A 253,113-nucleotide genomic window follows, 5' to 3' on the forward strand; every position below is an offset into this window, starting at 1 on the left:
AAACGAACGCACCCAAACATTTCAGACAGGTAGCGGCCATCGTTTCGCATGCATGGGTTCAGTCGTAAACAAAGAAGTTCTTTGTTTACGAATACCATTATTTTTTGCTTTTGTCCCACCAAATGAACTGGACGAGAGGGCCTGACAATTACTTCTCAGTTCTCTTACTTAAGTTAGGATTCGAACTGCCTCTAGCTGCCGGGCAACCTCGGTAGTCTAGTTGGTAAGACACTGCTCTAGAATTGCAAGGGTCGTGGGTTCGAATCCCACCCGAGTAACATGCCTGTGATATTTTTTCACAGGACTCGGGAAAGTACTGAGTATACAGTGCTAACACACATCGGTGTATGGGTAAAAAACGAAACTAACATACTTACTTAAGTTGTTTTCTCATTGCACATTTTTGTTGTGTATGCTTTTTTAATTGCTTTCACAATGTTTACAAAGTAAGTGGCTTTACAAAAATAAGAAAGCCTTCACCTCGGTTTTTAAACAGTAAAAACAGAGGTAAAAACCAATAACCCATCACTGATGTGATTAAATGATCAATATAATATTATTATTATTATAAGTAACGAGAACAGAAAAACATTTGGCGCCACTATTCGTCCAATTGTAAAGAAAGTTCCATCCAACCAGTCGGTCGTCTGTTACGACGTTTGTCAACTGGTCTTCATTAATTCTTGACGCAATAGGACCAATGAGGGCGCCCTCGTAGCTTTTCCGTTCCGCTCTTAAACTCGATAGGTGTTTAAGTCATGACATATATAATAGAGAGGCACAGTTATACGATGGTGTAATTAACTCAAAATACTACGATAAAGTGATAAAAAGTAAAATATTTTGTTTCTACATGACCTTGACCATAACTTGTGACTGTGCGAAAACTAATATTATGTTTTACAACTTTAGGGTTATAGTACACTTGTGCGATCGTAACAGCGACTATACTTTATTACATAATTACACAATTCAAATATTATAAAACTAAGTATGGTAATTAAAGGTACACGTTGCCTTGGATCGGCCGAGTTGGTCTTTGAAAAGCGTTTGTAACCGTTTTTTTTTTTAAATAAAATGCATGGGTAGAAAGATGTAGAATATAATGATCCACACAAACATGCCTCGAAATTGCACGGTTTTCCTTTTACCTCGTTGACTAACACGGTCGGCCAAAGTTGTGACTCCCATAAATGGCCGACCGTGTTATTTCGCAGGGATTTTCGAAGTTTTCGAAAAAGAAGTAATTTTTTCCACGAATTTGATTTCGAGACCTAAGATTTAGAATTTTGAGGTCTCGAAATCAAGCATCTGAAAGCACACAACTTCGTGTGACAAGGTTATTTTGTCTTTCATCAATATCTCGTGGAAACACAATACAATACAATAACAATTTGTTTACAGCTATATATATATATGTACACATCTCAATAAATAAAGAGCGATGGGCTATCTTCCGTTGACGGCAAAGTAGCTCTCCAACCATCCCCGTGTGTTATCAGTCATGAGTACGCTAGGTTCCATCATCTGCTTCCCGATGTTGTCGCCGATGTACGCTACTTTGTCACCCTCAAAGGCAAACATTCTGTCTGGGTGTGCGTTGTACGTCTGTTCGGAATAAAAGAGAGAAAAGGACTACAATCAGCCTTCATTTTGGACTAGATTTCCCCTTGTATGGGGCATCACACATCGAACAGCGCCCCCAATGAGGACAACATTTTCTCACTCGTTCACTTCTTGTCTCAATTTCGTCATGTAGTTGATGTTATTACTGGACTTTTTCTACTACCCCCATTCGATGCTCGTGAGCACTCTTACTGGCCGTTGTAAATTGTTGATCGTGTCTATTTTCAATTGATATTTCTTTACTGCTGTCTACCTTTCCGAAAGCATTGTATGGACCCAACTCACATAAAGTCGTCGTCACAGCAATATTGACTGCGTCATTTTGAGAGTCAACGCTTTTGGTGCGAACTTCATGGGACGCAGCGTTTACACGCGTATACCTGTTGACTTTAAAACATGATAAGCGTGCACAGAGTCACCACTCTTGTCTGGTGCAAGCAAAGGGGCCAATATCAATTTATGATCAGTACGTAATATTGGAGACATAACTGTGTACCACCAACCTGAGCGAAGCTGTTTGTCATGGTGTCCAAGACGATTCGGACCAGGCTGTCATCGAGGGGGTCGTCTGTAAACGTGCGATGGTGTTCTTTATCTGCTGTTAACAGCAAACTGTGAAGTAGTAGTATTGGGTAGAGAAGAAAGCAATCAATTTAAAAGTGCATTGTTCGAATTCATCTTGAAGTTTAGGGAAACTGTCAGTGAAAAGGATCTTCCTCATGGAGCCTGGGTTCAACCCGATTGCCTTCGAAGTTAGAACTGGTTTGGCCGTAATGCGCCATTCCTTCACAGTATCGGAAGTTACCAGCTCAAATTTGTGTCAGTGTGGCAGCCACAGACCTTCAATTACATCTTTCATGACTGCCCTGACCTCAGACCACCATCAGGCGAGCAGGGTGGACCTTGCGTAGGATAACGAGCAGGATGGACCTTGTCGAGGATACCAGCAAGTGGCTTAAAGTCACTAAACTACCAAGTAAATTTTTTTCAATATTCACTTAGGTCCAAAGATCAAACGAAAGAAGAAAAAGGGGAAAAAATGGCAACAACCTGTGATTAACAGAACGTAACCAAAGGTGGCATGGAAATGAGTTCCTGTGATTTCAGGATGATCTGCAAGAACCGTGCTTAGCCCGCACCAAATGTTTGAAATTGTCACTTACTTGGCAGCGGCTATTCTTTCAGCCACCGTTCGATGATCTGGTACTTTGAAGGTTGTGTTGAGATTGAAGTACTCCGCAGGGTGGGCCTCAGCGAGATACACGCAGAGGAAGTCGGCCCGGTCCTTATACTCGCGGAAGAGCTGGGCTAGCGAACCGCCCAGGACACAGGCCTGTTGGAGTGGAGGGATTAGAGAAAGAATTAGGCTATACGTGTATTTTGAAGACTTGTATCGGTGGTATCACATTGTCTGCCTACCTATCGGTACGTTCGATAAGCTTCCCTGGGTCGACCCCGCAGTGATCACTCGGCGGGAGTGACCCCCTGACAAGAGCTAATCGAACGATCACACCCGCCCTCTCGTGGTGACGGCATGCACCTCAGGTCACCCCCAAGTGACCCACTCCACAAGCAGGGACCCGAGTGAGCCCCGTCAAAGCTATTGGGACGTACCGGGGCAGACCGGGGTCGACCCAGGGAAGCTAAACGAACGCACCATATAAAAGAAACACTGAGTTGTCTTGGGCACGTGACTTTAAAAACTGCCTTTTAGACGTGGAAGTATATTATTTAGGATGCCGGTGAAATCTTAACTCTTTTGTGTAGATAATGTTCAAGCTGTTTTCAGAAGGATGTCTCACGAGTTGTGATTGCAACATGTTGGTATGTTGATTTCGTTTTACTCCCGTTTCTGAACCTTGCAATGCCAAACATTAACTGTAAAAAATTGGCTCGTTACTTGACTGCATGGGTTTCCAGATAATGGACTTAACAATGGACCACCTAGTGTGAGTTTACTCTACTTAGTCAAACATAATAATCATAAAAGTTATTAAAGGAATATTTACATAATTTTTTTTAATTATTTTTTTTACCTGAAATGGAGGTCAGGAAATTGATGATGCGATGATGACGAGCGGTCTGTCTTTATGAAGGTGCAAGTCGGACATGCGCATTGGTTGTTGGGAGCGCATCGTAATGAGGTCAAGATCAGGTCGTTGACCGTTGACCTTGACGTCATCGATCATGCGCGGTGTCTTGGGGGATAGATACTTCAGTACGTTCATAATCTGACAAAACAAGAAGAAGACATAGTAACAATAGATTTAGGTTGTGAGTAGACTGGTCCCCTGTTTTTATCCGCAAGGAGACAGACAGGCATTGGTTTTATAGGCCCTTTTCGAAACCAAGGCTTTGGATTCGGCTTCGGGCTCCATTTTCTCGTCTGAAGCCCTGAGCTCATACGCACCGCAATTATTGTCAAAACAACTGCGGGCCATACTTAAAGCCTGATCCGAATCTGGAGCCGAAAGCCGTGGTTTCGAAAAGGGCCATAGATCCAGTGTTTTTGATGCACTGATATCATTGGATAAACTTGCAGTCACGTAAGCTTTCTTATCTGCGTTTTGATTGGTCCAAGGTGAGGGTTGTGTTGTCCCTATAATATGTAAACTAATGTAATGCTGTGTTTTTGTATACATGTATGCATAATTTGCGAATATCTTTGTGAGTGCAAAGTTAAAGGTGTTGTTCTTTCATAGAAATCATACCCCCACCAAAATGACCCCCCCAACCACCAAAATAGAACTTTGCAACTAGAGCTATTACATGAGTGAACTCTTCAATTGTACTTCGATAAACCCGCCCTAGTTTTGATCCATAATGATCGCTCTTCTTATCAATGGTAAATAGAGCAATAAATAACCAAGGTTCTTCCTCAATCAATAATGAGGCTCACCCTCAATACGTGCTTCGAGGGCCAAATTGTTTTCCAGTTTGTTTGTTATGAAATGGTGTGAAATCTGTGGTGGAACTTCTGAGATTGTGGGGGAAAATGCCTTGAATGTCTATGGAGGGTTGCAATCGTCTAGATTTTTCTGCAGAGATCATCATTTCTGATCACATATTGAGTTTGTTTGTTTGTTTGTTTGTTTGTTTTTCTGTGTTCTCTTTCATCTATAGTGTTTATCTATAGGGATTTTGTTTTTAAATGTGACTCTGTAAGCGCAATGAAGCATTATTTTCGATGGATTTGGTGCTATATAAATTGTTACTATTATTAAGGCAAAGTATATACCTTTAGTTTTTATGGAACCGTTCGATTGTACATGTGAACATTTCTTTTCAAAAGGTGGCCGCGTCTTTAAGATATCGCCGAAATTCCGGAGCTAACGATTATGTCCATGCAGGAAGAATACTTCCTAATATAAATGACAGGAGTACACAATCTGAGGAGCGTTACCGCAGTAACGCTTCTTAGATTCAAACTTTGGGGCATAAACAAGATTTTAACAAAACCACATTACTTCGAAGTTATTTTTTTTTCTCCAAATGCTTTATTTTATCGGAAGCAGATGTAGGCTTCTATAGCGAAGAGTTTGTATTACCAAACGTATGCCTTCCTTTTAAAGGTAGTGGACACTATTGGTAATTACTCAAAATAATAATTAGCATAAAACCTTTTTTGATTACGAGTAATGGGGAGAGGTTGATAGTACAAAACGTTGTGAGAAACAGCTCCCTCTGAAGTGACTTAGTTTTTGAGAAAGAAGTATTTTTCCACGAATTTGATTTTCGAGACCTCAGATTTAGAATTTGAGGTCTCCAAATTAAGCATCTGAAAGCACATAACTTCGCGTGACCATGGTGCGACAAGGGTGTTTTTTCTTTCATTATTATCTCGCAGCTTCGACGTCCGATTGAGCTCAAATTTTCACAGGTTTGTTATTTTATGCATATGTTGAGATACACCAACTGTGAAGACTGGTCTTTGACAATTACAATAGTGTCCAGTGTCTTTAACGTCTATACGTCCCGACACACGACGGCGTGAACATCTTAAAAGAGCAAGGCAAAGTTTGAATAAAATAATGTAATAATTATAAACTCCAGTAATTGTGTTTCCAATTTGTGATGAATTTACCTTTATTTGCAACCCTTATTAATAGGGTCCTTTATCAACCTTGGTCCTAGTGTTAAACATTGTGCAATAATTAACACATCAAAATAATGAAAAAACAAACATACACTAAACGTTCGCGACAACTCGAGAGATTTTAAAGTGTTTGTATAATTGATAACTGAACGAAAACTAACTTTATCTGCTCCCGTTTTACTTTTTGGGTAGTGGCTATTTCGTAATTCCTTAGTGTTTGGATTTGTGTTTGGTGCTTGACTTGTTGACATAAAATATATTTAGCAATTTATCTGGCCCCTATTTTTGTCTACCAGTAAATTGTTCTTTGTATTTGTATGTATATTATTGGTTTGATGTTTTTTTTTTTTGTTTTTTTTTTTTTTTTGGGGGGGGGGGGTAGTTGAATGGTGAGTCATTGTGTACGTGCTACGTTTGATTAAAACTAGATGGCCTTCTTTTGAACTGTAATTTGAAAAAAAACTATATGAACCACCGCTTTGAGCATTATTATTTATATACGTGATACCTTTTGTAAAGATATGGGACTGGCCATTATACGACTTTTCCGAACACTTTGTGAAATCGACCCATGACCCACTCTGGGTGACCCCTGACCCCTACTTGGTGTCTGGGTCAGACTGACCGACAACTGGTTTCTGGTTTAAGAAAATAATTTTAACTCAAATATCACAGTTAGTGTTATTAATGGTATGTTTTGGGTCACTTTAAGTGCTTCTTTTTCGTAAAACCATTATGGAAGTCATCTTAAAGGCAGTGGACACTATTTTCACGGGTTTGTTATTTTATGCATATGTTGAGATACACCAACTGTGAAGACAAGTCTTTGACAATTACCAATAGTGTCCAGTGTCTTTAAAAAGCGGTTATGAGCATACCTCTTGATCATTCCTATATCTGGCCACAATAGGCATCAGCATGCCGTGGAATTTACTCCAATCTTTGATGTGTTTATCGAACCCCAGCTCTTCCAGTACCATCCGGTCCGTCTTAACGATGGCGCGCTGAAATAAAAATAAAAATCCGTAACAAATAAAACCTACATCGTAAAAAAGAGAGGTAACAAACACTTTTTTGGTAACTTTTTATCATAGTTAACGCCCCCACAAAAAGTGCGAGGAGGTGCCATGCGGAAATTTTTGCGCATTCGTCCTTCACCCAACCACGTGTGTTTGACGCCTGCAACCCAAAGCAACCGCGTGGAACTCCTTTTGTCCCATTTGATTATAAACTTGTTGGCAACAGCTCCAACTGGCTTTGCACACGTTCTACTGTGAACCTTTCCCGAACTGTGGATCCTATTGTCATCTTTTGTTAAAGGCCCCCCCCCCCCGTTTGAATTTGAACATTTTGGTAGTCATTTTGATTGTGCCAATTGGTTTGTGGGAGAATGGTGTAGTCATTTATATAAATTGACCCCCGATAAACCCATGTAAACGTTTAAAGGAACATTATGAACTCGAGCAATACGGAATTGGAAATGTTGACACGCTTTTGCTATGGGTTTGAATCAAGATAATGTACGGCGTTGGTCATGTTAGAACCCTCTGCTTATTGTATGTTTACGGTCTTTGAATCAGTATAATGTACGGCTATGGTACTGTGGCAAACTTCTGCTACTGAGTAATACGATAACTTTAGGAACTTCCTCAACAGCCAAAAACAAACTGAGTCAACTATCTATTAATTACCCGCTTGTACAAATTCGGTCTTTACACACAAATGTCTTAACCTAAACTCTAGAAATATAGCATTATTGTGAGTAAAGGCTACGATAACTTTAGGAACTTCCTCAAAACAGCCAAAAACAAACTGAGTCAACTATCTATTAAACACCCGCTTGGAAATTCGGTCTCTACACACAAATGTCTTAACCTAAACTCAAGAAATATAGCATTCTTGTGAGACATTACCTTGAGGTTAACCACCAGGCCTGGTTTGGTCGGATCATTAGCCAGAGCGAAGACTTGTTTCCCTTCTTCTCCTTCTAAGACCTCCCGCTGCTTCCTGACGATCCGGAGGACGACCTCTCGATCGGCTAGAAGCTCCCCGTCTATAACCATCATCGCCTCCCTCGCCGCGTTGCTCATCTGCATGGTGACAGAGGGCTCCCCCTCGGTGTTTTGGCCGCTCTCGCCTTCTTTACCCTGTTAAGAGGTGAACTGATGACTTCTCAAACTCTAAATTGGCATTGGACACGTTCGTTTGGCAATTGTCAAAGACAAGTATTCTCACTTGGTGTATCCCAACATGCATAAGAGAATAATCTGTGCAAATTTTACTCAATTTGTCATTGTATTTGCTCATCTTGATGGTGGCACCGGGCAGGGGAGGAGTGTTGGCTCTGAAATTAGCTGGTTTGGTCTCGACGTTTCGAACAGTAAACGCTAATCGTCTTCAGGAGACCAACCGGCTCTTTTCAGAGCCAGCAATACTTCAAAAGATTATTATCACATGGTTGTGTCCGCAAAAGTTTAGACTTCAAACAGAATGTTAAATGAATTGATTATAGAAAAAAAATCGTATATTAAAGATCTCAGATTTACATACAACTTATACGGTCTATACGATGATGATAACAGCAAGCATCCCTTGAAATATTTTATCTAAAGGGCCGCAATTATTAGATGAGCAATCAATAAAACTAATTTCCCGTTCGGAGTTTATCGCTCGGTGAGCGTTTTATTCATTTTTGTTTGGAATCGATGTCATGCAAAAAATGTGTCACCGGTTTTTCACTACTTTCTCGTGACCCATAATTGCCGATCGATCTCAACCTTCTACAGGTTTGTCAGAATGTATATGATGGACTTACATAAAGTGCTTACGTTGCCAGTTTTATTAGCACAAAACATTTATGTAATGTTCTGTTTATTATGAAATAACAAGCTTACACGCACATCGTAAAGGGAGAGGAAAAAACTAGAAAAAAACCTATCATGACAGTAGTGAGTTATATGATTATACAGTTGACACAAAAGTCACAGTGTTCATGTTTTGTGTGATCACCCGCATTGAAGTGTGTAAACCTCATTGAACAAAGGAAATAGTTTCATCAAAACTTTAACCCACATAGTAAACAACAGTTAAGAAGTATTATGGGTTGGGTTTAGTCATTTTTATACGTGTTGGCTTAGTACAACAAATTGTGAGAAATGGCTCCTCTGAAGTCACGTAGTGAGGTAATTTTTCACTTAAGCATTAAAGCCACTGGACACTATTGGTAATTTTCAAAGACTTGCATTCACAGTTGGTGTATCTCAACATAAGCATAAAATAACAAACCTGTGAAAATTTGAGCTCAATCGGTCGTCGAAGTTGCGAGATAATAATGGAAGAAAAAACACCATTGTCACCCGGAGTGTGTTCTTTCAGATGCTCGATTTCGAGACCTCAAAATTCTAAATCTGAGGTCTCAAAATCAAATTCGTGGAAAATTACTTCTTTATCGAAAACTACATTACTTCCGAGGTAGCCATTTCTCACGATGTTTTATATTATCAAACTCTCTCAATTACTCGTTACCAAGAAAGGTTTTATGCTCAGAATTATGTTGAGTAATTACCAAGTGTCTACTGCCTTTAAAATACATTTTAAGGCATCGGAAAGCGCACATTGTGCAATAAGTAACAAGGGTGTCTTTTCTTTATATATTTGGGGGAAACTACGATGGCCAATTGAGTCAAAATTTTCACAGGTTTGTTATTTTATGCATGCATATGTTGGGATACACCAAGTGAGCAGACTGGTCATTGACAATATTATTACCAAAGGTGCGCTGTGATGCAGTCAGTGCCAATTGAAAAAAAAAACCATATGCATAAAGGAATGATGCACCATTGGACTTTGGTAGAGTAGGCCTACATCCATTCAATTTATGTTTGCAAAAAAATAATATACCAAATAAAGGGATAGACCATCAATGGTTTCTGGAACGTTCCAACCTCTCGTTCTAAACTACGATTTGAAACTTTGCATGCAGGTCGGGGTACTCAAGTTAGCTTTGAGGTGACACCATGTGTATGAATGTTCTTTGAAGTAGTGGTGGTTCTATGAGCAGAACCGGTGGTTTGAAACTCGACGTTTCGAGTAGTGTGCTGTGATTGTCTTCAGAAGAATGGTAGTTCTAAAGACAAATATCGTGAAGGGATGGTCCATACTTTGATTTTGGAAGCATTCAAATCACCCATGTTCGCAAGTAATAATAGTGATGTTACATCACAGTCTATAAAAGAGTATATTTTGATTCCACCTCAGAAAAATGTACTTAAGATTTATAGAAATTACCACCTACCGTGTCTGTAGTGTCCGGGTGCAGACTACTGGTGTGTTGGGAGCTCGTTTCTCGTTCTATTTGTGGACTCACTCAACGTCTTAATCAGCCATTTCAATCGAAGAAGACAAGCTCTCACTCTCAGAGACAAAAACCCTCAAACTGACTCCGTCGAAGTCAAGACGCTTCTTTTTATTGGATAGGCTGACGTCTCATTTGCATATTCCTGGCAGGGTTTGCACCAATGAGATGGAGTAAGAAAACTTGCTGTTTTGCATAAAGAGGCAGGCTCTCTCGTAAAACACCTTATAGTTTGTCTGCGCAGAGCGGTGCTTCATGCCTGGCGTTCGAGACGAAAGACCGGTATGAAGTGACATCCAGCGCACGTGTCAACGTGTGTGGGAGTTACATTAACCGTGCGTACCTGCACGGAGCTTCGCTGGGAGCAATAACCAAGAATCACCGATTTTTTTTCTTTCTGTGTGATATTTGCTAGATTAAGCAAATATTTACTGTCATTGACACAGGCCACACTTCATTTATTATTACAGATACAGCTCTGTAAGGTGGCGATGATATGCCATGACTAAACGATATTTCGACCCGGAAGTTTGTGTTAAAAATTGTAACATCAGTAAGGCCTATATGTAGGAAATCTTTAAACTTTTCAAATACAATTCAAGACATAATTATATATTTGGTTTGCGGTAACACCATGTGTGTATCTACTTGCCAGGTAGAGTTTGTTCTTAGAGATTTGTCTTGCATTTATTCTATACTGCCGCGGAGTAGATGTTCGGGGGTTCGGGAGACTTCTCAGTTCTGAAAAGAACTGTCCTGCTTTTAACTATTATAGACAATTCAAGACAGTTCACATTTATTTTTCCATACTGTCAATCTTCTCTTTTGCCGTCCTCTCTTTCTCTTGCTTGTCATAGGCTGCCATTTTGTCACTCTTCTAGTACACCTGTTGTCTTGGACCCCTGACACATGGCCTGCACACTAAAGATTGAAGCATTTTGAAAATTTACACATAATTTGGTTAATTTTATCCCGTATTGTAAAATGTACTATCTCTCTACACGGCTCTCTGTGTTGTTCTCAGTTTGTTGTTGAACTCACTTGTTATAGTCCAAGAATGGCCAAACTTAATAATGTTAAAGTTTCTTCCCAAGTTCATAGGTTGATAAGATGTTCGACCATCTTGAGCTATTGTTCCAAGCACCGATTGGAAGGAAGCTGTCCCTTTCCCACGCACTTTTAAGGCACTTTGGTAAATTAGATGAATCCTTAGTGTAGAACAAGTCAGAAACAAGGTTTGTTTTTAGAAACTAGTTTCTAATTTTATGACTTCTAGGACGAATTTTCCCAAGATCAATTTTGATTCAACATTCACAAACTTAATTCGAACAGAACCATCCCCTTTAAAATAATTCGAGTTATTCGATCGAAATATTAATCATGGCAGTCATATTGACAAAATTGTGATGACAAATAAATTGGAAACACTATGACAAGTCTATTGTACGACCCCTACCACACTACGTGATAACCCATACAAGGGAAACCCCCCTTCACTGTACTACGATTAATTGTTATAATGGTTTACCTTGGCGAACAGGGCTTCCCAGCACCATTCCCAGCCTTAAATGAACATAACAGAATAGGTTTCTGCTTACAAAACAGTTGCTTTTGTAAGCAATCATGTAATCCACTACATACACAAACTGACAAACCTCAGCTGAGGTCTCGAATTCAATTCAAGTTTTGAGTGGAAAGTTACTTCTTTCTCAAAAACTACGCTACTTCAGAGGGAGCCGTCCCTCACAATGTTTTATACTATCAACAGCTCTGCATTGCTCGTTATCAAGTAAGTTTTTATGCTAACAATTTTTTTACTAGTAATTATCAATAGTGTCCAGTGACTATAAAGGAGGATACCGTAAACCTTTGTTTTGAACAAAAAGTGACCTTAAACAGTCTAGAGCCTTTATGGCAGGCAAGATACTTCAATTGTGTGAAGGATTCCGGTTGTAAAAGTGTACAAGCTTTTGTTCCCTTTCATTATAGAAAGTTGAATAAAAACAAGACACTCTACATATAAAGTGTATGATGTTTTCTTCTATTGAGCTGTGTACAACTCGTGCTTGCAGGAAGAAGTTCTGCCTCTATCTGTGGCTCTTTTGTGAACTGTGAAACATAACTCGCAGAAATGATGGTCCGGATTTGAACCCACTCGAGGCCTATTTTGCGTAATTGGTGCGAAACGAGAACGGCACGCACTCGACCATAATCTGAAAAAAATTGTATTGTTGTCTGCCAAAAGTTGAGAAGGGGCAAGGATCATTTTTTGTTACGAGTGGATGGACCTGCACGTCACCAAGGAATAAAGTAAACAGTGGACCAAACTTTTTACGAGCTGTTTTTGTTTTCGTGGGTTTCTTCCATGTGCACTTTTGGCAAAACGTTGAGAGAATAAACATGCACCACTGTGATGGGCTCGCTTGTGAGCGCACTCACCCCTATGTATATGAATAGATGGGCTGCTCCAGTTGAGATTCAACTAATGTTGTTGTGAACTGTTGTGCACATAAGTTTATTTAGCACAGCAGGACACATTGACAATACTTCATACTGTATCAGCAACACTTGCTGAAAAAATGGATTTTTTTTTATCATAATAAAAAAATGTATGTTTCATTGGAAAACGAAGGTTTCTTTTTGCCAAACAAATACTTCGGTGACAGCTCTTTATCGATAGACCTCATTAGCCAGGAGCTCCAGAACATGCAAAAGCAGTTTTACAAATACCGTACAATTTGCACTAAGGTACTAAAAGTTTTGAGCAGAAACAATGATTTGCTCTCCTGAAGATGAGCAGAGTATAACGTTGAGACCACACTGCCCTTTTTACAGAGCCAGCACTCCCCCTAAAGAGAAAATTACATTGCACCCGCAAGTTTGGTTTCCCATTCATGAGTTGAAGCAATATATGTGGGGGGAAAATGTGCTCTTTTCAAAGGGAATTGATACCTTTTTTATATCACGTTTTGGGCCTTACTTTCACTTTCAGCTTCATTATTAGTCGTCAAGTTTTTGAAGAAAAAAAACCATGAAAATCACAGAGCAATGTTTTCAGGAGAGTCGCGTAAATCCGTGTTGTACTTAATAAAATAATAGTGTCTCATTGATTATTTTCGTGAAATCGTTTTTTTTCAATTTCCCCAAAACTACAGCAATTCAGCAAGAAATATTTTAAGGGAAGCTTCCTACCGTCTTAATCTTATAATGTAATATGTTCAATTTATATCTGTGGACTTTAATGTTTTGTGTCGTACAAAAAGTGCACATTCCTTCAAAATTAACCTGTTAAGTATAAAAAAAGAAAACCCTACTGAATGAAAAAAAAATGAAGAGGAAAAACTATGTCATCACTAGCCAACCCTTCTCCCATATGCACGATTCTCTCTCGCATAATTCAAATGTTGTAAACCAGGTGGATGAATAACTGTACGGCTCCCATGCCGCGTTTCAAATGCCGAAATTTTCCCTTTGATATCATGAGTTTGGCGGCAAGCAATTCATGTTTGCCTGGGGCGAAGGTTTGCTCTTTAGGCACATTATGTTATGGACCGAAGTGAGGCAAACCAAGCAATCCGCAACATTTTGAAGAGAAAAAAGAAGAACCCGTACATCTCTTCTATGCCGTTCAACAGAATTTGTTTTTGCTAACAAAACAGTTGCTGGCAGTGTAAGCACTTTATCTAATCCACCCTAAACATAAACTGACAAACCTGTAGAAGTTTGAGATCGATCGCCCATCTGGGTCACGAGAGAATAGTGAACAACCGATTACAAATTTTGCATTGCATCTATGCCAAAACAAAAAATGAATAAAACGCTCACTGAGCGATAAACTCAAAACGCGGAGTTAGATTATTTATTTCTCATCAAATGTGACATTTCGGACAGAAATATTTCAAGGGATTTTTTCATCTATCATCGTCATCATTAGACCGTGTAAGTTTGATGTAAATCTGTGATCTTCACAATTTTGTGTCTGACCAATTATTTTTTAAGATCAAACCTTAAAGGTACTCGTTTGAAAACACTCTTAAAGACACTGAACCCTCATGGTAATTACTCAGAAATGTTAGAGGAGGCCTTTCACTAAAAGCCATTTTAAATAATACCTCAAAAAACATAAGGGCTAATAAGTTACAAGGCTCTGTATGATGATCAAGATGATTGAAATACCCGATGATTTATAATTCTAAAAAGTTTTATTTTGTTGTGACAGGTTTGTATTTTTTGTAGAGCGAACAAAATAGGTTGACAAGAATTTCCTTTTCCATGTTCTTCTTTTTTAGTAGCGCCTTGTTAAAATTAAGACAGCAACAACTCGTATGTCAGTTCCAATAATTTTCAATTTGCTGAGGATTGTTTTATTGAGAGGTTTGTCATCGCGGTTTACGCTAGCCAGGATACTCCGGTTTCGTTGTTGGGTTTTTGCGAGGGCTGGGGACAAATTAATAAGGTCAGACTATTAAGGGATTCCGTTACTGGGTTCCGACGTTACAGCCTCGAGGGAGAGACTAAATCAACGTATCGATCATTACACAAAAAAATAATTCGGTCACCCTGGGCCGCTCCAATTCAGGTTAGCACTAAACACACACACGCAAGCCCATGTAGTCTCCAAGGACATCCGTTAAAAAAAAAAATGTTTCGTATAAGGTCGTTTGCTGCAACTAGTTCACACTTCTCAGCGGAAACGCCTATTTATAGGGGCATCAGAGTTTGTTACTAATTGCAGCGGTAGAGAGAAACAGTAGGAGAAAAAAAGCATGGCCCCATTACCCCATTTTTCTTGCGATATGGGGGCCAAGCTTGCCCTGTTTTTGATCATGTAACTGGGGCAAGTGTACACATGTTAAGCATCTGAATGGTTGTGAAGTACAAAGAGTTAGGCCATGCATATAACTTAACAAACTGCATGCTTCGTAATCTGGAGTAAAAACCGACACCCTCCTTTATTGTCAACACTAGTCTTTAAAGGCAGTGGACACTAATGGTAATTACTCAAAATATTCATCAGCATAAAGCCTTACTTGGTAACGAGTAATGGGGAGAGGTTGAGGGTATAAAACATAGTGAGAAACGGCTTCCACTGAAGTGACGTAGTTTTCGAGAAAGAAGTAATTTTCCACGAATTTGATTTCGAGACCTCAGATTTAGAATTTGAGGTCCCGAAACCAAGCATCTGAAAGCACACAACTTCGTGTGACAAGGGTGTTTTTTCTTCCACCGACCACCGATTGAGCTCGTTTACAAGTGAGAAGACTTGTCTGTGACAATTACCAATAGTGTCCACTGCCTTTAATCCGTTTAAGCGCACGAGTTGTTCCTTTTATTGACAAAGACCTTTTTATTTCACACTACCAAAGTGTCAAGTTGTCACGATTGCTGCTCAAGAAAGTTTGTGGAACCCTGTTATGACCCGGCCCGGATATAGCAAACTTTTCTTCAACTGTTGTTTAGGGTTGCCACCCTCAAAAAATTGTCCTTATTTGTTTTTGAAGATTCCTTTATTGAATCGAGTTGGAAGAAGACAAAATTCCCCTTTGAAAAGCACAACGACAGTGGCAACTTCGGAGTGCAGGCCTCGAAATAATGAAAGGCACCCGCCATAGCCCCGGTGGTCTTACACTTTCGTATATTGTACCAGTATCTGTGTCCAGAGGAAGACTCCTATAGGACTACCGCAGCCACTGCCGTGGTGCCCAGTGCTTTTGGTGTGGTGCCCTTAGCAAGGTTCCAATACAAACTTATATTGTCCTCATAGTGTCCCTTACCGGAGAAAAAGAGCGTGCTCCTTCAAGAGAGAAATCCAAGACCTGGGAGTGCAGAAACAAATGCCTTCCGGGTCGGGCGTTTACGCGTTCCTTACGTTCATGCATTTCTATCCAACACATTTGTTGTCTACTTAAAAAAACTATAAACAAACCTAAAAGTCTATCTAAAAACGTAAACATTACAGAGACTTTTTAGTTAAAGTTCGATACTTTTATGCTGACAGGGATCGGGGAAAGTAAACACGGTGTTAAATGTTAACAGTGTGCCGTAAGTTCGAGTCCAGTTCGTGACACTTGTGTCATTGAGCAAGGTATTTCACCATAACTTTGTCCATCGGTTCATTGAACCGTACGTCCCGTGTGCTAAGATGTGGACGTAAAAGAATCCAACGTTCGTGGAAGAGTAGGGGTTAACCCCGGGGTTTCTGGTCCCATTTTTTACAGATTTCCTCTGGTTTGAGAACTGCACCGATTATGTTCACTCATGATAGGCATCCTATCATGTAATTATATTCAAAGATTTCTTTTTAACGGCATTTTCATTCTCTGAAATAATTCTTGATATACCGTGAATTTTGGTCGAGTATTTTCTGAAAAGAGTAAATCTGCTTTCCAAAGCCTTGAGAGGAAAACCGGATATTTCTTCCAGAGCACGATATTTAAACGGCGTGCCTGTATAGATTAATGGCTTGTAAAAATGACTGTAACCTCTGTACTAATGACTTCCGGGTCACATTATGAGTTTACAGTTCATCACTTCTTGTTGCTGAGCGCAAGTTGTGAAGTCACGTCCTTCTGACTAAAAGGCTATTCACACGACAGCAATTAAACTGGGGTCCATAGCTAAATTTTAGCAAGGTTGTAAAATGTAGCAATGTTTGACAAGAGAACTTGGACAGTAGAAAATGTTGCCTATTCACGCAAGGTTTACATTATATTAACATTTAGAACCATTCTACATTTTTGAAAGGGACCCTTGCTAAATTGCTCTCCTGAGAAAGGAGCTGACGTCACAATACGGTTAAAGGAACACGTTGCCTTGGATCCAGCGAGTTTGTCCATGAAAAGCGTTTGAAACCGTTTGTTATTAACATGGCAGAAAGTGTTTTTTAAGTAGAATAATAAATATTGATCCACACAATTAATATGCCTCGAAAGTCCACGGTTTTCCTTATTCGTCGTGAACTAACACAGCAGGCCGATTTGTGGAGTCAAATTTATGACCCCTCAGAATGGCAGACCGTGTTAGTTCGCAAAGTAAAAGGAAAACCGTGCAATTTCGAGGCACATTGTGGACTGTTATATTCTACTTTCAAAACATCTTTCTAACCATCGTTTAATAACAAACGGTTTCAAACGCTTTTACAGACCAACTCGACCGATCCAAGGCAGTGTCTCTTTAAAATTATCTGCAAAGACAGATTTAAATGTGATTTGATTTGACTAATTCGGGCTTTAAGACTGACTAAGAAAATGCTGTCGGACAAAACCCAGATCCCAGGGCAATCTGGGTCTTCCATGAATAGCCAGGTAAAGAATTAAAGTGACCCGGAAGTACAACGTCCTTCTGACCCCGTTTACAGTTTACTGACACCTTTGCGTATGGACTTTATCGGTGCAACTCCGGTTGGTGCAACGTCAAAAATTGACCGATTTGACTCGCGTTATCTCGGCGTGGCACCCACGCTTATGTCTTTTCTTAGCTGAGTCTGCTTTGAATCGCCGTGGGAAATCCACACATGAAACAATGTTAACGAGGACTGCAACAATTATCGGTCGAAACCCCTTGATACTATTTAGGTTAATAACAACGAAACTTGTTTTTAAAGGCAGTGGACAGTATTGGTAATTACTCAAAATAATTATTAGCATAAAACCTTACTTGGTAGCGAGTAATGGGGAGACGTTGGTAGTATAAAACATTGTGAGAAACGGCTCCCTCTGAAGTGGAGTAGTTTTCGAGAAAGAAGTAATTTTCCACGAATTTGATTTCGAGACCTCAAGTTTAGTATTTGAGGTCTCGAAATCAAGCATCTAAACGCACACAACTTCGTGTGACAAGGGTGTTTTTTTCTTTCATAGTTATCTCGCAACTCCGATGACCAATCGAGCTCAAATTTTCACAGGTTTGTTATTTTATGCATATGTTGAGGTACACCAAGTGAGAAGACTTGTCTTTGACATTTACCAATAGTGTCCACTGGCTTTAATAGCGCATTTTGCGTTATCACTGTGCTTCACATTAATGCCCTGAAACATTGGGCCAATAACATTCCTGTAAACTTTCTCAGCTCCCCGGGAAGAATTCAGTCCCGTGCTGCTGTGGCGCTCTGAAATCCTTTTCAAACACAATATACCTTTATCATGGTGAATTTACCTTTATCATCTTGAATTTCTCCCATTGATATCAATGTTACCAAACCGTGGCTGGAAGAACAAAATAGTCAATTATCATTCAAAATGATTATTATCACTTATGTTTGTTATTCGATACGAGGAACATGACCAAGATGGTACACATTCACACCCCTGGGTGTCTTGCTCAAGACCAGGGCCTAATTGCATAGAGCTGCTAAGCACAAATTTGCTTAGCATGAAATTTCTTCCTTGATAAAAGTAGGATTACCAACCAAATTTCCATTGGTTGCATTTTGCTTGTTACTGTATTCAGCTGTGGTTTGCTTATCCTGAAAATAACGTGAAAATTTGGTTGGTAATCCTGTGTTTTACCAAGGAAGAAATTTCATGCTAAGCAATTTTTTGTGCTTAGCAGCTCTATGAACTTGGGGCCTGTTCGAGACCAGTTCTGTGATATGAGATAAAAACATTACTTCCATCTAATTAATGTGAAAGCAAATTACCGGCTTAGAGGTTAGTTCCTTCGATGTACTAAAAAATGTGGACTGTTATATTATACTTTCAAAACATCTTTCTAACCATCGTTTAATAACAAACGGTTTCAAACGCTTTTACAGACCAACTCGACCGATCCAAGGTAGTGTCTCTTTAAAATTATCTGCAAAGACAGATTTAAATATGATTTGATTTGATTTGACTAATTCGGGCTTTAAGACTGACCCAGAAAATGCTGTCGGACAAAACCCAGATCCCAGGGCAATCTGGGTTTTCCATGAATCGCCAGGTAAAGAATTAAAGTGACCCGGAAGTACAACGTCTTTCTGACCCCGTTTACAGTTTACTGACACCTTTTCGTGTGGACTTTATCTCTATTCAGGTCAGAACTTTCGGCAGATGGATTTTCAAAAACTTCACGTATAAGACCTCCCTGTCCACAGTCGGTAAGTCAATGCGCTGAACGCGCTTATTATTGATTGGTACAGTGCACAGTTTCATAATAATAACTGAGTAACTCAATTAAAAAATCAATTACTCTACCTGTCTTTACAAGAAATTTGAAAAAGCAACTACTTGATGGATATTCATAGATTATGACTGTTTCTGCATTGCCTAGGTTATGTTATCTTTCAACACACCTTACATTAGCCGTTGTTGTGTTTGTCTGTCAAGTCTATTGTCTGTACAATATGTGCTGGTGCCGTTATTTTTGTGTTCGTCTGTCCATAGGTTAAGGAACAAAAGCCACGGCTTCACCTGAACCTAATTGTTGTCCAACCGCTTATTACATATAAAATTGTTATTAATCTATTATTTATATTGCGTATACATTGTAATAGCCTACTTTATCATAAACATGTTATTGTGTAACTGAATGTAATGTTAATCTATGTATTGTAAGATGAATGGACAACGATGAAATAAATGTTAAATATAATAATAATATAATAATAATACTGATTTGCAAAATTATTGAGTGGGGCACCAGCCACAACAATGCAAACTAATTGTAGTTTTGGCTGGCAACCTGCTTACTCCTAAGCAATACTATTATGTGCTAAATCAAGTTTTGGCGCTGACATGCCCAATTTCATAGAGCTTCTTAGGTAAGCACGTTTTTCGTGCTTACTGTAGCAGGCAAAAAGTTCTAAGGAGTAAACGTATTTCACAGATTGGCAAGAAAATGAGGCAGCCATCTTGTGCGTTCACCGTGGAGTGCATTATTGTGACGTCATTAGTTTTAGTGCAGTGGGTGCGTTCGTTTAGCTTCCCCAGGTCGACCCCGGTGTGTGGCGGGTTTTTTTTTTGTCAGGACGAACGTGTGCAGATAATTACCCACGTTCGTCCTAGAAAAAAAAACGTCACACACCGGGGTCGACCCAGGGAAGCTAAACGAACGCACCCAGTATAAGCAGCGGTATAAAGTAACAGTATACACTAACGGTATACAGCATGCAGGGCTACGAAATGGAAATCGCACAGTAAGCGTACGTTTTAAAATATAATTCTGCACGTAACTTAATTAACCGTTGATATTGACTTGAAGTGAAACCGCCAACTAACAAACTATGGGTTAATGTGGCAGTGCTCTAACAACTGAGCTATCCAGTTCTATAGAGCACTGGCACATTTTTGTAACCCAAAGGTTGTTGGTTCAAATCTCGTTCTATTCTATGTTCAACCCCAAATCAAAGTTCTTTTGGAGAAATGTCTGTCTGCCTGTCAGTCTGTCTAGCCTGTTTCACTCCACTGCAGGAGGAAAGCCTCTTCATCAATTATCCATTTCACTCTATCCTGAGCTGTCTGTTGCCAAGCAATGCTCCTCATGTACATAGTTCATCCCTCCATCTTCTGTTTTACCTCCCTCCTTTTTTTGCTTTCTTGGAGAAATACAACCCCTAAAAACGTTCTTTCGGTGAAAATTGGGCCATCCAACTTAGTTGTCAGTTAACCTAGAATCCGCTGTCCTAGTTGGCAACCCACTCATTGGACAAGTTTTTGAATGACGTCACACAATTTATCGTAACTTTCCCGCCGAATTACTTGTTGCCTGTTTGGGCTCTCCAGCATGACTTCGGTCGAACCCCGACGTGTGATTCATTCAATTGCTCTAGAAAAATGTTTTTCTCTTTTATTTTTAAAGGCACTGAACACTTTTGGTAATTACTTGAAATAATTTGTAGCATAACCACCACTTGGTAACAGCAACGGAGAGCTGTACCTTGTAAAATAGTGAAAAACACGACTCTTTACATTTCGAGTTGTCCTTCATATGGCTCTTTAAAAAGAGTGGTGGTTATTTCACTCTTTTAGAGGGGTTTCACTCCAGGACAGAGTGAAAAATCACTCAAAAAGATGCAAACTTCAATCTAAAAGAATGGAAGACCACTCGAAAAAGAGTTGTCCCTCACATGGCTCTTCAATTAGTGCTTTTGCATTTAGAGAGTATAAAACGTTATGAGAAACGTCTCCCTCTGAAGTAACATAGTTTTTGAGAAAGAGGTGATTTCTCACTCAAAATAATAAAAGACTTCTGCTGAAGCCTTTTATTATACATCTGAAAGCACACAAAGTAATTGTGCCCTACGGGGGTGTTTTTTCTGTCATTAGTCTCCTGCTACTTCGATGAGCAATGAGCAGGTTTGTTATGTTGTGCATACGTTGTGATACCCCAAGTGAGAGTACTGGTCATTGACAATACCTATCCAGCCATCGATTGCACAAAACTCTTCCTTATTTAGGATTAATCATAGGACTCAGGACGGGTTCAGTCCCCTATCCGAAGACGTTAGGACGCATAGAACCCACCCTATAAGTTAGGACGAGTTACTCGAGATAAGATTTGTCCTTGTTTAGCGAAATCGGCTGATGTCCCTTTAAACTATTTTCCAAGTAATGAGTTTATACCTCGCACTGCACTCGCCGGTTGTTGACCCAATTTTCACTCTCACATTTACGCTGGATTGTACTAGACTACGGAGCTTGCTAACTGGGCCAGAAAAAAAAAATCATAGAGCTGCCCAAGCACAAAAAGTAGCCAATTACAACAAATGTATAAGCTTCCCAGAACAATGTTAACAGCCAAACTACCATGTCATATGTACGATAGCTGGTATCCTGCTCAATACTGCTTAGCAGACAACTGCTCAGCAATATTATTGTCTGTTTAAGCAACTCTATGAAAATGGGCCATGGGGGTTATCGCACTCGTAAAACTTCCCAGCCATCAGTAACTTTGGGTGACTTTGAAGCGGGAAACTCCGGTCGGTGCAACGTCAAAATTGACCGATTTGACTCGCGTTATCTCGGCGTGGCACACACACTTATGTCTTTTCTTAGCTGAGTCTGCTTTGAATCGCCGTGGGAAATCCACACATAAAACAATGTTAACGAGGACTGCAAGAATTATCGGTCGAAACCCCTTGATACTATTTAGGTTAATAACAACGAAACTTGTTTTTAAAGGCAGTGGACAGTATTGGTAATTACTCAAAATAATTATTAGCATAAAACCTTACTGGTACGTGGTTTAACAATTGTTAGCATAAAACTTACTCGATTAAAGGCAGTGAACAGTATTGGTAATTACTCAAAATAATAATTAACATAAAACCTTACTTGGTAACGAGTAATGGGGAGAGGTTGATGGTATAAAACATTGTTAGAAACGGCTCCCTCTGAAGTGCCATAGTTTTTGAGAAAGAAGTAATTTTCCACGAATTTGATTTCGAGGCCTCACATTTAGAACTTGAGGTCTCGAAATCAAGCATCTAAACGCCAGAACTTTCTGTGACACGGGTGTTTTTGTCTTTCATTATTATCTCGCAAGTTCGATGACCGATTGAGCTAAAATTTTCAAAGGTTTGTTGTTTTATGCATATGTTGAGATACATCAACTGGGAAGGCTAGTCTTTGACAATTACCAATAGAGTCCACTGCCTTTAAGAGAAATGGAGAGCTGTTGATAGTATAACCATGGCCCCCTCTGAAGAAACGTAGTTTTTGATGGAGAAGTAATTTCTCCTTGAAAATGTTAAAATACTTCAGGTCTGAATCCTCTTTTAGGCATCTGAGAGCACAAGCACAAGGGTGTTGTTTCATTCATTGTTCTCCGCTTGCAACTTCGATGACCAATTGAGTCCAAATTGTTAATAGATTTGTTATGTTATGCATTATGTTTGGATACACCAAGTGAGAATACTGGTCTTTGACAATTACTAAAGGTGTCCAGTGCCTTTAATCATGTTGGCGTCTTGGAGACACTAAGTGACAACACGTTATCAGAAAATGATTGTTCTACTTGTTGAAGGTTCTTATTTCTTCCTTTTCACTTTTAAAGGCAGTGGACACTATTGGTAATAACTCAAAATAATTATCAGCATAAAACCTCACTTGGTAACGGGTAATGGGGAGAGGTTGATAGTAAAAAACATTGTGAGAAACGGCTCCCTCTGAAGTGACGCAGTTTTCGAGAAAGAAGTAATTTTCCACAAATTTGATTTCGAGACCTCAAGTTTAGAATTTGAGGTCTCTGAAAGCACACAACTTCATGTGACAAGGGTGTTTTTTCTTTCATAGTTATCTCGCAACTTTGACGACCAATTGAGCTCAAATTTTCACAGGTTTGTTATTTTATGCATATGTTGAGATACACTAAATGAGAAGGCTGGTCTTTGACAATTACCAATAGTGTCCATTGTCTTTAAAGGGAAGGGTAGACGTTTGGTAAATGAATAGTAGTATAATAACATTTCACTTCGAAGTAATGTGAAATGTAGTGTATCTAATGTAGTGTATCTTTTTCAACCCAATTCGCATTTATGTCAGTACTGTCAAAACACAGCAATACAGAGTGCATACACAATGTAATAGTGAACAGTCTAAGGTTTATATAGTCGAAGAAAAGGAACAGTAGTTATGCAGATTTTATAATCAAGGCTTGTATAGTAATCAGCCTGATGGACAGACGGAGCCAAGATAAATGGACAAACGGGGGACGTACGAATCGGAACAAAACAACTTACAAACAACAACTACAACGCTTACTTACAGGCACTGGACACTTAGGGTGCGTTCGTTTAGCTTCCCTGGGTCGACCCCGGTGTGTGGCGTTTTTTTTTTCCAGGACGAACGTGGGTAATTATCTGCACACGTTCGTCCTGGAAAAAGAAAACGCCTCACACCGGGGTCGACCCGGGGAAGCTAATCGAACGCACCAACAAGAAACCGCTCCCTCTGAAGTACGTAGTTATAGACCTCAGCTTAAACCACACAACTTGTGCGACAATGGTGTTTTTTCTTCCATTATTCTCTCGCAACTTCGACGACCAAATTGAGCTCAAATTTTCACAGGTTTGTTATTAATTTATAAATGATTATAAGGATAATAACAATGGCACTGGACATTGTTGGTAATTACTCAGAAAATTTTTTAGCATACAACCTTACTTGGTATTACGAGCAATGGGGAGTTGTATTAACAGATATCAGCTTTTTTGTTTTCAAACATTTTAATCTTAGAAGCGTATTTATCTCAAAGCACAGTACGTTTGTGCCAATAGGGTGTTTTTTCTTTCATTATTTTCTTGCAACTTCGATGACCGTTTGAGGCAAAATTTTCACAGGTTTGTCATTTTCTGCATATGTTGGTTTGCAACAAGAGCGAATACTGCTCGTTGACAATTACCAAAGATTGACGCACTGCCATTAGCTTTTTAGTATTCATTTAACCCAAGGTTTTGTGTGGGCCACGAGTGGGTGTACACTTTGAGCTTGTAATTGTTGTTGTAGATGTGTTTGGCTATGGGGGAAACCCCTTCATTATGTCATGACCTACCAAAGTGAACACAGTATTTGTTCATGGAGCACTTTGCCATCAGTGTAATGCTAATTTAATTGTGGATGTTGTGGTCTAACATAGTGAGCTACAGGCTGACTGACGTTACTACGCCTTAGAGCTCACCTATCGTGGGCGCAAATTCTTGGAAACGATATTTTTTTGTTAATATATGTTTTTGAATTTATTTAATCCCTTCAGTTTAAATAAATTGTTTTGAAATTTGTCCTCCGGGTAGGCGTTCGCAACTATAGAAATTAAGAGACACTGTAAACAGCAAGGGTTTCCGAAATGCGTAAATACTCTATTCACAACAACTCACATTTTGTCATGTGCCCGGGCATTAAGCCAAAATTGAAGGCTTTATACGCCTTTTTTTAGTCACACAAATTTGTTTTAGCAAGCCGTATAGGTAATAATGTATGGCATTATTGTTGCATTGTTGGTCACCCCAACGACGTTTTTTTCTTCACATTTCAATATGCAGAACTAAACTTCCTTTACAATTATTTTGTAATGGCGGAAAGCCGATCAAACTTACCCGATCAGTTTTCTTAAAGACACTGGACACTGTTGGTAATTGTCAAAGACCAGTCTTCTTACTTGATGTGTCTCAACATAATATGCATAAAATAACGAACCTGTGAACATTTGAGCTCAATTGGTCATTGAAGTAGCGGGATAATAATGAAAGAAAAAACACCCTTGTCACACGAAGTTGTATGCGTTTAGATGGTTGATTTCGAGACCTCAAGTTCTAAATCTGAGCTCTCGAAATCAACTTCGTGGAAAATTACTTCTTTCTCGAAAACTATGGCACTTCAGAGGGAGCCGTTTCTCACAAAGTTTTGTACTATCAACCTTTCCCCATTATTCGTCACCAAGTAAGGTTTTATGCCAATAATTATTTTCGGTAATTACCAATAGTGTCCACTGCCTTTTAAAGCACAATTTGGACGTATACGTCGCTCTCCCCCAAAACATCGCTCTGTGATTTTCATTTTATTCCCACTCAAAAGCTTAATGACTAATGAAGCTAAAACTTTAACATTCAATTCATGACATGGCCAAAAAACCTTGATCTACAAAATTTATCACAACCCTTTAACACAGAGTCGATACTGACGCAACAAAAAGGCTTGGATCCAACACCTGCCTCATGCTCCCATCTGCTTCTCGCCTCGTTCTACTCACGGCTGCCACGCCCCAATTAGAGTAAACAATAGCGACTATAGACCTGCGGGGCGTTATGCACACATTAATGTCAATGATCAACCTGCTTCGCTACATTCCAACCCCCTCACACCCAAGATGTAGCCGTTTATAGACACCCATCATCTATCTGACCTATATTGACAATCAACGTCTTAGCTCGCCTCATCTCACCCGCATCCGTCCCGAAATCAAGGAGGAGGTCTTGCGAGATGCTGACGTCATCGTCTTCGAAGGTCTACGTCATTGTGGTTGGGATAAGGCTTCCAGGGGGTCCTAAGTTATGAAGGAGACAGAATATCCTGGAGCATCCTCTACTGCTTCATCAACTGGAGAGGATGGCATTCAAATTCACTGTGACGTCAGAAATGTGGGTTAAAGGCAGTGGACACTTTTGGTAATGACTCAAAATAATTTTTAGCATAAAAGCTTACTTGGTAGCGAGTAATAGGGAGCTGTGAATAGTATAAAACATTGTGAGAAACGGCTTCCTGTGAAGTAACTTAAAAATAACATTTTTTACCTGTCCTTGATAGACATTATCAAACAAATTAATAGTGATAAGTTCATGCCTATCTATGGTGTGCTTTTATACTTAAGAGACAGCGGCATTGATTGTTATTGAATACGGCAGGCTTTAAACTTCCTCTTGAAGGGGCATAGTAATGTCCCTCTTGTGTCAGGGGTACTTCTACGTGGGGAAATGTAAATTTGTATGGAACCTTGCAACGGGCACCTTAAAGCACGGGGCACCACGGCAATTGCTGCTCGTGTCGTGGGTGATTTCGAGCCCTAATACGGCAGTAATCAGAATCAAGAGAAAACACTCCTTTGCGAAACCCGTCTGACGTTTGGAGATAAATTTCGAAAACAAGCCGAGGGATTTCCCCGCGCAAAAATTGCAACAAAGCTTTGTTGGAAAATTTCTGAGAAATGTGTTTCCCGATTTGGCTTTAAAGGCAGTGGACACTATTGGTAATTACTCAAAATAATTGTTATCATAAAACGTTTCTTGGTGGCGAATAATGGGGAGAGGTTGATGGTATAAAACATTGTGAGAAACGGCTCCCTCTGAAGTGCCATAGTTTTCGAGAAAGAAGTAATTTTCCACGAATTTTATTTCGAGACCTCAGATTTAGAACTTGAGGTCTCGAAATCAACCATCTAAACGCATACAACTTCGTGTGACAAGGGTGTTTTTTTCTTTCATTATTATCTCGCAACTTCGATGACCGATTGAGCTCAAATTTTCACAGGTTAGTTATTTTATGCATATGTTGAGATACACCAACTGTGAAGGCTAGTCTTTGACAATAACCAATAGTGTCCACTGCCTTTAAATACAATTAGGTCTCGCTTCCTTTTCTTTTGTTGAATGTTATAATAGTCCGTACCCTAAAGCGATTTATATGTGACGTCTTGATAGACCATTTCACCTCGACGGAACAATTGCAAAAATGTTCAATGGACTTTTATTGCTTAAAAATGTTGACTGCATTTTTGAGGGTTTTTTTGACAAAAGAGTGTGGGGACAAGGGGGACTTGTGAAATGAAAGAACTAGTGTTAACAGTTTGATGTGGTTGTGCTTTATGAATGGCTAAATAATTATGTGGATGTGTCGTAAAACAACCCAGTTAGTCTGCAACCCTAAATTGTGTTGAAAGATTATTACCATAGCGGGGCATATTAAAGGCAGTGGACACTATTGGTTATTGTTAAAGACTAGCATTCACAGTTGGTGTATCTCAACTTAGATTACCAATAGTGTCCAGTGTATTTAAAGACAGCGGACACTATTGGTAATAATTATTGTCAGTCTTCTCACTTGGTGTATCTCATCATATACATAAAATAACAAACCTGTGAAAATTTGAGCTCAATCGGTTATCGAAGTTGCGAGATAATAATAAAAGAAAAAACGCCCTTGTCACACGAAGTTGTGTGCGTTATAGATGGTTGATTTCGAGACCTCAAGTTCTAAACTTGAGGTCTCGAAATCAAATTCGTGGAAAATTACTTCTTTCTCGAAAACTATGGACACTTCAGAGGGAGCCGTTTCTCACAATGTTTTATACCATCAACCTCTCCCCATTACTCGTCACCAAGAAAGGTTTTATGCTAATAATTATTTTGAGTAATTACCAATAGTGTCCACTGCCTTTAAATGGTGCTCTAGATATTACACAAAAGGAGAAGATAGTGGAATAAGTTCGCTGTCTGTATACAGGGATGAACATTTTCACACAAAAATGCTAAATGTATCTGATAAAAGTCTGCTTTTGTTAAAAAAATAAATAAATAAAAAATATACATGGATGAGAAGTTTGACCCCACGTTTTTCAGAAATTTGGCTTGGAGCGTTCTGGAGAAAAACCCATTTTTACCATGTTTTATCGTGAGGTAAGAGAGTCGTAATATATTTTAATGTTTCCTATGGACTGCAGCTGTTAGAAAACTGTCATATCTATATATTTGAGATCATCCTTTATTGGCTGTTTAAACTTTGTGAAGGACTGACAGAAGGCGCGGCACACGGACATTAAAATGTGGTGCACGGGTGAACTTGTAAGGTGTGTGTAAACACAGTTTTAAGAAAAGCAAATAAACAGGGAGCTATGAAATAGGTCGGGTCGTTATTACATGAACAATAAATATATCCGGAAGGCCGTGAAAAATGAATTGCACCAAAGTTAATGTCTTGGTAGATAAGGGGAGCAGAACTAGGCCGGGTCGTGCTTTGAACCAGCTAAGTAATTTTTTTTTTTATTTTTTTTTTTTATATTTGTTGTCATTTTTTTTTTTTTTTTAAATGTTATTAGTTTTTTCTTTTTTTTTTTTTTTTTTTTTTTGGGGGGGAGCTTTTTCCTTAAAGGCAGTGGACACTATTGGTAATTACTCAAAATGATTATTATCATAAAACCTTTCTTGACTACGAGTAATGGGGAGAGGTTGATAGTATAAAACATTGTGAGAAACAGCTCCCTCTGAAGTGACATAGTTTTCGAGAAAGAAGTATTTTTCCACGAATTTGAGGTCTCAAAATCAAGCATCTGAAAGCACACAACTTTGTGTGACAAGGGTGCTTTTTCTTTCATTAATATCTCACAACTTCGAAGACCAACTGAGCTCAAATTTTCACAGGTTTGTTATTTTATTCATTGAGATACACCAACTGTGAAGACTAGTCTTGTGAAGACTAGTCTTTGACTTACCAATAGTATTCAGAGTCTTTAGCGTCTTACACTAATGCCTGGTCTATATTCATAAATAATAAAGCCCTTAAAATGTGTTCTTGACTGTTTGAAGATTTTGAAATACAAAAAATAGAAACATTAAAAAATGAATTTATAACTTTTTCCCCTCAGCCAATTTAGACTACATCATTTACCTTCAACGCCCGTGAGTCTAGCATAGGATAGCCTACTCATACTAAAGTACTAGTAAAACTATAACGTTAGGCCTAGGCCTACCGTTAGGGCCATACGTTAACGTTAGTTTTCTTTAAACAACCCACCATCGATTTGCATCAGTCGGAATTCTCCTCCGGATCCATCATCGTACGGGACAGCTTTCACTTAGTCTTACTAAGCCGTCAACGTGAATACAGTAATTACACACTCAAGTCGTGAAAAAATCGCGACTAGTCGTGAAAAATTTCGTGACGTCGCCAAAATATTCGCGACTTGGCGCGAATAAATTCACGACGTCGCAAAAATATTCACGACGTTGCAAAAATATTCGTGACTTGTCGTAAATAAATTCACGACGTCGCAAAAATATTCATGACTGGCTGTGTCCCTTCAGGATCGTGTTGCCAAAAAAAAACCATGTAGGAACCAGACGATTTTGCTTATAGCTCGTTAGGGTTAATTTGCTAATTGACTGATCACCAGACAGTGGGAATAATCAAGGACTATTGGTAGTAACTTATTGCATTACTTACACGTGCTTCATATTATGAGTGCTCTGCCAAGGTGAATTGGTTCTATAGCTAATGAGTCAAGTCATAAAGGAAATTTAAAGTATTATACCCAATTAAACAGACATTTTAAAGCGATGTTTATTTTTTACCATGGCAACTTAATGTATTGTTAATTCGAAAAAAACTCATAGAGTTGGGGTTGACTATGCCTCAGAGGGACTGGCAACACAACATTTGAAGCATTAGTGAGAAAATGACCGTCTTGAGTAGTTTGATTTTTCTCTTGCTTGAGATGTTTCTTAAGGTTTCAGCATCTGATAATGTTGTTAATGGTGTTTACCGATGGGTCTGGTACCAGCCGGTACAGCACCAGACCCTACTACAAACAAACAATCGAACAAACAAGGTATGAAATTCCGTTTTATTTCTTCGTTAATTTCCCAACCATAAATATTAGTTGTGTCTCAAAATAATAGTTTTAAAAGGAAGTTGTATAACATTAAATACAGAAAAGTAAAATATCAAACAGAATGGGCGCTCCCCTTGAAAGGACAACATTTACCAAAGAGTCATCATGGGTTATTCTAGGGGTTTAATAATTATGCAACTTCCATTTAGTCATTTGTTTTAAACACATTATTAGTGGATTGATTTTGAAAATGCTAGCATCCCATGTATTTTGATAAACCAGTGAATTATATTTCAGAATTTGTTGAAACAGTTTAATATTGGTTATAAACCGCCAAAACGCACCCCAGCATTCAATGTGGGACTTTTGCGAGGCTAGGCGGAAGCAGTTGACTTACCAGGTAAATCCATTGTTTTCGTTAATGTGTGCATAAAAAATCTGCTCGGGACTACGTAAAAAATGGTATACCTTATAAGTATGCTGCCACCAAGAGTTCTAAAGTCTCCCAATAAGTTTCGCCAATATATAACCAATTGTTTTTTTATAGGTCACTGTAATAAAGAAAAAATTAAAAAAAATAACAAAAATCTGCTTTAACTTTTTTTTAAACACTTATTCCTGACTGAATCGCTTCTCTAACCACACCTTGACCTCATCCGTCATGAGCTTATCCGGTTTCTTCAACTGTTGTCTGACTTCCTTACACATGAACGCCACTCTACCACTCTCAACGACGATGATACGGTCTGGGTGCGCGTCGTATTGCAGGGCGAATTTGTTGTCCATGGTGTCCAGCACCAGTCTAAGTTTGTCCTGGCTGTGTGTGTCGTCAGTGAAGGTGTTGTGATTAGAGTCTCTTGCCATCATTTCTCTGTCAAAATAAACAAAATAATAATACTTGGTTATAATTTAGCGCTTTATCAAAGACCTAGAGGCGTCCTTTAAAGCAGCATGTATTGGTTTACAGAGTTCGGTGTGCTTCCCCTTCTCTGTGCGAACAGTGCACTTGAATCTTTTAAGTGCATTACGCAACACACGGGGCCTGCAGCTTTACGTCCCATCCGAAGGACGCAGCAGTAATGTGATTATTTTGAAAATTTCTTACCGAGCGACGTCTATTCTATCTTGAATTGTTTTGTGCTGGTCCATAAAGCTGAACTCGTCGCTGAAGACCCAGCGCCCTCTTGGGTGAGCCTCTGCCAGGTAGACGCAGAGGAAATCGGCCCGGTCCTTGTAGTCTTTGAACAATGCGTTCAAAGTGCCACCAAGAACTATGGCCTGGATCCAAATAAATACGAAGAGTTTATCAATAGTTAGATACATGTACAAGGACTTATAGTTAACAAGAGAGGTTCCCTGAGCCATTACGTTTGTGACTTGTTTTTACTCATTTCTCAAAACTACATCACCCAATCCCAGCAAGTAATATTTTAAAGGAAGCTTTCTACCGCCATTACCTTTAAACCATGTAATGTAAACATGTGGACGTTGTGTTTTGTGTCCTATAACGAGTACCCAACCGTTTCAACTACGAGGTTTAATCGAGTATTATTTTATTTTTTTAATTTCTCCAGAAAACTGTCAGCTCATGTCTGTCCCATGTGAGAGATAAAACTCCACCTTTTAACAGCTAGAGAGACATTCCCATCTTGAGAAAGGTAAGCGCAAACCCGTGCATAATTTAAACTCTTTTGTTATTCTATATGAATAGACAGAAATGGATTTTAAGTCAAACGATTCTGCATTTTGTCAAAAGGATATTGTTTTCAGTCCGATGCGGATCCCGCTCACCCCTTAATCTGCCACAAATCCCGCCCCCTCCATTCGGGAGTTACGAGTAACTGATAGGGCCAATGCGTCCGAACCATCTCCATCTCGATCTCTATTGGTTAAGTCAGCAAAATATCCTGCCGGATACATCAACGCTAACTTGATTCCGATTGCTATGGCTACGGAGTTTAACTCTTTCTAAGTCATTAGACTAATCCTAAGTTAGGAAGAGTTTGGTGAAATCGACGGCTGGAACCTTTCTATGAGTACAAAGAAAACTGGTGCATTTTTAAGGGGAGGAAATTAATCTTACCTGAAACGGGGGTCAGGAGAGTGAAGACGCCACCAACACGAGAGGGCGCTCTTTATGAGTGTGTAAGCTCATGATTGGCACGACGTCATTACCCAAGGTGACCACACCCACATCTTCGGCTGCACTGCCAATTTCAAAATTTAATCCCATTTGTTTGATGAAGACCACAAACTTAGTGACCTCTGCCATGACCTGAAACATAAACCGATAATGGTTATTATAACTAGTCCTTCAAAATAACTCGTTCTTATAAATTGACCTGTTTATAGACCTACTTCAAAAAGGTCATAATTACGTCCTTCGCATTTGTGTTTCTTATGCTCTTTACATCGTACTCACAATGATATCCTAAGTTGGACTATTCCATACATCCTATGAGGGGTGTCAATCAACAGGTACCAGTGATTTGTGTTAGAAAAGGGCACAATAATACTCAGCCCGCGTCCTTTGTGTACAAAATCGGAATCGGAGGTAGTTGATTCGAGTCTAGACTAGACCCAAAGACAGGTCCCTGCCGCCAGATCCAGTGATTCCATTGGATACAATGATATCATTTAATAAACGTGACAAGATATAGATGCCCAAACAGTCACTGCTGTCATGTATGCAATAGAATTTGACTGCGTATCTCTATGTGAAATGAAAGTTGGTCAAAGGTGAATATACACGTCGGTATCGAGGCAGGTCTCTGGCGTTATTCACGAGCCTCGAAGTGTGACGTCAGTAGGTTCAGGCTAGTTCGAGTCCCGCTTTAGTCAATTTTTCTTGATTTTCATCATCTTACCTCGGGATCAAATCGCCAATTTACGAAGAGGGTGTCCAATATTCCAGCGAATTTGTTCCAGTCACTGATTGCCGGGCCCAGACCAAGTTCCTCTATCGCTAGTCGCTCGGTCTGTTTCCTAACTTTCTAAAAAAAAAAAAAAAAAAATTAAACAATTACTACGATGCAAATATTTTCGTTAATAGTATGTCAACACAACTTTTTTTTTTTCTAAATCCAACTTTCCTCTATCACTTATCACTCAGTCTGTTTCCTTACTTTCAACAAACAAACAATTTTTTTTTTCCCTTTTGTTTAGGCAAATAAATCAACGATATCTGGCAACAAAAGTTTTATTTTCTTCATCCAAGTATATGTCCGTCCTCGTTTGCTTGGCCCTAAGCACAATTGCATAGACCTGTATTAAGCAAAACAAAATTCTGCTGAGCAGAATAAGGTTACCTGCCAAAATAACGATCTGTGATCCAAACAAACAACCCCCATTTAATTTTTTTTTTTCAAAAACCCATCAACGACCAAACGCCCCAACAAACAAATAAACTGCATCTCAATAACAACAACTGTTCGTTGTGAGTTTTTATTCTTTAGTGTTTTGTTGGTACTTTCAGACGACTCAAACTTCACAGAGAAATCAAATAAGTCAAATTATACCTCAAAGTCGACCAGTGCCTTTGGTTGCCGGGGATCGAATCCATCTTCGAACAACTGTTTTGTTGATTCCCGTCCAGTGATCTCTACCCACTTTCTGAAGATGGCCAGGGCGCCCTCTTTGTCGTTGAAAAGCTCTACACCTTGTGCGTCTGGCGGAAAAACCTACAAAACCAGATGGGAGGTAACAATAAAAGGTAGTTTTAAAATGCAGAGAGTAAATGCTATTCGGTTAAAGGCACTGGGCACTACTGGTAAATTGTCAAAAATAAATGTTTGTTAACGAGCAATGGAGAGCTGTTGATAGTATTAAACATTGTTAGAAATGGCTCCCTCTGAAGTAACATAGTTTTTGAGAAAGAGGTTATATCTCACTCAAATATAATAATATTAACAGATTTCATCAAGCATGAAGCCTTTTATTATGCATCTGAAAGCCCACGCATCTATAAAAGCCAACACATTTGTGACACAGACGTGTTTTTCTTCTTCTTTTACTATTACTTGCAACTTCAAAGACGAATTGAGTATATTTTGTACATATTTGTTATGTTATGCATAATAAGCTGCGGACACCAGTGACTCTTTTGATGCTCAGTGGTTCAGTTGACGAGCAGCCCTCTCCTCCAAACATTGTTAATAATTTTTACGTGTCAACAAGCACAGTTTCGGTCAATCATTTCCAACGTGCTTTGTGAGTTTTTAAAAGTATGACCTTTTTTCGCCCCTTTAGCCCCTTATGGCATACACGAGTCTGTACATGGCTAGTCGCACATGGTACAGTGAAATTCGTTTTGGTTTTGAGTGTCTAAAAATATGTTTTACAGAAAGACACACTAAAATTTACCATTATACAAAAATACATCGAATAATTATAGAATACAAACATGAAAAGTACAGTACAATATACAGGCGACCTAATACGAAAGATGTATTGATGTTCTAAGCTTGCAAATGGTGTTAAGCAATTTTTATTTAATATTCACCCAGATGTATGGAGACGCCCCAACACAAACCCCCAAACAGAATTCCAAAAAAATCACAAAATCTTTTACTTACCATATCTTCATTCTTTACTCTCCCCTGGTCTCCGGAGCCTGGCCCCGTACCCGCCATGCTGCTGTCTTGCTTCCAGTGGTTCTAAACGCCGGAGTGACTCGATTGGGCTAACTTTGTGCAGGACCTTTTCCCACAAAAGGGGTGCCACGTTACCAGGGCCCTGCTGTCGAACAATTTCTGTTTGCTTTTGTAAGTGCAAAGTCATTTGTTTCGGCATACACAACCACCAACTGAGAAAAGTTCTTTTGATAACTATTATTCTATTAGACGTTGACCTTGCCTTGATGGTAGACTAGCAACGGCAGTCCTTCGAGTAGTAGAAACAATAATAGCGCCACTCGGTTTATGAATGATTAATATTCAACTCGTGAATATTTTTGTTTGATAGTTCAGAAAACGCAATGTGCAAATTACGCCCAATGAACGACCTTTCCTTTGATCTAAACAAAGAATTTAATCCACATTCTTCTCTTGAAGCCGCTTAACAAAGAGAAACCTGTCAGTCAACAATCTCCCATCTTGGTGTTTATTCATACCCACATCTAGGCTTGGACCAAGTCTGTATCCCTTTGATAATCGAAACAGATTGCCTATAGGGCGCTCTCTTGTGGAATATAACCTTCGATCACTGGCATCCTGAGTGGGTTTTCATTCCCAACGGATCTTTTTTTAGTAAAAGTGGATGGAATAATTTGATCGAATTGAGAAAAGTTCGTTGTATAACTATTATTCTTTTAATACATTGTCCAAACAGAGAAGGAATTTAGACTTTGCCTTGATGGTAGACTAGCCACGGCAGTCCTTCGTGTAGAAGAAACAATATTATAATAGCGCCACTCGGTTTATGAATGATTAATATTCAACTAGTAAATGATTAATATTCAGCTAGTGAATATTATTTGTTTGATAGTTCAGAAAACGCAATGGGGAAATTACGCCCAATGAACGACATTTCCTTTGATCTAAACAAAGAATTTAATCCACATTCTTCTCTTGAAGCCGCTTAGCAACGAGAAACCTGTCAGTCAACAGTCTCCCATCTTGGTGTTTATTCATAATAACATCTAGGCTTGGACCAAGTCTGTCTCCCTGTGGTGGTCGAAACAGATTGCCTATATAGGGCGCCCTCGTTGACTACAACCTTCGATCACTGGCATCCTGAGTGGGTTTTCATTCCCAACGGATCTTTTTAAGTAAAAGTGGATGGAATAGTTTGATTGAATGGAGTTGCGAATCTCGATAATATTAATATTCACGTTCAGCCCCCGTGTCAGCCATTTTGAAAATGCACACTTTCTGCAATGGGCGGTGCCTGCAGATCGCGGTTCCAAAATATGGCTTTAAAAGTCATCTGTGATCAATTACACTCATGAATTGAAAACACAAAATTCCAGTTTCTTGAGTGACGTGCGCCCTCTCGTGATAGCCTCTCTTATAATGCTGTGGTAGCATGAATATCTGACGTCACACTTCTGACGTCTCTAAGCTCGTGAATATAACGCCAAAAAGGGCCTCTAGCCTTTATAGGTCAAACCCCGTCCATAATCACCTTTCACCTACATTCATTTCGCACTCGTTCGAATCCTACATACAGATATTACATGCATCGTACTGTACATGTGAACACTTCATGCAGACGCCTAAATAAAGCTCTGTTTTGATTGGTCCGAGGTGGTGTTTTTCAGCTGCACTCACATCACCCCGACCAATCAAAATACAACTAAGCAACATCACGGCACGTTTATCCATGACATCATTGAGTCCAATCAATGTATCTAATGAAATCATTGGTTCTGAATTGCAAGTAATGTTTTTATCCTTCCGGATGAAGACAGCGGCCCAGTTATGCCATTTCCCCCACATCACTTGCCTAGTAGATAATGTTCATTGTAGGACTTGTTATGCCTTGTCACTACCGCAGAGAATTATGCTCGGAGGACGGTAGCCATCTTTGTTCTGAAAATAACTGTCCCGCTTAATAAACTACCTGTGCGGAAGGTAGAAAATCGGCCAGGACTACTACTTTAGCTAGTGGATCGAGGGGACTTCTCGTTATTAGCTTCACTACTACGGAGTCAGTTCTTGAATTGGTCTCAACGTTTCGACTAGCTTGCTCTAAAGTCATCGTCAGGAGACATCTTGATTAGTTTAATGCCAATATTGACAAACTATGTACTGTTCAATATTTTTGGTCAAGAAACCTGTTTTGTAGGTCAACCAGCGTGTTTTAATCTGAATACTTTAGATGTCAGTGAAATATTTTCCAATCACGATTTAAGTTCCGCTTCTACTTGTCAAAGCAGCGAGTTTGCGTGACCATTCAACACCATCAAGTGTTTGACAGTGTGCCCGTATATGCAGAGATAACATTGAAATCAACTGACTAGGTCATGTTTATTCTAGGTTAAAATCCCATTTATCACCGGTTAAGTGTTGAGTGTCTAATCAGAATTGTGACTACTGTATTTGGATTCCTTTCTGTGAGATATTCTAGGACAAAACAGCGTTGTGTACTCAATACTTTTTCAGTTTACTTTTTCGGAAAGCGCTTTCTGATTGTAGTTGGCCGACTCTGTCGTGTGCTCTGGATACACAGTAACTATAAGTGTGTCAGGTTGGAGTTTGTTGGTGGTGGTGCGATACGGTGGTTGGTCGTGGTGCTACTACTGCTAAATAGTTGTTAAAAATACCATGTTTGGGTGTTTTACTTTTGAAAATTGAATGTGTACTGGCTTTCAATCTCTGAGATACAATATTATGAAGCTGTAACCATCGTATTTAAAAAGGGACTCAAAGGTCAAGTATTTGTTGTTGTGCACTCATTTTTCCAAAAGTCCTTACGAATGTATGTAGGGGAACGTTCTCACATGGGGTTTGAGTGGTGCAAAATGTAATTAGCTGTTCCGACCTACCGTCGGAACAGGTATTGTTTTTTTGTTTTGATATTTGAAATATGACGCTACATTCATTGACTATCGTGAATGAAGACGGTTCCACAGGGTCACATTAAAACACACTCTAGGAGAAAATATTGTTATCGTGTAATGTCTATATCTTTTTTTGTACCGATAAAAGAAAATGAAGAATGGAGATCATTGTTGGACTACTAAAACAAAACAAAACGAAGACAAGTTGTACTTTTACATTTTGCAATTATATCCGGTTTAATATTTTGTTAAAATATGACTTCATTAATATCGTTACCATAGTATTTACACGAACCAATGTGGAAATAGCACATCGAGCTTGCGCAATATCGCTACTGGTGACAAAATGAGGGGAGCATCGTGCCATATTGTTGTGGCGTGACGCGTGCTTTTACCTGGAGCACAAAATGGCGTTTGCCAACCAATGGTATCTCTTATTATGCGTGAATGTATAAGTAGCCTATTTCATAAAGTCCACCCCTTCGTCCTTGTTTTGGAACCGGGGCATAGAGAGATTAGGCTGTAGTAAAGGGATTATCCTCGCAAGGCCGGCCGAAGTTCAGAGGGATGTTTGTGTGCCGGTTTAACGGTAGCTGCAAGGACCTGTCAGTATGATGCTATAGGGATGTTTTGACATTGACGATGTGTTGCAATTAATTCACAATCGTACACAACCAAGTCATTGTACGTTACACCGAGTTACGGTGGCAGGGCTTGACACACTATAAAGGAGCATGAAACGATTGTCTTTAAATCTTTCTGAACTGTGAAGTTTTGGAGTAACTCTATTATACCCTGATGTCATTATCTCCATCTTCTTCTCTGTCTAACCTATTTTTCTTTTCCCTGTCCTTGGTTGACGATCCATTATTCTTGTTGTTCATCTATTGTCTTTTCTTCGGGCAGTGTGTTTAGCCCATCTCTATTTAGATTGTGTTGTTGTCTTTTTTATGTCTCTTATTCACAACCACATAATGTCAGTCTTAAAACCACAACTTCTTAAAGTGTTTTAACACTGACGACACACACACTGTGATCCGTCGATACCATCACAATACGTTGACAAGTAGATATCAATAATTCTTCAAGAGCAGAGTACACTGTTCGAAACAGTGGCGAGACCACATTGGCTCTTTTCAGAGCCATCACTCCCACAAGAGAGATGTACACATGGTTGTACCCGCAAGTTTACTATTAATATTGAAAGTTTCTTCCCATAGATATCATGTGTTTAGGAAGACACCTTTTCACTCAATTATTGCCCGATCCAGCTCCCGTGCCGAAGCACCGACCGAGAACGACATCGTCCGTGTTTTGAGGTATCCATACCCTCCACACTCAGCGGCACCCACTCCCCTTCCCTTCCCCATCTTACTCGGGTCCATCAGGGACACAGTCCTGTTCCTAAACTCCGGTAGGTACGACTCCTCCATCAGCCCCATCGAGTCATCCATCTCGTTTAAATCATCATCATCGAATGATTCTTCTTCGGTGTCTGCAGCTAGCCGAGCGACGAGAACTTCGGTGTCCGAGTGGCTAGCCCGGACCAAGGAGTCCGTGGACGCTGCGATGCGTGGGAGCTTTGTCACGGCACCCTTGTTGGCTGCTTTCATGGTGCTCTTAAGTTGGTAGATGACCGACCGGAGTTGGAGGAACTGCCGCATCAGGGATTGATCCTGCTCCTTTAATTTGCCCTGTGTATGGGAGATTTAAAAGAAGTAATTGTCAATAATTTGCTCTTAACAACAATTGCAGTTGTATCAAATGAGACCAAAGGTTCACAGACAAAATTTAGAACTATTTTCGTATAACCCTTGAGATGGCATATCAGCTCATGAATCCTATACTTATGAAGCCATTTCTCCGAAGTGTATAATGCCATGGGTCTTCGACAATTACCAAACGTGTCCAGTGCCTTTAAACCACCCTCAGCCGAGATTGCACCCCGATCGTCAAATCCAGGATTAAAGTACGAGGAATTATTTCAAAAGACCGGGCGGCGTGGCAACCACATCGGGGAGACTGAGGATATTGCCCCCGTGAGAAATCCCTCTATCCTTGGTGGTGAGACTCCTGTTCGTCATCATGTGGGGGATTTAATCCAGAAATCGAGAACAAGACAGCTGCGATTTCAATCTTTCGTTCTGCTTTTACTGACACACAAACACCCCTGCTTTACAAACGGGTAGCACTAGAGGAAAATGACGCATAAATGAGCAAGATCTGGGAGGGCCCCTCTGTTTTTATGAAATGTATTTTTGTTTTACTTCTGCCTTTCCCTGGTTATAATTATTGTATTGTCCAAAGAATTAAATAAAAATATTAATACAATAAATGAAGGTTAACTTCTGGTATTATAGCCCTTAATAATTAAGCGTTGGTTATGTCAGGCAAAATACCAATTACTTTTTTTTTTTTCAAAAGTGCATTGCCTTGGGGAGGCAAAGACATTGATATCCTAAAACGGACCATTCCATATTTAAGAGGGGAATCAAGTCCAAGAACTGTATTTGTTTAATGTATTTTTTTATGTATTGGATAACACTGCGTTTTATTATTTCAAAATGTATTTACGAAAGTGTATCCCGATTCTAATACTATATTGTTTCACTCGACGCCCCCCCCCTCCCCCTTTTTTTTTTAAATGGGAACAAACAACTTGTCATATTGATAGTCGCGGCAGATGGCGAAATTCTGCGAGTTCCATTTTAATTCCAGAAGCGACGAAATCTTAGACGGTGAATGAGCCTTACGGTTAACTGATCTGGAGGAAATGAGATTTTAACAAGTTGGGCAAACATGAACATGAAATGTGTTTTTACAAACAGATGGTTTGAAAAATACCAGGGGCGGTGTATTCGTAATGATTTCAAATTTAAGTGATGGGGGGGGGGGCATTAATAATAGCCCCCCCCCCCATGGTCACTGTTTAGTTATCTGAAAAACAGTACATGGTTTTCATTTTTTTCTACTTATTCACACAACAACGGAATAAGCCCAAATGTTAACATTTTTATTATTTCATGTAATATAATTATTGATCACACACATTATGAACACTGTCTGACACTATTTGTCATCTCGAACAATCTTGTGTAACACCTTTCAGCGTCTAGTATTATAAGCTTTACGTATTAAGATAATTTTAATTTAATACGAAATTAACGACATAATTCAATGTTGCACTCATTTTAATTGCATGTGATTTATAGCAAGTTATGACAAGTGGAAAACATTTCGCAATAATTTCCAAGAAATTGTCAAATTAACTTGTCTAACAACATCTGGTCAGATCGTTGTACAATGGGAGACTTTCTGGGACGATAGAGGGCAGCAGACTTACCGGGTAAATCCATTGTTCTCAGAATTATGCGCATGTTCAGAACTACGTAAACAATGGAAATTTACCCGGTATGTCTGCTGCCACCTAGCGTTGGAAAGTCTCCTATTACATGTCTTAGCTCTACCGTTCTTGTCATTATCCTTTAACACATCTTGTAAATACCACCAACACAGTACAAATTAATTCGATGTTCATTATTGCAGTATTACCTAGCTACAATTACACGTGATTTACAAGGCAATCGAAAAATACACGCAATCATTTCCAAGAAATTTTAAAATTAACCGGCTCAAAACATCTGGTCGAACCGTCATACTAAGGACTTGTAATGTCACAGCATTGCATGTTAGAATTAATTACATCAATAACAAAAATCACTGAGCCATTTATATGAAATAGCTTCGGTTTTATGCACGGTTTCAGATTTGATATCAGTTCAAGATATTGTGTGCGTTCTGCCCTCTTCGTGCGCTGTCGGGCTGTTTTTTCGTAGGTGGCAATTCACTTTTGAAAAAACTAAAAACACTTCTGCCGTTGACGGTTAGCGTCAAAATTACATAACTTTTACGTCATGTGTGGGAGTTTGTTTTGTTTAATTGAGGTTTTCAGTAAACAGTTTTACAATGTGACTAATTTCAGACGGATAAATTTCACAGACAATTATTGTTCGCGTTTGAACTCTTCCTTTAACTCTCTAAAGTGGCGACAATTTACTTGCAGAAGTAATACGATCAGCAAACGCTGATGGCGCTCCCGATGATCTGTTAGTTTGCTAGAGTGGTCCAAGTGGGCTAATGTGATTCTGATAGCATCAAGGTAGTGGGAGTACCTTTTTTTTATCGCACTGTCTGGCAGAAAGAGTGCCAGAGTTAGCCTACTCAGTGTACTGACCCTGTTTGAGTCTTTTAAGACATGTGATTTGAGGCATTGCATTGACTCTAATTGATCGTGTCAAGGATAACAGTGTATTTTGTAAAGTGTTATGTCGGTCAACTTGCGGCTTTTCAGCATTTTTGTAAAATGGGGAATTCAAACAAATTACAATGAATAAAACGCTAATTCTTCAGTAAGCAATAACACTCGTCCAGAAAATAATAACTCCCATACAGAATACACCTGTTTTTGGTTAATAAAGCAGAAAATGATTAGAAAATTATTAGAAACAAAGGTCATAAAGAGGTCAATTATTGACAGGGGTGAGTGACAGCTTTAAAAGGGTGGGTTAACCTTGATAAATTGATGTGTGTAAACTCGTGAACAAGATCATGATAACAGTAAGATGGCATTAAACTTACAGGGTTTGAAGATTATGATAGTGGAAAGCTTCCCTTCAAATATTACTTTCTGAGGTTCTGTAGTTTTTGAGAAATTAGTAAAACAATGTCATGAAAATACGTTTGTAAATGCTTTAAATAATTTTGGTCTCATGAGACCAAAATTATTTTCATTACATTGTTTTACTCATTTCCCCAAAAACTACAGCACCTCAGCACGTAATATTTTCAGGGAAGTTTTCTACTATCATTATCTTCAAACCCTGTAAGTTTCTACTATCTGTAAGTTTAGTGTAAATCTGTGGACATTGTGTTTTTTTTTGTCCTACAAAAAGTACATACACCCTTTAAGTTGGAGGTAAACGTAATCACTCTTAAAACTCAAAGCATGATCAAAACTTAGTTGGTTAGCAGTATACAGCAGCTTTCGAATGTATAATGTTTTGAGCAACATTTCACTTCGAAGTAATGTGGTTATAAGGAAAAAACACACAGAAGATTTTATCCCTAGCATTTGAATTGAGAAACGTTACTGTCAGATATGCTTCTCGATTGTGTATTCCATTTACAGGGTATTCTTCCCACGTGGATATAACTGAGCCACTCCGGAGTCTAAATTTCTAAATTTATATGATATCGGATTAAAACAATGGAACGACTTAAAAAAAAAAAAAAAAAAAAAAAAGTATTCGTTCCCTGTGAAGGGTCATGCCAAACCTTGAAAAAATAGTTCATGAAACAAAAAAGACAAGAGGGTGTTATAACAAGTTAAGTAACACAACGAGCCCTGAATTTTAAATACATAAGTAAAAGTTTGTTTTTTAACACAACAATTCAAAACAGTGCTTGTTTTTACAACAATTCAAAACTGTGCATAGGCATAAAAAGAGAGCAATGGTCGACAGAACGAACAAACAAATAAAACAACAATGACAGTTGTATTTGTTAAAAGGTCAAAACTAACTCTCATAAATTGTGAACCTTCTCTTTAAGATCAAACTCGCTGCCAAGATCTTTAGAAATCATGACTTCGTGAAAAGGTCAGCACAATTTAGCCTCGGGCTCCAGTGTTTATTGAAATAGAAAAATATGTTGCTATTTAAGAAAACAGCGGCAGCCCGTTCCAAATCAAATAAAAGTATACTCGAATGATTGCAATTGACAGTCTTATTCATGGGCCAGGTGCCTAGTTCATGCTACATAGCATTATTGAGTACTATGCATGGGTTACCAGACGTATGTGTTTTGCATGGATGCGACTAGTGACATGTCTAGTTTTGATAAACCATATTAAATTTGTAAATCATTTCTGCCAAAAAAGGCCAGCCCGGACTACTCATTGTCAGAATATTCCTTTGCTCGGAGGTATTTTGTTATTTTCTGGTTGTGTTTTAATCTTTTCTTTGCCCGTTGGACATGTCCTGGCATGCACTGTGTTCATGACAAATTCGAAACCCACGGTGGTTTTCATTTTATGACTGTTGAAAGAAGAATCTTTAAAGTGGGGTGCTTCGGGCTACACACCCATAACTTCCCATCAAATATTTTCGTCTAAATTCTTGTTTTTTTTCTTGGAGTCTTGGAGTCCGAAGTACTGCGTTTAAAACAGTGGTTGGGGTTTTCATTCCTTTTCTTTTGATTTCGATGACCGATCGATCTTAAACTTTCACAGATGTGTTATAATTTTATTTATCATGCTGGTTCACACAAAGTGCACACATATTTTGAAAATTATCAGTGTTGTCTATATATTTTTTAAAGGGTAAAGTCTAGTCATTGAGTATCAACTTTATACTTTAAAAGATAACTTCTTCTAGAACATACCCAATACTTTGTTTTAAAAAAAAACGGTGGACGTGACAATGTTAACGTCATCAGTGGCGCAGACTATGGTCGTTTCCGAAATCATGGCTTAGGCCCGAGCAGCAGTTTGGGCTCCGCAGGGAAAGCACACGTTTTCAAACTAACTGACGGGGCCTTACCCGATCCCAACCGTAGTTTCGAAAACGGACTATGACATGTACGTGTGAGTACACCACGTTCCATACCCGAGATTGTGGTGTTTTATCAGGCACGTATTTACATTATCAGCTTGATAATTCACAGGGTTCCCTCCCTGGACGAAATTCAGACGCCTGGGAAAGATTTTAGGGACACGACACGACACGAGTCCATGGTTACTCAATGGGTAAACCATAATCAAAAAAGGACCCAAATTCACGTAGCCGCTTAAAGGCAGTGGACACTATTGGTTATTACTCAAAATAATTATCAGCATAAAACCTCACTTGGTAACGAGTAATGGGGAGAGGTTGATGGTATAAAACATTGTGAGAAACGGCTCCCTCTGAAGTGACGTAGTTTTCGAGAAAGAAGTCATTTTCCACGAATTTGATTTCGAGACCTCAAGTTTAGAATTTGAGGTCTCGAAATCAAGCATCTAAAAGCACACAACTTCGTGTGACAATGGTGTTTTTTTCTTTCATAATCTCGCAACTTCGACGACCAATCGAGCTCAAATTTTCACAGGTTTGTTATTTTATGCATATGTTGATATACAACAAGTGAGAAGACTGGGCTTTGACAATTACCAATTGTGTCCACTGTCTTTAAAGGGTCTGTAAACATTTGAAAATTAATTGTAATACAAACTTACATGCTAAGAAGTACAACATCTTTGGATAGAATGCATTTTGAGAAACATTTCACTTCGAGGTAAAGGCCTATACTTGTGGGAAAAGGTACCACTCGTTATCCCCACAAAATTAATATAAGAAGCGTTACCGCGGTAACGCTTTTCACTATTGTTTACAAAACGCAAATACCTTTTGAAATGAAATATCAACAGGTTAATTTCTATAATGAATTACAAAAATCAAAGGTTCTAAAATGTCAAAGATACATTTTCCCTTCAATGATGGCTTTTGATGGCTTAAAACTACTTTACGATATTCCATTTTACGCATTCGTAGAAAGCAAAAACAAATCAGCAAATTGAAATGTGTTATTCCTTTCGAAGTTTGTCTTATCTCTCTCTCTAAAAAATAAAGAAATAAATACTGCAATATAAGCCCACTCACTTTTAAAGGGCAATTATTTGGCAGAGTTTTGTGGTCGTCTGGCAAACGGAACAGTATACACAACGAGTAGATCCCCGCCTCGGGGCTGGTTGGTTTAAGGCGTTGTATGGGCAGGTCGGGGTCTCGCCTCTTAAAGGCATTTTGGTAAATTGTCAAAGACCAGTATTCTCACTATGCATGAAATAACAAACCTATGAAAAATTTGACTCATTATTGGTCATCGAAGTTGCAAGAGAGTATTGGAAGAAAAAACACCCTTGTTGCACACTACGTTGTGCTTTCAGATGCATAAAAGACTTCAGCTGAAGTCTTCTATTATTTGAGCGAGAAATTACATCTCAAAAACTACATAACTTCAGAGGGAGCCGTTTCTCACAGTGTTTTATACTATCAACAGCTCTGAATTGCTTGTACAATGTACAAGCTATCAATGATTTTGAGTAATAACGTATAGTGTCCAGTGTCTTTAAGACGTTGCAGGGCTGGCCAGGCCTCGACCCTTAAGTGGATTGGTTGTATGGAAACGACTTGCACTAACTTAATTTCCCGCCACTGCTGGCTGATCAAAATAAGAAAGTCGAGGCAGACGCTTTTTATTTGTTGAAAAATGGTACGCGGCGAGATGCATGACCTTTCGAAAACATTTCTGACTAAAGACTCAAAATAAAAGGACTGGTTTGTTTGCTTTCTTCTCTTCAAACAGTAGTCCATTCCGTTACATGTGTTTCATGTTATTTGTTCACACAGAGAATGCATTAGTGGCTTCGTTGTGAAGAGTTTTGAAGGGAAGGTATACATTTGGAATCACTATTTAAAGTAATGGAAAATTCAAAATGATGGTTAGAAGCAGCTTTCATTAGCATAAAGCATTTTAAGAAACATTTCACTTCAAAGTAATAATGTACAATATTGATATAATATGTTTTTTTTTATGTCCGCATTTGAATCTGGGAAGCGTTACAGCAGTAACAATATTAAGATTGTGGTATCCTATGATTATTATTCTCTGTGCATGAACAAAATAACCATAACCATAACCATTTCATAACCATTACCTTATTTAAACATCCAGATTCGGACTCGCACATCAATTTTGTGTTTTACTGAAACAAATTTACAACTACTATACAGCAATTAAAGCAAACACTTTGACAGATTATGTTTTCACCGTGACCATGGGTTATGCGCAATGCAAACAATGTTCACATCTTCAATGTTGCCACAGTTATCTCCCTTTACCTCTATTTATGATAACATCATCTCTCTCTCTATGGCAATGTTGTTAAAACTGACCACTGACTACAAAAAGTCTCGTTTATAACAGTTTATTGCACATTTTTTCACTTTGGCGGTGTCTATGGCATTTGTGCATGAATTCATTTGTGACACGTTCAATGCTGTCACTGGTGAGAGTGCTTTGTGTAAAAATACCGCCCTAGCAGCTGGTAACCGTTTTAGCTGCATCAAGCACGCGGGCAATTATGCAAATTTGATTGAGTGCTACTTGAAATGATTGGCTAAACCTAATAAATTTGTATTATATGTACTTTTATATCGGGTTACTTTGTATGTGTGACTTTCACAGCTACTCTTTTTGTGGCAAGGTGTAATCCTATAGAACTAGAGCCCAAAGCGGTCATTTTTAAATTTCATTTGCATTTTTCAATCACCGAGGAAAACTTTTCTGATAAAGTTCCATGAATGGCACAAAACACATTGTTCATAAGGGGTTGCGGCAATCGTTATTTTTATTTTATATTTTTATTTTTACATTTTCATGAGGTCCAGTGTTTCAAGCAGAGGGAAAACCCCGCGGACTTCCTTATTTGATTGTGAAATTTGGGCTGTATCCTGCCCCTGGCAAAGGGCACGCGTGTAAAGTACAAAGACTGTGTAAACAGTTCCAGTGACTTCAAATTCGATTGATGATTGGCTAAACCTAATACATTTCTATTATGTACTTTTATATCAGGTTACATTGTATGTGTGATTTTCACAGCCACTTTTTTTGTGGCAAGTTGTTATCCTTTAGAACGCGAGCCTAAAGTGGTAATTTTCAAATTTCATTTTCAATTTTCAATCGCCGAGGAAAACTTTTCTGATGATTTCCATAAATGGCTCTTTATAGATACTTGTAAAAACACATTGTTCATAAAGGGATGTGGCAATCATTTTTTATTTTTTTATTTTTTTTTTATTTTACATTTTCATGAGGTCCAGTGTTTCAAGCAGAGGGAAAACCCCGCGGACTTCCTTATTTGATTGTGAAATTTGGGCTGTATCCTGCTGCTGGCAAAGGGCACGTGTGTAAAGTACAAAGACTGTGTAAACAGTTCCAGTGACTTCATCAGTGTGTGTAGATGGTTTAAAGGCACTGGACATCTTTGGTATAACAGACCAGTATATGCATCAAAACAAATCTGTTAAAATTTTGACTCAATTGTTCATCGAAATTGCAAGAGAATAATGAAAAAAAAAACCTTTATTGCATTGCTTTCAGATTTATAATAAAAGGCATTCAGCTGCATGATCATGAAGTCGTTTACTGTTTGAGAAATAACCCCTTCCTCAAAAACTACGTTACTTCAGAGGGAGCCGTTTCACACGATGTGTTATACTATCAACAGCACTGGACACTATTGGTAATTACTAAAAAATAACTGTTCGAGACCCCAAAATTTGATTTTGAGGTGCGGAATTCTTTCATTATTATCTCGCAACTTCGACGACCAATTAGTTCAAATTTTCACAGGTTTGTTATTTTTTGCCTAATTATTATGTTGAGACACTATGGTTAGAAGACTGGTCTTTGACAATTACCAAAGGTGTCCAGTGTCTTTAAGAGTGCTTACCAAACTTCTACCAACCCTCTAACAGAGGGCCATGCGTGTAGACCCTCATCGATACACTTTATATAATGGGATTTTGATGACTAAACCCCGGGTATGTTAAAGTAGTCCAAGTCCAAACTAGCATAATTATATTTCCTGAAGTGTGACTACATTATCAAAACAACCCCGACTGACAACAAAAGTTATTGCTGCAGAAGAAAGATTGTTAGTGCATTATTTAGACGGTTCTGTTGACTTTTCTCGCCATTGTATGTGGGTGAGTTTTAGTTTACGGAGAATAAAATCAATTGTTATGTGTGGGGGCATTGCCACTTGTGACCCCTAGTCACACAATCAAATTTCGAAGACCTACAGTTGTACATCTACTTTTAGTCTTTTAAAAGTCACGATTCTACTGTACGTTTTACTTTGAATGAACACGCGATTAGTTACAAGGTTTTGAGGGTAATTCTCAACTTCGTTTTATGACAGTGTTTCGACCATCTGTGATGTTAGGCCACATAAAAAACATTGTTGATCGTCCCCGCCCGACCGTTCAAAACCCCCGACCCCATTTTTTTTAATTTTTTTTTTTTTTAAAATCATAAAAAACAACCTTTTCAGCTGATATTTTGTTTCAAAATGTACAGGTTTGAAAAGAAGTTTTTTATTCATGTTGGCAAAGCAAGAACAATTCTTCAGATATTTACTTGGGCTACACTGTGCTTAGTTGTTTGAAAAAGTTTACATAAAATGCCATCTAGGAGTTAAATTTGTTTGACAAAACTATTGAAAACATAAAAATAAAAAAACTCTGTTTTAAAGTGATTGTGATGATTTCTTTATTCTTGATTTTATATTTTGGCATGTCAACAAAACTTTAAAAAACAAACTTTATTTTATTTTATGTGGCTTTACTTCCTCTTCATTCTAACGCACAACATAAGTAGCACAATGAACAGTGGTGCCAAGCAGGTCTGCTTAAGCTGAAATATTCCCTAAAAATGCTAAGCAGAAATTAGGAATATACATGTACAGGTATGCACAATTTTGTATTGCTGAGAGCAAATTTTTTTCGCTGAGCATAACTGAGTGGGCATTGAGTGTACCGTAGTGACAATTTATTTCATCACAGATTACAAGTAAAAAGTGAAAATTGTTTTCCCTGTGTGCACTAAAAAAAAATCAAATTTGATACTTATAGAAAAACGAAAAAAAAAAACCTTGTGTAACATTAGTATGTAAAGCTAAAATTGTATTGTCAATAGCTCTATGACATTTTTGGGCCCGGGCTAATTTCCCCCTCTGCCCTCGATTTAGATCCAACGGACAGACGCACATGACCGGAAACCAAAATTAAACAAAGTTGATTGACCTTTACGATTGCCTCAAGTTCCGTCTGAATACCTGACACTTAAAGGCAGTGGACACTATCGGTAATTGTCAAAGACTATAGCCTTCATAAAATAACCAACTTGTGAAAATTTGAGCTCAATCGGCCGTCGAAGTTGCGAGACAATAATAAAAGAAGAAAAACACCCTTGTCACACGAAGTTGTGTGCTTTCAGATGCTTGATTTTGAGACCTCAAATTTTAAACTTGAGGTCTCGAAATCAAATTCGTGGAAAATTATTTATTTTTCGTCACTTCAGAGGGAGCCGTTTCTCACAATGTTTTATACCATCAACCTCTCAACATTACTCGCCACCAAGAAAGGTTTTATTCCAATAATTATTTTGAGTAATTACCAATAATAATAGTGTCCACTGCCATTGGACCCTTTCGGTACAGAAAAAAAAAAGTTCACAGATTTACAAATAATTTACAGGGTTTACAGAAGGTAATGGTGAAATACTTCTCTTGAAATATTAGTCCATGAAATGCTTTACTTTTTGAGAAAACGGTAAAACAATATAAATTCTCGTTAGCGAGAATTACGAATTTGTTATAAACCCATGTCATGACACGGCGAAACGTGCGAAAACAGGAGTGGGTTTCCCGTTATTTTCTCCCGACTCCGATGTCCGATTGAGCCTAAATTTCCACATGACTGTTATTTTATATATAAGTTGTGATACACGTGTGGGACTTGGACAATACTGTTTACCGAAAGTGTATAATGGCTTTAAAGGCACTTGACACTAATAGTTACTCAAGTTACTCAATTAGTAATTACTATCAACAGCTCTCCACTGCTCGTTACCAAGTAGAACTTTATGCTAACAATATTATTATCTTGAGTAATTACCAATAGTGTCCCGGGTGCCAGTAGTTGCAGGTTTGCAATTTTTACTTACTGGCCAAATGAAGGATTTCCTGTCGCTTTCCCGATCAGGAGCCTGCAGGGGTCAAATGTCAACCTCTTAAGTATTGGTTCCAGAGCGATTCTGTGTATTGTTTTCTCGTTTAATTTAAACCATGCCTTAAAGCAATTTACCTTTCCTTATTGTGTTAGATTTGGCTCAATATTTGGATAAAGAATGAAATTGATTAGAGTTGACGGTGGGGCTATGTGGCATGTTTATAAATGAATTTGTCCTCTCTCAAATTCTTGAATAGATTCGAGGTATGTCCATTATTACTGCAGTAAAGATGTTCTTTTTACCAATTCCAAATTAATCCAAAATGGAGAACAAGCTCACAATTTTGTACATTCCTTACCTATTAATTTATCTTGTTATAACAATGGTTTGGCCTGGTTTGTGGTCACATCATAGTGAGAATGGAAAACAGTGTAGTTCAAAAATTAATCCTTACAGGAAATAGCAATCGGGTGTTACTTAAAGGGATGAGGAAATATCATAATAATAATTGCTATTTCAGCACCTTCAATCTTGAACGCTAAAGAGTTTAAAGATTTGCAGGAGTAGACATTAAACAGTCGTGAAGCCCAATTGTTGTTCTGAACCACCTTTGCAAGACTGACCAACAAATCTGACAAAACAAAATAAATAATTTCGAAAATATTTTTGCAACTTACGATTTCCTCCCTCAGCCATTTAATATTCTGTTCCATTTTTGCTTCCCGCTCTCTTCTGTCCGTCCTCCACCGTTGAAATTGCACTGGCTCACGGCTCATGCCTTGGTCTCGGTCGCATGTTCTCTGCTCCTTGCCGTAGAAACTACTGCCGGCCGGGCCGACCACCGGCGGAGCACGTCGACTCGGCTCCTCGCAAGTCGAGTGCACGGTCGGTGACGAGTCACTGGTGTGATTTATGCTAATTGTTAACTCGGCTAGGAATCGCACACCGCGCACACGTCTGGTGGTGTCAGAATTGGTGCCCAGTTCAACACCAACGTCCGTTAAAGTGGAGTCCTTGAAAGTTGTTTCTTCTGATGAGTCGCAGTTGACATAGTCGCCCATGATCCTATTTCAAATACATAAATTTTGAGTGTTCACTAGATATGAATTCACACTCACTAGATATGAATTCACACATTATTAATTCATAATCCTCAGAGTGCTGTAGGATTTCATAATGGCTCACTCCTTCTCGACGGTGTAAGTTCTAACAAGAAATCCTGTTTTAGAGGAAGTACCTAGAACCTGTGCCAAATTCATCTTTTGGTGAAAATACTGTTGAAAGTGAAGGAAGTCTGTTTAACTCGCATCCTGTAAACGGATATCTAACTTGCACAGATTGAGTTTATGCATTGAGTTGTATGTAAAGTTGTATTGCAAACGACTGATGTATACTGTCTGCAAAGTTGTCAAAAGAGGGCCTCACACACTCCTCAAAAAACGCACAGCGTTGTATGTTATACTTTACAAGAATTCTACGGCTAAATGTAATAAGATTTTTCGATCCACAGTAAAGAGTGTGTGTTGTGTCTTTGTGCTGCTTAGCGAGGTAATGAAGTTTGAATGTGCCTTAAATTTCATGTCAATATTGTGAAACTCTGTATAATAAAAATAATTCTTCAGTTGGCCTTTTATCTTGCTGTAGAAGGCAATTATAGGCACACTGCAAAAACTTGTGGTAAAACTGTTTCTGGAACCCTATTAATAAAACACAACAGCTGGTGTCGGTTGTTGCAACCAAAACTTAGGGACAATGTGTTAAAATGCTGACAACTGTGCACGGTTTTCGCTAACTTTTCCTGGCTCACATATTGCGGGTTAAACCTTAATTTTCGAGAATTTTTTTTGTATAGTTCGTGATAGGCCTATAATAACAGTTGATCGCACAAAACATGAACACTGACACTGTCTGCGATTTTTTTCACTCAGCTCTATATTTTAGCATCAACCGTTATGTATGAGTTTTTCAATGACATTCGAAAATGTGTGTCACACAGTATTCAAATCTTAGAAAATGTAATTCAATCTTTGCAATAAGTCCTATGACCCATAGAGTCAGGGGAAAATGTTGATTCAAGACACGGGGAGTTGGCCGTCCCAGCGAGCGGGCCTTTCGCAAGAGTGACTCATTTTATGTAAGGGTATAGACTCAATTTAGGTGTTTTTGTTGTGCGGTAAAGTTGTTATTAGTAAGGTAGTCTAAGGCACCCTGTCGAGACTTCAAAGCTTTGCTCATACTTTGAAAATATCACCGGATACTGTAGGGCGTGGTTTAGATTGATCACCTTGCTTTATTCTTAGATGGTAAAGGCATGTTTGATTTCGCTTTTGGTTTCATTTCGGTTTCAAGTTTTACGCTGCCAAAAATGCCACGCCTGATACTTCATGGAGCAACGAATGCGATTTGCTTACATGCCCCCTGGCCTTTGCCTTGCTGCCCTTGAAATGCTACAGTAGAAAGTTACAATGTCCTCACAGGGTTTTGATCTCACTTTGGTTTCATGTTACTTTTTATGCTGCCATTCAACGCTCAGGCATGATTACTTCATGGGGCAACGAAAACGATTGCCTACACCCCTGGTCATTGCCTTGGTGCCCTTGGTGTAGATTAGAAGACAGTTTACAATTCCCTAACCCCTTTGAGGAGGAAATGCCTTTTATGCCTCTGCCCTTTCAAAAACGAAGCATAAAACAGGCCCGCACCATTCACGTGTGGAATCAGTTGTTTAATATTTCGGTGAAATCTTATTTCTCATTATTCTTCATCACATCAAAGAAGAACTACAAACAATGCATACAGTGAATAATACAAGTAATTTTACACAATAAGATTGTCTTCAAAAAAGACTTGGAAATGTACCTTTATATTTCTCACTACTCTTCAAATCAAAATCTTCTTCCGCTTATAATTAGGTTTTGCGAGAGCAAACAGAACGGAACTTCTCTCAAGAGATATGCAGCAAGCAAAGAACCCGCTTAATTTTCCCTCCAACTTCCCCAAGGGTAGATCCCAACGTCAATGACACGCGGACAATACACGAGGAGAATCTTCAATAAAGAACCTGTCAGCTTTGACGAAGAATGGCTGAAGAAGGGTTTGCAGAAAGAAGGGTTTGCAGAAAGAAGGGTTTGCAGGAAGAAGCTTAGCAGCGCTGTCTGTCAAGAAAGCTGCCAATAGGGACCTCCAATCCAGAGATTTAATTAATAAGAGTTGGAGAAAAATAAAGGTAAAACTCTCTTAAAGTTTAATAGATTGAAATTCACTGTGATCAATATTGACACTATACGACTGCATGTGAATCCAACATTTTTCCACATTTAAAAAAAAACTGTCAAGACCCCACCTACCTCCAAACAAGTATAAACGGTCGCGCACAAAATCCTTGCTCTATGCATCACCCACTGAAGGTTTTTTCAGGTTTGAAAACTAGAGTTTGAAATGAACAAGTCCCCCCTAAAACAGTGATTAAGTACCAAAATTTGACGGAAATGCTTTCTGTATGTAAGAAGTGGGAGGAAAGAACGCTGTCAAGGTAGCTAAGCTTAAAAACACAACCGTGCGCTTTCATCACTCTGTATCTTCGGTCTGATTTGGATTGGATTTTTGAAGAAATAAAAACACTTTCTTGTAACATGGCTTGTAACATCTTTCAGCAAGGCGCACCTGCATGGGCCTTCTAGATCCCTTTCTTGGTAATGTAAACTGGTTGCCTTAAATGAGCGGGTGTCATCCCCGTAGGAGATTTGGCGCATTAGTCCAGAAAACGCCTTCTGCAGATCCCGGTGTTGAGTTAAACATTACCGGTTACAAGGAAATCTGTCTGCCGGAGATTACGTCCCCCATGGGAAATTAGCATGGGCTTTGGGTGGATGATTCAAAGAAGGGCGCCCTCTTTCGAATCGTCTTTCGGAAGAAGTTTGTAAGGGGGATGGAGGTGTGGGGGCGGGGGGGGGGGGGGGTTAAGTGTAGCCATATTATGAAAGCTTTAACGTCGTGTATTAGGGTCAGGTTTTGACACCCTGGTTTTTGTAATAATACAAAACAAAATGAATCAAAATTAACATCACAAAATGATGTAAAAATGACACCAAAGTAATCGTACTGTTGTTATTTTGGCTCCTGATTGTCTATTGTGACAACACTGACATAGGGCACAAGGACTATGATACAACCCAGTTTTTGCAGCGTAATGCTTAAAGGCAGTGGACACTATTGGTAATTACTCAAAATAATTATTAGCTTAAATCCTTACTTGGTAATGAGTAATGACGAGAGGTTGATGGTATAAAACATTGTGAGAAACGGCACCCTCTGAAGTGCCATAGTTTTTGAGAAAGAAGTAATTTTCCACGAATTTGATTTCGAGACCTCAGATTTAGAACTTGAGGTCTCAAAATCAACCATCTAAACGCACACAACTTCGTGTGACAATGGTTTTTTTTTCTTTCATTATTATCACGCAAGTTCGATGACAGATTGAGCTCAAATTTTCACAGGTTTGTTATTTTGATGCATATGTTGAGATACACCAACTGTGAAGGTTCTAATTACCAATAGTGTCCACTGCCTTTAAGGCTGTGCTAACATTGCACTCTTAATGTGCATAATTATTTTTATGTGCGATAATTACCTTTTACACTTTGTTTTAAGTCTCCCTGTGACCCGTTTTTGTTGTTGTTGAATGTTTTGTCTCCTCATAATCAATGTGTTCTTGAAGTATAGTAGAAGAAGCACAACGGTGATTCGGCGCAAGCGGGTGAAATAGCGCCCTCTTGTGGACGAACCTATGCTCTCGAGTTAGGGCGAGTAGATGCGGACAAAACTGCCATCTCAGACTTGAAATCAAGTCTACAAGTATACACTATGACCACCTTTCGTTGTTGAAGTGTTTACTCTATCTAGCCATCGTACCATGTGCAATAGGAAACCTTATTTCGGAAACAATGCCGACCTTTCCAGGTGACTGGTGTGGAAATTTTCTCAACGAATGTGGGAAGTTCCCGTATTATTGAAATGCAATAGTTGCAAGGTCAAACTTGTTGTTATTATTATTGCACATTTACGTTTGGTACGCTTCAAAAAATACAACAGCATGCTTCTTTTATGCAATATGCCTATGGGTAATTTCTTCCACCATTTCAAACGGAAATATATCTGGTGAATATACCTTATAAGTGTGTTTTAGCCTTAGTAATAATAATAATAATGAAAACTTATAAAGCGCACAAATCCACAGAAGTGCTCATGGTGCTAAAATACAAACAATAGCATTAATTAATATACAACAACAACAACACAAATTAAAATGTAAACCTAAGTTGAGAGAAATCTAGAACACGTGGTATAGAATACAATAATACAAGTGCAATATTTAAGAAAAACCATCCTAAAAGGTAACAAAAATAACAATAATTAAACCATTGAATCAAATGCCTGTTTGAAGAGATGTGTTTTCAGTTGTTTTTTAAATTGGGTCAAAGAAACGGATGATTTTACTAGTGCAGGCAGTTTGTTCCATAGACGAGGGGCAGCATGTGAAAAAGATCGGTCTCCCCATGAATGTTTGGAAATGGGCTCAATAAGGAGGCTAGAATTATAAGACCGGAGTTTTCGAGGAGGATTGTATGAGCTGAGAAGATCATCAATATATGCAGGGGCATTACTGGTGAGCGATTTATACACGAAAAGCAAAAGTTTATACTTAATCCTACTGCTTACTGGTAACCAGTGTAATTCTTTTAAAATCGGCGTTATATGGCAGGACTTTTTAGCTAAGGTAATAACACGAGCAGTATAGTTTTGAATACGTTGAAGACGTTCAATTTGAGTACAAGGAAGGCCATATAGAAGTGAATTGCACATATCCAGTCTAGAAACTACAACAGAGTGGACTATCTGCACAGTTGCATTTTGTGTCAAATATTTCCTGACTTTGCCTATATTACGGATATGAAATGTTGTAGAGCGTGAAATACTAGAAATAATGTGAACTAAGTGTCATGGAAGAGTCGAATAATATAACACACCAAGATTGCGAGCTTTTGCAACAGCGGTGACTTCGGAGTCACCAATATTAATGTGGGAAATAGTAATTTTAGAAAGTTGTTGCCGTGAACCGAGTATAAGAAATTCTGTCTTGTGATCATTTAGCTTAAGGAAGTTGTCCTGCATCCAAACACGAATTTCAGAAACACATGTTTCAATACGATTAATGCTCTCATCAGCAGAAATTTGTGATGGTTTAAAAGAGAAATATAACTGAGTGTCATCAGCATATACATGATAATTTAGATTGTGTTTCATGATGATGCTATGAACTGGGTAGGTGTAAACTGTAAACCACAGCGGTCCAAGAACTGACCCCTGAGGGACCGAAAAATCATGAACAACTCGATCCGATGTGGAATTGCCAATGCGAACATGTTGTGGTCTGTTTTGCAAATAGGATTGGCATTACCTTGTAAACCAATAATATCACGAAGTCTCTTGAGCAAAATAGTGTGATCCACAGTGTCAAAAGCCGCACTCAAATCAAGCAGAATCAGGGCAGTCACATAGCCGTTATCCATAGCACATAGAATGTCATTTTGCACTCGCAAGAGTGCCGATTCAGTGCTATGCTTGCACCTGTATGCTGACTGAAATTTATTAGCAAGGCCAGAGTCAGAGATAACAGTATTCAATCCGGATGCAACAATGCGCTCGATGGTCTTGCCAATAAACTTCAAATTAGACACCGGTCGGTAGTTAGACAAAGTCTCAACATCTAAACCTGGCTTCTTGATAAGGGGACGAATGTAAGCTGTCTTAAGACTGTCTGGGAAACTACCCTGCTCAAAAGACTTGTTCACAATAGTAGTAATAAGAGGTGCTGCAACATCAATACACTTTTTTAAAAAGATCAGTAGGTATGGGGTCCAGTTCACATGATTTAGAAGGAGAACTTCTTATCAACTTCTTGGCCTCAAACACAGTAGCGGATGCAAACTGGGAAATATTTGATACCTGAGCACACACAGGTAAATGGTTAGTTTGCGACATAGTAGAGCTAGTTGATACAGGGAAAATACTACGAATATTAAGAATTTTGTTTACTGAAATAGCGAGAAAAACTATCAGCCCAAACCGCATCTGATACACTACTGGGCAAGACAGGCGTTTTCTTGGCTTGATGTAGTAACCCATTTACGACTTTAAATAACTTTTTCTGATCGCCTGAACAGTCCGTAATTTGAGAGGAGTAATAATTATTCAATTTTAGCGACATTAATTAATTCATTAACATTTTTCCTTTGATTACAATATAACTGTCTATCAATCTCTAGCCTTGTGTGCCTCCATTTTCTCTCATGAACCCTGCGCAGTTTTCTAGCAGTCTGTATAGCAACATTAAACCAAGGACTATGAGTTCTTACACGAACTGATCTAGTCCGAGCTGGCGCGCATGCTTATTCAAAAGACCACTAAGGATATCCTCATAATTCTGCACACAAGAGTCAAGATTGGTAGAAGTCATATCAAAGTCATAGAGTAACTCAACCAGATCATTGCGGAAAACATCAACATCAATAGATTTAAGGTTACGTGTTGCACACTTTTTAACGTACATTTCTACGAACTGTGACGAAACTCCGGATCTAACCTTGGTAATGACGGGGGGGGGGGGGGGGGTATTCTTGTCACCCGGACCTTGGACGAGTGTCCTTTGAACAAAAATCAAGCCAATACTCAGCTTTGTCCTAAACCTGAGTATTGGCTTGATTTGTTTCAATGAGGGAGAGGGTGATTCGACAACTCATGAAGTGAATACAAATTTGAACAATAATCATAAGAAAAGGAACACTCTAAAATATATCAGTCAAAACATGGAGAAAGAAATATTTCTTCTTCCTCCATAGTCACTAAACAACACTAATTTTTAGTCATACGATCGAGACATGATTTTGACTAAATATTTTCAACCGATTTTCTTTAAAATCCCTGCAAAGAATTTTGTTGTTTATGCATGTCGCCAGTCACACAATTGCTGAAACTATTTTGATATTTTTATCCACTTTCTTGTCCCCCCCCCCCCCCCCACTGTGATTTTTATTTTAACCGTGAATAACATTTATTTTGTTGTGATACTCTGCCACGCCACAACCACTGATGGTGGTTTCTAAGCAATGTTTTTCGTCCCCATGGTTATAGAATAGTACAGCCTTATGTTATTGTCAGCATGGAGGAAGAAATAGTTTTTCCTCCATGTTGTCACCCACTATAGGCTTGGTTCCAAGTCTGTGATTTTGACTTTCAGTCTACCCTATTGCCATTTTTTCTTGGCTGATGCAGAGAAACCGCAATCTCAGCCTTGAAATCAATTATATCACCACAATCGAACAAAAGGACGCCGTTATCTTTCACAATGATTTCCGCTCTGTCGATTTCTGTGATGTCGCAAGACTAAGGGCAATTCCCTGCCACATAATACAATTGCCTGCACAAAAAATGATGACATCACTATTGCAATTCAGCTGGCGTTCTCTCAACTGACTTTTCTATAAATAGCGTCATGAACGTCTACGTCATGTCAAAGCATAGAGTAAGGACAGAACTCTATGGCCAAAGATAGTCGGCTTTTTTTTTTTAGGGTGAGTTACCTACTACCTTAACTTTAATGTGCATTTTTTGTGTAGTGTTTCACTGCAACTATTTAAATAAGAAGCCACGGTTATTATTTATGATATTTGTTTATATCTTTTGAAGTAAGAATTATGTGTAGTTTGTAAAAACACAACAAAAGAGCGGATTCTTTAAGTGAAGGGTTTAAAAAGTATACCCTATAAAAAGTGGAAGACCCCACTAAAATTGCGGGGTGATGAAAAGGGGAATCCCAAACGGAAAACTAAAATTCGGGACCTTTTGGGTTTTTTTGTTAGCTGGAATAAACCGTTTGTGGGAATGTTTACTCTGGAAATTGTGTATTAGGAACCGACATTTGGAATACCAAATCATAATGTACATGTCAGGATATGTAAGGTAAGTTTGGGGAGGGTTGTGTGGGGCATGTTGGAACATGATTTCGTTGTAAAGCGAGTGACGCACGAACACCATCATAATCATCATGGCCGCCATATCTTGGCCACACTAGTGGGGCTAGCGTTAATTGATGGCGACGTTCATAAATTGCCAACAAACTGTGCTCGTCTTCTGTAATATTATGTATTGCTCGACTCTGTTTTGTTCCGTGTGCGTTGGGTGTGTCGATTGTTGGTCATATTATGTCCCATACATGGAGGTAGTGTTGGTTTCCTTAAAATTTTATTCTACCTTCAATATTGAATTCCATACACGATACATGCAGTGTATGTACGTAAACTGCGCCAATAAAGTATCTAAACACTTACAAATGGTCAGATATCTCGGAACCTGAAACAGAATGCCAAAAAATAATTATTAATTTTGAGTCACCGTTAAGTTCTGCACATTTTGACACATCTTGTGTTGCGCTACGATGTTGTTTGGTGGATTTACGGGCACTTGAGTGGCTTAAGGTCGAATTTCAAAAGTTGCAAAAGCCCCTATTCAAGCTAAATAGTTGTATTGTGACGAGTAAGATCGGCGTTTCTTTTGCTCGCCTTTTATAAATGATGTTTTTTTGGTCGCGTTTTGTATAAATCGGTTGCGATGAACATACTCACCAATAATTGTCAGTAACCAAACAAAGGGGTCAAAGATGGGAGGCATACAACAATATGGTAAGACAGGGAAATGTGTTTCAAGATAACAGGTAAGATGGCTCAAACGACCAAACAGGAAAAAGGACGGATCGTTGGTTTGATAGAAGCCGGTACGTCGATGCGAGCTGCAGCTCATCAGGTAAAAACGTCACCAGCGACGGTCATTAAATGGTGGAATCGCTACCAAGCTCAGGGAAATGTGGACGACCTGCCAAGGAGTGGCCGTCCGAGGGTGACTTCTGCAGCAGAAGAAGAAAGTGAACAAGTCCATAAAGCCTGACACCACTCTCGAGGGGTTTGCGACGCATCCTGATCAGGAAATGGCAGGGGATTGACCAGGGACAGATCAGAGGTCTCATTGAGAGTATGAGAAGACGACTCCTTGTCGTTCAGGACAATGATGGAGGACACACCAAGAATGGAGGACAGGATAACAGCAGTTTTAGAGTTAAAGATACGGCAATTAATTTCATGGTCATGTAAACGAAACGAGTTTGTGTCTTTTGTCTTGATTTTGTCTGAGTGTGATGCTTATGTGAGTTCCCTTTTGGAATTGGGGTGAATAGGGGCTTTTGCAACTTTTGAAATTCGACCTTAAGCCACTCAAGTGCCATAAATCCACCAAACAACATCGTAGCGCAACACAAGATGTTTCAAAACGTGCAGAAATTAACGGTGAATAGAAACGAACAATTAAATTTTGGTATACTATTTCAGGTTCCGATAAATCTGACCATTTGTAAGTGTTTAGATACTTTATTGGCGCAGTTTAGTTGTAAAACCCCCGGTGCCCTACTCCCTTCAAAGTCGCAAAATATTTCTACATCCGTGTCCGACCAGAGTTGATCTGACTTTGCCTTTGCTTTTTGTATTCTTTATTATTATTTATAAATATAATATTAGTAAATAGTATAAATATTATTATTAATTGAAATTGGAGTCATGCAGCATCTTTTCTTGATTTGGAAAGTCGAATCTGTGGTGATTTGATTTTTTTTTTAGAGGAGATAAACAGCAAAAAAGTCGCACCAGAATAATAATGTGCTAGCTGTGTGTAAGTAAGTATTTGAAAGCACACAACTTATGTGGGAAAAGTGTTTTTTTTCCCTTCTATAGAATTATTCTCTCGAGTCTAATCATGGAGGATGGAGGTAGTCTACCTCCATGGTCCAATTTAGTCCACTTTTTCACTGGGTTGTTATTATATTTTGGGATACACCAAGTGAGAATACTGGTCTTTGACAACTACCAAAGGTGTCTCTTCTTTGAACCACGCATGATGACACCAACATTTTCTCACCTTTCAGATGCCACCTTAAAGTGGTTTTTGAAGACAATTAATCATGGCAATTTAATTCTTGATGTCTCTTTTCAACAGATCTATAAACAGCAACAACAACAACAACAACAACAAGTAAACAACAGAAAATTAAAAATAATACAAGTAAAGAAAGAAAGAAAAGCAAGAAAAGCAAGAGGCTTAACAACTTTTCTCCTGATACACAAAGATGGCGCCAAAGGATAGAACGGATCAAGTTGAGCAGCGTTCGCCTCTTCGTCTCCCAAATAAAGTTTCTGACGCCAGCCCGATCATCACGAGTAATTTAAAACTACACATCAAGGAGGAGATCCAACAACACAGGTCTGTATTTTAAAGGCACTGGACACTAATTGGTAATACTCAAAATAAGTATAGCGTAAAGCCTTACTTGGTGACAAGTAATGGGGAGAGGTCGATACTATAAAACATTGTGAGAAAAGGCTCCCTCTGAAGTGACATAGTTTTTGAGAAAGAAGTAATTGTCCTCGAATTTGATTACGAGACTTCAGATTTAGAATTTTAGGTCTAAAAATAAATTATCTAAACGCACACAACTTTGTGTGACAAGGGTGTTTTTTTCTTTCATTGTTATTGTGACAAGTAGAATAATTCACATCCGGGAACTTTTCATTTATTCATACTCACCTTTTTAAATACACCGGTTAGCGCGCCCTCATCGGCCGCAAGACGTCAGAGGGCCACTCTTTCCTTTGACGTCGGAGACTTAACATCACATTATTTTCTCCGTCTTCAATTCAGGTAATTAGCATTCTATTTTCCATCCATTCTCCCCTAGATTTCATATAAATTCCTCTTGTATAAATTATTCGGAGAGTTTAGCCTATTTTATGACATGTTTCTTTTTGACAAGAGAACGGTTTTCTAGAGTTAATTTACTTAGTGTTTAGTCGGGAAAGGAAACTCCCGTTATAGATATATTTCTTTTGGATTTGAATATCCTCAAGTCTCCTCTCTTAGATTTTGTTTCTAGTTCTGCATTACTAGAGATCTAAAGTAATGCTGTACTTGTTTTCTGATTTAATGATGTAAATATTGCTGATTTTGCGGAGTTATCCTCTAATTTTGGTACAATTCCAAGATGGCGGACGCCATTAAACTTTTGGCGGGAACTTTAATTATATTATTTAGTTTGCCGTTATTTATGCTTTTCTGTTTGCCATCCATTTCCAATCTTTGGCAAATCGTTTATTATAGATAGTCTTTATCCAAGTTCACGGATTATTTCATTTATTTGTTTATTCTAAAATACATAATTTCTAGGCTGGAAAACAGCAACACTCTCGCGTCTTTTAAGGATTTCCTAATTAATTGTAAATAGTATTTGTGACTGTAAGTTTTATTCTAAATGTTCTATTTAAAGTATGTTTATTTAATTAGACTCTTTCCTTTGACGTCGGAGACTTAACATCACATTATTTTCTCCGTCTTCAATTCAGATATAAATAAAAGTCTGGAACAGCGAAGATTGTGTCCCGCAGGATCATTTATTTAAGCCGGTCACAAATGGTGGAGAATCCGGTCTGCGGAAACTACACTTACATCTTCGCTGCAAGAAATCCACTTCACTGATGAGCTGTATAGACTTCAACAAGAATCTACTGGTCCTACCCATGGTTTGACACCCTACCCATGGTTGGACATCTTTGGCCATGGTTGGACATATTCGCTACCCACCCCCACCGGACAACAGACGCTGAAGAAACCTTGATCGTCGTGTGCACCGTCGTTTGAGGCCCAGTCTTCACGTCCCTTATTTTGCGGGTAGCTTCCTCCATTGCCGAGATCCTGAACCCCCCTGATGAAACAGTAGCCCAGCCTTGAACAACTGCTTCCTGAAACTCGGTAGCATTTTCATCACAAGTCAAGAGACATTAACAATTGTTCACCGTCGGGTCTTCAACAACGGCCGAAATACCTCTCCATTTATTTTTGAACGACAAGGAAATCGGGACACTAAGATAATCACCGTGACGTCTTTAAACGATCGGGAAAACCTCACCATAGACTTCTTCGAACAGTAAGGAAAACACTACAATAGGCAATCACCGTCGGTCTTAACAATCCGTCGGAATGCCTCCCCATGGACTTCTCTCTGAACAATGAGGAAACCTGAACAATCCTACTCAACTGTTTAAAGTTGAAAGGAAAGACTCATGTGCTTGAACGGGTAAATCACTGTATTAACAAACAAAACAGGTGTATTTTAAATTCCAGAGTATTTATAGATTCTTTGAAGTTGTATTATTGTGTAATCCCCATTGAGTTTAGCTACTGAAGAATTTGTGCTTTTGTCAGATCACTTGTTTGCAAAACACTTTCATTGTATAGATTTGCTTTAAGTTCACTCACCTTTGTATTTCTATTGAGTTTGCGTTCCATTGACAGCTTGCAGCTCCATTATAGTTTTGTTTTTCTAGAACTACGAGAATTTTGGTTGCGAGTCCAAAAAAGTACAAATTTCGGTGTGAAGCATCAAAGTTTGTCTTGAGCGCCAGAAAGTCAATTGCTGCGTACGATTTTATGCTAGCCCTGGCTTGTGCTGCATAAAATTGGGTGAAGATATATATACGTTTTGTTTTGCATTTTTTTAATCACCTGCCTTTTTGAATTTGCATATCGTGTTCAATCCAGATGTGTTTTGATTTGCGATGCTAATGGTTGATTTTTGACGCATTTTCAGAAATTGAATAGCAGTGTGAATTTCTATTGTTGTTTGTAATAACAAGTTTCTAGTAGATTTGTATACAAATTTCAGGTCAACTTTGTTCTAGTCATGGCAAACGCTAGCGACACTCCTGCTGAAGAGTACCAGTTTAGGAGCGACCATCCTCCTACATTAACTCCACAACGCCCAATACAGTCTTCCCTCCCTCCACAAAGAACACGTCGACATCCAACCTCGCTCCCAGAAGAGTTTTTGAGTGATCTGGTTGAACTCCGGAAACGTGTCAGCCAGAATTTTACCGACACATTTCGGCAACAACCACAACTGCAACCACATCAAAACGCTGTCAGAAGTACTCCCCAACGACACTCTTCTTCATTCATGGAACTACCAAGCACGCCAAAACCACCACTAGTGCAAACACACTACCCATCACATGTCAATGATTCTCCTTCAAACCCTGTCAACAGCAGTGGAGCAATGCCAAGACGATATTCTTCTTCCTTCACAAACTTGCCAAGAACGAGACACAATCCTCCTAGCCCTTCTTCTCACCAACCCAGACGTCTCTCTTCATCTACTTCAAACCAACAATCTCAACATCTCCAGTTGATGCCTTCCCATCAGGTGAAAAACATTCCTACCTTCACTGGAAGTGAAAAGAATACATCAGTTGACGATTGGGTGCGAGATGCGAAGTACTTGCTGGACACAACAGCTATTCCAAAAGAGCTTCAGTTCTCAACAGTTGTGCGGTACCTGGGAGGCGCAGCCAGAAAACTCATCCTGAACCTACCCAAAGAGCTCCAGAATCCGACAGATGCGTTTGCTGAGCTCAAAGCTCAGTTTGGCGACCTATTGTCCGGAGGAGACCCTTTAGCAGAGTTCTACGAGAGAGTCCGCCGCCCAAACGAGTCAGCAAGCATCTATGCTGTTGAACTGGAAACAACCCTACGACTCACAGAGGAGCGCATGTACAGACAAATTTCCCCGCCAGACCGAAACCGAATGCTAACACAGCAGTTCATGAGAGGAGTGAAAGACGACAAAATACGACAGAGACTCGCCCCAATGAAACCTCGGGACATGGCATTTCGTGAGATGCAAGCAGAACTCCGACTCATAGAACGGGAACACAGACTGGACTCTGCTCTAACTAACAGACCATCAAGAACCCAAGCACAACCACAAACATCGACATCACCCATCCAATCAGCCTCTCCTTCAGAACAGAAGCCTCTCCTTCGTGAACAGATAGCTCGACCACATTCTGCTATCAGCCAGAAACCAGAGTATAACCCAGACCTGATGCAAGATGTCATACTTCAAATGCAGCATCTGACCCGACAAGTGGACAACTTCACACGACAACGTAGGGCTGTTCAACCCACAGTACAGCCAAACCTTCAGAACCAGAACAACAGAGTGTTTGTGTGCTACAAGTGCGGTAATGAAGGCCACATCGCAAGAGGATGTCGTAGCCCCCCTTTAAACGACCAGGGCCAGCGGTCACAGGGCACACCGCCAGAGCCCCGCAACCACTAAGCCCTTCTGCATCTGTAAAACCTCAACTAGCCCATTTCAAGCCAGAATACCAGAAGCTGATTGGACCACAAAATGAAGAGACAATCAAGATACATGGAACAAAGTGCAGAGCTCTCATCGACTCAGGTTCACAGATCACTTCCATCACATCCGACTTATGGAAGTCCCACCCGAGCCTTAGAAACCTAGAACTGACAACAGCTGATGTAATCATAGAAGGAGCAAGTGGATCGGCAGTTCCGTACCTGGGTGTAATTCCTATCACCTTAGAAGCTATGGGGTTCATCTACCAAGACGTACCTGCATTTGTTGTGCCTACCGATCCCTACAGAGCACAGGTTCCACTCCTTATAGGTACTAACGTGATACGAGCATCCAAGAAAGATCAACAACAAGAAAGAGGTCAATCCTTCATGAAACTTGTACAGGAAGAGAGTAAAGCCTGGCACACAGCCTACGTCAATTTATCTTCTTCAAATCAGGACAGCCAAAGCGGAAAGATGGGATATGCTATGTATACTGGAAGCCACTCCCGATGCATCCCCGCTGGAGAAGAAGTTGATGTCATGTGCCAAGCTCCACCAAATCCAGCAGGCGGCTCTTACACGGCTATCATCGAAGGTGCCCAAAACAACCGCGCATCTTGTCTGAGAATTGGCTGCACTGTAACTGACATCGGTCCTGACCGTCAACTCCCGGTCAGGGTACACAACATCTCTTCCAAACCAATCTCCATCAGAAGAAACTGCAATCTGGCACAAGTTTCGTATGTCCTCGCTGTTGAAGTAACGACACCAACTTTTCATCCAACTACCACTCCTCTCCTTCATGGCGGGCCGGCTGGTAGAGTGAACTCCATCTCATCCATTAATTTGGATGAACTGATTCCATCACTCGACTTAGCCAGTTCTGCCTTGCAAGATGACATGAACAAGAAGAAGCTCGCGGATCTCCTTCATAAGCATAACAGCATCTTCTCCAAAGACTCTCTAGATTTTGGCTGTACATCTACTGTGAAGCACTGCATACCACTCGTCGACAATAGACCAATCAAACTTCCGTACAGACGCATACCACCGAGTCAGTACCAAGCTGTCAGGGAGCACTTGAAAGGCATGGAGCAGGCCGAAGTCATTCGACGAAGCAGCAGCCCATACGCCTCCCCATTGGTCATTGCACACAAGAAAGACGGTTCTCTCAGGATCTGCATCGATTACAGGAAGCTCAACAGCAAGACCATTCCTGACGCCTACCCACTCCCAAGGATAGAAGAAGCCCTCGACGCTCTTGGTAACGCCTCTATCTTCACAACCCTTGACTTAACGTCAGGCTACTGGCAAGTAGAAATGGACGAAAAGGACAAAGCAAAGACCGCGTTTACTACTCCGATGGGTCTCTACGAATGCAACCGCATGCCATTCGGTCTCCAGAACGCTCCTGCTACTTTCCAGCGCCTAATGACGATGTGCCTCGGTGAGCTGAATTACTCAACTTGTTTGCTCTACCTCGACGACATCATCGTCTTTTCATCCACATTTGACGAGCATATTGAGCGCTTGGATCAGGTCTTCACGTGTCTCCTTCAACATGGACTGAAACTCAAGCCTCAAAAGTGCCACTTACTCCAGTCAGAAGTCAAGTATCTGGGACACATCGTCTCTTCGAAAGGTGTGTCCACTGACCCTGAAAAGATCGAACAGGTACGGGAATGGCCAACTCCAACCACTCACAAAGAACTACGAAGCTTCCTAGGGTTCACTGGGTACTACCGTCGCTACGTGAACGGCTATGCGAAGATAGTTGCACCACTGTACAAGCTCACGGCAGGCAACCCGACACGACGAAAAGGAAAACAGGCACCTACCAAACCACCCCCTTATATCTGGACAAAAGAGACACAAGCATCGTTTGACCAGCTGAAACAAGTGATGATTTCAGCCCCCATCCTCGGTTACGCTGACTACAAGAAGCCTTTTCTTCTTCAAACCGATGCTTCTGGTGTTGGGCTTGGAGCGGTCCTCAGTCAGAACCAAGATGGACAAGAACGCGTCATAGCCTACGCCAGCAGAGGTTTAAATCCAGCAGAGTCGAGATATCCAGCACACAAGCTAGAATTCCTGGCAATGAAATGGGCAGTAACGGATAAGTTTAGAGACTACCTTCTCGGCAGTACTTTCACTGTGTACACCGACAACAACCCGTTACTCTACGTCACCACCACAGCTAAGTTGGACGCAACAGGCCAACGGTGGGTTGCTGCCCTTTCTCAGTTCTCCTTCACTGTGAAGTATAAACCTGGTAAGAACAACGCAGTCGCAGATGCTCTCTCCAGAAAACAACACCCAGTCCCATACTCTACGTCAGTCTCCTTCACAACACAACCTGCTGATGATGTCCCAAAACCCCTCTCCTTCACAACAGAGATTCCAACCGATGTGGTCAATGCCATATGTACTGGTCACCCCAATACAGGCCAACTCTTCATAGAGCCCGCAAACTGTCAAGTCACAACCAGAGGACAGGCAAAGCTTCTCAATCCCAAACCAGCAACCAGTGAGACAGACGAAATGCCAAGGCTAACTACCAAGCAAATTGCCCTTGCACAACGTGATGATCCAGATTTATCACGAGTCCTATTCTTCCTCGAACACGGTCAGAAACCAAATCAACAACAGCGAAGCAGAGAGACAACTGAATGTAAGATCTACTTCAGACAGTGGGACAAGCTAAGACTTAAAGAAAACATCCTCTACAGAGTTCGTAAGACAACTGACGACACACTCTCACACCAACTTCTCCTTCCTAAGTGTTACCGAGCAACAGCCATGTCCGGTCTACACGATGACATTGGCCATCTGGGTTTTGAACGAACGCTAGATATGATCCGTAACAGGTTCTTCTGGCCCAGAATGGCTAAAGATGTCAAAGACTGGTGTGTGAAGTGTAAACGTTGTTGTCTTCGAAAAACATCTCCTTCAAAAGTCAAAACTCCACTCGTCTCTATCTTCAGTACAGAACCCCTTGAGCTCATCTGCATCGATTACCTCAAACTAGAGCGGAGCAAAGGTGGTTTCGAAAACGTACTTGTCATCACAGACCACTTTACCAAGTACGCTCAGGCATTTGCGTCACGAGACCAGAAAGCGGAAACAGTAGCAAAAATACTTTGGGAGAACTTCATCTTACATTATGGCTTCCCTACTCGCATACACTCCGACCAAGGCCGAAATTTCGAAAGCCAGCTCATCCAGGAATTGTGCAAGGTCTCTGGCATAAAGAAGAGCAGAACAACACCGTACCACCCTCAAGGAAACGGCGTTACGGAGAGGTTCAACTCTACTCTCCTTAACATGTTGGGCACACTGGAAGAGGAACAAAAGAGAGATTGGAAGAAGTATGTGGGCGTCATGACGCATGCGTACAACGCGACGCGTCACGACACCACGGGGTACGCACCATTCTTTTTGATGTTCGGACGCCATCCCAACTTGCCGATAGACCTCTTGTTTGGTTGCCACTCACCAACTGATGAAGCGCCAGAGTATGACGAGTACGTGGAAGAGTTCAGAGAAAGATTACTGTTTTCATATGACCAAGCCAACAAAACTTCACATCACGCAAAAGCCAAACAGAAACGCATCTATGACAAGAAAACCCAAGAAGCCCCACTCCGAGCAGGCGATCGAGTCCTTGTGCAAGTGAAACACTTCGAAGGAACACACAAATTAGCAGACCGATGGGAATCTAACCCCTACACGGTCGTCACCAAACACGAAAACATTCCTGTCTACAAGGTACGCTCACTAGGGGATGGAAAGGAGAGAACAGTACACAGAAACCTTCTCACCCCGTGTATGTTCTTCCCCATGTCTTCTTCAGAAAACTCTCCTTCAGAAAACTTTTCTTCAGCCACGTCTCCTTCATCAGACAGAGAAGAGAAACTGGAGAGAGGGAGGCAGTTGTTGGCAGTATGGAAGAGTCGCCAGATGACTAGAACAAAGTAGACAATTTGCCCGAAATTTTAACTTGTATATTTCCCCCGAGTGCTTAACAAGTTTTGTGTGTATTTCTAATTTCAGCCATAGTTCACCAGATAGTCATTTTTACCCGTTAGTTTACATCAGATGACTATTGGTAATAATGGTATAGATTGATTTTGCATTGTTTTATGTTCACCATGAACAAAGATAACAGTGGTGCTCTCTAAAGTAAAATGAGCATGTAGTGAGTAAGATTTACTTTGCCTACTTTTCCCCCATTTGATGTGTATAAATATCAAATTAATGTATTTGCAAGGTTTAGCAGAGTAACTAGACTATTGCGATTGTATACATTTTTGTCAATGTGCATAATTAGTTTGTGTGCAGCTGTAAGTAAACACTATGTCGAGGACGACATTTTTTTTAAAGCAGGGGAGGATGTGACAAGTAGAATAATTCACATCCGGGAACTTTTCATTTATTCATACTCACCTTTTTAAATACACCGGTTAGCGCGCCCTCATCGGCCGCAAGACGTCAGAGGGCCACTCTTTCCTTTGACGTCGGAGACTTAACATCACATTATTTTCTCCGTCTTCAATTCAGGTAATTAGCATTCTATTTTCCATCCATTCTCCCCTAGATTTCATATAAATTCCTCTTGTATAAATTATTCGGAGAGTTTAGCCTATTTTATGACATGTTTCTTTTTGACAAGAGAACGGTTTTCTAGAGTTAATTTACTTAGTGTTTAGTCGGGAAAGGAAACTCCCGTTATAGATATATTTCTTTTGGATTTGAATATCCTCAAGTCTCCTCTCTTAGATTTTGTTTCTAGTTCTGCATTACTAGAGATCTAAAGTAATGCTGTACTTGTTTTCTGATTTAATGATGTAAATATTGCTGATTTTGCGGAGTTATCCTCTAATTTTGGTACAATTCCAAGATGGCGGACGCCATTAAACTTTTGGCGGGAACTTTAATTATATTATTTAGTTTGCCGTTATTTATGCTTTTCTGTTTGCCATCCATTTCCAATCTTTGGCAAATCGTTTATTATAGATAGTCTTTATCCAAGTTCACGGATTATTTCATTTATTTGTTTATTCTAAAATACATAATTTCTAGGCTGGAAAACAGCAACACTCTCGCGTCTTTTAAGGATTTCCTAATTAATTGTAAATAGTATTTGTGACTGTAAGTTTTATTCTAAATGTTCTATTTAAAGTATGTTTATTTAATTAGACTCTTTCCTTTGACGTCGGAGACTTAACATCACATTATTTTCTCCGTCTTCAATTCAGATATAAATAAAAGTCTGGAACAGCGAAGATTGTGTCCCGCAGGATCATTTATTTAAGCCGGTCACATTATCTCGCAACTTAGACGACATATTGAGCTCCAATTTTCACAGGTTTTTTAGTTTATGCATATGTTGAGATACACCAAGTAAGAAGACTGGTCTTTGGCACTAACCAATAGTGCCCAGTGACTTTGAAAGAGCATTGAACAAGTTTATGTGGGTAACTATATAAGCATTGACTAGACTTATTAAGATATAGAAAAGTTTGCGGTAACAAAGTAAGTTTGGGGCAGGGCATACCAGTAGATGTTATCATTGACAGTGGAGCTTCAGTAAATATCATTGACAAAAGTCTGTGGGAGGAATTGAAAGGTAAAAGAATTCACTGTAAATCTGAAAGAAGTAATAAGAAGTTGTATGCATATGGATCAACAAATCCATTAAAGGTTCTTGGTAAATTTGTAACCAAAATTAAAGTTGATGGTATGAGTCATGAAGACACTGAAGTAGAAGCAGATTTTTATGTCACAGAAAGTAAAGGGCCTGCACTTCTAGGTAAAGATACAAGTGTTGAACTGGGTGTGCTTAAGATTGGTGTAAACCTTGTGGCTGGAGAAGTGATAGATAGTTATCCAGAATAGTTATCCAGAAGGGGTAGGAAAGTTGAAGGACCATAAGCTGAAGTTGCACATTGACAAAGAGGTTAGACCAGTGGCACAACACATGTACCGGGTACCATACACCTTAAGAGAGAAGGTCAGTGACAAACTAGATGAATTAGAGTCACTAAGTATAATAGAGAAAGTTAATCACCCAACTTTGTGGGTAAGCCCAGTGATTGTTGTACCCAAACCAAATGGCGATATTCGACTGTGTGTTGATATGCGACAAGCCAATAAGGCCATAATCAGAGAAAGGCATCCTATTCCTACTGTTGATGAGATTTTGTACAATATGAATGGTAGTGAAGTTTTCAGTAAGTTAGATATGAAGTATGGGTATCACCAGATAGAATTGGAAGAAGATTCACGAAAAATCACAACGTTTGTAACCCATAAAGGCCTGTATAGGTATACACGATTGATGTTTGGCATAAGTGCAGCACCAGAGAAGTACCAGCAAGTAATAGCTCAGGTACTACATGATTGTGAAGGAGTTCAAAACATATCAGATGATATTGTTGTTCATGGAAAAAACCAAGCAGAGCACGATGAAAGACTAGTGAAAGTCATGCAGAGACTGAAGGAAAAGAACTTGACCTTAAATAAGGAAAAGTGTCAGTTTGGTTTGACAAAGATTACGTTCATGGGTCATGTGTTATCCAAAAACGGAGTTGAGCCCACAGAGGGGAGAATCAAAGCCATGAAAGAGGCAAGACCCCCCAACAATGCAGCCGAAATCAAGAGTTTTCTGGGACTTGTGAATTTCTCAGCACGATACATTCCAAATTTGGCCACTGTGGCTGAACCATTGCGTAGGCTGACTAGAAAAAATGAGAAGTTCACATGGGGCAAAGAACAACAAAACAGTTTTGATGTGTTGAAGGATTGCCTAACTAAGACTGAGACATTAGGGTATTACCGTCTTGATGCTACACGTACACAACTTGTTACGGATGCAAGTAATGTTGGTTTAGGGGCTGTGTTACTTCAAGAATATGAAGGGGAAACTAGAGTCATTAGTTATGCCAGTAGGACATTAAGTGATGTGGAGACAAGGTACTCTACTACTGAGAAAGAAGCACTTGCCGTTGTGTGGGCATGTGAGAAATTTCAGATATATCTATATGGATTGAATTTCGAATTGATCACAGATCATAAACCACTAGAAGTGTTGTATGGGCCAAAGTCAAAACCAAATGCCAGAATTGAGAGATGGGTGTTAAGATTAATGCCATTCACATATACAATTCGATATGCACCTGGGCCACAAAACATTGCAGATGTGTTGTCAAGGTTGGTAAAAAGCAATGTAGCTGATAAACCAAACACACTAGCAAATAAAGCTGAGGAGTATGTTAAGTTTGTTGCAGAACAGGCAACACCCAAAGCTTTAACTACACGTGAAGTGGAAGAAGCATCAAAGGACGATGCAGAATTGATCAAAGTTAGAAAGTGTCTAGCGAAAGGTGATTTTGATAAATCCAGTGTTAATTAATTTCCAATCAGGAATGAGTTGAGTTCAATCGGTTACCTGGTGTTGAGAGGAACAAGATTAGTCATACCTAAGACGTTACGTACAAAATGTGTAGAATTAGCACATCGTGGTCATTTGGGCATAGTAGGCACAAAACAAAGGTTGAGAAGTAAAGTGTGGTGGCCAAACATGGATAAAGATGTTTTGAGATTAGTTCGATCATGTCATGGATGTCAACTAGTAAGTGCGATGCCCAACCCAGAACCATTGCATCCAACGCAAATGCCTACGGGTCCTTGGCAGGACTTGGCCATTGACCTACTGGGACCTCTCCCATCAAAACACTATGTGTTTGTTGTGGTAGACTATTACAGTAGATTTTATGAAGTAGAAATTATGAAAGATACTACAACAGCTAAGATTGTGAATGCACTGGAGAATATGTTCTCTCGTTATGGGCTACCAAGGTCAATTACCTCGGACAACGGCCCACAGTTCAGGTCAGAAGTGTTCAAGGAATACTTAAATGAAAATGGTATTAACCATAGATTAGTGACACCTCTGCACCCTGCAGCAAATGGTGAAGTTGAACGACAAAACAGATCGCTGATGAAGCGCATTAGAATAGCTCATGCTCAGTCACAGGACTGGAAAAGGGAAATCCGGTCATACATGTTTGCGTACAGAACAACTCCTCATAGCACTACAGGTGTGTCCCCAGCTGAGTTAATGTTTGGGCGAAAACTCAGAACAAAATTGCCACAAATAGAGGAGTTAGAGTACAGAAATGATGAGGAAGTTCAAGACAGAGATGCTCTGATGAAACACAAAAATAAGTTGTATGTAGATAACAAAAGAAGAGCAGAAGAAAGTGATCTGAAAAAGGGAGATGCTGTACTGGTGAAGCAAAGTCAACAAAACAAAATGAGTACACCATTTCATGCAGTGCCATACACATTAGTGGAGAAACAGGGTAACAGTTGCACTGTTGAATCTCCAGAGGGAGTGAAATACAAAAGAAATAGCACTCATGTAAAGAAATACCAGCAAACAGAGTCTGACACTAGTCAGGAGAGTATCGAAGATCCAATACAGAATGAGGATATTAGTGGAGACATTGTAGACCCACAAGTCTCCATCTCAAGTCCAATGCTAGGTTCACCAAGGGCAGTTCGTACAACGAGAAACTGTCTCCCTAAGCGTTTTGATGATTTTGTAATGGATGTTTAGATAAAACTTAAAGTATGTGTTATAAGCAGTAAGCACAGGATGTAAGGGTAAATATTGTTTACCAGAGGAGATACAAGATAAGTAACAAATGTTTTCTGGGATAGTTTTAAATATCTCACCAACATAAAATTTGCAATATCCCGGTCTAAGTCTAATATGATAAGTCATAGTATGGACTACTGTATTTTAAAAGAAACACAATTGTTTTGTTAAATGGTTAACATTGTTTAAACTTGATGATGTTGTTAAAAGTTAAAGTTTGATACTGTGCGTTTACTTTCCAGTTTAACTAAGGGTTTGTTATTTTAAGAAAGGAGAGAATGTAGTGTTCACGTGATCACACTGTAATACATGTAATGTTATACATTTATGCAAATGAGTTGGCCTCGTGTAAGAGTACATGGAAAGGGGGTGGAAAACCGAGGAACGGAATAAAGACACATGTTGATGCACATAAGATTGAATTCGTCTATAGTATTGGTTTAATCCGTATGTCTAGTAAGACTCTACAAACACCATGTAATAACAATCTCTAAATGAGTTGGGGTGGTTCTGAAAAGAACCGTTGGATTAACTCGATGTTTCGATCAGTATGCTCTGATCGTCTTCTGGAGAATGATGGACTCTGATGCTGCATGCTGCTTAAGTACTGGGCGGTGGATCAGCGGTGATGCATGAAGGCGGGAAATAGAGGCGGGAAGTGAACTCGATGATGCGTGGTGAAACCTGTTGTGGAGCCTTGGGTGGTGTGTGGGGGGTGTGTGCTCACTGAACCGTGTCAGTAGGAACAAGCACAGGGGATAGTGACGGTGTGGGGCCTAGGTGACTGAGGGTATAGATGACCCAAAGCAGTCTAATGGTTGGGGGCCTAGGGGGTGACCGTGGATATAGAAGATCCATTGGTCGTAGACTTATTAAATCATTGATCTACATCATAGAACATAGAACTAGATCCAAATGTTGCACACTGTTTTTCCCTTGCCCAATTCACAACTTTAATCACAACACTTACTTAACGCTTCACCTAGACTATGGAACTCTCTTCCCAACAATCTCTTCCCAACGATCTCAAAGAATGTTCCACGCTTGAGCAATTCAAATCTAAACTTAAAACTCACCTTTTTAATCACAGAAGCGCTTTGAGACTTTTTTTTTAATAAGCGCTATATAAGAACTATTATTATTAATGCTTAAAACCTCTTCTCCCAAAACAGGTCCAACGATGTCCTCCCCCGTTTCTTGCTTCAAATGTCGACGATGACCACTCTCCTTCCTTCACACTGGGAGAAATACCCTGTCGATATGAAACTGTTCCTTGAGAAGGAACTGTTCGATCCGGTCCTCAAACACGTTCTGGAGTCCCAAGATCTGTTAAATTGGTGCCGGTCTGTGAAGACAGTTCATCCTCTCATTACACCAGGTTAGTGCAAGCATAATTACACGCAGGCCATGGTCTCTGCCCCTGGTCCGTGCCTTGGTGCCCTTCAACAGTTTTGATTGAGTTCCTGCAGCAGTGTTGTAGCCATGGTGGGCGGTGTCGGGCAGGCCTGCAGCAGTGTTGTAGCCATGGTGGGCGGTGTCGGGCAGGCCTGCAGCAGTGTTGTAGCCATGGTGGGCGGTGTCGGGCAGGCCTGCAGCAGTGTTGTAGCCATGGTGGGCGGTGTCGGGCAGGCCTGCAGCAGTGTTGTAGCCATGGTGGGCGGTGTCGGGCAGGCCTGCAGCAGTGTTGTAGCCATGGTGGGCGGTGTCGGGCAGGCCTGCAGCAGTGTTGTAGCCATGGTGGGCGGTGTCGGGCAGGCCTGCTCAGAACTAACAAATTTTGCTCAGCATTCTGAGCAAAATCAAATCTGATCTATTATTCTGTATCGGGCTCAACAATCAAACCATGAAACAGCATGATGGTGTAGATGTAATCCATATATGTACCTCATCGTACCCTCCGCTCCAGCTCCACCTCTCAACTAGTCCCATACATCACTCGCACAAAGTCATATGGCCACCGCTCGTTCTCATATTCTTCACCCTCACTCTGGAACAACTTGCCGCACAACATCAGAACTGCTCCAAACGAGAACATTTTCAACATCTGCTGAAAAAATTTACCTGTTTACTCATTAATTTTTGTTAAGCGCTTCGCAACTTTTGTGTGAAGCGCTATAGAAATGCCGTTCATTATTATTATTATTATTTTCCACAGTGGACACAGCGCGCAGCCAGCGCTCTATAAAGTTATCACTTTAAAACTGTGCTTTCTTACTGAGTGATTTCTTGAGACCAACTTTTTACTGAATTAAGATTATGACAAAGACCTGCATGAATCATGTGCTGCTATCCTGGGCTATGAAAGCTAATGATGGAAACAATTATATAAATAGGAAGTTGCAAATGAGTCTACTTGTGGTTTCTCAAATTCCAACACAAAAAGAATTACCCTAGAAAGTCTCTGTGTGCATTAAAGGAACACGTTGGCTTGGATCGGACGAGTTGGTCTATAAAAAGCGTTTGAAATTGTTTGTTATGAAACGCATGGTAAGAAAGATGTTTACAAAGTAGAATATAATTATCCACACAAGTATCACTCAAATTGCACGGTTTTCTTTATACGTCGCGAACTAACACGGTCGGCCATTTATGGGAATCAAAAATTTGACTCCAAGAATGGCCGACCGTGTTACTGGACGAGGTAAAAAGAAAACCACGCAATTTCGAGGGATATTTGTGTAGATCATTGTATTCTACTTTGACAACATCTTTCCAACCATAACGATTATTTAAAAAACTGTTACAGGACGCTTTTCAAGGACCAACTCGACCGATCCAAGGAAACGTGTTCCTTTAAGATTACGATTGGCCGAAGAACTTTCCCACGGATCCAATAAACTGTAATTATTTGAAATCTAATGGCATGATTTATAAAGAAAAGTAAAAAAGAGTGATAGAATAAAACCATGGAGGCCTACATGTACCAAAATCCTACTTTTTTTACCTGTCACAATTTCTTAGGAGATGGCAACTGTCTCCTGCATGCTGTTTCATTGGCCTTGTGGGGGATTGAGGATGATGACTTGATATTGCGCACCGCCCTCTATCGGCTCCTCAAGGAGGATACTGACAGGAGAAACTATTTGCGTTGGCAACGCGAACGCTTGAGATTGGACGCTGCTATACCAGATTCTGGACTGGTGTACAATACTACTGTAAGTTATAAATTAACGCGAACGCTTGAGATTGGATGCTGCTATACCAGATTCTGGACTGGTGTACAATACTACTGTAAGTTAGAAATTACACAACCACAAAATGTTTGTCCTTAGGATGGGACACAAAGAGGTTGGTTCCATGTGTTGTGTAGCACACATAAAAGAACCCAGTGCACTTATATCAACAACAGAAGGGATTCACCCAGGTGTTCCCGGTTTGATTGGCAGAATGTTGCGCCACAGCACCTTGTAAACCATACATGGTACTGTGTAAAAAGAGTAGGTCTCGTAATTCAAACATAGTCCCACATTCCCTGCAGGGAATACATGTACTGTATATTAAAGCGCCTTGAGCTGGGACGACATGATTGTACACATATTTGTAACCTTCATTTGATTTTTTAATTGTGTGACTGATGCAATATAATCTGCTGATTGTGACTGTCTTTTTGAGTTTGAGAATAAACTATTTTATCCGTCCAATTGGAATATCTTTACAGGAGTGGGGTAGTGAGTGGGAGATGGTAAAAGAAATTGCAAGACCAGATCAACGTCCCCCCGAGACACAGGGTCTCCTGTTCGAGAGCCTTGAGCAGTTCCACGTCTTCATGCTGGCCAACATGCTACGTCGCCCGATCATCATCATTGCCGAAGACATGATGCGCAGTAATCTGGGTCTCTCATTACAACCTCAGCACCTCCAGGGCATATACCTGCCTTTGAACTGGGATCCAAGTGTTTGCTACCGCTACCCGATACTCCTGGGGTTCTACCAAAATCACTTCTGTCCGTTGCTGGTGACCGGAACGGAGGATTTTGAGGATGATGGCAACGAGTTCCTCTTTCCGATAGTACACCAAGACCTGACGCCAATGAAGGTACACTTCTTGGAGGAGGGGGAAGAGCATCAGGTCCAGGTGCTTCTGGAGAAGTACCTCATCCTTGAGGAGATCAACCACATGGGGAAAAGTCTCAGTCGCACCCATGGACTCCCTGGAGCAAGACTCGTCGCCAAGAGTGGAAGTCAGGACGTAGACCTCATGACTGCATACTTTAAGCTGTCAGAGACCCATTATCGTTCATACTTGGAGATGGAATATGGGAACAACGATGAGGGTATGGAGCCCACCAACAAGGACAAGGTGAAGTCACTTGTTGGAGCTAAGTCGCAGCCGTATATAAGTCCAACGCAACAACTACCTAAGTTTTCCTGGTCTGGTTCTGGAGCACCTATAAGTCAACCTGAGGTCAAGGCTGTACCTAACCTGCCCTTACGAAAAGCTCATTCTCTGGTACTACAGGTGTGTAAGACTGAAGGGTGTATCTACTACAGATCCATGAGCACCGGGGAGTACTGCCACGAGTGCTTCGTCAAGAAACAACAACAAGCTCAGTGTAAGGGGGCCGGCTGCCTCAATCCAGCAGAAAATGGTTGCCAGGATCTCTGTCGAGTCTGTTTTGATCAGAGGGAATTGATTGGGGATGCAGGCAGTAAGCCGAGTGCACCTTCAATGAGCAAAATGAGTCTAAATCCAGGTTGTCCAGATCCTGCTAAAATGTCCGCTGCAACAAGTAGCCCTAGAGACATCTTGACGGACACTAGGCCACACCAGATGTCCAAACCCAAAACAGAGTCTCCTTCTTCGAGCCCAGAGTATGAACTTAACTCCATGGTTGTCCATCAAAAGCAGGCCACAAAGAAGTGCATCATGGAGGAGTGCCCACTAACTGGGAATCCAAAATTTAGTGACATGTGTAGCAAGTGTTACAATGAAAGTGTGGAGATTGAGAAGGGCCTGAAGAAAAAGCAGCAAGCACCTGCTGCTGTCGCCAGGAATACAGGATTCTTGGCAGCTGCTGCTGAGCCACCAAAAGATGTGCTTCCAGAGAGTAAAGGAACCTCAAAGTACACAGTCAAGAAGAATATCTGCGCCACCGCTGGCTGTGATGGCATTCGCCTTGATGGCACAGGTTATGCCGGATACTGTCATCTGTGCTACAAGAGAAATACTGGCAAGATGTCGCAGGACAACCAAACCGTCTACGGAGCATCTGGTGGCTCGTCTGAAAATGAGACCTATGCCAATTTTCCTTACCACTATGGTCATTGTAAAGAAGTAAGACCTTCTCCTGAAGTGGTAAAATCTGGTGGCTCATCTGAAAATGAGACCTATGCCAATTTTCCTTACCACTATGGTCATTGTAAAGAAGTAAGACCTTCTCCTGAAGTGGTAAAATCTAGAGAAGGTGAAAGCCATGCTACTGGTTTGGGTTTTCCTGAGCCGCAAAAGACAAGCGAGAAGACTGTGTCGCAGAATCCCTTTGCAGATCTGAAGACCCACCTGGCGACAGCAGCACCCGTTGTAGCTCCAGCAGGTGGCAAGGTTAAAATGTGTGCACATCATCTTTGCGACAAACCGGCGTCCCCGCCTGGGTTCATGCTATGTGGGCAGTGCAGCCTCATAGCGTCGATGTTCCAGCAGCAGCAGGTTGAGAACGAGAAACCCAAATCTAAATCAGAATCTAATTCAAAACAGGCTGAGAACTCTGGCAGTGAGAAGACGCCGTCTGAGCCAGTTGAACCTGTCTACAAGCCCATAGGTAAGCAACTGACTATTTTTTGTAAGAATTTTGTATCCCACAAAACAAAGAGATTATTACATGTATCCAGATAGTTTTAACAAGCTTTTGTTGTAAGAGGAGATACAGCATTTTTGTCAAAACTTGATATACAGAAGATACACAAAGCGTTGAACACATTTCATTTCAAGCAAAACCGAAACCAAAAACAACAATGTTTGTGGGGTAATTGTGAGATGGTGAGAATTTGGCCAGTTTATGTTTGTTATTAAAGAAAACTTCAAAGTATAAAACACTTTCAGTACAGCTATCTTAGTCGTGCACCTTGCCACACCAAATTACTGAACAATTATTTTTTCAATTTGTTCTTTACACAGAAATAAAGAAGCAGACTTCCAATTTCAAGAATACTCGTATCCTACGGAAAGAATGTCAGGCTCCAGGAGGTAAGAATGTATTTTTGTCCTAGCCCTTTCTTTGCATATCCTTTTCCTTAAAGGCATCGGACACTTGCGTAATTAGCATTGTCTAAGGCCCATACTTCATGTATCTTAACTTTATAAATATATAAAATAAAAAAAACTGTGAAAATTTAGGCTCAATCGGTCATCGGAGTCGTGAGAAAATAACGGGAAAACCCACTCTTGTTTCCGCAAGTTTCGCTGTGTCATGACATGTGTTTAAAATAAATCCGTAATTCTCGCTAACGAGAATTTATATTGTTTTAATGTTTTCTCAAAAAGTAAAGCATTTCATGGAATAATATTTCAAGAGAAGTCTTTCACCATTACCTTCTGTAAACCCTGTAAGTTTTATTTGTAAATCTGTGAGCTTTCTTCTTTTCTGTACCGAAAGTGTATAATTGCTTTAAAGCCCCTTCAACTATTTTTACTGGTTTTCTTTTTCCTAAACTTTTTATGTGTAGTTTGTTAAAGGTATTTTTTACTGCTTTGGCCCTCGAACATGCTGGAACTGGAGAGAGTGCGCGAATATAAATTCAATTAATCATTACTAATTATTGTTATTGTTGTAAGATATGTGTTGGGGTCCGAAGACTGATGTAGTGTGGGGGTCCAAAGCGGCTGCTAAATACTGGAAATGAAGTTTTAAAGACACACAGGTTCTGTTTTCTCTCCGCCAATGTAGTTGACCCTTTATTGAATTGTTGAGTGACCTAACCTGCACAATTGATATCTGATGAAGATTGTGCAGGCGGTGATAAAATACACAAAGATACATTAATTAAACTCCTGCTTTAGTACGACAATACTTAGGACCTCTCAATATCAATTCATCTCTTAAAATCTCAATAGACACTAGACTCAGTTAACTGGGATATATTAATGGCACAGCAGTACTGGGCAATGGGGATATGAGACACAAACATACATCGTTGAGCGCCCAACTTCACTTACACCATTTTCACACAGAAATAAACACCCATTCCCCCAATGTCCAACAGAGCCATTGCCATACATACATCCGTCCATACATAGCAACGTTAACATTAACTTCTACATGTACTTGACTGCGCGTGTATGTACCGCAACACAGCATAGCTTATAACTCTAACCAACGCACATGTATATCCTAAAGCGTCACCTCCAAATCTGTGACCCACACAAGTTTTCTAACTGTAAAATTACTCTTTTTAGTCAAAGAAATTCCCAAAATCTACAACAGAATATGAATCTATGGATATTTGCGGATATAATGAAAATAAGCATGAGTCAATAACATTGCATTATAATGATTAAATAAAAGGTTTAAAAATACGGATAAAGTTTTGCATCCTCACCTGATGAAGATTGTGCAGGCGGTGAGGAGCGTGGGGGGGGTCTCTAAACTTCAAAGGGCGCCACCCCGCATCCTCAGCGGAGAGAGAATAACTTTATACTATAACAATTAAACAATTGCTCCAATAATAAAGGAACAACTCCTCACAACCTTCCCCGCCTAGTAGTCATCGTCCCTTGATGACCAGGGGTATGGTCTAAGAATAACTTTATACTATAACAATTAAACAATGCTCCAATAATAACGGAACAACTACTCAAGAAAAACTTTATACTATAACAATTAAACAATGCTCCAATATAAAGGAACAATTCCTCACATTATTAATCTTTATTTTTGGCAGGATGTGTGGATCAAATGTTCGGAGATCCCGAGCTGAAGGATCTGTGCTCTAGATGCTTCTCCAAGATGATGATGAAGCGAACACGCACTCAGAGGTCACCCAAAGATCCTCTCGCCTTGACCAATCAAGAGCCAATCTACAGCAACACAGCCCCGCTCAATCCCTCACCACGCCCCTCCCCGCCCCCACCTCGCGCCCACACTGGGTACATGGAACTACACGGCACTGGCCAACACTCCCCAAAGAGGAATTCATTACCCAGGAACTATCAGCCGTGCGCCCGACCCGGCTGCACCCAGCAAGCCAACCTTCAGATCCTGGAGGGGTACTGTAACGACTGTCACCAGGTCTACCGCACTAACAAGGTGCTGGAGTACGCCGTCGTGGTGCCAGCACAAGCCCCCGCTCCTAAACCCATTCCCCCCAGCAGAGGGCGCTTTGCGTTCTCGTCCCAATCAACGGTCCCTGAGGGCTGGATGCATGGCGGCGGGCAGGGCTTTGGTGTTGGGACCGCCAGAGAGCCAAGCAGACCCATTGAAGAGAATAGAATGGACGAGGGGCCGCCTCAAGCTGAGCCTAACCGCACTGATATGAAATGTAAGAGTGACGGCTGCCCAAACTACGGTAACCCTCGTTGCCAAGGCTATTGCAACAGTTGTTTCAGACACATGAAAAAATAGGAAGATTACAGAGTTGTAAACCCAGTTTAAATTGGAAGCAAAGCAAAAAGAAGATAAATGCAAAGAAGATAAATACAAAGAAAAGCTGATTCAGTTGTGTGATCTCTAAACTATACACAAAAGCGGCTTTTTCATGTGGAAACTGTTGGTTCGCCCACTTGGGATGACTGCTTTTTACATGAAAGTCAAATTTAAATGTACAATGTCTGCATTTTTAACTCTGTAGCTCATGTAGGTGTAACGCACACAAAGAACAGAGTGATTTTATTATTATTAATATTATTATTAAAAGAGAAGGGTGTTCCTGGTTTGATTGGCAGCATATTGCACCACAACACCTTGTAAACCACTACATTGTGCTATGTAAGTAGTTCGCACCGGTGTTCCTGGTTTGGGCAGCATATTGTGCCACAGCACCTTGTAAACCATTACATTGTGCTATGTAAGTAGTTCGCACCGGTGTACCTGGTTTGATTGGCAGCATATTGCACCACAACACCTTGTAAACCATTACATTGTGCTATGTAAGTAGTTCGCACCGGTGTTCCTGGTTTGGGCAGCATATTGTGCCACAGCACCTTGTAAACCATTACATTGTGCTATGTAAGTAGTTCGCACCGGTGTACCTGGTTTGATTGGCAGCATATTGCACCACAACACCTTGTAAACCATTACATTGTGCTATACAAAAGGGGTAGGTCTCATAATTCAAAAGAAGTCCCACATACCTTGCAGGAAAATATTGTATGTTAAAGCGTTTTGAGCGTCACTGAGTGACGGATATGCGTGCTATATAAGAAGCCACTATTATTATTATTATGTTTGTGTGTGACTTGTGTGCATAATTGCTAAAATAATTGGGAAAATACTGTTTACCGAAAGTGTCCAATGGCTTTAAAAGGCATCTTTTGTAATAGAAGCTGACCGGGCTTTATTTCAGAAAACTATTCAAGAAAACAAAATTGTGTTTAGCAAATATTTCTGCAAAGTACCAGTGCATGGTACTTTTGTGAATTCCTTTATATTGTTTTCATACCAGAACAATTTATTTTATAATAATTATATAAATAATATTTATAATAGTAGGTATTCAATTGGAACAACATTGCTTTGTCTTTTTTTATATTTAAATTAACCTAATTATCCAAGTTTGATTGGAATTGATTTTTGTTATATATTGATAATCAGAAAATGTACATCTTCTGCAAAAATGTAAAAATTGTTTTTCCCGGTTAACATAATTTGTATCACCTAGTAGATGGAATAATCACCTCTAGATTATAATTTTCATCGAAGAAAGTTTTTTGATAGACAACGTCTTTATGGGCAATTTAGGTTTCGGCTTTCGGCTGCGTTAAGCAATCCGACTTTTCTACCCAATCGAGTGGTTCAATTCACCATCCAGTCGTGCAAGGATTTTTTTATAAAACTCTGCATTTGGCATTTGGTATTTAGGGGCCATTCAGAATTGGATGAGGACATTGTATGTGGGTTGTTGGAACATAGGGGTGTAACTGTTAATTTAAATGGGTTGTACAAATCTACTAAGAAAGATTGGGTGCGTTCGATTAGCTTCCGAGTGGTTCAATTCACCATCCAGTCGTGCAAGGATTTTTTTATAAAACTCTGCATTCGGCATTCTGTATTTAGGGGCCATTCAGAATTGGATGAGGACATTGTACGTGGGTTGTTGGAACATAGGGGTGTAACTGTTAATTTAAATGGGTTGTACAAATCTACTAAGAAAGATTGGGTGCATTCGATTAGCTTCACTGGGTTGACCCCAGTCTGCCCACGGTACCTTTGTATAGCTTTGACGTCATTCCAGGGGCGTTCAATTAGCTTCCCCGGGTTGACCCCAGTCTGCCCACGGTACCTTTGTATAGCTTTGATGTCATTCCAGGGGCGTTCGATTAGCTTCCCCGGGTTGACCCCGGTCTGCCCACGGTACCTTTGTATAGCTTTGACATCATTCCAGGGGCTCACCTGGGTCAGCCCCCAGTGCCCTGCTTGTGGAACAGTCACTTGGGGCTGGCCCCTGGTGCATGACATCACCACAAGAGGGCGAGTGTGATCGTTTGATTGTGAGAAACTCACCCGAATGAGCACCGCGGGGTCGACCTGGGGAAGCTAACCGAAGGCATCAGTCAAATTATTTTGCTTGATGAAGTAATTGGCTTCAGAGATTAAACATCAATTAATAAAACTGTTTTACCTCATGTACCCATCAAACTGGTACCTATGATAAGCTTTGTCCATTGTTGCCAAAGAGAGCGGGAAGCCTTTGAATATCTGGGATGGGTGCCATTTAACCCATTTCAAAGTGCAATAATTCACATTTCCACAAATTTCTTGTGAAAAATTCCCAAACTGAAATGATCACTCCATGAAAGATTACATCACATTTAAAAAAAAAATCCATATATAAATTCATTTCCTGTATGGCATGCTAAATAATATTTATTATTATTATGAGTCATATATTGTATACACCTCAGAGACATTATATCCAACTTTACAGAAAATAATAGTTATTTCCCAGTATCTGGGAAACTCAACCCAATATATTCAGATCTTTGAAATTATTTGTACATAATTTTTCATCACTCCTGCATGTAGTGTGCATGTCCAAGTCAGACTTGCCTTAGGCCGGTCTGCCAGGACCAATTTCATAGAGCTGCTTAAACAGAAAATAACGCTTACCGCTTGTGAGCAGAAATGAGTAGGATACATGTCACAAATTGTACAGGGGACTTAGGGTCCAAAGTACGATGCATTAAACCACTTTTTTGGGAGAACCTTCCCCTGTGTATATTGCTTTAAAGCCATTGGACACTTTCGGTAAACAGTATTATCCAAGGCCCACGCTTCGTGTATCACAACTTATATATAAAATAACAAACCTGTGAAAATTTAGGCTCAATTGGTCATCGGAGTCGGGAGAAAATATTGGGAAAACCCACCCTTGTTTCCTCACGTTTCGCCATGTCATGAATCCGTAATTCTCGATATCGAGAATTGATATTGTTTAAATGTTTTCTCAAAAAGTAAAGCATTTTATGCAACAATATTTTAACACAAGTCTTTACCTTCTGTAAACCCTGTAAGTTATTTGTAAATCTGTGAACTTTTTTCTTTTTCTTTCTGTTCCGAAAGTGTCCAATGGCTGTAAGTTTAACAAGTGAAGGTAACGAAAAAACGTGCAAGACTCTTGTACTGTATTATATTTAGCAAGCTTTAAAATGCTTTTGAAATGCATAAGTTCAATTTTATTAAGGTATAATTGAAGCGTTGCATAAATAAAAAGTAAACTTGCGGGTACAAAAGAAATATGATTAAATCTCATTGGGTTTTTTCCAGAGCCAACACACACAGAACAGATTTAATACCTGGTTGTACCCGCAAGTTTACTATTTATTTATAGTTACCTCGTAGGTATATTGTTACAGTTTATTATGCTTTTTATTCGGAAGACAGCAATACATTAACTTTTCTTTTCATTATCACTCTTTAACGACTTCAAAGGAAATTGTCTAATTTGTAAATAGATGATTGTACAAACTACAATGTTATGGCTTAATTTGAATTAGTAAGGAATGCCATTGTATAACATGACTTAAAAGTTGTAACTAACAAATAAATGTCATGCATGAGCATGCAGTATTAAAACAATTTGTATTTTCAGAGCTTTGGTGTTTTCTGTTCAGCAGATTGTGGGTTCGAGTCCCTGCCGCGAATCTTGTGTCCCTAAGCAAGACTCTGGCTATAACTGCTTCTCTCCACCCAGGAAAAAAGTATATTGGAAACCTTGGGGCACCAAGGCCACCTTGTCTTGGGGGGGGGGGGGGGGGCAATGGCCTGCGTTTAATTCCAGCCCTGTTGTAAAGTATTTCCACTGCAACAAGTTCAGATTTTCAAATGGTGTGCACGACATTGTCGGTCGACCTGTGCGCTAAAGTTCACTGTGGTCGGTACTTGGCTTCTCCTGGTGCACACGCAGTAAGATTTTTCCGATGTTCTTATTGGCCAACATGTGTCTATAGGCGTCTGCAATTTCATCCAATGAGAACACTCTGTCTGTAATGGTTTTGAGCTTCGTCCCAAAGTAAGGCAAGGCGTTTTCGGTGAATGCGCTTACTAGGTCCGTTTTGTACTGAAGAAAGAGAACAAATGTGGAACAAAGAGTTAAGATGATATTGCAGACCAACAGCAAATGGTGCAGTTATTTGCAATGGATCAATAAACCAATGGCACGTGCCTGTAATTAAAAAAGTTAAAGATGCTATGTCAGATTTTTGGCCGATTTGACCCAAATTTTTTTATTTAAAATCCAATAGGTATTTTGATGGGGGTCGAGAAATTTACAAGCTTTCATTTTAGCCATTGCTCGAAAAAGTCTGCCAATTATTAGTAGCAGTGAAACAAAGTGTTGGGATCCCAACATGTGTTTTATAGGAAACGTTTTAAATTTTTTTCATAGTTCCTGACCATTAAAAGTTAAAGTTTTCTTTATTTTTTTTTTTAGATACTCTTTGATACTCTTTGAAATACATTGTACCATTCACTCAAAACAATCTATTTGTTAATGTTTGGGGCCAAAAATCTGACATAGCATCTTTAACTAAATATATAACTTTGACTCGAAAGCCTTTCAGTCCTATGCTACTAGCTAATTTTTCAGGTTCAACATTTTAAATTAAAAGTTCACTTTCTGTGAATCTTTTCTTTGGTACTCACTTGAATACTTCTAGGCCTGAGCGTTGTCCCTACAATCGTCGCCCTCTTCCGGAGTAAACCACCAAGAATAGCGCCCTCTACTGATGCTCCTCCAAGTAGCCCATACACCACCCATGTTCCCTCCGTCGCTATTGTGCGCAAGTTTTTCTCCCAGTGACTTCCGCCGACACAGTCCAGAATCAGGTTTACACCTTTGCCTGCACAGAGGGAAAGAGAAAAAACAGTTAATGCGCATGCAGGTTAGCTCAGTGGTTTCTTTCCCTGCCTTGTACCTCTGTGGACCACAGTTCGAATCCATGTTGGGTTTTCAGACACTACCTATACCCAAATCTATGCCACGCCATGTATGCGGATACCCAGCCCTTGAGGAGCGGTTTTGCCTTGAAGATCTGATGGCAGCAAACGAGAAGGCTGTGAAGGCTGTGAAATGCCAAACTTGTGTGCACCATGGTTAACTAACGGTTGACTATTTTGACTCAAACCCAGGCGCTGGTCGACCATTGGTTGACTGCTGTGGTCGACCATTTTTTCACTGGTCCCATTAGCCTGTTCCATGCTTAAGTGCAGAGGGGAACCAGTGGCACTAAAGCAAAAAGGCAGAAAGAAGTGGAATGGAAGTTTTGAGTATTGTGTACCAATGGTTGGCCTAGCTAGGCTTCCAAACGAGTTGTTTAAGTGAGTTCGTAACTGCGCAGTAGTCGACTAAAATTTGCTCACTCGAACTTGCTCCAAGTCAAAGACATTACTATTTTCTTACTCTCAGTGAATTCTAAGACTTTCTCAGCAAAGTCCACCTCCTTGTAGTTGAAGCCAGCGACAGCCCCAAGACTTTTGGCCATGTCCAACTTCTCTTTAGTTCCTGCCGTTACGATGGGTTCAGCTCCCGCTAAGCAGACCAGCTGAACAGCTGCAGTTCCGACTCCACTTCCCCCACCATGAATCAACACTCTATCCCCTTGTTTGACATGACCTAGTAAAAAGAAATGTTCAGATGTTTGTGTCACACCGTGGAAGACTTTGAGTGTTTAATCAAGATCTTTATTTTGGATGCTCTTTGCACAAGATGACCCATGTTTGCAGGGCACTGCTATCAATCATCACCTTGAACGTCCTGGGTTGCAAACATTATGCATTTTATTTTATTTTAATTTTTTGTAGTCAGTTTGCCAGACACACAAGGCCTGAAGGCCACTTCAAGGTGTGGGTTTATACAATCAACTATAATTCCAGGGGCTGTTGCTACCTACTTGTGGGGCTGAAACAGGGTTACCCCCTTTACAGCCTGGCTGGGAGAGCAGAATGCACTATACCTCCCCAACTTTTACGAAGCAATCATGGTCAAGTGTCTTGCTTAAGGTCGTCACAAGTGTCACAACAGGGACTCGAACCCATACTCTGCTGATCCAACACCAGAGCTTGAATCCGGTGCCCTTAACCACTAGGCCATGACACTTTAATGCTCCTCGTGAGATTCAAACTACAGAAAGTACTTACCCACAAAATGAAGAAGTTGGTAAGCAGTGAGCCAGACCTCTGGGAGACCACCTGCCTCCTCCATAGTCACATGACTCGGGATAGGCATCACATGACCTTCGTTAACGACAACATATTCTGCATTACCTCCTCCTGGTGCAAGAAGAGCCACGCGGTCACCTGTCACACAAAGTAACAAAAAAGTTCTTATAATATAGCGCATTTCACAATAATCGTCTCAATGCGCGCTTAACATTAGTGCCCTGGTCATTGGGGCAATAACATTCCTTAAATTTTTTCAGCTCCCTGGGGAGTATACACCCTGGGCAACCATACTTGTTAGCGCTCCAAAGGCTTTTTCATACACAATATATCCTCACACAAGATTGACATTTATAGGAATTTTGTTGAAAAGGTTTACTGATTATATATTTAACAAAGTTCGTTGTTAGAGGTTGAAAAACCATGTTTCGACGCCATGTTTATATCAAGTACTGCATGCAGTACCGTGCAGTTCGTCGTCCGGCGTGTGATTCGCACTACCTGGTGAATTCAAAGCGGGATGCTTGCGTAAAGAGATTTTGGAAAAGGCTATGCCATACCTAGTTTCCACTGGGAGCAGCCAGCACCCAGTCTGACCACTTCTCCAGCAGCCTCAAGACCCAAGATGGGATTTGCTCCTGGGGGCGACTTGTAAGATCCAGCCAGCTTTAATATCAAACATAAGACAAATTAGTAAGTTATTGCAAAAAAGAAAAAGAAAAAAAAGAGAGACTTTTATAAGGGGGAAAATTCTCTCAACACATCCTTTTTATACAGACCTGACATGCCTGAGCAGCTGTGGCAATACAGTGACTTTTTCATACACAATATCAACCTTTACCCTCGCAGGTACCCCATACCCCTGGGTGAAGAGAAGAAATAATAGTAAAGTATCTTGCTCCATCACACAAGTGTGCTGACCTGGATTCGAACCCACATTCTGATGACTTATAGCCACCAGAACTTGAATTTGATGCTCCAAACCACTCGGCCATGACACCCCAGTCTATTGTTGCTCCATTTTTCTCTTGTTACAGATAGGGAAGGGGTTAGAATGGGGGGGTGGCTGCCACTACCTGCATACCTGAAGTGTATCAGCACGATTGATGGCTGAGGAGAAAACTTTGACCAAAATCTCGTCATCGCCAGGTTCTGGGCGAGCCACGTCACCAATGTACAGTTTCTCAGGTCCACCGCATTCGTCAAACTGCGGCGCTTTCATGGTTGCCATGGTTTCCTGAACAAATAAAATTTTGTATCACTTTAAAATATATAAAACATAAATTCAGACTTTGCATTGAAAATGATGGAGAAATGTTTGTTTTTTTTTCTCCATGTTTTTCTTGGTGAATCCATGGGCACATGAAGGGGCGGGCTCGTTGTAGGCTAGTACAAGTTTGCCTAGATGGCTTACAACCAATTACAAAATAATAAAAAAAGACTAAGCAAACCTGAAGGGTGTCAAAATCATCAGTATCTGAAGAAACCAGACGCAGAATGCTTGCTGCAGTCAAGAGGAGAAGAAAAATGAAGATGTCTTGCCCTTGATCAATCATCTAATCTAGGTAGTTGATGTCTCAAAAGAAGGACTTATGTTATTACAACTGGAATCAAAATGGGAAAAAATACAGCGTAATCCATGGTTACTGTAAAAATCAACTGCAACTATTAAATAAATTAAGTCAACTGTTTTGTTTCAACAGAAGATTTTTCTCATTTGTCAATTAAGACGGGTGCAAATATTTTTAAATCCAGGTTCCATGGTACGAATAGAAACTTCGGCTAGCTAGACACCTCTCTGCCCATTTCCCCCCACCCAAAATGTTTCCGCCACCCACGTTTCCCCACCTACCCCCCCCCCACCATTTCCCCCTTCCTCAACATTTCCCCACCCCCTCAACATTTCCCCATCCCCCAACATTCCCCATCCCTCAACATTTCCCCTCCCCCAACATTTCCCCTCCCACAACATTTCCCGCCCCCTCAACATGTCCCCGCCCCCAACATTTCCAGCCCCTCACCATTTTCCCACTCCCCAACATTTCCCTCTCCCAACATTTCCCCTCCCCCAACATTTCACCGCCCCCCCTCCGCACATGTCCCCTACCCCAACATTTCCCTGCCCCTCATTTTTTTCCGCCCACCAACACCCCCCCCCCCCGTCACGTGCACCCCCCAAAAAACAACTTACATTATTGTTACTTACAAAAACAGGCCGCTCATGCATGCGGCTCAAAAGTAAATAAAGTATTGAACTTTGAAGAAGGGTGAAGAGTGAACAGTTGCTAAAGTCTAAACTTACTTTATGCCCCTACGGATGGTACAGGGGATAAGTTTCGGCCCGTACATGTGCATACTTACCGCTTTTTAACTTATGCAAACTGACAGCAGGAAAACTGTGCCAAATACTTCAATAACTCAAACAAAGCTTCTTGTTTGTTGTGTTTTCTGCTGATTGTTTTTTTTTGTAGTATGTGGTTTTTGTGACCAGCTGATTAGACGAAACCATTCTAAACTAAAGGTGTAAATCAAAAAATAAAATAAATATTTTTGTAAATTTTCTGCTGTTTTTTTTGTCATAAGACATAAGACGTTTGCATATTGCAGATTTTTTTTTTTTTTTTATGTGAAATATAAAATGAATATTCTAAAACAAACACAAATTTACAATAAAAAAGACAATATTTTGAAGCTCCCCCCTGTTTATAATGAGATGACCTCATTGCGAGATGATGTAACTCAATGTCAGTCTATTGGTGGCGCTATAACACTTTTAGTGAGAAATGAGTGAACGTGCTAAAATAGTGTGGTGTGGTATTTCGGTAAGTGAAACAACTTTATTTCTTTTAATGATATTTAAATTTTGGTAAAAGATATGGTGGGATAAGTTGTCGAACATTGTATACATCAAGTTTTAGAATCAGTATGAACTGAATTGTTGATAAATAATTGTTGCAAACTGAGTGAAGCTGACTACAAAAAATCACAAAGTTGAGTCCGTGCTCGAATTCGAACCACCATGCACAAAATGACCATACCATAGTCATGTCTCATCTCATGATAGTTAATTAACGAGCTCAAATGTGACCTTCAAAGTTCAACCATGCTTCCTATGAGTATGAAAACCTACTTTCACACAATGCAAGTCTAGCTAAGTGTTAAGGGTAGGGTCAGCGTTTGTTGTTTGTCAATTTAATTAAAATTAATGAAAAACAGACAAAATTGTAAAGAAATATTAAAATAAAACTAAATTAAAATAAGTCACAATCATTCACATGTATGTTTTTTTATCATGACAATAAATATTCGGATAACTTTCCGTATGATGCCACCACTTTTTCACTCAGTTTTACAAAAAGGGATATCTCATTGAGGTAAATTAGATACTATATTATTTCATATCGAATGAAAAAGTGGTGGCGCCATACGGAAACTTTTCCAAATATTCTTTAAAAATTCAGTTGGTTGCATGCTGACATTTTGTTAAAAATGGAGCAAAATTACAACCTAGTATTCGTGTGCATGTTAATATAATTATAACTGATATTTTAAAACCTGATTGAAAATTTAAAAATCTTTTGAAATCTTCCCCTGGGCAGGAATCATCTCAAGAAGTGTTTCTGTCGAGTTTTATCAGCGTTCCCTTGTACAAATCCCGTGGATGATAAAGTTGGTTGGGCAGGATGTCGCTGCTTTGTGGTAATTTACATCGGTACTGCTCTTATCAAAAGATGTCATGGAATCTACGTCAGATAACGGCAACTGCTTATCAGAGAACTAAGTCTTCAACTTCAAGAAGGAACTCTGCCAATACAATTTGTTCAACCAATCAGAAAAATGAACAATTGAAAAATCCTAGTGTGTGGAAAGTTGAATTGAGTGAACCCACTCCTGCATATCTACCACTCACAAACACTCACTTGACAAGATGCTCAAGGATTCAGGGTGACTCGTCGAGTTCTCGTGAGCGATCTTTAAATCCAAAACTGAATGAAAGTAAAACATTGAGATCTCACTCCTGGACTCGATTTGAGGGAAGACACGCGAGCGATGTTTTAAACATTCATTCGCTTCCACCACGCAATCACAGTTCCAACATTGGCTCATCATCTCAGATGAAAGCAGGTCTTCAGTTTTTCGGATCGTCCCTCAACCATGTGAGCGTAATTCCATCGCGTGGGATCAGTCTGTTCGGTTTACCGGAGAGGTCTGCTTGGTCACTCGCCATTGCGGAAGCGGAGAAGATTGTGGGATACCCAACGTCGTTCATCGGTCTCCGTTGCTTACTGAGCGATGAGTTGTCAAACGTTGCCATGCATGTCCGTAAACTTGTTGGCACGAAGCACCCACTTGTTAAAACAGCAAAGTAAGTTGTCTTTTTCAGTGAAGATGATTTGTTTATTTATTTATTTATTTATTTAGACAAAAAGAAATAATTAAATCTAATAAGTAAGAAGAGTGCGAGGGGACCTCATAGAAACCTTCAACATTCTTACGGAGCTCGTGGATGTAGATGCCAGCAGTCTATTCACACTCTCACAAACTAGTAACACAAGAAGCTCTTCAAAAAAAAAGGCTAACAAAGGGCTCAATCTCAGAAAACACTTCTTCACACAACGAGTTGTAGATAACTGGAATAGACTCCCAGCCAAAGTGGTCAAAGCCAAGACAACCAATCACTTCCAAAACAGCTTTGACAAATACCTGAATGAAAATGGATATGGGGTTGTTAAAAGGCATAAGCCTACAATATTAAAAATCCCATCAAACCTTAATTGTAAGTGTAAGTGTAAAATTAAAAAAACTGGAGTAAGTTAAAAAACATCACATTTATAAAGGTATATCTAGGATAACCCTGACATTTACATTGGACAACCCCCATGAAACAAGAGGGTTGTCAGAACATTCTGAGCAGTTAACCGAGAGTACCAAGATCATCACATTAAAGAAACTGGTTACAAAACAAAACTGTTTTGACACTATGTGGTATAGTGCAGCTATCCCGTTAATCAAGAGGTTGCTGATTCAAGTTGCACTCTAGTCGAGTTTTATTTACTTGTGAGCTGGTACAATTATTTGAAGTGACGATTTAAAGACGGTGGACACTATCAGGTAATTGTCAAAGACTAGTCTTCACAGTTGGTGTATCTCAACATATGCATAAAATAATAAACCTGTGAAAATTTGAGCTCAATCGGTCATTGAACTTGCGAGATAATGAAAGAAAAAAACACCCTTGTCAAATGAAGTTGTGTGCGTTTAGATGGTTGATTTCGAGACCTCAAGTTCTAAACCTGAGGTCTCGAAATCAAATTCATGGAAAATAACTTCTTTTCTCGAAAACTATGGCACTTCAGAGGGAGCCGTTTCTGACAATGTTTTATACCATCAACCTCTCCCCATTACACGTCACCAAGAAAGGTTTTATGCGTATAAATATTGTAATAAATAAATATTTTGAGTAATTACCAATAGTGTCCACTGCCTTTAAGAAATATGTTTGTAAATTTCCCTAATTTAAAGGTGTACCCTTACTTTCAGATCCCAGATACATGTACCCTATGTGTATGTACCACCCTGTGGCCCAACATTTGTTTTGTTGTACACAAACTTGATTCTGGGGGCGAGATTCCGACGTGTAAATATTCGTCTTCTTTCTTGTGATTAGAAACTTTGTGTACGATGGCAAGCACAACATTCAGACTAGAGGCTTGATCGTCTTGTTGATCTCCAAGGCTGCTGGTCCGTCTCCCAGGGATACGAGTAAACAAAGTATGGTCAGAGGAATATACCCCAGGTAAAATATAGGGTCGTGCAAATTATATAAACTACTCTTCATTTGAGATGCAGACAATATGTACATTGTTGTTACCTCAAAAAGTGTAGTAAATACATGTAGTACTTTTAAAGGGCTTGTTTATAGAAGGCTTGTTAAAGTGTCTCTGAGAAAAAGAAAAAAACTTATGAATTTTTTTTCTCTCCTGCCGCCAAGTGACTGGGCTTGATTTGAAACTGTGGTTACCCAATCGCCTATAGATAATTTTAAATTAGGTGTTATATTATTATTATTCAGCTTAATCTTGTGTACTCTCTTTCTCTTTCAGTCAGCGGACACTTGCTGAAATCGCCGAGATGATCCACACAGCTTTCTTGGTCCACAAAGGCATCGTGGACATCAAAGATCTTATTCCAACGGACGGCCCTCGTAGCGTCATGGAATTCGGCAACAAGATCGCTGTCCTGAGCGGGGACTTCCTCCTCGCCAGTGCATGCAGCGGTTTGGCGCAGCTCCGCAACACTCACGTCGTTGATCTCGTCTCTCAGTCAATCTCTGACCTCACCCAGGCTACCTTTATGAGTTTCTCCGAGGAGCTTGGATCAAAGGGGAGCGGTCAGCTCCTCCCGAATGTCGGGATCGCGGACTGGGCAAAGTATGTTTATTTGTCGTCGGGGAGTCTGATTGCTAAGAGCTGCCGAGCGGCGCTGGAGCTGGCTGGACATGGAGAGGAAATGCAGAAATGTGCTTTTGAGTTTGGGAAGAATATCGCACTTGCACAACAGGTAAGAAAAGTTTACAACAAAAATGCTTCTAGTTTATGGCATCATCTCCAACAGGCTTGGAATTTCATCATCTCAATCCATGTTACATATATTTATTTTGTTTCACTACTGCTTGAACTGTTCTGGCGTCTTTTTGCTAATTATGAACTCATTGTATACCTCCGTTCTATTCTGTGTCAGAGTAGCTGTCATGTATTATCTTTGTCTGTCCTTTTTGTTTGCATGTCTTCACCCATGTGTGTCTGTTTGTTTTGTCTATTTGTCTGTCTGGCTGTTTTACAAACTTCTGCATGCTTATCAAAAACAGCCCCTACATTTATTACATTTAACCTGATTACTCCTTCTTAATGTTATTTATGGTCTTTGTTTTTTATTAAAAACCATTTAAATTCAAATCAAATTCTTTTATTTTCCTATGTACTTACACATTTTGTATTTGAATAATGCCCAATAATTTTAAATGTGTTAATTAACACATTTTTGTTTGTTTTTGATCTGTAATCTTTGTTATTGTTGCATTTATATAATTTTGAATTTTGTTGATTCTTTCCTGGTCCTTTTAATTCGCTGCCATGTTATTAATGTTAATGAACCTACATTATTAAGTTATTATAAGTTAACATTATTATTATTTGTACAGGCCTACATGTATTATAATTGGACAAACTGGTCCGTTGGTATTTATGCCAGGTTTTATAATACTGTCAATAATTGCAGTTTTTGTTTGATCTGTGAATTGTGCGACACTATCAGTAACGTTCCGTTTCCTTTATCGTTCTTATTTTTGTACTTTGCATTTTTACCTGTGAAATTAATAGATTAAATGAAATTCGTTATTTTGTTCCCCAGCTTAACCAAGAATTGCTGACCTTCACATCATTTGACGGCAGTGACGCTTCATTTAGTCTGACCTCCGCCCCTGTGTTGTTACATCTAGAAAGCAGCAAAAACCGAGACAGGTTCAGGAACCAGACCACAGTCGATATCAAAAAGGTAAATGTTGGTTTTTGTATCTGATATCATTTGTAATTTTAAAACTCCAAATGGGAAGGGGTGTAGGGTCGATAACGTAGCACAGGTCCTAGGACTCTGTAGGAGTCATTCAAAACTTATGGCTAGTCCTAAGCTAGGACGAGTTATGTGATAAGAGTTAGGACTAGTCCTAGCTTAGGAATAGTCTTAGAAGATATTAAAAACGTAAGGCTAGTCCTAAGTTAGGATGAGTTGACGAGTAACTTGTCTTAGCTCGAGATAAGACTAGTCTTAACTCTTTGTGAAATCCACCCCTGGTTGATCTTGATGATTTTGAATGTTCAGAATTTTAGTCTTTACGGAAATTGTTTTAAAAATCATGCAATGCTCTTGTCTTTACTACAGCTTCATCGAGATATTCAAAGCGGGTCAGCAATAACAAAATCTAAGGAGTTGTGTCGAACGTACGGAGAATCTGCGCGGGTAGCGATTAGTGTTTTCCCAGAATCAGACGCCAAAAACACACTGGAGCAAATGGTGAATGCTGTCACGTTATGAGATCAACATTAGGTCTTGTCTTCACCTCAAGGACCCCGGTTCGAATCCCACCAGGGGCACTATGTGGATTGGGTTTCCAGTCTCTAACTGACATAAAAAAAAAACACTGGAGCAAATTGTGAATGCTGTCACGTTATTAGATCAACATCAGGTCTTGTCTACCTCAAGGACTCGGTTGAATCCCACTAGGGGCCGATGTGGATTGGGTTATTAGTCTCTACCCTGTCTACCTGCTACCTGGCCAAAAATACACTAGAGCAAATGGTGAATGCAGTCACGTTATGAGATCAACGTCGGGTTGATTAGAGTGGTATCTTGCCTGGCCTTCTACCTCTAGGACCCTGGTTCGAATCCCGCTGGGGGCAATATGTGGTTTGGGTTTTCACTAGTCTCTACCTGACCAAAACACTCTGGAGCAAATTGTGAATGCAATCACGTTATGAGATCAACATTAGGTTTGGCGTAGTGGTGTCTTGCCTCGCCTTCTTCCTCTAGGACCCTGGTTCGAATCCCGCTGGGGGCAGTATGTGGTTTGGGTTTTCACTAGTCTCTACCTGACCAAAACACTCTGGAGCAAATTGTGAATGCAATCACGTTATGAGATCAACATCAGGTTTGGCGTAGTGGTGTCGTCTTGCCTTGCCTTCCAAACGGAAGGACCCTGGTTCAAATCCCAACCAAGTTGATTGGGTTTTTAAAGTCCCTACTGTGTGGGTTTTCCCTTAAATAATTCTCTGGAGTTTTCCTCCCACATCTAAAACTAAAACTTCCTTCCTTATCTTCTCTCCATTGGGTTTTTGGCTAGTAAAGTGATCAAGTTCGCTTAATCGAAAAATATGATCTGCGAAGAGTTACTCAATACTTATATGATGTTCATTTGGTGTCTTTGTGACAAAGAATGTACCCATGACTGTAGCTGTTACAAAAATAATTAAACCAAAACAGTTTTATACATATCAACACAAATCCTTTTTATTGATTCAACAGTGTTTTTATTGAAAACAAATACATTTTTGTTATAAAATTTGTACTTAATAGGCCTATATCATTAATTAAATAATCAAACAAAAAAGAATTTTGCTTTGTGTGTCATTAATTTGTTACACTAAAAAATCAACTTGCTCATAATATACAATGTACATTTTTGTGCGCTAATTCCATGACTCGAATTAACCAACGGCACCACAGAACTTGCCATTGTTTCCAATAACGTTTTGAGACTTCACTGTAATGTTACGCTATATAAAAACTGTTTATTATTATTGTCCTGACTCACCCAGGTCAAAACCTAGTGCACTCATCACAAAAGAGAAGGGGTTCAGCTAGGTGTTTTTGGTTTGATTGGCTGCATACTACGCCACAGCACCTTGTAAACCATTACATGGTGCTATTTAAAAGGAGTAGTCTCATAATTCAAATGAAGTGCCACATATACATGTACCTTGCAGGAAAATGTTTGAAGCGTCTTGAGTGTCACTGAGTGACGAATATGAGCGCTAAATAAGAAGCCATTAATATTTTTTATTATGATGCGAGTTTGAAGACATAGGCGTAGTTGTGGTCGCCGATTCAGACACGGCCTTCTATAAGAGGCATGATGTTCACTTAGGGATGTAGTAGACTGGTTCCGTACTGCCTGGTTTCTTGCCTAGGTACAGCCTCTTGAGTTTGGCCATAAGCAGAGTGAAGGACTTGGTCTTTTTACCCAGTTGTAACATCTGCATCTCCACTTCGCTGATGAAACTCGCATCTGTTGTTCGGAAGAAAAGTCAGAAGTACAGTTCTAACAATTACATGTATTATCAAACTTCATTGCTCCAAACTGGAACCAACTCAAAGTCACAACTGATCTCTTACAAGTTACAACAACTGAAAAGCGCAAGGCTTAAAGTGGCGGACGCGACTTGAAGTGACTACACCACGGAAAACTAAAACACAAACCTTGTTTCTCTGCAAGGATGACATTAAGCAGCTCCAAGTGCTGGTTGAAAATCTCCATGGGGATCAACCTCTGTAGGTACGGCAATACCTGACTGAACTCGACCTCTGTCACTGGGGGGATTGTGTAACCCAAACTACAACAAAAATGCGAATAAAAATTGTAATATATACTGCGCACGTCTTCGTGAAACCAATCAAGGTGCTTATAATAAACAAATTGTGGGCTCTTGTAACTGGGCTCAAATCTGTCACTCAGTGATGCTCATGGCGCTCCAAAATTATTGCAAGTTATCCTGCGAGGTATGTTATGTAGCACCATGTAATGGTTAAAAGGCAGTGGACACTATTGGTAAATGTCAAAGACTAGCCTTCACAGTTGGTGTATCTCAACATATGCATAAAATAACAAACCTGTGGACATTTGAGCTCAATCGGTCTTCGAATTTGGGAGATAATAATGGAAGAAAAAACACACTTGTCACACGAAGTTGTGTGCTTTCAGATGCTTGATTTCGAGACCTCAAATTCTAAATCTGAGGTCTCGAAATCAAATTCGTGGAAAATTACTTCTTTCTCGAAAACTATGCCACTTCAGAGGGAACCGTTTCTCACAATGTTTTTTTTATACTATCAACCTCTCCCCATTACTCGTCACCAAGTAAGGTTTTCTGCTAATAATTATTTTGAGTTATTACCAATAGTGTCCACTGCCTTTAAAAGGTGCTGTGGTTTTAAGACAACAGCACTGGGTTCTTTTACAAACGTTACAACAGAAATAGAAATGCCGTACTAAGAAATACTGGACTTCAGAACAGAGCGTAAATTACAACAGAACGACATAGGGTGCTCAGCGAGAAAATGCCTTGAACCATACAGGCCTGTGCTTAGCTTGATCTATTAATTTTGTTTTTTAACCCATACACCGACGTGTGTTTGCACTGTATACTCAGTTCTTTCCCGAGTCCTGTGAAAAAATATCACAGGCATGTTACTCGGGTGGGATTCGAACCCACGACCCTTGCAATTCTAGACGATGTCTTAGATTGATCTAATTGTAATCACCTTTTCTCGTTTGCCGTTTCCCTTGGCACCAAAGGAGACTGGACATGATCCTGTCGGTACAAGCTTTGTGGGACAGGGGGTTGTGGGTCATTGGAGGGAACCTGTTGGGCTCCCTCTATTGGTGCGGCTGGAATGTGGCTACTGACCCCACTCGTATAAGAGTTAACATCAACGAACCTGTAGAAGATTTCAAAACTTTTGAATTAATTGGGGGTGAACAAAGAAAAACTGACGAGAGCTGGACATATTATTTTTGTCATTGTAGTAACCAAATAACCAATTCCATGGTTCCTCGTATTTACACTGACAGCACAAAGTAATAAAATAGTAAAGAGAAACAAAATTTACCTTTGGTATGTCATAGTTAGCTCTGGTGTTTGAGGCATTTCTTCTTTGTCGGCCAAAGTGTTCAGTCGTTGATGCTTCGGGGTAATCGGATGAGAAGGTAACCCGGCGACGGGACCTAAGAATAAAAACATAATAACTATTAAAGACACTGGACGCTATTGGTAATAGTCAAAAACCAGTCTTCTCACTTGGTGTATCTCAACATTACCCCAAAAAACAAACCTGTGAAAATTTGAGCTCCATTTTGGTCGTCGAACTTGCGAGATGTGAAAGAAAAAACACCCTTGTCACACAAAGTTGTGTGCTGGCAGATGCTTGATTTCGAGACCTCAAATTCTAAATCTGGGGTCTCAAAATCAAACTTGTGGAAAATTACTTCTTTCTCGAAAACTACGTCACTTTAGAAGGAGCCGTTTCTCAAAATGATATCTACTATCAACCTCTCCCCATTACTGATTACCAAGTAAGGTTTTATGCTAATAATTATTTTGAGTAATTACCCAGTGCACTTATCGAAAAGAGAAGGGGTTCGCCCCGGTGTTCCTGGTTGTGGCTGCTAAATGCGCAGTAGCACCTTGTAAACCCTTATAAGGTGCTAAATAATTGGGTCTCAGAATTCATCACTGCAATAACCTATCTTTCTGAAAGTTTGTATATACTCAGCGCCTTGAGTACCTTGTTTGGTAGATACGTGCGCTATATAAGACTTCTATATTATTATTATTATTATTATTATTACCAATAGTGACCACTGCCTTTAAGAGTAGTGGGCGCTCTGAAAACCGGATGGTAACGACTCTTAAAGAGCCCACTATTTCACCATTCTGAACCCAACACTTCTCAAAAGAGATATTCACATGGTGTTACCAGGCCTAGAATTTCATCTTTGAACATGTTGAAAGGGCGAGGCCTTTTTCATTTTGCAAAGGGCACTTCCATTGGAAAAGTATTAAAAGTCAATGGGAAACTTTTGAAGGGCACCAAGGCAAAGACCATGGCCTCGGTGGCCTGCTTGTAATTCCTCTCTTAGTTATCCACCAGGCAAAGTTTCAAATCCTTCTCACCAAAAGAGGGCGCTGTTGTCATTCTGCTCTCCAAATCAAACTGCTGCCTGAGAAGCTGGGGTTCTTGTGGCAAGTCGTCACGATGGACAAACTTATCCACCAGACTCATGGGCTCCGACGGCATGGCGTTTACCGAGAACTTCTGAGCTAGCTGAACTGGCTCACTGGGTAGGGTAGGGGCTGTGGTGAACTTCTCGGCTAGGCGTGTGGGCTCGGAAGGCATGGGTGCCTGGGTGGATGGCTTGGTTAGGCACTCGGGCATTGGGGGTGTTACCTCGGCCGGGAGTGAAGGGGCGAGGTGCTGGAATGGTGGCGCTGGTAGGGAGGAATACTGAAGAAAAAGAAGTGTGCAATTGTTACTAAATAAAAAATTCCTGACAAAATTAAAATCAGTCCAATTCAATTTCTTTAATCTTAAAAATAAAACAAAAAAACAAAAACAGCTATTTGTTCTAATTTCCACACGCGATTTCGCTCACCTCTGACCATGCAGTAAATTTGATGGGAACACTGGACTCGGAACCAACTTCCATGTCACGCCGACTGCTGACCCTTAGGTCAGAGGTCGTGGGTATACTCTTCTTGATGGAAGACATCAGCACAGGGGGGATGGGTGAATCAACGAGGTAGGACTTTGTATCTGAAACATAATGACAACCTTTGGTTGTTAAAGGTATTGGACACAGTTGGTAATTGTCAAAGATCCCAACATTACGCGTAAAATACCAAACCTGTGAATATTTTGACTCAATGGACAGATCCGGCCTGTCAATCAAACTGTGCGCGTTCACCCATTTGACCAATCACAGCAATGATTGTGGTCGGACAAACTCGGTCATGCGTGCGCGTAAATTTGGCACGCGCAGCAGAATCGTGCAGAATGTCATTTGGAGTGCTCGTACTCGTGTCTTGCTCACGTGTGCGGTGGGCGGAGCTTAGTGGAAAGCCGGAACTGTCCATTGGTCATCAAAGTTGTATAAAGAAAGTAATGGAAGAAAAAAATTATGTGATTTGGAAGTTTATTCTAGAGTTTGGGTCCATATACTGAGAAGGCTCTATAAGCAAAATTGATGTGGCTGTGCGGCACAACAAAGTATGGTGGACATGAGTTTTTTTATCGAAAGTGTCTCCGTTCAGCACCAACTTGCAGCATGTCCGTGATGTAAAAGAACTTCAAAGAACTTACCGATGAACTGTGTTGGCGTTTCTGTTGGGATAACTTGATTGCCAAACATGCCGGGTGTGACTAGGATGGTCCTGTTGGTGAACGGGGTCCGCATCCCGGGTTTCTGGGTATGTTGGGGTGTCATTGTTGGGTACATGTAGTTTGGTATGGCAGATTGGCCCCTGGAGATAGACAATTAAACAGTGGATTGGTTGACTGTCAATATTAATTTACTTACCCTATCTACCCTCATCTCTCATCTATTCTTCGTACGTTCTTTGTTGTATCCAAACTTTCTGTCAGTCATCTTCAATCATCACCAGTGTTTTAGTTGGCATTTAGTTTGGCATATAGGCCTACAGGTAGTTCTGTAAAGTACATTTTTTTCCTGTAGGTAAACTTTTGCTTGCAAGTATTGTTTCTGTACTTTGTGAAATGGGCAAAATAATAATAATAACTATAATAATAATAATGAATTTTGAAAAGAAAAAATTTAAGAAGCTGTTACATACTGAGGGGCAGCGAAATCTGTCATCTTCAGATCCTGATTGTTTGCATTGTGGAGACCCAAGTTGGACATCCTATCCATCGTCCACTGGCTGATGCCGAAGTCTGCCAGTTGCGGCGTCCTGTTAGGGTCTACCGGGGGTGCTGCTGATTGAGCTCGAGGCGGGGTGCATAGTCTGAGGCGAGGGTTTCTGTTAAGGTGTTTTTGTTGAAAGATACAATGATTTCTTGATGGTTTCAATGCAGTTTTGGCAACTTCAGTTGGCGAGTCACTGATTCTAACAATTGAAACTTGATTTGATGGCATGTCGTGGCCAATCGGTCAGCAGAGTGTGGGTTTGAGTCCCAGTTGTGACACTTGTGTCCTTATTAAGCAAGACACTTAACTATTGCTTCGTCCTTCGGATGGGACGTAAAGCAATAGAACCTGTGTGTACCATCATTGTATGTTAAAGACTCCAGTACACAGTTATCGCTAAGACATGTAAGAGAGGGTTTGCCCCAGTGTGTCTGGCAGTGCGTTTATCTTCAATCATTTGAAGACGAAGATTGGGTTAAAATTGTTGGTCAACTTCCTAGAGTTAAAATGTTACCGAGCTGGTAGGGATAAAGAACCAATAATGTACAATTGAAAAAACAATATCCTACAAGTTAAAACCAGGCAAGGATACACTGAATCTGTAGACATTTTGGAGTTTTCTTTTGCAACCGGTGAAGTTGGTTCAGGAGCAACGTTTTCCTTCTCTTGGTTCTTTGTCTTCTTCTTGTTCTCTGAAACGACAAATAATAGTTCAGAAGTAGAGTTGTGCCTTTGTCTTTCCTAGTATAATAGATGTTAAATTTGCATCGGGGATAAAGAATATTAATTTTGGTTTTTACCCATACACCGATGTGTGTTAGCACTGTATACTCAGTACTTTCCCGAGTCCTGTGAAAAAATATCACAGGCATGTTACTCGGGTGGGATTCGAACCCACGACCCTTGCAGTTCTAGAGCAGTGTCTTACCAACTAGACTACCGAGGTTGCTTGGCAGCTAGAGGCAGTTCGAATCCTATGTTTTGGCAGCGGGTACCGCAAGGATATAATAGATGTTAAATTTGCATCGGGGATAAAGAATATTAATTTTGGTTTTTACCCATACACCGATGTATACCGATGTATGATTAACATACTTTCCTAATGGTTAAATGCACCTTTTGAACACTGCTACCCAATCTGTACAGTCAAAACCACAATTTGATTTTAAGAAGAGGAAGAATTGAGGTCGAATTTATCCATATTTGGAATACACAGTCTTAGAAACATTCTGACAGTTACATTTCTCAGATTCAAATTTTTGTAGAGACAAAAGCTGATACTTTTCTTAAACACATTATTTCTAAGCGCAATGATTCTCAAAATGCTTTATACTTTATACAACAAATGCTGTCCCTCAAACCAAGTAGTTTTAAGTGATTACCAAATGTTCCTTACAGTTTCAAAGGCAGGAAAGACCCAACTGATCCAACCTGGGCACAATTTCATAGAGCTGCTAAGCACAAAAATATGCTTAGCATGGAATTTCTACCTCGATAACAACAGGATTACCAACCAAATTTCCACATGATTTTCTGGATGAGCCAACAACAGCTGAATACTAGTAACAAGCAATATGCAACAAATGGAAATTTGGTTGGTAATCCTGTTTTTATCAAGGAAGAAATTTCATGCTAAGCAAATTTTTGTGCTTAGCAGCTCTATGAAATTGGGCCCAGATCTTGATCTTAATAAAATAATTATTGATCAGCTCCTTACTAGGAACAACACTCAACGAGGTCAGGTCAGGAGGGAGGAACTCCTCATCGATTTTATGCGTACCTATGAGTGTATGCTGAAACTTTCTTAGTGTGTTTAGTGATGCTGGCTGTTATAAGTATGGGAGTGAATTCCATTTCCAGTCTTTTGCCGTATTGGGAGTTGTATGACTTATGAAAGACGTTGGTTCTAGAGGAAGGAATTCTAAGGGTGAGTGGGTTGTGATTTCTAGTGGTGACAGTTGTGGGGTCTCTAAGGTTGAAGTTCAGATGTTCTTCCAGATGCCAAGATTTGTCTCATCTTTATCACATTGTCCCATGTCTCTTGGATGGGCACAGCAATTTCCCCTCTGGTAAAGGGCGCTTCTATGATGACAATGGAACTTTGCAAAGGGGATAACTGTTTTTGTCGAGGGTGCCATGGGCACAGCAATTTCCCCTCTCTGGTAAAGGGCACTTCTATGATGACAATGGAACTTTGCAAAGGGGATAACTGCTTTTGTCGAGGGTGCCGTGGGTTTATTTTAAAAGACTGTTATCCCAACCTTGTTTTGGCTGCTGTGTCTCCACCCCGTTGTATTTCTTGTAGCCATACTGTTCAAGATAACCTTCAAGCTCCTCCATCTGCTGTTTGGTAATATCACACAGACCCTCGCAGGCATCAACAATCTCTTCAAAGGACTCCGCCGACGAATGGAAATCTTGCAATTGCTGGCTGACTTGTTCCTGGGAAGAATTCAAAATAGAGCACTGTTTACTACCAACATAAAATAAAATGCATTACTTTTATATGTGTTGTACCCTTTCTAATTTGTGGCTCGCGAGGATTTTTTTAAGGAAAACAGTAAATAATGTTTGAACAAATCCGAAATTGCATGTATTAGTGGTACAAGGTAGCATAAAATTTGATGATTTTTGTTTACTGTTTGATTTGATGGCATAGCACTAGCACGGAAAAGTTCCTAAACAAAAAGCACTTATTACAAATTATGTTGAACTCAGACTAGAGTCTTACTTAGTCTAGACTCTAGACCCAGTAAATTACGAAAAAAGGAGTACAGTCAGTATCACTATCAGTGAACACCTCAGAATACTGTGTCTATGTTAACTTCCATCTGATTGTATGTTCACTGAATAATGTACTCAACCCCGCCTTGGCAAAGGTTATTTTCTAGATTGCAATGATTGATGATTCGAGTTTTTGGAACGGAAATTATACTTTAAAAATAAAGTTTTTAGCTAGGCCTAATAATTTGAATATGTATTTGTAATAAAAGTTATTAAATTTAAACTTATTGTAAGTAAAACAACAAACATGCACTTCTATGCAAACACGACAAGGTTCGATTTGAATTGAAAACATCTTGAGAAAAACTTCATTTCATATTATAAGTTTACACGAATTCTACCTTCATTTTCTGCGCATCAAATCGCATTTCCTTCAGAACAAGTTTAGCAGACGATACTTCTCCATTCGATTTCGAATTCGAAGTTCTCATCGCAACCGGTCTCTCCATACACGTCTTCAAACTTGCCGTTTCGTTCACCGTTGACGTCGCTACACGGCGCAGTTTGGTGAAGAAGTTCTCTTTCTCCATTTTGATTTGGCAAAATATTTCACAAACTCAACCTAAAATCCCAAATTTCAACCTCAAAAGTTGCTAACGATTTGATTCAAATCAAAATCTGGCGCTCTTGTTGATGAATTAGGGCGCCCTCCCGAGGCAATGACATTGGATGAATTAGGGCGCCCTCTCGAGGCCATGACATGCCAGCTGGCACCACAGAAACCATGGCTAACAAATTGAGTTACTGACGATCGTGTCTAATTTTGGACTGGAAAATAACCCCGTAAGGTCACAGTTTCAACATGATTCCGTGAAGTTTCACTCAGGATGAGGGACCAAGGAGACTTCAAATCTGGTATGGACTTTGTCTCTGTCATATCTTATTGTAACAGGGTGTTTTTTAATCATTGTAAATCGGACCCAAAATTATAATGAGACTTTACGGATTTTGGAAAGGGGGGGGGGGGACGGCTGGATGTGACGGCTGGATGGGACAGGTGTTGTCGTGGGCGAGAGGGGGTGACCAGTCGTGCCGGTCATTGGAAACTCGTATTTTCTTTACAATGGAGGTGCCAATAAGCATTTTAATTCAAACTGGCCACCAATTCTTCAGTTTAAAGTCACCACTTACTTTATATACAATATATCGTAGCGTCATACGTTATCGACCCTCATATTTTTCGGTCCCCAACTTTGATTCCCGTTTACCGCGAAATTGTGCAAGCTGCACTCTTGACAGAAGCTATGCAGTTTACTCACGGTCTGTATTTTCATCAGGCTTAATCATGCTGAGAATAAAGTTTCCTGTTGTTGGTTATGTTCAAACATTTATAAAAAAATGATTGACTTTTGGTACTAATCACTAGTGCATTATTATGCCAACATTCAAATGAGTCAAAGAAACATCATCCAACCTCGAAAGTTCAAAACAAAATTACTATCTGCTAGATTGAGTTTCATTCTGCTTTAGTCACTTGATGGATCACATGAGGTGGTTACTATTTGGGATTCTATGGTGTGCAAATGTGGGGAAAATATTAAAATATTTTAAGCGAAAATGACAACAATTTTTTTTATTTATTTACTGCATAACTGTTATAAATTCCCATAAGCGTAATAAATATTAAGTCTACATTAAAGAGAAAATATCAAAGATTTGGTTTCTTATCTCCTGAAACCAAACATTACTGGTCTGAAATGGGGGAAAATGGATTGTTATGAAGTGTGAGTGCATCAAGGGGGGTGGGGTGTTTTACTTTCATGCCTTATGATATCTCTGGATTCTAATATAGTAGCCATAATGCCTTGGGACAAAAATGTAATTAAATTTGTTAAGTAGTAATTGAATACTATTTTTGATTTATTTTGCACGCCATACTAGCTTCTGAATATTCAATAAAATACCAACCAATGAAAGCTGTGTGAAAACATATGACGTTGCTCCAATGTCGTGCATGCATAAGCACTGTTAATGGCGGACTGTCTCTCGCAATGTAAAACCAAAACTTTAAAAATTTCAACACACCATGAAGTGAAAGTGTTATATTTAAAAAATTGGATAGATGATTTGAAAAAAATATATTTAGTTTTTGATTGTGAACAATTTTCCTGTTATCCTACTGAAAACACATGACACCAGGATAGTACAAGTTCATAAAACATTAGTGAGAAATCCACACAGAAAGTTTGTCTTTTTGAAAAGACACAAGTAAAAAAGAAAAGAAAAAAAAAGAGGATGCGGTCTCAAAAAAAAGGATGAGGGAGGGGACGATCAACTAGTATTTATTTTTTGTTTGGCCTTATCATTGAGGTGGAAATTCAATTTAGTTTTTACTTTTTAACCTACTGGTACTGTGCCTTTTTTGTTTTTTTATTTGTTGTGATTATTTTATTTTTATTGTGAAAAACTTGCGTGGCATCGGTTTTACAGATACATTTTACCCAAGTGTCAATCTGCCTCCATAAACTACATTGTATTATTTAAGTGATTATGGTGATGTACCAAACACGATGGTGCACCTACTTTAATTAAAAATGAGTTTTGGAAATGTCATGTTTTTGACAGGATTTATTATTTTAGTTAATTTCTGTATTATTAATATTATTTTATTAGGCATAATACATAAGCTTAATCCACTCATTTTTTCTTCCCAAATTTAATTTGAGATCTCATCTGAGAATTGTTTTATTTTATTAAATTCCATTCTTTATTATACATTTTTTCAGTTTCTTATAAAATACATGACATGCATGACAACATCATCGGGTTGTTTCAACTGTTTACACATGTGTTCATACAGTAGTAAAATTTTAAAACCAAATTTGGAAACAATAATTACCAATTATTCAATTGTTTACATGCATGAACTCATAGATACTGTAGTTCTCTTAAAAATTTGTTAATTTCAGTCAGTATACAGTATAAAATGTACATGTATACATGTACATGACTTACAGGATGCTCTAAGATTGATTTTGTCCTAAAAAGAACTACTATTCTTTAGCAACACATCACGTTTGGAACTCTCTACCACTTAATCTTACTGTAGATCTTGTCTTTGTACCATCAAATTCAAATCTCAAAACTTATCTTAAATGTGTTTGTCACAGGTTTTCAAGGACTAATTTTGTTGTGTCTGTTTTCTTTTGTTTGTTTTGGATTTACTGCACCTTGAACACTCAGCAGGGTGGATATGTGTGCATTAGTCTTTATTGTTATTATTATTCACTAGGTGTTGAGTTCTGAAGTTTAATCTCAGTTTGGTGAAAAAATATGTTTGAAAGTGTATACTAGAACTGTGCTATATGAGACAATTTCTGTATAGTTTTTATAGAACATCAGGGTGTAAAAGTACAATTTTTTTCTATCATCCCAAAATCACCCGTGCGTTTTCATCCCCTGTGAAAAGACCCTCCTCAAACCATCACCAATAGTCAATATCTTGATTGGGGATTTGCAATCTGCAGATCAATCAATGGATTTCTTTCTCCCTTTGTGAACAATGATGTCTGACTTTGTTTTCTGTTTCCCCACTTCAACGCCACCTTGGTGTGTTATTGGTTGTATTGACGTTCTCTCGGTCGTTGCGCCACCGGGCATTGCAATCTAGTGATTTTCTTTTGAATGCCATGAATTGCAGGTTGGTGTTCCATCCTTGACATGCATGGTCCCCTGGCCATGTTTGAATTTTATGAAGTGTTTTTAACTTTCCATGGTCTTGAGGCTTTTTAAAATTTAGTTTTAAAAGTATGTACACGTACACTAAGCCATGTGCATCAATACCACTGCCAAAATCGTGACCCCGGACATGCCGGACGGAGAAAGCGATGTGTTCGAAATCTTGGCAAGAGTTCTGCAAGGCGACACGCTGGCTCCATTTTTATTCATCATTGTACTTGACTACGCCCTGAGACAAGCCCTCAAAGAACACGAGGATCTAGGCTTCACCATCACTCCAAGAAAGTCTAGAAGAATTGGCCCAGTGACCCTCTCTGACCTAGACTTCGCAGATGATATAGCCCTACTGTCTGACGACATCATTTTTTCAAAAGTATGCCCTGACTGCAGCAATTCATTTATAATATCATTGTTTCTATCATCTAAAAAAAATAATAATAATTTTCAACTAAGAACTAAAAAAACTGAAATAAAAAAAATGCATGGCTGCAAAGTAATTTTTACATAGTTTGGTGTAGTAAATTATTTTATTTGGAAACCATGGTTCTGTTGCTTGGTAGATTAAATATTCTTTTAAGAACTTGTCTTATACTATAGGTCTACATGTACCTGATGCATTACTGCGAATTGAGGAGACTGCTTCTGAAAAGAACTGTCTTGCTTTTGTTAAAGTTCCTGATTGTTACCACGATCCAGTTACCATAACAGAGGATTTGTTGGTCTAAGCATCTATAGAAAAGACCACTTTTATGGTCTAAATGCGCCATGTGTAAATTTCTCTAATCCTGTCTTACCATGTACCTGACTGCCTGATGAGATTATGTGCACTGAGGTTTCACCCCTTGATGACAATTGTCAGACAATACATTGTACGATCATGGCTGACAGTGACAAGTGTCATAGGATATCAGTCAGAGTTTTTCCTTTCAAACTGGTTGTCTGGTTTGTCATCAGCACCTGGCTGTACATTGATGTATAAATTAAAAAAATTAGGCCTACAGATGTTCAAATTGCACACAATTTTATACAAATTTTTGAGATACAATCACGGATTGAAATACAATCATGGCTTGTGCCCCCTAAAATTTAACACTGGGTTTTGGCGCTGTACAGTAGGCCATAATTATGGTTGTTGAAATCATGGGAACATAATAGGATAAGAGCACTGCTCCAATTCAATAAGAAACGTCCCTACATGCCAATCTGTACATGCTAGACAGTATTTGCATTGATCCATCTTCTGTTGACCACTTGCAATAAAAGTGGAAACCCATTTAAAGCTGATGGTGGTTTGTTTGCCAAGGATCAACGCCTATCCATGGAGATAGAGGTTGTGATGGCCCAGCTATGTTAGGTTAACATTTAAATGTGAATGGCGAGTATAGGGGTTTGTCAATCCTTACCTGTTTCATGGATTGGGTTAATTGTAAAGAATATACACCCAGGTTCTTATGAAGCCATTAAAGTGGGGTGGAAGGTGTAGCCTTTTATCAGATATTGTGTAGTGTGAAGGCCCTTTCACATGAGATTACTTTAACAAGGGTCCCTTGCTAAATTGTAGCATGGTTGTCGCCTGACTGACTGAAATCACTGGCCTCGGTCCAATGTAAAATTTGAGCCCTGTTTTCAGCAATTTTTGTATTTAAATAGCCAGAGAAGTCTGTAAAAGTCTATAGATCATCTTGGACAGCTCTTGTACATTCAATAAATAAGTTCCTATTTTTCTGAATAGAGAGTTTGTGTATCCATCAACAAGGGCTTTTCACGATAATAATAAAAAATAATAAAAAATAGTACACCTCACCTTTTAGACATTGGATGTTTACTTTTAATATTTGACAAGAATGATGTTTTTGGAGTAACTACATGTATCAAAGGTAGGCCTTATTGTGTAAAATGTCAGACTCATACATGTACATGTCATAGGGATTAGCATTTCAGATGTTGATTTGCATTAATTGGGCGCTACGTGTCAATTATTATCAGGTGATTACAAAATGAATCTATTATAGTCTTCAAACTTCATTGTGATTGTGTAAACACGCTAATGACCCTATTGATTGATTATGTGGATGCATGCTCCATGAACTTGACCGGTCTCCATGGCAATGGAGTTGCATCTCCCGGCAACCACAAACAACCTGCTATACAGGTGGTTGCTGCGGCTGTGCATCGGACCAGTGCACCTTGATCATATATCGGTTATGGAATGTTTGATTTATCGGTACAGTGTACAGTACAGTTTTCACAATAAAGGTTGTGATCAGTGATGGTGTATGTCGTACGTATGTTTTGACGTTCATTTTAGAACAGGGTAGGGGAACGTTAGGACTTGGTGAATGAGATTGACTGGCACACACGTAATCATGACGTGTCGTGCTCAGGTTTATTCTCGAACAATAGCCTTGATAGAACACTGGTAGATTGGGTTCTGCCACTCATGCGCAAAATATGCACAGCTACATAGTAGGATCCATCTGGAGTACATAAACCACGTGTACTGCATTAATTGTTCTTAAATGAGGCATTACATTGCACTCAGCATGTCATAATCCGTAGCTGTCATTACTCTGGCGTGATGTCAAACTGTGCTGAATTATTTAACGGCATGTTTCAGTGCTGCTTATTTTGTTTTTATTCAGGAGACATTTTTTCTTGTGGCTGTACCAGAGGCTGGTAATTTGTTAAGTCTCATAATTTAGAAAAGTCTTTCTGCGGAATTTGGATTCACGTTTATCAACAGTCTAGTTCTTCGCTGCTCCTTTTCGGAGTCTTGGATGTTCTTTTTTTAAAACCTTGACTCCACATTGGCAGACGTCTGAATGGATGAGATGACGAGTCCAAGTAAAAATGGTGCTTGAATTAATTTACCTCTTATTGGTTTTTTGTATACAGGGTTCTCCAGAGGTTTTTCAGGGAAATTATGGACCCAAGTTTTTTCTAGTTTGGCTGCAAAGCATGTATTTTGAAACAGGATCCAAGAATGATTTTTAACTTCAATGTTTATGTTTTGCTCTACAAGCTCTTACCGTACAATCGGGGGAGCATTTAAAAAAAAAATTGTGGAAAAAAAAAATTGTTGCCAATCTGTCTCAATGCTCGTGTTCAGCAAAATTTCTGCATTCTTATCTTAGCCTGCATTTTGTGTGTGTTTACCTAATCGGCCTTCAGTTATGTGCTTATTTGCGCTAATATGCACTAATTTGTGCATGGGAAAATCCATGGCATGCATTGTATTGTTTCCCTTAGCTGCGTGCATGAAACTATACAAGGTATTAATGTGTACAGTTTTTAATTAAATATTAGTTACAAATTTCATTTCATTTTATTTGTTTGCAGTGAAGCGGTTCGGCTACACAGGTTCAAAGACAACTAAAAGCAACACAAGGAATGACGAATGGGATACAATAGCCTTAGCAAAACCAATAACAGGTAAGATGTACAAGGAATGACGAATGGGATACAATAGCCTTAGCAAAACCAATAACAGGTAAGATGTACAATTATGACAATTTATAATAAGGAATCAATGTGTGGCGAAGACGAAGTCGAGGTAAATTATCAAGAACCAGGCCTCGGCGGGTTTAAACCACTAGTTGAAAACCGATTCAACACACTTTGATTCCCATTCATAAATACCTTTTCGGTAAAAAAACATCAACACTTTTTGGTCAAACATTATAATTGTTCAATGATTTCTTTCAACGCAACACCCCTCCAGCAATGAAATGGTAAGGCCCTCGGGTAAACAACTCCTTATAAGGAGATTGCTGTGCGCGTCGCGCGTATCGCGTGATGTGGCACAACTGTTCCAGCCGTTGCTCTCGACCAATAGGAATGAAGAAACTGTCTTATAAGCACAGGTGCAAGCTCGCGTGTCACGCCCATGTTTCAACACTTTTTACTGGTGTTATATCAACCGTTCAAACAACCCCTCGTGACCAATCAGAATGGATAAACTGTCTTACTTATTTATGAATGAATATTCAATACCTAGGACAGTTTATCCATTCTGATTGGTCACGAGGGGTTGTTTGAGCCCTCTGTGCAATTTTGAGCATTCTGTATTGCTTTATTGTTTTTTTTTGCCTATAAGCAGCGAACGACGTATTCTAAAAAATTTAGGAATGCCATGAAATAACCATGGTACAAAAAAACGTAACAAAATCAAAAACAGCTAGGCACCGTTTAAAATGCGAGTGAGGGAGGGGATAGCACTTTCACTATTGACCCAATTCACCTGACATCATCATCAGAATAATATTGGATGCGCCATTGTGGCCAGTGTCTTTAACCAACTTTGGCTAACGTGATATAACTTGTACCATTTCAGAAACCAAAGAGCTCAGTGTGCTGAACGACACGTGGAGCATCCGCAAGAATGTCTCACTGGAAGGAGGTCTGTTAAAACCAGAGGGGAACACGGTTCAGGCTCCCCCCTCTGGGTCGGGGTTCTACTCCCGCCACGGCCAACACAACTCACTAAAATCATTTGAGGAGTTGAGATCAACACCCGGTTTCAACTCCACGGGGCAAGCTGGTACTAGTAAGTTGCTCTCTTATTTATTTTATTTTATATGTACATTAATTCTGGTTGTGAGGAAGCCAGGGTTAAATTTCATAGCGCTGCTTAAAGACAGTGGACACTATTGGTAATTGTCAAAGACTATTCTTCACAGTTGGTGTTCCTCAACATACAATGTACAGTGTATGCGTAAAATGACAACCCTGTGAAAATTTGAGCTCAATCGGTCGTCGAAGTTGCGAGATAATAATGCAAAAAAAAAAAACCCTTGTCACACGAAGTTGTGTGCTTTCTGATGCTTGATTTCAAGACCTCAAATTCTAAACTTGAGGTCTCGAAATCAATTTCGTGGAAAATTAATTCTTTCTCGAAAACTGCGTCACTTCAGAGGGAGCTTTTTCTCACAAAGTTTTATACCATTGACCTCTCCCCATTACTGGTAATCAAGAAAGTTTCAAGATTTTTGTTGAAGAAACATTTGCTAAGGTGCAAGCGTGTTTCACAGGTTAGCAAGCAAATTGGGCGGCCATATTGCGCTCTAACCGTGGATTTACATTGTTACGTCATTCATTTTCACGCTAACTTGAAGGTTAGCATGCCTTTTTATGTGGTAATGGTTAGCAGTGCTATGAATTACATGTATTTTGGCTAGTACGTGAAGTTTGCTTTTCCAGATCAGGCTTTCCTACTATCATGTTTTAACTAGATTAATATCACTTCCACTACGCAGCAAAAAGCTTCTCGCTGAATCAACAGAGGGCGGGCTACTCGTATTCCCAGCCGGAGGCGGTCAACACCGGTACCTCGTTCCCGATGCTGACTTCGTCTAGTGTAGGAGGGAATCATAATCTCAGTAGATATGGAGAAACAACTCACGGAGGATCAAACCCAGGGAGGATCCCAGGGGGAGGAGGTAAGGATCATGGAATGGCTGCTGATTTCAATTGCAAATTTGTTTGAGGGAGCATGTTTTGAAATTTGGGCACCTCCTATTCGTGCATGGGAACGTACATATGAACCTGTCATGCCTGTGGGTATACAATTTTATAATCTAGTCCCACTTCTTACACCAACTTATGGGTTCATACGTAAATGTATGTCATATGGTTGAGACTAAAGGAAGAGACATTAGATACTTGACTTTGTTGTGAACTCTTTGGGTCATTGTTGTTGGTATTATTGGGTTTGTATGTTTGTTTGGTTATTGATAAGTCCTTTGATCTATTTTCATTGCCTGTCATGAGCATTTTATTAAAAGAGTAATATTATTATATTCTTTTGATTTTTTCTCCTCATTTACCCATATTTCAAATATCTTTGCCTTTGATGTTTCTTGTTGTTCTTGTTTAATCCCTTGATCTACTCCTAAATTGATTTTTGAATTTTATAGGTTCCAAGTCATCATAATTCTAGTGTATTTCTTGTGTTGTACTTAAATGTTCTTTCTAATTATTTTAACCTCAGAAAACTCACCTTTTCAAGATGTAGTAGTAACAATTTCTTTCTAATAATAGTTGTTTTGCTTTCGACTGTAAATCTTTGTATGTTCTCCCTTATTGCATGAATTGTCATTTTACATTCTTTACACTGTATCTATGCTTAAGAATGATTAGCGCATTAAAAATGCAAATTATTATTATTATTATTATTATAGAAAGGTCAGCAAAATGGTTATGTTACCTTACCGTATTATTTCTATGCTGAGTTTGATTGAATCTTCCCTCTAATGCTTGCTTCAATTTAGGTTTTAGTAATGTTTTTATTGTAGAATGCGTCCATGTGTTGTTAGCGCTTGTATTTTAATCAAACCAAACTTTATATTGTCCTGTGGTTGCAAATATATGAATAAATAAGTAAATAATTATCCACTTTGAATAATTGTTATTTGATTATTGACACTGTTTCCGCTTTTTTCGCAGTGGGTAAAGCAGCACAATTAGGCATGAATAAACCGGGTCAATTCGGCAACAGTTCCTCACAGCTCAGCAGTAACCGAACCTCATCATCCGGAAGCGGGAAACAGTGGCCGAGTTTCTGACAGCAGCTTGAAAAGTTTGAAAGTCTAAAAAGTATTTGGCGCTGTGAGATAGTGTTATGAAAATCGCTTGATTCAGAGATTTGCAATGAGTGATTTGCAACAATATAGCCCCTGTTATTATTTTTGTTTTCACCTGTAATTTGCTAGCTTAATGCGTTGCTGGCCTAATTTTATGGTGGCTTGATATGATGTATCCTTGGGGCCATTCAGAATTGTCAATGTTTAAAATTGTGGGTGAGTGGGCCAAAAGAAATGACCGAAAATCAAGATTCAGTTTCTAGTTAATTCTTTTTAAAATATCTGGTTCAATTGAGGCATTACTTCTGTCTTCAGAGTACAGATTTAAAGGGTCTATGTAACTTTTGTAGGACAAAAAACACAATGTCCACAGATTTACACTAAACTTACACAGTTTGAAGATAATGATAGTAGAAAGCTTCCCTGAAAATACTACGTGCTGAGGTGCTGTAGTTTTTGGGAACTGAGTAAAACAATGTCATGAAAATAATTTTCCTCTCATGAGACGAAAATTATTTAAATCATTTACAAACGTACTTTCATGACATTGTTTTACTCATTTCTCAAAAAACTACAGCCCCCCAGTAAGTAATATTTGAAGGGAAGCTTTCCACTACCATTATCTTCAAACCCTGTAAGTTTAAATTTGGGGTAGGTAAAAAAAAAAAATCAAACCCCCCCCCCAAAAAAAAAAGAAAATATAAAAAAAATTGACTATTCTGATTTGCCCCAAAAGGCCCTTTCACTATAACAGAGGTCCTTGGTGGTATGTAGACCAGACTTTGACCAATGTCCCTTGTTTATTCACTAAACACCATCTTCGTTGTTAGCATGAGAATAATGATTTCCCCATAGCAAAGGTCCTTGGTTATTATTGCATGGTAATTGTTGGACATGCAGTAGCTAGCTGCATAGGTCGAGACACTGGCCTGCTTAGATCATGATGACCCTCTTAAAGACACTGGACATTATTGGTAATTGTCAAAGACCAGTCTTCTCACTTGGTGTATCTTAACATGCATAAAATAACAAACCTGTGAAAATTTGAGCTCAATTGGTCGTCGAAGTTGCGAGATAATAAATAGTGAAAGAAAAAACACCCTTGTCACACGAAGTTGTGTGCTTTCAGATGCTTGATTTCGAGACCTCAGAATTTAACTTTGAGGTCTCAAAATCAAATTCGTGGACTATTACTTCTTTCTCAAAAACTATGTTACTTCAGAGGGAGCCGTTTCTCACAATGTTTTACATGTATGCTATCAACAGCTCCCCATTACTCATTACCAAGTAAAGTTTTATGCTAATAAATATTTTGAGTTATTACCAATACTGTCCTCTGCCTTTAATCTGCGTTTTTATTTTATTTGCAGTTGACAAAACAATTAGAGATCATTGTTGTATATCTGTATATAATTCTAATATGAATTTTCTTTCAAATTGTGTTTATATTTAATTAATTTATATTAATTGTGCTTGCTGTGTGTTTGTGGTTTATTCATATCATATTAATTTTAGATTTTATTTTTTTTGAAATCATTCCCTGTAAATAGAATTGTTTTAGATTTCTTTCAGACATCTACAGTGGTTCTCTCATTGTTCTTGTGTACCTTTTTGTGATATATTTTTACTGTGTACATTTGTGATAAATATTTTAGGACAGTAGATCTGCCACCCAGGGAAACTTTTAATAGTGAAATTACTATGTATCGTCTTTCATACAAAGATTTATTAATGAAATTGGTTAACAAAGAACAGCTTCACAGAGCTATAAGCATGGAGGAAGGCAGACCTAAGTATTTGTTTGCAACTTAAACGTAGCTGCTGGGCAATCTTGGTGGTCTGTCGTAAGACACTGCTCTAGAATTGCAAATGTCATGGGTTCGAATCCCACCTGAGTAAAATGCTGTGATTTTTTGTCACAGAACTCTTGAAAGAGTACACAGTGCTAACACACATCGGTGTAGAGGAGTTAAGGGTAAAAACCAAAATTAATATTCCTTACCCCTGATGCAAATTTAACATGAGACTGCCCAAGGTGGAGGCTATAGGCCTACTAGTTCCTGGTCAAAAGAAAACGTTAAGTAATAACCTTTACCCAGTCAAGCTCAAAACAGACCAAACCAAACAGTCCACGTAATACAAGAACATGCATATTTGGCGTCGTCGCATGCCACAACAAACTCTCCATTGTTCACTGGTTGAAATATCAAGGAGCAGAAACCCCGATCTGTGGTGTTTGGTAACCATGCCGTTCATGCATGGATACCAGTTTGTTTGATCTCCTCTGGTACGCTAACGAGGTAAACAAACCCAATACTGCGACAGTGGATTATGTTGCCAAAGCAAGCAGGGATAAGTTCATTGCCAGGGTTGAACCTTTCAAAAGCTGCTATTTGAAGCAAATATGAACTCTCTAACATGTCTAAAAGGTCGTTTTCAAAAATGCTTTTGGAGATAAATCCAGCAACGCTGTACAAAAAACTAGTCATTAATTTAAATTACCTTAAATGTACTGGACACCTTTGGTAATTGTAAAAGGCCAGTATTCTCACTTGGTGTATCCCAGTAGTTTTAAAAACAACTCAAAATTTATCTTTTTCTTGTGTGCTGTGATCGTTTGGCTCTTGGTTTACTGACTCAGTATTATAGTTATCAAGTGTTCACATGTTTTTTGTAAAAACACACTACATGTACATGTACATGTAGGTAAAATAAACTGTTTTATATGAAAGGAATATAAATAGATTGTTTGTATAAAGGGGGATTTTTATAAATGTTTTCCCTATGGGAAAATCATAGAGTCTTTTGGAAGTTTCGGAGGGGCACCAAAGCCAAGACCAGGGCAATTAGGGAGACCAGGGGAATACCTTTTAAGCAAAGGCTTAGTGGAAAACTGTTCGGCAGAGAACGGGTAACTATGTGTGCCTGATGAGTGTATAATATCAGCAATTCACAGTTGCCTTTTAATACACTTTGATACGCACACTTGATTGTATACATGTATTTTCTAGTTGAGGTTTATTGAATACGTTTCATATATGCAGTGCATCATTTGATTCACAAAAAAAAAAAAATAGTAATTGTGTTTTAAAGAAATTAAAAACTGAATTAGAGAGACCTGGCTTGATTTCACAAAGCATTAAGATTTATCTTAAAGGCAGTGGACACTATTGGTAATTGTCAAAGACTAGCCTTCACAGTTGGCGTATCTCAACAAATGCATAAAATAACAAACCTGTGAAAGTTTGAGCTCAATCGGTCATCAAACTTGCGAGATGATAATGAAAGAAAAAATACCCTTGTTACACGAAGTTGTGTGCGTTTAGATAGTTGATTTCGAGACCTCAAGTTTTAAAATTGAGGTCTCGAAATCAAATTCATGGAAAATTACTTCTTTCTCGAAAACTTTGGGAGCCATCTCTCACAATGTTTTATACCATCAACCTCTCCCTATTACTCGTCACCAAGAAAGGTTTTTTACGCTAATAATTATTTTGAGTAACTACCAATAGTGTCCACTGCCTTTAAAGGCAAAGTGAATCTTTAGTTTTTGGATCTGCTTGATTGTTCTAATCTTAGATCGCTTCACACTTGCGATCAATCTATGCTCTTGTGAAGACCTGCTAGTGAGCCTCCTAACTGTAGTTTCTTAATTTTCGTATTTGATCAGTTAGTGAATTGTTCTGGGAGAATTAGATATGAAAACTATATTTGTTTGCTTGTTCAAAAACAAACACCAGACTCGGCTGCTGGCTTCAATTGGATTTGAAATTCCTGTCCCCTACTTGTTAATTTAAATTTAATCTAAAAAGCACTCAAAACCAGAGAGAAGTTTTGATGTTGCATTTAAGCCATAATACACTTTCGGTACAGAAAAAAAGAAAAAAGTTCACAGATTTACAAATAATTTACAGGGTTTACAGAAGGTAATGGTAAAAGACTTCTCTTCAAATATTGTTCCATGAAATGCTTTACTTTTTGAGAAAACATTAAAACAATATCGACTCTCGATAGCGAGAATTACGGATTTATTTTAAACACATGTCATGACACGGCGAAAAGCGCGGAAACATGAGTGGGTTTTCCCGTTATTCTCTCCCGACTCCGATGACCGATTGAGCCTAAATTTTCACAGGTGTGTTATTTTATATATAAGTTGTGATACACGAAGTGTGGGACTTGGACAATACTGTTTACCGAAAGTGTATAATGGCTTTAACAAATAACATAACAAATCCCTTTTACAGTTCTGCTGTGCACAGCTGTGTTCATAGAAATGTTGTAATATATATGAAACAATTTGAAATTGTTACAGTTGTATTATATTTTTGTAGAAAGATGTTGACATCAAATAACAATTTGTTTTCATAGAAACCTATAAAGATCTTGTGTTTGACTGCTTGTTTTTTCTTATTCCATTCTTATTCCGATGGCAGTTTATTAACTTGCGCAATAAAATGCTGACTTACGCCATCAAAACTGAGTGTGTAAGTTGCGAAATTTTTCTGGCGCAACTTTCAGACTTGTGCTTCCTTAGACATAGTGTAACTTTCGTGAAATTGACTGAACTCGACCATGAATTAGTGGCGCAACTTTACCATTGCGTAAGTGGACTTACGCAGCAGCATAAAGTTTTGTGAAGTTGGCTGCTGGTCGTTTATGTTGGTAACAGAACTTAACAGTAATAAAAATGAACATACATGTAATTTGTATGTATTCGGTATGTACTCAGGAAAAATGAATCAAGAACAAGGGATGACCTAATCATGGAATAGGCTCTAATAGGTTTTTCATGCTAATTGGTTATCAATTTTCCTTATCTTTTTTGAGGGCAAAACAAAATTGGAAATTTGAAGTAGAATGTCAGAGTCCACTTTCAATTTCATGAATTCTGCTCTTATTGACAATCGTTTTGTGCACTCCTAGGGCACCAAAAGCGCAGTATTTCCTGTTAGTAGAGCCTCAAGATTGGGACCAGTTCTGCTCTAAAGTGGGCACCTTAACAAAAGGACTATGAATTGGATTCGAACCCAAAGACCAATTGCCATCATAACTTGAATTCAATTAACACTAGACCACTTAGCCCCCAACAGATTAAATCTTTAGGACAACAACATGGAAATAACACAAACAAATGGCAAAAAGTAATTAACTTCTTAATAAATAATTTGTTTTAATCATATCCATTTTTTTCAAAACACAATTTGGTGTACAAACTAAAAACAGCCTATGGCTGAAAGAGCATTAGATTACAACTAAATGTACCAGTGAGGGCAGAGATGGTTCTTGTGATTGACTTAGCGTTGTGCGCTACATACTTGGTAGCACATGCTGTATACTCCAAACGTAGCTAAGGGTAGCTGAGATGGTTTAGTAGCTCTATGGAAATTGGAATTGAGCCCATATCTTCCCACTTCAGTTTTAAGTTCCATTGACTAAGTAACATTGAGTACTTATACTTTCCTCTATTTATACCAAAGATTAAAAAACTTTATAAAAACTTAGCAATTATGATCATGCATGACTGGAATTTCATCTTTGAGAGGGCAAGGCCATTTTCATTGTGCAAAGGGCACTTACATTAGAAAATCATGGTTCAGTGGTTAGACTTCAGGGCTTGCAATCATAAAGTTGTAGGTTCGATTCCGACCAAGCCAACCACATTTTACAGTGATGAGAAGTACATGTGTATGTCGTCTAGTTTGAATCACAAATTCTTGATTTGTGCAATTAATCATAGACGTTCTATAATCATAGACGTTCAACCAATGTTTGTACGAGACAGATTGTCTGTTGCCAGCTTGGTGTTTATTTCCCCTTGTGGGAGTCTGCCAACTTTGCTTGAAGGGAATATGGTATAAGCATACAAAAACACTGAAAACATCTTTGAAAGTCTATTGACCCCTTGCACGCACGTGACACGCGGCGACTGTGCCACGCTCACCATTTTGGTGGCCAACAGGTTTACTTGGTTTACTTGTAAACGCTGCGTCGCCTAAAATGAACACTTCACTGAATAACGCACAGAGTAGCACTGCTCACCAGTATGGCGCATCCAAGATTATTCTGATGATGACGTCAGGTGAATTGGGTGAATTGGGAAACTGTTGAAGGGCCAAGACCAGGGCAACAGAGGGCCATGTCCTCAGTGAAATTCCAGACCTGATCATCATGACACATCACACCTTTATAATTAAGCCCACTCCGATTACAATGGATTATTATGACAATATCTTTCTGGTATTAATGACACCAAAGGTACCCACTCAATTGCCTAGCACTGTGACCCACAGCGTTCTCCCCGTAAAAATGCCCAGCTCATGCTTCCTACAAATGCTAAGCGAATTTTGACATCACATCACTGTTTTCGCATTGAATTTTTATGCAGGAGTTAGACATGTTAGACTCAGTTCAACGGTTGCGAAGTTGTGACGTCAAAATTCATATCGCATTCGCAGGAAGTTTGGACCGGGCCTAATTTATCGCATTCGCAGGAAGTATGGACCGGGCTTAATACAGCTTTATGTACTATTTTTACACGTTATGTTTTAACAGTTTATGTTTTTTGCACGTGGGATGGGTGGTACGAATAGGGGTCAACACCTCGGACTAGAAATGGAGCGTTGTTGCTGTAGATATCGGTGAACGCTTCAGTAACTGGTAGTTCGGGATCGGCCTTGGCTTTATTGTTGGCTTCGTCGATTTCCGCCCTGACCCCGAGGTCAACAGCCTAAGAATAAAATCAAAATGGGTGGAGAAAAAATGTGTTAATTTTATTTCAAAATATGTGGTGTGTCATAGCGGCTTAGAGCACCGATCTCAAGCTCTGGTATTTCTGATCAGCAGAGTGTGGGTTGGAGACCAATAGTCTTGACACTTAACCAACTGATTTTGGGGTGCCAGTCAGAAGCCATGCACCTGTTAACTTCCCTGTAGCCAGGGGTCACACATAAGCTTTTGAAACAACCTGGGAAGCAGCAGCCAGGAAATAGTATACACATAATGAATGTTTATGAGTGCAATGGTGCGAATATGTTCATGTGTTGAAAGATGGAATGTTCTATTCAACGAGGCGGAGCCGAGTTGAATGGAACATTCCAGCTTTCAACGAATGAACATATTCGCACCATTGCACGAATGAAAAACATTCATTATTTGTTTTATATAACATCCAAGTAGAACTTTGTCATTTTGATTGAAAGATACAACTTTCAAAACAAACAATTTCAACTGTAGCAGCCGAATGCTAGTAATTTTACTATGCCTTCTTGCAGTAACACCTGCTGCGTTACCAAAGACACGCGCACGCAGTGATGTTTTTACTCAGCTTTTTCGTTCCATCCGAAAAGTACCATTGCACGCTGCCAGCGTGCAATGGTACTTTTCGGATGGAACGAAAAAGCACGGTGAGTGACTCAGCGTGCAATGGTACTTTTATTTGCTATCACGTGACGGACAATCCTCCAATCAAATGGCAAGGATCTGCTTGGGTGTTATATAAACTTAACATGCTTAAGGGGATGCAACTTTTTATTTCAGGTATCAAAAAAAAAAATCAAGGCAAAGAAACTGACTGGGTAAATGTTAAATGATTTGGGGTTGAACAAAGAAAAAACAACTACTATTTTGGAATATTATAATAAACAAAAACCCACTATAGTATAATTTTGTATCCCCAACTACAAGAATAACATACAAAATTAAGTAAAATGTAACCATTTGTTGGAGTGACAATCACCTTTAGTTCTTGAGCTGTGGCGAGTCCACTGGAGGTCATCCTATCTCTGAAGTTTGTGATGGGATCCCTCTGTTGGCGGATTTCCTGCACCTCGTCGCGAGTACGGTAGCTCGTACCCGGGTCACTCATACTGTGTCCACTGTACCTGTAGGTCTCTACCTCCATGACCAAGGGACCCTGGGGAGGGGGACGGAGAATGTGAAAAGATGAAGTAACATAAATAAGGGTACAATTCGAGGCAGGGGTCGCCCTAAAGCTGCACTGAATATGTGACAAAGTGGAGTGGTAGAAGTGTAGGAGAGCTGAGAAGAGCAGCGATTGTAAGAGAACAGGTGATGGCGGCGACTCCAGGAGTGCGCCCCATTACAATTTGAGGATGAGGCAGCCACGGACGCAAGTCTCTGCCGAATGATGATGAACATAAAATGCTAGCAATATTTTCAGTGCAACAGCTCTGTGGAATTTTTTACTTCCGTTTATGACTTTGTAGTTTTTTCAATTACGTTTAAGACAAATCTTAAAAAGATAGTAGAAAAAAACCTGCAACAACTCATTCTAGCAAGAACCGTATGTCGACGAATACACTGCCCTGCTGAGATTAATGTCAATTTTGAATTATCGCTTGGACAATGTCTCTTCTTTTTTAGCCATAATGACATTGACAATTGGCGTAGGAGGTCTAAAAACAATAGGCTTCAGGGGGGGTATCCCAAGACCAACCCACAAACCAAGTTTAGAGTAATTTGTTAAAAAGTCCCTCTTGAGTCATAGATTGGACAATGCTTGCAATCACATACACACACACAAAAAGACAAAACCTAGTATGCTCCTTCAGCTTTCTTTGCCGTTTGGGGCATAAAAATCTATCAGTGTAAAAGAAGTGAGCGATTACCTTTCCTGATCTGCAATAATCGGCGGCGTATTTTGTAGCTTCTCTAACTGCAAGTACATCCATCCCATCAACCTGTTAACAAGAACAGTTACTCTGTTTAATACATGAAATAATTGCATGAGGGGTCAAGAATAGTAATAAGCATACTACTCTAGCCTTGCACAAAAACTTAATTTTTGTTTTTATTTTATTGCAATGGTGAAACGCAAAATCGGTGCGATGGATTTGCGGTTTGCGATCTCAATTGTGATAGTGACGAGCACAAATTTTTACTTAAGTAAAAGCAGTTCCTGGGCAGAGCCATGAAATTGGGACTAGGGCCCAATTTAAGCCTGTAAGCATAAAAACTTGCTAAGCACGGAAAAATCTTGCTTAACAGAAACTGGTCACCAGCCACAATTCTAGAAAGTGTAAATTGGTGCACCACTCATTTTTGCTTAGCAAATAAATTTGCTAAGCAGTATTTTCTGCTTAGCAGCTTTATGAAATTGGGACTGGGTGAAGTGAGGTAGCACAAGACACTAAAGGGGCTAAGCTCCATAATAACTGACCCAGATTCCAGGCACATAATCCCCGCGTGTGTAGTAATCAGTAGACGCCGCTGCTCTCTCCACCGCTGTCCCCATGCCGTACTTATTATTCTCACAGACGAATATACAGGGGAGTTCCCACAGTTTGGCGATGTTGTATGACTCGAAGATTTGACCCTGGTTTGCTGCGCCGTCCCCGTAGAGCGATACGCAGAGGTTGTCGCTGCCGCTGTACTTTAGGGCCGTTGCGATTCCTGCTCCTAAAGGTACCTGTTGTAAAGCAAACATTTTTATGATTAAAAAATGACAAAAATTGTTTAAAGAGACAACAGTCACAAAGGAATTTAGAAGATGCTAGGTTGCAGTATTTCCATTGTCTGACTTCAACTTTGGTGGTGCTTACAAGATGTCTAATCTTAATAAATTTAAACTTTGCATTTGAGAAAAACATCATTATTTGTTTTTTTGCCCATAAACCAATTTTTGAAACTTTGCATGGTGGAAATATAATAAGGCGAGGTTTGAGGTAGCACCATGGGGCAATCTCTGTTGAATGTCGTAGTCCTGAGAAAATTTGGTGGTTGCGATCAGTATGCTCTGGCTCTGATGGTCTTCAGGAGGATGCTGGACTCTGTTGCTGGATGCTGCTTTTACCAGTCCATCTCCAAGGCAGTGCTTAAGCAGCATCCAGAAACAAATTCAAGCCTCCTCCTGAAGACTATCAGAGCATACTGATTGAAACATCGAGTTGTCAATAACCAGTTCTTCCCAGACCCAACACTACTCAAAAGAGATTTACACATGGTACTACCAGAACCCTAACCAGACTGTAACATCTATTTATCTCTGACTAACCTGTGCTCCGACAATGCCGTTTCCACCGTAGAAGTTCTTAGTGTACATGTGCATCGAGCCTCCCTTGCCTTTAGCACAGCCTGTCCGACGACCTAGAGTAGAGAGATTAAGTGACACTTGTTAACATCTAAACCGCCCTCTATTGAGATCTTCCCGCCTGTGTGCACACACTTCGCGCTGGGCTACGCTTGACGAACTGACACTGACTCCTTATTCAAATTTATGCAAAACACAATGCGTGCACACATCGGCAGGCAGAATCTTAAGCTTTGATTTCATCGTCTGGTTTCACCTACTGCCTCAATCCTCCAAAATCAACCAATATGTTGTACTTGACACGGGAACTTGGCAAAGCTCCAGCAAGGGGATATCAACGCCACACCTACCATGCCTACCACCAAACCACGCCCATAACCCCCTCCCATCCTACCTGTCAGTTCACCCAGTATGCCCCCTACAGGAACGCCCATATGAGGTATGCCTAAACCACACCCAATCCCTTCCAATCCTACCTGTCAGTTCACCCAGTATGCCCCCTACAGGTACGCCCATATGAGGTATGCCTAAACCACGCCCAACCCTTTCCCATCCTACCTGTCAGTTCACCCAGTATTCCCCCTACAGGTACGCCAATGAGGTACGCCCAAACCACGACAACCCCTTCCAATCCTACCTATCAGTTCACCCAGTATGCCCCCTACAGGTACGCCAATGAGGTACGCCCAAACCACGACAACCCCTTCCAATCCTACCTGTCAGTTCCCCAGTATGCCCCCTACAGGAACGCCCATATGAGGTACGCCCAAACCACGCCCAACCCTTTCCCATCCTACCTGTCAGTTCACCCATTATTCCCCCTACAGGAACGCCCATATGAGGTATGCCTAAACCACGCCCAACCCCTTCCCATCCTACCTGTCAGTTCACCCAGTATTCCACCTACAGTGTACTGGTACGCCAATGAGGTACGCCCAAACAACGCCCAATCCCTTCCCATCCTACCTGTCAGTTCACCCAGTATTCCCCCTACAGGTACGCCCATGAGGTATGTCCAGCCATGAGCCCTGTACGCTGTTATCACTGCGTCATCTTTCTTCATGGCGGCTACAATGCCAACTGCGCAGGCCTCCTGCAAAAGGTTAAGATTACATTAGGTTTAGATGACATTAGACACATGTAGTAAACCAAGAATCAGAGTTGAAATGAAGAGTTAAGGTTTGAAGTCACAAAATGTTGAACAGGGTAGAGATGACAATTGACGTATATGACAGTTGCTTAAAGTATGGTTTCATGGTTTCTGGGCCTGTGTTCCCCATTATTCTACATCCGGAACCCCCCAGATGTTGCAATTCAGTATGTTTGAGGCCGGAGAAACATCCCAACGGGGCCCAATTTCATGGCTCTGCTTACTGTAAGCAAGGCATCGGCGCTTACGAAAGCAGGCAATACTGTGCTTTCAGCAAGCATATTTCATGGGTTAGCTGGGAATTTTGGCTTGCACGTAAGCGGGGAATCGTGGTCGTAAGCGCAGAATTCTGCGGCAAGCAGCGCCATGAAACTGGGCCCAGATGTCAACCTAATGTAGTACCTGGCCAGAGTATAGATGACAGAAGCCTCGGACCTCCTTGGACTTGTAGAGATTACCAGCTGCCGTCTCAAGACGTCTGATGACCTGCATCTGGCGATAGTACTTCAGAGCATCTTCTCTGGTGACTGTCACTTCCGAAGAGGGACCAGACTCAAGCTTATGGAGTTTGTAGTCCTGTGAAAAAAACAGCAAGATGACAAATAGGCATCAGTACATCAATTAATCTAACAATTGTTGAGGGATGGGTTGGGGAAACCAGAAACACTGAGGTTAATCCCTTAATCCTTGTTGCTTTATGTTGTGAAGATTTCTTGTAGAGTGCGCCTTGAGAACTAGCTAATCAATGGATAATGTAATGTATGTGCTCTGTACATTGTATAAATGTTACTATTATTATCATTATTCATCAGCTTACTCCTACAACTATAAGAGGTTTATTCCGCTATTGTCTCCACGAACGAGGTTCGCTCTGCTATCAAAGAGAGCATTGCGAATGATTGGAGGTCTATCTCACCTAGACTACGTTCACAGACTCAGGGAAGTGAAATTGACCACCCTGGAGTGCAGGAGGCTGCGAGGAGATCTTATCGAGACCTTTAAGATACTCAGGGGCCTTGAGGGCTTGAACCCTGAACACTTCTTTGATTTGTCAACCGTGCAGCACAGGGGTCACCAACTTAAACTGTACAAATCAAGATCCATCCTCAACCTCAGGAAGTTCTGGTTTAGCCAGAGAGTGGTCAACTACTGGAACATTCTCCCTCGAAAGGCAATTGAAGCTTCAAGTGTGAACATTTTCAAGGGACATGTGGATAAATTCCTCAAGAACGTCGGGGGGCTCTACATAAGCTTATCTAAGCTGTCTGCCCCAGTAACCAGAACCACCGTCTCCTCCCCAGTTGTGTGATGGCGTCGGTGGTTTCAAGTAAGTTCAAGTAAGTATTTGTGGAGATGATAGCAGAACGAACCACATAGTTCTAGGAATATTATTTATCAACCAAGGCAGATCAGAACTGGTTGTGTTTGACTGTTTTAAAAGTCTAGAACTTTCCACTTACAAGAACAGGAAAGGAAGCCTCTGTTTGCTCACTGCTTAAATGACGGCTAGCTGCAACCCGGATTCCACTCTAATGAAAGACAAATAATCACATATTAATTAATATTATTGATTATTATAAAATATTAATATTAGGCGTAGCCTATATTAATATAGATTTCAAAACTCTTTCCACAAAAAGAAGACTTGTTGGTCTTATTTAATAAAAATTTCTATGAGTGCACTCACCATAGAAAAAAAGTAAATAAGTCCAAGTCTTTTTTTGTACTGTTTTTGTACAAAATCTTTATGATTAAATTTTCAACCATAAACTTGAATGAAGCATCAGGCAGGATTATTTTGTTTTTTGCCCATTTTATTTATTCTTTAAAAACTTGTGGAATTTTCCAATTTTGTTTTGCCCTGTCCCTGAGCCTGACTTGAGGATTGGCATAGTATAAATCAATTGCCTCGCTAAACGGATATGTTTGGTCCTAATAAATCATAAATGTTCTGATAAGAAAATAATAAATATCCACAGATTTAGATGATGATGATGATGATGAAACGAAAAGGAAAACAAATCAGTTCCAACACAGTTTATTTATATTATGTATCAAGTATTAACAACCATTCAGTCATTATAACTTACCGATGAGCGGGAGGAAACATTCCCCATTCTCCGGAATACAACAGAAAACATAATTCAGCAATCAAAGTCAATAAATTACCCCTAAAAAAGTTACAAGAATTTCACTTTCGTCAATCCGTTCGCCGGCCTCAATGACCTCTGACCTCGTATGACCTAAATAATCTGATGATTTCCCACAACCTTGTGTGTTTCGTTGCTCGAATTTGGGAGCGAAGTTGCAGAAAAGGCTTAATTTTCACAACTATCCAAGCGATTCTGTGCATCATCAGCGGGGATTGATATACAACATGGATCGATGTGAATGATTAACAAATTACGGCAGTCAAGTACGAGAAAATGGAGCTGAGTAAAAATTGAGAGAGAGTTTATCAGTTTATCATCTGAACTTTCCTTATCTTTACCCTTTCAACCCAGAGGCTCAGTTATACATTAAATGACAGCGAAAGGCAGCAAATGTCCACAGAAACTCAAGGTAGGTTGTGAGCGGATACGAAGCAACATCGCCCTACGGTTTTTAAGCGGCTGGTTCAGGCAGCCGAAAAACGTGAATTCGGAGGCGGTGAAACCGAAAAACAACGCCGACCAAACAACAACAACAGCCCTCGTCAGTAATGAAAATATGTCGAACAACAGCCAGAAAAGTCACGGGAGCAACGCAAGCACAATCTCCACTGAGGTTGTCTGCGTGTTCAGCTGCCAAAGCCCGAGGAATGCCTGCAACAAGGCGTATGAATGCCTCAAGTCGGCCTGCAAGAATGCCCCGGCCACCAAGCTCAACCGAGTTGCTTTTGAGAAGTTGGACTTCGGAGAGACCCAGGTTTTGGACATGTTTTACGGGGCAGATATTGTGGTGGTTGACATGACTGTCCAGGTTCAGCAACGAACTCTGTTTTATCATCTTGGAGTGAGGGAAAGTTTTGGGATGGAGCGGAATATGGTGCTGTTTAACGATGATGCTGATCCAGATACAACAAATTCATTAACAGTAAGTTTGGGAGAAAATAAATTGAAAACTTTCTTTACCATGTGTTTACCTTTCTTATAAATCTATCTGCCACTACTTTTTCACCCTATTTTCCATTTGGAGTAAACTAAATAATAAACGGATGAAAATGTGGTGGCAGGATACAGAAACTTTTCCATTTGTCATGTTTGTACAAAAGCTTGATTGAGTGCCAATCAATATTAATATTCGCAACAATTTTCCCTGTTTTCCTGCCCATTTTTTATTGTAATTTTTTTCATGGTAATTGTTTTAAAATTTAGTCTATACAGGAATAAAATTCCATAACCAGCCGCAACTTTCTTTCTGAATGTTTGTTATTTTTTTAATGAAGTTGATCTTTATTTCCACTTTTTGAGTTTTCTTCTTTAAAAAGGTGTTCTATATTGTACATCGGTGTAAGGGTAAAAAACTAATTATTCGTACAGACTTTAAAGTTTAAAACTTTAAAAGAGTTTTCAGTGGATGTGCCCTTTAAAAAATGAAAATGGCCTAGCCCTCACAAAGCTGAAATTCCAGGCCTGGAAAAGGTCTACTGTTAAAATCATGTTGCCCCCATAACCCCATCTTCCCTTTGCTCCACCATGAATTGTTGTTCATGTAAGTTATGCTGTTTTCAACCTCTATCCCTTTGTAGCAATCCTGCCACAGTTCAGGTTACTTGTTCATCCCATACAAGATCAACAACGGCACCTGCTATGTATGTGACGTGGCGTGTGTACGACCAAACTCCAGTCGCAATCGTCCCGACCCTACAGGCACCGTGATGCAGGATGCTGCGCTGCTGCAGCAGTTGTGTCCACCCCTAACAGAGCGCCTGCAGAAAATACTTGAAGAGGTCCACATATCCAACAGGTAAAGTCTTCAATAATGTAAGAGACCAGGCCTGGAATTACATATAGGCCATGGATGTTATGGCCTCCTTTTACTGCTAGAACTATGAGGTTCGATCGGCTATCGTCTCCATGGTCTTCAATAACGGAACAAACCTCATAGTTCTAGTAGCCTCCATTACCCTTGGTCTCGGCCTTAGTACCCTTTCAAAAGTTTCCCTTAAGCCCTTTTCACACGGCCAAAATGTAGCCAGGGTCCCTTGCTACAACATTTACGGGCGTGGATTGTTTATTTGTTATCACCGTGTGTGACTGTTTTTGTGAGCTTTCCCACTGCAAAGTTAAAAAACTAACAACCCTTGTGCGACATGAGAGTGCTATGACGAATTGGTAATCCTGATCACCTTAGTTGGACAAGATAGCACCCACAATAGCATGCGCTGTATGGGCATTTTCACCTAGGACGTCGTTCAATAAACAAGGATTCCTTTCACACGATGATGTAGCCCACGTCCTTGGTCAAAACTTCCGCTAGTGTAAGATTTTGTCTTAGGTCCGGACCTCCGACAAAATGTAGCAATGTTGGACAAGATTTGACGAGGGACCGTGGACACTCCAAAAATTATTGTCCTTTCACACAAGGTTACATTTTGTAAAATCTTACAACCATGCTACAATTTAGCAAGGGACCCTTGCTAAATTGCTCTCGTGTGAAAGGGGCTATAGACTTTGATTTACCAATACAGGTGCACTTTGCACAATCAAAATGGCCTTGTCCTTTCAGAGATGAAATTCCAGGCCTGCAAGCCTCAATTTGATTCCAGTTGCAGGCCTTGAAATAACCCCTGGGCACCCACAGCAATAGATCGATCCATTAAGCCCCGCCCCATTACGTATTGACCATTCACAACCCATTGCGCAACCAAAAGTCTGACAAATTAGGGTCCGACATGCGTGCGCGTATGGTTGGCACGCATGGCAGAGTTGTGCAGAATGGCATAGGAGTGGCTCACGTGTTCTTGCTCACACGTGTGCTGTGGGCGGAGCCTAGTGGATCGGTCTATTTTCATGGTATGCTTTCGCTGTCATGGCCGTGGTGCCTTTTGCAAAGTTCCAAGTTACAAAAGTACATTTTCCTCATGAATAAAAGTGCCAATTAACAGAAAGAAATTGCTGTGGCTCGTCAAGAGCGAAATTCAAGGCCTGAAGTTGTGTTGGCCGATTTCCCCGAAAGAATAATTAGAGGCCTAGGTATGAGGCCAGACGTCTAATTAAAAAAGGTGATCAATAATTGAAACACTGAACAGCGAAATCCATTCGTCGACGTCTATAATATAAAATGATCTCCTGCACTCAAATTGATTTTAATCCTCCAATCAATCGCACACAATAATATTAGCACATCACAGTCACTAAACATGGTGTGGAATAAGGCAAAAGGCCAACACATTGCTGGCTGCAGTGACAGTACACACAAGTTTACAATACCCAATTCAATATTTTCTCTGATATAATTTGTATTTATACATGTAACACAAAACAATAATCACAGACATTAAGTTTACATTTATTGTATCTTCAAAGACAATTAGACCTTTATCATACTTCCTCCATCTTGGTCATGTTCCTCGTATTGAATAACAATAATGCATGCTAATAATCATCTTGCAATTAGGAACCAGACTATTTTTTTCTTCCAGCCTCGGTTTGGTAACATTGATATCAATGAGAGAAATTCAAGATGGCTGCACTGTGATAAAGGTCTATAAGACAATCTCTCTCAAGCATGTAAAGTTATTCGGAGCATGACCAAAGTCACACTGTGTACCTATAGAGAGAATTAAACAGAAAACTATTGATTTTAGTTATTTTATTCTGGTGTTTTTGATCTGAATTTGTTGACTTCTTGTGATATTACAGGAGCAATGCCAGAGAGGTACTTCTGAGCGACATACGAAAAGCTCGCACCAAATACAAAGGGGCAGAGTTGGGAAAGGTAAGACAATTTTTAAGATTAATACCCTGGCTTCCGATTGAACTAAACAAAAAACACAACAACAAAAAAACTATTTAAGAAACGTCCAGACTTGGATTGCCTTTTGTGTAAAATTAGTTAAAAGTTTTGTTGTGTTTTATAAGTATTGTAGGCCTGCAGCATACACGTAGTTTGATAGGCCTATTCTATGTATTCTGTAATTTTAACAATATCTGTTGTTTTTCATTAAGAGCATGTTTGACAAACGTCCAACTTAATGGACAATAAAACATCAAATGGAATTGAATTGACTTGAATTGAATGAATACTAAGCAAACTCAAATGTCATCCATGCAGTGGCAATCCCCTTGAAAGTCACTGAAGAGAGATAATTTAATGTTTGTGGTTATTAGTCACGGGCTATGACTAACGGGGTCCGCACAAAACCACAACCCTGGCAATTGACACAATTATTTTGTTGATTGATAAGCCTTAGTTGTTGTTCTCCTAACTCACCAATAACATTTTTGTTTCATTATTCACACACATCAATTCAATGCTTACATTTAAGGGGTAGTATTTTTGTTCCAAGTAAACCTTGGCAAAACAAACAAATATTTATACACATTACAAGATGGAAGCACTTAATGATTTTATTTCTTTATCTTTGTAAACACTAGTTTTTGGAACCTCTCAATTGTTTTAATCCTACATTAAACTTATTTTAAAATTTCAGCCCACAAGCATGACAAGGTGCAGTCGGTGCTGAAGTGTTCTTGAGCTTTTGCCAAAAAATCTGGAGCAGTTAAATCAACTAAGTTTCAATCCAGAATTGGAGACACAATCTAAGACACGTTTCACTGTTTCATGGAGAATTGATTCTCAAGTTGAAATATTTTGAATCATGTTCCCTTAAACCACATTCCTTACGAGGGATTAGTTTCTTAAAATTAAAATAATGTAAAATATCATTTGATCAGCATGTACAAATGTACATGATATGTACAGTATGTCTGCTATTTGACCGAACTGTTCAAGATGATATTTGTAAAATGTAACAGTAATTTTTGTCGACCTGCCAACTTCAAATTGCACATGATGCGTGGGTGAGAGGCTGTCTCGAATTTCATTCAGAAATGGCTGTGAAGGGCAAGGCAATTTTCATCACAGATAGATTAGGCCTACATATTAAAATACGCCTAATTTGGAGATAACAATTTTTAAATAGAACAAATGTACAATTTTTAAATAGAACATTTGTGCTAGATTGTTCTGCGCCTCTGATCATTTTGTAAGTAAGGGGCGCAATATAAATTTTAAATATTACTAAATATGAAATATTTAGATTGCACAGTTGGAGTGCCGTCAGGTTAATCCAGGGGTCAATCATGGTTCAAACCCCGCTCTACCCCAAACCATTTAAACTTTACCAATTCAGTTTTATTTTATTGAATTTACAAAATAATCAAATAAATAAAGTATAATAAATTTGACAATCTTGTGAATTATAGGCCAATTTCTATACTTTTGAAAGCAAAACCAGAACTGCGTTTGAAAACCCAATCCTGAAATATTAAAGGAACACGTTGCCTTGGATCGGACGAGTTGGTCTATAAAAAGCGTTTGTAACCGTTTTTTATAAAATGCATGTTGGAATGATGTTTTAAAGTAGAATACAATGATCCACACAAATTTGCCTCGAAATTGCGTGGTTTTCCTTTTTGTTTGCGAACTAACACGGTTGGCCATTTATGGGAGTAAACAATTTGACTCCCATAAATGGCCGACCGTATTAGTCGACGAGGTAAAAGGAAAACCATACAATTTCGAGGCATGTTTGTGTGGATCATTGTATTCTACTTTACAACATCTTTCTACCATGCATTTTATAACAAACGGTTACAAACGGTTACAAACGCTTTTCAAAGACCAACTCGACCGATCCAAGGCAAGGTGTTCCTTTATTGGCAGTGAAAAGCCTCAGCGATGGCAGTATGACACCCCACCCACACAATACTTGCATCTTTTCCCAGGGGTTACATGTAATGTTGTCTATAAAACTCTAACAACTGAACAATGAACAACCATAGAGTGATGGTTCCTTCTATGGTACAACCACTGCCAAAGTCCTTGTAATATGTGTAAGGGTGGGTCTGTTCATTCATGTTTGGACAATAAAGTCTACATTTTGCAATACATGTAGGCCGACCCTGGATAGACAGACATGCATCAGTTGTTGTATGCCAGTTTTGATTGTTGATGTTTCGGCATAACTGACACTGACTCTTAAATGTCATATGTGTTGCATGTTTGTACATTTACATGTAGCATGAAAAAAATGTTTAAAAAAGAGAATGGCCGAGAAAGTGTGGATTTGTTGATAGGTACGACCGGCCGAAGGCGAGTACATGTATGTTGTAGCAACGAATATACACTTTATAGTTTATTCTCGACTTAAACTATTTCCCCCAATCTCTGTCAAATTAATGACATTTACATTTATAATTATCTTTACAAAATTTATAAGCACATTTTTAAATAGTGCAAGAAACACTATGTCATGGTACACAACCCAATAATAAAAGCAGGTAATTCACACACAAAATCAATAATAAATAACTACTAAGAATGAAAATAATTTAATAAACATAAAAATAAAGTAATACACAAATTTTACAAAATAAAGATAACCAAATAAACATAAATAAATAAGTTTGTAAGTAAACAAATAAATAAAAACAATACGCATGTAAGCACTTCGTACTAGTATGTAATGTACTTTCCAAACTGCATTTTCACGATTGGGCATTGTGTCTATCAACTGATCCCATGTCAATGATTTTTCTACATTCTATTGTGATTCTATTCCAGGAATTAGCCGTTCTGAAGTCACGCATGGATGAGCAACTTTTGCTCACTGGCGATATCGTACATCAATTCCTTCTGTCATACAGAGAAATCCAGGTAAGCTGAGAAATGAGTAGGGTACCAGCCACAGCAATGGTAAATGTACAATATTTTGGCTGGTAACCCAGTTTTGCTAAGCAAGAATTTGTCTTTGTTAAGCAAATTTCTTTGTTTTGCTTACAGGCTTTATGAAATAGGGCCCATGCCTTTAATGAAAGCTGTTTTACAGAAGATAATGCTTAGCAAATTTCCTCTGCTATTTAGCAAATGGCCTCTGTTGTCCCCAGGGCCGAATTTCATAAAGCCTGTAAGCACAAAAATTTGCTTAGCATGAAATTTCTTCTTTGATAAAAACAAGATTACCAACAAAATTTTACTTTGTTGCATATTGCTTGTTACTGGCATTCAGCTGTTGCTAATAAATCCTGTTTTTATTCAGCATGATCAGGAAGAAAGTTCATGCTAAGCAAATTTCTGTGCTTACAGGCTTAATGAAATTGGGCTCTGGTCTTTATAGACTCTTTGGAAATTTAGAAAGCAGATTTCGTTTGGATTACAACCTCACTCCTTCCATCTTCCGCCGTCCACCCCTAATTACACACACCCACCCAATGTTTGTTGATGCAAGTAAAAGGTTGCCCTTTCTCTGATCTCTCTTTGTTTTGCACTACACAATCTCTCTGTTGGTTTTGTACACACAACACATAGCAAGGATTTTGTGTTAATTCAAATTGTCACCTTTGCTTGAAAAGACCCAAACACACAAAATATAATTTTGGTTAGGTTTTTGCTTCATGCATGTCATGGGTGATGGGTTTCAATTATGCCTACATTACTTGTCATGCACTGGACGTGGTGGACATGGTAAATTGTGAACATCTTAAAAATAAGTAGCGTACAATCAATAACTTTTTAATACCCAGGGGCCAATTTAACGTATCAGGGCCCAATTTCATAGAGCTGCTAAGCACAACAATTTGCTTAGCATTAATTTTTTGCCTTGATAAAGACAGGTTTACCAACCAAATTTCCATGTGATTTTCAGGATTAAGCAAACAATAGCTGAATACCAGTAACAAGCAATATGCAACAATGTGGTTGGTAATCCTGTTTTTATCAAGGAAGAAATTTCATGCTAAGCAAATTGTTGTGCTTAGCAGCTCTATGAAATTGGGCCCTGCTTTTGACATCGCAATTGTGATGACTGGTCAGATGATGTGTAATGTTACCAGCCAAAATATCAATACTCTTATAATTTAATATTTGTCTGTGCTTGGCAAGCTTTTATGCTTACAGGCTTAATGAAATTGAGCCCAGATCACCAGAGCAGATCCAGGTTAACACCTTGGCCTGGTTTTTGATCCATGTTTGAGCGCGCTCAGTAGATCATATGGATTACTCGTCTATGGCCATGATGGCATTCTATGGTCTGGAACTCTGGATTATCATTTCATCTCACAGGTTAATATTAATCTTTAATTTTGATCCCTGTGGAATTCAAGTCCTAAATTCAACGAACCTAAAAAGTAAAATCCCAGAGACTCAAGATTAGTGGAAAGGTCACTGCCCTTGTAATATGGATGACAGAAGGTCAAGGAGGAATGACCTACAAAAAAATGTGTAAACATGAATATAGTGTTCACATTGAAAGCCACCCATTTGGCCAATGTGCAAATTGTTGGCCAATGTGCCCTCGACTACAACCAGTTTGCAAGAAGAAGAAAACAGATTTTAAAAGTAAAAAAAAATAACAAACAATTATTTGTTTGACTGCTGATCAAATTCACAAAAATTATCAAGATAAAACCACTTTGTGTCCAGTTTCATCTGACATACCTTGGCACCAGACACAACAGCTCAAGTTCTGGTGTAGTTTGGTCATGTTCTGGAATCTAACGGTTTTATACGAAAGTCACAAGATACGTCTAACCATTTAAGAAAATACTCGGAAATGCACAAGTTTCAACATTGACTTTCATCTTTCAAAAATACCAAAGTAAGAGATAGTAGTAGTAGTAGGTTGTCCGTCTGGCCGACGATGACGTCTTTGCACATTCAGTGTGTCCGCATGTGGCTATATAATCCAATTCGAGAGCGGCATAGCCGCCCACAGTTGGGGCATGGAAACTGTCCAGGTACAGCTGACACAGCTGCAGCCTTTTTCCTCTCTCGGGCGGTGATCAGGCCAGCTCTTCTCTGCTCCTCGAAGCTGACAAGGGCCTGGCGTGTGAGGGCACGCCGATCTGTGCAATCATGAGCACACTGTTCCAAGTCTTTGGGGGGGATACCAGCAGGTGTGATGTTATATTTCACGCTGTAAGCAATACACCTTGATAAATTAACTAATTATCTTTTTTTTTTGTCTCAGGACTACAATTCTATGGTTGCGCTGGTGGAGGACATCAAAGAATTAGCCAACGATAATGTCACACAGAAAGCTGCTATCACCCACCTCTATGCATTCGCTCTTAATCGGTAAGTTGTCCCCAGCAGCGACCCCAAACTCTACACTTATTTTCTCTCTCTCTCTGTTTGTTAGAGGTAGGGGAGCATCCAAACAGTAAGGCCTAGGGTGCTAGACATGGTAGAAGTAATATCAATAAATGGTAAACTGCCCAACAGATTGAAATGAGTAACACCTGATGCTTCTTTCCTGGAGGTGCAAGGGGCACCAAGGCAATTGCCTCTTGTGCCTCTGTGCCACAAAGCATCAGCCCTGTCGTGTCTGAATTGACTAAAGTGTTTGTCTTTCATTCGTGTGAATACTGCCCCTATTTTTCAGTTTTAGTTGTCGATTTTTCTTCTCAGACGAAAGAGAGTTGGTGATCGAGAGAAAGCATTGGTAGTTATCGCAAGGGTAAGACGAATATACAAAAGTCGCTTATAAATTGTCAAAACATTTTCTCTTTAAAATTGGATGTTCTTAAAGATATACATGTATGGCCTTTAAATATTGTCAATTAATTTAGGCGTATTATATTTATTAACTTGATTACATGGCACTGTTCAGCATCATTAGTTTTAACAAATATATTAGGTAGACAGTTTTTATATTATGTTTGCCTTCATGTTTTCATATTTCAATTTTGTTTTGGATTATCAAGAAATAAACCATACATTTGTACAGGAAACTGACTGGTTTCTGAAAACTAAGCAGTCTCCCGAATTCCAAAAATCTACTCCGTGCTAAAAGAATATAAAGCAAGACAGTTCTCTACAGAACTTAATCTACCTGGCAAGTAGACGTGTACACACTTAGTGCTATTCAAACCAAATTTATTGATAAAGAACGCAATGCCTCAAATCCTACACAGATTTGGTCTTGTTCTCACAATCATTCACCATTTTCTGCTTTATTCCTTTGTGTTTGTTTCTGTGCTTACTTTGAAATTTTCGCACAATTCATCTCCAGGCCTTAGACAAGCCCGAGAACCAGGTTCCAGACATGTTCTGTTTATGCGGTCGAATCTACAAAGACAAATACACCGAGACTAACTACGAAGACACGGAGAGTCGAGATCAAGCTATCCACTGGTACCGGAAAGGTTTTGAAGTTCAACCCAACGAGTATGCCGGCATCAATCTAGCCACTTTGCTTGTCCTCTCCGGCAAAGATTTCTCAAAATCGGGAGAACTTCAGAAGATCGGTGAGTGTCGTGAATTTCAATCAGTAATTCTAAAACCAGTATTGATGAGGAAATTCTTGCTGAAATCTCTGAGTTTAAATTAACCATATAGAAAAAATTCTGACTGAAATAAAAAATAATGACTAGAAATGTGTTTGTTGTGGAAACAAACCCAGGGATTTCAGGTATAAGAAAATTATTTTGGTTGAGGGTGCTATAGCATGACATTGCTAAGTTCATTTGTAGAGGATAGATTTCACTGACAATTTTAAGTACAGAGAAACCAATATGAAAATTCTTGATGAATGAATTTTAAACCAGTTTAAGCAGAGAATGTTCCAAACAGAATAGAAGGATTAAAACAGTAGAGAATGTTGAGTGACACCCGGGTGAGACAGGCGCTCCAGATTCACGCCGGACCAAATACAGTAGATTAGAAGCGAAACCCACAAACAATAATAACACTTTTCATAGGTTGCTGACGTCAAACTTCTCATATACTTAAACACAATATTTTGGTTCAGCCCGACTCTGGAGCGCCTGTCTGAACCAGTTGTTATAGACCATTTGTAGACTTAACATGCTTAATAATAATAATAAGGAACCATTTTTGTAGAGCGCATCACAATCACAGAGAAGTCCCTATGCGCTTTGAGATGAAAACAAAAGAGAAGTAAAAGTTAATAGAGATGTGAAGTAAATACAAAAGGAAAATTTTAGTTGATACAGAAAGAAATACTGAAGGCTATTGCAAAAGTAAATGTGTTTTTAACTTTGTCTTAAATAAATTCACTATTTGAGCTTGTTTTATGGTGTCCGGAAGACTATTCCATAATTCTGCTGCTGCTGCTGCAAAGCTCTGGGGTGGATTTCACACAGGTAGTCCTAACTTAGGACTAGTCCTAGGCAATGCTAAGAGATAGGACTGGTCCTAAGGTAGAACCAGTAACCCATCCTAACTTAGGACTGGTCCTATCTCTTAGCATTGCCTAGAACTAGTCCTAAGTTAGGACTACCTTTGTGAAATCCACCCCTGGCCCCATCAAATTTAGTGAAAGTCGAGGGACAAACTAAGAGAGACCTGGATTTAGAGCGGAGATTACGAACTGGATGATATTTTTTGATGAGTTTCTGGAGTTAAGTTGGGCCTAAACCTTGCAAACATGATGAAATTGTCCCCGACAATAATTCAAATTTCCACCTGTTTGACTTTCCAGGGATGACTCTGAATAACCTTCTGGGTAAGAAGGGAAGTCTAGCATCCCTCCAGGACTACTGGGATGTAGCGACGTTCTTTGAGATCAGCGTCTTAGCAGGCGACCTTGGAAAAGCCTGCCAGGCTGCGGAGTGCATGTTCAAGCTTAAACCTCCAATATGGTAAGAAAAAAAACACAATTTTAGTTTGTTTGGAGGCTTGTTGGTTTTGTCATGCACTGATTGTGTGATTTATACAATGTCTAGGGAAATGATCAGGAACTAGAGAAAGAGTTCAAATCCATGTTCCCCTGCATTCTAGAGCAGATATCTTAACCATAAGTTCACTGAGTGTAACCGGTGGCGAGATGCCAGTTCAAATCCTCACACAAACCATCTCTGCCCTCACAGGTATCCATTTTACCCCAGGGTGGAGAGAAGCAATTGGTCAAGTGACTTGCTCAAGGAAACAAGTATCGTGACCGGGATTCAAACCTACATCCCAATGACTTAACCACCAGAAAGATACCTAAATAAAATTTGCATATGTGAAGGTTTCAGCTGAAAACAGTGTCTACTTGTTGAGAAAACAGCCCAAAACTGTTGTTATTTCTCAAGAACTTCAAATCCATTCACATAGGGATGTGACAGCTGCATCTTTTGCCACAGCATTTTCAAACAGGTTTTTGTTTTGGTTTGACATGCAGGTATCTGAAGTCTACTTTAGGTAATATTAAGATGATCAACAAGGTCAGGACGGCAGGAGCGGATTCAAATCCTACCAGGGATCAAATGGTAAATACCCTTGATCTAAATGCCTCTCACTTGTACTTCTAAATTGTTGATAAAATAGTAAAGTCGATCTGAAAGGTGAAGAATATCATGGTTAGAGCCGGTTATTTTACGAATGTGAGGAAATGAGGGGTGGAAAGTGACAACAAAAGGAACTTTCCCCTTAGAACTCTGTTGTTGCTTGGGTCCTTTGGAAAGTACCGACTCCCTAGAACGAGCCTTGACTGCTACATATACATAGGGTGCTATGCCTCTCTGGAAACAAGGCATTTTATAAGTTTCTGCGAGTGGTGGATATATCAGAATCATTAGAACAGATTTGACGGAGTCTGAGGGCCTGACTGTAGGCTATGCTGGTTTTGCAGTATTGAGGGTGACAGTTTGTTCATTATTAAACAATGATGTTTTGTATCCTTACCAATCCTGTATAATACCTTTTAGAAATACACTTTTTACTTGGTTATTTGGTAATAGTTTGCTCTAACCAAAATGTCTTATGTTTTTACCCACAGCTGTTTGATTTCTGGTTAGATTTCTTTGTGGAAGCAACAAAAGAGAGCACCACTGATGTCCGTTTTCCTGTAAGTTTTATTGATGTTGCAACATAAATATTTCCTTCGGTTGTAAGCTGATTTTGATTGATATCCAAGTTTTATTTTTACTTTTTTTTTAATGGTTGATTGAACTGAAATGTTCAACCTTTAACAGGTGTGTTCTTTTGGTTTTATACCTCAATTTTAAATTTAGGTGCTGGTTCTAGAACCAACTAAGCAGATGAAGCCAAGTTACATCACCATCAACAAAGATGACCACGACCAAGGACAAAAGGTATAAGTCTTTTTTAAAGAGTGTTCAATTAGCCCCTGACAAGAGCTAATTGTAAAGATCACTCGCCCTCTTATGGTGACGTCATGCACCTAGGGCCAGCCCCAGGTGATCCGTCGGAAAACAGGGCACTTGGGGCTGACCCGGGTGAGCCCCTGGAATGACGTCAAAGCTATTCGAATGTACCGGGGGCAGACCTGGGTCGACCCGGGGAAGCTAATCGAACGCACCCTATGTTGTTTGCTCACTACACTAATGTAGGTTCAGGATATTTAACACAAGTTGGGGAGGTGAAGTGTTTTCTGCTCTTCCGGCCAGGCTGCTGATGGTTAACCCAAGCCTACATCCCTATTGACTGTAAAGGGGGTAACACTGTTTCAGCCCCAGGAGTAGGTGGCACTGGGCCCCTGTAAAAAAATTGATTGTAGCCCACACCTTGAGGCCTTGTGAGTCTGGTGTTTTGAGTTTTAGTTGTTCCTATTTGTCTCCGCTAATCCAAAAAAGATTTCATAGTACTTTAAATAAGTTATTGATAATTTCATTCTTGTCCATAATCGGCATGTCAATAGTAACAGAATATAAGAGAAGCTGTACTCCGAAATTGTGAATTAATTAAATGTATTTTTATTTTTCAGTCGTTGAGGCTGTGGCATGTGGGAGTTCCGGAAGGTTGTAAGGTAGGCTTGCTCTCATCTTTTGATTTTAATATTAAATTTATTCATATTATATTCAATAAAGAAGTGAAATATATTTTAAAGAGAGGGCTTCTAGGTCAAATCCAGTTTTGTTATGAACTCATTTTCAAATAGATAGAGTCCTTTTAATGAAAGTTTGTTTTTTATTGTTTGCAAATATTTTAAGTTTACACGATTAATAATAATATCAAAGTCTTATATAGCGCACATATCTACTAAGCAAGGTACTCAAGGCGCTGAGTATATACAAACTTTTAGAAAGATAGGTAATTGCAGTGATGAATTTTGAGACCCAATTATTTAGCACCTTATAAGGGTTTACAAGGTGCTAGGGCGCATACAGCAGCCACAGCCAGGAACACCGGGGCGAGCCCCTTCTCTTTTCGATAAGTGCACTGGGTTCTTTTACATGCGTTACACAACACATGGGACCAACGGCTTTATGTCCAATCAGAAGGACAAAGCAATGGTTAAGTGTCTTGCTTAAGGACACAAGTGTGACCTTTGTGACCTACAAGGAACTGGCAAAACTTACATATTTGAAGGATAAATTGCTACACATTCATCTCAACTCCTGCAGTTTTAATTAAAAGCCTTAATGAAAGTTGCTAATGAATGTTTATCTTCTTTGTCAATAGGGTATTCACGAATGGCTGTTCAAAGCGCAGTCAATCAAGGGAGTCAGGTCAGTAGTTTAAAAATATTCAATTTATTTATAAAAAATGATGAGAGATTGCCTACCATCACACACATTGGTGTATGAGGTAAAAGTTAATATTCTTTATCCCCCGATGCAAATTTAATATCTATTATCTCTGTATCTTCTTTACTTTTAGCTTGTACAAGAGAGATGACCGCTGTGTATTCTTGTACGTCCAGCAGAATTCAGACGACTTCCAGCTGTTCTTTTCTTCGGACCATCAGAGACAATGGTGAGTGACCAGCTTAGTTGGAACTTTAATTAATTAATTGTGAATTTAGGTTTAATTAATAATAATGATAGTTCATGTCAGTTGAATGTCACAAATGTTGTAACACAATTTTTTTGATAATTTCTTTATTCCGGGTAAAGTTTTTGCATTAGTTAGAGACACTGGACACTTGGTAATTGTCAAAGACCAGTCTTCTCACTTGGTGTATCTCAACATATGCATAACATAAAACTTTTCTCTTGAATACTACGTTACTTCAGACATAAAATAACAAACTTGTGAAATTTTTAGCTCAATTAGTCATTGCATTTGCGAGATAATAATAAAAAAAAAAACACCCTTGTCACACGAAGTTGTGTGCTTTCAGATGCTTGAATTCGAGACCTCAAATTCTAAATCTGAGGTCTCGAAATCAAGTCTTTCAAATTTACTTCTTTCTCGAAAACAACGTTACTTCAGACATGTCAGAGGGAGCAGTTTCTCACAATGTTTTATACCATCATCAGCTCCCCATTACTCGTTACCAAGTAAGGTTGTATGCTAATAATTATTTTGATTAATTACCAATAATGTCCACTGCCTTTAAACTGTCCCTCTATGTGTTTTTATTTTTTTTACTGTAGTTTTTATGATTTGGCGAAGGAGATCGTAGCGTCAGAAGATGACGTCTTCTCTGGGGAGGTGGATTCAGACCTATCCAGTGAACCAATTCAGGTTAAGCATGAGTTGTCATGGTTTTCTATATCCTTGTTAGGTTGAACAAAGAAATATTTATTTGAGCGAAATTTGTTATTTGAAAACTGTTATGTCAATATATTTGTTAAACACAGTTTGAGTAGGTAATAATGATAATAATAACAACCCATTTTTATATAGTGCTTTTTATGCCCGAGGGGTGTCTCAAAGCGGTTCCGACATTACATATTACCCCTGGTCACTGGGCCTTAAATCATTCCTTAAACCATCTCAGCTCCCTGGGGAGTAAACAGCCTGTGGGCAATTTATGTGCTACTCGGCTAAATCAATCACAAGAACCATCTCTGCCCTCACAGGTACCCATTTACCCCTGGGTGGAGAGAAGCAATTATAGTTAAGTGTCTTGGTAAGGGACACAAGTGTCAGGACCGGGATTCGAACCCACACTCTGCTGAACAGAAGCACCAGTAATGTAAAGCGCATTGATACGGTTTATTGTGAAGTGCGCTATATAAGAATTTGTTATTATTATTATTATTATTACCAGAGCTTGAGTTCGTTGCTCTTATCCACTCGGCCATGACACCCCATTGAATGACACAAATTAAATGACTTAGGATGGTTTTAGAGGTTGTATAACTTTGATTTCTTACTTTGTCAACCAGTTTGAGTATGAGTATGATGAGAAAGGTGATAAGAGTTTGTTGGGTCGAGGGACGTACGGCTGTGTGTACGCCGTGAGAGACACAAGGACCCAGGTCCGTATGGCAGTCAAGGAGATTCCCATCAAAGACATGAGGTTAGTCATTCATGTACATGGATGTTCATCCTTGAAGGTAGATTCATAGACTTAGAGGTTTCCCTCAATAAAAGTTTGTTCACTCGCCTGCAGGACAAGTCAACAAATATTTTTTGGGACACCCGCAATAGACCCTTCCCATGAAATATGTAAATTGCACATAGCGCGTGCGCACTAACGTTTTGGTTGCCTAAATGAGGGAACATCGCGCTGTTTTGTACACGGCTAATGGGTGCGTGGCGCAGACGCGATTGCGTGTCTGCTTAGTGCACAACTCTATGGCGTTTGCCAACCAACAGGGTCTGTACGCATGTGTGATTGTAATTAGCATATTTCATGGGAAGGGTCCATTTTTTCTCTCTAGCCCACATGTTATAATGAACATTATTTCAAAGTGTAAAATACAAAGCAAAAAAAACTACTGATGGTAGTATTTACATTACAGTAACATTGTGCGAAACGACTCCCTTTGAAGTAACATAGTTTTTGAGAAAGAGGTTATTTCTAACTCAAATATTAAAAGACTTCAGTCCTGAAGCCTTTCATTTTGCATCTGGAAGCACACAAAGTAATAGGAGACTTTCCAACGCTAGGTGGCAGCAGACATACCGGGTAAATTTCCATTGTTTACGTAGTTCTGAACATGCGCATAATTCTGAGAACAATGGATTTACCTGGTAAGTCTGCTGCCCTCTATCGTCCCAGAAAGTCTCCCATTGTGCAACAAGGGCGTTTTATCTTTCATTATTCTCTTGCAACATCGATGACCAATTGAGTCAAAATTTTCACAGATTTGTTATTTTATGTATGTTGAAATACACCAAGTTAGAATACTGGTCTTTGACAATTACCAAAGTTGGTTTAGTGTCTCTAATCTTTATCATCGCTCTTCGTTTTCCTTCATCCAGGGAAGTGCAGCCCTTGCATGAAGAGATCCTTCTACACTCCAGACTGAGTCACAAAAACATTGTCAAGTATCTCGGCTCGGAAAACTGCGACGGCTTCTTCCGGATATTCATGGAGCAGGTCCCTGGAGGTAGAAAAGATCATGTTTGATTTAATTTTTTACTTATTCTAAACTTGTAGCTTTGTTTACAAATGTTTTACAAATAAAACAATTATGTTTTTAAACCTTGCTCAAAATAACCTATTGCTTTTCACAGGAAATGGTTCTAGTTCAACTTCATAATCCATGTAATCCGTGAGATTTCAGAGTAAAATTAAAGAACTTTTTACCCTTACCAATCCTCTATAATACCTCAAATTTGCCTCAGGGATAAAGAGTATTGTTTGTGTGTTAAACCCTTACATCGTTGAGTGTTACTTATTCTTTATCCCAGATGCAAACTAACATTAATTTTTTTGTTAAAATTATATTGTTTTTTATAACGAAATGCAGTAATAATAATAATTATTTTTTGATCTGCAGGTAGTTTGTCTGCCCTCTTGAGGTCCAAATGGGGCCCTCTGAAGGATCATGAGGAAACCATCTCCTTCTATACGCGCCAAATCCTAGAAGGCCTCAAGTATCTGGTAAGCAAACTTGGGATAGTTTCAGGACTTACTTTTTTTCAACATCAACTCTCTTTTTTGTCAAAACAACAATTCCTTTTGGGGAAAAACTGTGAACAGTAAGAGCTAATATAGAATTTTTTTTTTGTTCAGCACGACCAAAAGATTGTTCATCGAGACATCAAGGGGGACAACGTGCTGGTCAATACGTACAGCGGAGTGGTCAAGATCTCAGACTTTGGTACCTCCAAGAGACTCGCTGGTATTAATCCTTGTGCAGACTCCTTCAAAGGTTAGTGAGTCTATTAATAACAATGATAATCAAAGTGGCTTCTTATAAAGCGCACATATTGGTTTCAGTGACGCTCAAGGCGCTTTACTAGAAAGTATTTTCCTGCAAGGTATGTAGGACTAATTTGAATTATGAGACCTAAACATTTTGGGAAAAACTGTGAACAGCTGTCACCAGAAGACGATCTAAGCATACTGATTGAAAACGTCGAGTTGAAACCAACGGTTCTTTTCAGAACCACCCCCCCCCCCCCCAACTCATATATCAAAATAAAATAGTTTACAAGGTGCTGTGGCGTAATATGCTGCCAATCAATCCAGGGACTAAGGAGCGAACTATTCTCTTTTCCATAAGTGCGCTGGGTTCTTTAATGGAGCGTTGCAGTCATTGTGTACCTTTTTCTTTTTGTAATTTTATACAAGTTATTTTTGGTGACCTGTTTTTATAGGTACGTTGCAGTACATGGCTCCAGAGGTCATTGACAAAGGCATCAGGGGGCATGGAGCTGCGGTAAGTATTAACTTGAATTATCAACAGTTAGCAAGAAGTAAGATTTGCTAGTGAAATCAATAACCATTCAAAACCATTCAAATGGAAGGGTTGTTGTATTGTAGACAAACTAGGGTGTCGTAGCCGAGTGGTTAAGAGCAATGAATTCAAGTTCTGGTGGTTAAGTCATTTTGAGTGTGGGTTCGGGCCCCTGTCGTGGCACTTGTGTCTTTGAGCAAGATTTACTGTAAATGCTTCTCTCTACCCAGGGGTATAAATAGGTACCTGCGACGGTAGACATGGTAGAGGTTGATATTGTGAATGAAGAAGCCTTTGGACTGCTACGGTTGCCCAGGTTGTATACTCCCCAGGGAACTGAGAAAGATTAAAGGAATATCATAAGTTGATTAAAGGAATGTTATTGGCCCAGTGACCAGGGCACAAATGTAAAGCGCATTGAGACGGTTATTGTGAAATGCGCTATATACATACGTAAGAACTTGTTAGTATTACTGTTTACCACAACACAGCCATCAAGTACCAACTTAAGCCATTTCCTTCATTAGGCAGGGCTCGTTCGAGAGTATTTTGTGTGGAAAGGTTAAAAGTGAAAGTTTGTAAATAAACAATACTTCTTTGTTTCCTCTAGGCTGATATCTGGTCTCTTGGATGTACGGTAGTTGAGATGGCCACGGGAAAGCCGCCATTCATTGAAGTAAGTTACAAAGCAGGGATGTGATTTCTCTGGGTTGTTATTTTTTTATTTTTTTTATTTTAACATCTGTGATCAAATTCATAAGAAAATTAAGATGACGTTATGGAACACCCCAGATTGCAGAGTGGGGTTTTCAAAACCTAAGATAAATGTATGTAGATAAGCAGGTTTCTCACTCAAAAGGTTTTGTGCTCGCAAGCTTTCATGCTTTGCGCTTGCAAGCTTTCACACTTTGCTCTCATAGGGTGCGTTCGTTTAGCTTCCCTGGGTCATCCCCGGTCTGTCCCGCGGTGCGTTCGAATAGCTTTGACGTCATTCCATGGGCTCACCCCGGTCAGCCCCTATAGTGCCCTGCTTGTGGAGTGGGTCACTTGGGGGCTGGCCCCAGGTAAGCGACATCACTACGATAGCGGTGAGTGGTCGTTCGTTAAGCTCTTGTCAGGGGCTCACCCGAGTGAGCACCGCGGGGTTGACCCAGGGAAGCTAAAAGAACGCACCCATAGTTAAGTTTTTTTTTTTCAACAGCCTATCACATCCCTGGCCTTTCCCAAACAGTCAAACAGTGGACTTAATGTTACTTATCTACATGAGTTTAATGACCCAATTGAAACACTTTCTGGGTTTATGTTGTCAAACTGAGATTTTTCAAAATTTTATTTCCAGTAATGTGTAATTATATTGGTTTCCTCATTCTTGCAGTTGGGTTCACCAGAAGCAGCCATGTTTAAAGTAGGATTCTACAAGATTCATCCCGAGGTTCCCATCTCAATGTCTGAGGCTGCCAAGAAGTTCATTCTCAGGTAAAAAAAGACTTTCTTTCCGTGTTTTATCAGACATGAAAGTTCATCCCTCAGCATGCAGAGAGGGCTTCCTGAGATTGCAAATGCTGTTATCGTAGCGAATCTTTCGCAACTGTTGCGAATGATTCATTGCAATTTTGTGTTGTCAAAATTTGTATCGCAATCGCAGGCAGTATGAACCAGGCTTGCCTTGAGTAATACTTGTGTTTTTATTTCTTTCACGCAGGTGTTTTGAACCTGATGCAGAGAAGAGAGCGTCTGCGGCAGAGCTGATCATCGATCACTTCTTGAACAGGAGAAGAATTGCCCGCAATCCTGCCGTCGATTTCAAACAAGACCGTAGCATATCAGGTAAAGAATATTACAATAATAATAATATAATAGACTTGTAACCTACTGCTTTACTTCCCATCTGAAGGACGCAGCAATGGTTTATTGTATTGCTTGAAGTCAGTGGACACTGTTGGTAATTACTCAAAGTATAAAACCTTTCTTAGTGACGAGTAATGGGGAGTGGTTGACGGTTTAAAACATTGTAAGAAACGGCTCCCTCTGAATTGCCATAGTTTTCGAGAGAAGTAATTTTCCACGAATTTGATTTCGAGACCTCAGATTTAGAACGTGAGGTCTCAAAATCAACCATTTAAACGCACACAACTATGTGTGACTAGGGTGTTTGTTTTTCATTCATAATAATCTCGCAAATTCGATGACCGATTGAGCTCAAATTTTTCTCAGGTTAGTTATTTTATGAATATGTTGAGATACACCAACTGTGAAGGTTAGTTTTTGACAATTACCAATAGTGTCCACTGCTTTTAAGGACATAAGTGAAACAATCGGAATTGTTATACCTCTGTAACAAACTATGAAGTTTGATTGGTCGAGAACCAATCATGTGACGCGCAACAAAAACGCATGTTACATGGCTCGTGAAAAGTGATGTGCACCGCTGTACATCACCTTGATCGTTCCCAGCGTTGGTCGATTTCGCGCTGTGTACGAAACAACTGCGGGTTCGAGGGAATTGTTTCTTGTTCGTCTGCTTATTAAACAATGAATAGTCCGTCGTAATAATGTTTGAAGACGATAACAGAATGTCGAGAAGAGGAATTACAATTATACAAAGGTATAACGAAACAATTGTTGCACGTTGTGACTGGCAATTTCACTGTGCGTTTTTATATATAACTCTATGCTGTGCGTTATGCAGTAAAGTGAGCATTTTAGGCGACGCAGCGTTAATATACGTAAACCTAACTGCCCACCAACATGGTGAGCGTGGCATTGGTCGCCGCGTGTGATACGCGTGCAAGGGGTCAATATTTATTTGTTTTACCCTTTCACCAACGTGTTTCAGCACTGTTTACAAAGTACTTTCCCAAGTTCTGTGGAAAAAATCACAAGCCTATTACTCAATTGGGATGCGAACCCACCAACTTTGCATTTCTAAAGCAGTGTCTAACCAATTCACAAAACTTGGGAAAGTACTGAGTATACAGTGCCAACACAAATCAGTGTACGGGTAAAACCAAAATTAATATTCTTTATCCCCGATGCAAATTTAACATCTATATATCTTTCTTCTCTTTGAAAACTCCTCTATTTTGAATAATCAAATGGAATGCAGTCTCACCAAAATTAATATTCTCTATCCCCGATGCAAGTTTAACATCTATATATCTTTCTTCTCTTTTAATAGTCCTCTATTTTGAATAATCAAATGGGATGCAGTCTCCATCCTTCATCTGTCACCATCTTTACATTTCCTTAACTTTCCTGTCTTCCTTTGTATGTTATTTTTTTTCTGTGGAATGATTCTTACAGAACCCAACTCCATATTTAAGCTAGAGGCCGGTAAGCCAACTTAGAAATCTCAATATCTGCTTAGTAAGATGTTGAATGTTGTTAGCAGCTTTCTGTTGTGGTAAAAATGCACTTTAAGATTTGATGTTATGGAAGTAAACTGCTCATTATATATGCTTTTAACTTTGCCATTAAAAGGCTGATGGTAACCAGTGATGCGACCAGCCTCAAAATGCTAGTCACAAATCGTCAACTAGACGGCGACTACAGATGGCTACGACCGTCTCGTTGGGTCATGTCATCATGCATTGAAGTATAGGACATCCATTGAAGTCCCCTTAGCAACAGTCGCATCTCTAGCCATAGCCACCACTTATGATACGGCTAGGTCAAACTGTATGGTCCTTGATTGAACGTGCTATTAGTCAGCCATCTCAAGCCACACCGTCTGGCTTAAGAGTTTGCCTGAAGCCATCGCCGAAGATAATAAAGCTAAAATTATTATTGAACATTCTAATGATGACACTCCTGGTGCAGAAACAAGAACTTTGCTATGAACTGTACACAAAGTTCGAAAGGCATGATTTTCGAAATAGATATGTTTTGGAGATGTGTCTTGAATTGAGAACAAGTATCTGTCTGAGCTGAAGTTGGGACGATGTTCCAAAGATAGTTTGAAACTATAATCAGGATAAGTTACAACTGTCATACACGTTAATAGTCTCTTTTATTGCTGTCTGTCTAGTGGTTGAAATCGTTGGCTGGTGCTTATAAAAGTATACATGTCCTGTACCGTAATACGCTACGTGTTTCTGAATGATTCCTATAGGGAAAGAAATGGGTTTAGACAGATTCAAGACTATTTGTGAGTGTTTCATTTGCATGTTGTCTTTCGTACAATCTGGCTACATGTATGCATGCTGAGATGCAAAACAAAGAACCATTCCACCAGCTTTGTTCCACATATTGCATCTCTATGGAACTCCCTGCCTGGTGCTTGTTTCCACCATAGAAATAGAACCCGGAGAACGCTGAGTGTCTCATTGTGCGTGCGGTTTCGTTGTGAGACCATTTTTATGGACGCGCACACGCCTTTTTTGTAACACATGTAGGGCAAAATATTTTGCCATACAATTTTGCCATACAATGACATCATCATTGACCAATGAAAACACTAGAAATGGTCTATGTGCGCTGACATCTTGCCATTTTGCCATACGCGCGTGTCACACGATGATATTTTGCCATACGCGCGTATTGCGCGGTATTAATACGCCGCGTCCACAGACGACACAGAGGGTGGTCGAGCTCAGCGTTCTCCAGGTTCTATTTCTATGGTTTCCACCCATCCTACAGCCTAGCCTGTTTTCATTTTTTCTTTAATTTTTTTTTTTTTAGCCCCATGCTCAAGAATGGCTATTACATGTAGCCTCGTTTGTGGCAAACTTGTATAAAAAAGTATTTGAAGAAACAGAAATGCGCATTTGAAAAATAGATGGTGGTGACTTTCTTAATACTGGAAGTTTTACATGTAGGACAGTTAAGTGTTTTAATTGGTTGGTCAATGCACTGGCAAATGTCACAGAAAGCAATATAAAAATTACATGTTCCGGTTTTTTTTTTTTCCAGCATGACTAGAGAGGTGACCATTACCCATTTTCCTATAGCTGCTTAAGCACAAAAAGTAGCTCAGCAGAAAAAGATTACTAGAATGTGGTTACCAGATAAATGCTATGTCACATGTACAATGTGTGACTGGTATCCTGCCATTTTTTGTTTTGCTCAGCGGGAAGTTTATAAGCACCCCTTTTCAGCAACACTGTGAAATAGAGCCCTGATGTGCATGAATGTGTTTTAATATGTCTTTCAGCGCAACTATAAATATAACTATTAATAGTAAACTTGCGGGTACAACCATGGGTAAAATCTCTTTTGAGGGAGTGGTAGCTCTGAAAAGAGCCGGTTTGGTCTCGACGTTTCGAACAGTATACTCTGCTCGTCTTCCGAAACGTCGAGACCAAACCGGCTCTTTTCAGAGCTACCACTCCCTCAAAAGAGATTTTACCCACGGTTGTACCCGCAAGTTTACTATTAATATTTATGTTTATAGTTGCTCTTATTCTCCACACCATGCAAAGTTTCAAACACCATTTACGTCATTCAGCATTTAGCCAGGAATGTGCATGTGGTACGGTGCATGTAAAATAGTTTCTCTACCAAAGCTTTTTTCTTCTTTCATGTCCCTTTTCTTGTCCCAACCTTTCACCTTTCAACTCTGGTCAAAGGTCATACATGTATATGCACAGTGTGTTTGCAAATCTAATAATTTGAGGGATGTAGGGGTCCAAGTGTGGGTTGAGGGGTTTATAAACCACCCCAACAAACATCTCTCATGCAACAAAAAGTTCCTTTTGTTTGTGTGTAATGCTGATGGTTGCTTGTAAAGTTCTTGTAAAAATTGCCTGTTTAATTATAGTGGTTTTCGATTTGGGAAAAAATATCAAGATGGCTACACCATGATCAAAGTCTGTTGATATGTTGTTGTTGTTGTTGATTGGTTTGTACTTCTTTGTTGGTATTTGCAGTTCCGGCCATGAAGTATCGCTCCAGTAGCCGCCCAGAGTCTCCTCTGCCCGAGACCATCTCTGAATCGGCTTCTGCCGTCACGCTGGACTTTGAAGCCAAGTAAGTAGAAAAGCTTCCTCCCATACAACCCCCCCCCCCACTACCACTACCACTACCCACACAAGTGTGTACATGTTATTACTTCAAAGAGTGGGTGCGTTCGATTAGCTTCCCTGGGTCGCTACCCTCGGTGCATTCAAATAGCTTTGATGTCATTCCAGGGGCTCACCCGGGTCAGCCCTCAGTGCCGTGCTTGTGGAGTGGGTCACCGGGGGCTGGCTCGAGGTGCATGACGTCACCACATGAGGGCAAGTGTGATCGTTCGATTAGCTCTTGTCAGGGGCTCGCCCGAATGAGTACCTCGGGGTCGACACGGGGGGAAGCTAATCGAACGCACCCTGTGTACCCGTCTTTGATCAACTTTTTGCCCATGTGTGGGTCCAATTTTATAGAGTTGCGTATACACAATGAATAGCTTTAGAAGCACAAGTAAAGAAATGCTTACCAGTATAAGCTTACCAGCCAGAACACCATGTCACATTGTTGTGACTGGTATCCTGCATACTACTCGTGTAGGATTCAAACCCATCACCCCTACATGCCAATAGTAGTTTGAAACTTTTTGCTTAACAGTTGCACCAATTGTTTGTTTACTCTAAAAGCGGTCCGATGAAAGTAGGCCCTATTAGGCAGGTGCTGTGATCAAAATGGCTTTGTATTTTGAATTGATAAAATGTTTCTTCGGATGAACATTGACTTTTCTGACTGAAAACATTTACTGAGCATGGGGAAAAAACTACAGCTTTATATCAAGGGGCTTTTGTACTTGCAGGCTATAATGCTTTTTATTGTAATGTTGGTTGACTTAAGCCTCCAATGGTAAGGAAGGGGGTAGGTAAACTACAAACTCTTTCAGTGCTCGCATTTTGTCTGTGTTTTAACCCTAAAACATGTTTTATAAATGCCAAGTTGTTTTTAGGGTTTTCAATATTCTGTAAAATCAGTCAAAGGTCTCCTTCCTCCAAAAGCTTGGACTTTGACCCCTGACCTGCATGTTGACATCAATCTCTAACATCATAGAGCAAATTCGAGTGTGCACCATGGTTAGCAAAAGGTTGACTATTTTGACTCCCAACCCCTGGTTGGTCGACAATGGTTTCTTATGTGGTCCCGATAGCCTGTTTCATGCTAACATGTGTACAGCGCAAAAGGGCACCAGTGACACTATCACAAAGAGGCGGAAGACAATGGAGTGTCTAGGGGCCCTTGGTCAAACCTCGGCTTGGGCTCCAGTTCAGGCTTAGGCTCTGCACGCTGCATACAAAGCTCGGCCTTTAACCCGCATTTTGGAGCAGCGCGTATTGCATGAACATCAGCACACGGAGCCTGGAGTGGGAGCCTAAGCGAAGTTTAAGAAAAGCCCAAGGCTTCCAAACAAGTCGTTTGTGTGAGTGCGTCACTGCACATGTTTGTTGCTGGTCATGTGTCAACTAAACTTGGCCACTCGAACTTGCTCATCATTTTAGTCTCTTGCTTGGTTTGCTGTGCATGTTCATGGTATTCTTATATCAATTTCTCTTAAATCTTAACCAGATCGAAGCGGCGATCGGTGGACATTATCTCACCAGGGTATGTTTAAATCAGATTGGTTTGATGTGTAATCCATACGTCGTCATTTTTAAAAGTTGTTGGGATTTTTCTCTCCTAAGAAGTTTGCCAAGACGATGAAGACTTGTGTAAAAAAAATTAAAAATAAAAATCAATAAAAAAAACTTTCTTTACAAACATTCACTCATGACGAATTTCAGTCCAAAAGTTTACTGGAAACTGGATTCAATTTTCAATTGAAGTTTGATTTGTAAATAATGTGATTTGATGTTATCATTTAAAAAAAAAAAAAAAATCAATGAAATTTGATATGGACAAAGGTGTTCATACATGTCCCCTCAGTCATTTGAGGAAAAAAAGTAACAGTTTCTGCTGTCTCCATCTATGAGCAAAATGATAAATGCAACATCTTGGATTAACTTGTAATTTCTTCTCAACTTTAAATTCTGCAACTTTTTTTTTAAACCACTGCCATGAGATTCCTTCTGCTATTTGAAAAAAATTTCCTGAAAGCCAAATTTTCAAATTATTCAGAAGGGACCTCAGCTTGGGACGCAGTTTCTTTTGAACTGCAGTTGTAGTAATTCTTAATGGGAGACTTTCTGGGACGATAGAGGGCAGCAGACTTACCGGGTAAATCCATTGTTCTCAGAATTATGCGCATGTTCAGAACTACGTAAACAATGGAAATTTACCCGGTATGTCTGCTGCCGCCTAGCGTTGGAAAGTCTCCTATTATGTTTTCTTTTCTTTCTTTTGGCAAGACAACAAAGTGTACAGTTGTGGTCGTTCAAACTTGTCAATGTATTTCCCCCATGGCCATTCCTCTCTATGAGTTAAAGGAACATTACAGAATAAGTTTTGCTAGCAAAAAAAGTTGCTGGCAGTGTACGCACTTTATGTAACTGACAAACCTGTAGAAGTTTGAGATCGATTGGTCATCTTGGTCACGAGAGAGTAGTGAAAAACCGATTACAAATTTTGCATTGCGTGGTTCCAAAACAAAAATGAATAAAATTTTAAGTTACCCTGCAATATTCTGAGCGATAAACTCCAAACGCGAAATTAGTTTATTTATTTTCCATCAAATATGAAATTTCAGACAAAAATGTTAAGGGATATTTTCGACTATCATCATCATTAGACCGTGTACATTGTAAGTTTGATGTAAATCTGTGATCTTCGCGATTTTGTTTACTTACCAATTCTGTAACGTTCCTTTAATATAATTGTTCTAGAGATTTCGTTTCATGTTACATAATTGTACTCCTTCATTTTTCGCAATTTATTGGAGTAACATTCAGTTAGAAACTAGCGTAGAATACACCAATCCACTAGGCTCCGCCTATGGCGCACGTGTGAGCAAGAACACGTGAGCCTCTCCAATGCCATTCTGCACAACTCTGCCGCGTGCGCCAAGCATACGCGCACGCATGTCGGACTTTGTAGTATTGGACTTTTGGTTGTGCAATGGGTTGTGATTGGTCAATACGCAATGGGGCGGAGCTGAATATGGTAGCACCTCTAGGGTTTGGTCCATAAAAACTGTACATAAGTGTCAGTTAAATTTGAACTTTTCTGAAGCAAGCCCATTTTCTGCACTGTTCAGCGACAATTGGTCTCACGATAAATAGGAAATTCCAATTATCTTTGCTTACTGTTGCAACTCAAACACAATAAAACAAGTATTGGCTTGGCAGACCCGTTTTGGCTGGTTACAAATTAATGATACAAGGATCAACCCAACCATCGGTCTCAAGAGACCATGATAGGTATGCACATGGTATGCACAAATGGTCAAAAGGTGTTTGGACATGATAGTTATCGTTTACTTTCATGGTAAGAAAATGACTTTTTATGCGAGTGGCGGCACTACACTTCCTTATAATACAGAGTAATAGGGTTGGGTGTAGCTACATGTAGACCAATTTTAGTGGTGGGCAATAAATCACAAATTGTCAAGGTCTACCAAGGGCAAATGGATCAATCAAATTATTCATGGTTAGTTAGGGAGCCATAATTGTTGAAGTGCCACGTTTCCAAATTGCGCTTGTTATTTGGCCATGCAATAAGTTGAATGGCCTCTTGACTGTGAGCTTTCTCTGTGACATTTAAAGACACTGGACACTATTGGTATTTGTTAAAGACCAGCCCTCTCACTTGGTGTATCTCAACATAATATGCATAAACGAACAAACCTGTGAAAATTTGAGCTCAATTGGCCATCTCAAAATCAGATTCATGGAAAATTATTTCTTTCTCGAAAACTACGTTACATCTTCAGACTGTCAGCGGAGCTACAACAATGCTTAGAATATCATGAAGTAGGATTTGAAACTTTGCATGGTGGAAATACGATATGGAAAGGTTTGCGGTTACACAATGTAATGACTAATGACTATCTCTAATGAGTTGGGGTGGTCCTGAACAGAACAACTCCGAAGTTGAAACCAACGGTTCTTTTAACCAACGGTTCTTTTCAGAACCACCCCAACTCATCGGAGATAGTCATTACGTGGTGTGACCGCTAACCTTTCCATATAGAATATCCTTGTTTCAATATTCCAACTGTGTTACATGTAGCATTCCATTGCATGTTAATACATTATTAATGCTGCTTATCCCATTATGTTATACATGTAGATCAAATCCTCACTTGTTGCATGTACCAACCGTATCCTGTGGTTATGGGTAGGTGAATTGTGATTGGTTGCTTTTGTTTAAATTGTTTGGAAAGTTTGAAAGGTGGTGGCTAGCTTTTTGGTTGCTGTTAATGTGTTTGGTGTGGTTATTGTTATATGATACATTTGTTTGAAGGGGGATTTAAAGGCAGTGGACACTATTGGTAATAGTCAAAGACTAGCCTTCATAGTTGGTGTATCTCAACATATGCATAAAATAACTAACCTTTGAAAATTTGAGCTCAATCGGTCATCGAAGTTGCGAGATAATAATGAAAGAAAAATAACCCTTGTCACACGAAGTTGTGTGCGTTTAGATGGTTGATTTCGAGACCTCAAGTTCTAAATCTGAGGTCTCGAAATCAAATTCGTGGAAAATTACTTCTTTCTCGAAAACTATGGCACTTCAGAGGGAGCCGTTTCTCACAATGTTTTATACCATCAACCTCTCACCATTATTCGTCACCAAGAAAGGTTTTGCGCCAATAGATATTTTGAGTAATTTCCAATAGTGTCCACTGCCTTTAAAAGGTGGAGGATAGCTTATTGGTTGCTTTAATTGCTTTTTGTCTTTTTGTTGAGCCATCTCTTTACTCATTACTTTTGGAGAAATCATTAAAACAATTATCAATTCTCGATATTGAGAATTACAGATTTGTTTAAAACACATGTCATGACACGGCGAAACGTGTGGAAACAAGGGTTGGATTTTCCCGTTATTTTCTCCTGACTCTCCTGAGCCTAAATCTTCACAGGTGTTATTTTATATTTAAGTTGTGATACACAAAGTGTGGGCCTTTGGACAATCCTGTTTATCGAAAGTGTCCGATGGCTTTAAACCATATTGTAGTAAATTTCTGGTTTTAAAAGCAAGCACATGCATGATTTAGTTGCGCACCCATAGTACATCTTCCACTCTCAGTTTTATCTATCATGTCTAAAGCAGTTGGTGTCAGTTCTGTATAGTGGTGTTTAAATAATACAAATTGGGAACTGGAGCTCTGTCTAAATGTATTGTTGGAACGTGAAATACACGTGGGATGCCATTTCTGCAAGCAAATTGTAGTTTTATAGTTGTTTGCAGTGATTGATTGCGTTGGTCATTGTCCGCACTGGCTGACCGGGCTCAATGTTCTTGGCTCCTCTTACCGTCGGCGCTTAAAGAAGCAGGGAACTCTGTGCTTACGTCAGCCGTTTTTCACGGGTTAGCGGAGAATTTTGGCTTGAGTGTGTGCTCCATTATACTAGGCATTCTACACTTAAACAGCTAGTGCTTGCCTGCAAGCATAGAATGGTGATTGTAAGCAAGGAATTCGGCGGTAAGCAGAGCCATGAATTATGGCCCTTATCTATCGTTGCTTCAAATGAGTTGCTTACTGAAATGGCATCCAGTGAACATGTCACATTTCAGTCGGGGTTCTTTGGCCTTCGGCAATCTATAATCTCTGGTGGTTTTGGAGTTGACATAGAAATTGATTGCCCTGTATTAAACTGTTTTCCTTTTTGCACCGAGGTCTGAAGACTGATCTTTGTGTTTTATTTCTTCATTTATTTGAGGTGTGCTGTGAAAAAAAAAGCCAAATTTGAAATGATAATTAACTGACAATTTCTGTTGAGGCATTTTGCATGAAGTAGCAGTAATGAATATAAAATTTATAAACAAAATTAATCATTTACACTTTATTATCTATTTGCTTTCTATTGAGCAGTTATCTTTGTTAAAACAATTTGATATGGTTTTCCAATTTATTTTTTAAAGAAATCTATGACCCTTCCTTTAAAGAAAGGAAATTGTAAAAAAATCTTGATTTTTAAAAGATGTTAAATTTGCATCAGGGATAAAGAATTGTTTATCCTACACCGATGTGTGTGGTACTGAGATTGCCTTTACCTTTTTTTTTTTTTCGTTTGTGCTGCTCCTCGGAATAGGGACTTGTACACTAGATAGATGACACATTATAAATGCATTATTATTATTGTTGTTATTATTATTTATTGTTCTTGCAGATCTAGCGAGGAGAGCTCCGCTGAGACTCCAACGACCCCAGACAGAGGTCGAGGACGAGGTTTCTACATGTTGAGAAAGGATAGTGAGAGACGCCAGACGCTGCTTCAGATCCTTGAGTCTGAACCGGATAAGATTGTACAACGCTGGATGGGGAAACTGCAGGCTGGTACCCCGCCTACCAAAATCACACATGTATGTCAAGCATATTAATAATGTCATTATGAGATGTTAAAACTGCAAATTTAACATCGCTTATATCGATGCGATACCCACTGCCAAAACGTAGGATTCGAACTGCCTCTAGCTACTGGGCAACCTCGGTAGTCTAGTTGGTAAGACACTGCCGCTAGAATTGCAAGGGTCATGGGTTCGAATCCCACCCGAGTAACATGCCTGTGATATTTTTTCACAGGACTCGGGAAAGTACTGAGTATACAGTGCTAACACACATCGGTGTATGGGTAAAAACCAAAATAATATTAATGTTATAACAATTGTTTGTATTACATTTCTCCCCACAAGTTCAATAAAAAAAAATGAACACAAATGAGATATAACAGATACCAGGGTTGTGATTTCCCTGATTCTACAGCCTATCGAATCCCTGAGATATGGAGAAGGAAAGAAAACATTTAAACAGATGATTTCATCTGAATATACCTAGAAAATATTATTTTCCCAGTATTTGAACTTACATCGTTTTGTCTTTCTTGTAGCTTCATCTAGGTATTTTGATGCACGGAATTGCCCAGTACATCAAAACAAGAGAGAGGAAATTTGTACATGATGCTGTGGGTAAGTTCACAATATTATTCTTGTAAAGGTTTACGTGTGATTCGTGGACCTGCTTACTTTGGTATTCTGCTATCATGTATGAAAAACAAAATCTACGGGGCATCATAAACGCAGAACTTAATCTTAAACATTGTTAAACAGTGTCATGAGATTAGACAAGTTGTGGTACTGATGCGTATAAAAAGGGTCAACTAATGCTGCTTTGCAAAAACAGGTTACCAGCTAAAATGTCAACTAACCTACATTGGTTGTTGATGGCGCCCTGCTTATTTTTGCTATAAATAAAATATGTGATATTAAAGAGAAATTAATGTGAAGGGTTGATTATTGTTGTTTTGAAAGCATAAATTAGAATGGCTGAATTTTTTATTTTTTTTATTTTTAATTGTTAAAAATATTTTTATTCGGCAGAGGAGTTGAAACTGGAGCTGGATTACGATCACGTTGCCCTAGGTGAAATACAGCTGGCCCTGTATACCTTCCTAGATACGGTAAGTTTATTCTGATTCTACCTCACCATTACCCTCCATTCAGAATTAGACCTACTTCCATTAACATAAAGAGGTCATATCTGGATATAAAGTTTTCCAATATAGTATATGTTCCTAGATACAGTAGGTTTATTTTGATTCTACCTCTTCACTACTTCTCTGATGTACAAGAATGGCACTCCTGAATCCTTTAGTGACCATAGCGGCCACAATTGGTTTGTACTAAAACGCCTATAGCAGGCGCAAGGTTTGACCTACTCCCATCTGCCCATTCACATAATGAGGTGCCTGACGTCGATTTCTCAAAGAGTTAGGACTCGTCTTATCTCGAGTTAGGAGGAGTAACTCTTCCTAACTTGGGATCAATCTTAAGGTCTGCATGCTACAGTGCAGGGTTGGGACTCGTCCTAAGTCCTAAGATTAGTCTTAAGTTAGGAAGAGTTTTGGGAAATTGACGGCTGGTGATCCTGGTTTGATTGGTTGCATATTGCGCCACAGCACAGTGTAGACCATTACATGGTGCCGTAAAGGAATAGGTCTCATACTTCAAAGGTAGCTCCACTTGCCTTGCAGCGCTTTGACACGCCCCTAGGGGTGTGTCAAAGCACTATATAAGAACAGAGTATTATTGTAATCAAGTTGTTATGACAGTCTTAAACACTAACGGCTGCTATATAGACGGTGTGACCTCTGACGTCACACAAAAACCATAACATGATTCGTGCGCATACCGCCGGGCAAAACCTTTGTGTTTTGGCAGCCAGCTAGAAAGTGTACGTAATCCTACTATGACTACGCAACTCAGTGCCCGGCGAAACATGACGTATATAGTGTTTTGTCAACAGAGGGTGGTTTGAATGTAAACATAGGTCACATCGTCTACACATGTAGGTGTTTTAATACAAGTCGTTTGTGGCTGCTATGGTCACTTAAGGGTTCAGGAGTGGCATTCTTGTGGCTTGTCATGGCCGAGCGGCTAAGAGCACTGGATTCAAGCTCTGGTGTTTGATCAGCAGAGTGTGGGTTCAAATCCCGGTCATGACACTTGCTACGCAAAATTGGGGAGGTAGTGCTTTCTGCTCTACCGGCCAGGCTTTGGACTGATGATACCCAAGACTACATGGACTGTAAAAGGGGTAACCCTGTTTCAGCCCTAGGAGTAGGTGGCAACGGCCTCTGACAAAAAATAATTGTAGCCCACACCTTGAAGTGGCCTTCAGGCCTTGTGTGTCTGGCGAGTTGCATAAAAAGAGAAAAAAATGGTTTCAGAAAGGAAGGCCTCATAAAGGAAGATGCTGTAGCCAAAATTAAAATTAAAATGTATGTAATATCTGGGTTTTTTATTTGTCATAATGTTTCTCTGATGACCCTTTTTTGGGGTAACAGGTTGTGGATGTCTTGAAGCAGCATGTTAACAACATTAAACCTCACTGGATGTTTGCATTGGATAACCTAATCCGAGACGGAGTACAGATGGCTATTACTGTGCTCTCACCGGGTAAGACTTCCAACTATTTTGTGATTAATTTTAGTGATTAATTTTAGTTGGTGACAAAAGGCTGTTAAACGGTTGGCAATGAGTAATCAATTTGCTAAAGGTTTTGTCTCTGCAATAGATGTTAAATTTGCAATGGAGGTAACAAACATTATTTAGTCTTATCACCCATCAACCAATCTTTGCGCTAAAGCGCTATATATGAACTTTCCCGAGTCCTGTGAAAAAAATGTCCACAGGCATGTTAATCGGTCACAACCCACGATCTTTGCTGTTTTGGAGCAGATTAACACTGGACCATTGGAATCGCTTGAAAAATTTTTCTTTTCGCAGCAAGTACTGCAACAATTGAATGGATGCTTTCGTTAAGAATTCTTGTTTTTTACGCACGCACCAGACTTTTTGTTGTGCTTATCAGCTTTGCCAAATCAGGCTCGACAAATTCACAATGTCAACTTCCTCTTCATGTGCGATTTCCTCATTCACTTCCTGGTATTAGTGATACAGGATTTGCTTGTGTGTGTGTAGAAGTTCCTGGTTCTAGCTACAAATGTGTGGAAAAATACATCATTGCCCTTAGTTTATTATAGAGTCTGTATAGGTAGGATTTGAAACTTTGCATGGTGGAAATACGATATAGAAAGGTTTGCGGTAACACCATGTAATGACTATCTCTAAATGACTTGGGGGTGGATCTGAAAAGAACCATTGGTTTCAACACGACGTTTCGATCAGTATGCTCTGATAGTCTTCTGGAGTCTGTATAGTTCTACTTGTGCCGATATTTGAGACCATAGCTTTTCCTCCTGGCTGCTGGCTGTGATCTGAAAAGTTCTTTTGCATCAAAGCACAAACGCTTGTGTGTGTGGAGAAGTTCATGTTCTACATGTAGCTACAAATGTATGGAGAATAACTTCAATCATTGCCCCTTGGTTTGTTATAAAGAATCTGAACAGTTCTACAATGTACATTTTAACATTCTTGAGACCATACACATTGTAGCTTTTCCTGCGGGCTATGATCTGAATAATTCTTTTGCTTCAAAGCGCAAACACGGACTATCCCCTCTGAAAAATTATGCATGAGCCTCGCTAATACATCAGGAGAACACACACCTAACAAACTACTGTTGAAATCACAGCGTGTTTAAATGTTAGTGGAACAATCTGAATGACTTGACAGTTTTGTGTTGAGAGGGGAAACTCAAGATGGCGTCCTACTTTGTTGTTTCGGAGAACGTGATGGATGACATGGATCCCGATGATTGTTTTAATTGTCACAACAGGAGTACAAATACAGTTGTTGATCGCTTTTGTACGTACATGTAGTGTACATGTAATTGTGGCTTTTTTTAGGGGGGGGTCTTAGTATGTTTTTTCCTTAAAATCTGAGACATTGTTGAGGGAAGTTTGGCGTAAGCGTGGTGAATTGGTCCTTCTTTGATTTTAAAGGCAATGGACACTTCGGTAATTGTCAAAGACCAGTATTCTCACTTGGGGTATCCCGACATATGCATAAAATACTAAACCTGTGATAATTTCAGATGCCTAATAAAAGGATTCAACATGTTCAAGCCTGCAGTCTTTTATTATTTGAGTGACTCGGGGGGAAAGTACTGAGTATACAGTGCTAACACACATCGGTGTGTGGGTTAAAACCCAAACTAATATTACTTTATCCCCGAGCGAAATTTAACATCTCTTAAGAGTGAGAATGGTAATAGATCTCTCAAGAACAAAGGTGTTATCCACACACCTGATACACTTACACAAATTCCCGAGTCGGGTTAATAGTATATGAAATTTGTATCCACGACAACAGATCTGGGTCTGAACATCGCTCCCGATCAGAAACCTCACCATGATCAGACGGATCACCACCATCACGCCCACATGGAGGAGGAAGGCGTGAACACATCTGGCGTGTCCACCTTGAGCTCCAGTAAATCCCATGAAAGAGACCTCTTTATGGAGAGGGCGTCGGCCTCGACAATGCAGGCGGAGTATAAGAAACTGGTCCAGGAGCAGGGAAGGTAAGCCTTTAAAGTGACAACTTCGAGAACTTCAAGACACTTTAGACTTTTAATTGAATGATGATTTGCTTTTTAATCTGACCAGATGTTTGCTATTGAACCTTTAAGGTATTTTTTATTTGTGTGTTAACCTTTATTGTACAAGTATGCCCTTGTATAATTATTTTTATGTGTATTTGTGATATTTTATTGCTGTTTGTATATATATGTATTTTTGTATTTCAATAAATATTTATCATGTTCAGGATCGGTTGGGGAGGAGCGCCTCTAGACAGGAACTGTGTTTCTTTTACAGTTTGAGGGAATCCTTCGGGCTCCAGCTGTTTCTTTTCCCTTCCTCTGTATTTAAATTGTGTATTGCTGTATCTTTGAATGTTTTTACCAATTAATATGCATTATCGTACTTTTTATCTATGCGAGAAATAAAATAAATATGAGATATAAATATTATCTTGATTTTGATTATTCTTCAGACTATTAGGTGACCTTTTAGAGGTTCAAAGGTCACTCAACAGCCTGCTTGGAGGTCAGATTAAGACAGGTCGCGACCTTGTCCACCACATGAGGTCAGTACCCTTTGCATTTACTATTGGACCTGTATGGTTTGAAACTGTGCATGGTGGAAATGTGATCTAGTAAGATTTTAGCACCCTGAACATCGTTTTTTTGTTAATCTCAAAACTGTTTTTTTATATGTTTTTTTTTATTTTATATTGTTTTTTCTTTGTTGTATCTTTTTTATGTCGGTTATTTTTAGGTTTAATAGTATTTAGCCTTTATTATTTTAATTGGTCTTGTTTTTTGCCTTTTAGTTTTTTATTGTTAGGCGCATTGAGGAATCTTTTATTCTAATGCGCCTTATAAATGCTGTTTATTATTTTTATTTTTATTATTATTATTTGTGCTAATTTGATTGATCCTGTTTTGTGAGATGTGCCAAATGAAATTTCATCAAATTAAATGAAATTGAATTTTTGATACGAATTATTAATATTTTATATTTGTTATTGTTGTTGTTTTTGTTTCTAGGGAGGAGGAAGGGCAAGGAGCGGTAGGAGGAATGGATGGTAAGTCTGGAAATTTAAATCCACTCTGCAAAGACCTCGGCCCAGTTTCATAGAGCTGGTTAAGCAGAAACAATTGCATAAAAAGTTCATGCTAAGCAACAACACAGGTCACAGATGCTACCTGTGAAATGGTGTTTAAGCTGAAACCTTTCTCTGGTGAGCATGTTTGTTGTGCTTAAGCAGCTCTATGACATTGGGTCCAGGGCACAAACAGATTGGCAGTGTCATGGCCGAGTGGTTAAGAGCACCGAATTCAAGCACTGGTGTTTGATCAGCAGGGTGTGGGTTCGGATCCCAGTCATGACACTTGCTACATAAAATTGGGGAGGTAGTGCTTTCTGCTCTACCGGCCAGGCTTCGAATTGATGATACTCAAACCTACATTCGTATGGACTGTGAAAGGGGTAACACCTTGAAGTGGCCCTCAAAGTGGCCCTCAAATCTTGTGTGTCTGGCGACTTGCATAAAAAAAAAATAGCTGAGCGCAGCAACATTATGCTTGCCAGTTCAAAGCTACTAGCCAAAAAGTATGTCAAACTTTGCATTTTAAGCAAAATTATTGCAAGGAAGGTTTCCCATTGATGTCAAAATCTGTGAGCCTTTATATCTTTAATCTTACCAATGTTTTAGAAGCTTAGCATGGTGTGGACAAATAGGAAGAAACTATAAATAAATAGTAAACTTGCGGAGCCAAACACTCACACAAAAGAGATTTACACATTGTTGTACCCACAGGCTTATTATTCATAAATACCTCAGACAGTTTCGCTATTCCTATTGGTGGAGAGCGCGTCACATGGGTGTGTATAAACCTTTGTTTATGACCGGTAAAAAGTTTTAATTCATGGGCGTGACACGCGACCTTGCACCTGTTCTTATAAGACAGTTTCTTCATTCCTATTGGTCGAGAGCAACGGCTGAAACAGTTGTGCCACATCACGCGATACGCGCACAGCATTCCCTTTTTATAAGGAGTTGTTTACACGAGGGCGGCGAAGGGCTCTACCATTTCATAGCTGGAGGGGTGTTGTGTTGAAAGAAATCATTTAACAATTATAATTTTTGCATTTATTTTACTTTTTGACCAAAAAGTGATGTTTTTGACCGAAAAGGTATTTCTGAATGGGAATCAAAGTGTGTTGAATCGGTTTTCAACTAGTGGTTTAACCCCGCCGAGGCCTGGTTCTTTATAATTTACCTGGACTTGGTCTCGGTAAAGTTATCAAGAACCAGGCCTCGTTGGGATTAAACCACTAGTTGAAAACCTCTTCACCACACATGGATTCCCTTACCAATGTGTACACACCCTTTAAAGGAACACATTACCTTGGATCTGTCGCGTTGGTCTTTGAAAAGTGTTTGTATTAAACCGTTTGTTATAAAATGCATATAATTACAAAGATATTTTAAAGTAGAATATAATGATCCACACAAGTATCTGTTGAAATTGCATGGTTTTACCTCGGTGACTAACACGGTCGGTCATTTATGGATTTGAAACTTTGCGTGGTAGAAATACCTTCTAGTAAGGTTTGCAGTAATACCATGAACATTGTTTATTGTTAATCTCAACAAACATTGTTTTTGTTACTTCTAGGTTTTTTTCTGCATAAAGTTACAGGTTTATTTATAATTTTTATTATTTTTTTTTCGTGCAAATTGCCTACATTTTTCAAAGAACCATATCATGCCTGTAACACTTGGCCAAACAATTTTACTAGACACTCAGAAATAACATGCGCTTTATTTTGTTGTTGTGTGTATTAGATTTGACCGTTGTGGAGGAACACTGGGACAAACAGTTGGTGGAATGGCTTAGAGCTGTGACGATTGATGAACATAGCATCAGCAGGGTAAGTAATAGTTATAAGCGTTGTTTTTGTAATGGATGACTTTGAGGCGCTAGGTGGCAGCAGACTTACCAGGTAAATTTTCATCGACCTTTTTGCAAAAAAACATTGTGCAAGCGCAAACTGTCGAATGAGGTGCATGCTGGTCTAGCTAGTGATCAAATTTGATAGCTAGCTAGACCAGCATGCACCTCATTCCACGTCATCAGCAGAGTAAGTGATAATTATAAGCGTTGGTTTTTGTATGGGAGACTTTGAGGCGCTAGGTGGCAGCAGACTTACCAGGTAAATTTCCATTGTTTACGTAGTTTTAAGCATGCGCATATTACCGAGAACAATTGATTTTACCTGGTCAGTCTGCTGCCACCAAGCGTCCTGAAAGTCTCCCATTGCACTTTGTCACACACTACCTGACTAAACTACAGGGCTCAATTTCATAGAGCTGCTAAGCACAAATACTTTGCTAAGCATGAAATTTCTTCCTTGATAGAAACAGGATTACCAACAAAATTTCCACGTGATAAGCAAACAACAGCTGAATACCAGTAACAAGCAACATGCAACAAATGGAAATTTGGTTGGTAAGTTCCTGTTTATATCAAGGAAAACAATTTCATGCTAGGCAAATTTTTGTCAAAATGCATGATAATTGAGTATTTTGTTTCAGTGTGTCCACTGTCAACCTCTAAAAGGAATCTTTATTAATAAATAACTTTACAGGATTTTGGTACTTTTTGTAACAAAAAACACAATGTCCACAGATTTATATTAAACTTAAACCGTTTGAAGATAATGATAGTAGAACGCGTACCTTAAAATATTAGTTGCTGAGGTGCTGTAGTTTTTGAGAAACGATTAAAACAATGTCATGAAAATACTTTTTACATGCTAAAATAATATTCATGACATTGTTTTACTAATTTCTCAAAAACTACAGCACCTTAAATAGCACGTAGTATTTTAGGGTAGCTTTCTACGATCATTATCTTCAAACTGTGTAAGTTTAGGGTAAATCTGTAGACATTGTGTTTTTTGTCCTACAAAAAGTACATAGACCCTTTAAAATTAAGTATTATTTTAATTCTAAGAAACATGATAAAGAAAATAAAAAATATGGTTTGAATTGATAAGAGTCAGGTATGGAACTTTAAGACATTTGAGAGTTCTAAGATGATTAGTGTTACATCTACCCTACCATCTAATGACTAATTACAACAATCTAAAATTAAACAGATTATAAACAAAAGTTTTCAAAGGAAATTTAAACGAAAAAATGATAATTTTAACACCCGGCCCATCCAAATTAATCAGTGATAATAAAAATAACCAATTTTTATATCGCGCCTTTCACACCCAAGGGCTTCCAACATGATTAACCCTGGTCACTGAGCCTTAAATTATTCCTTAAACCATCTCAACTCCCTTGGGAGTATACAGCCTGTGCGACAATTATATGCGCTATTCGGCTAAACCAATCACAAGTACCCATTTACCCCTGGGTGGAGAGAAGCAATTATAGTTAAGGGTCTTGCTCGGGGACACAAGTGTTGCGCCCGGGATTCGAACCCACACTCTGCTGCAAACAGAAACACCAGAGCTTTAGTTCGGTGCTCTTATCCACTCGGCCACGGCACCCTTTGTGAAAGCCAGCAGCAAGAGCTGGTCAACTGTTCAATTTTATGCTATGCAAAATAGTTCTCTTGTTTGTAAGAATCAGTTGATTCTTAAAGACCCTGGACACTTTTGGTAATTGTGGAAGACAATTCTTCTCACTTGGTGTATCTCAACATATGCATAAAATAACAAACCTAAAAAAAATTTGAGGTGAATCGGTCGTTGAAGTTGCGAGATAATAGTGAAAGAAAAAACACCTTTGTCACTCGAAGTCGTGTGCTCTCAGATGCTTGATTTCGAGACCTCAAATTCTAAATCTGAGGTCTCAAACTCAAATTCGTGGAAAATTACTTCTTTCTCGAAAACTGCGTCACTTTAGAGGGAGCCGTTTCTCACAACGTTTTATACTATCAACAGCTCCCCATTACTTGTTACCAAGTCAGGTTTTATGCTAATAATTATTTTGAGTAACTACCAATAGTGTCCACTGCCTATAAAACTATAACTTCAAGTGGAGCAACCGATCTGTTGCAACAGGGAAATCTCTCCGAAAGGATTTTCTTAGCTGTTTGACGAAATACCTTATTGAAGAGACAGTAGATGATGACATTGAACATGCTGTTGCTGACCAGCAGCCAGTACGTTAGAAACTGCACCCAGTCTGGAGCAGATTCACCTGATGTAGTCTCCACCACTCTCATAGTAAAAAACGGAGTGTAGCATCCAGCAAACGTCAACGTAACAACAAGAAATGTCTTGAGGGCTTTGTTGTCATTGTTGGCCTCATTGTTGCCATTTTGATTCAGTCGCTGTTCATGTTGGCGACTGATTTTAATCAATCGGTAGTAAATTAATGACATTGTTGACGTGGGAACTATATCTATAACAAACAGTGCTCCATAATGCATGAATGTTGAGATGTTTGAATAATCACAAATTAGCTTGATTTTATCATATTCTGGTAACGCCTTGGCCATAAATTTTACAGCAATACTAAAAGCTAAACTGAATAACGCCAGGAAAACCACTGCCTTTTTAACTCGAGATGGGGTACACCACACAGGAAACTTGTAGGGTCGGGTTACAGCCAGGAACCGTTCAATGTTAATACAAACAATCGAAAGTATGGACATTCCGAAACAAAATGTCGAACTAAGGGAGAATATTTCGCAGCCCAGATCACCAACAGGCCACCTGTCCATAGCAGATGCTGCAATACTGAGTGTTGCTAAAAAGCCAATCAGAAGGTCGTACACAGCCAGTGAAGTCATCAAAATCTTGGTAGTTACAGCTAAGTTGGAGACACGGCGTGTCACGGCAATTGAGAAAATATTCCCAGATATAATAAGCAGTACAATGATGGCGATGAAACAAGTACGGAGTGCGATGAGGACTGGGGACAGACCCACAGAGTCTGTGGATGTAGAGTTCATATTCACAGTTGACATGGTTCAGCAAATCCAATCTTCAACAATATTACAACTGTTTAGAGCCTTTGGACTCTTACCTCAAGTTTATTGTAAGTGTTCTCAACCATATATCTGTCAAATGGTTTGTGTTCTTCCTCGGAGCTTCCTGTATCAATTCCTGCTCTTCTCATGAGAGTAACAACACAGTATTTTGTTGGCATTAATAACTACGCACCAGTTGGACTTAAATTTGCAGATTCAGTTGCCTGTGGTCATGTGTAGCCTTATAGAGATGCAACTTGCCAGTGACTAACATGTACACATGTACATGATAGGCGTCAACTTGGATATGATAGGTTGTAGTTAAAGCACAAACACACTGGCAGAGTATCTTGCGAACACAGCTATCGCAGTGCCATGCAGAAATACAAATGTCTTGTTAATAATAATTCACAAGACAAAACTTGAATGGAGATACAACTTGACAGTTACTTACATGTACACAATAGTCGTCAACTTGGAAATGATAGGTTGTAGTTAAAGCACAAACACACTGGCAGAGTATCTTGCGAACACAGCTATTGCCGTGCCATGCAGAAGTAGAAGTATCTTCTTAATAATTCACAAGTCAAAACTTGAATGGAGACACAACTTGACAGTGAATTACATGTACATGTACACAATAGTCGTCAACTTGGAAATGACAGGTTGTAGTTAAAGCACAAGCACACTGGCAGAGTATCTTACGAACACAGCTATTGCCGTGCCATGCAGAAGTAGAAGTGTCTTCTTAATAATTCACAAGACAAAACTTGAATGGAGATACAACTTGACAGTTACTTACATGTACACAATAGTCGTCAACTTGGAAATGACAGGTTGTAGTTAAAGCACAAACACACTGGCAGAGTATCTTACGAACACAGCTATTGCCGTGCCATGCAGAAGTAGAAGTGTCTTCTTAATAATTCACAAGTCAAAACTTGAATGGAGACACAACTTGACAGTGACTTACATGTATGCGATAGGCGTCAACTTGGATATGATAGGTTGTAGTTAAAGCACAAGCACACTAGCAGAGTATCTTATGAACACAGCTATCGCAGTGCCATGCAACAATACAAGTGTCTTGTTAATAATACAATCTACAGAGTGGTCAATAGTGTCACTGATAGCTGCTTATACCCAATTAGGTCAGCCTTCAGAAAATACAAAACACATCTATCGTTCGAAGTGCCATGAAAGAAAGATATAAGTGTCCGGTTATATTACAATCCACAGAGGAGTGATTGGCATAATCGATTGCTAGGTTATTAGAAACAGACGTCATTGTTATAATCAAAAATCCATAATGATAGCCTTGGCCTTGTCTTCAGCACGATTGCAGTGACCAGCGAAGTGAACTCTGATTTGACCCACAATAAGATAAATTGGTCTCAATTTTATGGTGGAATATTTGCCTTATTTTATTTGTATGCGTTTTCTATAACTGGTTTGGTTAATTTGTTTTGTAACACTGTGTTCTTTTATTTAACAGTTTGTGAAAGAAGACTACACGTTGGACGTCATTCTTGAAATGATGACAAGAAAAGATCTGCGTCACATGGGACTTAAGTAAGTCAGAGTTTGTTTGTTTCTGATGGTATTGTCAACCTCCCCCCCCCCAAAAAAAAAAAAAATAAAAATCCCTAAAAACAACCAATTGGAGCTCAGTTTCAAAACCTCAAAACAATGTATTTAAAAAAGTCATAACCGCTTTGACCTAGAAATAAATATATAAAGTTCTATCCATCATTTTTTTATTCCTTCTTAATAGAGATGCTTAAGCACAGAAGTAGGTAAACACATACCAGACAAAGTAACCAACCAGAATACTGTTCATATACCACCTGTACTGTTATAACTGGTATTCTGCCAATTGATTGCTAAGCAGACAATTTTTAAGCAATATTTAGTGCTTAAGGAGCTGTTTGTACTAGTGTCCCTGGTACATGTATAAATACACTTCTTACACAATTATTTCAATCCGGTGAGAGAGCTTTTTTCCACTGCTGCTCGCCTATGGAACGGTCTTCCTGTCCCCATTAAAAACACCGAGACAGTGTTGTCCTTCAAAAAGGGTCTCAAGACGCACCTGTACTCGTAGCTGGTTTCCCCATTACTTTTGTCTGTACCCCTGATAAGCGCCTTGCATCCTTTGGTAATTGGGCGCTATATAAATCCAGTTATTATTATTATTAATCCATTCATATCCTTCATCTAGTGTTTCTTAATCTGACAGCCTTATACCTCACTTTATGTTGGTCTTTCTTGTCCTGTGCTTTTTATTTTGCTCATCGATGTAATATTTTCATGTGCGCTTTATATCGAGAGTTGGATGCAACAACTGTTGACTTGAATTGAAGTGAACATTTGAATCGTGCAAACTATTTGTAGTATGATATACATGTAGCCTCATATTGTTGCAATGTTGGAACTATTTGATTTGTCCTGCAGCATTTTATGTTTTAACATTGTTTCTGATTTTGTGTTGTATTACTATTATTACAATGTACTTCTCTTTTCGAACTATGTGTTGTACATCTATATCGATACCTGTGCCTGTTGTCATGTTGAATTTCGATTTATTCTGTATACACATTTATAGGTTTGCAATTTTATCATGATTTTGTTTTCTTGACCATGCATAAATTTGATTCCAAAAATGTTTCATATTTCTTTTCCTTCCTCTCCTGTCTTCCTATTCTTTCCAACTGGTTTCCCTGTGGGGGCTCTCTGTCCATTTTCACATGGAATTGTATTTCTTATAATGTATAAGATGGTTCGTCCAAATGTATACTGCCCCTAGTAACAGCTTTGGTAATTTGTATTATTGTGTTGTTCTTTATATGACATCTGTATGACACAAAATATTGTAGAAAACAAACAGGAGGCATTGTTTACTTGTGTGCTTCACTCTCTCACTGTATTCATATTATAATGTGTATAACAAAATTCCCATGTGCTTTTTCCCCACTGTGCAACTTTTGGTGTTACAAATGATAATGCATTCAGGTCATGGCTAATTTTGATTTCTTGATATTGCATAAACTTGATACAAAAAAATGCCAAATATATGACCCTTGTGTACCCTATTCTTCCAACCGATTTCCCTTGCTCTGTGTCCACTATGACATAGATAAATGCAGTCTTTTGCAGTTTTATCAGCAAGGCTGATTTTGATTTCTGTTTTCATATGCTTCAAAGTGTTTTATTTGCTGTAGGCCTACCTTGTATTTTGATTTTTAACTATTTGACCAAAACAGTGGGGAGTATGAGTTTTGTGTGTCTGGGTTTTTTTTTTTAAGTTCTTTTTCACACTTAACAGTTTTAAAAAATCGGATCCTGTTGTTTTGTTTGAAATTTTGATTGTTATTTTTTTTGTAATTTGACATGTTTGAGAAGGCCTAGTTGTAGAACGTGTTCAGGAAGAGTGTTTGTCCCGATAATAACTAGGATCGGGTAAAAGTAGAGTCAAGATGTTAAACAGTTTAGCTTGTCTGTTGAAACTAGACGGGTTTTTTTCGAAAACAATCATCCTGTCACAAGTATTTTACATTACATTGTATTCTGGCTTGGACTTGTTTCTGCTTTTATTAGCTGTGTAACTTTAACACTTTATAAAATGTGATCATGTCGTTTTGTTTGTTGAGGGCTTAATTCAACTCAAAAATATTTATCTCCATTTCACATAATATGTGTGCCAGTAGTGTAATACAAAATGATGATTTACATTAAAACAGAATACACTAATAATACTATATAGTAGGAGGAATACGGCAGAGTTAGAATTTGTAGCTATAAATAATTTCAAAAAATTATAATCAGTTTTATACTTTTGATGTTTCAATGAAATAATTTTTTTTTTTTTCTTTCCTTAGGGGAGGCGTACAATGTAAGATATGGAGTGCCATTCAACGCCATCGAAAGGATCCTGCGTAGCATCAACTCCTTAGAACCATCAACAAATATTGTACAGTATTTGTAAATAAAAGCTCTGAATTCTACAATTGTATATAGAGGAAGATATCAACGACAGCATCCATTAAAGGGAAGGTACACGTTTGGTAATTGTCAAGACTAGCCTTCACAGTTAGTGTATCTCAACATATGCATAAAACAACAAACCTTTGAAAATTTGAGCTCAATCGGTCATCGAAGTTGCGAGATAATAATGAAAGAAAAATAACCCTTGTCACACGAAGTTGTGTGCGTTTAGATGGTTGATTTCGAGACCTCAAGTTCTAAATCTGAGGTCTTTAAATCAAATTCGTGGATTATTACTTCTTTCTCGAAAACTATGGCACTTCAGAGGGAGCCGTTTCTAACAAGTTTTGTACCATCAACCTCTCCCCATTACTCATCACCAAGAAAGGTTTTGTGCTAATAATTATTTTGAGTAATTACCAATAGTGTCCACTGCCTTTAAAGGGGTGGTACTCAAAACAAATATTTGGGAAACGGCTCACCATGCTTGTCCGACGCAATAATTAATGCTCTGCATTGAATTGTGCCCCAAACCTGAGCAGAGTTAAGTTTCTGAACGAGAAAAAAAAAGTTTAGATTTACTGTTAGGGAATATGTTACTCTACCAAAAAAGGGTTATGTACCTTTGAGTTGCAGTACAGTTTTCTTAATTATGTCATAAAGATTGTCTAGTGCTGAATTTGTAACTTTGACTAGTGTAACTCACTCTGTGACGACAATCATGTGCACAAGGTCTTCTACATCACGATTGGTTTAAAATCATGCTGCCATTATGAATATTAAATTTAAGCCATAAAAAGTATTCAAGTTTTGGAATCGAGGTTGATTATTAGTCTGGCTACCTGAATAATTACGCTGATTGCCATTTCACTGTTTGTGCTTATGGGTCGGAGCACAGACCATTCACTGCTTGAAAAAGAAATTGTTTGAGGTAAATCAAACAAGAGAAGCATCAATTTTTTGATGAACCATTGTGAGATATCGCCTATCAAGGACAAAAGAAAATGAAAAACCATTAACTTATTGTGCTTGAACAATGGTCGCTATATAACATGCTATTTGTTTATATAATAATCTGTGGTTTTGTGGTATCATGTAGACTCAGTTTTGTTTACCCCAAAATAATCCATTTTTGTCGTTAATATTTCTTCTGATCGATTGTCTTCCTCTGAAACATCTTTAGCCTTTAGCAAAGTTTGGTACAATTTTGAAGGAGTTTGTCCAGATTCTGTTTTGGATAGCATTAGTTTGGTCGTACGTACACTGAATTTCAAGGAACCTAGTGGCAAACACATTGCATGTTAATGTTCTTTCTTTTTCACGATGGATTTTGGTCAATGAAACATTCTACCGCAGTTTTGTTCAATTGTTTTTCCCAAGTTGAAATAAGTTCAACATTTGGGCAGTTTTGCTCATACAGTAAAAGTCCACGTGACTTTTAAGTCACTTTTCACCAAGAATATTGTCCAATAATGTAAAATCATTCCTCATGTTTCTTCGACCGTTTTCTAATTGCTTGCTGATAAGTCCCAAATATGTTAGATAAATAAATGTAACACTGTCCTGCAATCTCTCTCTGTGTTCTCCTTGTGAAAAGAAATTCAACCAATGACCATTTCCTTCTTCCAATGCAGCTGTGTCACCCATAGGCTATCTAGTCCGGAGGCCATCAGACTAGTGCTGACTGAAAGCGGTACAGCCTGTGACTCTAATAACACCCGATACCCAAATCCATCTAGCTTCCTTTATAACTAACTTGTTTCCCTCCTTCGTTGTCCATTTGCCCCTCCCGTCCAGAGCGTGGTTTTAACCCTTTATGTTTTAAATATTTGTGACACCTTTGGTAGTTGTCATAGACCAGTATTATCACTTGGTGCAACCCAAAATAGGCATAAAATAACAAATCTGTGAAACTCTCGTTTAAATGTTTTGCCCATCTTGAAGTGTGTCAACATGAGGTATTCGTCAATTCATTATTTCATCGTGTGTTGTGATGTTTTTTATTCCTTTAGCAAAATTAACAATTCTTTTCCAATTTTAATTCCACTTTTGTTTTGATACAAATGTATCAGTTCGTATACAGAGACATCTTTTAAATTATGATTTGAATAAATCATTTACATAAACAATTTGGTTCTAATTGCCGAGTCGTTCTTTGGGTCACTTTGTACAATGAATCTAGTATTTATTTGTTCCAACCTTGTCGCTCATTCTCACATTATTATTATTGTGGCGTGTCGTGGGTCGATGACAAATTTAGAAGAGCAGAAACGATCTCCCTCAATACGAGCGATTTATAATATAGCGCGCCCCCAAGTTTGTCATGGAGAGGCAATATTTCATAGGGCATCGTTTTAAACCCAAACTGCATTGTGCATGACTTCAGTTTGTGTTCTAGTCTAACAAAAAACGGGACAAACATTAGATGGATCATTCATGCATATTTATCATTTACAAATAGGCCCTTATAGACATTGTCGTTTTGATCATTAAATCAATTATTTGAACAATAGTTACCAGCAGTTCAGAACCGTTCTGACTGGATCATAAATTTCTTAAGATGTGCTCCAACATGTCTCAGGTACAATCAAATCTTTACGCGTTGGTTCCAGAGAGCTATCAGATACCAATACCTAAGTTTCAACTCGGTGTGACGGTGTAAACAGTGCCATGAAATGTATGTTCGACAGGCCATGTCGACAAATTGACAACAACATTACACTCACTCTGCGGTACAGTGAGGAAAGTGTTCGACAAGACTCATGTATTCACTCAGCAAAAGTGAAAGTCCCTCGTCCCACTACCTACTTCCAAGGGAGTACACAAATGGCAATGAAAACGTCTTGAGAAAAACAATGTTCCAGCAAACAGCTGTCGAGTGTCAGCATTAAATAACAACGGGTGCAACTGACCTGTCACGACAGGGAAAAGGAAGTGTCTTCAATAAAATTGCCTTTGCCACTTGACGAAAGGATGAATTGAAGAGACAGTAAATCCACACATTGAACATACTGTTTGAAGTGTTTAACCATACTGTCAGAAATTGCAGCCAGTTTGGGCTAGGAACACCTGTAAAAGACTCGGCTGCATTTACAAGCAAAAATGGCGTGTAACATCCAAAAAATGTCAACGTAACAACAAGGAATGTCTTGAGAGCTTTGTTGTCATGATTATTGTTTGCCTCATTGTTGCCATTTTGGTTCAGTCGCTGTTCATGTTGACGACTGATTTTAATCAATCGATAGTAAATGAATACCATCAAAAATGTAGGGTACAGATCTGCAACAAGAAGGTTTGTGATGCTGAAAACAGGCGAGGTGTTACTAAAAAAGCAAATCGTCGGCCCCGCAAAATATTTAGCAGTTTGGTTGAATAAAAGCAGAGAAAACGGTCCTGCAGACAAACCAAGTGTAGATGCCACAACTACGAGTGTTATTGCACGACGTCCAGTACACCATAAGGGAAATTTATATGGCCGGGTGATAGCTACATAGCGTTCAACATTCAGAAAAGTCAATGAAAGTATTGACATGGTGAAACACGCTGTAGAACAAATCATGGATATCTGACATCCCATATTCCCAAAAGGCCATTTATTTAGAGCAGATGCTATAGTATAGAACAGTGACAGGAAACCAACCAGAAGGTCGGATACAGCCAGTGATGTCATCAGAACCTTGGTGCTGTCAGCTAAGTTGGTTACACGGCATGTCACGGCAATTGAAAGAATATTCCCAGATATAATCAGCAGTGCAATGATGGCAATGAAACAAGTACGGAGTGCGACGAGGACTGGGGACAGACCCAAAGAGTCTGCGGTTGTGGAGTTCATTTTGACGGCAGTCTGTTTTGTTCGTCAAATACAATCTTGTTTTAATAGTTGTTGTAGAACCATACCGGTACCCCATCAATCACTAAGAGGTAATGTTTATTGTTTATCGTAATATTCTTAGTGACAAAGTGTTCTGCACGAATCAAATTGCTAGCAATGTTTGAAGTTGAAATCCATATTTGAAGTGGATTTTTTTCTCTGATTTTGAAGTGTATGACGCAACGAGAAGATAGGTTGTCTAGTGTGGAGCTCAGTTTTGTGCCATTAATCTCTGCGTATTCTTGTATTTGAAATCCAATCTTTAAAAATAATTGCAGAGTTATACATCAATTTAATGGAGAGGTCACTATGTTGAATAGCTTTCACTCGTGATGTTCTTGAAGAATGACGACTCATCATTTCGCACGCACCATTATTTGCTAGCAATATTTGAAGTGGAAATCAATCTTTGAAGCGGAAATTGTTGCTGGTGTTCAAGTATGCCTATGATGACACAACGTGAATTATAGGTTTCCGAGTGTGGAATTCATGCTCAGTCTTTTGGTGTTCATAAAATCCAATCTTAATTATTATGAGATGAGAATACATACAGCGCTTTCACTCATGATGTTCTTGACGAATTACCACAAAGTGTTTCACACGTACCGATAATTGTTGCCAACATTTGAAGTTGAAATATATCTTTGAAGTTGCCAACATTTGAAGTTGAAATCTATCCTAGAAGTGGTATTTCTCGCTGGTGTTTCAAGAATGGCCTAACGATGACACAACATGAATCAGAGCATACTGATCGAAACGTCGAGTTGAAATCAATTCTGTTCAGAACCACCCCAACTCATTTAGAGATTATCATTTCCTGGTGTAACCGCAAACCTTTTCTGTAATCGTATTTCCAACATGCAAAGTTTTAAATAAATCCTACGTCGTCCTTGAAGCCTCACTTTCTACTCAATGGGCTTAATGCAATCGGTTGAGGTTTCAAAAACTGTGCTTTAACATCAAGCAACCACAATCACCGCAAGAACATCGACAAGTGTACAGCAACCTTGATTGATCATTTCCATAATGGTTGCTGAAATCGCTGACTTAATGCCATCAATATACTATAAGGTTCGTGATAACAATTCTTGTAAAGGTTAATTGTACACTCACTATCACTCGGAAGAAATAACCCGCCGGATTAATCAACTTTGCATTAGAGTGGTATTTACGTACCAGGTCACTATTGTAATTGGCACTATCAACATCCAAGTCGCTTAGTGGTCCTTCAATTATAGTAATTGGCCGGGCCAGTTTAATGTTGATATTGTGCATCAAACGGTGTTCTCATGTTAATGACGGATAGTGTTTATAACATGGGACTCATTAGTAATCCAGTGTCCTCAGTAAAACAAAATAAAAAAGTCGGAAAATTATAATCTTGTTGGTTAACAAACTCTATGGCATACAATTCAACAACTTTAAAAGAAAAACGTGTCCTGTTTTGGCATCTATGGAAAGCTCATGTCAATCTGCACGTCCAATGATACTATTGTACCCAATGGAATCACTGGATATGAATAGCAGGCTACTGTCTTTATCCTTGCGGGTAAAGACAGGGGCCAGTCTAACCACGACCCTGTTTCCAATAGATGCGCAAATCTTTTGGAATGGGGAGTATTTTCAAAAAAGGCGCCCTGCATTTTAACGCGCTGTTGCGAGTTTCATTAACGCTTTATTAGCTTCGATTCCGTGCCACCCTTTCCACCTTTTTGGGTCGATGATGTAATCAGCAACCTCCTATCATATTCATACAGTTCCGTATTGATTGATAAAAGTTTCAAAACAACAAAGAAAAGACACAGGCGAATATTATTTTCTTTGTTAATAAATCTTTCAACACCTTGATATCCATTTGAAAGTTGTTGATTGTTAAAACCACGCCCTGTTTCCTGTCGTAAAATTTCGACGACTTTGTCAGAAGTGACTCCTCAAAACTGTCTGTAGTATGTCAAAGGTTAGTGGTGAGTGAAAGTAAGTTCAAGCATACTCAATGGCTTCGTATAAATCAATACATCAAAGAGATGCAGTACGACGGTTGCTCCTATCGATAACAATAAATAATGACACAGTATGGAACTTAATTTATTTAATCATCCGAACGGCCATGTTGCAGAATGATGTAAAATGATTTAAAGGCACTCCAAAAACTCCCCATTGCTCGTTACCAAGTAAGTTTTTATGGTAACGAATGTTTTGAGTATAGTGTCCATTGTCTTTATTAAGCAAGACACTTCACCGTCGCTTCGTCCTTCGGATGGGACGTTAAGCCGTTGGTCCCATGTGTTGTGTAACGCATGTAAAAGAACCCAGTACACTTATCGAAAAGAGAAGGGGTTCGCCCCGGTGTTCCTGGTCCGATCGGCAGCAAATTGTGCCACAGCACCTTGTAAAACATTACATGGTGCTATCAGAATTAGGTCTCATAATTCAAACGTAGTCCCACATCTTGCAGGAAATACTGTATGTTACAGCGCCAGGAGCGTCACTGGGTGACGGACATGTGTGCTATATTAGAAGCCACAATTATTATTATTATTATTATTATTATTATCATTATTATTATTATTATTAAGTGAACGCATTGTAAACTAGTGTTTGGTTTTAATAGTGAACCAGGCTGCCAATCACTGGTACCATGTAGGATTGTACAAACAACCAGTTGATACGCAATAATATTTCTAGATAATATCAGCCTAATTGAAAGATGATAAACCCACCATCTTAATACAGCGTTTAAGTGACAGTGCCTGCCCAAATTTCCTGACAATGTTTTCACATTCAATCATGTTGTTGTTGTTGTTTATGCAACCCATCATTCTGAAGATTGTGTTCGGTTGGGACAGTTGTGTTCATTACGTCCACCGAGTTTTAAGAGCTGAAATCTCTATGAGCTCAACAGTTAACGGAAACACATGACCCGGAGTATGCCCTACTACGTCGCAAGCGAGATTAGTTGTTAATGCACACACACAAGGTTTATTGAAACTCTTTACAAGAACTTCTAGGGTTTGCAGCTCTGTAGTCAACTTGTCAATGCTCCATACTGAGAGATTTTCCACTGTCTTTTTCTTATCGTGCCCACATACACTAGATACTGTGTTTCGGCCAGAACTGGACATGCAGTTCCTAGCAATGTCATTGTACTCTGCAAGGTCCTCAGTTTTCCTCTAGCTCCGGAATAGGGGGCATCTGAAGAGGTGCTCCATAGTTTGTGGCTCTGACTTACATATGTAGGTCACGTCTTCAAGAGCCTAGGTATCCCCACTTCTTGAGAGACACTTTCAAAGTAAGAGAAGGGCAGGCTCTAGAATTTCTGATGTTGTTGTAATTTGATTTGAACACAACCACACAATGTCCACTGTGAATAATATGAACTCTACATCCACAGACTCTGTGGGTCTGTCCCCAGTCCTCGTCGCACTCCGTACTTGTTTCATCGCCATCATTGCACTGCTGATTATACCTGGGAATATTCTCTCAATTGCCGTGATACGCCGTGTAACCAACTTAGCTGACAGCACCAAGATTCTGATGACGTCACTAGCTGTATCTGACTTGTCTGTCGGATTGTTCACGTTACTCTGTGTTGTAGCATCTGCTATGGACAGGTGGCCTTTTGGTGATATTGTTTGCGAATTTGTCACTATTTATAGTTTATCCTGTTTCGCAATGTCCGTACTTTCGATAATTTCTATTAACATTGAACGGTTCCTGGCTATAACCCGACCCTACAAGTTTCCTGTGTGGTGTACATCATCTCGAGTCAAAAAGGCTGTGGTTTTCCTTGCATTACTCAGTTTATGTTTTGGGTTATCTTCAAAATTAGCGTCGCAGGTGTCTGCAGAGTTTCATGATGTTCTGCAAGTATGCTATTATATAAAAGCCCCACCATTTGTTATCACTTGTACCCTTATTCTTGGAGATATATTCCCGACATCATTGATGTCATATATTTACTATCGATTGATTAAAATCAGTCGCCAACATGAACAGCGACTGAATCAAAACGGCAACAATGAGGCAAACAATAATCATGACAACAAAGCTCTCAAGACTTTCCTTGTTGTTACGTTGACATTTGCTGGATGTTACACACCATTTTTAACCCTGCAAACGGCGATGTATTTACCAGGAGTGTCTACTCCAGAGTGGCTGCAATTTCTAACAGCTTGGTTAGTAATCAGCAACAGCATATTCAATGTCATCATCTACTGCCTCTTCAATAAGGCATTTCGTCAAACAGCTAAGAAAATCCTTTTAGAAAGATTTCCCTGTTGCAACAGAGCGGTTGGTCCATTTGAAATTGTATCTTAACAATTACCAGTATTATAAGTAGGATTTGAAACTTTGCATGGTGGTAATAAGATATAGAAGAGTTTTCGGTACTCTTCTATACCAATATTATGAAATTAAAATTGAACCTAAGCTCTGATTGGAGTCGAGTTTGTCCTCAATTGCTTTTTCCTATACACACAGAAATTCTTTGTGAACAATGCGATGGTCAGTCAGTGTCACAAGGAGGTCAAGCATAAATTATAATCTTAATTCAACAAATTATTCGCTCTGACTATTATAATGTGCACTATATAGGGTCACTTGATATTAATGAGGCAAAACTCATGCATTTCAATTGCTTTTTGCTATTAAAGACAGTGGACACTATTGGTAGTTGTCAAAGACCAGTCTTCTCACTTGGTGTATATCTACAATATGCATAAAATATCAAACCTGTGAAAATATGAGCTTGATTGGTCGTCGGAGTTGCGAGATAACTATAAAAGAAAAAACACCATTGTCACACGAAGTTGTGTGCTTTCAGGTGCTTGATTTCGAGACCTCAAGTTCTAAACTTGAGGTCTCGAAATCAAAATCGTGGAAAGTTACTTCTTTCTCAAAAACTATGTCACTTCAGAGGGAGCCGTTTCTCACAGTGTTTTATTCTATCAACCTCTCCCCATTACTCGTTACCAAGTGAGGTTTTATGCTGATAATTATTTTGAGAAATTACCAATAGTGTCCACTGCCTTTAACACAGAAATCCACTGCTTAGTGCGATGGTCAATCCGTGTTAGGGCGGTGAACCATACATTATAACCAACAAATAATTATTCGCTCTGATTATGATGAGGTGCACTTAGGGGTCTCTTATTATTACTGAGGCAACACTCATGCATTTAATTTGCTTTTTACTACACAGAAATCAATTGCGAATGGTCAATCGGTGTTTACAAGAAGGTCAAGCATAAATTGTTGCGTAATATCCGAACAAATATTCGGTCTGATTATTACGAGGTGCACTTTTGGTTTCTTACTCTATACTGAGGCAACACTAATGAATGTCACGAATAACTCACCGGTCAATTGAAAGGCCTAATGGAAAGTGCATTAATCCATCAACTTATTTCTTGTAAATTGAAGTGCCTAGTGGCCATAATACAAATCAATATTTTGTACAGTTGTTCTTTGATCGCTTATGCCATTCATCAGTCTGCATGCTGCTGAGGTAGTTGTGATCATTTTGGTATTCTAACTGAGGTGTGACGATCGGCAACCTTAAGGTCTGAGCTTAAATTACTGAGGACAATCTGGATTCCTCAAGTTGTGTCTCCATGATGGTATAACGGAACACTGGCGCAAGAGTCTAGCCCTCTCGTGTCTAACCTTGACCAGTGGTTATTGATGCACAAGACAAACTGTGTGGACATGTGATGCACAAGGCAATGTGTGTGGACATTGTTATACTTGGAAAGCCTAAAAAACGATGTTCTAAATTCAAAGATACTGTCAGAAACCTTCTAGATTGTGTTATATAGCTGAATATAGAATTTGGTAAGCAGCAACGACAATGTCCACTGTGAATAATATGAACTCTACATCCACAGACTCTGTGGGTCTGTCCCCAGTCCTCATCGCACTCCGTACTTGTTTCATCGCCATCATTGCACTGCTGATTATATCTGGGAATATTCTTTCAATTGCCGTGACACGCCGTGTAACCAACTTAGCTGACAGCACTAAGATTCTGATGACATCACTGTCTGTGTCCGATCTCCTGGTTGGATTCTGTGCAGTAGTCAGTGTTGTAGCATCTGCTCTGGACAGCTGGCCTTTTGGTGATGTGGGCTGCGATTTGATAAACTTCTTCTTCATTTGGTGCTTCGCAATGTCCACATTTTCGATAATTTCTATTAACATTGAACGGTTTATAGCTGTAACCCGACCCTACAAGTTTCCTATGTGGTGTAGCAGATTCCGGATTAAACTGGTTGTGATTTTCTTGTCATTGCTCGCTTTATGTGTTAGTACCTCTTCTAAGATTTCATCCCAAGTATCTGCACAGTTTAACAACATACAGCAAGTCTGTGAATATGCGAACGCCCCAACATATCCCCAGGTGTTAACTCTACTTCTTGGAGATATATTTCCAACAATTTTGATGTCATTTATTTACTATCGTTTGATTAAAATCAGTCGCCAACATGAACAGCGCCTGAATAGAAACGGCAACAACGAGGCAAACAATAATCATGACAACAAAGCTCTCAAGACTTTCCTTGTTGTTACTTTGACATTTGCTGGATGTTATACTCCATTTTTAACCATGCAAATTGTGAGGTCATTACCAGGAAAGTTTATTCCAGATGGGCTGCAATTTTTTACATTGTGGTTGGTGGTCAGCAACAGTATGTTCAATGTCATCATCTACTGTCTCTTCAATAAGGTATTTCGTCAAACAGCTAATAAAATCCTCTTAGAGACATTTCTCTGTTGCAAAAGATCGATCGCCCCAGTTGAAGTTAACCTATAGCTTTATAAATAACCAATGATTATTGTAAAGATAGTATACTTCAACAGGTTAAATCATTAATTCAAAATACGCTCAGAAAACAATTCTTTTGTTGCTTTTAGGCACTTAACACGTTTTCTAATTGTCAAAGACCAGTATTCTCTGCTAAAATAGTTGTTAGCATAAAACGTACTTAGCAATGGAGAGCTTAACACAATGTGAGAAACGGCTCCCTCTGAAGTGTCACTCAAGTATTAAAGGACTTCGGGCACGAGGCCCTTATTTAGGCATCTGAAGCACACATTTTTGTAACAAGGATGTTTTCAAGATGGTGTTTAACTCTTTCGTTTGTGATCAGTTGTGCTGTAAGTTATTTACATTCAGGATAGAGTTATAAATAAACCTAGTTTGCGCCTTCAATCCGGATTTTTTGTCTTTTCTTATTGGTGTTTTTTTTTTTTTTTTTTTTTCTAGCACAAGGGCACATAGGATTTTCGCTTCATATCTGCTCATGTACAATCGTTGGTAAATCAATTTAAGTTTGAAGCAGATATTAAAAAATGGCCTTTGAAACAGGTAGGGCCTATATTCTTTTATATAAAAAATGGCCTTTAATTGGGAACCTTTGGAACGCTTGGTGGCAGCAGACTCACCAGGTTAAAGTCATTGATATCGGTATCATGCGCATGCTCAGAACTACGTAAACGATGGAATTTTACCCGGTAAGTCTGCTGCCACCTTGCGTTTCAAAGTGTCCATTACGATAACAAAATAGAATGAAGTGCCCGGTCATAAATGAGTGGACGGATAAATGGTTCTCTACTACTACTACTACAAACAAAAAGGATTTTTGCACCAAAATCAAAAATGCACGAAATTACCTCTCAACAACAATTGAAGATAAATCTCCTGCAACCAATTTATTCATGACAATGATAACAAAGCGAATACACAGTAAATTCCAAGTGATACAACTACAATATGTCAAGAGTGCTTTCTCGATGGTTGCTACCATGGTATGGAATGATCTTCCATCAAACATTCGTGCAGCCCATACCTGCTATGAATCATTTAAAGGCAGTGGACACTATTGGAAATTGTCAAAGACCAGTCTTCTCACTTGGTGTATCTCAACATATGCATAAAATAACGGACCTGTGAAAGTTTGAGCTCAATTGGTCATCGAAGTGGGGAGATAATAATGAAAGAAAAAACACCCTTGTCACACGAAGTTGTGTGCGTTTAGATAGTTTATTTCGAGACCTCAAGTTCTAAACACAAACTCAATTACCAAAGCACAAAGCAATACCACCTTTTCATATGCCACCATCTTGGTCATGTTCCAAGCCTGATTTCGAGACCTCAAGTTCTAAACTTGAGGTCTCGAAATCAAATTCGTTGAAAATTACTTCTATCTCGAAAACTACGTCACTTCAGAGGGAGCCGTTTTTCACAATGTTTTATACTATCAACCTCTCCCCATTACTCGTTACCAAGTGAGATTTTATGCTGATAATTATTTTGAGTAATTACCAATAGTGTCCACTGCCTTTAAGTCAATGATTAAAACTCTTTGTTTCGTTCATATTATGGTAGTCGTTGTTTACCATAAGTTTTTACTCTTTTTTTGTCAATTTTTTAACATTAAGTTTTTTGTCACTATGTACAGTGTGCGGAGATAGTTGTATATGGTGCACTTTAAACAATAAATTATTAGATTAAATTAGATTAGATTAATGATAAAACTGAGCATGGCTACATCCAAATTGACAAAACTTACGATTACAATTTCCGTCTAAAATACATTACTCTGACAAAACAATTACCTAAGCACAAAGCAATACCACCTTTTCATATGCCACCATCTTGGTCATGTTCCAAGCCTGATTTCGAGACCTCAAGTTCTAAATCTAAGGTATCGAAATCAAATTTCTTTGAAAATGACTTCTTTCTCGAAAACTACGTCACTTCAGAAGAAGCCGCTTCTCACAATGTTTTATACTATCAACCTCTTCCCATTACTTGTTCCAAGTAAGGTTTTATGATAATATTTATTTTGAGTAATTACCAATAGTGTCCACTGCCTTTAAAGGTGTTCTTAGTACTCACTGTGGGTGCAAGTACTATTTTATTTCTACTGTATAGGAATTTTATGTCCTCTTTGTTAGGCTTGAGAGGACCGGAACTTATAGCCTTTTTTGTTAATTGTTTAACTCATCCTTCTGAAATGCTGCCTGTAAAATTGCAATTTAAAAACTCAACTACTTGTAGCACTACCAAGACAAATGACAAGATGATATTGATGATAATGAGGCAAAAGATATCAATTGTTATCATACGCCACAGAATGGTCACAAATCTTACATCAAGCGATTTTTTCCCCATTTTTTGCTACAAAAATAACGGTTCTTTGTTTACTTCCATTTTTCTCCATTTTGCTACACAAAATTACGGTTCTTTGTTTACTTCACGTAACTTATTTACAGCCAACAAGCAGCTCAAAACGCAGGCAGTTGAAAACATACCACTCAACGGGTGCGATGCGAATCTTGACCGCCAAGACGGGCTTGAAGAAGCGCCTCTCCACAATGCTGTTATGATCGGTGTTGCCGTTGAATATCTAGAAAGGAAAAGACAGAGAGCATAGTGTTATGTTCAATTGGGTACAGAGCATTTTTCGTCTGAAAATGTTTTGAAATCAAACGAGGCTATCAGCATACCTGAGTTTCACCATGTTTGTCTTTCACGTCAACAAGGTCTGACGGTGAGGGCGGTTTGAACTGCACTGTGTACTTTGTCACCCACTGTGGAAAATCTTGACGCCCCTGTGTGAGTACCCCAATGACGTTGGTCGGGTCGCCTAAATCCACCTGTATCCACTGGTTGGTATCCTTTACCACAGGACACCACGCTCCTATGATACCAAATGGTGATACTTTGTTGAGACGGCCACCAGCCGGTATACTCATATCTACGACTTCCCAGTTGCTTGAAGCGGAGAGGCTCTCATCGGGGATCGAACCATCTTCAAGGCCGAGTTTCTCTAGATTGGGAACAGCAAGATTTTCGTTTAGCCTACGCGTAATGCCTACAATGCGTAAAGGATTCGACAGAAAATTCCTAAAATTACTTTCACATGCTCCATCAATTTGTAACACTCACCGAAACAAATACAGCACTTCATCGGAGCGCACTTTCCATTGCAAGAAACAGAATTATTCTGTAGAGCAAGGGAGAAACAAAATATTGATGTACAATTCATTTTGTTTTAAAGTAAAACATAGCTTAGTTTCGTACTTACAAAGGGAAATGCTTTGAACATGTGCGGCATGAAATAGACAGACAGGAAATAACGAACAATGTGAACGAATTGTACAAGTACCTGGCAAGGCATTGGTTTTGCAGTTGCGTCGTAATACGAAAAATACGGCATTCCTTGAAAGTTGTCACAGACGTGCTCAGCACTGGCGTTGTTCATCTGACAGACTTGATCGATGTGATCATAGTTGAAAGAGAAACATCCATGATGGCTGAGACACCGAACTGAACATCTGACGGCAGAGATGCCTGAGATATTCATGAAGGACTGGCCTAGTAGGGCGTGGTGCTCTATCGGCTGGTACCAGACCCCTCGGTAAAGACCACTCACACTATAAGATGCTGAAACCTCAAGAAACATATCAAGCAAGAGGAAAATCAAACCACTCAAGTCGGCCATTTTTCGCACTCTAGCTTGATATAGGTAGTTGTTGAACACGAACAACACCCGCGTAGGAGTCTGCAAGGGAATGCGTTGCCGTGGTAACAGGACAACAACTCATCTGACGTCACTCACACTTATCGATACGGTGTTTAAATAAAATATATGGTTTTCAAAACACAAAATAAAAGTAAATGACCAAAAATATTTGTCCTTTGGACGACCACGAAAAGCTTTTTCGATTTAATTTTCAACACAATCGTGCCCGGAACGTAAACCTGAATTTCATGCAATATAGTTCTGACCGGTAAAATATAAAACAGACCAAACATAATTATTTGATTCTGACTGTCACCAAAACACCTACCAAGCTCAGCCCGATTTGCAAGCTTACACAACTCTAATCCTAGGTCAAACGTTGGCCATCATCCCGACCCTAAGTTTAAACCGGAAAATATTCTATTCTCTATAACCAGGCCCTTAATTTTACTGTACTCAATGGTACAAATCTGTTTTATTCTGTTTTTGTCAGTCTTGACGTCTAGAGAGGAACCCCAGAGAGTTTACAATACAACAGACCCCAAAAGTTGACAACACTCGGGAAGAGGGTAGGTGGGAGTTGGGAAAAATTAATCCTAATTTTTGGTTTACTTTGCTTAACGAATACTAGATAGTATGGTTTCATTCCATGGCATGGATATGCGAGAACCATATATAATTTAATTATGTCAAGGTTCGGTAGAGAAATCATCGAAGAAGTGTGATGGCCAAGGTTCTGATGAACAATGAAAAGGATTTTAGTGTTGTTGCCATGGGCAATCATCAATATTTCAGGCAACTGAAGTTACCTTACCAGAACATACTAGTCATGACCCAAGATGTCAATATCTTCACGTTACTACCTCATACAGTGTGCGTTCGTTTAGCTTCCCTGGGTCGACCCCGGTCTGCCCCGGTGCGTTCGAATAGCTTTGACGTCATTCCAGGGGCTCACACGGGTCAGCCCCCAGTGCCCTGCTTGTGGAGTGGGTCACTTTGGGGCTGGCTCCAGGTGCATGACGTCACTACATGAGCGGTGAGTGATCGTTCGTTTACCTATTGTCAGTGGCTCACCCGAGTGAGCACCGCGGGGAAGTCCCAGGGAAGCTAATCGAACGCACCCATACATTCCGTGGTTGGAAATGATCCATGCGAATATCTTGGAACCAAGACTATAGAGCAACAAACTGCACGTCTCGTGTATGTATCTCAGAATCTATCAATCTTTCATCTCGGTGACTTCTAGAAATCAATGTTGCAATGATAGAGGTTGAATACTAATTAGCCTGTTGAAAACCACCTCGAGAGTATCCATCTGTGCGCTCGTCTTTTTTCACTGATATATTTAAGGGATATTGTGCGAATGTATTTGTTCGCCTAACGCATTCTGCTACGACGTCACCATGACGTAATTGTTTTGCGTTTTGTATGTGTGTACTTAGTAATAAATAAATAAAAAGTGTATTTTCCATGCGTTTTTTCAAAAACACGATTGTCCGATTAATTTCAATTTACACATCTTATATTGAATTGAAAATAAATTCAAAACAAGTCAGATTTTATTAATCGTTTATTCCAAAACATTAAACACAAATATTAAGTAGGATTTGAAACTTTGCATGGTGGAAATACGATATAGAAAGGTTTGCGGTAACACCATGTAATGACCATCTCTAATGAGTTCGGGGTGGTTCTGAAAAGAACCGTTGGTTTCAACTCGACGTTTCGATCAGTATGCTCTGATGAAACGTCGAGTTGAAACCAACGGTTCTTTTAAGAACCACCCCAACTCATTAGAGATAGTCATTACACGGTGTTACCGCAAACCTTTCTATAACAAAAATATTAAAACATCGTCAGCAACAACAACGAATACTGAAACTTTAAAGGCAGTTGGTCGTCGGAGTTGCCAGATAACTATGAAAGAAAAAACACCCTTGTCACACGAAGTTGTGTGCTTTAAGGTCCTCTAAACTTGAGGTCTCGAAATTAAAATCGTGGAAAGTTACTTCTTTCTCAAAACCTGTGTCACTTCAGAGGGAGCCGTTTCTCACAATGTTTTATTCTCTAACCTTTCCCCATTACTCGTTACTAAGTGAGGTTTTATGCTGATAATTATTTTGAGTAATTACCAATAGTGTCCACTGCCTTTAACATAGAAATCCACTGCGTAGTGCGATGGTCAATCCGTGTTAGGGCGGTGAACCATACATTATAACCAACAAATAATTATTCGCCCTGATTATGATGAGGTGCACTTTAGGGGTCTCTTATTATTACTGAGGCAACACAGAAATCAATTGCGAATGGTCAATCGGTGTTTACAAGAAGGTCAAGCATAAATTGATGCGTAATACCAACAAATATTCGGTCTGATTATTACGAGGTGCACTTAAGGTTTCTTAATACTCTTACTGAGGCAACACTAATGAATGTCACGAATAACTCACCGGTCAATTGAAAGGCCTAATGGAAAGTGCATTAATCCATCAACTTATTTCTTGTAAATTGAAGTGCCTGTGGCCATAATACAAATCAATATTTTTTACAGTTGTTCTTTGATCGTTTATGCCATTCATCAGTCCGCATGCTGCTGAAGCAGTTGTGTTCATTTTGGTATTCTAACCGAGGTTTGACGATCGGCAACCTTTTTATGGTCTGAGCTTAAATTTTACTGAGGACAATCTGAATTCCTCAAGTTGTTTCTTCATGATGGTGTAACGGAACACTGGAGCAAGAGTCTAGCCCTCTCGTGTCTAACCTTAACCAGTGGTTATTGGTGCATAATACACACTGTGTGGACATGTGATGCACAAGGCAATGTGTGTGGACATTGTTATACTTGGAAAGCCTAAAAAATGATGCTGTTAACTCGAAGATACTGTCAGAAAATCCTCTTTGAGACATTTCCCTGTTGCAAAAGATCGATCGCCCAGTTGAAGTTCACCTATAGCATTATATGACAGTTATTGTAGAGATAGTATACTTCAACATGTTAAATCATTATTAATTCAAAATACGCTCAGAAAACAATTCTTTTGTTGCTTTAAGGCACTTAACACGTTTTCTAATTGTCAAAGACTAGTATTCTATAATAAAATAATTGTTAGCATAAAACGTACTTAGTTACGAGCAATGGAGAGCTGTTGGTAGTACACAGTAAGCAAAAAATAGAGTGCGCCCTCTCCCTGCTGAAAGCTAAACTAAAAACGTTACAAAGGTTGTGTATGCAAACTATTTTTTACCATAAATTTTGTATGACAATAATAAAATTGCAGCAGACACAAATAAGAATAAATATGCACTTGCTTTCACTACTTGCGTACATATTTTTTTGCGTACATATACAAACATGTCACAAAATATAACAATCAAACACCGTAAAATAAACCTGATTTGTTTACTTGTTATACATTAGTTTAAATTATTATTTCGTAAATATATATATATATTGAAACCTATTGTTTGGTTTTTAAAGATGTTCTTGGTACTCACTGTGGGTGCAAGTAATATTTTATTTTGGCTTTAGAGGTTTTTTTGTCAGGTTCTGAGGATCAGAACTTAGCCTTGTTCGATTTGTCAATTAACCCATCTCTCTGACATTCCGCCTGTAAAACCGCAAATTAAAACAACTTTTTTGGCACTACCGAGACAGAATGTTTACGATATTGATGATAATGAGGCAAAATATACTGTTATAATACGTTACGGAATGGTCACAAATCCACATCAAGCGAGTTTTCTCCATGTTGCTAGAAAACTTACGATTCTTCGTTTACTTCACGTAATCTACTGACAGCTAAGCAGCTCGAAACGCAGTAGGGCGTAGTGCTCTACCGGCTGGTTCCAAACCCCTCGGTAAAGACCACTCACACTATTGGATGCTGAAACCTCAAGAAACATCTCAAGCAAGAGGAAAATCAAACCACTCAAGACGGTCATTTTCTCACTCTGGCGTGAATTTAGAGCTGCCTACCCACACAAATTAATCTTCTTCCACCCGTAGTGTGCTACTGGAAAATCGTTTTTCATATTATTAATCTGCAAGGGCAACTGGCCCATGCTAACGAAATATTCGCCCACTTTACGTCACAAAATCAATACCAATGCAGATTATAAACCACTGTAGTTAGCAAAAATCACCTAACTTGCATTTTTACGTAATAATAATTATATACACACAAAATTTCTATTTTCTGTAATCCTTATTTGAAAACTCGGTTACCGACCTATTTTTTGTCAATATAATTTCCTAACCTTGATTTTAAATACACATAGTGATGAGTTAGTGTTGTGGTAACTTCTCATTCAAATAGTAAAATATTTCTGACTTGAAGCCCTTTTTACTTTTAGGCATCTGAAGGCACAACGATTTTTTGCAACAACGATGTTTTTTCTTTCAATTTCGATGGCCAATTGAGTCAAAATTTTCACAAATTTGTTATTTTGTGCATAACATTATGTTGGGATACACCAATTGAGAATACTGGTCATACCAAACGTGTCCAATGCCTTTAAAAGCCAGTGAACACTATTGGTAATTGTCAAAGACCAGTCTTCCCACTTGGTGTATCTCAACATATGTATAAAATAACAAACCTGTGAACATTTCAGCTTGATTGGTCGTCAGAGCTGCGAGATAACTATGAAAGAAAAAACACACCCTTGTCACACGAAGTTGTGTGCTTTCAGATGCTTGATTTCGGGACCTCAAATTCTAAACTTGAGGTCTTGAAAACAAATTTGTGGAAAATTACTTGTTTCTTGAAAACTACTCCACTTTAGAGGGAGCCGTTTCTCATAAAGCTTTATACTACCAACCTCTCTCCATTACTCGTTACCAAGTAAGGTTTTATGCTAATAATTATTTTGAGTAATTACCAATAGTGTCCACTGCCTTTAAGCATTGTATTCACTCTTGAGTCTCGGAGTTTGTACCAGCATAGTATACCCCCAAATATACGTCACTCTAGGAATGGGCTCGTTGATGTCCAAGTAATTTCAAAATGGCGCCACGGTTCGACAGAGAATACAACGAAGCGTTTTAAATTTTAAAGAGTGTCCCCTAGCTTGGTTTACTTGTAATGAATAATAGTTTCGTTATTCTTCCATAATCATGATGGGAAATGCAGAAACAATATGCGAGAATTTATGGGAATGCAATTGGTCGCTCGGTTCGCAAGAGAAACCATTACAGTTTGTAATTAATATTGGCCAATATTCTAAATAAAGGGATTAACTGTAATTCAAAATGTACCGTACTCATTTCAAGCAACTAATTAAAATACAGACACGTACCATACTGGAAGAAGAAACCGCTAGCACACCCCAGTTTTGTATTGTAGAATACATATTTCTTCGGTCTTGGCGACTTTAACAAAGGTTCAAGGTTGCGTAAAAGAAGAAAATTGAATTAGCAAAATCGAAACCCATCAAAAAGTCCGTCATACCACGAGGACAGATCACTTCGATTATAATAAGGGAATCAATGTGTGGTGAAGAGGTTTTCAACTAGTGCAAACCCAACGAGGCCTGGTTCTTGATATTACCAAGACTAAGTCGAGGTAATTAAAAAAGAACCAGGCCTCGGCGGGTGTAAACCACTAGTTGAAAACTGAGTCAACACACTTTGATTCCCATTCATAAATACATTTTCGGTCAAAAAACATCAACACTTTTTGTCAAAAAGTAAAATAAATGCAGAAATTATAATTGTTAAATGATTTCTTTCAACACAACACCCCTCCATCTATGAAATGGTAAGGCCCTCGGGTAGACAACTCCTTATAAGGGAATGCTGTACGCGTATCTGGTGATGTGGCACAACTGTTTCAGCCGTTGCTCTCGACCAATAGGAATGAAGAAACTGTCTTATAAGCACAGGTGCAAGCTCGCGTGTCACGCCCATGTTTCAACACTTTTTACTGTTCATTAACAAAGGTTTATACACACCCACGTGACGCGCTCTCCACCAATAGGAATAACGAAACCGTCTGAGGTATTTATGAATAAGGATAAGGCCTCACGTATGGATTGCCGTTTCACCGACTTTTCTGTTATCTAAAAAATCTCTATAGAGAACTATCCGATCCCTTTATTGTACACTACGAATTAGTTTACACAGAGATCAACTCTTAACTATGGTCCATCATCATTCGGCAAGGACTTTCGTATATGGACGCCTCATCCTCAAATTGTAATGGTGGCGCACTCCTGGTGTCACCGCCATCATCTCTTTCAATCGCTGCTATTCTCAGCTCTCCAATGCTTCTACTGCTCCACTTTATCACACTGTCTATCCAGTGCAGTTTGGGCAACCTCTGCGTCAAATTGTACCTGTAGACAGTCCATCTATAACTGAGTCGGTATTAGACGTCCTGTCTCATCACATGCGTGCACCACTTATCTTTATATATTATTCTCCAACTAGTGAATGGCTTTCTTGTATAGATATTGTTAAAGCCATTATACACTTTCGGTAAACAGTATTGTCCAAGTCCCACACTTAGTGTATCACAAGTTATATATAAAACAACAAACCTGTGAACATTGAGGCTCAATCGGTCATCGGAGTCGGGAAAACCCACTCTTGTTTCCGCGCGTTTCGCCGTGTCATGACATGTGTTTAAAATAAATCCGTAATTCTCGCTAACGAGAATTTATATTGTTTTACCGTTTTCTCAAAAAGTTAAGCATTTCATGGACTAATATTTCAAGAGAAGTCTTTCACCATTACCTTCTGTAAACCCTGTAAACTATTTGTAAATCTGTGGACTTTTTTTCTGTACCGAAAGGGTCCAATGGCTTTAACAAACAACGTCAACCAGTGTTATCAGACAGATCAACCTTAGACTGATACGTATCAACATATACTGGCTTTGATTATGGCGTGGTGTACTTAAGGACTTTCACAACATTGGTAAACACAAGCCTAATGGAAAGCTGATTAATCCATCAACTTATTTCTTGTAATTGGCAGATCCCCTGCATAATTCATCTGAATATTTTTTACCGTAGTTATACATTGATCAGTCTGCCTGCTACTGCCAGTTGTGTTCACTAGGTGCAGTTTGAGGTGTGCACTTCTTCGACTTGATGGACTGAGCTCTAATTTCACTGAGGAGTCGAGGACTATCTAAATTCTTTAAGTTTAGTCTTCATAAGGATCAGAACACAAGGGACAGAGTAAACACTCCCACGTTTATCTGTGAACAGTTGATGCTCATGACAAATTGTGTGGACACATAGGCTATTCTTCGAAACTGATGTTCCTTTGAACTCGAAAAAACTGTCGGAAACATTCAACACTTTGTGATCTTGCTGAAATCTGCATGGTTGTAACACGTGAAATCTGATATCATTGGAAGTTTCCCCCATTTCTCTCCAAAAGTGATATTACCGAAGATTGGATTTTGTAAACAACAAAGACCATTGAATGTTATGAATATGAACTCTACCTCCACAGACTCTGTGGGCCTGTCCCCAGTCCTCATCGCACTCCGTACTTGTTTCATCGCCATCATTGCACTGCTGATTATATCTGGGAATATTCTTTCAATTGCCGTGACACGCCGTGTAACCAGCTTAGCTGACAGCACCAAGGTTCTGATGACATCACTGGCTGTGTCTGATCTCCTGGTTGGATTCTGTGCAGTAGTCAGTGTTGTTGCATCTGCTCTGGACAGCTGGCCTTTAGGTGATGTGGGCTGCGAAGTGGTCAGCATTTTGTCCTCAATATGTTTCTTAATGTCCTTACTGTCAATTGTTGGTCTTAACATAGAACGGTTTCTGGCTGTAACCCGACCTTACAAGTTTCCTGTGTGGTGTAGCAGATTTCGGATCCAAACGGCCGTGATTTTCCAAGCAATTCTCAGTTTGTGTTTAAGTTTTGTCGCCAAATTTGGATTTAATGTTCCTCTACAATTTGATAATACTCTGCAAATTTGCGAGTATGTGAACACTCCACTTCTTATGCATATGAGTAACCTACTTATTATAGTTATAATTCCTACATTATTGATGTCATATATTTACTATCATTTGATTAAGATCAGTCGCCAACATGAACAGCGACTGAATCAAAATGGCAACAATGAGGCAATCAATAATCATGACAACAAAGCCCTCAAGACATTCCTTGTTGTTACTTTGACATTTGCTGGATGCTACACACCAAATCTAACCTTGGAAACCTTGATGTCATTATCAGGAGTATCTGCTCCAGGTTGGCTGCAGTTTCTTTTTTTGTGGTTGATGGTCAGCAACAGTATGTTCAACGTCATCATCTACTGCCTCTTCAATAAGGTATTTCGTCAAACAGCTAAGAAAATTCTCTCAGAGAGATTCCCCTGTTGCAACAGATCGATCGCCCCAGTTGAAATTGGGTTCTAATTGAAATCTCAATTAGGGGCAATTTTGTTTAAAGCAATTGGACACTTTCGGTACACAGTATTGTCCAAGTCCCACACTTCGTGTATCACAACTTATATATAAAAATAATAACAAACCTGTGAAAATTTAGGCTCAATCGGTCATCATCGGAGTCGGGAGAAAATAACGGGAAAACCCACTCTTGTATCCGCGCGTTTTGCCGTGTCATGACATGTGTTTAAAAACAAATTAATCCGTAATTCTCGCTATCGAGAAATGGTATTGTTTTAATTAAAGTTTTCTCAAAAAGTAAAGCATTTCTTGGAATAATATTTCAAGAGAAGCCTTTCACCACCGTCTGTAAACCCTGTAAATTATTTGTAAATCTGTGAACTTTTTTCCTTTTTTTTCTGTACCGAAAGTGTCCAATGGCGTTTACTTGTCGAATCAACTCTATAGGCACATGTTTTTTCATTAATGTGGTATTAACAAAGACCACCTTTGACGGTGTCAGCTTGCACATAACTTTCTTATAGTCGTCCAAATGTGTGTTAGCATTTGTTTTTTCCTACCTTGTTGTATATGTTTTTTCCAAACTTTTGAAATAAAACGAACGAACGAACGCTTGAAGGGGTTTCGAGCAAACAAAATTAGCTTGAGCCTCAAACTTAATAGTTTGCACGCTCGAAATCTCATTGTTTAAGTGATTATACAAACTCAAAATATCGTTTGAAATTATTTTTGCGCTCGAAAAGGTCGATAATAATATCCAAACTAGCCTATTTTGAGCAAGCGAAATTATGATGAGTGTTCAAAAAAAATAATTAAAAACCTCGAATTTAATTTGTGTTCAGGATTTCATATTCGTGTACTCGACAATCATTCTGAAGAATGGAGTTACGGTATGATTTCCTCCAATTCTTGTGATACACAATATAGTGCGCCACCTAGTGTGTGCCGACGGAGAGTTCATAATTCGCAGTGCACGGTGTGCAATACATCCGATCCTTCCGTACATGAACCGAAACTTCCGCGTTTGAAAACTTTAGTACATTTCTGTGTAGTAATTTTAAATACTCTAAATGTTTGTGTGCCTGGTCACAACATTATGTACGATTTAGTAGTGGTTCCGTTACTGATGAAAACCTTGCATGATGACTTTACTCGATATTGAGTTCCTGCTTTTATCGGTACTCTGTTAAACTTTATTTAAATAATCAGTTGTGAGCTTTGTGCAGTAAAGACCAGAGTTAAAAATAAATAGAGTGTGACTTCATTCCAGATTTCGACTCCATTTCAAGGTCCTTTGAGCTGATCAACTATTTTGTCATGCTCTCTAATCTATAAAGTCGGACTTGGGGGGTATTCCAACTGAAAGATGCCGGGTTCTCACTGGAGGTACAAAACACACATCATGACAACTTAATAGCAGATACTCGCAACTAATTTAATCTTTACAAAAAGGCAGCAGTAGGCTCTACAAAATAATAGGGTGCATTCGATTTAGCTTCCATGTGTCTACCATGCGGTGCTCACTCGGGTGAACCCCCGACAAGAGCTAATTGAACTATCAATCACCCTCTCGAGGTGACGTCATGCACGTTAGGCCAGCCCCAAAGTGACCCACTCCACAAGCAGGGCACCTGGGGCTGACCCATTGAGCCCCTGGAATGACGTCAAAGCTATTTGAATGTACCGGGGGCAAGACCGGGGTCGACCCAGAGATTCTAATCGAACGCACCATAGTACACTCAGAGTAATTTACAAACAACATGACAATGTGCAGGTCAAGGGTCAAACTTCTACTGGACGCTACCGTACATACATTGTGACAATAAGCAAAATTCAATTCTCTCTCTTAAGTTAAATGTTCCTATGACCAAATGATTATCTACACAAAGCAACACGATAAATCTTTAAAAGTCTTTTGCGTACAATCTCCGTATAATTATACTTCTCTACTTTTATTGTAGGGGTCTTGATGTACACCTCTTTCGTTGACAGTTTTAAAAATACCATAAAACTTTAACAGTCCCCGTTTAAACAATAATATTGTATATAACTTGTGTTAATGTCTGAGTTAAAACAAACAAAATATCACTAAATAAATGTCAGTACCGATCCGAAAAAAAGAAGAATTTGTTTTTGTCTGGAATACTTTGGAAAATCAAGGGGAAAACAGAATTATATTGTCGCGCTTATTTCCATTGCCGCAAATAAATTTATATACAAAATCTGAGTGTTATTAACGCGAACATTATGCAATTATTTAAAAAATATTGACAGAAATAATGCACAATAAAATTCATAACTCTTTTGTAATAATAATCTGTTTCCACTAAGTAAACTTCTGAAAAATCGCGGTTCAAGTTAAATTGCAGAGGAATATGTTGCCATGGTAATGAGAAACACCATTCTTTCTGGTCATGTTGCGTGACAAATGTCAATAACCATGCAGGCTGCAACCCACTCTAAATATGCATTCACTAATTACTTTTCCCTAACTCTTTACTGAAATCAATTTAATTGATATTTCATTCTTTTTATGTAATGAAATGTTTAATGTTTTTTTGTAACTGTACATTTCGGCTTTTAGCCGCTGTATAAACGATGAATAATAATGAAGCCACCGCAAGCGTTTACTTTCTGCAATTTTGATGTTATTGTATTCTGAATGTTATACAGAATAATAAGACACACATAAAACATACACAAAAACAGATAATTGACTCTCAAAAAGTAACCTTTATTATGTAATGTCACGTGAAACAAGGTGATGTGACTATGACGTCAGCTCTATTGTCCAGTAAAAAAAACTTCATAATTTTTTTGAAACGCATACAGCTTCCGAACCTTCGCTTTTAATATGATCTCATATTATTTTCATCAGTGGTACGTGAATATTGTGTTCTTACATAAAAATACATAAACAAATAAAACACATTATAACAATTTAGAATGAAATATTGCAGTGTACGAAGATAAATAAATTAAATGGTTAATTGTAATTAGTGGTTATCGTAAGATGTTCCAAGCACGGTTTAAAAACATTTGAAAACTGTTAAAATGGGTTTTTCATCAATTCCTGTAAAATCTACTTAAGTGTTACACACCTTCTTTTGACGTGAACAAAAACAAAATTGATCTAATTTGTACGATGAAGGTTTAAAGGATTGGGGTTCTTTTTGTAACACAAACAAAATGTCTAAAGATACATTACGACTACACCGTTTGAAGAAAATAGAAGGATTACCTTAAAATATTACTTACTGAGGTGCTGTAGTTTAATGTAAACCTGTGGACATTGTTTTTTGTGTACCACGACAAATACCCAGACCCTTTAAAGCCAGGGAAAAAAAGTTCACAGGTTTACAAATAACTTACTAAAAAAGACTTCCCTTGAAATATTATTCCATGAAATGCTTTACTTTTTGAGAAAACATTAAAACAACTATCAATTCTCGATATCGAGAATTACGGATTTATTGTAAGCACATGTCATGACACCACGAAACGTGCGGAAACAAGGTTGGGTTTTCCCGTTATTTTCTCCCGACTCCAATGACCGATTAAGCCTAAATTTATACAGGTTTTTTATTTTATATTTAAGTTGTGATACACGAAGTGTGGGCCGTTGGACAATACTGTTTACCGAAAGTCTCCAATGGGTTTAAAGATGAACCATGTTTGTGAGTATTTAAAGTTATACAACAGAAAACTCGTCTCCTTATTAACAGTTTACTGCCTTTACCCATGCTTTCCAACGCAAGAACAGGGGTACGACTCCCTCCAATTGTGGTGATCCACCATAGTGCGCCACCAAGTGCGTGCCGAATGAGAGGCCATAACTCGTTTGAGATTTTTTACATTTTTTTAAACTCATCCCCAAAGTGAAATGAAATACTGCTAACACTAGCGAGACAAAGAGCTTACGACATTGATGATAATGAGGCAAAGGATCTAATAATGTTGTTATAATACGTTACTGAGTGGTCACAAATCTGACATAAAATGATTTTTCTCCATTTTGCAAAAGTTACCGTTCTTCATTTACTTCACGTAATCAACTGACAGCCAAGCAGCTCGAAACGCAGCGCGATGAAATCATTCCACTCGACGGGCACGATGCGAATCTTGACCGCCAAGACGGGCTTGAAGAAGCGCCTCTCCACTACGCTGTCTCTATCGGTGTTGCCATTGAATATCTAGAAAGAGAATAAAAAGCGTATAATTATTCTTATTCTTGTTTTTTTTTTCATTTTTTTTTTGGAACACACCCCTTAAACCAGGGAGGGTTACATCAAAATTTTAAACCTGAATTATTTTTATATACATTGGCAGGAGAAAAATGAAGTCAACAGAGGCAATCAGACATTATTTCTTTTCAGTTCATAAATAAAAAGACGAATTTGGCAACACAATTAATAATTGTAGAACTCATAAGAAATTCAAATTTTTCACTGTTAGTAAACAGCTGAAAAGGTGCATTATTTACACTCACAAAGTTAAGCATTTGTTCCCTAAGAGCATTGTATAATGGACAATTGAGTAAAAAATGGATCTCAGTTTCAACCTCCAAATATAATAAGATGGTAGGGGGTTTTATCATCTGAAAAATGTTACATAAAAGGACACTATATCATCATACCTGAGTTTGACCAAGTTGGTCTTTCACGTCAAGAAGACAAGCCGGTGAGGGCGGTTCAAACTGCACGTTGTACTTTGTCACCCATTGATAATGCTCATAACGCCCCTGTGTGAGTACCCCAGTGACGTAGGTCGGGTTGCCTAAATCCACCTGTATCCACTGGTTGGTATCCGCTACCCTAGGGTGCCATGCCCCTATGGTATTAGCGTCAGCAGGCGGCGGTATCTTGTTGAGACGGCCACCAGCTGGCGTTGAGATTTGGCGTGTCTCCCAGTTACTTGATGCGGAGAGGCTCTCATCGGGGATCGAGCCATCTTCAAGACCGAGCTTCTCTGGAGCAGAAACAGAAATATACCATATTATTTGCCTACACCGCAAAAAAGGTCCTCCTTTTGCAAAGGAGATTTAAATAGAATTGAATGCATAAAAACAATAGACAACAAGGCTACACAATTACAGAAATGTGAACGGGTTGGGGTCCATATGAACAAAAAATACACACAATACAACATACCGCGATATACCAACAATACTTATAAAAAGGTGAACTTCGCTAAAGGCAGAAAATAATCCTTAAATTATGATGGTCTTTAGACATAGTTGACGGACCCTGCCTGTGTGATTCTGAGTTGTTTCAGAGTGGCTTGAATCACGAAGAATCTTATTGAACTGAGTCATGATAAAAAAAATTCCATGGTGTATTGCATGCTTTTAAAGACACTGGACACATTTGGTAATTATTAAAGACCAGTCTTCTGTGTATCTCAACATGTTATGCACAAAATAACAAAACTGTGAACATTTGAACTCAATGTTGGTCATCGAAGTTGCGAGATAATAACCGGAAAACACCCCTGTCGCACAGAGTTGTGTGCTTTCAGATGCTGGATTTCGAGAACTCAGCTGAGGTCTCAATTTAAATATTTTAGTATCGAAACAAATTTAAATATTTTAGTGAGACATTACTTCTTTCTCAAAAACTACGTTACTTCAGAGGGAGCCGTTTCTCGCCATGTTTTATACTATCAACAGCTCTCCATGCTCGTTACCAAGTTAGTTTATGCGAATGTAAAGTAAATACCGATAGTGGTGTCCAGTGCCTTTAACGTAATGTTCAAAATAATCATACTGTCTGTTTGGCAATGCGATCTTTCTCAATTTAATTTGTTTCACATCAGGCAAGAAAATTTGTAACTTCATTTGTATTCCCAACTTCATCATTTTTTGTGGTAAGCCCTGTTAATTTGTTTTAAATGCTTAAATGGAAATTAAAACGAACAGTTATTATTTGATTACTCACCGAAACCCCAACAGGTCTTCAAAGGAGCACATTCTCCATTGCCAGAAATGTAAGCATTCTGTTGAAGAAGGTGGAAACGAACGCACGCGTAAATTCTGTGCAACTCTTTTTGTTTAATTAATGTAAGATTAAAACAGTTCGATCTTACAGAGGAACATGTCTGTCATGAAACAAAAAGACAGAAAACGTATAAATTAATTATATGAAAAATTAATACGAACTGATAATTATTAATAAATACAGCCTACCTGACAAGTCATTGGTTTTGCGGTTGCATCGTAATACGAAAAATGCGGCATTCCTTGAAAGTTGTCACAGACGTGCTCAGCACTGGCGTTGTTCATCTGACAGACTTGATTGATGTGATCGTAGTTGAAAGAGAAACATCCATGATGGCTTAGACACCGAACTGAACATCTGACGGCAGAGATGCCTGAGATATTCATGAAGGACTGACCTAGAAGGGCCTGGTGCTCTACCGGCTGGTACCAGACCCCTCGGTAAAGACCACTCACACTATAAGACGCTGAAACCTCAAGAAACATCTCAAGCAAGAGGAAAATCAAACCACTCAGCACGGCCATTTTCTCACTCTGACTTGAAATGACTAGCTGCCCTACCCACATAATAATCTATTTCCATTAAGTAAACTTCTGAAAAATCGCGATTCAAGTTAAATTGCAGAGGAATATGTTGCCATGGTAATAAGAAAAACCATTCTTTCTGGCCATGTTGCGTGACAAAAGTCAATAACCATGCAGGCTGCAACCCACTCTAAATATGCATTCACTAATTACTTTTCCCTAACTCTTTACTGAAATCAATTTAATTGATATTTCATTCTTTTTATGTAGTGAAATGTTTAATGTTTTTTTTTTTGTAACTGTACATTTCGGCTATAAGCCGCTGTATAAACGATGAATAATAATGAAGCCACCGCAAGCGTTTACTTTCTGCAATTTTGATGTTATGGTATTCTGAATGTTTTACAAAATAATAAGACACAAATAAAACATACACAAAAACAGATAATTGACTCTCAAAATTAACCTTTATTATGTAATGTCACGTGAAACCAGGTGATGTGACTATGACGTCAGCTCTATTGTCCAGTAAAAAAACTTCATATTATTTTGAAACGCATACAGCTTCTGAACCTTCGCTTATCATATGATCTCATATTATTTTTATCAGTGGTACGTGGATATTGTGTTCTTATACACAAAAATACATAAACTAATAAAACACACTATAACAATTTAGAATGAAATATTGCAGTACGAAGATAACAAATTTAAACGATTAATTGTAATTAGTGGTTATCGTAAGATGTTCCAAGCACGTTTTAAAAACATTTGTAAACTGTTAAAATGGGTTGTTCATAAATTCCTGTAAAATTTACATAAGTGTTACACACATTCTTTCGACGTGAACAAACAAATAATTGATCTAATTTGTACGATGAAGGTTTAAAGGATTGGGGTTCTTTTTGTAACACAAACACAATGTCTAAAGATACATTAAGATTACACCGTTTGAAGATAACGAAAATACAAGGATTACCTTAAAATATTACTCACTGAGGTGCTGTAGTTTAATGTAAATCTGTGGACATTGTTTTTTGTGTACCACGACAAATACCCAGACCCTTTAAAGCCAGAAAAAAAAGTTCACAGGTTTACAAATAACTTACTAAAAAAGACTTCCCTTGAAATTATAATTCCATGAAATGCTTTACTTTTTGAGAAAACATTAAAACAACTATCAATTCTCGATATCGAGAATTACGGATTTATTGTAAACACATGTCATGACACCACGAAACGTGCGGAAACAAGGTTGGGTTTTCCCGTTATTTTCTCCCGACTCCGATGACCGATTAAGCCTAAATTTATACAGGTTTATTATTTTATAAATAAGTTGTGATACACGAAGTGTGGGCCGTTGGACAATACTGTTTACCGAAAGTGTATAATGGGTTTAAAGATGAACCATGTTTGTGAGTATTTAAAGTTATACAACAGAAAACTCGTCTCCTTATTAACAGTTTAAAGCCTTTAACCATGCTTTCCAACGCAAGAACAGGGGTACGACTCCCTCCAATTGTGGTGATCCACCATAGTGCGCCACCAAGTGCGTGCCGAATGAAAGGCCATAACTCGTTTGAGATTTTACATTTTTTTAAACTCATCCCCAAAGTAAAATGAAATATTGCTAACACTACCGAGACAAAGAGCTAACGACATTGATGTTAATGAGGAAAAGGATCTAATTATGTTGTTATAATACGTTACTGAATGGTCACAAATCTGACATTAAATGATTTTTCTCCATTTTTCAAAAGTTACCGTTCTTCATTTACTTCACGTAACTTACTTACAGCCAAGCAGTTCAGAACGCAGGCAGATGAAACCATACCACTCAACGGGCACGATGCGAATCTTGACCGCCAAGACGGGCTTGAAGAAGCGGCTCTCCACGATTATGTTCTGATCGATGTTGCCATTGAATATCTAGAAAGAGAATTAAAAAAAATATATATAGAAAGATGGGCAGGGGAGTGTCTCATCTGAAAATGAGCGACATCAAAGGAAGCAATATCATCATACCTGAGTTTGACAAAGTTGGTCTTTTACGTCAACAAGGCCTGCCGGTGAGGGCGGTTCAAACTGCACTTTGTACTTCGTCACCCACTGAGCAGCTACATTATAACGCCCCTGTGTGAGTACCCCAGTGACGTATGTCGGGTTGCCTAAATCCACTTGTATCCACTGGTTGGTATCCGCTACCATAGGACACCATGCTCCTATGATAAGGGTACTTGGCGGTGTCTTGTTGAGACGGCCACCAGCAGCAGCACTCTTATCTGTGTGTTCCAAGTTGCCTGATGCGGAGAGGTTCTCATCGGGGATCGAACCATCTTCGAGACCAAGTTTCTCTAAATCAGGAACAAAAAGATTTTATCACACACACTTGCCGCTACATTGCAAGGACTCAACAACAATTCTTTCAAATATGTACACATGCTGCTTATCAAATTTTATTATCTGATTACTTACCAAAATCCAAACAGGCTTGCGCCTTCACAGGAGCGCACTTTCCATTGCCAGAAACACAACTATGATTCTGTGGAGCAAGTTAGAAACAAAGTAATGATGTACAATTTGTATTGTTAAACTAAAGTAAAACTAGCTTAGTTTTGATTTTACAAATGAAAACAAACAGATACAGCAAAACGAGTAGCAATGTGAAAACACACACGAACAAATTGTACAAGTACCTGGCGAGTCATTGGTTTTGCAGTTGCAGTTGCGTCGTAATATGAAAAATGCGGCATTCCTTGAAAGTTGTCACAGACGTGCTCAGCACTGGCGTTGTTCATCTGACACACTTGACTGGTGTGATCGTAGTTGAAAGAGAAACATCCATGATGGCTGAGACACCGAACTGAACATCTGACGGCAGAGATGCCTGAGATATTCATGAACGAATGGCCTAGAAGGGCACGGTGCTCTACCGGCTGGTACCAGACCCCTCGGTAAAGACCACTCACGCTATAAGACGCTGAAACCTCAATAACTATCTCAAGCAAGAGGAAAATAAAACTACTCAAGACGGCCATTTTCTCACTCTGGCTTGAAATGCTAAGTTGCTGCGAACACAGTGAGTGGGGCGGGGTCGTAGTTTAATAGACTGCACGGATATCCGTTTCCATGGTAATCGAAAACACCAGTTATTCTGGTCGTCTACGTCACAGCAACAACCGGATTGAAAACCGCTCTAGTTGTCAACAATTAACAAAGAAACAGACACCCCAAGAAACATCTCAAGCATGAGGAAAATCAAACCACTTAACACGGCCATTTTATCACTCTGGCTTTAAATGGTGAGTTGCCGAACCTACACACAATAGTCTACCCCTTCCCCAAGTAAGTTCATCAGTAAATTGCAGCGGAATATGTTGTCATGGTAATAAAAAAACGCCATTCTTTCTGGTCATCTTGCGTCACAAAAATCAATAACCCTGCTGATTATTGAATTAAGTTAAATGTTCCTATGACCAAATGATTATCTACACAAAGCAACAAGATAATTCTTTAAAAGCCTTTTGCGTACGATAATTATACATCTATACTTTTATTGTAGGGATCTTGATGTACACCTCTTTCGTTGACAGTTTTAAAAATACCATAAAACTTTAACAGTCACCGTTTAAACAATAATTGTATGTAACTTGTGTTAATGTCTGAGTTAAAACAAACAAAATACTCACTAAATAAGTGTCAGTACCGATCCGAAAAAAAGAAAAAAAAAAATTTCTGGAATACTTTGGAAAATCAAGGGTGAAAACAGAATTATATTGTTGCGCTTATTTCCATTGCCGCAAATAAATATATATACAAAATCTGAGTGTTATTAACGCGAACATAATGCAATTATTTAAAAAATATTGACAGAAATAATGCACAATAAAATTCAAAACTCTTTTGTACACTACACAGACTGAGAAAGAATTCACGATGCTGAAGTGACTTGAATTGAATTGAAAGTTGATGAAAATGAAGCCACGAAGTGAAGGTTTTTCGTTTCCTAAACGTAACTTATTTACAGCCAAGCAGCTCAAAACGCAGGCAGATGGAAACGTTCCACTCAACGGGCACGATGCGCATCTTGACCGCCAAGACGGGCTTGAAGAAGCGTCTCTCCACGATGCTGTGTTCATCTGTGTTGCCATTGAATATCTAGAAAGAGAATAAAAAGCGTATAGTAAGATGTGTAGGAGGAGTTTATCATCTAAAAAGAAGTGACACCAAAGGAAGCTAATATCATCATACCTGAGTTTGACCAAGTTGGTCTTTCATGTCAAAAAGACATGCCGATGAGGGTGGTTCGAACTGCACTTTGTACTTTGTCACCCACTGCGGGGCATAGGGGTTACCATCACGCCCCTGTGTAAGTACCCCATTTACGTAGGTCGGGTTGCCTAAATCCACCTGTATCCACGGGTTGGTATCCTGAACCTCAGCATGCCATGCTCCTATGGTATTATCATCAGGCGGTGGCTTGTTGAGATCGCCACCAGCCGGTGTTGACATTCGTAGTCCGTTATAGTTACTTGATGCGGAGAGGCTCTCATCAGGGATCGAACCATCTTCAAGACCGAGTTTCTCTGGATCAGAAAAAGAAAGATATAAGTCACGATTTATTGTACTCATAATGCCTACATTGCAGAAAGGACTCCACATAAACTTCTTAAGAATACTTTCACATCAGTTCAACATTCAAGTCAATATATATTTATTGTCGTGTATTAGGAGATTGATTACAAGTAAAAGAATAGGCAACAAGAATACTAAATAACAGAAACATAAAAGGTTTGGCTCATCAATATACATAACATAAAATACACGTGAATAAACAACAAAATATAGAAATTGAACCACGTTATCGCAACCATCTATCATTTTATAAAACGGTTAACTGCACTATAGACAGAAAGGAATCCTCAAATGTGTTCGTCTTTAGACATAGTTGTCGGACCCTGCATTGAGTGATTCTAAGTAATTTGAGGGTGAAAGCGACACGTTGCCTTGGACCGGACGAGTTGGTCTATGAAAACCGTTTGAAACTGTTTGTTATGAAATGCATATGGATGGAAAGATGTTTTTAAAGTATAATATGATGTCCACTCAAACATTCCTCGAAATTGCATGGTTTGCCTTACGTCATGAACTATAATACGGTTGGCCATTTTTTTTTGTGGAGTCAAATTTTTGACTCCACAAAATGGCCAACCGGGTTAGTTCGCAAAGCAAAAGGAAACCTTGCAATTTCGAGGCATGTTTGTGTGGGTCATCATAATTCTACTTTTGTCTGATTACTCACCGAAACTAACACAGACCTTCAAAGGAGCACGCTTTACATTGCCCGAAACATTAATCTGTAGAGCAAGGTAAGAACAAACACAATATTGTAATTGATATCAAATTCATATTGTGTAATTTAAATATAAATAAATTGGTTTTATCTTAGAGAAATACACAACAACGAATTTTACAAGTACCTGGCAAGTCATTGGTTTTGCAGTTGCGTCGTAATACGAAAAATGCGGCATTCCTTGAAAGTTGTCACGGACGTGCTCAGCACTGGCGGTGTTCATCTGACAAACTTGATTGATGTGATTGTAGTTGAAAGAGAAACATCCATGATGGCTTAGACACCGAACTGAACATCTGACGGCAGAGATGCCTGAGATATTCATGAACGAATGGCCTAGAAGGGCGTGGTGCTCTACCGGCTGGTACAAGACCCCTCGATAAAGACCACTCACGCTATAAGACGCTGAGACCACAAGAAACATATTAAGCAAGAGGAAAATCAAACCACTTAACACGGCCATTTTCTCACTCTGGCTTTAAATGGTGAGTTGCCGAACCTGCACTTAATAGGCTTCCCCCCCCCCCCCAGTAAGTTCATCGAAAATTGTGAAGCAATTAAATTGCAACGGAATATGTTGTCATGGTACTAAAAAACGCCATTCTTTCTGGTCATCTTGCGTCACAAAAATCAATAACCCTGCTTATTGCATCCCGCTCGAAATAGGCATACACTAATTTACTTTCCCCTACGATTTTTAGTGAAATCAATTAGGCCACCGCAAGCGTATGCTTTTTGCAATAAAACAAAAATTGAAATTGGTTCTCTTTAGTGCACAAAACAATCTGGCTTGAAATGCTAAGTTGCTGCGAACACAAACAACAGCCACCCCTACTCAGTGAGTGGGGCGGGGTCGTAGTTTAATAGACTGCACGGATATCCGTTGCCATGGTAATCGAAAACACCAGTTATTCTGGTCGTCTACGTCACAGCAACAACCGGATTGAAAACCGCTCTAGTTGTCAACAATTAACAAAGAAAATAATAATATATTAATAGGCTAATATCGAAGTCTTATATAGCGCACGTATCTACCAAACAAGGTACTCATCAAGGCGCCGAGTATACAACTTTCAGAAAGATAGGTTATTGCACTGATGAATTCTGAGACCCAATTATTTAGCACCTTATAAGGGTGTACCAGGTGCATACAGCAGCCACAACCAAGAACACCGAGGCGGACTCCTTCTCTTTTCGATAAGTGCACTGGGTTCTTTTACATGCGTTACACAACACATGGGCCCAACGGCTTTACGTCCCATCCGAAGGACGAAGCAATGGTTAAATATTAACTAAACTTTAAATATTTGTACTTTTAGACAAACGCAAAGCAATGTTTTGAAAGGGGTTTTGTATTCTGTATTGACATTTAAAGACACTGGACACCTTGGTAAGTGTCATACCAGTCGTCTCACTTGGTGTATGCCAACATTAAAATGCATAGAATAACAAACCTGTGAAAAATTTAACTCAAATTGGTCGTCAAAGAAAAAAACACCCTTGTCGCACGAAGTTGTGTGCTTTCAGATGCTTGAATTCGAGACCTCGAGGGAGTGGTTTCTCACAAAGTTTTCTTCTTTCGATAGCTCTCCATTGCTCGTTACCAAGTAAGTTGTTATGCCATGTAAGTAGTTATTGTTAACCATAAGTGTCCATGCCGTTCCTTTAAAATGGAGCCTAGGATAATATACTGTGATGACATTGTTGTTGGCCACGTAATTAAATTTTGCCGCGGTTCGAAGGAGCATAGCTCCATGGACGGAGAAACCACTGGTGAACACTTGAAACGATTATTAATTTTCAAAAAGAGAATTCATTATCTTGATGCGAAATGTGCAAAAAATGTTTCAATGATATGCGAGAACCTCATAATTAAATTTTCTGCTCGGTTTGCTAGAGAAGCCATTGAAGTGTTTAATTCGGCCAAGATTCTACACAATGGGAAGCAATAGACTTGACCACGTCTTAATTCCGTGTCCAACCGTTGCAGCTGCGTTGTTTGTACAATAAGCATAGACTCGTTGTAGTTGAAGACTTGAACCAGTCTATCCATTTACCAGACTGAGACAACCGAGTGCTCAGCGCAGACTAATCATGCCCTTTTCGAAACGACAGGATTTGGCTTTGGATTCGGCTCAGGCTAGCTTGGCTCCTCGGTCGTTTTGACAATTGTGCGTAATTTGCGTATACGCGGCCGGGGTTTCAGACGAGAGAATGAGCCTCAAGCCGAATCAATCCCCAAAGCCATGGTTTCGAAAAGGGCCTATTATGAACACCCGAGTATTTGTATTTACTTTTTGAAATGTCAATAATTCAATTTTGTTTTACTTGCTTATTTTATTTTACTTAATCTTTATGACTGAAGCTTTGAGGAATGAAGAAACTGTCTTATAGGCCCATGTTTCAACACTTTTTACTGGTCATAATCAATGGTTTATACGTGACGCGCTCTCCACCAATAGGAATAGCGAAACTGTCTGAGGTATTTATTAATAGAGGTTTAAACGCAGTTGTACGGTGAATACATTTATGAGCGCCCTCAAAATTTCTTGAGCCTGAAGTAATTCTTTTTAAATTGTACATTCAAACTCAAGTTGTGACCACGACCTTTGCACCTTCTTCTTGTCGATTTTAGCTTTCAGCAGGGGTAAAACACACTTTTTTTCTTCTTTTAGTTAACATAGTTTTTCAGAAAGAGGTAGTTTCTCACTCAAATAATAAAATACTTCAGGCCTGAAGCCTTTTATCACATAATATGTGACCTATGTTTACATTCAAACCGTCCTCTGTTGACAAAACACTATAATACGTCATGTTTCGCCGGGCAAAGAGTTAGTAAGATTGCGTACACTTTCTAGCTGGCGGTATGCGCGCGAATCATGTTATGGTTTTCGTGTGACGTCAGAGGTCACATCGTCTTATAGACAACAAAACAAGACAAATACAAACACTAGATATTCGACTCCCAAAATGAACCTTTGGTTTTTTTTTTAAAATATCACATGATACAAGGTGACGTGATTATGACGTTATTTCAATTTGCTAATTAAATACTTAATGGGAACATTGAATTATACTAGATTCGTCGCTTGATCGCACCCTACGGACGTATCTTAAGCTTATGTTTTGCCCTGCAAGGTATAATAATGCGATGGAGAGATCTGTCCGTAAAAGGGAAATTAAGTATACAGGATCAATTGTAATTTGTGCCTGTATTAAATGTTCTCACTTGTCCTCAAGATGTAAACCTAATTTGTATTGTTATAAAAATTGTTGTAACCCTTCCTTAGGGTATAGGTATATGTACAGTATATTCCGTTTGGAATAAAACAGGAAACCAAAAATTAAATCAGCTTTGTGCAGTAAAGACCAGAGTTAAAAAATAAAGAGAGTGTGACTTCATTCCAGATTTCGATTCCATTTCAATTTAAGATACTTTGAGCTGATCAACTATTTTGTCATGCTCTCTGATCTGTATAGTCGGCTTGGGTGGGGGTGGTATTCAACTGAAAGATGCCGAGTTCTCACTGGAGGTACAAAACACACATCATGACATCTCAATAGCAGATACTCGCAACTAATTTAATCTTTACAAAAAGGCAGCAGTAGGCTCTACAAAATATAAGGGTGCATTCGACTCTACCACGCGGTGCTCACTCGGGTGAGCCCCTGAAAAGAGCTAATTGAACGATCAATCACCCTCTCGAGGTGACGTCATGCGCATTAGGCCAGCCCCAAAGTGACCCACTCCACAAGCAGGGCACCTGGGGGCTGACCCGGGTGAGCCCCTGGAATGGCGTCAAAGCTATTCGAACGTACCGGGGGCAAGAACCGGGGTCGACCCAGAGATTCTAATCGAACACACCCATAGAAGCACAGCACACTCACAGTAATTTAAACAACATACATTGCGACAGTAAGCAAAATTCAATTCTCCCTCTTAAGTTAAATGTTCATATGACCAAATGATTATCTACACAAAGCAACAAAATAAATCTTTAAAAGTCTTTTGCGTACGATCTCCGTTTAATTATACATCTATACTTTTATTGTAGGATTCTTGATGTACACCTCTTTCGTTGACAGTTTTTCAAAAATACCATAACACTTTAACAGTCCCCGTTTAAACAATAATTGTATATAACTTGTGTTAATGTCTGAGTTAAAACAAACAAAATACTCACTAAATAAAGTTCAGAACCTATCTTTTTAATACCGCTTTTTAGCTTTTTTATGTCTTCTTCAATGGTCACCTTGCCAGTTAGTTTAGAATTTTAGCATAGATAGGGTTAGAGGCGTCTGTCCCCTGAAAAGGTCAAAACATTACCGATGCCAGCAGAGATAGGCCTATGTAATAAGTAATTAATTAGTTCTCTGTTGGCGGGACAGACGTATCCCCATACTTTTGTTTGGGCACTGGCCTGGTGACGAGTCTTTTTTCTTTGTCTTTTCTTCCACTCTGTGCTTTTTAACAAGTGTTCTGCGCCTCTGATCATTTTGTATGTAAGGGGCGCAATATAAATTTTAATTATTATTATTATTATTATTATTATTATTATTATTATTATTATTATTATTATTATTATTATTATTATTATTATTATTATTATTATTATTATTATTATTATTATTATTATTATTATTATTATTATTATTATTATTATTATTATTATTATTATTATTATTATTATTATTATTATTATTATTATTATTATTATTATTATTATAATCCGGAAAAAAAAGAATTTTTTTCTTTTCTAGAATACTTTGGAAAATCAAGGGGGAAAACAGAATAATATTGTTGCGCTTATTTCCATTGCCGCAAATAAATATATATACAAAATCTGAGTGTTATCAACAAGAACGTGATGCAATTATTTAAAAAATATTGACAGAAATAATGCACAATAAAATTCATAACTCTTTTGTACACTACACAGACTGAGAAAGAATTCACGATGTTGAATTGATTTGAATTGAATTGAAAGTTGATGAAAATGAAGCCACGAAGTAAAGGTTTTTCGTTTCCTAAACGTAACTTATTTACAGCCAAGCAGCTCAAAACGCAGGCAGATGGAAAAGTTCCATTCAACGGGCACGATGCGAATCTTGACCGCCAAGACGGGCTTGAAGAAGCGTCTCTCCACGATGCTGTGTTCATCTGTGTTGCCATTGAATATACTTTGGAAAATCAAGGGGGAAAACAGAATAATATTGTTGCGCTTATTTCCATTGCCGCAAATAAATGTATATATACAAAATCTGAGTGTTATCAACAAGAACATGATGCAATTATTTAAAAAATATTGACAGAAATAATGCACAATAAAATTCATAACTCTTTTGTACACTACACAGACTGAGAAAGAATTCACGATGTTGAATTGATTTGAATTGAATTGAAAGTTGATGAAAATGAAGCCACGAAGTGAAGGTTTTTCGTTTCCTAAACGTAACTTATTTACAGCCAAGCAGCTCAAAACGCAGGCAGATGGAAACGTTCCACTCAACGGGCACGATGCGCATCTTGACCGCCAAGACGGGCTTGAAGAAGCGCCTCTCCACGATGCTGTGTTCATCTGTGTTGCCATTGAATATCTAGAAAGAGAATAAAAAGCGTATCGTAAGATGTGTAGGAGGAGTTTATCATCTAAAAAGAAGTGACACCAAAGGAAGCTAATATTATCATACCTGAGTTTGACCAAGTTGGTCTTTCATGTCAAGAAGACATGCCGATGAGGGTGGTTCGAACTGCACTTTGTACTTTGTCACCCACTGCGGGGCATAGGGGTTACCATCACGCCCCTGTGTAAGTACCCCATTTACGTAGGTCGGGTTGCCTAAATCCACCTGTATCCACGGGTTGGTATCCTGAACCTCAGCATGCCATGCTCCTATGGTATTATCATCAGGCGGTGGCTTGTTGAGACGGCCACCAGCCGGTGTTGACATTCGTAGTCCGTTATAGTTACTTGATGCGGAGAGGCTCTCATCAGGGATCGAACCATCTTCAAGACCGAGTTTCTCTGGATCAGAAAAAGAAAGATATAAGTCACGATTTATTGTACTCATAATGCCTACATTGCAGAAAGGACTCCACATAAACTTCTTAATAATACTTTCACATCAGTTCAACATTCAAGTCAATATATATTTATTGTCGTGTATTAGGAGATTGATTACAAGTAAAAGAATAGGCAACAAGAATACTAAATAACAGAAACATAAAAGGTTTGGCTCATAAATATACATAACATATTAAAATACACGTGAATAAACAACAAAATAAAGAAATTGAACCACGTTTCGCAACCATCTACCATTTTATAAAACGGTTAACTGCACTATAGACAGAAAGGAATCTTCAAGTGTGTTCGTCTTTAGACATAGTTGTCGGACCCTGTATTGGGTGATTCGTAGTAATTGGAGGGTGAAAGCGACACGTTGCCTTGGACCGGACGAGTTGGTCTATGAAAACCGTTTGAAACCGTTTGTTATGAAATGCATATGGATGGAAAGATGTTTTTAAAGTAGAATATGATGTCCACTCAAACATTCCTCGCAATTGCATGGTTTTCCTTACGTCATGAACTATAATACGGTTGGCCATTTTTTTTTTGTGGAGTCAAATTTTTGACTCCACAAAATGGCCAACCGTGTTAGTTCGCAAAGCAAAAGGAAACCGTGCAATTTCGAGGCATGTTTGTGTGGGTCATCATAATTCTACTTTTGTCTGATTACTCACCGAAACTAACACAGACCTTCAAAGGAGCACGCTTTACATTGCCCGAAACATTAATCTGTAGAGCAAGGTAAGAACAAACACAATATTGTAATTGATATCAAATTCATATTGTGTAATTTAAATATAAATAAATTGGTTTTATCTTAGAGAAATACACAACAACGAATTTTACAAGTACCTGGCAAGTCATTGGTTTTGCAGTTGCGTCGTAATACGAAAAATGCGGCATTCCTTGAAAGTTGTCACGGACGTGCTCAGCACTGGCGGTGTTCATCTGACAAACTTGATTGATGTGATTGTAGTTGAAAGAGAAACATCCATGATGGCTTAGACACCGAACTGAACATCTGACGGCAGAGATGCCTGAGATATTCATGAACGAATGGCCTAGAAGGGCGTGGTGCTCTACCGGCTGGTACAAGACCCCTCGATAAAGACCACTCACGCTATAAGACGCTGAGACCACAAGAAACATCTTAAGCAAGAGGAAAATCAAACCACTTAACACGGCCATTTTCTCACTCTGGCTTTAAATGGTGAGTTGCCGAACCTGCACACAATAGTCTAACCCCCCCCCCCCCCAGTAAGTTCATCGAAAATTGTGAAGCAATTAAATTGCAGCGGAATATGTTGTCATGGTACTAAAAAACGCCATTCTTTCTGGTCATCTTGCGTCACAAAAATCAATAACCCTGCTTATTGCATCCCGCTCGAAATAGGCATACACTAATTTACTTTCCCCTACTCCTTTTAGTGAAATCAATTAGGCCACCGCAAGCGTTTGCTTTCTGCAATAAAACAAAAATTGAAATTGGTTCTCTTTAGTGCACAAAACAATCTGGCTTGAAATGCTAAGTTGCTGCGAACACAAACAACAGCCACCCCTACTCAGTGAGTGGGGCGGGGTCGTAGTTTAATAGACTGCACGGATATCCGTTGCCATGGTAATCGAAAACACCAGTTATTCTGGTCGTCTACGTCACAGCAACAACCGGATTGAAAACCGCTCTAGTTGTCAACAATGAACAAAGAAAATAATAATATATTAATAGGCTAATATCGAAGTCTTATAATATAGCGCACGTATCTACCAAACAAGGTAATCATCAAGGCGCCGAGTATACAACTTTCAGAAAGATAGGTTATTGCACTGATGAATTCTGAGACCCAATTATTTAGCACCTTATAAGGGTGTACCAGGTGCATACAGCAGCCACAGCCAATAACACCGAGGTGGACTCCTTCTCTTTTCGATAAGTGCACTGGGTTCTTTTACATGCGTTACACAACACATGGGCCCAACGGCTTTACGTCCCATCCGAAGGACGAAGCAATGGTTAAATATTAACTAAACTTTAAATATTTGTACTTTTAGACAAACGCAAAGCAATGTTTTGAAAGGGGTTTTGTATTCTGTATTGACATTTAAAGACACTGGACACCTTGGTAAGTGTCATACTAGTCTTCTCACTTGGTGTAGCCCAACATTATAATGCATAGAATAACAAACCTGTGAAAAATTTAACTCAAATCGGTCGTCAAAGTTGCGAGAGAAAACGGAAGAAAAAAACACCCTTGTCGCACGAAGTTGTGTGCTTTCAGATGCTTGAATTCGAGACCTCGAGGGAGTGGTTTCTCACAAAGTTTTCTTCTTTCGATAGCTCTCCATTGCTCGTTACCAAGTAAGTTGTTATGCCATGTAAGTAGTTATTGTTAACCATAAGTGTCCATGCCGTTCCTTTAAAATGGAGCCTAGGATAATATACTGTGATGACATTGTTGTTGGCCACGTAATTAAATTTTGCCGCGGTTCGAAGGAGCATAGCTCCATGGTCGGATAAACCACTGGTGAACACTTTAAACGATTATTAATTTTCAAAAAGAGAATTCATTATCTTGATGCGAAATGTGCAAAAAGTGTTTCAATGATATGCGAGAACCTCATAATTAAATTTTCTGCTTGGTTTGCTAGAGAAGCCATTGAAGTGTGTAATTCGGCCAAGATTCTACACAATGGGAAGCAATAGACTTGACCAAGTCTTAATTCCGTGTCCAACCGTTGCAGCTGCGTTGTTTGTACAATAAGCATAGACTCGTTGTAGTTAAAGACTTGAACCAGTCTATCTATTTACCAGATCAGAAAACCGAGTGCTCAGCGCAGACTAATCATGCCCTTTTCGAAACGACAGGATTTGGCTTTGGATTCGGCTCAGGCTAGCTTGGCTCCTCGGTCGTTTTGACAATTGTGCGTGGTTTGCGTATACGCGGTCGGGGTTTTAGACGAGAGAATGGAGCCTCAAGCCGAATCAATCCCCAAAGCCGTGGTTTCGAAAAGGGCCTATATGAACACCCGAGTATTTGTATTTACTTTTAAAAATGTCAATAATTCAATTTTGTTTTACTTGCTTTTTTTATTTTACTTATTTATAATCTTTATGACTGAAGCTTTGAGGAATGAAGAAACTGTCTTATACGCCCATGTTTCAACACTTTTTACTGGTCATAGTCAAAGGTTTATACGCACCCACGTGACGCGCTCTCCACAAATAGGAATAGCGAAACTGTCTGAGGTATTTATTAATAGAGGTTTAAACGCAGTTGTACGGTGAATACATTTATGAGCGCCCTCAAAATTTCTTGAGCCTGAAGTAATTCTTTTTAAATTGTACATTCAAACTCAAGTTGTGACCACGACCTTTGCACCTTCTTCTTGTCGATTTTAGCTTTCAGCAGGGGTAAAACACACTTTTCTTCTTCTTTTAGTTAACGTAGTTTTTCAGAAAGAGGTAGTTTCGCACTCAAATAATAAAATACTTCAGGCCTGAAGCCTTTTATTAGACATCTGAAAGCACACCTTTGTACAACAAGGGTGTTTTTTCTTTCCTTATTTTCTTGCAACTTTTCGATGACCAATTGAGCCCAAATTTGTGCACGTTTGTTATTTTGTGCAAACATGTATTATGATACACCAAGTGAGAATACTTAGCCCAATATCATAGCGCTGCTAAGCACATAAATTTGCTAAGCATGAAATTTTTTCCTTGCTAAAAACAAGATTACCAACCAAATTTCCATTTGGTGCCTATTGCTTGTTACTGGTATTCAGCTGTTGTTTGCTTATCCTGGAAATCAAGTGGAAATATTGATGGTAATCTTGTTTTTATCAAGGAAGAAATTTCATGCTGAGCAAATTTTTGTGCTTAGCAGCTCTATGAAATTGGGCCAAGGTTTTTTACAATTACTTAAGGTGTCCAGTGCGTTCTGGTGAGAGTTCATGTGTCTATGTCCAGCCACTAGCAAGGTATTGTAAACTGCTCAGCCAATTATATTGATATGTCTGCTAAGCAAATTATTGTTTCAAATAATAACTTTAACATTGGTGTTTTTTCCTCACTCTTCCTAAAGATACCTAATTATTTGAAAGATTGTTGTAACCCTTCCTTACGGTATTGAGTTACTTGTATTATTCCTTTTGGAAATCAAATTAAATCTAATCTAATTTAATTCCCATTGACACTTTAAAACCAATAATTCAAGAAATATAAAACAAGAAATAATAAAACAAGAAATCAAATCAAATCAAATTATGCTAATTTTATTCACAATAACACTTTTAAACCAAATCATAATTCAGACAACTAGAAACCACGTTCAGTTTGATCATACTTAAGCTAGACTAACTCCTTTCTAATGTAATAAAATTCAACTAGCATTCTAATGGCTTCAAGTTGCATGTGGCCCAGTCTCATAGAGCTGCTTTACCACAAAAAAGTACAAGTAGCTAAGCAGAACAAAGTTATGCTAACAAGAAAAGGTATCATGCCATGCCAAGTGATTATCTGTGTAGTTCCAGTATGGCAGGAGGTTCTACCCCCCCCCCCCCCCCCGGAGATTCTGTCCCCCATTGAACTGTGTACAAACTACTTCCAATAGCGCTCTATTTTAAAGTCATCCTCCTTCAGCCCATGTTCATTTCCCATTATGGGGAACAGGATTTCCCGGCAGTGTGAAAATGGGAGAAGTTTGGGACACTAGGAGGTTATCCCACTTCCCCAAAAAGTCTCCAATTAACATTGACAAACTAGTTCATAAAAATATTCGCAAAACAAACTTTTGAATGAAATCTCACTCTGCTTAAAGGATTGTTACTGAATTGGTAAGAAACAAAAATCGTGAGGATCACAGATTTACATTCAACTTACACGGTCTAATTATGATGATAGTTGAAAACAACCCATTGAAATATTTTTGTTTTAAATGTCATATCTGGAGTTTATCGTTTAGTGTGCGCTTTATTAATTTTTCTTTTTGCATCGATTTCATGCGAAAATGTGAATCGGTTTTTCACTATTCTCTCGTGACCAAGATGGCCGATCGATCTCAAACTTCTACAGGTTTGTCAGTTTATATTATATCTGGTGGATTACATAAAGTGCTTACACTGCCAGCAACTGTTTTGTCCGCAAAACCAACTCTGTAATGTTCCTTTAACTATTTGTAAATGCAATGCCATAAACTGCTGATCCTCTTCTTTAGCTGTTCCAACAATAGACACTGCAACCCACTGGAAAGGGAAGAGCCGACTACTTAACATCTCATTAGTGATCTGGGTTTCTTCCAGGTTCCTTCTTTAAACATGCGTATCTCATAATTCTGCAAAGGGGGGGGGGGGGAAATTAAATACAAAAATTATGGTTTGTCAACATTATGTTTCTAGAATATTAGGTATTGATGTTCTGTACACAAATATGGTAGTGGCCGTACAATAAAGGTGAGATTCTTTATTGCACCGCCTGACCCTGCAAGGTTTTTGTTCCTGTCCTCGGACTAAGTTTTGCGGCGGTTCAAATTTCCCAATGACGCTAAATGATTGCGGGTATGTGGCGCACTAAATACATGTAGATCCTATTGAGTACCGGTATATCGAGTGCATTGCGCCTGCGTAAAGCTAGCGAATGCGCGCCAACACGCATATCTTTCAGCACTGGACGATATTCAAAGCGAAGTTCCCAAACGTTATCTGTGTCAAAACTTGAAACTTCCACAAGTTTAATCATGGTCATGTGATGGGCTTTTACCCATTACAAATGAGTCACAAATTTGGCCAATACGCTAAAAATTACGCACAAATTCAAACAAAGCAACTATACACTAGACTGGCACTAGTCATTCTTTCATTTAATGTCTCTACCTTGTATTTGGAGAAGAGATACATTAAGCCCAATGGCGGTGCAAGTCCCCACATTATCCCCAAGAAGGTGGTCTTTGGGGTGGCTTTGAAGAAGCGATAAGAGCTGTGCCTTGCATGGTTCCATCGGACAACAGCCGGGTCCATCTAAGATTGTAAGAAGAACGGACATGCAATGTAAATTAATCCAAAATAATAAAATAAGGGATAAATTTCCGTATCCTGCCACCACTTTTTCACTCATGTTTGCAAACTCATTGAGGTGAATTAGTTAGATAAAATATTATTTCACATCAAATGAAAAAGTTGTGGGATGATATTTATTGATACGGAAACTTTTCCAAAATAAGAAATCAATTAGGCTTGCATGTTGAAGGAACCAACATGCCTGTACATGTATGCAACGTGCAATATGATGGTCCACACAGCACATGGTAACCAATGGATGAAGTTTTTATGATGAGCGCAGCCACATAGTTCCAGGTGTTGTAGAGAATTTGGAAATCAAATAACTGTAACGCTCTGACGAGGGTCAAAGACCCGAGCGTCACATACATACAAACATCTGACTATATATGGGCCTTGGGGGCGGAGTTTGACAGGAAGTGAACACTGCATTTCAACCACATTTCAACACTTTTAGTTTTACAAATCAAACAAATAGACTTAACTATTATATAAAAAGCTAAATTTGTAAAATTTTCTACCCACCCCCAGAACTCAGAAGTATACTAATTATTACAGAAATAACTTGGGAGCAATGTATTGTTCGTCAACCTTTTTATAAAGGAGTACTGCGACCATGGATGGAGGAATATGCCTATTAAGAAGACTGCAATTTGTGCAACTGTGCCATGGTTGAACTTGATTGAATGAAGAAAGGTCGACTTGGTAAATTCAGTTTCAAAATCAAAAAGCAACAAACAACTGAGTTGGCTCTCTTGTATGGCACCACACACATGACATAAGTTTTCCTTACCAACATCCCTTTCGCCTTAGGGTTGTTAATTTTCCTTTGATAATCTCTCCTGATCTCATTTCGAATTACGGCTCTCTCCTCCACCGCTTTTCTTTCCTCCATCGATAGTCCTAGACTAGCGTCGGCCATTTTGACCAAAGTTGAGCCTGGCACCAATTTTGGTGCTGGCACGAAATTTCAGTTATCCGTCAACGACCGTCGAAATACCTACCATCTGCGTACTGTAGGGCCTTTCTAAACCACGGCTTGGGCTCCGGCTCAGGCTTAGGCTCCGCGTGCTGTGTACGAAGCTTGCATTTTGGATGGAGCAGCCAACCTGCATTTTGGAGCAGCGCGTATTGCACGGATAGCAGCACGCGGAGCCTGAGCCGGATCCCAAGCCGTGGTTTGAGAAAGGCCCCTGGTTTCATTGTGGGAGAGCTCCGAATGACTGCCCTTAACGGTCGTTGACGAATAACTGATACTCGATCAGCATTGGTTTTTGGCCCTGAAGTTAGTTCATTGACAATAAACGTGGGACTGGATGGTTCGTGTTGTCGAGAGGTTCAGTGTAGCTGCCAGCAACTTTTCTTCATGTTGAAATAAACGTCAAAGTCAGAGTGTCCATGGAAAGAATACGCGAGGTCAGAATTCCACTTATTATTATTATGCAATGTTTGGCAAGGGTTCTTTTATGTCTTTGTTCTGCTTGTTCTGGGATAGGAGTATGGGATGGGACGGGAGGGGGGAGGGGCCGGGTGTACATGTAACATGGTGTATTGTAGGCTTGCTAGCCAGAGTCGCCAGAGAGGAGGGGGGGGGGGGGCATACTCAGTCATGATGGGTACGAGCATGGAGGTAGAATTAGAATCTAAAGATAGGTAGGAGTTACTCCTAGAACTGTTTCGGTTTCGTCCGGCTATCGTCGCCCGTAACGATAGCCGGACGAAACCAAAATAGTTCTAGGAGTAGGTAGGAGTTGGGGTTCGGGTCACATAGGAAGGAAGAGGACAGAGATGGTGGGCAGTCGATAGCGGAACGAACCTCATTCATATAAAATGATATATGATACGAGGGTGTTTTCCCTGGGCTGTGACCCTGTGTCGACGGTTCCAGAAATAAACAACTCGAAATACACATGTCGTTTGGTTTGTGACTTTCGCACAATAGTATGGTCATGAACAGTTGCCGTAACCCTCCTGCCGACGGCGGAGGGTAACGTTATCGCAACAAGGTCATGAATGGAGTAAATATCTACAACTAAGTTTTAGTAACACCTTACGATTATTTAATTCCTAGATTGCGTTAAGGCTTCGTAGTGGAGCCTTGTCGGCTGATGACCTTCTCCACCAATGTCAACAACGAGCCAGGAAACTCCAACGACTCAACGCCTTCATCACCCAAACTCCAGAGCTAGCTCAGAAGCAGTCAGAGGAAGCGGGAGAAAGATACAAGAAAGGTATCCAGAGGTTACTTTGACAATCAAAAAAGAGACGACTCATTGCTCTTTGCGTTTCTGTAGAGTCAGATTTACTTGAGTTCCAGAGTTATCTCCACTAGGCCATAGCTTCTTGTACTTCTAGAAACTATAAGTTTCTAGAAGTAAGCTTCTTGGAGCTTGTAAAGTTTACTGAACAGAAATTTCCAAGACCAAATATCTGGCCTTGAATTACATGCAGACCACATAGGCAATGGCCTATACTGCCCCTTGTCTTGGCCTTGGTGCCCCTTGTCTTGGCCTTGGTGCCCCTTGTCTTGGCCTTGGTGCCCCTTGTCTTGGCCTTGGTGCCCCTTGTCTTGGCCTTGGTGCCCCTTGTCTTGGCCTTGCTGCCCCTTGTCTTGGCCTTGGTGCCCCTTGTCTTGGCCTTGGTGCCCCTTCAACAAAAAAAAGGTGCCCTTTCAAAGATGAATTTCTAGTCCTGAATGATATTTCTGTCTGGGTAAATTTTTAAATAATTCTTTTGGTGAACAAAGGTAAATTTACTAGGACTTGAATTTGCACCCTTTGGACTACTCTGCCAACTGAGTTATCTCGCCCTAATGTTGGCGGTTTCCCTACTTTGTGAATAATCTTAGGGGGGGTGGCTAGTCAGTAGCTATTCGATCTTTAACTGTTGTAGTGGGGTGTGGTGGCCGAGCAGATAAGAGCATTCGACTCAAGTTCGGGTGGTTAAGTCAAAGGGTGTGTGGGTTCAAATCCCAGGCGTGACACTTGTGTCCCTGAGCAAGACACTTATAACCACTTAAAGCTTCTCTCCACCTATGAATGAGGGGAGAGATGGTTTATGTGAATGATTAGCTTGGAGCGTGGTAACCCGCAGCACCCGCTGTATACTCCTAGGAGAGTTGAGATGGTTTAAGCATGAAATAATATAGCCTAGTGACCAGGAAGCCACTTTGATACGCCCTTTGGGCTGTGATAAAGCGCTATAAAAAAATAAATTAATAGCGAGGCATTACATCCGAGTTTACAATACATTGATTCTAGGAGATGCTTTACTGCAAAACTAACAGTCTATTTTGATTGGTCTAAAGGTAAACCGAAGGGTAAACTTGATGGTATCCCGATTGCAGTCAAGGATAACTTCAGTACCAAGGGAATCGAAACAACATGTGCATCTCGAATGCTGCAAGGTAAACCTGTTTTGTATACAAATTTCTGAGTTAAGCCCGGTTCATACTTCCTGCGAATGCGAATACGAAGCGAATCTTGACGTCACAAATTCGCAACGAATAATTCGCAGCAGTTGAACTCTGCTCTACTCCCTTGCGAATAATCGCTGCAAAAGGAGGATGTGACGTCAAATTCGCCTCGCATTCGCAGGATGTATGAACCGGGCTTTAAGGTATTGGCAATGATGTAAGAACAGTTTTGGGTCATTCAGAGGGCTCAATTTCAGTGATCAATTTCAGTTTAAAGGCAGTGTACACTATTGGTAATTACTCAAAATAATTATTAGCATAAAACCTTTCTTGGTGACAAGTAATGGCAAGAGGTTGATGGTATAAAACATTGTGAGAAACGGCTCCCACTGAAGTGCCATAGTTTTTGAGAAAGAAGTAATTTTCCACGAATTTGAGTTCGAGACCTCAGATTTAGAACTTGAGGTCTCAAAATCAACCATCTAAACGCACACAACTTCGTGTGACAAAGGTGTTTTTTCTTCTTCATTATTATCTCGCAAGTTTGATGACCGATTGAGCTCAAATGTTCACAGGTTTGTTATTTTATGCACATGTTGAGATACACCAACTGTGAAGGCTAGTCTTTGACAATTACCAATAGTGTCCACTGCCTTTAAAGCCAGTGTACACTAATGGTAAATGTCAAGGACCAGTCTTCTCACTTGGTGTATCTCAACATATATGCATAAAATAACAAACCTGTGAAAATTTGAGCTTGATTGGTCGTCAGAGTTGTGAGATAACTATGAAAGAAAAAACACCCTTGTCACACGAAGTTGTGTGCTTTCAGATGCTTGATTTCGAGACCTCAAAATTCTAAACTTGAGGTCTCCAAATCAAATTCATGGAAAATTACTTCTTTCTTGAAAACTACTCCACTTTAGAGGGAGCCGTTTCTCACAATGTTTTATACCATCAACCTCTCCCCATTACTCGTTGCCAAGAAAGGTTTTATGCTAATAATTATTTTGAGTAAATACCAATAGTGTCGACTGCCTTTAAGATGTGAGAGGAAAACCCAGCGACTTATTCAAGGGAAAACCCACGCAGTCAGGAAGACATTGACAGCCCAATGCACAATGTGCCCCTAGCGGGATTCGAACCGGGGTCCAAGTGGTGGAAGGCAGTTAAAGATGCCACTACGCCAACCTGACCACCTAAATGGAAAGGATGACACCTAAATATTGTGATCCTTTTGACGCACCCATCCACTCAAAATTTCTACTTGTAAAATATTGACTAACTATAATATTTATATGCACTGGACACTATCGGTAAATACTCAAAATAATTGTCAGCATAAAAACTTACTTGGTAACGAGAAATGGAGAGCTGTTGATAGTATAAAACGGCTCCCTCTGAAGTAATGCAGTTTTCGAGAAAGAGGTAATTTTCCACCAAAATATTTGAATTTGATTTTGAGACCTCAGAATTAGATTTTGAGGTCCCGAAATCAAGCATCTAAAACTTAAAAGCACACAATTTTGTATTACATGGGTGTTTTTTCTTCAATTATTATCTCACAACTTGGACTACCAATTGAGCTAAAATTTTCACAGGTTTGTTATTTTATGCATATGTTGAGATACACCAAGTGAGAAGACTGGTCTTTGACAATTACCAATAGTTTCCAGTGTCTTTAAAGGCAGTGGACACTATTGGTAATTACTCAAAATAATTATTAGCATAAAACCTTTCTTGGTGACAAGTAAGGGGGAGAGGTTGGTGGTATAAAACATTATGAGAAACAGCTCCCTCTGAAGTAACGTAGTTTTGGAGAAAGAAGTAATTTTCCACGAATTTGATTTCGAGACCTCAAGTATAGAACTTGAGGTCTCGAAATCAACCATCTAAACACACACAACTTTGTGTGACAAGGGTGTTTTCTTCTTTCATTATTATCTCGCAACTTTGATGACCGATTGAGCTCAAATTTTCACAGGTTTGTTATTTTATGCATATGTTGAGATACACCAACTGTGAAGGCTAGTCTTTGACAATTACCAATAGTGTCCACTGCCTTTAATATACACTTCAAACTGAGAAAAAAGTAATGCCTCAAATGAAGCAGGATTTTAAACAAACGTGCACAGCTTATTCATGGCTTTTCGCGTCTTGCAGCGTATTAATTTTTTAGTTGAAATAGATGAGAAAATCTATGCCAGCAAGATTGTCATTAAGAGGTCAGTGCTTGTATACGATAAAATTGTGCTTTATTTTTCAAAGGGCCAGGTTCAAATCCCGGTCGCGACACTTGTGTCCCTGAGCAAGACACTTAACTATTATTGCTTCTCTCCACCCAGGGGTAAATGGGTACCTGTGAGGGCAGAGATGGTTCTTGTGGTTGATTTAGCCGAGTAGCACAATTGTTGCATGAGGCTGTATACTCCCCAGGGAGCTGAGATGGTTTGTGGAGTGAATTAAGGCCCAGTGACCTGGGGTAATAATTTGAAGTGCTTTGAGCCACCCGTTCGGGAGTGAAAAAGCGCTATATAAACTCAAATATTATTATTATTATTTCATGTCGAAGTTGACCCCTCTTTTGAGAAGATGGCATAATATTGTAACCTGACTTGGTCTCCTTTAATCCTTCTTTTTTCTGCGCAGGATATGTCCCACCATACACTGCGACTGTCGTTCAGAGACTGCTAGACGAGGGCGCTGTTCTCATGGGCAAAACCAACATGGATGAATTTGCTATGGGGTAGGTCAACAGATAGAATTGTTTATAAGCCGGTTGTGGCAGGATGTTTTGTCCCCCGGAGATTCTCTCCCCTGGTACGACGAACTAATAATAATAATAACAAATTCTCATAAAGTGCATTTCACAATAACCGTATCAATGCGCATTGCATTAGTGCTTAAAGGCAGTGGACACTATTGGTTACTAGTCAAAATAATTATTAGCATAAAACCTTACTTGGTAACGAGTAATGGGGAGATGTTGATAGTATAAAACATTGTGAGAAACGGGTCCCTCTGAAGTGACGTAGTTTTCGAAGTAAAGAAGTAATTTTCCACGAATTTGATTTCGAAACCTCAGATTTAGAATTTGAGGTTACGAAATCAAGCATCCGAATGCACACAACTTTGTGTGACAAGGGTGATTTTTCATTCATTATTATCTCAAAACTTCATCAACCAATTGAGCTCAAACTTTCACAGGTTTGTTATCTTATGCATATGTTGAGACACACCAAGTGAGCAGACTGGTCTTTGACAATTACCAATTGTGTCCACTGTCTTTAAGTCATTTGGCCAACAACATCCCTTTAATTTTTCTCAGCTCCCTGGGTAGTATACAGCCCCAAGCTGTCGTGACACGCTGAAGGCTTTATCGTACACATTATCAACCTCTGCCCTCACAGGAACCCATTTCGTACCCCTGGGTGAAGAGAAGCAATTATAGTAACGTATCTTGTTCAAGGACACAAGCGTCATGACTGTGATTTGAACCCCAGTCCGGTAACTTAACCACCAGAACTTGAATTTGGTGTTCTCAACCACTCGACCATGACACTCTACACTCGAACTGTGAGCGCCCTCTTTTGAATCATCGTTCTCCAGCTCATTTTAGTTGCCCATATGGGGTCACAGATTTCCCAAGGGGGGGGGGGGGCTTTGGGTCCAGAGGTTGGTATAGACCCTATGCACATGACGTCATTTCAGTAGGGCACCCTCACATAGAGGTCAAAAAGAGGTTGTTTATTGGTCAAGACTGTGTGCCGCGCGTACAAATCTGTGCGTCTCTATTTTTTCGTCACCGTTTTTCCTCTAAGATGGCAGCTGGATGACGTCAATGCATAAGGTCTATTGAAAAAGTTGATAGTTGAAAAGTACGCTTGTGAGAATGTTGGTAATTGTAAAAGGTCTCTAATAACCTCCACTTTGAAATGTGTTTGTCCTAAAGGTATTGACGTTTGCAGTTTTTCTTGGCCAGTGACCCAACTCAAATGGTTGCAATGTGTTTAATCCTAACGATCTTCATGTTTTTCTTTCTCTTTTCTTTTCCCCAGATCTGGTACGATCGACTCGGCGAGCGGCCCAACTCAAAATATATGGGGGCATCCGCTTCTGAAAGTACAATCCCATAATGCATCAGTCAAACACCAGGATGGGTCAGAGGTCAGTCAGAGGTCCATACACACTCAAACGAAGAGCGTCGAGGATTCTGATTGGTTTATTTCTGGCGGCAGCTCGGGAGGAAGCGCCGTTGCTGTTGCGAGTGGAATGTGTTTTGCGTAAGTACTGCTTAAAGACACTAAAAACTATTAGTTACTCAAAACAGTTGTTAGCTAAAAACTTGGATACACCATGTAAACCAAGTAAGAATACATGTCTTGGACAATTGTCAAAGGTGTCTAGTGCTTTTAAAGGAACACGTTGCCTTGGATCGGACACGTTGGTCTTTGAAAAGCATTTGTAACTGTTTTTTATAAAATGTATATGGATAGAAAGATGTTGTTAAAGTAGGATACAATGATCCACACAAACAATTGCACGGTTTTCCTTTTACCTCGTCGACTAACACGGTCGGCCATTTATGGGAGTCAAATTTTTGACTCCCATAAATGGCCGACCGTGTAAGTTCGCACAGTTAAAGGAAAACCAAGCAATTTCGAGGCAAACTTGTGTGGATAATTGTATTCTACTTTTAAAACATCTTTCCAACTCGTCCGATCCGAGGCAACGTGTTCCTTTAACTGGTTTGTGTAGACTGCAAATCAGGCGCCTGTTCAAACAATATAGGACTTTTAAGTGTGTGACTTTGTTTTCTTCCTGCGTTAAAGAAATACCAGTCAGAAGCCATATTTTCTGCATTGGTCTGACAGCAAACCAAGTTCAGTGCTCTGTGACTCGGTTACATTTTTGTAGACAATTATTGTAGTTCAATATTTCTGGTAATGAAACCAAGGTCGCCTTTAGTGAACTTAAAGGCAGTGGACACTTTTGGTATTTACTCAAAATAATTATCGGCATAAAACCTTTCTTGGTGACGAGTAATGGGGAGAGGTTGATGGTACAAAACATCATGAGAAACGGCTCCCTCTGAAGTGCCATAGTTTTCGAGAAAGAAGTAATTTTCCACGAATTTGACCACAGATTTAGAACTTGAGGTCTCAAAATCAACCATCTAAACGCACACAACTTTGTGTGACGAGGGTTATTTTTCTTTTATTATTATCTTGCAACTTCGATGACCGATTGAGCTCAAATTTTCACAGGTTTGTTATTTTATGCATTATATGTTGAGATACACCAACCATGAAGGCTAGTCTTTGACAATTACCAATAGTGTCCACTGCCTTACATCACTGTAGCCCGCAAGCCTGATGAAACCTGTAAACATAGGTGCATGATATGTGAACCAGAAACACTGGGGTTAACCCCTACTCTTTCACTGTAGCTTGCAAGCCTGAGGAAACCTGTAAACAAGGGTGCTTGATTTGTGAACCAGAAACACTGGGGTTAACCCCTACTCTTCCACTGTAGCTTGCAAGCCTGAGGAAACCTGTAAACATAGGTGCTTGATATGTGAACCAGAAACACTGGGGTTAACCCCTACTCTTTCACTGTAGCTTGCAAGCCTGAGGAAACCTGTAAACAAGGGTGCTTGATTTGTGAACCAGAAACACGGTTAACCCCTACTCTGTCACTGTAGCTTGCAAGCCTGAGGAAACCTGTAAACAAGGGTGCTTACTATGTGACCCAGAAACACCGAGGTTACTTTCAGTATAAGTGTGTTGGGCTTGATTTCACAAAGCACTAAGGTTCATCTTAAAGATGAGTTGTCAGTCATAGAGTTATATATAAGAACTAGAGGGCGCACTGGTGATGCTTCTAGCACAAACGCGCAGGACTGTAAGGAGACACACGCACGCCATTATGTACGCGCATTGAATATGAAACACACGTTGGAGTTTGTATATATTGAACGCAACGCGATGCTGTTTTGTTCAACTTACAAAATGGCCGCACAAACACACGCTGTGGGATGCCAGTTTTGTCAACTTAGAAAATGGCTGCCTGCGCACGTGCCGGAGCGTGTATATTGACCCATTTCACCTGACGTCATCATCAAAAAATCTTGAATGCACCATACTGGTGGGCAATTTCACTGTACGTTTTGATATATAACTCTATGGTGCGTGTTATGCAGTGAAAGTGCACGTTTTAGGAGACGCGGCATTAATACACGTAAACCTAACTTGCCCACCAAATGGTGAGCGCGGATCAGTCGCCGCGTGTGACGCGCGTGCAAGGGGTCAATAGGCCAGTGCGCCCTCTCGTTCTTATATATAACTCTATGGTTGTCAGTATTGCCATAGTGATTTTTATACTAAATATGATTACAAAGCCCTCTTACTCTCCTCTAACAGTTTTTGCTCCTAAAAGGCATCTAATTTTCTAATATATCGTTGACTGATTGAAGCACAAAAAGCTTTTCCAAAATCATAAAAACTTTCTCTTTCCTTTCACACAGAGCTCTTGGTTCTGATACAGGGGGATCAGTCCGCCACCCAGCATCGTACAGTGGAGTCGTTGGTTTTAAACCTACTTATGGACTCTGCTCGAGGCATGGTCTCATCCCTCTAGTCAATTCCCTGGACGTACCTGGAATATTGGCCAAGTCTGTTGATGATGTGGCTACAGTATTAGGTATGAAATCAATCACATGAAGGAATACATATTTTTGTACTTTTACCATTAAAGGAGTTGGGTAATTTTTGTAACACAAATCACAATGTGTCTTTCTGTATAATAACCATGACAAAAACATGACCCCACCTTTAATGGAAAATGATGATCATTCAACTCTATTGTTTTAAATCTGTTGGAACAGGTGCTATTGCTGGCCACGATCCCCTAGACTCGACAACAGTTACCAATACATTTGAGCCGTTTGAACTTGATGAAGAAATATCACTGGACGGACTACACATCGGCATCCCGAAGGTAATTTAATTTTTGAGAAATCTTTCAGCCCTAGAAAACTGACGTCACCAACTGAGCTGTCTCTCTATTAAACAAAATCTTAGCAAGAGGGTTTAGTATTAATAAGGGAATCATTTGGTGAAGAGGTTTTCAACTAGTGGTTTAAACCCAAGGAGGCCTGGTTCTTGATAATTTTACAGAGACAAAGTCGAGCTAAATTATCAAGAACCAGGCCTCGGCGGGTTTAAACCACTAGTTGAAAACCACTTCACCACACATTGATTCCCATTCATATACATTTTGGCAAAAAGCATCAAAACTTTTTGGTCAAAAAGTAAAATAAATGCGAAAATTTGAATTGTTCAATGATTTCTTTCAACACAACACCCTCGGGTAAACAACTCCTTATAAGGGAATGCTGTGCGCATGGCGCGTATGGCGTGATGTGGCATAACTGTCTCGGCCGTTGCTCTCCACCGATAGGAATGAAGAAGCTGTCTTATAAGCACAGGTGCAAGCTTGCGTGTCAAGTCCATGTTTCAACACTCTTAACTGGTCATAAACAAAGGTTTATACACACCCACGTGACGCGCTCTCCAACAATAGGAATAGCAAAACTGTCTGAGGTATTTATGAATTTTGATTTGTACCCATATACACTGATGTGTGTTAGCACACAGTACTTGCCCAAGTACTGTGAAAAAACCCACACAGGCATTATTACTCGGGTGGGATTCAAACCCACGACCTTTGCAATCCTAGAGCAGTGTCTTAATAACTAGACCACCGGGATTGACCGGTAGCTAGAGGCAGCTAGAGACACACATTGGTATTTTTTATCCCTGGTGCAAATTAAACATTGATTATAAGAGGATTAAAAGTTGGGTCATGTGTTTCGAGAGGCTGAAATTTTGCATACATGTGTTCTAAAACTTTGGGTGCGTTCGTTTAGCTTCCCTGGGCCGACCCCGGTCTGCTCGGTACGTTCGAATAGCTTTGAGGGAGCTCACCCGGGTCAGCCCCCAGTGCCCTGCTTGTGGAGTGGGTCACTTGGGGGTGACCTGAGGTGCATGCCGTCACCACGCGAGGGCGAGTGTGATTGTTTGTTTAGCTCTTGTCAGGGGCTCACTCGAGTGAGCATCGCGGGGTAGACCCAGGGAAGTGTAATGAACGCACCTTTGTATACTTCGTCTTCGCCCCATCACCAATGAAGCCTTCGGCCTCGTTGGATATGGGCCGCAAAAGCACTGTATGTTTCTGTATTCCACTCGAGCTTGTGTGATAACTTATATTATCTTCAAGTACGCGCTAATCCTCCAATCAGATTCGCAGAATGGAGTGGTGATAAAAACCTATATTGCACGGCTAATATCACTACCATGCGTATTGTGTGTTCTATGTCACGCGCCAAGCTTGCTTGAAGATAAATACGCTATCACACGCGCGCTCGTGGAAATACGGAAAATATAGCGCGTCTGCGTCCCATATCCAACTGGACCTTCGGGCCTCGTTGGATATGGGACGCAGACGCGCTATATTTGTCCGTAGTCCACTTGCGCTTGTGTGATAACTTATATTATCCCCGATGCAAATTTGACATCTATTCTGGCTTTATTATTATTATTGTCATTAATATTTTTTCCAGGAGTTTCATTTCCCCGGTCTTGATGACTGCGTTCTCCAAGCTTGGTCCAGGGGTGTGGATCTATTTGAGAAGGCTGGAGTGAAGGTGTCTGAAGTCTCTGTGCCTAATGTTCAGTATTCAACAGCTTGCTATTCTGTGATGGGCCCTGTCGAAGTGGCATCCAACATGGCCAGATATGATGGAATTGAGTATGGTGAGTGAACATTTGTTTAGGTTAGTTTACAAGGCGGTACAAGGTCCTGAACGTTTAAAGTCATTATACACTTTCGGTACAGAAAAGAAAGAAAAAAAGTTCACAGATTTACAAATAATTTACAGGGTTTACAGAAGGTAATGGTGAAAGACTTCTCTTGAAATATTGTTCCATGAAATGCTTTACTTTTTGAGAAAACATTAAAACAATATAAATTCTTGTTAGCGAGAATTACGGATTTATTTTAAACACATGTCATGACACAGCGAAACGCGCGTAAACAAGAGTGGGTTTTCCCGTTAGTTTCTCCTGACTCCGATGACCGATTGAGCCTAATTTTTCACAGGTTTGTTATTTTATATATAGGTTGTGATACACGAAGTGTGGCACTTGGACAATACTGTTTACCGAAAGTGTATAATGGCTTTAAAACTGGCAGGATCATGGTGGTGCGATAAAGGACCTGGGCCCAATTTCATGGCTCTGCTTACCATAAGCACAAAATCGGCGCTTACGGAAGCGAGGGAATTCTGTGCTTACGGCATGCTTATTTCATGGGTTAGCGGGGAATTTTGGCTTGTGCGCTTGCGTTTTCCTCATTACTAGGCATTCTACGCTTACACAGCTAGCACAGAAATTCGGTGTTTGCAGGTCAGTGGAGATTGTTGAATGTGCCAAATTTGGTAAGCAGAGCCATAAAAGGTTTTAAACGAACTTTCCAGGCTAAGTCACCTCGCTTTTATTCCCATTCATATACACTTTTTGTTTTTAAGCGTAAACATGTTTGAAAATCTATTGAAAATTGTTTGTAATTTTTCAGTTCTTGTCACAATCTCATGGTTTGACTCAAATAGTTGTACATTGATTGCTGGTGTTTTGATTGCATTGCGCTTAAACAAGCACCAAGCAATCTCGCCTATGTTTGAACACTTCTAGCCGTGCCCCCACATGACCATGGCGTGTTCTCCACCAATAGGAAAAGCGAAACTGTCTGGGGTTTATTCAAGGTGAATTGATTCACAACATGCTTTATACTGTCAGAAGCTGCTGTACTCCTAGCTAAGCAGGTTTTTCTTGCCAATTAGTGTCGGGAGTTGTTTCCACACATCTATGGTCTCCTGCTGATGACTAGAGCAAGCTAGTCGAAATGTTGTGACCAATTCAAGAACTGACTCCGTGCAGTTGTACGATCCTGTAAGCTAAAGTTGTAGTCCCGCCAGTTTTCTATACCATCCGCCCAGGTAATAGTTAATAAGCAGGACAGTTCTTCTCAGAACTGAGAAGTCTCCCGAACACCCGAACAATCTACTCCGTGGTCGTAGAACAAAGCAAGACAGTTCTCTAAGAACAAACTCTATCTGGCAAGTAGATACACACATGGTTTCCGCACACCATATATATATCGATACCTCACCATGCAATGCCTCAAATCACCTCGACAACATATCACCCCAGGACTTCGCTCACTTCATTGGCTACCCGTCTCCAAACACATAGAATTCAAACTTCTCCTGCTGACATACAAATCTCTTCACCAATCCGCACCTCATTATCTTCAAGAGCTCCTTTATCCATATGTGCCTCATCGTACCCTCCGCTCCAGCTCTACCTCTCAACTAGTCCCATACATCACTCGCACGAAGTCTTATGGCCACCGCTCGTTCTCATATTCTTCACCCTCACTCTGGAACAACTTGCCGCACTACATCAGAACTGCTCCAAACGAGAACATTTTCAACATCTGCTGAAAAAACTTACCTGTTTAGTCATTAATTTTTGTTAAGCGCTTCGCAACTTTTGTGTGAAGCGCTATAGAAATGCCGTTCATTATTATTATTATTAAATCCTATAAACATCTACAAATGTACATTCCCTCTATCTATCCCCGTAGGTCATAGACATGAGCATAGCGATTCAACTGAGTTACTGTATGCAGCGACTAGACACGAAGGTTTCAACGATGTCGTCAGAGGACGGATTCTTGCCGGGAACTACTTCCTGCTTAAAGAGTGAGAACATTTTTATTGAAATTCTAAACTGATTTTGGGGTTTGAACAAAGAATTGACTAGAGTGGGATTCGAAACCAACGACCTCTGGATTAACGTGCCGGCGCTCTACCAACTGAGCTATCTAGCCCTATATTGGCGGTGTCCCTATTTTATCAATATCTTTGTTCGGGGATGCCAGTCAGAAGCCATACAACCGTTAACTGCCGTGTAGCCAGGGATCACACCCAAATTTCCATACAACCTGGGAAGCGGCAGCTAGGGGATCACCTTAAGGGGATGCGACTTAAAATCATTCTAAAATGATCAAATTTAAAAGGACACGTTGCATTGGTTCGGTTGAGTTGGTCGATAAAAAGCGTTTGAAACTGTTTGTTATAAAATGCATATGGTTAGAAAGGTGTTTTCAAGGGTGAATATAATATACCGCACAAATAGTGCCTAGAAAATGTTGGGGTTTTTTTCTTGTTTTTTTTTGCGAACTAACACAGTCAGCCATTTTGTGGAGTAAAAAATTTGAATTGACAAAGTGGTCAATAATTTGTTTTTGTTCAACGAAAAATTATTTAATGTTTACCCAATCAGTTTCCCTTGGGGCTTATTACTAAATATAATTTGTGCGTTATTTTCCAAGAGCGTTTGGATGATTTTTTCTGTAGCGCTTGAGTAATTGGTTATTAGAAAGTGCGCTTGTTAAGTTTGTATTATTGTAAATATTAGTATGATTATTATTCTGTCTGGACAGCAATTATGAGAAGTACTTCCTTCAGGCTCAGAGAGTCCGACGTCTGATTGCGAATGATTTCCAGAGAGTGTTTCGTAGTGGAGTAGACGTCTTACTAACACCTTCCTCAGTCAGCGATGCCAGAACATATAAAGACTTTGTAGCCCGGGACAATCGAAAGCAACAGGAAGTAGAAGACGTAATGTTCATGTCGGCCAATTTAGCGGGTGAGTCCCCTTTAAGCACAGTTCATACTTCCTGGGAATGCGATAGGAATTTTGATGCCACAAGGCTGTTTTCACATGGAGTCTTTCGCAGGAGTTAAGCACATTTCAACTGATGCGAACCATCTTTGCGTATTTGCGATGTAAAAATTTGTGGAAAATAGTGGAAAATTACTTGAAAACTACGTCACTTCAAAGGGAGCTGTTTATCACAATGTTTTATATAAGCAACAGCTCTCCGTTACTCGTTAACAAGTAGGTCTTTATGCTAACAATTATTTTGAGTAATTACTGATAGTGTCCAGTGCCTTTAAAGGCAGTGGACACTATTGGTAATTACTCAAAATAATTATTAGCATAAAACCTTTCTTGGTGACCAGTAATGGGGAGAGGTTGGTGGTATAAAACATTGTGAGAAACAGCTCCCTCTGAAGTGCCATAGTTATGGAGAAAGAAGTAATTTTCCATGAATTTGATTTCGAGACCTCAAGTTTAGAACTTGAGGTCTCGAAATCAACCATCTAACCGCACACAACTTCGTGTGACAATGGTGTTTTCTTCTTTCATTTTTATCTCGCAACTTTGATGACCGATTGAGCTCAAATTTTCACAGGTTTGTTATTTTATGCATATGTTGAGATACACCAACTGTGAAGGCTAGTCTTCGACAATTACCAATAGTGTCCACTGCCTTTAAGTGATAGCAAAACAATCAATCATTTTAATCAAAATCATTCCTTTGGCAGGCATTCCAGCGATATCAGTCCCCGCCTTCTTGTCACCACAGAGCATGCCCATAGGACTGCAGCTGATTGGCCAAGGGTTCAAGGAGAAACAGCTGTTGACAGTCTCTAAGTGGTTGGAACAACAGGTGTCATTTCCGTGGCAGGAGCTTCAGAGGTCACTGAGGTCAATGGACAGATGACCCAGGTCAACCCAGGTCAAGTGGTTAGACTGCAGAACTTGCAATCACAAGGTTGTGGGTTCGAATCCCCCAGCTTACCGCTGATTTCACAATGACAAGAATAGTTATTGTCGTCTAGTTACTGAATCACAATTTCTTGATTTGTGCAACTCGTAATCATAGACGTTAAACCAATGTTTGTGAGAGAGATTGGTTGTTGCCAGCTTGGTGTTTATATCCCCTTGTGGGAGTTTGCCGAGTTCCCTTGATGGAAAGATCATCTAAACAAACAAACAAACAAACAAACAATAGGTCAATAGGTTTAGCTTCCATGGGTCTACCCCGCGGTGCTCACTCGGGTGAGCCCCTGACAAGAGCTATTCGAACGATCACACTCGCCCTCTCGTGGTGACGTCATGCACCTGGGGCCAGCCCCCAAGTGACCCACTCCAAAAGCAGGGCACTGGGGGCTGATTCGGGTGAGCCCCGTCAAAGCTATTCGAATGTACCGGGGCAGACTGGGTCGACACAGGGAAGCTAAACAAACGCACCCTATAAGAGGGTTTTATTTTGTTATTAAATTTTTTTTGTTCCATTATAAAAAATGGCATTTGGAAAATAAAATATTTTAAAAACTACACAAGTTTGAGGTTGTCATGCTTTTTTTGTCCTAAATATGACACTAGAATGGATACAGTCTACTCGACGCTAATGATGCACATGTACCATCCCTTTATGATAAAAAGTTCACATGGCCTTATCAACTTTTCTGAGCAAAAAGTTCACAGGGCTATACTTTTTGCTGGAAAAAAATCACAAGGCCTTGTGAACTTTTCGCTCGAAAAAAAATCACAAAGCTATAGCCTTGTGAACTTTTTGCTCAAAAAAAAAATCATTAGGCCTTGTAAAGTTTTCGCTATATAAAATCATAAGGCCTTGTGAACTTTGCATTTGAAAAAAATCACACTTTTTGCTCTCACAAAATCATAAGGCCTTGTGAACTTTTCGCTCGAAAAAGGCCTTGTAATCTTTTCGCTCGAAAAAAAATCAAAAGGCAAACTTTTTGTGAACTTTTTGCTCAAAAAAAAAAATCATAAGGCTATATATAGCCTTGTAAATTTTTTCGCTCGAAAAAAAATCTCAAGGCTATAATAGCCTTATGAACTTTTCCCTTGAATAAAAAATCATAAGGCTTGTGAAATTTTCTCTTGAAAAAAATCACAAGCCTTGTGAACTTTTCGCTCGAAAAAAAAATCATGTGAACTTTTCGCTTAAAAAAAATCATAAGGGCTTGTAAACTTTTCGCTAGAATAAATCATAAGCTTTCTGAACTTTGTGCTTGAACAAAATCACAAGGCTTTGTGAACTTTTTATCTCGAAAAAAGTCATAAGGCTATAAACTTTCCGCTCTAAAAAAAATCAAATATAGCCTTGTAAACTTTTTGCTTGGAAAAAACTGCAAGGCAAACTTTTTGTGTACCTTTCACCTAAAAAAAAATCATATGGCTATAGCCTTGGGAATTTTCTGCTCGAAAAAAATCATGAGGCTGTGAACTTTTCGCTCAAAAAAAAATCACAAGGCTATATATATATAGCCTTGTGTACTTTTCGCACGAAAAAAATCATAAGGCTGTAAACTTTCTTGAAAAAAAAATCGCAAGGCGAACTTTTTGTGAACTTTTGGCTTGAAAAGAAAATCAGCCTTGAGAACTTTTCGCTCAAAAAAATCACCTGGAAACTTGTTAACTTTTCGCTCTGAAAAAATCATACGGCAAACTTTTTACGAACTTTTTGCTCAAAACACAAGGCAAATCACAAGGCAAATGGCCTTGTGAACTTTTCGCTTGAACAAAAAATCACAAGGTGGACTTTTCGCTAAAAAAAAATCATAGCCTTGTGAACTTTTCGCTCTAAAAAAATCATAAGGCCTTGTGGACTTTTGGCTCGAAAAAAATCATAAGGCTTTTTTCGAGCCTTGTAAATTTTTGGCTCGAAAAAATCACAAGCCTTGTGAACTTTTTGCACGAAAAAAAATCGCAAGGCGAACTTTTTGTGAACTTTTCGCTAAAAACAAAATCATATGGCTATGTGAATTTTTCATTAAAAACAAATCATATCCTTGTGAAAACTTTTTGCTCAAAAAAAAATCACAAGGCTTATAGCCTTGTGACAGGCATATAGCCTTGTGACAGGCATATAGCCTTGTTAATTTTTCTTGTGAACTGTTTGCTCGAAAAACTTGTGAGCTTTTCGCTGTAAAAAAAAAATCATGAACTTTTCGCTCGAAAAAAATCATAAGGCTGTATAGCCTTGTGAACTTTTTGCTCTAAAAAAATCACAAGGCTATAATAGCTTTATGAACTTTTCGCTTCTGAAAAAAAAATCATAAGGCTATTATAGCCTTGTGAACTTTTCGTTCGAAAACAAATCATAAGGCTATATTTGATAAAAATGCTGGACCTTACCCTTTATAGTTTGTTTAAGTTTCGCCCAACTTTTATTAAGTAAAAATAAAAAAAATCACAACTTCCTAATTATTGCTTCAAATATTATTATTCTTGGCCTCTGTTCAATAAAAAAAAGGCTTCAGAAAAGCCTACCGCATCATGAAGAGCACAACATCGGACCTTAAAAACAAAATAGGCAAAAGTTGAGAAAAGTGCTGGCCTCACCGCCTATGATTCTTTCAAATTTCGGCCAATAAAAGGATGCACATCGAGCAAGGCATGCTGGGGAAAAAATGGCGCATCGAGATCGCTCGCCCCTGGGAACGAAGTTGGTGTACCCCTTTACTTAGTCTGGTTCCCAGACCCAAAAATCTCCGACTAGGCTCTGTCGACAAGAGACGTCAAGGAATCTTTGGTCAGGGGACCAGACTACCCTTTACTCCCCCGCGGCCATTTTCTTTTCTGAGCGCGGGCATGGTGTGTTAAGCTCCACGTGTGTGGTAAAAAAAGCAGATTTTCTGCAACATTTTACATCGCAAACCGACATCAAAATTCAACAACTTCCACATGATAACTGCACGGATGTTCATAGAATCTTCTAAATCAGGTAAGTGATTCCTGTGTTGATGCAAAAGAGGACATTTGAGGGGGGTTCTAAGACAAGATTGTCTTGGCAATACAAACAGTCAAATTCCGTTAATATGTTCATAGTGTCCCTCACTATATTTTGAACGAGTTTACAGCTAACAAATATATCCATGAAATAATTTCTGAAAATATGTCGGAGTCCTGCACTGGCGATGTGATCGTCATGTACCAAATTGATAGCGTGAGCCCAAAATATTAACTATAAATGAGAAAATTCAACAATTTTAAATTATGCTGTCTTGGAGTTCCGACTACAAGGAACATAACTAGTAAAAGTTCAGCTTCCTGAGTTAGGTGTAATTTTTTTCGCAATGGTACGGGACCTTTATACCCTGGAGACAATTTAAAGGCCTCTGAACAATTTAAAGGCCCCTGAAGTAATTTTCCCAATGCCTTATACTTCCTATATCCCCTCATTTGTATGAAAACTAATTTACATCTATACTCAAAATATAATTTTGTTCTTTTTCAGAGTTCGTGGAATCTGATGTTTCCCTTTCATCAAGTGTATGCTGCCTCTCCCTGCATCTTAGCAGTCTTTCCAGCCACAACAGCAGTCACTGAGGTACACAGCCTCAACCATTCTGTAAGGCAACCAAAATTTATCATTTTCTATTACTAGCTGTATAGGGCCAGAATAATTTATACCAACACATTTGCCAAAACTTCTCTCATACTTTTTTTTTCTCCTAAGACCCACATTATTTATGACTTATTTTTTTGTGGGGCCTCCGAATACTCAGTTAAATTTCTATCAAAAACTTTCATTTTTTCATTTTGGAGAAAAAAAATTAGCTTAATAACAATGCATCCTATAAAATAGCATTACAGTTTATCTGATTTTTGGTAGTTACTCCAAAAATTAATTACCATGAAAACGTTAGAGCACTGGTCATGTTGATGTTACAAAAATATTGTTGGAGAAACACCCTTTAAAGTAAAATGTAGTTTTAGGGAAAGTGTTAAAAAAAAATTCACCCCAAAACATTTACTCTGAGAAAGGCTTCAGGCATGCAGTCATTCATCTGAAAGCACACAATTTCATGAACGGAATATGGGGTTTTCTTTCATAATTTGTTTTAAACTTTAATGACCATTTGAGTCAAAACTTCCATTGGTTTGTTATTTATGCATTTATTGAGGCACACCAAGTGAGGAGACTGTTGTTTGATAATTACCAAAAGTATCCCCAACCTTCATTATTTTCTAAAAGTTATTTTTAATTAGTTCATCAACACCAAGAAGGCATCAAAGTTACAAGTTGTCCAAACATTAGGATTCATCAGAAAATAATAAGCAAACCAGACTAGATTGTTTATTTGAATTTTCAAGACTTTATTTGAACAAACTTTAAATGTCTTCCAAAGAAAGAAAACAATAACACTCACTTAGTGCATCCACACTGTTAGACATTACCCCACCCACCCCAACCTCAAGAACTTGATTATGACTATGCTGTATGTTATGTTTCCTTAATGTTTTAATTAAAACAATTTTTGTTTTTGTGGGTGCTTTTGCACTCCTATTGCTTCCTTACTATTCATTTTGATAGTTGCTTAAATTGATGGTTGGAAATATGCCAGTTGATGTACAATTACTTTTTGAAAACTTCATTGAAATTATTTCAAATGTTTTTTTTTTAATGCACTTGTCAAGTGCCACAATTCAAAAATTGTATTTGTAAAATCAAATACAGCTTTCAATTCATACTTGTTTTAATTAAAAGTATTGAAAATGTGTATAGTTTCAAAATTCAACTTAAACCCCCAAAATATTCGCGAAGAAATATCAGCTGGCAAATGACAACCATAGCTAAGAAATATAAATGATCAACCAAGGAAGAAATGTAACCTGTTTTATCCAAAAGGAGTCCACATGGCTAACAAAAAAACTAGTCTCATGAATTAACTATTTGGTTTCTGCAAACTTGCAAAATATTTGTTTTGTGCTTTTTCTTCATCTTACAAGAACTCAGAATATTTACAGAATCAAAGCGTTTTTTTTTCTTTTCAAACAAATCTAATTAAATTTGACTCCTTTATGGTTTACAGGTTGCATTTCTTACTTATAAAGAAGGTACAACATTGGTATTCATATACTGCATATAGAGTGCACAAATTTTGACACAAAAAACGTTATCTCAAACTTGCAGCGTTTTCATAACACATTTCTTTATTTATTGTTTAACTCAATACAGTTTTTACATCAAGTGGACATTTAGATGAATGTTTACTTGCATGCTTACCAAAATTGAAGGTAATGCATGTTCACTAAATTCCCGCAATAAACATATAAGTTCAATTCACAAAAGCGTAACTACCAATGTTGTATCTTCTGTAAAGGCCGCATCTTATAGCTTGTTCTGTGACTTTATAATCTCAATCTTGGAAAGTTTTTGAAGTCCACAAAGGGACACAGAGAGTCGAAAATTACAAAGTGTTTTTGTCAAAAAATGACTAAGTCCAAAAAAAGACTAAGTACAAACATTGACTATGAGTTTCTGCTCAAAAAATTACTAAGTACAAACAATGGCTAGTTTTTTGGTCGAAAAAATGACTAAGTCCACAATAGGACACAGAAAATCAATAATTACCAAGTGTTTTTGTCAAAAAAATGACTAAGTCCAAAAAAAGACTAAGTACAAACATTGACTATGAGTTTCTGCTCAAAAAATTACTAAGTACAAACAATGGCTAGTTTTTTGGTCGAAAAAATGACTAAGTCCACAATAGGACACAGAAAGTCAATAATTACCAAGTGTTTTTGTCAAAAAAATGACTAAGTCCAAAAAAAGACTAAGTACAAACATTGACTATGAGTTTCTGCTCAAAAAATTACTAAGTACAAACAATGGCTAGTGATTTGGTCAAAAAATTACTAAGTCCACAATGGGACTCCATTTTATTGTTATTTAAAGTCACAACAAGCTATAAGACGATACCTTTAATAAGGGGCTGTATTCCATTTTGATGTACCTAGCTATATAATCTAATGGTAATTTGAATTTGACGTCTTGTATAAGTGTCATGTGCAAATTTCTAGTTGATTACATTGTTGGTGTACATTACTTTGGGATACAGTCTCTTCTGCACCCCTATAGGGGGTGCACTTGGTTGATCAATATTTTAATAATGGGGGGGTAGGGCCAAACTTTTTACGCAGTTAATTTCGAACCGTACAACGGCACGAGAAATATTTTTGGCTGACTTAGTCTATATAAAAAAGGCGTTTTTTAAGGGATTTTTTTGATTTTTTTAAGCACCACTGAACTGTAGAAGCAGCAGAGTTGCGCAAACGTGTGTGCCGGTCGGTGTGGCCAACTACTATCTAGAAAGTGAAGCGACTAAATGATCTAAGTATTAATGGAAGGAAAGCATTTTATTAAGTTAAATCAAGTTAATGTTTCATTGATAGTCTGTTTTACCAATGTCCTGCCTTACATGATTGACAAACTAAAAGATTGTTTTTTAAAAGTCCGAAGCCAAAAACAAACTAAAGATTTTTTTTTTCAAAGTCCAAAACAAAAGTCGGAAAGGATTCTGTTGCCCGTTAAAATGTTTGATGAATCTGTATCAAGTGTACCATCGGACGTCTCCCCCTGTTCGGGCAAACACGTCGCTAAGTTCTTGGAGTAAAGTTTCAAGTTTGAATTTTGGTTGAAGTGTAAAAGGACGCTCCCACTCCGTCACCGATTGAGTCCTGTACCATCAGAATAACGAAGACTTCAACCCAGATGATGATGCGCTGATCAGAGAAACAAGATTCAAACATGGCGGCTTAACTTGAAAAATTTTGTGAATTTTTGTGACAAGCACAAAAAACAGAACAGCATACTCAGGAATGTATTGGTTTCACTTGCATTAGAAGTACTACAATTTTTCATAAATTTGTTTCAAATCAATCATAAGTTTTGGATTTGTTAAAACATCGCAACATTTTAACAGTGTGTGTGATTACACGTTCAAATGAAGTCAAATTTCAAAGTCAAAAATGAGGTTATACACAAACATCAGATTTGCATCTTCATTGCATTGAGTATCATTACAGGAGATATTGTAGATGACATTGGGTTTATGGAGGATAACTAGACTGAGAAAAAAACAACTAACCTATCTCTAAACAAATTCTAAACTCTTAAGTACAACAAAGTTTCAAATCCTACGGAACTACAAATTGCTAATGAAGTCCCAATAAAGTATTGAACATCTAGGATCAACAACTACTCCTACTGATTAACTTCATGTAAGCCTGCAAACCAACAACTGCATGCTAGTGATTTTCGCACCAATTTTAAATTACAATGTTTTTGCGTAAAAATGAGTCCGACGTCGATGTCGGAAAATTAAGGTTTTATCAGTGACGATAAGATCCTAAGTACAACAAAGTTTCAAATCCTACGGAACTACAAATTGCTCATGAAGTCCCAATAAAGTATTGAACATCTAGGATCAACAACTACTCCTACTGATTAACTTCATGTAAGCCTGCAAACCAACCACTGCATACTAATGATTTCGTACCAATCATAAACTACAATGTTTTGCATAAAAATGAGTCTGACGTCGATGTCGGAAAATTAAGGTTGTATCAGTGGCGATAAGATCGCTGATAACTTGGTGTATTTTCCATCTAGAAAGACACCTGTGATTCTGCAAACAGTGCATGACTAAAGTAACAAAGTGACGTCTTATTTAGATTACCTATTCCTGCTGTGTCTTTTTGGCATAATATTCATAACAAAATCAATCTAACAAGCAAATTGAGAAATAACTAATTTAGTTATTTGTTTAATAATTCTACACTAATACTGGACTTGTGTTTATGCTTCGAATAACTACCTAGCCATGTGACACATTACTATGTTTGTTCCGAGGTTTAACTGAATAAGTCTACACTAATACTGCTAATACGCTAATAAACACATAGTTTGATCCATTGTACACTTCGCTGTTGTACATGTTGAGACGTTCTCATGTTAACCATAAAAGAATTAAAATTATTGATGGACATCGCACAAAAATTGTCTCGTTTCAACGAGATCTTAAAATTAAATAAAATACAATTGTTGTACTGACAAAAGCTAGTAGGTTGCATTTGTTCCCAACAGTTCTACGGGTTACATATCTTAAACTTGCCAACTCTTTTTAGAACCTGTCAAATATTAATGACCAAGTGTCTTTGTCACTTAACAGCCTAAATAACTAGAGAAACAAGATTCAAACATTGCGGCTGAACAAATTTTGTGAGTGTTTGTAAACCGCCTGAGTGTCGTCACCATGTTCAGCTGGAAAAGGGTTAACCAGTTGTAAAAACTGTTCACAATTATCAATAATTAATACCCTGAAGGATTGAAAACACCTACTTCAGCTAAATTACTATGTTTATGAAAAATGTATACAACTCATGCACACCACAGTGGCAGTATTTGTTAAAAAAGCAATGTCTATTGGTCAACATCATTTGTAAATCATTTCCTCAACTGATTGTCGTTAACATACCTACTGTAGAATCTGTTAGAATCTGTCATAAAGCTGACCACTCAAAACCTACAATTTTAACTAAATCTAAAATCTAAACACTATTCTAACTGACGAAGGAGTGTACATACAACCTACTGTGGCTGAGAATTGAACCGGTCACAATTACCTAATGCACAACGGCATCTATCTAATCGACGATGTTTCTTCTACAAGGACGCTGTTAACTTCCTACACAATCCCAATGTCATCTTTGATATCTCCTTTTGATACAGTCAAAACTTCTTAACACAAGTGAAACCAATGTAAAAGCCTGAGTACCTGATTGAAATGTGAATAGCCATGTTCAGAATCTCGTTTCTCCGACCCTCGCACCAACATCTGGGTAGAAGTCTCCGTCATCCGTCAAGTTCAGAGGCTCCCTCAGATCAGAAGAGGATGTCCAGTGTAGAGAAGTTGCTCAAAAAGTAGACCCGTTTACACAGGAACAGTATAGAGAGACGGGTACCAACTTAGGATAACAAAATGATCAGGTAAAAAATGTGCAAAAAAGTGCAATGGTCCTCAGTCCTTGACACTTTTGATACAGGCCCCCAAAGACTTCAACAGGCAACCAAATCCTTTCTTAGGTTTCGTTTTTTGTCGGAGATCGAGAAAGTTGAAATAGTTTGTCAATCATGTAAGGTAGGACACCGGTAAGACAGGACTACCAGCGCCACATTAACAAGATTTCACTTAATAAAATGCTTACCCAACCATTAACTCTTGGATCATTAGGTCGTCACACTTTCCAGATAGTAGTTAGCCACACCGACCGGCACACACGTTTGCACAACTCTGCTGCTTCTACAGTTCAGTGGTGCTTTCTACAGCATTTAATGAATGGTAACCAATTAATTTACTACATAATTTTTCAAATTATAAAAACAGCCAAGTACAACATTTACAATCCTTGAGTTGAAATAAAGTTATCTCTGAGATTAGATTTTTGTTTGTATCAGCTGATGCAAAAAAAACTCAATAAAATTTAGAACTGTTAACTATTACTGTCGCAGCAATGCAAAGAAGAAAAAAAAAATTCAAATGAAGTTTGTGACTGTTCGTAAAAAATATTGTACTTTTTAATTTTGAATTGGACAGGTGTAAATCACACTCGTCCAAACATGTCATGCCTAAAATGAATAAATTTGGTTAAATTGATGACGTACTCGTATTTCATTTTGAGTTTGGACAGGTGTGCATCACACTTATCCAAACATGTCGTGCCAAAAAGGAATAAATTTAGTTAAAATGATGGCGTACTTGTATGTCATGAAGATTGGTCCCAAGAATACAACTTTAGGATGTGTTCCGCTTGCATTAATTGTATTGAGTGCAAGTTGTACTTGGCTTCACAATCATCAAAGTATCAATATAGGACCAGAGACACTCCCACAATTTGAGTCACAAGCAAATTTTACAGAAAGTTTGTTTCCTAAACAGGAAACAAAAATTTCTGTAAAATTTGCTAAGATATTCCAACTCTGGGAAAATCTAGAAAAGAAGAGTTTTTAAAGTGAGCAAAGTTTTAAAAGTAGTAGCGGGAAAAAAAATTGCCAAGAGAGTAAAAAAAAAAAATAAGGAATTTAGAATTTTGTATTTTGGGAAGTAAAGTCAAGCGTTCTATATGAAGAACGTACGCTTTTTGTATATAAAGTAATGTGAACCTCATTTCGTGGGAATGTCTCAATAAAGTGTTAAGATAATTTATGTAAAATACACAAATATTTTGCAGTTGTGACCCAAATTACCAAAAGGACAATCTTTTCGCATTGTCGTATTTCTTGTCCCAAAATTAAGTTTAAAGCCAAAATTAAGAATAGCTTTGACAGTAATTTATTTTGCGTGTGTGGCCAACACAAAGAATGATAAGTGAAATGTTTCACGTAATGATTTGTCTTCTTCTTTTTGTGAAGTTGGATCACAGATGCAGTCAAATGCACAATCATGAATAAATCCAGGCCTGATACTTCACGGAGGCAACGAAGGCGATAGCCTCGATGCCCCTGGTCATTGCCTTGGTGCCCTTGAAATGATCCAGTACAGATTATAATTTCCTCATAGGGTGCATTTTACAAGGAGAAAATGCTCTGGTGCCCTTGCCTTTTCAAAAAAGAAGCATACAGGCCTATTAGTCTATAGAAACAATTCACAACACATGATTCAAGATTTATCACTGTGTTATTGCAACAAATACCCCAGGTGGAAAGGGGGGGCAGAGGTAAAATGGCAAGTGGCCATTTCTGACATACATCCGCAAAGGTTTACAGTAACCTTACCCCACAGAGGAAGGGTTTAGAGGTCACACGGCAGGTGGATAATAGAAAGTACCAATCATTTCCCCCAGGTAGGAAGGGGAAAAGGTCATGTATGTAACATAAACCTCAACATTTAGTTTACTGCGACACAATCCCTAGCAGAAAGGGATGAAAGTCATGTTGTATGGTATGTGATGGTAGTGGTGCAACAGAAGCCACTAATGTAAACGTACTAAGTTTGCTGTGACCCAATCCCTAGCAGAAAGGGATGAAAGTCACGTGTGATGGTAGGGGTGCAACAGTAAGCCACTAATGTAAAACGTTACTAAGTTTGTTGCGACACAATCCCTAAGCAGAAGGGATGAAAGTCATGTGTGATGGTAGTGGTACAACAGTAATCCACTAAATAAAACTTTACTAGTTTGCTGTGACCCAATCCCTAGCAGAAAGGGATGAAAGTCATGTGTGATGGTAGTGGTACAACAGTAATCCACTGAACTAAAACTTTACCTAGTTTGCTGTGACCCAATCCCTAGCAGAAAAGGATGAAAGTCATGTGTGATGGTAGTGGTACAACAGTAATCCCACTAACTGTAAAACTTTACTAGTTTGCTGTGACCCAATCCCTAGCAGAAAGGGATGAAAGTCATGTGTGATGGTAGTGGTACAACAGTAAGCCACTAATGTAAAACGTTACTAAGTTTGCTGCGACACAATCCCTAGCAGAAAGGGATGAAAGTCATGTGTGATGGTAGTGGTACAACAGTAAAGCCACTAATGTAAACATTACTAAGTTTGCTGCTGACACAATCCCTAGCAGAAAGGGATGAAAGTCATGTGATTGGTAGTGGTACAACAGTAAGCCACTAATGAGAACACGTTGATAGGTTCCTAGTTTGCTATGACGCAAACCCCTAGCAGAAAAGGACAGCTCAGTCATTTAAACAGGGCAAGTGCACCAAGGTGGTTTTTCTTGGTAAAGGGCACCTCTATGGATCAATTGCAAGAACATTTCAAGGGGCACCCAGGCAATGACCAGTGGCAATGTTGCCTCCGTAATGCATCAGGTGTCGTAGTAACAGTATCGAGGATGACATTTGCAATGACCAACTCTCAGGAAAAGGGAGTTTTAGTCTTGTCATGACCCATAAGTTACTAAGTAAGCCATAATCCTAACCAGAGCTAGAAGGCTTTTATCATAAAAGGTGTGCACTCAAGTTTCTTGTTCGTTCTTTCAATCGATTAACCCACCCCAGGGGTTAGGGGAGACACAACAACAATTCACGATGGTAACAATTCAATTTCAGATACTCATTTTTTGAAACAAGCTATAAAGCACGAGTTATCGCAAACTATGTAAGCAACACTGACAGTTTAAAAACACCTTTACACAGTTCGGCCATTTTGTCTGGTTCCCGTGTACCGATCAAAACCCCTCGAAACGCTCAAAGTTTAACAAAAGGAACCAGATTTTTTTGTTGTCAAGCCTCATTTTGTTTCTTGAGACAATCTGATGGCACTGTCAGTGATAAAGGATCCTTATCTTATTTAAGTACCCATACTGGGATGGATGCTCGGCCTCCTCATCAGTAACACATCTCTCTGGCATCAGGTGGTGGTCGTCGTTGTCGTCGGTGGTGATTTCATCTCTTGTTCCAGTGCGCTCTTGCCTCGAGTTCCTCTCAGTGTAGACCGATCCAAGATGTTGATTCTCTTCAGGAGTTCTCAATCTCTTGATGCCTGTAAATAAAAAAATAAAAAAATTACTTTTACATAAAAAATTAACCTTTGACCCTAACCATCTTGGGGTCGATTTCACAAATGGTTAGAAAGATGAAAAAAACAGTGAAAGTTTCAGCAAAGTAGGTTAATTGGTTCTACTTGCTGAGAAAAAGAAAGAAGCAAACCCTGTCACAGTAGCGATGAATTCAGCCGAGGTAAAGAATTCGATACATCAACAAATTATGTTTGCTTTTTTCCCAAACATTAAAAAAAAATTGCCAAGGGTTTCCATACGGACACAAACCCTTTGTCACTGATTTTTGCTCTCTGTTTTCACAGGTAAAATATAAAACCTCTGAAATAAAACGAACCTATTTGTATATCAAAATATTTGGAGGGGTTTACGTTATTTTCAAAATTTAAATGTCAACTTTCAATTTGAAGTAGCGCAATTTTCAATCAAACACAGTTAAAAAATCGGCCAGGGGTTTCCTTACGGGTGGTGAACCCTTTGTCACTGAATTTTTGCTCTTCTGTTTTCAGAGTTCAAAATATAAAACCAAATAGTTGGGGGCTTGTTTTTCAAAACTTATAAATCACCTTATATGAAGTGGCACATTTTTCAATGAATAAACCAGTCAAAAAATCGGCCTCCTCATCAGTAAGACATCTCTGTGGCATCAGGTCGTCATCGTTGTCGTCGCCGGTGGTGATTTCATCTCCTTGTTCCAGTGAGCTCTTGTCTTGAGATCTCTAAGATGAAATAAAACAGTGAAAGTTTCAGCAAAATAGGTTAATTGGTTCTACTTGCTTAGAAAACAGAAAGAAGCAAAACCCTGTCACAGTAGCGATGAATCCATCCAAGGTAAAGATTTCGATACATCAACAAACTATGTTTGCTTTTTCCCCAAACATTTAAAAATAATTGGCCAGGGGTTTCCTTACAGACTGTCACTGATTTTTGCTCTCTGTTTTCACAGGTAAAATATAAAACCTCTGAAATAAAACGAACCTATTTGTATATCAAAATATTTGGAGGGGTTTCCTGTTATTTTTCAAAATTTACCAAATGTCAACTTTCAATTTGAAGTGTTGCAATTTTCAATCAAACACAGTTAAAAAATCGGCCAGGGGTTTCCTTACGGGTGGAACCCTTTGTCACTGATTTTGCTCTTCTGTTTTCAGAGTTCAAAATATAAAAAACCAAATAGTAGGGGCTTTGTTTTCAAAACTTATAAATCACCTTATATGAGTGCAGCATTTTTCAATGATAGACCAGTCCCAAAAATCGCCTCCTCATCAGTAAGACATCTCTGTGGCATCAGGTCGTCATCGTTGTTGTCGGCGCCGGTGGTGATTTCATCTCCTTGTTCCAGTGAGCTCTTGGCTTGAGATCTATAAGTGTAGACTGATCCGAAGATGTTGATTCTCTTCAGGAGTACTCAATCTCTTGATGCCTGTAAATATAAAAATATATAAAAAACTACTTTTACATAAAAAAAATGAACCTTTGACCCTAACCATCCTGGGGTCGATTTCACAAATGGTTAGAAAGATGAAGTAAAACTGTGAAAGTTTCAGCAAAACAGATCTACTGGTTGCTGAGAAAACAGAAAGAAGCAAAACCCTGCCACAGTAGCGATGAATCCATCCAAGGTAAAGATTTCGATACATCAACAAACTATGTTTGCTTTTTCCCCAAACATTTAAAAATAATTGGCCAGGGGTTTTCATACAGACTGTCACTGATTTTTGCTCTCTGTTTTCACAGGTAAAATATAAAACCTCTGAAATAAAACGACCCTATTTGTATATCAAAATATTTGGAGGGGTTTCCTGTTATTTTTCAAAATTATACAAATGTCAACTTTCAATTTGAAGTGGTGCAATTTTCAATCAAACACAGTTAAAAAATCGGCCAGGGGTTTCCTTACGGGTGGCGAACCCTTTGTCACTGAATTTGTGCTCTTCTGTTTTCAGAGTTCAAAATATAAAACCAAATAGTAGGGGGCTTGTTTTTCAAAACTTATAAATCACCTATGAAGTGGTGCATTTTTCAATGAATAAACAGTCAAAAATCGGCCTCCTCATCAGTAAGACATCTCTCTGGCATAGGTCGTCGTCGTCGTTGTGATCGTCGGTGGTGATTTCATCTCCTTGTTCCAGTGAGCCTTGCCTTGAGTTCCTCTCAGTGTAGACAGATCCTAAGATGTTAATTCTCTTCAGGAGTACTCATCTTTGATGCCTGTAAATAAAAAAACAAACAATATAAAATTACTTTTACA

At 39.1% G+C, this 253,113-nt stretch overlaps 18 protein-coding genes across 25 annotated transcripts; 6 read left to right on the forward strand and 12 right to left on the reverse strand.

The window, feature by feature from the left end:
* Positions 1–1,381: 1,381 nt before the first annotated feature.
* Positions 1,382–10,334, reverse strand: LOC117296834. Its single transcript, XM_033779907.1, has 7 exons — positions 10,017–10,334; positions 7,636–7,869; positions 6,601–6,726; positions 3,663–3,857; positions 2,790–2,959; positions 2,130–2,238; positions 1,382–1,608 (listed from the first exon to the last, which is right to left on the reverse strand). The coding sequence occupies exons 2-4, from the start codon at positions 7,816–7,818 to the stop codon at positions 3,675–3,677; spliced, it is 492 nt and encodes a 163-aa protein (XP_033635798.1). The 5' UTR covers positions 7,819–7,869; positions 10,017–10,334; the 3' UTR covers positions 1,382–1,608; positions 2,130–2,238; positions 2,790–2,959; positions 3,663–3,674.
* Positions 1,450–3,446, reverse strand: LOC117296301 (type I iodothyronine deiodinase-like). Its single transcript, XM_033779148.1, has 4 exons — positions 3,429–3,446; positions 2,790–2,959; positions 2,130–2,238; positions 1,450–1,608 (listed from the first exon to the last, which is right to left on the reverse strand). Exons 1-4 carry the CDS (start codon positions 3,444–3,446, stop codon positions 1,450–1,452), a joined length of 456 nt encoding a protein of 151 aa, XP_033635039.1.
* A 19,750-nt stretch (positions 10,335–30,084) lies between the features above and the next one.
* LOC117296302 (thyroxine 5-deiodinase-like) lies at positions 30,085–31,451 on the reverse strand. The gene is made up of 2 exons (XM_033779149.1): positions 31,192–31,451; positions 30,085–30,957 (listed from the first exon to the last, which is right to left on the reverse strand). The coding sequence occupies exons 1-2, from the start codon at positions 31,449–31,451 to the stop codon at positions 30,699–30,701; spliced, it is 519 nt and encodes a 172-aa protein (XP_033635040.1). The 3' UTR covers positions 30,085–30,698.
* LOC117296255 lies at positions 31,279–34,740 on the reverse strand. Its single transcript, XM_033779098.1, has 5 exons — positions 34,661–34,740; positions 33,605–33,766; positions 32,954–33,079; positions 32,170–32,361; positions 31,279–31,364 (listed from the first exon to the last, which is right to left on the reverse strand). Exons 1-4 carry the CDS (start codon positions 34,715–34,717, stop codon positions 32,182–32,184), a joined length of 525 nt encoding a protein of 174 aa, XP_033634989.1. The 5' UTR covers positions 34,718–34,740; the 3' UTR covers positions 31,279–31,364; positions 32,170–32,181.
* A 3,687-nt stretch (positions 34,741–38,427) lies between these two features.
* LOC117297112 lies at positions 38,428–55,131 on the reverse strand. The gene is made up of 3 exons (XM_033780249.1): positions 55,049–55,131; positions 51,096–51,483; positions 38,428–39,281 (listed from the first exon to the last, which is right to left on the reverse strand). The coding sequence occupies exons 1-3, from the start codon at positions 55,114–55,116 to the stop codon at positions 38,835–38,837; spliced, it is 903 nt and encodes a 300-aa protein (XP_033636140.1). The 5' UTR covers positions 55,117–55,131; the 3' UTR covers positions 38,428–38,834.
* A 6,408-nt stretch (positions 55,132–61,539) lies between these two features.
* On the forward strand, positions 61,540–83,478 carry LOC117296993. 3 transcript variants are annotated; one of them, XM_033780103.1, is made up of 7 exons: positions 61,540–61,779; positions 75,553–75,758; positions 77,342–77,535; positions 78,039–79,641; positions 79,735–80,139; positions 80,496–80,564; positions 82,259–83,478. In XM_033780103.1, exons 1-7 carry the CDS (start codon positions 61,646–61,648, stop codon positions 82,936–82,938), a joined length of 3,291 nt encoding a protein of 1,096 aa, XP_033635994.1. In that variant the 5' UTR covers positions 61,540–61,645; the 3' UTR covers positions 82,939–83,478. The 3 variants fall into 3 exon arrangements, with proteins under 3 accessions (XP_033635994.1, XP_033635993.1, XP_033635995.1); XM_033780102.1 differs by having other exon boundaries at positions 78,039–80,139; XM_033780104.1 differs by lacking the exons at positions 61,540–61,779; positions 75,553–75,758 and having other exon boundaries at positions 77,533–77,611; positions 78,039–80,139.
* A 3,173-nt stretch (positions 83,479–86,651) lies between these two features.
* Positions 86,652–91,694, reverse strand: LOC117296686 (quinone oxidoreductase PIG3-like). 3 transcript variants are annotated; one of them, XM_033779718.1, is made up of 8 exons: positions 91,552–91,693; positions 90,642–90,694; positions 90,275–90,427; positions 89,751–89,856; positions 89,170–89,328; positions 88,433–88,645; positions 87,676–87,872; positions 86,652–87,091 (listed from the first exon to the last, which is right to left on the reverse strand). In XM_033779718.1, exons 3-8 carry the CDS (start codon positions 90,419–90,421, stop codon positions 86,891–86,893), a joined length of 1,023 nt encoding a protein of 340 aa, XP_033635609.1. In that variant the 5' UTR covers positions 90,422–90,427; positions 90,642–90,694; positions 91,552–91,693; the 3' UTR covers positions 86,652–86,890. The 3 variants fall into 3 exon arrangements, with proteins under 3 accessions (XP_033635609.1, XP_033635608.1, XP_033635610.1); XM_033779717.1 differs by having other exon boundaries at positions 90,642–90,794; XM_033779719.1 differs by lacking the exon at positions 90,642–90,694 and having other exon boundaries at positions 91,552–91,694.
* Positions 91,695–92,813: 1,119 nt separating this feature from the next.
* Positions 92,814–98,641, forward strand: LOC117296687 (decaprenyl-diphosphate synthase subunit 2-like). The gene is made up of 5 exons (XM_033779720.1): positions 92,814–93,556; positions 94,859–94,987; positions 95,295–95,751; positions 96,601–96,744; positions 97,129–98,641. Exons 1-5 carry the CDS (start codon positions 92,874–92,876, stop codon positions 97,279–97,281), a joined length of 1,566 nt encoding a protein of 521 aa, XP_033635611.1. The 5' UTR covers positions 92,814–92,873; the 3' UTR covers positions 97,282–98,641.
* Positions 98,642–98,743: 102 nt separating this feature from the next.
* On the reverse strand, positions 98,744–106,842 carry LOC117296936. Its single transcript, XM_033780042.1, has 12 exons — positions 106,573–106,842; positions 105,709–105,889; positions 104,040–104,139; positions 103,370–103,544; positions 103,096–103,100; positions 102,883–103,043; positions 102,176–102,336; positions 101,697–102,027; positions 100,633–100,747; positions 100,285–100,461; positions 99,223–99,356; positions 98,744–99,031 (listed from the first exon to the last, which is right to left on the reverse strand). Exons 1-12 carry the CDS (start codon positions 106,759–106,761, stop codon positions 98,883–98,885), a joined length of 1,878 nt encoding a protein of 625 aa, XP_033635933.1. The 5' UTR covers positions 106,762–106,842; the 3' UTR covers positions 98,744–98,882.
* A 125-nt stretch (positions 106,843–106,967) lies between these two features.
* LOC117296933 lies at positions 106,968–116,882 on the forward strand. The gene is made up of 5 exons (XM_033780040.1): positions 106,968–107,086; positions 113,249–113,341; positions 114,243–114,455; positions 115,165–115,347; positions 116,354–116,882. The coding sequence occupies exons 1-5, from the start codon at positions 107,059–107,061 to the stop codon at positions 116,470–116,472; spliced, it is 636 nt and encodes a 211-aa protein (XP_033635931.1). The 5' UTR covers positions 106,968–107,058; the 3' UTR covers positions 116,473–116,882.
* A 5,696-nt stretch (positions 116,883–122,578) lies between these two features.
* On the reverse strand, positions 122,579–129,920 carry LOC117296381 (pyruvate dehydrogenase E1 component subunit alpha, mitochondrial-like). Its single transcript, XM_033779266.1, has 9 exons — positions 129,782–129,920; positions 129,152–129,220; positions 128,094–128,267; positions 127,508–127,634; positions 126,506–126,597; positions 125,672–125,920; positions 125,121–125,192; positions 124,229–124,405; positions 122,579–123,220 (listed from the first exon to the last, which is right to left on the reverse strand). Exons 1-9 carry the CDS (start codon positions 129,830–129,832, stop codon positions 123,047–123,049), a joined length of 1,185 nt encoding a protein of 394 aa, XP_033635157.1. The 5' UTR covers positions 129,833–129,920; the 3' UTR covers positions 122,579–123,046.
* A 40-nt stretch (positions 129,921–129,960) lies between these two features.
* LOC117296380 (mitogen-activated protein kinase kinase kinase 15-like) lies at positions 129,961–175,495 on the forward strand. 4 transcript variants are annotated; one of them, XM_033779262.1, is made up of 37 exons: positions 129,961–130,766; positions 131,422–131,639; positions 133,538–133,613; positions 136,464–136,556; positions 138,868–138,974; positions 139,308–139,356; positions 139,912–140,146; positions 141,343–141,502; positions 142,027–142,114; positions 142,624–142,692; positions 142,859–142,939; positions 143,572–143,613; positions 144,270–144,316; positions 144,468–144,563; positions 145,187–145,277; positions 145,925–146,058; positions 146,967–147,094; positions 147,488–147,591; positions 147,724–147,862; positions 148,311–148,372; positions 149,001–149,066; positions 149,766–149,866; positions 150,093–150,217; positions 151,694–151,723; positions 154,258–154,357; positions 155,891–155,926; positions 158,549–158,596; positions 160,594–160,786; positions 161,311–161,389; positions 161,801–161,880; positions 163,267–163,378; positions 165,197–165,407; positions 165,881–165,973; positions 166,437–166,474; positions 168,242–168,327; positions 172,885–172,961; positions 175,268–175,495. In XM_033779262.1, exons 1-37 carry the CDS (start codon positions 130,215–130,217, stop codon positions 175,326–175,328), a joined length of 4,107 nt encoding a protein of 1,368 aa, XP_033635153.1. In that variant the 5' UTR covers positions 129,961–130,214; the 3' UTR covers positions 175,329–175,495. The 4 variants fall into 4 exon arrangements, with proteins under 4 accessions (XP_033635153.1, XP_033635155.1, XP_033635154.1 ...); XM_033779264.1 differs by lacking the exon at positions 158,549–158,596; XM_033779263.1 differs by lacking the exon at positions 151,694–151,723.
* Positions 170,383–171,740, reverse strand: LOC117296382 (beta-1 adrenergic receptor-like). The gene has a single exon (XM_033779267.1). The coding sequence runs from the start codon at positions 171,384–171,386 to the stop codon at positions 170,430–170,432; it is 957 nt and encodes a 318-aa protein (XP_033635158.1). The 5' UTR covers positions 171,387–171,740; the 3' UTR covers positions 170,383–170,429.
* Positions 175,496–178,260: 2,765 nt separating the features above from the next.
* LOC117296303 (beta-1 adrenergic receptor-like) lies at positions 178,261–179,264 on the reverse strand. The gene has a single exon (XM_033779151.1). The coding sequence runs from the start codon at positions 179,203–179,205 to the stop codon at positions 178,261–178,263; it is 945 nt and encodes a 314-aa protein (XP_033635042.1). The 5' UTR covers positions 179,206–179,264.
* Positions 179,265–188,510: 9,246 nt separating this feature from the next.
* Positions 188,511–189,752, reverse strand: LOC117296304 (retinoschisin-like). Its single transcript, XM_033779152.1, has 4 exons — positions 189,417–189,752; positions 189,197–189,254; positions 188,755–189,077; positions 188,511–188,654 (listed from the first exon to the last, which is right to left on the reverse strand). The coding sequence occupies exons 1-4, from the start codon at positions 189,750–189,752 to the stop codon at positions 188,511–188,513; spliced, it is 861 nt and encodes a 286-aa protein (XP_033635043.1).
* A 7,467-nt stretch (positions 189,753–197,219) lies between these two features.
* LOC117296305 (histamine H2 receptor-like) lies at positions 197,220–198,164 on the forward strand. The gene has a single exon (XM_033779153.1). It carries the CDS (start codon positions 197,220–197,222, stop codon positions 198,162–198,164), a length of 945 nt encoding a protein of 314 aa, XP_033635044.1.
* Positions 198,165–221,191: 23,027 nt separating this feature from the next.
* Positions 221,192–223,090, reverse strand: LOC117296658 (NADH dehydrogenase [ubiquinone] 1 beta subcomplex subunit 4-like). The gene is made up of 3 exons (XM_033779686.1): positions 222,941–223,090; positions 221,965–222,108; positions 221,192–221,426 (listed from the first exon to the last, which is right to left on the reverse strand). Exons 1-3 carry the CDS (start codon positions 223,067–223,069, stop codon positions 221,361–221,363), a joined length of 339 nt encoding a protein of 112 aa, XP_033635577.1. The 5' UTR covers positions 223,070–223,090; the 3' UTR covers positions 221,192–221,360.
* Positions 223,091–223,388: 298 nt separating this feature from the next.
* LOC117296589 (glutamyl-tRNA(Gln) amidotransferase subunit A, mitochondrial-like) lies at positions 223,389–238,346 on the forward strand. Its single transcript, XM_033779609.1, has 11 exons — positions 223,389–223,563; positions 224,219–224,378; positions 225,455–225,553; positions 228,212–228,308; positions 229,621–229,845; positions 232,089–232,264; positions 232,449–232,561; positions 234,186–234,378; positions 236,270–236,387; positions 237,131–237,336; positions 238,080–238,346. Exons 1-11 carry the CDS (start codon positions 223,546–223,548, stop codon positions 238,256–238,258), a joined length of 1,584 nt encoding a protein of 527 aa, XP_033635500.1. The 5' UTR covers positions 223,389–223,545; the 3' UTR covers positions 238,259–238,346.
* The last annotated feature ends 14,767 nt before the right edge of the window (positions 238,347–253,113 follow it).

Source organism: Asterias rubens, chromosome 11, assembly GCF_902459465.1.
Source record: "Asterias rubens chromosome 11, eAstRub1.3, whole genome shotgun sequence".
Taxonomy (NCBI): Eukaryota; Metazoa; Echinodermata; class Asteroidea; order Forcipulatida; family Asteriidae; genus Asterias; species Asterias rubens.

Bases quoted from the DNA above. Each gene is read 5' to 3' on its own strand.
- LOC117296301 (XM_033779148.1), bottom strand. The intron at 2,239-2,789 runs GTAAGTGACAAT...ACTACTTCACAG, and splicing joins GAAAGAATAGCCGCTGCCAA to TTTGCTGTTAACAGCAGATA. The intron at 1,609-2,129 runs GTTGGTGGTACA...TATTCCGAACAG, and splicing joins TGACAAACAGCTTCGCTCAG to ACGTACAACGCACACCCAGA.
- LOC117296834 (XM_033779907.1), bottom strand. From the start codon at position 7,818: ATGCAGATGAGCAACGCGGCGAGGGAGGCGATGATGGTTATAGACGGG. The intron at 6,727-7,635 runs GTAATGTCTCAC...TTTTTATTTCAG, and splicing joins GCCTGGTGGTTAACCTCAAG to CGCGCCATCGTTAAGACGGA. The intron at 3,858-6,600 runs GTATGCTCATAA...TTGTTTTGTCAG, and splicing joins GATATAGGAATGATCAAGAG to ATTATGAACGTACTGAAGTA.
- LOC117296302 (XM_033779149.1), bottom strand. From the start codon at position 31,451: ATGGCTCAGGGAACCTCTCTTGTTAACTATAAGTCCTTGTACATGTAT. The intron at 30,958-31,191 runs GTAAGAAATTTT...TTATTTTGACAG, and splicing joins GATAGAATAGACGTCGCTCG to AGAAATGATGGCAAGAGACT.
- LOC117296255 (XM_033779098.1), bottom strand. From the start codon at position 34,717: ATGGCGGGTACGGGGCCAGGCTCCGGAGACCAGGGGAGAGTAAAGAAT. The intron at 33,080-33,604 runs GTATAATTTGAC...TTTTTTTTTTAG, and splicing joins AGGCACTGGTCGACTTTGAG to AAAGTTAGGAAACAGACCGA. The intron at 32,362-32,953 runs GTAAGATGATGA...TTTATGTTTCAG, and splicing joins ATTGGCGATTTGATCCCGAG to GTCATGGCAGAGGTCACTAA.
- LOC117297112 (XM_033780249.1), bottom strand. From the start codon at position 55,116: ATGAGGAGACAAAACATTCAACAACAACAAAAACGGGTCACAGGGAGA. The intron at 51,484-55,048 runs GTAATTATCGCA...TATTTGAAATAG, and splicing joins CTTAAAACAAAGTGTAAAAG to GATCATGGGCGACTATGTCA. The intron at 39,282-51,095 runs GTAAGTTGCAAA...TCCCATACACAG, and splicing joins AATGGCTGAGGGAGGAAATC to GGCAAATTAAAGGAGCAGGA.
- LOC117296993 (XM_033780102.1), top strand. From the start codon at position 61,646: ATGGCGCCAAAGGATAGAACGGATCAAGTTGAGCAGCGTTCGCCTCTT. The intron at 75,759-77,341 runs GTTAGTGCAAGC...ACAATTTCTTAG, and splicing joins TCATCCTCTCATTACACCAG to GAGATGGCAACTGTCTCCTG. The intron at 80,565-82,258 runs GTAAGAATGTAT...TATTTTTGGCAG, and splicing joins AGAATGTCAGGCTCCAGGAG to GATGTGTGGATCAAATGTTC.
- LOC117296686 (XM_033779717.1), bottom strand. From the start codon at position 90,746: ATGATTGATCAAGGGCAAGACATCTTCATTTTTCTTCTCCTCTTGACT. The intron at 90,428-90,641 runs GTTTGCTTAGTC...TTATTTGTTCAG, and splicing joins ATGATTTTGACACCCTTCAG to GAAACCATGGCAACCATGAA. The intron at 87,092-87,675 runs GTGAGTACCAAA...CTCTTTCTTCAG, and splicing joins TCAGGCCTAGAAGTATTCAA to TACAAAACGGACCTAGTAAG.
- LOC117296687 (XM_033779720.1), top strand. From the start codon at position 92,874: ATGTCGCTGCTTTGTGGTAATTTACATCGGTACTGCTCTTATCAAAAG. The intron at 94,988-95,294 runs GTAAAATATAGG...TTTCTCTTTCAG, and splicing joins GTCAGAGGAATATACCCCAG to TCAGCGGACACTTGCTGAAA. The intron at 96,745-97,128 runs GTAAATGTTGGT...TCTTTACTACAG, and splicing joins CCACAGTCGATATCAAAAAG to CTTCATCGAGATATTCAAAG.
- LOC117296936 (XM_033780042.1), bottom strand. From the start codon at position 106,761: ATGGAGAAAGAGAACTTCTTCACCAAACTGCGCCGTGTAGCGACGTCA. The intron at 102,337-102,882 runs GTAAGTTCTTTG...ATTATGTTTCAG, and splicing joins AACGCCAACACAGTTCATCG to ATACAAAGTCCTACCTCGTT. The intron at 99,032-99,222 runs GTTTGTGTTTTA...TCCGAACAACAG, and splicing joins CATCCTTGCAGAGAAACAAG to ATGCGAGTTTCATCAGCGAA.
- LOC117296933 (XM_033780040.1), top strand. From the start codon at position 107,059: ATGAGGGACCAAGGAGACTTCAAATCTG. The intron at 107,087-113,248 runs GTATGGACTTTG...ATTTGTTTGCAG, and splicing joins CCAAGGAGACTTCAAATCTG to TGAAGCGGTTCGGCTACACA. The intron at 115,348-116,353 runs GTAAGGATCATG...CTTTTTTCGCAG, and splicing joins GAGGATCCCAGGGGGAGGAG to TGGGTAAAGCAGCACAATTA.
- LOC117296381 (XM_033779266.1), bottom strand. From the start codon at position 129,832: ATGTTTTCTGTTGTATTCCGGAGAATGGGGAATGTTTCCTCCCGCTCA. The intron at 124,406-125,120 runs GTAATCGCTCAC...CCCCCTCCCCAG, and splicing joins ATTATTGCAGATCAGGAAAG to GGTCCCTTGGTCATGGAGGT. The intron at 123,221-124,228 runs GTGATTGTCACT...TTTTATTCTTAG, and splicing joins CCACAGCTCAAGAACTAAAG to GCTGTTGACCTCGGGGTCAG.
- LOC117296380 (XM_033779262.1), top strand. From the start codon at position 130,215: ATGACAGCGAAAGGCAGCAAATGTCCACAGAAACTCAAGGTAGGTTGT. The intron at 147,863-148,310 runs GTTAGTGAGTCT...CTGTTTTTATAG, and splicing joins TTGTGCAGACTCCTTCAAAG to GTACGTTGCAGTACATGGCT. The intron at 150,218-151,693 runs GTAAAGAATATT...TGATTCTTACAG, and splicing joins ACAAGACCGTAGCATATCAG to AACCCAACTCCATATTTAAG.
- LOC117296382 (XM_033779267.1), bottom strand. From the start codon at position 171,386: ATGTCAACTGTGAATATGAACTCTACATCCACAGACTCTGTGGGTCTG.
- LOC117296303 (XM_033779151.1), bottom strand. From the start codon at position 179,205: ATGAACTCCACAACCGCAGACTCTTTGGGTCTGTCCCCAGTCCTCGTC.
- LOC117296304 (XM_033779152.1), bottom strand. From the start codon at position 189,752: ATGGCCGACTTGAGTGGTTTGATTTTCCTCTTGCTTGATATGTTTCTT. The intron at 189,255-189,416 runs GTACTTGTACAA...CTTGCTCTACAG, and splicing joins CAAAACCAATGCCTTGCCAG to AATAATTCTGTTTCTTGCAA. The intron at 189,078-189,196 runs GTGAGTGTTACA...TTCCCAATCTAG, and splicing joins GAAGTGCTGTATTTGTTTCG to AGAAACTCGGCCTTGAAGAT.
- LOC117296305 (XM_033779153.1), top strand. From the start codon at position 197,220: ATGAACTCTACCTCCACAGACTCTGTGGGCCTGTCCCCAGTCCTCATC.
- LOC117296658 (XM_033779686.1), bottom strand. From the start codon at position 223,069: ATGGCCGACGCTAGTCTAGGACTATCGATGGAGGAAAGAAAAGCGGTG. The intron at 222,109-222,940 runs GTAAGGAAAACT...TTACAATCTTAG, and splicing joins CTAAGGCGAAAGGGATGTTG to ATGGACCCGGCTGTTGTCCG. The intron at 221,427-221,964 runs GTAGAGACATTA...CCCCCTTTGCAG, and splicing joins ATCTCTTCTCCAAATACAAG to AATTATGAGATACGCATGTT.
- LOC117296589 (XM_033779609.1), top strand. The intron at 224,379-225,454 runs GTATCCAGAGGT...ATTGGTCTAAAG, and splicing joins GGGAGAAAGATACAAGAAAG to GTAAACCGAAGGGTAAACTT. The intron at 232,265-232,448 runs GTATGAAATCAA...CTGTTGGAACAG, and splicing joins TGATGTGGCTACAGTATTAG to GTGCTATTGCTGGCCACGAT.